At 45.2% G+C, this 288358-nt stretch overlaps 1 protein-coding gene and 1 pseudogene across 8 annotated transcripts; one reads left to right on the top strand and one right to left on the bottom strand.

Moving 5' to 3' along the window:
• Window positions 1-105904: 105904 nt before the first annotated feature.
• Window positions 105905-280319, bottom strand: Myo1b (myosin IB). 8 transcript variants are annotated; one of them, XM_036172926.1, is made up of 33 exons: window positions 254077-254243; window positions 252980-253207; window positions 247556-247699; window positions 226118-226233; window positions 195710-195804; window positions 184624-184728; window positions 180136-180182; window positions 173797-173860; window positions 162004-162102; window positions 160380-160483; window positions 158823-158970; window positions 158449-158567; window positions 153056-153142; window positions 151880-151945; window positions 143681-143686; window positions 141570-141674; window positions 138778-138840; window positions 136621-136821; window positions 135148-135374; window positions 132387-132587; window positions 130785-130878; window positions 129983-130132; window positions 126828-126896; window positions 124991-125077; window positions 124617-124703; window positions 122865-122951; window positions 119674-119748; window positions 118072-118206; window positions 115175-115281; window positions 112888-113020; window positions 112045-112197; window positions 110594-110721; window positions 105905-106650 (listed from the first exon to the last, which is right to left on the bottom strand). In XM_036172926.1, exons 2-33 carry the CDS (start codon window positions 253088-253090, stop codon window positions 106527-106529), a joined length of 3537 nt encoding a protein of 1178 aa, XP_036028819.1. In that variant the 5' UTR covers window positions 253091-253207; window positions 254077-254243; the 3' UTR covers window positions 105905-106526. The 8 variants fall into 8 exon arrangements, with proteins under 8 accessions (XP_036028819.1, XP_036028824.1, XP_036028822.1 ...); XM_036172931.1 differs by lacking the exons at window positions 252980-253207; window positions 254077-254243 and adding an exon at window positions 280129-280319; XM_036172929.1 differs by lacking the exon at window positions 124617-124703.
• On the top strand, window positions 238837-240376 carry LOC118572988 (annotated as a pseudogene).
• Window positions 280320-288358: the final 8039 nt, after the last annotated feature.

Below are 288358 nucleotides of genomic sequence, written 5' to 3'. Positions count from 1 at the left end.
CTCCAAAACTCTGCTATTTTGACAGTTAACGCTCCCACACATGCACTTAACTATACTGTGATCCATCAAAGTATATTTCCACTGTGCCTGACGCAAGGATCACAGATGTCTGTGGCTGGATCCTACCTATTCTTTCATACTCTATAGTTCCCCCCACTACAAAATGGAAGCATTAATATCCGTTACCCACAGCCCTTGTCAATGTTCCAATAACACACAGTAGGTCAGAAAATGTTATAATTTCTTTCCCTTCTGTAGATTAAATTTGGGTGCATTTGCTGTCAAGTCTTAACATGTGTGTTATTTTTTTCCTCCATTTAAACATCTGTGGCTGTCAGGATTTTTAAGACAGGCTGATTCCTGTGTAAAGCAGCCCATTTTTCTGTGCCCAGTATGCTAACCAAAGGAAAGCCATCTTTGCTCACCTTCACTGGGGCTGGCTCTCACACTGGATTGCTGCTGCCACCTGGTGGCCATAGAGAGTGCAGAGGCTTCTCCCAGGAGCTTGTTCAGCACCATCTTAGTAAGCAAGAATCCTTACAGAGCTCCTGCTGAGTGAGGGCAAGAGCCTCTGTTTCTTTTCTGACCGTCACTGTCTGGAGAGCAGCATACCTGCCGATTTGTTTCCATCATTCCAAGACTAAACATGAGTGAAAATACAAACCTGGCAAAGGCTGACTCCCAACACTTAGGTATACTATGACTCCTTCCTATTTTTACATACCCTACTCTTCCTGACATTCAAAGGTATGGGGGGGGGAGGTTCTGATGAAATAATTACATCTAGGAGATAGTATCTAGCATTAACTAATTGGCATTAGACTAACCCAGTGCCCTGGGTTCCTACATAAGCATGACAAAACCCATTGGACCTAAACAGTCATAATCTAGGAGCAAAAGACGTACCAATCAAGAGCTGCCAGCTAACACTGGCAGCATCCAAATATGGCCCCACAGGAGCCATCCAATCTGGCCCTGTGAAAGCCTTCTCCTCTGGCCTCGGGCAGGGGCCTCAGAACACCTGCAGTCGGTGCTACCCATCTTGTATGTTGCTGTTTGTCCACGTCAGCTCTCTGTATTTTAACATGCCCTACTTTACACTTCAGCACAAATAAAGCTCAGGGTCGAGTCTCTCCCTGCTTTCAGCATTGTTGGTTGATTGGGTTTGTTTTGTAATAGATTCTGGGCACATGACACAAGCCACAAGCATGCCTACGGCCCTTTGCACTGTTCAAAATCGTGTTCTTGGTGCCCAGTGTAACCTGACTATTACGTCACGGTGTTTGTATATGCACAGGACTGTAAACTCCACCTTCCTGGGGTAAAGGACTCTCTGTGGGAGTTGAGGTGAAGTTTTAGGGTGTGGGACTCAAATACTGTGAGGACATGAATCACCCCGAGAACTTACGAAAACAGGTGAATCCCATTTCTGATTGAGTAGGTCTGGAGAAGGCCTAGAACAACAGATTTAATGAGGCTGTTCTTAATGGCGGCTGTGAAACCTCACTTGAAGGGTCTGTTTAAAGCCAAAGGGTTTCATATGAGAGTCACCTGAGGGAACTTTTGGACACTCTTCTGACTTGGTCCAGGGCCCCTCTAAGTACCCAGGTGAATCCTGCAGTGAGCAGGACGGAAAATGTAGTGAATTTCACACTCGGCTCCTGTTGGAAGCATTTGGGGAGCATTAAAAGCTACCGATGCCCGACCACAGCCCCACAGACAGTGCTGTACTTGGTCTGGGTGTTGCTGGGGCACTAAGGTACATTAATCCCAGTGCTCAACGTAGAGCAAGCCTCCTGTTGCAGGATCTTTGATCGTACTGTGACACCCCCAGACAGTTAATAAAGTCAACCTCAAATCAGGGGGTGGCGTCAACGACTAGCTGACTGGAATTAGCCATAGAGATTTTGGAGGACCCAGGATACGATACGATAGAGAGGCTCGGGAAAGAGTAGGGAGGGGCTTAGAAAGATTCATGGGGAGCTGGAGTGAGGTCAGCTGTCGCTCCTCTGCCGCTTTTTTGTTCTATCGGGTTTTTACCCCAATATCTGACTCCCAAGTTTTTATTAATAATAGAACAATTTAGATAAAGACTTCAGCCTGCTGATACCTCCAGAATTGAGTCAGGTGAGGTTGACGGGTGGAAGGATGCATCTGTCTCTGGTGCCATCATCCTGACAGAGGTGGGAAAGCTGAAATAAAGATGGCATCTTGCTCCCTTGTGATCTCCTATTTGTGCAAATAAGCTTTCCAGTACTTTAACATGTCTTGGTTTGCGCTTCAGCACAGATGTAATTTAATGTGACTTCTCTTCCTGTTTGCATTTTCACTTGCTTTGTTTTCCTTTCCGAATAGAGGAATTCTGTGCCCAGGATACAAAGCACAAACATTCCCCACAAGGGTACATGCAACTAACCCTTTGTACCATTTAAAGGGTTTTCTTGCATAATAAGCAGTCTGCGCTCCCCGTAAGTGGTTGTAGACCCAGAGCTCTTATTTTCTGTCACACATGCAAATGCAGACAGTGGCAGACGTGTTAAAGGTGAAGAGAGGATCAAACCTGATTTCCACCAGCTGCTCACATGAGGACTTCCTCTAACCAGGCACAGCGGCTCGCCTGTCTGCAATTCAGCCTGTGGGGCCTTTTCCGTGGCATTCCACACAAGGCATTACTGTATCTCCGTTGGCTTCCCCCGGCAGAGGCATCTCCTTCATCCTCTGGACAATGAGACTTTGGCAATGCTTGGACCAGAGAACCAGACACCAGCTTCCCTGATACTGCCTGTGATGAGGTCCAGAGAACACTTTCTGCTTTCAGCTCTGTGGATTACAGTCCACCAAGCCCAGCTTGGGGCCCGACGACAGCACCGGCCTTCTAACTCTGACTTCCAGAAGAAGGTAACAGCTTACTTTTCTAACCACCCTTCCTAATGGCCTCTCCAGATGGCAAACAGGTTACTTTTTGGTTTTCACGTGATCGGGTGTTAGAATGAGCAGTCCTAACATTCATCGCATGTGCGTTTTGGCAACACACCAGTAGAGGCAGTTTAATTTACAGCAGTATGGCTTCGGGCAGGTTAGCTAATGAGGGAGACTAAAGATTTAGAGTTAAATATTAAATTTATCTTAGTCTTTATTTCTTGCTGTTCCAACCAATAAAAAAAAATGCCTCTGGGGTATTCTGTCTAGCTCATGGTGCCTTATGTACAGCCAGAAAGATGTTTAACTGCCTGATGCACAGAGCAGAGGTACTATTTGTTACCTTTTCGTTTCAGTTGGGTGGCATAGCCTCTGCTGGTTGGGATCATGATTTACTAACCGTTCCCAGCTATAGCTGCTTATCTTAGGTATTCCTTCACAGGGTAATACCTGGTTTCTCTCTCGGGAATAGACAAGAAGCCAGGGCCTTGGGCAAATGAACCAGCAAGGATCCAGAGGAGGAGACTATGATAAGCTGTTCTCTTTCCCTAGGCTGGTGCTTATGAAATCCAAGTTCATGGCTGAACAGTGTGTCTCCATGGAATCATGAAAAGTGTTGGAGGGGTGTCCCCTCCTGCTGACCCGCTGGGCTGCAAAAGCACCAGAATGTTAATATTCTGCTAGGACATTCACACTCAAAGGTGCTCAATGAACTGGAAGTCAATTATCCCCTTCCTCTCCGCACGCTCTAAGCTGCCTCCCCTGGTTCTGTTGACCCACCCACCCAGTCTCTGAAGAGCCGATGTCTGGGGTTGGTGGGTTTGTCACTTGAGACAGGGTCTCCTATAACTGTGGACTCATGACCCTCCTGTCTCCACCTCCCAAGTGCTAGGATCACAGTGTGCAGCACCCACCTCACCCAACCTGGGCTTTTTAAACAACCCTCTTCTTGTTAGCTCTTGGCCCTTTGTGTGCACCAGAATATGCACATTCCCAGATTCTGCCCTTTGCCTCTCTGGTTCTCATCTGTCCTCTGTATGTATTTTGTCTGTGTATAATGAGCTCTGGGAGGCCCGAGATCCAGCTCAACACATTGCTACACCCTTGCTCAGCCTGGTGGCACACACCTGTAACCCTAGCACTCAGGAGACAGAGATAGGCAGATCTCTGTGAGTTCAAGGCCAGCCTCACCTACATAGTAAGATCCTGGTTTTTTGTTTGTTTGTTTGTTTGTTTGTTTGTTTGTTGTTTGTTTGGTTTTTGGTTTTTCGAGACAGGGTTTCTGCTTTGTGCCTTTCCTGGTACTCGCTTTGGAGACCAGGCTGGCCTCGAACTCACAGAGATCAGCATGGCTCTGCCTCCCTAGTGCTGGGATTAAAGGCATGCGCCACCACCACCACCACCGTCCAGCCTAAGATCCTATTTTTGTTGTTGTTGTTGTTGTTGTTGTTGTTGTTGTTGTTGTTTTAAAACTCAACAAAACTCTTGTGTCCGTTTGCCAGTTCCTTTAATAGTACAATGACTCTTGGATCCAGCCCTCTGTCTCCCTGCACTTCCTACTTCTGTGCTTTGTTATTGCCCCTTTCGGCTCTTCTGCAACTTCATGCTGGTTTCTCTTTTCTGTTTGTTTCCCATGGCTTTGAAAACCTCATTTGGGGGTGAAGAGACGTCCCAGCGAGTAAATGTGCTTGTCACAAAACCCTGATGGTCTGAGTTTGATTCACAGAACCCACACTGAATGCCAGATATCGTGGCGTACGTCTGTAATCCCAGCACTCCTAAAGCTAGAAACCGAGAACGGAGAACTGGCCGGAAGCTCCCAGGCAACTCGCCTGGGCTACTCTGCGAAACAGAAGCAGGAAAATCCTATGTCAGCAAGGAAAGAGGTGGGACCAAGTCCTAAAAGTTGTCCTCTGACCTCCATATGCACACTGTGGCGCACACACACACCCTCACTCCCCAACACAAAGAAATACTTGTGTTAGAATAAAACCTCTTGCTGATCAGCTACGTGCTCAGATCCTTCCCTCTATGCCATCATAACCTGTAGGACGAAACCTTCTCGAACGTGATGTTTAGCACCTTTGCTGAACACTCTCGTGCTGACCTCTCTCCTGGAGCATCGTCCCATGTGTCCATTCAGGGGCCAGTTACTGCACGTCTGTTAGTGCACACAACAGCTTTTTCCAGGAACATGGTAGAAAGGCACCACTGCTGTCCGCTGTTCCAGCTCCGCCTCGGTCACGTGGTTCTAGCTTTCTTTTCCTCATTTTTTTTTAAGATTTATTTATTTATTATGTATACAGGAGAGGGTGCCAGAGGATTACAGATGGTTGTAAGCCACCATGTGGGTGCTGGGAATTGAACTCAGGACCTTTGGAAAACTAGTCGGTGCTCTTAACCTCTGAGGCATCGCTCCAGCCCCTCCTCATTCTTTTATACCATCAAAACTATTTTGACCTATTTTGACCAACCTCCATATTCAGACTTGAATCTTTTTATAGAATAAAATGTAACTAAGTCTGCTAAATCTACCCAGTGTGTGGGACAGCTTGTGATCCAACGCCTCAGTACTCTTGTCCGTGCTCCACGTGAGGAAGTAGTTCCCAGCAGCATTAACCTGAGCTCCTGACTCTTTCGCTTCTCTACCCACTATCCCTATAACTGATAGATTGTTGCCTGGGGGAAGAGCCAGGGAATAGTCAGCAAGCGAGACAGAAGGATGCGGACATCGTGGTCCCACACTGCCTGTCTTCCTGTGGTTCAGCACTAGACTTCATTGAGTGTTTGACACACTGAACCTTCTCAAACCCCTCCCAGGCAGGTGTTGCTTATCCCGTAGTTGGGGCAAGTAAAGCTTAGGAGAGAAGTGTCTGTCCAAGTCCCTCAGTCCAGCATCGACACTTGATGTCAACACCACCCTCCCCCTACTCACAATGCTGAGAAACAAGTGGAGCTGAAAGTTATCTGTGCTGTGAATAGCACAGCACCCCATCTGCATTTCTCTCCCCACGGTTCCAGTTACTGCAATCTGAAAACGGTAAGTGGGAAAATTGCGAAATAAAAATTCATGTTTTAAGTAACTTTCATTCAGTGTATTTTTCTATGTGTCCTAGTTTAGTACGCTTACTTTTGTTGACCTCTTATTGTGCGTAACTGATACACTAAGCTTCATTTGACGATGTATAGGAACAACACAGTAGAGTCCTGTGCCTTTTGGTACTGTGGTTAGAGCAGACCACACACAGGTTGTGCTGCTTAGGAGAGTGGCCCAGCAGTCACAAGCACTGCGGCTCTCAAGGAGGACCCAGATCCTGTTCCCAGCACCCACGTGGTGACTCAGAACTGCCTGTAGTTCCAGTTCCAGGGGACCCAATGCCCTCTTCCACCCTCCACAGACACCTGGCACACGTGGAGTACACATACACTCAGGCAAATGCTCATCCACATAAAATCCAAATAAATCTTTTTTTTAAATTTATTTTAAGATTACACTACCTAGTGGTGTTGGAGACTTTGTTATCTATGTAAGTACACTCTGCAATGGTATTACGATGATGAGGTTGCCTCGCAACACGTTCCAGGAAGTAACACCCCCCTCCTCCCCATCACGAGGTGATACATAGCTGTATCTACAGGGTTGAGTATATCCCAGTCTTTCAGGCACCTGCTGTGAGTCTTGGAACGTATCCCCCACGGGTAAGACTAACTACTATACGACCAAATAAAGCGTGCATAGGAAGGGAGATTGGTGAGAAATAACAGAAAGCGCACAGTGTGTGAGATGCTAGAGCTACTAACAGCCCCACGTCTATTGACGGGCAGGACTGTCGGGTCCCCGCCCCCAGGAGAGGCTGTCTTTCCTCTGTGGCACTTTCCATACATCTCATTATGGGCTTTCCATTTACCTTACTCCACACTGACAAATTGAGCCCTCCAGGAAGGGTTGTTTTTCATATCCTTCAACTTTCAATGCTTAGCAGAGTGCCTGGCACAGAAACAGTACCTGTGGGTGTTTGATGAATGAATCGCCTCTGTTTTAGGCTCTGTGAGCCATAGGATGGCTATAGCAATCACTCAACTCAGTAATGCAAAAATGAGCTTGAGCCACACGTAAAGGAGGGTGTGTCCCAATAACACATAGATATTGGTGAAATTATTAAGGCCACTCCACGTAGTTAAAAGGGAGGTTTATTTTGTGGGGTAACTTACAAATGAGGGATAGGTTGCAGGGTCTGGCAAAGGTATCACGCAGTCCGGCGGTGTTCTCTGGAGAACTCTGCCGGTCTACCTCCTGCGTCCAGCATCCCAGCACCATGAGAGAGACCTCCTCTCGATGCTGGTTCTTCTGCTTCCTCCTCCACCCTGCCTTGTGGGTGTGACCATTACCGAAGCCTCAATGGGGGTTGGAACTTCCAGGCCAATGCTGGGATGGCTACCCACTACACGTAGCTTATTGGCAATGGGGCCTGAGGTTCATCTAATTTTTCATATGCTATAAAATATTTTTTTCTGCTTTTCCGACCACTTTAAAAAAATTTTTTTAAAAAGTGCTTATAATGGACTGGAAGGGGTGTTTATCAGGAGGCATAGATTGAGACAAGGATTTTGTCTATAGTTTGACATTTCCTAATCTCAGCCCTTTGACTCAACCTTCAGAGGCCTCAGCATTGACATGATTCCACTGCCCGACAACGACGTGTGAAAACAGCTGCAGAGATGGGGTTACACTGTTAACCCACCACTTGGAATATTTCCCATTTCAACCTACAGATCTGCAGGAATCTGCACTGAAGTGCCCGAGTGAGATACCCCACTCAACAACACAAAGCAACCTGGCAAGTCTCACAAAAAATACAAAATCACATTGTCCTCCTCATTGACAAAGTTACCAGCAAATCTCTCTGGAAAGGACTAAAGGTCTGTGAATAGAGCTGCTGTTTAAAAACATGGAGAGTGGACGGTCAGTGAATGGTTACCTGAGAACTATTCAGGCGCGTGCATTCAGAAAGAATACAAGATCCATCAAAGTGTCTGCATGCGAATGCAGTCTGTGTGCCAGGCAGCTTCTGATGGGCCACAGATAAAGGAGTTTGAAACTCCCAAACAAAGGCAAACTCCAGAGGATCTCGTCAATTTATGGGATTACAGCCCTGGAAAGAGTGTGAAGACACCTCCCTGCCTTTCAAACCAAGTAAACAGCTCAGAAGTGCTGGGCTCCTGCCTCTTTTAACCTGCAAGTGTTTCTGGGCTGGGGCTTCTTGTTTCTTGAGTATCTCTCAGAGGTCACTAAGGGGATTTGCCAGACTTCAGACTAAGGAAAGGAAACCCTTTGCAATAACACACTCTGGCATCCTTGTGAGTACATCAACCGCCCCAGCCTCACATTCATCTCAGCCTGACTGCAGTCCAGGAACATTGAAGACAGTGAATGTTGACATTAGGAGAATTTAGTGGACAGTGTGCCAGTCCCAGCTAACTGCTACTGGCTCTGTAGGGGCAGTCTAGGGCTCAGCATGCCGTTTTATAACTTGAAGTGGTTGGAGCAGGTGGTGAGTTTCTTTCCTGCTTTATGAGAGATTCTAGTAATCTGCATCAGCTCTCCACAGTGTTTGGATATAAAAAGAACACAAAATCACTGATTACCAACCTGAGAGAATGTAGAATCACCATGGAAACCAACCTCTGGACATGTTTGTGAGAGAGTTTCTAGATGGAGTTAATTGAGGTGGGGACATCCCCTGAAATGAAGGTGGCACTATTCCATGGGCTGGAACCTTGGGCTAAATAATGAGGAGGAAGCTAGCTCAAGCTCCCGGTGCTGGGAGCTCCCTACCTCAAACCTCAAACAGTGTGGAGAGGTGGGGCCATTGTGGTAATGAGGCTGCCCACACAGTTCTAGGACCTCAGAGAAATATGGAAGAATTTGTATTCTTGGACTAGAAACATCCTGGAGTACTTTAAGAAGAGCTTACCAGGAGTCTTAGGGACTCTATTGCTGTGAAGAGACACCATGACCATGGCAACTCTTATGAATGAAAACATTTAGTCGGGTGGCTCACTTACAGTTCTGAGGTTCAGTCCATTATCATCATGATGGGGATGCTGGCAGCATGCAGGCAGATGTAGTGCTGTAGCTGAGAGTGTGACATCTTCTAGGCAACAAGAAGTCAACTGTCACACTGAGGGGAGCTTGAGCAAAAAAAGGCCTCAAAGCCCGCCTCCACAGTGACACACTTCCTCCAACAAAGCCACACCTCCTAATAGTGCCACTCCCTGTGAGATTACAGGGGCCCACTACATGCAAACCTCCACACCAAGCCATTACGGTGATATTTTGGAAGAACAAAATGCCAAAGTCGTATGGCCAGTGAAGACGTGGTTCACAAGATTTCAGAGAGGAGGAAGGACTCCATCGGGAACTAGGCTAATGGCCACTTCTGTTATCTCCTAGTAAACAATTTGGCTGCATTCTGCCTGTGTCCTGAGAATCTAAGTGTGGCTACATTTTAAGATAATGGACTAATGTGCTTGCCAGAGGATGTTTCTAAGTAGGGTGGTACCCAGGCTGTACCCGGGTTTCTGTCCACTGCTCCTATCCAGGTGCAGTTGGTTATTTTTGCTCTTTTGCTCTTTGAGGGGTCTGCCATCCAGCTCCCAAATAAATACACATGGAGAGTTATTCTTAATTATAAATGCCCGGCCTTAGTTTGGCTTGTTTCTTGCCAACTTTTTATTATTATTATTATTATCCTGTCTATCTTTGCCTCTGGACTTTTTCCTTTTCTTACCTCTGTAAACTTACTTTCACTCTTACTTGTGGCTGGCTGGGTGGCTGGGTGGCTGGGTGGCTGGGCTCTAGAATCCTCCTCTCCCTGTTCTCTTGTCTTTTTTCCTTCCTTCCATATCTCTCCTTCTATTTATTCTCTCTGCCTGCCAGCCCCGCCTATCCTTTCTCCTGCCTCACTATTGGCCATTCAGATCTTTATTAGACCATCAGGTGTTTTACACAGGCACAGTAACACAGCTTCACAGAGTTAAACAAATGCAACATAAACAAACGTAGCACACCTTACAATAATATTCTACAACATCCAGGTCTACAGTGTGAGAAACAAGCAAAGTAGGAAGATTTAAAAAAAAAATAGTTTGGCAAGGAAAGAAGAGTAGGTGAGTCTGACGTTACAGACGATGTAGCTTCAGGGATAGCTGTGGTTCGTAAACTGGTCAGTGCCGTCAAAGAGAAACCTGGCAGCTTCACCATCATCGCCTCACTTACGGCTCATCACCTCCCTGTAATCTGCGATGCTAACTGTTACAGACAAGAAATCTGACACGTGGTCAGGATGAATATCCTGTCCAAGGTTACAAAGCAGGTAAGAGTTTAGACAGGAAGTACCCCTCCTTCTTCCTTCCAGAGAGTGGGGCTTCCTCCAGAAACAGGACAGGAAGGGAAGAGACATCAAACGCCCCCTGCAAAGGGTGTGGGTTGTGCCATCCTTTGACCCCTTCATCGTTGCAGGAAATGTTACAGCCCTAAACAGACCTGTTTTCAGCTCAGGCTCCTGAGTTAGAAATCCCTCACAATGAAAAGAAAGTGAAAGCAGCATGTTTGGCACCTATCCCTCCTCAAACCTGCTGCCTAGCAGTTGAGGAAGGTTGTGGATCCAGGCTGTTTTCACCACACAAGGCTGAGGGCTTGGTCCGGGACTCACTGATGCCTGCTGGTCCCATGTGGGCGGCAGGGACTGGAGCAGCATCGGTGACTGTGACCAAGGCCAACTGGTATGTGTTGGTTGGGAGAGGCAGGCAGGCACCACAGAAAAAGAGAAGCCTACAGCATGGGCTTACTCGGAGCTGTGATCTGTTTGTAAAGCTGGTAAAAACTGCTCTGTGAGAACCAAAGTCCAATTCAATACTGTAAGAAATGGTTACTAGAGGGCCACTTCCTGACCGGGGATGTATCTGCATGAGGTGGAAAACTACTAAACATTTTAGAGAGAAAAGGACTGGGTAGCTTGGCCAAGAGTCACACTGATGCCACAAGCCAGCTTTAAAACAGAAGTGACTTTAACCTCTACAACTATCTCAAGTATTGACAGTGTGAGAACTGGATGATTTTTGTCTTCTCTAGATCACAGGATCACTTTGAGCAAGACCACACACACACACACACACACACACACACACACACACACACACACAAAGAAAGTTGACTTCTCTCAGTCCCGTTTTTGGAAATAGAAAATGAACTAGAAATGCACACCAACTAGTTACAATCGGTGCTTGGCCTTGACATCTTACCCTCCATGCTACTGGTTTCTTCTCGGGGCACTAGTTCCTGGACAACGGTGGGAAACCACTGAAGAGCTGTGAGAACTTAGATACACATGGAGCTATCAAAGCCCGAGGAGTCATACCAAGGACGGTACCCCCTTCAAAAACTGCACGTCAGACAAAGATGCTCTGTGTATCACACTTGAGCTCCTAGGTCAGGGCTATCATGTGATCACTAGAACTGATTAAAAGGGAATCAGTGCAGAACAAAGTAAACTTGGCAATGGATACTCTTTCAGAACACCTGCCACACTAAATTTCCTGAGAAATGCCTACAAGTTGAGTCCAGGGTTTATTCTCAGTAATTTTTAAAAAACCTATCTGTTGGTCACAGGCCAAGAAAGTACTGGAAGCAGGTGGTGGGCTCCAAATTGCTGTAAAAATGGCAGCAGGGCCTACAGTGAAGCAGGCAGAAGCAACGTGCCATAAAAAAGAACCTAAAATCACATTAATAAGAAACATTAGAAAGAGATTATTGTTTTTTAAATATTTTGTTTGCAGTTGCAGAATGAACATAGTCGGGGGAACTGCACACAGCTCCTAAGGTCATTGGTTAACCCATTATCTTCAGCTCTCATTAGCCATTCAGCAAGATGTGGCTTAGAGATCACTGCTCGAGCTTCCATGGAGCACAGTGACTTTAATTCCCAGGGGACACTCTGCTACCCACCCTGTGTTGTTCCTAAGATGTGAGGGATCTGACCTGTGAGTTCAGGGAATGAGTCAGGCATGCCCAGAGCTGCCCCTTTCAGCTTGTGGAAGTGGCCCATCTCCCCCTGGCCACTCTGAAGGTATCTGGCTTGTCATGAAGGATGTGAAACCGTTATTCAAGTGATCCAATATTCAAGTGATTAAACATTGGGAAGCCCACTGGTGACAGATCCACACTGTTTGCTGGCTGGTGTTATCTGGGGCAGAGGGCTCACACAATGGAAAGGAGCCAAGGCTAAGAAAGAGGTGGGTAATAGACTCGAGGACATGAACTCCTCAAGCGGCCCTTGCCTTGCAGGCCTTTATGGGATTATTGTCAAGGAAGAGGTGGAATATATCTTGTTTATCCATTTCTAAACACTTAAGTATTTGTACTGTACTTCCATTGTTCTCTTGTCCTGGCCTCTGCAGATGTTCATATCAACCTGTTGTTGAAAACCCTTACCACTGCGCCGGACTGTCTCCTGTCAGACCTTACTCTGCTAACTGCAGACATGCCTGCCTACTGTGCCACAGGTTAGGCTGGAGCTCTAGTCCTTGTTAACTGCCTTGGCCGTCTGTGAATGCCTCTAATAAGCCAGCTGCTCATCATTTACTGTTTTAAAGATCCGGGGATATGAGATGTAGAGATTCTCTCCGGTTTTCCCCTCTTCTGCTCAGTCTTTGTAGCAAGGAGTGTGGCCCCAACACTTGGAATGAGTATGGACTCACTCTGGCCAGGAGTTAGGGATCCACTCACGGACGACAGTGAGAAACAAACGTGTTCCTACCAAAGCCTGTGGCTGTGTCACACTCTTGGTCACGACAATCTTTCCCTCAGAGGTGAAGCCAGAGAAAAAGCAGCGAGTGGGGAGGGACTCTGTGGCCTGAGCGCTGCTCCCCCCCCCCCCCCCCCCCCCCGGTCCCTGCGACACTAGGAAGATGGCAGACCTGTTTCCATATTTGTATGTAAAACCTCCCTCGGTGTGAGCATCTGAAGGAGAATTGGTCCATTGAGCTAATCACTAAACAGAGCTCTTCCGTGCGCTCCAGTGCTGACATCTAATCAGTGGTACAGCTGCATTTAAACACAGCCGACTTAAAGGATTGCAGCTTCGGAAGCCGGGGATTTTCTAGATAATCTCGCCTACACGGTCCTCCACTTGCCCTGTCAGCGGCGCCAACCGTGATCCCCAGTCAGTCACAGCTCACCCGTCTAGTGTGTGTCTGCTCTGCTCCTGTGCAAGAAGGGTGTCGTTATAATTAGCATTTGCTGGAAAAAGCTTGTTTCTCAATTTTGTTATTGACTTGAAAAAAAAAAAAAAACCAACAAATTTTGCAGGAACATATGTGCACAGGCTCCTGCTTGCCTCTGCACTTAATGTCATCACCAAGCAAAGCTGTGCTTCTTTCAACATGGTGGCCCTTAGCACAAAGTCAGGAGGCTCTTACGCAGAAGCCCCCCAAAACTGGAGCTTGCTTTCTCTGTGATCTCTTTAATCTCCCACTGGAAAGACTCTAGCAGAGCAGAAACCAGCATTTAAAACTGCATGGAAATGAAGGCACTCAAATTTTTGCACACAGACTATGCAAAAGAAAAAGAAAGAAAAGAAAAAAGGAAGGGAGGAAGGAAAGAAGGAGAGAAGAAAAGGAAAGAGAGAGGGGGAAAAGAGAGAGAAAGAACCCCTTAGGATAAGGCTTCAATTTCACTAAGTAAGACTGAAATGAAGAGCTGAGGATTGAGAGGAGACAGAGACGGAAGAAAAAACAAAAAGAGCAGGACACACCACGGCGCTCCTTTCTGTGCCCCTGCCGGAACACTGATAATTATGCTTGCTGGAGTATTTAGCATAATTAGTCTTCAGCTGCCCATTTCAGTTTTGCTCAAGGTACAAATGTCAGGTCAAAGCTATTAACAACCACGATCTTGGGAAACAGCCACTCAAGAGACCTGTCCAGGTACAAACTCACTGTGAGAAACCACACGCACCCTGAATATCGTGTTGCCCGGTGGCTGTATACACTAATTGCTATCATTCTCCAGGGACTGTAATCCCTGGACTGGTTGACAGTCGCTATAAAACTAATTATGTGACTCACCATCTCCCACCCTTCAAATGTAAACTGAAGTCACAGACCTGACCTACCTGTCTTTCACTCTAGTTATGTCCCTAGAAAGGTGGTCCATGTCCCCTGGGTCACCTCACATAAGAATAGGTTTTATATCCCCCATAAGCGCCATGAGCACCATTGGCTAGTGTCATCAAAATCTAGAATCTGGGGACTGGCAAGATGGCTCAGTTGTTAAAGGTACTTGCCACCAAGTTCAAACGCCTGACTTTAATCCATGAGACCTGCTTGGTAGAAGGAAAGTCCTCACTCCCAAAAATTGTCTTCTGATCTTCACACACACACACACAGTGAGTGGCACACTCACATCCCTACACATAAATAACAAGCAAACAAACAAATAAATAAATAAATGGGGGAAAATTCAATGCAGTCTGATGTCACAACTGAGAAGCAAAAGCCCTTGTACCTGTTTGGGAATGGTTACAGGTGCTTCTCCTGGGAAAGTAGAAATTCCCTCGGCTGAGAGACGGGCTTTCATTTTCCCAGGAGCCTTCAGAGAAATTTCCATGTGACCCCAGATCTAAAGAGGCAGACACAGAGGCCAGGAAAAAAAAAAAAAAAAAAAAAAAAAAAAAAAACAGCCCAGGAAAAGGCCTCACTTCAGGTGTGACTAGAAAGTGCTCTTTAGGATCAAGACGCACCTAAGGCAGGCATACTGGGTTCGGTGGACTCAAAGGGACCAAAGGCCTTTCCTCCCCAGTTGACAGACAGGGAAACTGAGATAAAGGAAACCCCCACAGTGAACAGGGCAACGTCAACATGATGTCTATATAGAGAGCTTTCTTCTCATATCCCAACTCACAAAGAAGGGTAAGGTCTACTTGGAATAAATAGACAAACAAGAAAAGTCCTATTTTTAAAATAGTATTTTTGGACACATGCAAATGCAGGCTGGAAAATGTGGTACAAAAACCATGTAAATGCATGGGACTCCACAAGTAAGGGAGAAATGTGTGAACAGGCGAGCCAGATCAGAAATCCAACACATTTTTCCCAATAACACATAGCCTTCTGATTGTCTAGGAATCTTTATCAGTGATGTGCAATTTAGGCTCCATAAACCTCATTTAGTGGGCAGAAACAGCGGTTCAGAAATAACGGCTGATTGAAGGAGAGATTGCACTTAAAGGATAAGAACTTTCTAGAACTGTTGAAGCAAGGTGCACTGCCCATGCTCTGTAAGTAGGCCCAGGGTCCTTGTCTGGTCACAAACCAATTAAGTTAAGTGCTACCAAAATTGCTTTCTGTCCTCTAGATAAGAAACGCCCATGAGTGAGATGCAAGGCTTGAAACCTAAGAGCTTACTTATAAGCCCGAGCCTGTGAGTTAATAGTCACACTAAGACCCACAGAGCACATCTGTGACTTGGAGATGAGCTGTTAAAGAACAGGAGTGCTCTGGGGGATTATGAATATTAGGAATTCATAATAGTTCCCCATCTCCATAAAAATTGCTCTGAATTACCAATTGCAGCTAATATTAATTGTACCAGTGACAGTGTCTACTTAACAGCAAGAAACTGAATCCAATCTGGACCTGTAGATAAGATGCTGAGCTAGACAGGAAGTGTCATTGCATCCAACCCGGAACAACCAGCAATCCACTGTGGCTGTCTAGATCCCCTTGTGCTTGGGGAACTGCTCCTCGGCTCCCTTGTCCATACAGAGGATGATTTTGCCAAGCTCCTCAGGAAGGCTGGGGTGCTCCGCTCCCTTGTTGTAAGACAGAGCTTCATCTGCTTTTCTCACAGACATTCTTCGGGAACCTTTCTTGGCACACTAAAGCAAGACACACAACCTCTTGTGGAGCTTCCATTTTGCTGTCAATGGCAAAAAATAAACTTACAAACTAGCAAATAAACCACAAATTCCTAACTGTGATGAGTATTGGGAAGAAATAAGGTAGGGTAGCCAAGTAGTGCCACATGTGGAACCGTGGAGAAAAAATGACATTGGAGTCCCGAAGGACCAGAAAAATCCAGGGATGGAATACCTGAGAAGGAACATGTGATGAGCCAACAAAAAATGTCCTCAACAGTTGGTCCAGAACTAGGTTAGTGATCCACATCAGTCTGAAACTTTTTACTGGAAGACAAAAAGAGAGCAGTTTTCAGAGGTCATGGAGAGCCTGCCAATGCTAATCTTTTCTGTAGGGTGGAGAGAATGAAGTTAACAGAGGTCCCTGGACCTAACTGCTCCTGGAGCTGCACCGGCAGATAAAGTGTGTGCCCAGCCCCTCAAAACTGCTTTCAAGAAGTGGCCTGCTACGTCAGTGAGGAAACACTGCGCTGTGACTAGTAATCAGAGCCTCTAGCTATGAGATTCAGCGGGACATACCTTTCTTCAGGCTGAGGTCACATTCTTCTTAGGAGACCCTATCTAATGACCTTGGTCCATGACCCCAGCGAAGGTCAGATTTACCTGTCTCCACAATCTCAAGGTGCTAGGCTTTACTCCCATGACCCTCAAGTTCGCTCCGCTCATAACACTCCTGGTGCCTTGGATTTGTGTGTGTGTGTGTGTGTGTGTGTGTGTGTGTGTGTGTGTGTGTGTTTGTTGTTGTTGTAATTGTTTTTATGGCACCCCCTAAACCAAAAGAAATGCCTACATGTTTCTTTACTCCATATCCCTTTACTAAATAAGTTTGGGCAAGTTAACAGTAGGAATTTGCACAATGTCGAGCATATTAGTGTTTTCTGGAAAATTGAAAATATTCTTCAGTGCCTTCTGTGTCCCCATGGCACCTGGAATGTCTCCGACTGGTCAGGAACCATGGTTCCACCCGTCACAAAGCAGGGCTCTTCCCAGAGCCCCTCTGGGCTTGGTCCCCTGGTCTTACACCATATGACTACCCAGTCAGTCTCTTACACTTTTAAGGCCAGATGGATGAAAATAAAAACAAAAAATTAGCCTGCAACTAATTTCTTGGAAAAAAATTTTTTTTGAGAAATAAAATGCCTTTTTGTGTTTGGAAGTTTGTTTTGAGATTTCTATTGTTTTGTTTTTTTGAGACAGGGTCTTACTATGTAGCCTCAGCTGGCCTGGAACTCAGTATGGAGACCAGTTTGCCTGCAAAGATCCACCTGCCTCTGCCTCTCAATCATTGGAATTAAAGGTATATGCTACCATGCCCAGTTTGCAATTCCTTTTTTCAACTAAATTTAAAACCCAAACTGTCTGTAATCACATCACTGCTGTGCTTGTCATGAGAGTCTTCTTAACAACCAGCTAAATCAAGGAGGTGGCTGTGGGCCCGCCTCACAAGGGCTTGAAAGAGTGAGTAGATTCCAGTCTTCATAACTACGGGATAAGCAAAATGACCCCTGGACATTTCTGTTAGCAAACATTGAAACACTTCATGTTCCGTATGTTTCCTAATCACGTCAATCCTCTGGACAGAGGGTAGACACTGAGCATACTTTTTGAGTGTTGGGGAGAATCGATATGTAAGCTGTGTCTACACTAGAAACTGCTTTGTTGAGGGATACCTGAAAGTCAGATTTCCCAGGACATGAAATGGTACTAGAATTTACAGGGAATGCAGACTTAGTACTCCTTAGTCCCTCTGGGATAGGCAATGAGTAGGACATTGAAGTTAGGATGAGATGAACTTCCGTAGGGAGCCCCACCAGAGTTCGGGGCCATTTTGACAGGGGTTCATTTAACTCTGTCTCTGATCATGGGAATAAGATCAAAGTGATGATTGGTTTAATCACTCCGTGACCTTCACAGCTTGTCGTTCCACTTCATCCGACGAACTCATACACTTTCATGAAATCAGTCCCCAGCAACTCACTGGTTTTACGTGATTAACTGGCCTTCTCTAACACTCCACCTCCCTCCTTGTGGTGAGTGGCTTCCCAAGACTCCAGAACCATGCCCTCAGTCTCAATACTAGAGGATTTTGTTCTCGTCAAGCCTCATCCACGGCCCCCATCTGTTTTAGCTTTGTCTTTCACATCCACATCCCAACCTAGGGTCTAGCACCTCTCTCTTAGAGAGCTGTAAAATCTCACTGTCCTAGTTAGGGTTGGTTTCTGCTGCTGCAACAAAACACAGTGAACAGAAAGCAAGTTGGGGAGGAAAGGGTTGATTTGGCTTCCACTTCCAGATCATAGTCTGTCATTGGAGGAAGTCAGGACAGGAACTCTAGCAGGGCAGGAACCTGAAGGCAGGAGCTGATGCAGAGGCTAGGGGGGGGGGGGGGGGGGGGGGGGGGGGGGGGGGGGGGGGTGCTGCTTCCTGGCTTGCTTCCTCTGGCTTGCTCAGCCTGCTTTCTTATAGAACTCAGCACCACCAACCCAGGGATGGCACCACCCACCATTGGCTGGACCCTCCTTATTGATTGCTAATTGAGAAAATGCCTTACAGCTGAATCTCATGGAGGCATTTCCTCAACTCTGATGAGGCTCCTTCCTGTCTGGTGGCTCTAGCTTGTGTCAAGTTGACACACAAAACCAGCCCGGACACTTGCTAATGTTAGTCTCTGTCCTTCACCTGCTAGATGTCTCCTCCACACCGAGCGTCTTCATTCCCCTCAGGCTAACCATCCCTCCCCCGGCACCCAGTCTATTCTATTCGAGGCTCTGTAGTCCTGTCCAGCGCTGTCTGCCATTCCCCTGGCCACATAGGGTTTTCCGGGGTTCTCTAAACACCCCAAACCCATTACCACTTCACGTTCCTTCCCTTTATTATGCCCTCCCCCAACACAGAGCTGGATCACTTGCTCTGTCCTCCTCACATGCTTCATGCACACTTTTCTGTGTGTGTGTGCAATTGTGTTCATGTGTGCTCACATTCACATATGTCGGGGACAGAGGCTGACACCAGGTGTTTCCCTCAATTGCTCTCTACATTACTTTTTGAGACAAGATCTCTTACTGAACCCAGTGTCCACCTACTGGTTAAATGGCTCGTCTGTGAGCTCCAGAGATCCATTTGTCTTCATTCCCCAAGAGCTGAGGACCCAGGAGCACACTGCCATTACCTGGGTTTTCTTTTCTCCTCCTTCTTTTTCTCCTCATCCTCTCCATGGGGATCTGAATTCAAGGCCTCATGCTTGCATGGAGGCCCTTTGCTGACTAAGCTCTCTCTCCATGCCCTCTTCAAATGTAACTTTACCTCCATAGGTCTCTCCAGACAGAATAGATCATGTTACTTCGTACTTCTCATGTTTAAGCTTTTTCTACTTGCTAATTACCAGTCCCCCTGGAACCTCCAATAATTCCTGGGGAACACCATGTACTCCCCAACCCCATGTCACTGCTTCTAGCATAGAATAGTGGTTCAGTCAGTCAGGGAGAGAGTCTGCATGTGTCACAGGTTGAGCTATGGTTTCAGGGACTCAGCCTCAGCCTATGAGCACAGTCACCTGGGACAATGGAAGAGAACTTCAGGAAATCTATTCCCAAGGTCACATACAATGGACATATCCCCCAAAAGATAGAACCAACAAACCTACGAGCTCAGTGTCTTTCTCTGACCTGCTTGTGGCTGTAGTGTGTGTGTGTGTGTGTGTGTGTGTGTGTGTGTGTGTGTGCATGTGTTTGAATTAACAGCTGCCAGCACATTGCTGGCCATACTGCAAGTGCTCTATTCTTATTGATCAGATATTTGGGGAATCAACAAATCATATCTAAAAATATACATACCTAAGTCGGCATCTTAATATGGGTGACAAATCAAAATAATGAAGCTAGCTAAGGCTTCAAAAAGTCCTACCCCTCCAAAATCATCATATGTCAGCAACCTTTCTGATAGAAAATGAGAGTCCGTTTGGGGCCTGGGGAGGTTACTTTTCTACAAAGTGGGTATTACATCATAAACACTGAAAGCAGTCAGTCTCATCAGTACGATTAATAATAAGGAGATTGGATTTTTTTTAATATGTAGGACACCCAAGTGAATTTCACAGCCCAGTCATTAGTGGATGAAACCAAGCCTGAAAGAACAACTAGACAAGAAGTTATGTCTGAGCTCTGGACTCTGTCCCTGGGAACTTTATTGCCATATTTAATATACATTACAATGAGCCCTGAGTCTAAGGGGGAAAGGCATTTAATGAAGGCAAGCTCAACTTAGGACAAAATAATTTCCAAAGAGAGAGATGTTTAAGTCTATGTAACTGGAAAGCTAAACTTGAGGAAACGCTCTCGAATCATTTTCCCCTAATACCCAGCGCTGTACACGTGAGGGCTTCCTCTCCATCAGGCCAGCCACAAGAAAGGGCCATTTGCATCTCAACTACCCCCTTCCCTTTCTGGCCCTTGCCTTTATCATCAGGAGGCAGCATCTGCTGAGGAAGACAGTCCTTACTGGAAGCCAACGTGCACTTCCAGGAGTGCTAAGTGTTCTTTGAAAGTTAAAAGACATTCAGTAGACAGACTCCAGGACTCATGCCTGCATTTCCCTCTCCTTTGGAGGCTCCCCTGCAGGCAGCGGGAAAGCACTGCAAGACTATCCTGGCCTTATTTAATGCCTCAGTCATTTCTCACCATCCTCAGGAAGCTACTAGCTCAGGTGTATCAGCAGATGCCCTGGGACTTCACACCTGCTGTGACGGAAGACAAAAGCTCATGTTCATTAAGTCTACTGCTCAAACAATTTGTTTCTCACCAAGGTTGACTCACTTGAAGGTATTTCAGCAGGATTTTATATCCAGCATGCCTTCATGGTGGTGTGATTACTCCCCCTTTAGAAATACATTTTATTTCTGAGAATTCTCGGGTCACTGACAGTGTAACATGTTTTTTAAAATCCACTGCTAATGGATGACAAGCTATTTATTGAGTGTATGGTCCCTGTATTTTTTTTTCTATAGCCATAAAGTTCCTCAGAGTAACCTCACTAAGGCAAGGAGGGGACAAGACAAGCACCCAAGACTGAGTATTATGTAGCTAGCAATCTTACTCAAAGTCAAGGCGAAGACAGGGTCTGAAAGGTTTTCACAGTCTCTCTGGCAGAGTGAAGCATGGGAAAGAACAGAAGGCTTTGTAGAAGAAAAACGGAGGAGGCTTAAAGCATGCTGCTTTGTTTTTGCACAAAAGGATCAAAGGACATTCCCCACATTAATTGCTTCTATTTTTACTTTGCACCCATACTGCGTTCCCATTCATCTCTCCAACAGATGTTCTAGAAACCCTTTATGTCCTCGTCCTCTCTCACATGCCACATCGTTTCTCTCCTGGATCACCTGTCCTCTCTCTCTTTCGAGTCTACGTGTCAGTGCAGCAGGGAGGGCCAGCTGATGGCAGTGTGCTATCCCTCTATACTGAAGAAATGTCCCTGGGAGGCCATTGGCCCTCATTTCCCAGACCAAATTCTTCCCTGTGGGATGTGAGCCTCTCTGCATCCCTCCAGGTCCCCATCTTCTATCTCACACCTGGGATCCTGATTGACACTGAAAGTCATCTGTTAGGATGGCAGGGTGGTGTCCCTGTGCAGTCTGTCCTCCGTCCCCATTTCCACCACCAGACTTCCACGAGCAGGATACTCATTTGTGTTATACATTAAGATCGCCATCAAAGTATTAGCAGCAGTCAACTAATACATGAGGCCAGAGAAAGAAACCTAGGCTACTACTGTGAGGCAATTCATGCTGTCAATATGTCCTGAACACCAACCCTTCATAAAGCTTGGGGGCTACAAGACAAACAGATATAGTCCAATCCCCGCAAAGATCACACAGACATCCTATCATTCTTAAACCGTCTCACTTTCCTAAAAGGACATGAATCTCTTGAGTAGGAAAGCCAGTTAGTTGGCCTGTTAACGTCTGAAAAAACTCCAACTCTGGTGTGCGTGCGTGGGAGATGAGGTAAGACAAATTCACATCTGCTTAATGCAACATCCTGCATGGTAGGATATGGAGCCACCAAGAAAAGTAGAATTCTATTTTTCATAATTCAGATCAAAGCCCCATCTCCAGAGACAGAGCATTGATCGAACCTCAACCACTCTCTCGGTGACACATTGTAGGTCTGCGGCTAGGGGCTGGTCAGTGAGTAACTTGGTTTTGGGGTTGACTACTACAGGAATATAAGGCTTTCTCCTTCATTCTCCTTTGTTATCTCTTTAAATAGCTTGAAGAACTAGTGTATTTTAGGCAACATATGAATTTAATCATCTGTTTATATATGCTTTTAAAACAGCTGACAGAGAAGGGAGGCTTCTGTAGACAGGGGTGAGCCTAGGTTTGTAAAGCCTGAAACCTGTGCATTTAGGAAACCTGAGTAAGAAAAAGAATATGTAATTAAAAAGAAGTTTTAATCTAGGGCCTAGAGTGTGCTCTGACAGATGAAAGCCTGTAAAACTTAGGCTTCATGGGGTTTATGACAAATCTACACGCAAGCCAGAGGTATTCTAATTGGATGAATACTTAAAAGAAAGGCTGAGAATTTTCTAGATATAAGCCTGCTTTGATCCATAGCTCAATTAATTGCAAATTAATTGTCTAAAAGCAGATGGAGGAAAAAATGCATCAAAACTATGTTTTTAACTCTCATCTTCTGAGCCATGCAGCATGTTGCATAATTCCGAGTTGAACGTTTGTCTAATGAGAGAGGATAACACGATTTTCCAACGAGAACATGAATGTGAATGCCGCCATACGAGATGATAATGGTGGAGGTCTTGTTGCATAGGAAGCTTATTTCTCAGCCTCACTGAAGAAACATGCTGTTCTTTGCACTGATTACTAGACGTATGGAAAACCACCATTTCACTGTGTGCATAAATCAGTCAATTGCAGTCACCGGAAAACAAGCTGATTTAGAAAAAAGAAAAAAGGATCGTTTGGTTTCTGATTTCTAATCACTCCCAAGAAATAAGACCACATCTTTAAAATATGGGTTTTTTTTGTTTTTTGGTTGGTTTGTTTGTTTGTTTGTTTGTTTTTTACCCTCTGTAATCTCCTGAGGATCACCGACCTTGTGCTTTGTCACTTAGGAAAACTCAGTTTCCAAATGTGACTGTCTACAGTGAACTGCAGATTACAACCCAGGGAGCAATTAAACGGAACTGTAGCTCATCTTTGCCACCAGGGGGACCGGGGAAGCCCAGGCCACCAGTCTACATCAGCTAATTGCCTCTATCACCTTGAGTGAGCCACAAGAGAAAATCTGTAGCCTGGCTAGAGACACCGTCCTCCAGCTGCTAAGGCAAATGTGGCCTTGTTAATCCCCAGCTCTGTCAAACATACATTTCTGTTGACATGAAGAAAAATGTTCTAAAGTGCTCCAGAGTGAAACATTACCAAGACATTTCTTGGTCGTGACTTTCCACTTAGTACAGGAAAGGTCATATATTTCACTAAATCACAAATTCTCACCACACCCCATAGTTTGGAACACTGGTTTGTTCTGTGTGGTGGGCATTTAGGAAACTTAACCTCCTTCTAGGGAACCTGGAGCCACATTTTCTCTCCAAGACTCAACCATGAATAACACAATTATCAGTCTACACAACTTATCATCTCTCATCAACACGCAGGCCGCCAGGACCCAGAAGGTAAACAATCAGGTTTGGCACGCGGGAGATCCGCAGACTACTTGGATTGCTGGGACGGCTGCCCTTAAAGACAGGGCTAGGCATGTGGCTCGGGCGGCAGACGGCTTATAGAGCATGTGCAAGGCCCTGGGTTTGATTCTCAGCAACCACATACGCACACCCAGCAAGGAGACAGGCAAGGGTTGGGGAGTATCTGGAGAACTAGGGTGCTCGGGCATTGCCAGAGGACCGTAAGAATATGCAGTTGCTTTGGAAACAGTCCAATTCCCTCAAAGAGTAAAGTGTAATTATCACCTGACTCAGCAATTCCTCTCCTTGATGTCCTCCCCAGAGAAATGAAAACATATGATCACACATGGATGCTCAGAGCGCTATTCTTATCTCATTCTCTCTCTCTCTCTCTCTCTCTCTCTCTCTCTCTCTCTCTCTCTCTTTCTTTTTTGAGACAGGGTTTCTCTACATAACCCTGGCCATTGTGGAACTGTCTCTGCTCTCTCTCTCTCTCTCTCTCTCTCTCTCTCTCTCTCTCTCTCTCTCTCTTGAGACAGGGTTTCTCTACATAACCATGGCCATTCTGGAACTGGCTCTGTAGACCAAGCTGGCCTTGAACTCACAGAGATCCACCCCAAAGATCTGCCAAGAGTGCTATTCTTAATAGCTAAAAAGTAGAAACAATTCAAATATTCATCAACTTAAGGATGAATAAATGAAGTACAGAGTGACCACACCATGGGATATTATTCGGTAATAAGTATTGATTCCTACTCCAACATGGATGGATCTTAGTGAAAGAAGTCAGACCAAAGGGAAAAAAAATACATAGTATATTATTCAGTTTGTAAGAAATGTGCAAAAATAGGCAAATCCATGGAGACAGAAAGTGGGTTAGTGCTTGCAGGAGCTGGTCATAGGAATAGGGAACTCTGAGTGGTGCAGGGTGTCATTGAGGGTGAGAAGGATTTTAGGATGTGTGGTGACAGTAGCTCTGCTCTCTGTGTATTCTGAAAAGTGGGGGTTTACACTTTAAAGGGGTGGCCTTATGGTGTGTGAATTGTATCTTCAGAAAGCTGCTATGAAAAATCAAACTACTGGGACCAAGGAACAGGGTGTCAGTCATGGTTCCTCTTTCTGGGTCAAGGAAATGGAGATGGCCACAGTCAACAGTGGCTTGCCATGCTCTGAATCTGTAACTTGATTTCCAGTTTATATTTTTCTCACAGAAAACACGGAACATGCTTTGTACCAGTGGCAATGAGAAATCCTATCTTCTGCCATTCCACTAGTTAAGAAACATTTTCTGAGGTTCAATATGCCGAGCATGTGTGAACGACCGAAACAGACTCTGAACTCCCCGTTCTTGAAGCTGCAGCCGGGGGGCAATAAAGGAGTGTGTTAATGGCGTACTTCCCATAATTTACTCTCTAAAACCCTTTTCTATACTCAGATTCCTACCTTGACCTCACACTAGAATAGTCTTCACATGCCCATGTAGTTGCCTGAGATACACACTGTCATGTGTCTGTGTGTAGATAGAGCCTTTCGGTTGAGAGAGTGCCTAGAACTGCAGAGTGTATCAAACTCACGAGTGCTCAGTGGTTGTTTATTATTCTTGTCCCCAAATGGTGAAGATCTTTGAGAGCCCTGGGGTCCCCTCTCTGGGGCCAGATTGACTTAATCCAGGAACTGAGGTACACAACAACCAATGGTCACCAGAAGTTAACCTGCAACAGTGGCTCCCAAGTTCATTGTCTCACATTTATAAGTAATGAGCAAAGGAGGAATTGAGTGAGTGAAAAAAAGTTGTTTAAGGAAAAGCAGTTTGCCAGGTGGTGGCGGCGGAGGCATGCCTGTAATCCCAGCACTTGGGAGGCAGAGGCAGGTGGATCTCTGTGAGTTCGAGACCAGCCTGGTCTACAGAGCTAGTCCAGGACAGGCTCCAAAGCTACAGAGAAACCTTGTCTTGAAAATTGCCCACCTCCCCCATCCCCCCACAAAAAAAAAAAAAAGAAAAGAAAAGAAAAAGCAGACAAGACTGACTCCCATAATGGAAGGGCTCCCTTAGGTGTTTGTCATAGAGCAGCGAGATACAAAAGCCTTTTATGAGAATTATACCAAGAACTGGACAAACAATGAGGCAATTTTTGTTAAAATTACCCAATTCTCTGGGTGTATCAAAAGCTGAGCCAATAGCAGCCTGACACATGTCATGCATATCCCTTGGGCCCAAGTTGGAAGATGGATTACATGTTGCTTGCCCGGTTGACATGGGGTAGTCATGCATTGATATCCTTCTCTGTGCATTTTTTCACTTGTTTTGTTAGCTTTTGACCTTGGCTTGCCCTGCTAGCTACCAGTCTTGCTGGCCTTCCTGGTCACAAAGCTTGGTAGTTATTGCAGACCTCTAACTGTGGCTTATTTTGTTGTTAATTCAAGGATGCTCTCTTTGTTCTCTGGTTGTACCTCCAGCTTGTAGCTCACCATGGACCTTTTTCCTTACTGCCTCAGGGGAGCTAAGTCCTGCCTCACTAAATAAATGTCTAAGTTAATGATGCTCTAACAAATGAAGGCTATTTTACCTCTGCAGAGAGGGCAAGGTGTGTAGCCATTTCCTGTAAACTGGTTCGTTCTCCCCTGGAGGGAGAAGAGAAGCTCGCAGCATTTATCAGGTGCAGGAAGCTCGGAAAGAAAGCTCCATGATTCACCAGGTCTGCTCCTGGGGTTAAGTAAGCAGGAACAGCTGCTGGGAAGTGGAGACTCCCACCAGCAGGCTGCTTTGGAGTAGCGCAGGGAACCCCGGGGATGCAGCTTCTGAGAGCCGTCACTCAGTCACTCACGCTGGTGATGGAGCTTCCTGTGAGATGCCTGTGCTCTCATAAGGAGCCCCTCACCCCAGGTCCTGTAAGTGGCCCCGATAAACGACTCATTGGCTGCGTAAGCTGGTTAGTAGAGCTGCGTCTTGGATCCCATCTTGGTCAGTGTCCCATCTAGGGTGAGTGGTTGTTTACAGGAGACACGGCTCCCCCCTGGAGAGGGAGCACCTCCTGAAGGAGGGTGACTGAGGAACTGGATGGCCCAGGCTCGAGAAGGTGGTGTGAGGAAATCCACTCCCTGACTTCACTCAGATCTTCAACAACTTTCACTTCGGATTTGTGTGAATCTTGAGGGAAGTCTGTTTTGTTGCTAAAGGTATTGTCCCCAAACTTGGGGACAGCCTAATGCAGTAAACTTGAAATGTGTGACCTCGGCCTAGCTTTGAATGGTAGTGGTTAACGTCAGTTTCCTAAAGAGTCAGGCCCAGATCCAATCCCCCTCCCGTTTCCTGCTAAGGATTGCAGCTGAAGCATGCGAACTGTGTGGCTAGCCACCTTCCTCTTCCCAGCTTTGCTAAAGCCCATCAAAGCTGGGGCGCCACCCCGCCTTGGCGTGGAGGCGTGTGGAGTTGTGGGTTAACTGTGGTGTCCGAGAAGCAGCCAAGGACCCTTCAGTGGGGAAGGAAGGAAGATTTAGGGACCGCCCTTCTCTAAGCAGATTCACACATAAAGGCCCAAAGGGGCGCGGGGAAGGAGGAGGGAGTCGCTGGACTGGGGTTCCATACTCACAGAGTCGATCTCCGGCTCTGTAGTCAGATGTTGCCGTAACCGAAGCTGTATTCTTTTTTCTTTAACCACAAAATTAGAGTTCTTATATTGTTTTCCATGTAGTTGTGTCGTTTGGAGCCCATGACTCTGGACATCAGTCTCTCCATCTATGAAAATGGTAGCAATGTCTCCACAGACTCCACTTAGAAAGCTGTCACGAAGATAAAAGGAGGTGGAATGTGTTCAAAACAATGAGCCCAGCTGATGGCTGGACTCGTGACAAATGTTAGACAGACAGACATCAACAGTACTCATAGCATTGCAGACTCACAACCAAAACGGAGAGACATTGAAGGCCCCCATGTCAACCCCCATTCCCCGAAAAAAGAAACAGTCCAGACAGGAAGCCATTGCAGAGAGTCCTTAAAACCTGTGATAAGGATGCTGAAGTGTAGCTCTTCACAGCTGATGAGGTCGGGAAGGACTCAGTTCTCTGTAAGGGGCTGGTTACTGGGAGTCTGGCCATGCTCCAGTGGGCATATGGGCAACACAAATTGGACTTGGTGGGCTTTTGGTGGGGAGAGGGAGCAGGGAGGAGATACAAGAATGGCAGGGTGGACCTGGGGGGTTTGGGAAGCAAGTATGATTGGGTGCACAGTATGACATTCCTAAATAATTTATAAAAATACTCTGTTGGGGTGGGGGTGGACAGAAGTCTTAGCAATCACCGAGACAGTAATAACACCAGAGAGTTAACTACAAAACTCAGGTTCTTTATCTACGGAGCTGAGAACCAGACCTCTAACCATTGTGATTTCACCAAGGGATGTCAATCATCAGCAGACTCTCTGCTGGGCATCTTCCACGTCTTTAGTGGAAGATTTTAACAGTGTGTGTGTGTGTGTGTGTGTGTGTGTGTGTGTGTGTGTGTGTGGTGTTGTTGTTGTTGTTGTTTGCTTGTTTGTTTGTTTGTTTGTCTTGCAAAACAGGGTTTCTTTGTGTAGCCTTGGCTGTCCTGAAACTCGATTTGTAGACCAAGCTAGTCTCAAACTCACAGAGATCGGCCTGCCTCTCTCCCGAGTGCTGGCCTGGCTTAACAGTATATTTTAAATAAAGCCATAAGTCTTAGTAGTTCGAAAATTTTAGAGTGATCTTTTTTTTTTAAATTTTTTAGGTATAAGATTAGATAGGGATAGATAGAGAAATAGACACAGAAAGGTATAGATAGGCAGTAAAGGATGGATAGATAGATAGACAGACAGACAGACAAGCAGTGGTAGATTCTAGGTATGGTGGTATACACCTGTGATACTGGATATTTGAGAGGCTAAGACAGAAGGTTTGTATGTTTGAGGCTGGCCTGAGCAACACTGAAAGGCCCTGTCATTTCTATAAAAATTGAAAATTAAAACTTTAATTTGAATACTTTTGAGTTACCATGCCAACTCTCACTCAGTTATCTCCCTCAACAAATATTTATTGAATGCTTGTTATGTGGTAGGCTTTCTAGATGCAGAGGACATCAGTAAGCGTGGCTGGCCATGCTCCCTGTACTCACAAGTTCCAAAGCCAGAATGGCCTGAGGTTACGTATGACTCCAATATCTCTAGGTAGGTGTGCCATGAGATGCATCCCTTTCCTGCTGTATAAAGCCCTAACAGTCCTCCAGAATGAGCATCAGATGACAGTTAGTTCCAAGTCTAGGTACAAATGTCTTCAGGAGAGAACTTCCCACAGTCTGGAACTCAAGTGCTCAGATCTTTGCCCAGTGCCTTTCAGCACCTCACTGAAGTGGGAAATTTGTGAAGGGCCGCGGTGAGTCACAGACTACTAGTGTCAACAATCACTCAAGAGGTCACAGAGGCAACCCTCTTTCTCAGTGCTGGACTGCCCCACTAACATGTCTACAAGCCTTCTTCTAGGTTCAGAGAATTGCCTCTACCTACAAAGACACATCTTTTCCAAAAAGCAACTGTTCCCGATGGCATCATGCTAATCCGGGCAATGACTCACTCTGAGGAACACACTGTCAGCAAATGCTGGATTCTTCAGGCGGCCAAGTAAGGCGGCCTGGCCCGTACTCTGGTCACAAGCCTCCCTGGGGTTCCTCAGTCAGCTCTGTCAAACACACAAAAGCAGGTTCATGACACAAAAAGGGATCGTGGTTGCAATCATCAAGTAGAAGAAAATGGGTCAAAAAGCCCCTCGAAATTTGAAAAATGGTAATTGAAACAAATTACCTCCAGGCACCCAAAAAGATCCTTGAAGGTCACAGATAAGATGTAAGCTAAATTGAAGCAAAAATAGCATTTGGAAATTCTTAACTGATTTCCATTCAGATTAAGGGAGAAACGAGGCTAGAAAAAAAAAATGTTCAATTAAAACAAATGGAGAATATTTTTTGGAATTACAGAATTCCACCATAGGCACAAAGCCCTAACTGAAGGCATAATTACTCCTCATGTCTGCACTAGACCATCACTAAATCTTCCTTTGTCAAAACTTCTAGTGAGCTAATACATGTGACAATCTAGAGAGAAATGAAGCAAACCAGTTAGTCCTGGATGGTTTCCCTTTAAGAGAGCTGCACACCCTGTGAAGGCTGTCACACAGATGAGCATCCCACAGTTTGTATCACCAGCATTTGGCTTTGTTGAGTCATCATTTAAAGTTTCGGCCACAGCCTCAGTAAGGTGAGGAGTTAGTGGGCATAATGTAGACATAAAGGCATCTCCCTGGATGCAAGCAGCTGGTCACAGCTTGGGTTTTCATTTTACCATGTAGTGTAGACCTTTAAACACCAGAGGACAGTGTGTGAGATCAACTTCCCGGTCAGTTTCTTTACTTTAGTGCATCAAAGTAAAATCTTCATTTTAAGTGCTTTCCCCCCCAAAGACATTTTATATCATTTCATGCTTCAGAAATTAAAAGTAGAGTTTGATAGCAAATGTGAATCATGAGCCCAACTAATGAAGTTAATTTGAATCATAATGAAAATTACAAAGATTAATTTCATAAGCAATCATTAATAATGGAAGCGCTCATGTACGAATAATCAAAGCTTTAAATATTATATGGTAATTAATTCATTATTATGGGTTACATATTTTAAAATAGCTCAAATCTTCCTTGCTTTTGGTGCTTATTAATAGCAGTCCTGAGGGAAGACAAACTAATAATTTTCTTTATAAATTTTTTTGTACGTTTTTGAAATGGGCAAGAGAAAAATTAAATTACGCTGTGAACAGGCTCACTCGTTGGTAACTCACCTTCAAGCAGAGGAGAAGTCGGTTGTCAAGGCTTTGTAAAGAGTATGGACAACAGATGGGCCTACAACTCAGGGTTAAATACATGTTGACTAGTCTTAATCAGAAAACCTGAAATACCAATGTTTTCTTTCTTTCTTCCTTTCTTCCTTTCTTTCTTTCTTCCTTTCTTTCTTTCTTCCTTTCTTTCTTCCTTCCTTTCTTCCTTCCTTCCTTCCTTTCTTTCTTTCTTCCTTTCTTTCTTTCTTCCTTTCTTTCTTTCTTTCTTTTTTTTTTTTTGAGAGCTTATAACATTCCAGAAAATTCCACATCACACTTATAATGGTGGTGTGCACTAAAAATGCATGATATTATCTTTAGGCTGGGTATATAAGATGTGTGTAAAATGTTGTGAATCTCATACCTAGATTTAAGTCTCATCCTCACGCAGTTATTTCAAAACCTCGAGAGAAAGACTCAAATCCAAATCACTCTGGTCCCAAGCATTTGGAATAAGGAGCAATGAGCTTATATATTATTTTATTGTCTAGCAATATGATTTAGAAAATGGTCATATTTCACCACTTACAGGCATTCAAAAGTCAGCTGAATAGTTCTATTTATCAATGGCTCTCTACTTTTCCCATATTCAAACTGTATGCAAAACGCTTGCTTTTATTTCTTATCTATGCAAAAAATCAAGTGGATTTGGAAAAAATTTTCAAATACTTTCTCTTGATATTGTAGTAGCATCATTAAAAGGTATGGGGGCGGGTGGCGGTGGCGCACACCTTTAATCCCAGCACTCAGGAGGCAAAGGCAGGTGGATTTCTGTGAGTTCAAGGCCAGCCTGGACAACAGAGTGAGTTCCGGGAGAGGTGCAAAGCTACACAGAGAAACTCTGTCTTGAAAAACTAAAAAAACAAAAACAAAAAACAAAAAAGACAAAGGGGGTGGGGATTTAGCTCAGTGGTAGAGCGCTTGCCTAGCAAGCCCAAGGCCCTGGGTTCGGTCCTCAGCTCCATTAAAAAAAAAAAGGTTATGGAAACTATTGATAATTTTATTATGAGCTGTGATCTTTAGATTTCGATGTGTCCTTATTCATACATTGAAAGAGTATCTTGAAGAAACCATCTGTTAGGTAAACAGTCCTGACTTTGGTTTCTTCTTAGATTGCCAAGTTTCTGGGTGATGTGAAATTGCCCTGGTCTTGAAGGTCCCCTGACTATAATATTTGACTTCCACAATGCAAACTGTCCTCATTCTTCAGCAGGCAAGCACTGATGTCCTGTCTGGTATTAGAAACACTGTGACCCTAAGACAGGGCAGAGGACAGTTTGCAGGAGTCATTTCTCTCCTTCCACCACGTGGAATGCCAGGCACTGCACTGAGGTCACCAGACTTGGCAACCAGCACCTTTACTCATCTCTTGGCAATCTTCAGAAAATAAATCATCATCACCATCGTCACCATTTCTCTAAATAACCCAAGCCAGCCTCAAACTTGTGAGGCTGCTGTTTTCTTGGTGCTGGGCTTACAGGTAGGTGCAACCAAGACTGTTATTTTCATACAGACATTATACCATAAGCAATTCCACACCCAGAAATCAGTGAGCAGACATGCACATAAAACACAAAAATACACATACGACTGGCGAAATGGCACGCACATATATTTAGGTTGGGGCTTCTGCTGTCTCTAAAAGCATTCCCAAAGGAGTAAGCTGAACCATAAAAGTATTAGGTGCGGAGTTATTTTTACTGCATCCAATGAAACAACTAGTTTGTAGCCTCAGACTCTAAGAAACCTGCTTGGATGCTTTCCAACACATAGTAAAAACCCTTTTCGCATTAATCAATTAGTTTCTAACTCATAAAGTTTGTGTGTAATTGTTTCCTGTGTCTATGGAATAGCAAGAGTCCTAGCTCCGCCCTTCCGTTTCGCCCCGGGCTTTTCTCTTCTGCTCAGCCTGATCAGCTCTTCACCATCCAGCCCCTCCTGCTGCCATCCTCCTGCTCAATCCATCAGTTTATACTTCCCAATTTACCTCAGGCTATGCCTGATGGTGTGCTGATCTCCATTACATCCCAGTTCTCAAACGTGACCCTAGCTGGCACCTCACTTCTCTGATGCAGGTCTGGCTGCACAGATCTTCCCACCACAGCCTTGCCTGATTTAAGAACTTTTTTCATTGAAGATTTAAGCTTCCTTTAAAATCCACCATGTTCGCAGACCCTCTGTAGCTCCCAGTGCGTAGCCTACAAAGTGAGACAGTTGGAGGCCATGTCCTTCTGCAGGTCGTAGGTCCTACATTTGCAAAGCTACTTGGTTTCCCTCTCTCCCACTAGAATGTAGGGACCTTGAATCCAACCTCTGTGTCCTTATACCATGCTTTGCATCCAAGGCATCACACAGTGCCAAAAACACAGTAGGGATACACACACATATTCACTAATTCAAGTATAAAGTTATCTGGAACCTTAGTAATGACATCAGTTTTAGCCTTATCTGAAGAATAACTGTTCCGGAGTATTTATGTGGATAGAGTGAGCCTTCTTATCCCCTTTTCAAAGTATCTCTCATTCCCTACAGTGTTTCTTGTGGTTATGCTGTGCGTTTTCACATTTGCTTCTTGTCACCTACTGAGTGACAAGTAGGCTATTTTAGTAAAAAGAGAGCGGTGCTTGGAGCAAGTAGACCTCTACCACACCCTGAAGCCCATTACCCAAGTTTGGGGCAAGTAGACCTCTGCCACATCCTAAGTCCCATTACCCCAGCTTGGGGCAAGTAGACATCTGCCACACCCAAAGGCCCATTACCCCAGCTTGGGGCAAGTAGACCTCTGCCACACCCAAAGGCCCATTATCCCAGCTTGGGGCAAGTAGACCTCTGCCACACCCAAAGGCCCACTACCCCATGGTTTGGATCCAGCTGTACTCTGAGTTAGCCTGCAGCTATTGTGCTTTATCTACTGCTTGAACCAAGGCTTCTACTTGTTTTCTTCCAGACTTCTAGCCAACAACATTGTCCCTAACGTCCATGAAAATCCTAAGTATAAGAGGCACAAATAAAGTAGCCATTGCTCTGCCATTTCACTTCTGCGAAAGCCAGTCTGTAGACCCACAGCATCTAAGCTGGCCGTGCATGCTCCAGAGAGTGCATTCTCATCTCAGTCAGCAGCTCACACGCAAGCAAGCTTGCTAATGTCCTGTCTGTCCATCATGTCTGACACTCCACCCTCTCCATCCAGTCATCTGTGAACACCTTACTGTTTACACTCCAGATTTCACATAACCTCTATCAATGTAAAGCAGGAAGCCAGGGCCAGAGAACACCCCCATATTCTTGACTTTTCTACAAAAATTACAGGGCTTATGTGGCAAGAAAGACTAATGCACTGAACTCAAAACTCAGACTTCTGAATCTTGAGAGGAAGACATTAAAAAACAGTATCCACTAGAGGAAGAAAGATTGTAATTGTCACAAGCCTTGAAAACGAGCCTGTGACTGCTGTGGTAATTATGAGGATAACTCAGCACAGGAGGACAACCAGACCTGATTCCCTCAGGGAATGTGCTAGGCTTTTGACCGAGTGACTACACTCTTGGGATCTTCAAATCTTTGCCTTTCACACACGTCCATCACCTTCCCTGCTTCCCTGCCTTCGCTCTTGACACAGCTGAGGTGTTCTCATGGAAGGCCCACTGAAGCTTACCCCAGGCGATCAGCCCTGCCACCCACGCACCTTCGTAAAACATTCAGCTACTTCTCTGCTCAATGACATGTGCGTGAACCACTGCACAGTAAATCTCCCAAGCAGATGTCGCTTCAAATAACCTCAATGGCAGGATTAAGACCAACTAGGAACCAGGCCTCGGGAAGGCTCAGTCAGCCAGGGTTGTGTAAGTGGGCTTTAGCAATAGGGCTTTGGGCTGTCTTAAACCAGGAATGACTGTGATTGCTAATAATAGCTATCACTGGTTAAGTCCCACGGGCACCAGCTGCTTTATATAAGAAACAGTGATGACAGGTAGCAGGCATTGGTTGTATTATTTCATGCTAGGCAGTCCTGGGTGCATTTCATCCCTAACCCCTTCCATAGTTACTTAAGGGGTTGATGCTTCAGCACAGAACGCCCGAGGAAACGGTGCTGTAGACAGATTGAACAACACCATTATCCTGTGGGGTTCAGGAAGCAATAAATGTGGGTGATACAACCAGAAGCCTGACCTCAGTGACCATGCTCCATTACCCTCCCTGCACAGCCCTTTCAACACAATGCTCACAACAACTCCATTTCACACCCACTTCACAGGTGAAGAAACGGAGGTACAAGGTTACGAGCTAGTAACCGCTAACAGCAGGGGTCTTCCTCCGGTCCCCTGGACCCCCACAGCCTTGTCTTTAGGTTACAGAGTTCTCTTGCTCCACAGCTACCACGTGCCTACCCAGCCTTCACCCTACCGTAGGAGTATTCAGTCCCCTCATCTGAAAACTCCCCTATGCATCCTTCCTCGGGGGTGGGGGGTGGTTGCTCCACAGGGAGGTAATAAAGTAACCCCTTATAATGCTTCACAGTTTAACCCACTACTTGAGAACATCATGTCTGCTACAAACGTAAATATCAGGCCCTGGACTCGGTGGTTCCAGGGATTGCGGTGGGTGGGGATTTTTCAGTGCTCCAGATGAACAAGGCAGCTCCCTGTGCCAAGCATCCCAATATTCTCTCCACAGAGCTCATCAGAGAGGGATTGTCTGGAGGAAATTTCAGGGCAGGGAGACAGAGACCTCAGAGCTGAAAGGTCTCTGTTGCCCCTCCTGCTGACATGTGAGATCTGGGAATACTCTTTCGAACATTCTTCTCATGTTATGCTTAAAGATTTGGTCTTTAAAATAAAGCACAGAACAATAAACCTCACACTGACTGCCTGAAATTTACTGAATTTTAATTTTCTCTCTTTTGGTCATTAAATATACTGATGCATCACATACATAAAGGAATCCATGTCAGAACTCACCAAGGTGTGTGGGTTGCTGACATCAAGCCTTTCCCAGATGCTCTAAAAGTGACAGTTTATAGACATTGTTTCTTTACCAACGCCAGAAAAGTTAAGTTTTCAAAGAATCTAGCATCTTTCATCTGTCAGTGAATTTTCTTCAATAATTTTCCACATGAAAAAGACAAACATCTTCATGATCAGAAAAAATAGAACGTGAAGAAAATAAGGGTTGAATTCATAAGGCTGAAAGATGGAATGTTAAGCACCTCAAATTTTTAGACACCACCAAAGAAACTCAGCTCTAAGGGACCTGACGGTTGTCAAGGAAAACTCATAGTATCATAAATACTAAACTACAATAAATACTGATATATGCCCTGCCTTTTTCATATTGTTAAGAATATATAGCTTTCTTGTAAAATTCTTATTAGTCATAAATTCCCTTTGCTACCATGGTGACCTTATAGTTCAAAATGCTGGGATTTTTCCCTTTCATTTTTCTCAGCCAACTTTGGGTATGTTCTGAAGGTTTTCTCTGAACTTCCTTCCCAGAGACACCACTGGGTGACATTTGCATAGTCATTTGCATAATGTTATTCCTGATAAAGCGCTGGTTCTCTGAAGAAGAAAATTAGCAATTATTATTTTACCACCGAATGAATGATAGCACAGGATGTTAGCTACCAACCTCATTTAAAAACTTTTGAAAGAGGGCATAAAAATAATAATATGAAGACATGTAGGATTAAAGAATTACCATCCCATCACGTGACACACACTTCTCTGTAGGTGATTAAAGGTGTTCCAGGAGGAGAGGAGGGCCCAGGTTGTCTGTTGACAGCCAGGAAAGGAGTAGAGGCGAAATTATCCCAAGCAAACCGTTTAATGAGGGCTTTGTTAGCATGGAGGACCGCAATGCTGGATGACAGCTGGCACTTAAGAGTCTCATTATTAAGGCGACATAATTTGGTCCATCTGCGCGCTCAGAAAAGGGGGCAGTAATGGCTCACTCGAGCCCAGAGCCACACATGGCTCTAATTACAACGTTCTCCCATCCAAAGACCCCGTATACATCGATCCTGTACACACCCACACATGGACCCAGTTTTGTTTAGAGCGAAAGGAGGATTTTTATAATTTCACGCCCCTTTTAGATGACTCCACATCTTCAAATGGCCGTTAAGGAGAGCCTCTCCTGTTCCTGAGGAAGAAGTGCCCAGCTGCTCTTCCTCCCCAGGGGGACGGTGACAAGCCATCACGGCACATCATTAGCACAATGCTGCAGGTGATGAAGCCAGGGAGAGAGGGCTGCCAGCAACTGCTGAACCATGTTGTCTCACGTGTCCAAAATATTAACAACCTCAGCCTTCCTGGTGGGTTCAAAGGGCAAAGGTCACCAACACTAGTTTACTTACAGGGCAATCTTTAACAAGAGGGCCCTTAGGATATATTTAAATTTTGTCTTATAAGTGAGTACTGGAGCTTTTAGAAAATGAGAAAGAATAAAATGTAATTCTACTACCCAGAGATAAACAATAATATTCCAAAAGTGACATCTTTTTATTCTTATGACATGTATTTGTCACTACATACATTCAAAATCAGTTTAGAACTTGACTTTTCTACACAATAATATCCTGGTAACACATTTTCCTTGTTTCTCAATTTCACACATTATTTTTATTGACTATCTAGTATTTCAATTATAATAATCTATCCCTAATTTAACCAGTCCCCCAGAATGTGCTTTTAGATTTTGGGGGGTCTTTGGGTAGTTATTCAACTTTTCTAGACATAAAAGGAAATGATCAGAAAATCTTATTTGCATTGGTTTCAGGGATAAAGAATTTTCCAATGCTTTTCCATGAATGTGTGTTAATCATAGAGTGTCTAGTCATGTTTCACAAGGTACAACACATACACAGGAAAGAGGGTCCATAGGGAGTGCTGGATGGGGTCAGAGGCCCTCAGCCCATAGGTGTATGTGCACTAGTCTGAAAAAGACATTCTGTGTTCAGGTACAGAGGTAGACACTAACATCTCCTCAGATTTAAAGCTACAGTGATCTTGGCCCTCTAAAAAGCGGGCATTGGCGTGTTGACAGGTATCTGTACATGTTTTACATAACATTTAAGAAAATGCTGTTTGTGGGGGGCGGGGGGGGGGAAATGACAGACGTGGAAATTGTCCTATGAAACAAGTTCATCCCCAGAAAGACAAGTTTCCTCTTATGTATGGAATGTAAGGAAGGAAAATGACCACGTGGCTTTCCAGCCTTTAGACCTGTTTTGTTTGTGGGACTAGAAAAGCCGTTGGATGCTGTAAGAGCTTAACGGGCCATCTTAGTGGGAGCACAGAATAGAAGGAGCTGAAATTAACATTGACAATGAAGAGCCTGCTCGGGAGGGTTCAGAAGGGAATAGGTACTCTATTGGGAACTGGGATGGGGCATTCATGTACTTTATTAGCCAAGAATCTGACACGATCTGCTGGTCCTGAAAGGTGGAGTGGGGTTAAATCTGAAGGTGATGGACTGATTTGTTTGGCAGAGGAAAGCATTAAGACAAGATGGCAGTCAGGCTGGTGCTGAGGAAGCAGCTTTAGGTAATAAAGAGATCAGCACCGTTGTAGAGAAACTTTCTGCATCTAGAAATAAAATGTTCAAACGGTATGCTGAAGGCAAACCTCTATCCCTCAGAAGAGGCTGCACCTTGTGAAGGTCCATATTCATTTAAAGGCAAAGAGCCTAGGATAAAGGGGTCCTCTGTTCTCCAAACAAACTGCTTAGGTAAGTGTTTCCCCAGAGTCAGCAGGAAGAAGCCAAGTTAGCTGCCGGTCTGAGGGGACTGGGCTTGCTTCTTCACCAGGCAGAGAAGGACTTGACAATGTTGCAAGGCACCATCCATGAGAAGTCATGAAAGAAACAATACTGGGGAGGGTTTGGAGAGCAGCTCAAGCTAGGAGCTGTGTGGAGCTGTGTGGCAAGGTTGGAATCTCCGGGGAGAGGCTCTGAGAAATCAGTGTGTGAAGCTGTGAAGATAAAGGAGTGCAGCTGGCCTGAGCTTACTAGAGAAGACTTGAGGTGGCAGAGCTGGGGCCTTGAGTCTACCCAAGCCCATTGGAACCCAGTTCATTTCATTATAATCTCTAGAAGATGGACATAGAGCTACAGAAGTTGGTGTTTACCATGCTGGATTGAAGTAACAATTACTTTTTATGACCCAATTCGTAATTTTTGGAATAAGAATGTTTGTTGTGTCACTGTATATTGGAAGGACATGACTTGTTTTTTATTTCAAGGGATCTCACAGTTAAGACACTTGGAACTTTTAAAGTGTTAGTAATTTTAAAGAGTGTGAGGACTTTTAAAGTTGGTCTGTATTTTGATAGAGAGATTTGTGAGACTTTGAGGACAGGGGCTAGAATTTATGGCTCAGTCTCTCAAGTTCTGAAATTACACAGGTACCACCATGCCCTGTGAGGAATACAGCTTTTGAAGAACAAAAACCACACAAAATCTTTTTAAATTGCCTTCACCAATTGTTCTCAGCTTGGTACACATGTTTAGAGGTTTTAACCCAGGTTACACAATTTAGTATTTAAAATTCAAAAGGCTAAGAGACTTTGGTCATTTCTATCTTCATCTATCTGACAAAAATGGAGTACATGTCCATCCCAAATGAGTATATAGTAGCCACACAAATGTTTTCCACTATAATCTATACTTTCAGGACTACAAAATTTTATTATGTGTTTTTTATTTTAATGAGACAAAAATTCAATCTGTTTTATGTTTTCTTTATTTTTATGTGTGTAGGTTTTTGCCTTCAAGTATATCTGTGTACCACGTCCATACCTGATGCCCGCAGAGGCCACAGAACGTGTCCAATCCCCTAGGACTAGCGTTACAGATAGCTGTGGGTTGCCATGTGGGTGCTGAGAACAGAACCTAGGTCCTTTGGAAGAGTGTTCAGTACTGTTTACCACTGAGTCATCTTCAGCCCCTTCTAATAAAGTTTAAAAAATATTTTTATCCATTCTTTGAGAAGTTTATACACTGCATTTTGATCAGATTCACTGCCTTTCCCTCTTAACTTCCCAAAGACCCACCCCTATTTCCCTAACACTCCAACTTCAAGTCCTCCTTTTTTTCCCCTTCTTCTATTAAAAATAACAAGTCACTGAGTCCAATTGTGCTGTCCACATGCTGTTGGGTACAGGAGCATCCACTGGACCCTGGTCCACCTAACAGTCCATAAACTTAAAGATTCCCTCCCCTAGAAGCCACAGCTACCTGCAGCTCCTCTTTGGGGTGGGGACTCATGAACCCCTTCCCACTCCATGCTAGAATGTTGACTGGCTGGGGCTCCTTTGGGTCTCATGCAGACAACTGCTGATGATTTGTGTTCGTGAGAGCAACAACCAGAGACACGAATTCCCACCTGTCTTCTCCAACCTCTGGCTCTTAAGATCTTTCCAGACCTCTCACGGAATGGTCCCTGAGACTTGGGGATGAGGGGTGATAGAGACATTCCATTTGTAGCTGGCAGATCCACTGATACTTTTTCTCTGCACTTTGTGAGTTTCTGTGTTAACCACCATCCACTCTACAAAAGAGACTTGTTGGTGAGGTCTGGTAACTATACTGACCTACAGATAATGGAATACAAACTTAGAGGGCCATTTGATGCCATGTTCATATAGTAGTAGGTTCATTCCTAGGGCCTGTGAACTCCCTAGCCAAGGGCTCTTGGCCATATTTATAGTACCAGACACGTGTTTCTTCTAAGAAGCAGGCCAAAAATGCATCAGCATTGTCACCACAACAACCATGCTACTGCGGCATGCCCGGCTGTGCTGGCTATTCTTGTAGCTTGCAGGGTTCACAGCAGAGTAAGACTGTTGACAAGTTCCCTCCACAGCCTGAATAGCCCTTCCAGACCTAGGAAAGCTGGCCAGCGGGAAGGAAGCTTCCTGCTTAGTACCAGTTCAGCTTTTACTGTGCTGTGACCAACGTGCGTGTTCTCTTCAGCAATAGGTCTTACCCTCAAGTCCTAGTGGGTAAGAGCAGTAGCAATGGTCTGTATTGTTTTGGGGGTATCTAGGACAACCTCTGACTAACAGCTTGAAGAGAGGTATCACACATCTGGTGCTGGGCTTTTTATTTAGCAATTTATAGCTTCTGGAGGAACATAAACTCCTGTATAGGTTCTATACCAGTTAAACTCTTTCGATGAATATATATACACATATATGTCTTATAAAATAGTAGGTTTCCGTACAGCTTTGTCAAATATCCCCCACCTTTTCCTGTGCCCGCTCTCCCCTTCCTCTGCCCACATTAAGCCTCTTTCCCCATTACCCCCCTTTCCCCATCATATAATAACAAAGTTTTGTTTTGTCTTAAGAAATTAGCTTTTTACATAAAGTATATTTTTCACGACATGAAAATGCTAAATGGTACATACATGTAAAAGCACACAAGCTAGGCTCAGCACCGCTGGTTTCTTTTTCATCTTACTGTGCATCCGTGTCTGCGGCTGCATCCTCCGTTAGGATTGAAATACCCTTATTCAAAGACAGTTTTGCACCTGGAGTGAACTACGTGCCCGGTGCTTGCAGAGCGAGGTTCCTTCGACCTAATGCAAATGTCACAACCCATGCTTCCTCTTCCCGGCGCTGAGCCAGACGTGGAACTCAGCCGGTTTTATTTCTTCAACAGTGCAACCTTAGAGGGTGGAACAAGACAACAGCATCTTGGGATGCGAAAAGAGGGACGCGTATCCACAACTCTAATTGAAATGAGGATATTTTTGAAATTCCTTCGACTGTGTTGCCATAGGAAATTTCTCAGAGTTGCTTCAGGCGGTTGCTTCCGGTCATGCGCTCTGGTCGTTTCCATTTTGTCTCTTTCCTGCCCTCGGTTCTCTTCGCAAAGTTGCAGGGCTGCGGGTTCCACCCAGAGGGCAAGTCCGCTTCTCTGCTGCTCGCTTTTGCCGGCAGTGTAGGAGAGACTTAGTAAGCACTTCCCCACTTCCCCTACAGCTGCCATTTCATTCTCCCACCTGACTTCCTCCCTGTGTCTCACACACATAAGATCACGCGCGCACACATTCACACTTCACAAATATAAATTAGTAGTTAAATTTGTTCTTTAACAATTTTACACATGTATGGAATGCATACTGACCACACTCACCCCCACTTCCCCGCTCCACTTCCGCTGTCTACGGTTTTCACACCAATGTCTTTCTGTGTTCGCGTCTGTTCGTTGTTTAGCCGAAGCCATTTGCGTGAGCATGAGTTTGATACTGTTGGTTGGAGCCTGGCAGTCTCGGTCACCGTGGGTACCCAAAAGGAAAAAATGATCCCACCTCTCTCAGAATCTATCAACAGCCAATAGTGGGGAAGGAAGGGGCACAGCCGGGAGCCTCTCCTGATCCGTGATGGATCACACTGCCTCGCTCGGTGAGCTCAGTTGTAGAGTTTAGAGAACGTTGTTTAAAACATCCTTGGACATGAAACGGCTGACACAGATGCTGAGGGGTGATCGTTGTCACTCTGACTGTGAGATGGCAGTAATCCACAAAAGGTTTTCTTCACAGTCTGCCGGTGTGGAGAGAAGAGACCGACTGACTCCGTCCCTCCCTCTCTTCCCTTTGCCCCATAGTCAGAGGGGTTCTATGCAAAGTTCTCATGGGTACTGGGTGTGGTTAAGATTGGCTCTGGGCTGGAAACAGCACTCTTAAAGAAATGGCTTCCAAAAAGAAAACACGCGCACTCACACCCTGGAAACCATGGGTACCACCTTTCTCTGCCCTCGTTTTTAGACGTTGGCAGAGTCTGCGATTCATGCCTAGAGGCTATGCCTCCTCCATAGGATTTAAGGATAACTCTTGATTGGTCTACACCAACTGTGGCAGATCCTGGACAGAGCTTTGTCAGCACAGCTGACTTAGCTCTAAACAATACACGATGAGGAATCGTCTACTGAAAGTAGGAGGGTTTGGGAAATGGTTCTCTCATTCTTCTTTGATTTCTTCTGAGAATTTTATGGATAAGTACTGTGTTTACGTCATTTCCATCTCTTTCCCTTCCAACTCCGCGCATGTCCCAACACGACACCTCAAATTCATTGCTCCTTCTTTAATTACTATTTTTACATATGTGTGTGTACACACACACACACACACACACACACACACACACACACACAAACAACTTACTGAATCTATGTAGTGTTGCCCATATATAAGAGTGTTTAGGACTGACCACTTGGGGTTATATAATCTGTGGGAGGCGGGGGACCTTGTTTCTGGAGAAAACTGATTCTTCCTTTCTTGGCAGTCACTGACTGCCTGTAGATCTTCATCTGAGGTCAGGGCATTGTGAAATTTCCCCTATCCACTTTTGCGTGTCAGTTGGTTTCGTCATTGTTCAGGCCATGTTTAGGGAACCATATTGTTGAGATTCATGGGTACAGCTTCTCTGTGATATCTAAATGACACTATTTAGCAACAGGCATCCTAGTTCTCTTTCTCTTCATTCTTAAACAATAAAGGAGGACAAACTTTTTCCTCTGCTGATGTCTTCGTGTTTGTACCTAATGAGATGGGGCGGTCATCTTGAGACTGTAGAGTCTGGGCTTCTTCTGTTAGGAGCATCCTGGAATGTCATGTTCAAGCCAGTGACCACAACTGAGCCCCTGTGAACATACTATTTACTTTAAGTCATGTGAGCCCACTTGTCCGGGGCTGTCATTTCTATTTGAGTGCTTAAAGGTACGGCGTCCCTGTACCCCACCCTCCATCTGCACTACCATAGCTCCATGCCCATCTTCCCTTCCTGGCAGCTAACAGTAATTTTGCTTAGAAAAATCAGTACTGACCTCTATGGTTTTTTCCCTTCACTATGTGAGTCAGTCTCAGGACAAAGATACTAAGAGGTAACAACAGGTGGTGTAATCCCAGGGATGGCTCCTCTTCATTCCCACAAAGGAGGGAATCACCAAGGCAACCGAGAGCCCACAATGTAGGGAAGTCACTAGCCATTCCCATATGTTCTGTCTCTTGTATGTAGCCCTAAGTCCAGTTTGACAAAAATGGAGTGGTGTTTTATAGGACACTGATAAGATGCTTCAGTGAGTACTCAAATGACTAGCTTGTTTTGGAAGCACCTTCCTTTTCCTGCTCTTTCCTGCTGTCCAGCCCTGGAGGTTCCCAGCTCAGCAGTGCAGTATTGTCACACCAGGTCCATGCTGTGATTGACACGTCTCACTGGCAACTGGAAACTGATGAGACTGATATGGCTAGAGTGGCAGTGGAGGCCTGGTGGAGACAGGCAGCAACCTTCTCCACCTTCTGACAGCTGCCCCCTTCAGGCATGAGTGATGTCCTGTGCAGTATTGCTTTACATTGTGTGAACGTGTGTCACTGTGACTGGGCTAATAAAGAAGCTGACTGGCCAGTAGCCGGGCAGGAAGTATAGTGTAGGCGGGACAAGCAGAGAGGAGAATTCTGGGAAGTGGAAGGCTGAGTCAGAGAGATGCTGCCAGCCACTGCTGCCATGACAAGCAAGATGTAAAGTACCGGTAAGCCACAGCCATGTGGCAACTTATAGATTAATGGAAATGGGTTAATTTAAGATGTAAGAACTAGATAGCAAGAAGCCTGCCACGGCCACACAGTTTATAAGTAATATAAGTCTCTGTGTGTTTACTTGGGTCTGAGGGGCTGCAGGAGCCAGGTGGACTGGAGAAAACTCCAACTACAGGAGAACCAGACTAAGGACACTGGGAAGAAGAAGCTTGTAGAGAAGAGTTGCCAGTGAGAGGTGGAAAGAAAACAGAAGTTACAAGATGAGAGAGAGGTAATGCCATTTGGCAGAATGTAGATTAATATAAAGGAGCTAATTTAAGTTGCAGGAGCTAGTTAGTAATGAGCCTGAGCTATTGGCCGAGCATTTGTAATTAATATTAAGTCTCTGTGCTTTCATTTTGGAGCTTGTAGTCCTGATAAAACTCTGCCTACATGACCTTCTATCATTAACCAAAAGTACTCCATGTATGAAACTTTGTCTTTTAAATAATTATAAAGCATGATCCATCCACATGTTTTACAAGCTGACTGCTTTGTGACTTTTCCTGGAGAGCTGTGACTAAACCTACTCACCCTAGGAAGTGCACCAATAACAAACCAAAGAAACAATTTCAACCAAATCTGGCTTAGTGAGCCAGTGAGTTTATTGGGGTTCTTGCAGGAGTGTGGGTGAGGGTTTACTATAGAAGTATAGAGGGGATGACAAGACTGCTGCTGGTGTCACCAACTCCCCCCACACACACACATACACATACATACATACATACATACATACACACACACACACACACACACACACACACACACACACACACACACATACACACACATACACATACACACACACATGCATACATACATACATACACACACATACACATACACATACATACACATACATACACACACACACACACACACACATACACACACATACACACACACATACACACACATACACATACACACACACATATGCATACAAACACACACACACACACACATACACACACACATACACACACATACACACACACACACACACACACACACACACACACACACTGGTGACAGACATGAAAGCTGCTTCTCTGCAGCTCCCTGCAGGACTGACAAACAGCTCTGTTAATCTGCACCCATCCCTAGCCACTGTCCTGCTTATGTAACCCTGGGGGGGGCTTAATCTTGTAGATTTCAGAAGCTTCCTGGGGCTTATCTGTGTATTTTATTTCCTGGGTCTTTAGGAGTCTCACCCCAGGAGGAAATGTTTGAATTGCTACACTACACTGAGCATCCTTTAAAATCCTTATAGAAGACCTGCCGAAGGCCAAAATTTGGGAAATAAAGTTAACATGTGTTCTGTTATTGTCTCTTTAACGTCCCCCCTTCAGAACACTGGCATTAATTCCATTTAAGCCTCAGCATCTGGTTGTGTGACCTTAAGCCAGTTAACTAAGCTCTTTAAGCCTCCATATCCCAATAAACCTACGACTGATAATTCCGTTATCAGATGTTAGAAAGGCAATGTAGGGGAGGTGATTGACCCACTGCTTGGCAAGAGGTAAATGATAGTAAACACGGACTATGGCAGTATGTGCGTGCCATCATCGCTAAGGACTCTGTAGAGAACATGGCCACAGAGACGCAAACTCAGTTCTACCATAGTCTTTCCTTAGGCATAAAACAGAGGTGGAAATGACCCTAATATAGAGTTCAGTCATCTTAAAATGGTTCTAAGTATTGAAGCCTGAAGTCTGACAGGCAGAAGGTTAGTTTTACAAAGTGATGGAATAATAGGTTAATTCAAAATACTTGTACAATTCAGAAAAGTAAAGCATTTTCTTGGGTAGCTAGTACTTCTTTTCTTGGGTCCAGAGAGACAGCGGAGACTCTAGTCTGTGGAATGCTGTACCAAGCCATGAAACTCACTCCACAAGGGGGAGTCAGGCTCATGCTCAATTTCCTCAGGGAAGCCAAAAAGCAATAAAACAAGATCCTGCTCCAAAACTTCTTGAAATTCCCCAAAAGACATTTTAAAGTAAAAGAGACCCTTTACAGCGAGTTTTCAGCATGTCCAAACCTGTTCCCCAAGTCAGCCTTTGCTCCTCCAGCTTGTCCCTGTCCCACCGGCTTCTGTCTCTGCTGGTCCCCCAGTTCCTGATTTCTCCTATGTGGCTAGATCTCCAGATCTTTCCTTCAAAGACCGCTGGAGTCCAGGCAGCCTGGCCAGCTGTGCTTTCTGCTGGACTCCCAGCAGTCTTTGGGACTCCTTGCATGGTGACGAGCTTCTGATCTCCCATGGTGAGGGAGCGACTTGATGAGGACCATCCCCAGGAAGAGAGCTGTAAAAGCAGTTGAGGTTCAGCCTGCTCATTTCAGCTGCTTCTTCACTGACCATCAATGGCTTATGCTGTTTCTGTGTGCCAGTGTTGGCCTTCCTCTGCAATTACCATGAAACTTTGCCTTTCAGCCTGATGCAGGGGAAACCACACTAGACAGTCATTATGGTCCTGCCCTCAGAAGGAGCCTTCCACACTCAGCCACTTCGTTTCTATGGGACTTTAGCTTGGGATTCACCATACATTGGGATTATAGATATGTTCTACCTCTAGGGATTGAACCTACGACTTCATGCATGCTAGGCAAGTACTGTATCCAATCCTACATAGAGATGATAAGGGTCAAAGAGTATCGTAGGAATTAAATAAGATTGAATGCATTAGGAATTTTCTGATTGTGCCTAAGGAATCTTGAGATGTAGCTAAGACACCATTCCAGCAACGAAGAAGGGGGAGCCAGCAATGAGTTACTTCTACCTACCTACCTACACACACACACACACACACACACACACACACACACACACACAAAACAACAACAACTGGCTTGACCTTTCTGGATAAGACTCTTTCTCTCCTTTTCTACATGCCCATCTGCCAATGCAAACTGGGTTTCTCATTTCTAACTGGATGCAGCCAGTTTCAAACTGGGCTTCCACAGCGCTGCTCTGGGTGTGGGCTCCCTAGCTTCATACTCACCATTTAACCAGACAGCACAGACCACTTTCATTTGCGTTATCAATATAACATGAATTTGTGCAACATGGGTAGGGTGGGGAGGCCAGACCCTCTTAGACCATCTGGGAAGTCCTGGCAGAGGGCATCTGGAAACACTCAGACAAGCAGTAGTGGTGAGGCATGGTGCCCAGGAGACAAGAGGTCTGCAAGCAGGAACTGGGTGGGGCTGGGGCTGACTCCATGGCAGTCAGCTTCCTAGCACAGGGCTCAGAACCCTCCAGTACTTAACTCCCTGCCAATTGCCCAGGACTGTTTTGTGTCTTGGCTCCTGTCGGCTTCCACCAGAAGGAAACTGTTAGGCTTGAGCCAGAACACTGTGCTGAGTGGCAGCAGCAGCAGAAGGCGAGACAGAGGGCAGCTGCCACCCACGGGCAGTCCTGCCAATGACAGGAAGGTGGGGATGGCTGGGGCTGCTGTGCCCTGTGAATAACAAAGGACAAGATATCCACATGTGCCTCACAGGCCTCTGAGTGGATCTAGGAAAAGCTACTTGGTATATGTTAAAAACTTCTCCGTGTGTGTGTGTGTGTGTGTGTGTGTGTGTGTGTGTGTGTGTGTGTGTTGTATATGTACAGGTGTACATGCACACATGCCTGTACAGCATATGAAGGTCAGAGGTCAACCTCAGGTGTCATTCCTCAGGACACCATCCATTTCATCTTTTGAGACAAGATTATCCATTTAACTAGGCTGGCTTCCTGGGAGCCCCAGGGTTCCACCTGCCTCCGCCTCCCCTCTATTAAGATTAACCATGATAGTCTTTTGTACAAAAGTTTTGAGGAAGCCGGACGGTGGTGGTGCACACCTTTAATCCCAGCACTCAGGAGGAAGAGGCAGGCAGATCTCTCTCTGTGAGTTTGAGGCCAGCCCAGGCTTCAGAGTGAGATCCAGGACAAGCTCCAAAGCTACATAGAGAGACCCTGTCTCGAAAAAACAAAACAAAACAAAAAAAGTTCTGAGGACTGAAGTCAGGCAGTTCTGGAACCATTTCCCTAGCCCAAGTTCTCTCTAATATTACTAAACAATATTTTTTAAAATATTTGACTTTTCTAACTTCTATATTATATTCTTTTTTTAAAAGATTTATTTATTTATTATGTATACAGAAGAAGGTGTCAGATCTCATTACAGATGGTTGTGAGCCACCATGTGGTTGCTGGGAATTGAACTCAGGACCTCAGGAAGAGCAGTTGGTGCTCTTAACCTCTGAGCCATCTCTCCAGCCTCTATATTATATTCTTAATTTCAGTGTAAAATAGTATGATGCCAAAAGATATAAGCAAACCAAAGCACCCACTGGTCACTGAATGGATTAAACAAGATGCAATATTTATGTTCAATTAGATATTAGAAGGAAGCCTGACACAGCTCTGACGACCTAGACACGCTGTGCTAAGTGAATCAGGCAGTTAAGAGCAGGACAAATGTGATCCATTTCTGTGCGGGACTTGGAGTGAGCACTTTTTAGAGTCAGGAAGTTTATGAGTCCTGAGGGGAAAGCCTGGAGAGTTAGAGAAAGTTCCAGCACTCTGGAGATGGGTGATAGTGATGGCGGTATAATGATGTCATTCTTGATATCTCTGGATGACAGACTTAAATGATTAAAATGATAACACTTTGCATACGTAATAACTACAGTAATGTTATGATCTCTGATTATTAAATATCTCAAGCACACTGGACAATATAGCAAATAACAGACACATAGAAGCTTCTGGGTTTAATATATTGCCAATATTTTTGCCACATTTCCATTTATTTATTTATTTTATTTATTTATTTTTGGTTTTTCTGAGACAGGGTTTCTCTGTGTAGCTTTGCACCTTTCCTAGAACTCACTCTGTAGCCCAGGCTGGCCTCGAACTCACAGAGATCCGCCTGGCTCTGCCTCCCGAGTGCTGGGATTAAAGGCGTGCGCCGCCGCTGCCCAGCTCCTTTTATTTTTTATGAAATAACAGCAGGAAGAAACTAATTGTTTCCCCCTCATTCCACACCATCCATTGTTCTTCTTCCTGTACACATTTCAGCGGTTCACTGTAATAACACATGCCAGTATCATGGGGGGTTCAATTACACAAAAGATACATTAGTCTGTTGTAACTTTCTTTTGTTGTTGTTAACCTAACATTTTTTTTCCACCTTAACCTCTGAAGCCCATTCATTTTTTCCCCATTCATTTTTTTCCCCATTCATTTTTTTCCCATTCATTTTTTTTCCCATTCATTTTTTTAACCCCAGAAACTTTTCCCATTGCTTGAATCCCTCGTTGCTGTTTGTCATGCTGGCTGCTGGAACTTTTCTCCTGCCCATGCAAGTGCTGTAGTGAGCCTGGTGTGCATGACCATGTCCTCAGTGCACATGCCAATGAAGGAGTGTCCCTGCTTACAGTGACTTCCAAGCTTTGGGGACTCCTGCTCCGCTGCGCAACATGCTCGTCTCCAATTCAGGTTCCCACCTTCACTGAAAAGAGCTCTTGGTCCCACCCTCCCCTCAGCAAACTTCTCTATTATCCCTCTACTCCTCCAGCTAAGGGGTATGAAGCGTTCATCCTCAGGTAGCAAGACTGAGTGGATGGGCACGAGGTTCCTGGGATTCTGCTTTCTTCTGCAGTGGGTACTTGCTTCCTATGCTGTGATTCCTGGAACACACGGGCAGCAAGTGTATTAATTTTCTACCACAATGTCTTATGCATTACAGGTAGCTAAGTATCTGCTAAAGCAATGAAGGAATTTCAAGCCATCCAAGAGGACCTCTAGAAGAACATTATTTAAAACTGTAATAGTCAATGCCATAATTGTTCCTAACATTAAAGTTTATAAAGGTCAAACACTTTGTCCCAGGACACACAGTTAAGAAACCTGGGACCAATCTGGGCCAGTCACATACCCAGTTCCCACTTTTCATACAACATCCTGCTTTTCCTCAGAACTCGTCCAGAAGACAGAAGAATGATATAAAACAGACTGAGAACCACTGATGCTTCAAACAACTCTGTTGTGACTTAGCTACCTTGTCTTGATTAAATCTCTCAAGCAAATACAAGCATCTCTCAATGTTGAAAGTGGCCTTTGCCTTTGGAAAGCATCGAAAACATCAACTTGGAGCCCTTGTATCAGGAAAAATAATACTACTTAAAACAAAAGCTGTAGCCAGGCCAGCTGTGTTGCTCCTGGTCACTTTCATCTGCAGCCCATACTTCTTCTTGGAGTTTCATAAACTTACACATCCAGCTGCCATGATGCAGCTCGTCTGGGTGTATCAAATCCATCTGAGACTCACTCTTGCAAAATGGAATTCTAAGTCACCAAGTCTGATCCACCCTCAGCCTCCCCATCCCCACAGACTGTAGCTCCATCCTTCCCTTTCCCAACACAGAAAATTCCAAGTGATCATCTCTCTGGAGCTCTCTTTCCCAGCTCGCATTCCTCCCTTAGCAAAGCATGCTGGCCCTGATTTAAAGACACAGATCTGCTCTTCACTGCCTCACTCACTGACTTCCATGGCTTTCATTTTGTCTTTGTCTTCCTAGTGTATGGTGATATAGTGTGTCCCCCAATATATTGTGCACCCTAATAAACTCATTTTGTCTTTGTCTTCCTAGTGTGTGGTGATATATTGTGTCCCCCAATATATTGTGCACCCTAATAAACTTATCTGGGGTCAGAGAACAGCACAGCCACTAGATATAGAGGCCAGAAAATGGTGGCACATACACCTTTAATCCTAGCATTCTGGAGGCAGAGATTCATCCAGATCTCTGAGTTCAAAGCCACACTGGAAACAGCTAGGCATGGTGAGACACGCCTTTAATCCCAGGAAGTGATGACAGGAAGCAGAAAGGTATATAAGGCGTGAGGACCAGGAACTAGAGCCTGGTTAAGCTTTTTAGGCTTTTAGCAGCAGTGCAGCTGAGATCCATTTGGATGAGGACTCAGAGGCTTCCAGTCTGAGGAAACAGAATCAGCTGAGGAACTGGCCAGGTGAGGTTAGCTGTGGCTTGTTCTGCTTCTCTGATATTCCAGCAATCACCTGGCTTCAGGTTTGATTTTATTAATAAGACTTTTTAAGATTCATGCTACACTAGTGGGTCCTTGGGCTTATGTCCTTACCAAAGGCTTCTACTGTCTCTTTACAATACAGTCTGGTTCTCTTAAAAAAAATATAACAACAAGGGGCTGGAGGGATGGCTCAGCGGTTAAGAGCACTGGCTGTTCTTCCAGAGGTCCTGAGTTCAATTCCCAGCAACCATATGGTGGCTCACAACCATCTGTAATGAGATCTGGTGCCCTCTTCTGTATACATAATAAATAAATAAATAAATAAATAAATAAATAAATAAATAAATAAATAAATAAATAAAATGTAACAACAACAACAACAAAATCTCACTGTTGGCCTTAGTTCCTGGGCCACTGGGGTCCTGTTCAGAAAGTCCTTTCTTGTGCCTATAACTTCAAGTTTTATCCTTAGTTTTTCTCTACCAGTTTCAGAGTTTGACCTACTTGGAGTTGTTTTGTGCAGGGTGAGAGATAAGAATCTAGTTTGAGGCAAGTAATTTGCAGGCTAGCTCAGCCACCTGGAGCCCACCTGCATCCAACTATACACACACACCCCTCTCCACACAAAGCAACCGATAATAACACCCCACCAACCCCAGTGTGGACAAACTCATGCTGGGACATAACCTAGAATTAGAGGCAGTGGGCAATCCAGCCTGAACCGGTTTTACATGCAGGTGCTCCAGGGCAAACTGTCCTTTGAGTGAACTTTTAGCGGAAAACTCTTATCATGCCTAAGCATGTCTGGGCATGCATATATGATTAAAATCAGATGCATCATGGGAGACCTGTGCAGTGAACAAAGGCTTATGCAACCCAAGCCTGTCAATCAAAATAGAAAAGCACCCGTATTCTGCCTAGCAACCTCCTGAGCAGTAATCAGTTGATCTGTCAAGAGCCCTGCTCTCTTGCAAGCTGTCTTACCCTGTACTTTTGCTTTGCTTCTGAATAAAACTCCTTGCTGCTTTTCTATTTATGTCTACTTCTTCAGTGCTTTGAAAAACATGCCAAGGAACACCCAGTCCAGACAGAGGCGGAGGATAGTAATTTCATTCTTCTACATGTGGCTATCCGGTTTTCCCTACACGGTTTGTCAAAGGACTGTCCTGTCTTCAATGTGTCTTTTGGGTAGCTTTCTCAGAAACCAGGTAGCTGTAGCTCTCTGGCTTTACACCCACGACTACTCTGTGCCGTTGATCTCCCTGTCTGAATTTTTTTTAAACAGTACCATACTGCTTTCACTACTGCCGCTCCATAATATAATTGGAAATCAGGTGTGGCGATACGCCTAGCCACGTTGTTGTTGTTGTTGCTGCTGCTTTTTTCCTCTCAGGATTGCTTTTGGTTGGATTTTTTGTTTTTCCAAATGAATTTTTAATATTTTTTTAGGCTGATCACAGAGCCTTTCATCCCAGCTCTCAGGCAGGAGAGGTAGGTGGATCTCTTGAGTGTGAGTCTACATAGTGTGTCTAGGACAGCCAGGACTGCAAAGACAGGCCCTATCTAAAAAACAAACAAAAACACAGAATTTTTTTTTTTCTATTTCTGTCAAGAATGGCATAAGATTTCTGATGGAGATTACACTGAGTTTATAGTTTGCTTGTTTTTTTTTTCTTTTTAAAGCCATTTTCATGAAATTACTTCTTCAGCACAAAGCAACCTTCCATCTTATCCTCTAGTGTCTTCTTCAGTTCCGTTCTTGAACATTTCGAAGTTTTGATTGTACAGATCTTTCACTTCTTTGATTAGATTCCACATATTTTGTTTATTTGGATTTTGGTTAGGCAACTGTGATTGTGAGTGGGATCGTTTCCTGCTTTCTTGCTCAGACACCTTTTTATTGGCACAGAGGGAGGCTACCGATTTTGTGTGCTGATTTTGTATCCTGCCACTTGGTGTGTTTATCAGGTCTAGGAGTTTTCTGATAAAAGTCTGTAGAGCCTCCTACCTGTAAAATCATGACATCGACAAATAAAGATACTTTGGTGCTTTTTTATTTATAGGAGTTTTATTTGCTTCTCAGGGGTAACAACTGACAAATGGGACCTCATAAAATTTAAATGTTTCTGTGCAGCAAAGAAAACAGTGAGTCATGTCAAGAGACAGCCGCCAGCAAAAGAGAGAAATCTTTGCAGAGAATTAATGACTATACTGCACAAAGAACAAAAAAAAAGGAAAAAAAGACTGAGTGATATAAAACCACCCAGTCAATAGGTGGGCTAGTGAAATGAACAGTTTACAAAAAAGGCAATACAAATGGCCAACACACATATTGGTGGCGCACAACTTTAATCCCAGCACTCGGGAGGCAGAGCCAGGCGGATCTCTGTGAGTTCGAGGCCAGCCTGGGCTACAGAGTGAGTTCCAGGACAGCCTCCAAAGCTACACAGAGAAATCCTGTCTCTAAAAAACAAACAAATATACAAACAACAAGCAAAAATATCAACTGCACTGAGCTGTCAGAGAAATGCAAACCGAAACCCCCTGACTTTCTGCCCTACTCCATCAGAATGACAGTCATCGAGAAAGCAATGGACGCTGGCAGGGACCCAGGGAAAGGAGGCCCCTGACAAACACTGGTGGGCATAAAAAACGAATCCACCCTCTGTGGAAACCAGCATGGAGGCTTCTCAAAAACAAAAACAAAACAAAACAAAAAACCTAGAACTAGAGGTTCCATATAACCCACTCTCCCACTCCAAATCAACAAATCACACAGATATCTGCACACCAATGCTCACTGCAGCTGAGCTGTGGAAGCAGTCTAGGTAGCCAGCAACTGAGGATAAGGAAAATGTGGTAAATATGCCCCATGAGATTTTTTTTTTCCCCAGCCATCATGAAGAATTACGTCATTTGTAGGAAAATAGATGGAACTGGAGCAAACTGAGCCAGTCTCAGAAAGATAAATCTCACATGACTTTCCTCATGTGTGGTTCTTGGGTTTTATGTAGTCACATAAAACCATTTAAGTTTATATTAAGTGAAAGTGAAGTGGTCGACAGGAAAAAAGAGGGTGCACCAGAGGAGGGGGGCTGAGACAAAAGGACGGGAAGGGGACAGGGCTGGCTGTAGATGGGGAGTTTGTACTCGACACACAGTATGAGTGTGGGGGATTCACATCCCTCCCTCAGAAGATCTCCATGGCCCCAGAGGACCTGTCTCTCCTTATACCCCGGCTTGTCCATAGGCAAGCACTGATTTGGGTTCTTTACACCAGCAGCCTGGGCCTTTCCCCCACAGGCAGGTGGAGTCAGGGGCATACCTAGTCAAGGCACAGTTGCTGTGCCCTCTGGCACACTCATACACACACACCTTATACACACACACCACACACTCATACACACAGACACACTCACACACCATTCATACATACACACACACACAAACACACACACATACACACTCACACACCACACACACAGACAGAGACAATGTCTTCCAAAACTAGAGGCAATTTGGTTGCCAATGGAAGGAGAGGCAGGAACACTGAAAAAATGATTAATTATAACTAATGAGGCTTTCAACCTTCTGCTTTTGGAAATGAATAGATAAAGTACCTCTTGAGAGAAATATTTGCAAAACACAAACACACATCTAATGAAGCCTTTATAAAGAATACTCAAAATTTAATGATAAGAAAACAGTTGTGTAATTTATATTTTAAAAATGGGTAAAAAAGCTGAGCAGACATTTCATATTCAAAGACACTTAAGGGTAAGGTCCGAGCACATGAGAAATCACACAGCTTCAGGGTCACTAGGGAAAGGCAACACAAACATACCATGAGCTAGCACTCCACACTCTAAAATGGGTGTTTAAAACCCTGCCAGCAACAAGTGGGGATGCGAAAAGCAAAAGCCATCCATTGGGCAAAGGCAGCATGGTGCAGCCACGTTGAAAACCTGCTTGTCAGCATTCTAGCCCATGGCTCAGCACCTTTCCCAGGGCTATGTACCAAAGAAAAAACAAAAACTACGTCCACATGAAAATCTGGATACATATATTTACAGTGGTTTTATTCATAACATTCATGTAAAAAAATGAGAAACAGCTTGAGTGTGTTGCTTTTCGTTGTTGTTGTTACTTTTCTCTTGTGATAAAACACCACGGCTAAGGCAATTTACAGAAGACAGAGTTTACAGTTCCAGAGAAATAAGAGTCCCTCACCACCATGGTGGGAAGTGTGACCGAAAGCAGGCGTGGTGACTGGAGCTGGAAGCTGAGGACTGAGAGCTTGTATCTCACACAACAAACCAGGAGCAGAGAGAGAGAGAACTGGGGGTGGTGGGCAGCTTTCCAACCCCAAACCCTTCCTCAGTGATGCACTTCCTCCAGCAACCTTCCCAAATAATGTCACCAACTAGGATGAAGCATTTAAACGTCAAAGTATGTGGGGAACACCTCATTCAAACCACCACACAGTTCAAATGTTTTTCAACAAGGCATTGCTTTCAACCTGACCACAGGATGGAATACTATCCAGCAATAAGAAAAAAAAAAAAAAAATCACTGCCACGAAGTCCTGCTCAGTGAATAAAGCTACATGCGATAGAATTCCTTCTTAATTTGGGGGACATTCCCCCAAAGGTAAAAATATAAAGATTGAAACTTATAGATAGCCAAGGACTGTGATCAGGCGAGTGAGTGGCTAAGAAGAGTGCAGTAGAATTGGGGAGCAGGGGGAATGAAACATCTGCTTCTTGATTGTGGGGGTTATACCATGCTGGTATAACTGATAATTCCTGGGGAAGCTGTCTGCCTAGGCTGACTGGCTGATAAAACCTCCAGTGACTATGAGGGTTTGCAATGTTGTTGATCTGAAAGCCTAACTAAAATTTCTTTGGGGCTGCCTTTGACCCCCTAAAAGCCATCCCTTGCCCTCCTTTGAATCAGACCTAACAAACGTGATAAACCAAGGAAGACCACTTGGAATGTGTTAGCTCGCCAAACCCTCTTCTCCACCGCTGGAGGACTAAGGATGCTACCCAGCACCAAAGGCCCATAGTCGAGATTCCTCTGCCTGCCGTAACCACCCACTTAGTGTTTCCACCAGTGTGCTGTGACACCCTGACCAAAGCAGCTGTTACAAAAGGAAGCCTTAACTGAGGACTTGCTTACAGTTTCAGAAGGTTGGTCCACGATCATCAAGGCAGGGAGCATGGCGGGACCATGGCCACACTCCTGGCACTGGAACAGTAGTTGAGAGCTTCATCTTGATTCCCAGGCAGAGGGAGAGAAGACACTGGACCCCCATGTGGACTTTCAAAACCTCAAAGGCCACCTGTAGTGACACACCTCCTCCAAAAAAGCTACATCTCAGTCCTTCTAATCCTTTCAAACAGCTCCACTCTCTGGTGACAAAGCCTCAGATATATGAGCCCATGGGGGCCATTCTTGTCCAAAAAACCACAAGAGTTATGTTCAATGTGTATCTGACCTCTTTTAAAAAGGAGAATATACAGAAGGAATACAGAGATATCACCCAGGATTTTGGCATCAGGTGAAAAGCCTAAACAATTCTGACAGTAATACCTGGGTTCTTTTCCTTCCTCACAGAGGCCAGCGCTTACCCTGAATAGCAAAGCAGGGAATCAGGAGCAGGGTGAAGTGGAAAAAGCCACAGCCTCGAGTTGTCCCTCAGTGGAGGCCCTGGCAGCAGCCTTCCATGAGGGAGGTGACACAAGACGCGTGTGAATAGGATCCAGATGGGAAGTACAGTCAAGGGATATGGAAGTAGCCTGGTTTGGGATCACTCGGTCAGCAGGGATGTGCCCTGTCCCGTAAAACTACCTAGGAAGTGTTGCACATAGTCAATGCTTAGGGTCTCCACTGTGTCCAGTCTATTCCATCAAGGGCATTTGAAAGGTTTCTGTACCCCAATATAAGTCTCTCCACTGACACAGTAAGCCAAATCAAGCCGAATTAAAAATAAAAGACTAGGCTTATTGGCAAAGATGATTTTCCTAGCCCCAAGAGATGAGGCGGGAAGAAGGGACCAGGAAAAAAAACCACATGACCACTCTCGGAGCAGTTTAAATACCCTGTAGGTGTGGTCTTGAGCAGCACTGGGGCAGGAGCTGCAGCTTGGCAGCTTTCTGAGAGCGGGTGGGGTTTGGAGTGAGGAGAGTAAGGCCAAAGCGGAGTTTCCAACTAAACAGTATTAACCCTGTGCAACAGAGGAACAGGCACAGCCCCACCCACGGATCTGTGGCTGCTGTTCCGCTTTGTGAATCCTCTCCACGTCAGTAGATCACCGAACGTTTGCTCAAAGTCCATCTGCACAAGTGCTCGCAAAGCTATCAGTGCTTCATTCAGCTCGTTCTGCACAAAGTGAATGGTATCTTTTCACAGCGTTTGGTGAAAGAATGTTAGATTAGTTTGGAGCAGAGTTCTAGTGCTGAGCATTAGAAATACTTCCTTACACATTACTCAGGTTTAGGATTTACTCGATTCTGCCCTGTGTTTAGTTAACAGGAAGCCTAAAAAAAAAAAAAACGAGCTTAACTCTTTAAGTATAAAGGTAAAGGAGAATTTTGGTCAAATCCGTTATGGCTTGGAAAACATGGTCCAGCACTTCCGTTCGCTATCCACAGCACAGAAGGGTTGCTCAGCTGTGTTCTTCTAGCAGACCTTAAGCACCACGTGAACGAGGTCCTAACGTGCTTGCTGGGTGCTCAGCACTACTCCCAGGACAAGGCTGCTCTCTCTATTTTATGTGGCCCTGTGTTTCCCATAGTGTCTTTGAGCTACAAATTCTTTCTTGCTCTCACATCTGCTTAACAGCCTTCCTATCAGGGTTCTCAAGAATTGCTGATTTAGCCATTAAAAATATATAAAAACCAATTTGCGTTGCCCCAAAAGGAATCATTATGAAAAGGCACTTGACGTCATCTTTGTAGTCTCATTCTCCTCCTGCCACTTAGAATTCAGCGAGAATAGGAGGAGCCAAACAGCTTTCAAGTGTGGAGGACCCACCTCCCATCCACCCCTAGGACATCAGACAGTTCACTCAAATAATACTTTTCTTACCGTCGTCACTTCATGCTTTCGAATGACAAGGAGAAAATAACATGAGAAACCATGAATTACAAAAATTTGCAAAGACCTGGGAAAGTTCAGCTAATCATGGTCCTCTTACCACTGATTTTCCCCACTTATCTGGTCCTCGAAGGGTCTGGAAATAGGAACTGTCAAAACACGAAGCCAGTGATGAGGTCGCAAACCAGGAAGGCAGCCAGGATGTCAGAAGTCCTGTAGCCCAGCTCGGTTCTTTAGTAAGCTTGGCGGTTTGAATGAATCCACCCACCCCACCATAGGCTCACAGGGAATGGCACTATTTCAGAGGATTAGGATGTGTGTCCTTGTTGAAGGAAGTGTGTCACTAGGAGCAGGCTTTGAGGTGCATTGTCTCTGCACAGTGTCACTGGTCATCCTGTTTCCAAAACCACATCAATGACCTGTCCTTCTCAAGAGACTGTTCCGACCCCCGGTACTCCACTCTAGACCAGCAGATGGCCCATGCATGCATCCTTACAACTACCATGGCAGAAACCCTGGTTTCTGACCTAGATGAGCACATGATGTCATCTCAAGTAAATTGCCTGGCGTGTACGCCTCAGTTTCCCTACAAGTTAAAACTACGAAAGGATGCTGTAAAAGAAACTTTCTAGCTCAAATATTCCATAACGGGACCTCTGTGGAAACTTTGTCTGGAGCGGCAAGTCAGCAATTTCACGGAGAGCAGGGAAACCTGCCAAAGCAAACCTCCAGCGTGTGGAAAAGGAAAGAGACAGTGGTCCCCTCCATTAGCCACACCACATTCTGCTACCTCAGATGGATGCTGCTTAGTCACTTAAAGCATAACCTTGCCCAGCTCCAAGCTGCTGCCCGGGCTCAGGCTGAAGACTCTGTGGTTGTGAGTCACAAAGGCAATGAGCCAGGAATCAGAAACAAAAGGCTGTCCGCCTTCCCTAGCTGGTTTACTAAGAGCCAGTTACTTCCCCAAAGAGAAAAACGTATTTGTGGCTCAGGAATGATCAGGTGTTTCCCTCAAAAATCACGGCTTAGAAGAGGATTCCTAACCTACCCGTCGGAAAATGGAGATTTTTCATTTTGGGCCTTGTTTTCTGTTGTTGGACTCATGTCTCATTCATGGTTCCCAAGGTCACGGCAAACTCTATGTGAACAGTCCTGTGGTGGTTTATGCCCCTTAGGCCTATTCCCTTTGCTCAACTTGAAGACACAGTTTTAAAGCAAGACCTTGAAATATTGGCACACTTTGATGGGCCATGCCTTACCCCACAAGTATGTGCACCGCGGCGCCTTGCTGGGCTGCTGATAGTCATCTGGTAAGTACTGACTGCCCTCTTCCTGCTGCTGCAGCAGTCGTCAGGGAGAGGCGATCCCAGACCTGGTTCTAGAGTCCTGTGCCCAGGTTGGCCCCTCTGCTGCCTGACTTCAGCTTGAGAGGAAGTATAAACCATAATGTGTAGACTACAAAAGGAGCTTGAAGAGGAGAGGGGAACGGAAACACACGTGGAGTCTTCCTCAGCGTGAGCACAGTGGCCTCGGGGAGAGGGAGGTGTCTGCAGAGCCTGCCACCGTCTCGGTTTTGCAAGGAAAATAAAGGGTGAGGCTGAGAGCCCAAGATGAGGACAGGAATACAGGAGGGGAGAGGAGGGGAGAGGAGGGGAGAGGAGGGGAGAGGAGGGGAGAGGAGGGGAGAGGAGGGGAGAGGAGGGAAGAGGAGGGGAGAGGAGGGGAGAGGAGGGGAGAGGGGGGAGAGGAGGGGAGAGGGGGGAGAGGAGAGGAGAGGAGGGAAGAGGAGGGGAGAGGGGAGGAGAGGAGGGGAGAGGGGAGGAGAGGAGGGGAGAGGGGGGGAGAGGAGGGGAGAGGGGGGGAGAGGAGGGGAGAGGGGGGAGAGGAGGGGAGAGGGGGGGAGAGGGGGGGAGAGGAGGGGAGAGGAGGGGAGAGGGGGAGGCGCATGCAAGCTGCGCGGGGCCCGAAAATGCACAAGATGCTGTGTAATGGGAGCTCCTGCTTGAAGCCTGGGACACACTGTTTCCTCTAAGACATCCCAAGGGAAGGGGTGAGGAGTGGGAAGGTTCATTTCAGAGAATCTGTTTCCCTTGCAGCTCCTCAAGGGTGGTGACATTTGGGCTTTTCTTCTTTTCCTTCTTCCTTGTGTGTGTGTGTGTGTGTGTGTGTGTGTGTGTGTGTGTGTGTGTAGTGTGTGTGGGGGGGGGATGATTGTTGTTGTTATTGTTTTTCTTTTTCTTTATTTTTTCCCCAGAGCTGAGGACCGAACCCAGGGCCTTGTGCTTGCTAGACAAGCACTCTACCACTGAACTAAATCCTCAGCCCTGTTGTTATTGTTTTTCAAGACAAGGTTTTTCTGTGCAGCCCTGGCTGTCCTGGAACTTTCTCTGTAGACCAGGCTGGCCTCAAACTCAGAGATCTTCCTGCCTCTGCCTCCTGGATGCTGGGATTAATGGTGTGCGCCATTCCCACTGGCTCATTTGAGCTTTCCTTAAAGGCTGAAGAGCCGGAGTCTGGGCCCTAAGCCCCTGCCAACTTCCTGCTATTTGCACCTGCCAGGCCTACCTGGGTGATAGCTTCCTCATCAGCAAAGCTCTGTGAACATGACAACAGAGGAAGGAACAATGTTATGAATAAAACAAGTGGAAACTCCCACCCCCCAGCATACCGTCAGGGGGTGATAATAATAATAATAATAATAATAATAATAATAATAATAATAATGAATACCTATCCTGTAGGGTGCCATGTGTTAGATCTCAGGAAGTGCCCATGTCCAGAAATAACCATCTTGGCCCAGCTCAAGCTAGACTATAAAAGGATTGTCAGAGGTTAGATAAAGCCAGCATTCCTTGTGAAACAGTTCCCACACACAAAACAAGTCATTTCCCTTGCTTCTGGCAGAAGGGGTGTGTATTTATATGACTCTCCATTGGCATGTACCTGTGGTTGCATATCAAAGCCCACGCTGGCCATTGGGCTCCTTCAGTCCCTCTTCACAAGTACCCATTATACATTCCGACCTCCCACACAGCCTTCAGGCCCTTTTCGCTTCCTCCTGAACCCGGAACTCCTGGGTCTGCTGCAGTCATCCTCCCGCACCGCACCCCCCAGCCACTTGTCCCCCTTATAACCCACTCTTGTCTCCCATTGTTCTCCTTTTCTCACAGATAGCCCTGGTCCTGTTCAGTTTGCTCCTTTTCCTCTCTCCTCTGGATTCTTCCAGATGCCTCTGGATGTTCTCTCTCTTATTAACGATAAAAACCGTCCCGCCAATCAGGAAGCAGCCATTTTCATTGTTTCTTTACTATGGCCCCGTGGAGGCCCCAAAACAGCTTGACCACACCACTGCTGTGTCAGGCTCAGAAGCCCAGACACAACTTCTGTGACAGGCTTACTGGCAGGCAACGCCTGGATCCAGGAGAAGCCATGAGCTGACTCCACCCAGGGAGAGCCTGAATCTAAGAGGAAATACCTGACATTCCAAATATTCCCTATACCCCTAGACAAATATCAGCCAATCAGGGTCCTGAGCCCTGGGGATCCCCTCACCCCAACCTCTGCTATGATAAAAACCCCATCCTGCCCAGGCTCGGGGCTCTCTGTTCACCCTGCTGCATCAGACAGAGAGATCAAACTCCGAGCCTGAAATATAGCTCTTTGCTTTTACATATGGGATTTGGTCTCCATGGTGATCTTCTAGGGGTCCCCGAGATATGGGCATAATATGCCCCTCACATACACTGTGAAGATTAAGGAGTAATATGTCAAGTTCACAAAACAATGGTGTATTTAATGCTCAGCAAATACCGGTTGTTATTATTAACTGGGTATAAAGAGTGAAGACATTGGCATTGGCAGTAGGAAAGGATTTGGTGTGTTAGACAATAAGTAGTTAATTAAGGGAGGAAGTAGGGCTACCAAAGGTGAAGAGTAAGGCAGGTAGGTTAGTGCAGCAATTCCCAACCTGTGGGTCATGACCCTTTGGGGGTGGCACAACCCTTTCACTGGGGTTACATAAGGCCATGAGAAAACACAGATATTTATATTATGACTCATAACAATAGCAAAATTACAGTTATGAAGTAGCTACGAAATAACACATGGTTGGGGGTCACCACAACATGAGGAACTGTGTTAAAGGGATGCAATGTTAGGAAGGTTGAGAACCACTGGTTTAGGAGTAAGTGTTCCTGACCATGTAGACTGCATATCTTGAGAGGCAGCAGGATTCAGGCTTTGGAGTTTGAATCTCAGATCAGTTACTTTTAACTTGCTTAGCATGTCCCCTTGCATAAGCAACAATCTCTGCATGCCTTTTTTCTTTAGCTGTAAAATGGAGATCATGAAATGCACTTTGCAAAGATGCTGGAATGAGTTAAAGTTTGTTGGGCCCTGTTGTCTTAACTCAGGAAGCATCTAGTAAATCTAAGTGGTCATTAACCACCCCGACTGTCTTCCTCAGCCCTCTGGCTGCCACATGTGGCTCTTGCTCTTGATTTCCTTTTTATTCTCAACCTGAGTGGCTTTGTATTTGTCTTCCATTCCTAATCTAGGGTTCCTTTTCTAAAGGGTCACTGCTCCCAGGGTAGAGAAGGGTCTCCCAGTTGGCCTTCCCTCTGTAAGCTGTCTCTTTTCTCTGTTCACAAAGCAACAAGAACAATCTTTTTCAACGAGCACTGTCCATGCGTTCATGAATCCCTGCTGTCTATATGAGCTTCTTTTGTCGTTCAAAACCACTTCAAAAACGCTGCTTTCCCCAAGCATCTCCATGCTACACCACATCCTTCCTCACCCCCACAAAGGCGAGCTCAAGAGCAAGGTCAAAAAAGGACCCGGTTACCAAGATCTTTGACTGCCATCTGCAGCAACATGGCTGCTATCAGCCGGGGTCCCATGAGGAAGCAGATGGTGTGCTCATACTGGGTAATTTAAAGACAGTTAATGAAGGCCTATTTAATGAAAGGACTGTGTACAAAGTTATGGGCAAGATTTAGTGAAACAAATAATGGAAAGTAAATACTTCAGAACGTGTAACAGTTGGAAGCTATTATCACCCACTAAGCATGTAGGTTCAAGGGCGGGGCAGAGTCACCACAACTCAAAGAAAAGTGGTTGCATGGGAAAGACTGCTTGATGAGAACCATGACCTTCTGTAGAGGCATATGGTCAACCCATGGAACCCAGCAGAGAGAGAACTAAGATAGGAAATACTCTCTCTTGACATTCCTTTTGACCTCTACTCTTTTCTGAGTCTAACTAAAAGCCAGAGAGCAAGGCAACCTTTCAAACAGCTCCTCCAGGACAGTCCTCATGACACAGGCAAAGGTAGACAAGTATAAAGAACGGATTGGTGTGGGGGGGACACAAAGTAGACATTGGACATAATTGTAAGTATAAATCTATGATGGCCCTACAGTTTTACAAGGAACAGCTTCCCTTACTATTAGTCATATTAGAGTGACTTACAGGCTGTGGTGTGTGTGAGTGGTCTAACAACGGCTGTCTCCTGATGGAAAGCCCAAGAATTGGTAGTTGTTCAGCCCTTGAGACTAGAAGTCAATTCCTGGAGAGCTGCTGGTCTTCAGCCTATACTGGCATCCTGAAGAAGTAGGTGCTAATAACCATGAAGGAATGCCTCAGTAGCAGGATAGGTTAACTGGCCATCGAGAAGGAGGGCAAGCAGGCAGAAAGCAAAAGTTTCCTTCTTTCATGTCTTCTCCTGTACACTGCGACCAAAAGGTGTGGTTCAGATTTAGGGTGGATCTTCCTCCCTCAAATACTTCAATCAAGAAAAATCCCTCATAGGCATGCCCAAGATGCTTGGGTTTTAGTTGATTCCAGATGTAGTCAAGTTGACCACCAGGATTAGCTATCACACTGACCAATTACAGGACCATTCTGTGACCCTGACTCCCTCTACCCCCAGCCATTAATATCCTGCCATCCTCCAGCACCATCACCAATGTCAAGGCTTGCTCCCAAGGAGTTTTTAAGAAAGGAGCAAATGAGAAAGCCACTTGAGTTTCATTTTGAAGGCAAATTATTAGAAAGTACTGAGTGTGCTAGAATGAGAGATTATTTTACATTCACCCACCAGAGACTGTTTGTTATCGGCATGATACAAGTCTACAATAGCAGTAGTGTGAATGAGGCCTCTTCTTCAGAAGATCAGTAGAGGCGCTCCTAAAAACAATACTCCAGGTCTAGAAATTGTCCTAAAAACACACAGCAAATGAAGAAAGCCTATACAAGAAAAGTCTGCTAACATTTGATTTTAAGTAAAAACAATTCTGCAGCACTGGAACCATGATGCCCCTCCTCCCTCTTGTATTATTTTCCTTTGCCTGGCAGATATGGCTAATACTAAGATCTCTCTCTTACCAGTTTCCAATCAGGTTATGATTCTCTGCAAAAGGGTTAGACCCTCAGCATTCCTTGATTCCCTCTAACTCTGAAAGAGATAATTTTCCCATTGTGTGGACACCATACATAGGACACAGACACTACCCTGGGTAGAAAAGACCATGAATCCTGAACGCACAGTGATAGAGCACAAGTCCTACCCTAGGAAGAGCAAGCCAAGACCAGGATGATGGCCCTATGCAGCGGTGGCCACTTAGAAGTTTCTCACCAGAGGGAGCTGGAGCCGATCCGAAGACAGTGCTTAAAAGCTAGACTAGACCACGGGCCACCTCCTGCACCAAATTGGACTAGACCACGGGCCACCTCCTGCACCAAATTGGACTAGACCACGGGCCACCTCCTGCACCAAATCCAACTAGATGAGTGGTAGTGGGGGGAGCCCTCCAGGGGTTTTTAATAACCCTGCAAAAATTACCCCTAGGAATGGTCTGAATTCACACTGCTGAACAATGGGTGTCAGGGCATTTTTGTAAGATGATAGAAAGAGCAATCAGTGAATAATTAGTGAGCCCAAGAGCTGAGAGTGATATCAGCTGAGAGAGTCAACAGAGGGATGGGGAGAGAGTGAGAGAGTTCTTTGAAAGCAGTTGCTACCCCAGGGAGACTGCACATACCCATGTCTACACCCCTGAGGAACAGCAACAGAGACCTCACACTAGAAGAAGAAAAGACTTCACTAATCAGTCTGTCTAAGTAATTAGACAAACAAGTGATTTGAGCAAGCTCCAGAAACAGGGACAAGGAGTCAATATCTAAAGTTGCTACAAAACATTATCAATTTTTCAACAAAAACTTTAAAAGGTAGCAGTCGGGACATAAGGGGAGGGGTGGGCTAGGCAATGGGCACTTCTTTGGACAGAGTCCTAATGTTGGAATTAACAGATAGACTTCAGATGTTCAGAGAACTAAAGTAAGTCATGCACAAAGGAGATGTGGTGACCATGTCTCCTTGCTCAAAGAGTATCACTAAAAAGAAGCTACATTTTTTAAAAGTTGGTGAAAATCCCAGTATTGAAAACTACAATAAATGAAAACGTCCACTAGAGAGACTCAGTGGATTTCAGGTAGCCAAAGAAATAATCAGAAAACCTAAAGACAGAGGGAACTGTCTTTATGGCTCCCACGTATTTACAACAGGCATTCACCACCACCACCACCACCACCACCACCACCACCACCACCACCACCACACACACACACACACACACACACACACACACACACACACAAAGATAACAGAAAACTGTTTGAAGAAATCATTGGTGAAATTTTCTTCTTTTTCATTTTGTTGTTGTTTTGAAACAGTTTCTCTGTATAGCTCTTGCTGTCCTGGAACTCACCCTGTAGCCCAGACTGGCCTCAAACTCACAGAGATCTGCCTGCCTCTGCCTCCCAAGTGTTGGGATTAAAGGTATGTGCCGCCATGCCGAGCTGGTAAAATTTTCCTAATGTGACTAACTCACCGCAAATGTTATGACATTTGTGTGGCACATAGCCAGCACCACTATCCAAATGCTACCACTTTTACCGCCTCTTTCTTCATCCTTGCAAGTGTTCCATTGGGAAAGGTATCCTGACTTATCAGGAAGTCAGTCTATACTTGCAGCTGTGAAGGGAAGGTATCCTGGGTTCTTACAGCTCTGAGAGAAAAGTGTCCTGACTTGTCAGGTAGTCAGGTTATACCTGAAGCTGGGTTCCAGAGGCGACTGGGACTCCGGGAAGGATGTGGCAGTCCTGCTCTCCAGGAGAGACTCTACTGCTGAGCTCTGCCAGGCTAAGGGAGTTTCCCAGCAGAGGTATCCATTTCCTCTGAGCTCTGGCCCAAGTTGTTACTTCTCTGCTTCACTCTGCTAAGCCCGGAAACCCCTGCAGAAATGTAGCCATCTGCTCTGACTCCAGAGAAGTTGACTCTGGCGAAGGAGTTACTTCTGGTCGCTCCCTTAAGGAAATTTCCCAGCAGAGATGTCAGGTGCTGCTTCTGCTCCACTCCCCTAAAGGGAGCTTCCCAGCAGAGGCTCTGCTCCATGCTGGCAAAAGAAGGTCTTCACCCAAAACTCTTTCAAGACATTTATTTGGGAAGAAGGAATCCAGGAGAGTGGCTGCCTCCGCCAGGGTGGAGAAGAGCAGCTGCCCACTGAACAGGCGCAGGGCTATGCAGGACTTCTTAGGGGCGGAGTCTTCCAGGGAGAAGATTTTCAGGGAGGGACGTGGTCAGATTTCACTTGAGTTTAAACAAGCTAAGATTGGCTAGATTTCGTGCTCAGGGATTGGTTGGTTTTCCTGCTCAGGGATTGGTTGGTTCAGTTGGTCAGGGGCAGATTTGGCTCTGGGTTCAGGGCCGAAGTGTGTTTCTTTCACTGGCTCGTGTGTTTCTTTGGCTGGCCCTTTTACCCTACAATCCTCCTTGTCCTTGTTAGTAAAATCCCCTAACATTTACTTGTGGATTACCTGCTTGTTTCTTTTAACCAGCACAGCCTAGATCCTCCTGCTCCATGTGTTTTTCTCCACCTGCTTACATTGCCTACACACCTTAAGTCTTTCTGTCCTTCTCTTTAAGCATCCAAATAACGTGTGTCAAACACCTACTTCTTATACTAGACACAGTGATATGAAGAGACGAGGCTGTCCCTATGAGCCTGTGCAGAAAACAGTCACAGGGCTTCTTGAAGGGCCATCCATATTGGTGTGCCTTGTTTCTCCTTAGGATATCTAAGTCTGAGAGGATTACATACTGACCTCTTGCTGAGCTATCCAAATCCTGCCTTATCCTCAACTCAGGGGTTGTGCTGTCTGTCCAGCATAAAAAGAACTGTTTGTCTGTCAGTCTGTCTGTCTGTCTGTCTGACTCTACCTGTTTGTGGCAGAGTATTATACAGCCTAGGCTAGCCACTTGGCATGTAAGATGACCTTAAACTCTTGATCTTCTTCCATAAAGTGTCACACCCAGTTTAAGAAGGGCTTTGTATGCAGCTGAGACTTTGTATGCAGCTGAGACTTTGTATGCTGTGTTCGTGAATCTGAGCACTATAAAAGTTAAGGTTAAGCACCAGGATCAATCATGGGCAATGATGTCATTGGCTCCAGATTAGAGTAGCACATGGAGAATGAAGCCTCATTTTCTCAAATATATTCATTTCATATTTTTCTGTCATTTTCTTTGCATATTGTAGCATGAATCCTAATTGATCTTAACAAAAACCCGGAACCAAATATGGGGTAAATGCTGAAAGATCAGAGAGACAAAGGAATAAGCCACAGTCACCTCTCATCTCACCAACTCCTCAGCCTAAAAGGGGCTGAGCTCCTGTCTTCTCCTATCCTATATCCCTTTTCTCCATCCAACCACATCACTTCCTGTCTCCACCTCCCTAGTGCTGGGATCAAAGGAGTGTGCCACCGCTGCCTGGCTGTTTCTCTTTTAGACTGGATCAATCTTGTGTACCCCAGGGTGGCCTTGAACTCCTCATCTTCCTGCCTCCTACTCCTCCTAAGTACTGAGATTAAAGGTGTGTGCCACCACTGCCTGGCCTCTAGTGGCTGGCTTTGCCCTCTGGTCTTCAGGCAAGCTTTATTTGTTAGAGCATACACAAAATATCACCACAGCATATAAAATGCCATTTAAACTTAACCATATAGGAGGAAACTGAGTCACAAGGAGATGAAATAATTGGCCCACTGCTGCCCTATTGATGATAAAGCAGACTTTAATCTATTTCCATTCAGTTCCAAGGTTCAGATTTTTATTTATTATAGTTTCATGTATCCCACACTGGCCTTGAACTCACTATGTGGCTGGGAAATGCTGACCCTCCTGCCTCCACCTCCCTGGAGCTAGCTTTAGAGGATGGCATCACCACACCCCATTCTGTGCAGTGCTGACACTCAAACCCAGGGCTTCACCTATGTTAGGCAAAGACTCTACTGAGCCACATCCTCAGGTCCAAAGCCCAGACTCTTAGGCAAGCGCTGGCATGAATGCCTCTCTGAAGATGGAGGTATAATGTGAGGAACACCAGAAGGACACTGGGAAAGCAGGAGAAGCCCTTCAATTCCCATGACCTAAGAGTATTTTGACAAGGTTGGTGAACATGATCACTGCTGGCCAGTTTGTCCTTCGTGTTTAGTGAATGTAAAGGATCAAATGAGAATTCACCTGAGATGAGAGTATCCAAAGCAAGTCCTAAGAGTTTATATTTTAAAATCCACAAAAAGGCTTTAATGTTTCTGTCATATAAAAAAATAATACATTGTAGGAGGGATAGAATAAACAAAAAAAGATCAGAAGAAAGTAAGGATACTCTAGAAAGCATCCACTTGGCTCATTGCTAAGGTGGGGCTCTCATGTCTTCCAGGAAACTTAGGAAAGACAGTCTGAGTTTTTGAAACAAACAAGGCTCAAAGAACTTTAGAGCTGTAATGTGATCACATGACACTTTGGGGCAGCAAACGGAAGTGACTGCATACTTAGCTGACGACAGCTCAGTGTGAGCTGGCTTCTTGGGACTGGCTGATGCTGCTGTAAGCCGCTTGTCACAAGACTGAACTCCTAAGTTAGGCAGTCCCTTGGCCCAGCACCACGCTAGGTTACCTTCAGCTACGAGAGGGCTGGAGTTCAGAGGTAAACTCAGGCTTCAGCTGATGTGATCAATAAGGAATTAATACACATTCCTGAGCTTTTCAGAAAATGCATGCCACGGCCTCCCAGGTTTCATATCTGTTAATTCCAGGACAATTGTGTCATTGTGTTGGGTGGTACACTCATAGAATTTGTATACTCTAGTTTAAGGGTTGCTATATGGCTTTGGCTTATTTTTTTAGGAGTCCCTCCCCCCCAAAAACAAAAAAATCCAACTGAAATATTTGCTTTAACTACCAAATATATCAGAGTCCCTGACAAGTCTTGTGTTTCAAATAACCCAAAATAATCGAGGAAAATCTCGAAGGCCATTAGCTTTGATTTCCTGTGAGTTGGCTTAACTGGAGGAGAGGTGGTCCTGAAGCAATAGGGCCGGGTGGGGCTTTGCAGGGCACGTACTGAAGGGTAAGTTCCTCGGGTGTTAGAACACCCACGTTTCAGACTCCTGTCTGAGGTGTATCTGCAGGAAAGCCCCCAGTTCCTGAATCTTGACGTCTTTGATCAGTGGCTTTTCTGAAAAAAGTCCCTCTCTCTGCCTGGCCGGCATGTGCAAGGTTGGGAAACCTTATTAAACGCCTTTCATAAAAGCCTTGCCCTCTGTGGAGCATCTGCTTCTGGTGAGCGAGAGATTACACAGGGGTGATGTTGGCCAGAGGACCAGCCAGCCCCAGGCTCTGCAGGGAGACAACTTCAAAAGGGAGACGCTCAATTAAGGAAGCAGCCTTTCCTGGTGGTGGCCCTGAATTTCATTTCCAGCGCAGGCTGCTCTGGCTGGTGATAAGAAGCCTTGGGTAAGAGCCTGCTTGTCGCCTCAATGGCTTCCTTCCTGAGCCAGGAGAAAAAGATAAGCGCCAGCATCAGGCTCCAGATTTAGTTTCCTTTCCGAAAAGTCAACGCGTCAATCAATAAAGGACAAAGAGCCTTTTAACATCCCAGGTTGTTTGGATTTCTCTGTGTGCGCATCCCTGTGCTATTGTGTTTTATTTGTTAAGGTTGACCCTCTACGTTGTGGGGCATTGCACCCTTTCCAACAGAACGGGCTTAATGGATTTAATCTGCAGTCAATGGTAACCAGATTCAAGACCTTAGCACTTAAGTGAATACTGTCGCTGTTTTTTATTGTCTTCTGTTCTTTTATGCGTCTTCTGCCCTCCCTACAGTGGATTATTTTTACAAGATAGAAACATTAAAACCCTAGAGAAGTCCATTACCCATAGTTATTCTTTCACAGAATGAAATGGGGAAAAAATGCTAAAAACTACAATCATTCTCCCCCACCCCACCCTCACACATCCTCCATCTGCTGTGGGGGAGGGACAGTAACCTTCTTCCTGAAGGTTGGAGTGAGGGGACATTACCAGGGATATGGGGTTCCTCCTCTGAGGGCTTGTCTTTCTGGGCTGATGCTGTGCGGGGCTCTTTCTCTGAGTATGCTTGGGAACAGTGTTGAACAACTCTCTTTGGAATAAATTTGAAACATCTTTCCAAAACCCAAGATAGCCTCAAATGAGATTGAGATTTGACTCTGCTTAAACATCAGTGGATCCCAGGCCAGCCAGCACTTGACAGAGCATCAGGAGCTGTCCACTTTCTGCATTAGGTAGGAGTCACATCTGTGACACTCAAGCAAAGAATCATGCTCTTCTTCGCCGTGGTTTAAAGTCACACCGACAGCCCCACGTTTGCTTCTAGTTTGCTCCAAGATTAATCCTATTCATTAGAGGACAGAGCATGTGCAGCCCTGGGTTCAAGACACGTCCTCCTCTAACATAGTATGGATTCAGAACTAGAATATTTGCCTCATTTGCAGAAAGTCCACAGCTGGGGAGGAAAGAGAACCAGGGTTGTCATGTCAAATCACTTCTCAAAGTAGAAAGGTTTAAATATTATAGAATATAAAATAACTAAACATTCAAAATGTTTTTAAGTTGTCCAGACAGCCTAAAGCAAAATGAAAATCTATTCAATTCAACCAATATTTATTGACTATCTATGCTGGATGCTTCTGGGAATACTTATAAATTGAACATGAACAAATGCCAAGTTCTACATGTAGGTTCAATCAACTTCATAAACCCACAAAACATGATACGTAGATGGACTAATTATATAACAAGAATTTAGAAATTGCTCTTCCTAAGCATCACTGATTGCCTCAAGTATACAAGGTAGCTGAAAGCAAGCTATAAGCCCACCGTCCCAGCCTTCATTTTACATCTGCCCTGTCCGACTCCTGCTTAACTGTACATGTAGGCATTCTATTACTCAGTGAGTGCCTGTCGACAGCTGATGATTTCATCATCTTTCCAAGCCAAAGGCAAAAAGATAAGAGTGTCTGAGGTACTCACTGTTGGATTTCTACAACATCTAGCTCCAGATCCCACCACTACCACCAAAGCACCCAAACTGTCCCCACTGTCCTAAACCTTGCAATCCAGGACCAACAGAACCTCATTGACAAATCACCCATGCTGAGATCTCCCCTAGCAGGAACACTCATCTCACTGAAACCAGCCATAAATCCCAAGCCACAAGAACTTCTTACCACTTTGCAGAACAAGGACCGTGACCAACCAAACCATGATTTGACCAAGACTGCTTAGTTGTGTTCATTTCTTGGCCCCAGACCTAACTCCTCTTCTATTTAAAACTAAAGCTCATGACGGTACCTGGGGTCATTGAACCTCTTTTCTCTGTTCCTCTTCCCAACACGGACACTTTGGCTATTCCTCTCTGCCCTTGACCTACTTTATCTCTTTCATAGTCTAGTGGGATGTTGGCTGAGCCTAGTCTTTTGAGATTACCAGAGACAGAACTTTGGCCTAAAACTTTGGTAAGGAGTAGGAGTTTGGGGGGGGGGGGGGGGGGGGGGGAGGAGACAACGGACTTGAGCCAGCATTGCAACTAGGAAGCAAATAGTTTATAAGGGCTTGCTTGTCCACACCGGTTGGATCAGCATCTTGGTAAGGGGAGACCCTGCCTCAGAATTGCCACTCTGTTAAGAGCCCATCATGGTACAATGCAAATTCTAGGCAGAACTGGGTGCTACACTATATTTTAATCCGGACTTTGACACAGTAAGTTACACAGCAGGCACATGTGTGATTGAGGATCTTGGGAAACACACTGGTGAGGAACAGTTAAGGGAATAAAAAATGTTTAACCGTAAGATCTCATCGAGGCCAAGAATCACAAAGTCTTGTAGGCTAGCACCCAGTGAAACCGAAGTAGGTGGTCGATGAACGCTTGTGTACATATTGCATATTACTCTGAGGCTCAGCTGGGTGCAGTTCCTCCATTCGCCTGGTGTTTCTCATGGGTGAAATTAATCACGAGCCAAGGGAAGTTTAGGGTAATGTCTAAATTATTCGCTAGCTCACCAATCATGTTGGAACAAACACAATTTCAAAGTATTGAAGCACAACTGATTAGTATTGCCTCAGAAATGCTTGCCATGCTGACCATAGTGATCAGGCGTTTTTCTAGAACTCAAGAGAGTTTTCAAAGCTAGAGATATAAATTAAGAAGCCACGTTATCAACACATATAAGTCCATAAAAATCACTGTGTGTTTGTGTATAAAGTACGGATATAAATGGATACTTGGGTCCAAAAACGTACTGCCTTACTTTCCACGTCTCCAAAGAAACTAGGAGACAGGAATCGGCGAAGGGAAGTAGACTGACTTGCAATTTGGCCAGAACTGGGGAGAGAAAATGTCCTGTTTTCTTGACCTGTCCTTGTAGCAGTAAAAATGCTACAGAAAAGATGAATCCAAGACTGAGGAACCACATGCACTGACTTCACTGTGAAGTGAGCTGTCAGTCGGAACTCTGAAGTCGCTTCCGGGGAGCCCTGTTCTCCCTCTGGTCCCAGGCCTTCACCCTGGTCCTTCTCCTGCACTGGATCTCCTGGGGCAATTCTAATGCTTCAGGGTAGTATTAGGATCCCTGTCACACATTACAGAGATCCCTCAGAGGGAAATATCCTAGCGTTCAGGAGTGGAGGAATGAGAAACAGTTACCAGAGACTGATAGCTGCTGAGTTCAGCTGAGCAGAGGTCGTGTACTGTGTGGTTTGAACAGTATAGCCGCCCATAGGCTTGTGCATAATGGCACACTTGATCTCCAGTTGGTGGGACTGCTTACGGAGCTGTTTGGGAAGGTAACAGGACTTTGATGGGATGGAATCTTGCTAGAGAAAGTCCTTCACTGTGGTGAGCTTTGAAGAGTTTGAAGCTCTGCTTCACTCCCTATTGCTCTCTCTACTTCTGTGTGGCCAGCCAGCTTCCTGCTCCAGGCCTGAGGCCACCCCCTCCCGTTATTATGAATTCCCCCTCTGGAACTGTAAGCCAAACAAACGGTTTCTTCCACAAGTTGCTGTTGACCATGGTGCTTTATCACAGCAACACAAAATAACTAATACACTTCTCCACTTACCTTGAAAACAAAATTTGGGTGGCACGTAGGAGCAAAAGCTTGATTAGAGGGTTCAAGGGAGAAACAGCCCTGATCTGTCACCACACCCACTCCATGGTCTGGGACAGGAAGGTCACAAGTAACAGACCTATGCAGCTTAGCAAGGCCCTATGCAAAATAAAACTTAAAACAAAGCTTGGAGTAGTAGCACATACCTTTAATCCAAACATTTAGGTGAGAAAGGCAGAGAGTCATCTATATAGTGAACTCTGGCACATCCAGAGCTACGTAGCAAGACCCTGATTTAAAATTTTTTCAGTTAAAAGAGGACAAAGGATGTAGGTCAGGGCTAGAATACTTATCTAGAATGTGTGAGACCATGAGTTGGGTCCCCAGTATCAAAAACAGAGAAAAAGAAACTGGGGAGAGTAATGTCTTTAACAACAGTGGAGGTGGGGGGCATAGCTGAAATGGGACATGTGCACCCCAATAAACTTATCTGGGGGTCAGAGAACAGAACAGCCACTATATTAAACATAGAGGTTAGCCAGTAGTAGCACAAGCCTTTAATCCTAGCATTCTGGAGGCAGAGATCCATCAGGATCTCTGTGAGTTCAAGGCCACACTGGAAACAGAGCCAGGCATGGTGACACACACCTTTAATCTCAGGACTTGAGATCTCATGTCTTGCTTGGGAAGCACACACACCTTCAATCCCAGGAAGTGATAGCAGGAAGCAAAAAGGTATATAAAGTGTGAGGACCAGGAACTAGAGGCTTTTAAGCTTCGAAGATTTTAGCAGCAGTTCAGCTGAGATCAATTTGGATGAGGACTCAAAGGCTTTCAGTCTGAGGAAACAGGATCAGCTGAGAAGTTGGTGAGGTGAGATTAGCTGTCTCTCTGATCTTCCAGCTTTCGCTCCAATACCTGGCTTCGGGTTTGTTTTTATTAATAAGACCATTTAAGATTTGTGTTACATTATTATTATTATTATTATTATTATTATTATTATTATTATTACTATTATTTGCTTTTTGGTTTTTTGAGACAGGGTTTCTCTGTGTAACAGCATTGGCTGTCCTGGAGCTCATTCTGTAGACCAGGTTGGCCTTGAACTCACAGAGATCTTCCTGCTTCTGCCCTCCAACCCCAAGTGCTGGGGTTAAAGGCATGCTCCATTATGCCCAGCTGGGCATTTCTGATATATGTCCAACAGATGCTCTCTATTCATTCTTCAGAACACCTGCAGATGCCATGGTGCTTAGAATATTCAATCATTGATATACTCTCATTTTATCATCTCTGCTCACGTAACAAAAATTTGCTGCAATTGTTCAAAATCTATTTAGAGTTTTGGCTTTTATTATCATTATGTATTATATAAATTAATGGTGTGTATGAGTTCAAAAGAGGGTTGTGCCTATGGGAATAAAGTTACCTGCTTTGGAAAGACTTGATAAAAACCAAGTACTACGCAGAATTAAGTTACAATTGATCTGAGAATAGGCAAGAAAACACTAAAATACTGAACATATAAAAATGTAGGACTATTCATTGCTTTTTCTATCCAACTGTGATGCCATGCCTACAAATAATTACAATGGCCAGCAGGGAAAGATACAATAGTGGCATATTCTATCTCGAGGATAACCAACAGCTGTCTAATTGGGTTTAGGTCTTGCTCAACAGTTTATGCCTAGTACTGTAAACCTAGCTAGTTATGTATGGCTGCATGGAACCTAGAGGAGAGACGACTACTGTAACTTTCGGAAAACAGTTTAATTTGTAACTACATTCTAAATACTTATCCTAATATCCACAGGTAAGTGGGGCCCTCACCTCAATCAAAGAAGCTTCTTTACACAGCAGGCTGAGACTGGTGCAGATGCACACTGATCACGTTACAGAGAACAGCTGACCATGGTGTGCCTGGCCCGACCTGACCATGGTGTGCCTAGCCCCACTGAATCATCTACAACGTAACTCCTATCCCTAAGGCTCAAGAAATGTCTCAAAAGAGGGAACAGAAAGATCATGAGAAACAGAGGACATTCTTAAGAGAATATGTCTTCTCATCTAGGATGTGGAACCTGTGTAGAAGACACAGAGGTGCTTGTGTCCACAGGTAAGCACCAGGGAAACCAGCAGTGCTTAAACATGTGGGGTTGTTTCTTCAAAGGGAGAGATGTACAACCTATTTCCCACCCAGAAGGCTGGGAGCGGAGATGTTTAATAGCCTGGTCATCTCTGTGCTACCTGTATGGACCAAGAGCACACCAGATCCTCCCCCAGACCCTTAAGCTGGCATTTGTATTTACCCTATAGAGCCCATCTTTGTGGAAGATGTCACATGTGCTTTACAATGAATTGCAATGTAGTCATGCCTTGACCTTTATTGTACACATGGGATTAAATTGATTATCAACAGGAAACTTTTTTCCACAGTGTACTGTACTCAAAAATGCCTACAATAAATTGCCCTGTGTCAGACTTTCAAAGTTTGAACCAACACTGGCTACTGAGCAGTGTTGAACCAGACTTCCTTTTTACCTCTGCTGGATTAACACTATGCTGGCAGTCACAGAGACCACACCCCGCTCCCCCCAAAAAAAGCTGCATTCATGAAATCTCAACAATATGACAGCCCAAACAAGACCTGAGCAATGAGGACACCAGTTCTCACACCACACGACAGGGTCGGGGGAAATCTCAAAAGGCCCACCCCTAAATGAAGAGCGAGGCAGTTAATGACTCTTGAAGACTGAGAATCAGTCTTCTCCAGGGACAAGCCCCCTAATTATTTATCTCATACCACATGGTCAGTCCTGAAAACATACCTATGAGCTATACTCCATGGACTCAGCAGATTGAATTTATACATTCAATAGCAACAGTTTTTTAGAGTGAAAAAGGGAGTGGAGAGGGAGGGACGGACCTGGGAGGAGTCAGAGAGGTGTGGGACCAGGGAGGTGAATTCGATCAAAATGCAACATATGGAATTCTCAAAGAACTGCATTTTTAAAGGAAATACGGGGTTAGAGAGAGAGCTCAGTGGTTAAGAGCACTTGCTGCTCTTCAAGAAGACCCATCTTCCATTTCCAACACAAACATATGAGGCAGCTCACAACTCCGGGAAAGCCAGTGCCCTCTACTGGCCTCCTTGGGCACTGCTGCTACATGGTACACATACATACATACATACATACATACATACATACATACATACATACATATACACACATACATATGTGCAGGACAACACTAATACACATAAAACAAAAATAAATCTTTTTTTTTTTAAAAAAGAAGATATATAATTTAAATGAATAATCCTCTGCAATTCCATGCTCCGCCAGAAGAAAGCAGGTGTAACACATTAAAAACACACTCAAGTCTTCAGTCAAAGGGAATCTGGCTTTTCATCAAATAAGTATATATATTTACCTGTCTTTATTTGGAATAAAATGCTTACAATGTACACCTATCACTTGTATGATTTTATGCTTTAATTAACTTTTTAATTTCCTGCTAATTCCCATTCCCATCCTGCAGGATAAGAATAATTCTGTGGCTGGTTTTAATAGGTACATATTCCAAATTCACTAGGAAGGAGAGTGGATAGTGGGGCGTTTCAATAATAAATGTGACAGCCAGGTGTGCGTTTAATGGGCACAGGAGGCCTAGGACCAGAGCTAGTCAGGATTTCAGCTTATGTTGGCAGTAAGTAAGCACTAAAGAGAACAGTATGCCGGACCTTAGCTGAGCGGTGGGGCAGGGGAGGTTTGGGGGGTTTCCAGGGGCACTAGGCAGATGTAGGAGAGAAACAGAGAGGCAGACCGAAGGCAGCGGCGATCTGACTGAGGATGCTGGGAAGGTAGATGCCTCTTGCTGCCAGCCCTACTTTATGCTGTTAACAGGGCACAAGCAGCCTTGGCTTCAAGCTGCTCTCCAGAGGCAGGAGACTAAGAAAAGCCTCAAGGTGCATCTTGACCTAATTCCACCGGCAGATACAGATGCGGATATTAGTTCTCATTGTGAAGGAATTTGACGTGAATTTCTAGCCTGTGGGATAGCCTTGTTTTACCAAATTATTTGAAGTAAGAAAGCTAAATATTCTTCACTTTGAAAGCATTTCCAAGCATGACTCCTGACAGGCCTTTTCTGTGCTTGCAGGAAAGTCCACATGTTTTCCAATGCCGCCAGGCCCGGGAAAGGATTCTGGTTCCTCTGCAGATGCCACACCTCGGAAGCAAACCTCACAGGCCTGCCTTTGTTTAATCATTGTCTCTCAAATTACATAAATCAAAGCTTCAATAATCTGTTTACTAAAAAGGCCTATTTCATATTTTTGAGAATAAGACCATAAAGATGGACTTATCTGTACCACAGAACTCTAACTTGAATTTTTGAAATATTCAAAATTAGCTCTCCAGAGTTCTGTATTTTCTTAGGCAATCTGAGCCCCACAACTAAACCTTCTTAAACCTGTAAAGTTATAATCTTGTGCTTGCTCATTGTTGTTCTTTTCCTTGTTCTTTTCCTTTTTTCCTTTAAGGTTCCTTTCTTCTACATTAAGCATCTGAGAGTTGCTGATGGGTTTTATTTTGTGGTTTTGTTGTTGTTGTTGGAAGATATAAAAATGAGGTAAGATATGATTGTTTGGAAACTTTAAACAAGAGCTTAGCATCCAATCCACATAGCAATGAGGTAGTGCATTCCTAATTGCTATCCCAAAGCTGTTGATCAATGAATATCAAGACTTCAAATGGGGAGGGCCAGTGAGACAGCTCAGGAGTAAAGCCGCTGCCACCAAGGCTGACAACCTGAGTTCAATTCCCAGGACCCACATGGAAGAAAACAACAGATTTCTGCAGGTTGTCCTCTGAGTGCCCCATACCCACTGTGACATGTACACACACATATACACATGCACACACGCACACACACATAGACACACACACAAAAGCACACACGCACACGCGCACAGATACACACAGAGACAAACACATACACACACACATACACACATATACACACAGACACACACACACAGACACACAAAAGCACACACACATACTCACAGACAGACACACACACACAGACACACAAAAGCACACACACATACACAAAAGCACACATATACACATACACACACAGAGACAAACACATACACACACAGACACACAGACACAGACACAGACACACAAAAGCACACACACAAACACACAGACACACATATACACATACACAGACAGACCCACACACAGACACACACACACAGACACACAAAAGCACACACACATACACACATACACACAGACAGACACACACACACAGACACACAAAAGCACACACACAAACACACAGACACACATATACACATACACACACAGAGACAAACACATACACACACAGACGCACACACACAGACACACAAAAGCACACACACACAGACACACAGACACACATATACACATACACAGACAGACACACACACAGACGCACACATACACAGACACAAAAGGACACACAGAGAGACACACACAAAAGCATACACACACACACACACACACAGACAGACACCCACACAGACAAACACATACAGAACACACACATACATACATATACACACATACACACAGAGAAGCACACACATACACACTCACAGGCACACACAAACACCCGCCCTGGTTAGAGTGCAGCCACGTCTCTGAAAAAGCACGGGGAAGAAAATGACTGTGTCTGTCCACAGAACTCACTAGCCCACGTGTCTGGAACAGAGGGTTGGAGGAAAACTGTTGGCAGCAGTTACGCTGCTCTCTGAGGTAGGTGGTTAATAGGCCTTTGTTGAGTTTAATTGCAGGCACACTGGGGAGAAGGCCCGAAAGCCAGCCTGTAGGTAATGGAAAGACTTTGAAGTTTCTCTGTCAGGGCCTGGGAGCGTGAAATTTCATCAGAAATTCTGGCTGTAGTTCAAGAGTAACAAGGGCCTGGCTTGTGACAGACACAGCAATTGGTCCAGAAAAGTGGACCTGTGTACCAAATTGATCTAGGCAAAGTGAATCCCTAGATATCTTTTGGGGAAGGAGGCAGGATGCCTGGCAGAGAAGTGTCTCCATTGCGATGGTGTTCTGAATGCTGAGATGTGAGTTAAGTGCTGGGCTTACAGGGAAACTCCTTAAAAGGAGGTCAGACCCGTGTGCTCTTGTTACCCTTTCAGAAAACTGGAAGTGCCCCTTAGAGCCATGACGGAAGTCTAGGAGACTGACTGAGGCCTGGCTTTGCTGGCATTGAGCCACACAACCAATCACAGCACATACTACCCGGCTCTCAGGATGACATGAGAAAACCCAATGCCCGCTTTGTTTCAGCCACAGTTATTCATTTGCTGTCGTAGATAGTCATGCTACCTGAGTGCCATTCTTCACCTTCATGTTCTAGTCCTTTGTCCCCTCTCCGAAGCCCTACCCTGTTCTTGCACTCTGTACTTCAGAAGACAGAATACGCTCCATTCTAGCAACAAGGCCTGCTGTATTAGGGTTCTCTAGAGGATCAGATAAAATGTTTGTACACATTCTGTAAATCTATTTATTGTATTCAGTTACGTACTGGGGGTGGGGAATCCAACACTGGCCGCCTCCTGGCAGAGAACCAAGCAGCTGTCTAATGGGAAGCTTCAGGAAGGTTCGAGCAGTCCCTGGAGAGCTAAGTCCACATTAAAAGGCCCACAGCCAGCGGCACACTCACCAGAAGGGGCTTGCAAGCAGAAGCAGGCTGCCTCCCTCCAGCTTTTCCTCATCTGGCTGCCAGCCCATTAGAAGGGGCCACTCACATTTCGGGCAGGTCCCTCATGTCAGTCACCCCTGGAAATGATCCCACGGGCACACAGGTGCATTTCACCAATCCTTAATATCTCTTCATCCAGCCAAGATGACAACCCAAGCCAACCATCCTATCCCCTCACCTGCAGGGCCTGGGTATGACTCCTTTCATCTCCCCCCTCAACCTCTTACATTAAATCCCACTTGGCTTTCAGATCTCACTACTGACTCTTCTTCCTTGGAGAGGGCATCGCCCTGTTCCCTCCCATTATCCGAGAGCAAAACCTTCCTGTGTATTTCAAAGCACCTCTTGGTCTCCAAAAACTAAAAGGGAAAAGACAAAAGAGTTATTTTGGGAATGTCAGGCATTCAATATGCTCCTTGAAATGGAAAAGCACAGGGAAGTAGCTAGGTGTGTGTATCCAGGTGAGCTTTCTGGCCTCAGCCATTGTCCTTTCCTGGAGTGTCCCAATGAGCGCCTCACAACCCAGTAGCAATCACAGATGCGCTCAGTTCCATTGTTCCCAAGAAAATCCCCTTAACTTAATACAATAAGGACTAAAAATGAACAACTTCATTCTTATTCCTCATCACATTTATCTGGTAAACCACTCTAGTATAGGCAGGCTTGGCCTGTCCCTTTTCTCCAGTTATTTAAATGCTTAGTTCCTTTTAGCATGCTATACTGTAAAAAAGACAGAGATTCATCCCACCCACAAGTTTATCTCAGCTCTAGCTTCACAGCAGTTCTGGTGCTAGAGTGCTTGCTTGGCGTGCATGAAGCCCTAGGCGCCCAAGCGCTCAAGCATCACCAACCCCATAGAAGCCAGGCACAGTGCTGCATCACTGTGATCCTAGCCCATGAGAGCCAGAGGCAGGAGTACCAGAAATTCAGGGTCATCAGAGTGAGTTCAAGGTCAGCTCTCTGATACTCAAGACCCTACCTCAAAAACAAATTTGCGAATATATAGGAAATGTGTGAGTGGATAACTTTCTCTACTTTGTAGTCTCCTTTTCTTCTCTCTGTTGAAGGAAGAGGTCAGCTCTGTTTTCAAGAGTTATAGCAGGTTTGTAGCAGGGCTGACCCAGCAGGGCCCCAAGACAGGTTCCCTGCAGAAAGAGGAAGCCAACGAGGGTGGGAAGTCCAAAGTGAGACCCACCCCCCCCAAAGCAATTCTTCACTGAGGAACAGAAGGAAAATGACAGCCTGCCGTATCTGCAGAAGGAGCCACACACTCTACGCAAGCGTCTGCATGATCTAACTGTGGTATGAACATAGCAGAATCCCTCCAGGTCAGCAAGCAAGGACAACAAGCAGCACCGTGACCATGTTTGTGGACAACCAGAATGTGTACCCTGCCCTGGACCTGAACTCTTGGAACTTCATAGGATTCAAAAATCTTCCCACCAGCTTTGCCAGGATAAAAGAGACATCCAGGTTGCTATGATGACTGCATGCAATGGGTTGATGTCGGCAGGCAAGGGGTTAGAGGTGGGTGAGCGCTTTATGCTCCAAATCTTGTCCCAGAGGAGTAGGTGCTGTGTAGTTTTCCCATTCGGGGTGTGCTGTGTGGCCCTACCACCTAGAAGAGGTGCTGTTGAAAATCTTAGGCTAGTGGAGTTCTGAGAATTAGCTCCTTTCACCAACCTACAGTCAGAAATTAATGTAAATTATACATAAGTTCTATTTATTCATCCTTGAATTTGTACAAAAGCCATATCTACTGTATCATGCTTGGCAGGCCTAGAGGATGTATCACTGAGAAAATCAAATGGGATAACATACATGACAGAATGGTTTTAAAACTGGTAAGACATGCCAACATTGAAGGCACCATTATCAACAGCTTTGAGCTCCAGAGTCAGAATACATTTTTCTTTTAAATATTCAATTCATGCTAACATTGGAACATAAATAAGAACGTGTAGATGTAACCGTCTTATTAAATAAGAAACACAGATCCAATTGCAGAGTTAAAAGCCACGAGATCAGAGCAAGAGCTGAAAACCTTAACCTTCACTGCTTCTACTGTCTTTCCTCTCCGAAAGAGACCTACTTCTGTTCTGCTTTCTCATTGGTTGTAAACCCAGCCACATGACCTCCTTGTCACTGCCTGTCTACACAGACCTCCAGGTCTTCTATGGCTGGTATTGAGATTAAAGGCGTGTGTCTGCCATGCTGGCTGTATCCTTGAACACACAGAGATCCGCCTAGCTCTGCCTCCCAAGTGCTGGAATTAAAGGCGTGCACCACTACCAGCCAGCTTCTGCTCTGGCTTGCTCTGACCCCAAGGCAACTTTATTAACATACAAATAAAATCACATTTTACAAATATAGTATCACCACAGGAACGTTCTCTTGGTTGCACTAACCTCCCCCGCCCCCATGCTCTCCACCATTGCAGTCGACTTGCTAGGCCCTGACATCATTCCACAGAGAGAGTGCAGGCCCCGGGTGCTACTAAACAGCTACTGGGGTTTGTGAAACTAAAATTTAAAAAAAAAAAAAAAATTGAACCCTATTAATTGCTCTCAAAGGAGTCAAAAAAGGCTAAATAACTTCTCCTGTCCGACACCATCACCGGTTTAACATGAAGGTAGAGCATGCTGAGAAGCCCAATGGCTTTGCGGGCCTTGTGGCTGGGGCTCAGCCATAGCCAGTTCTGCATCTGGCAGTTCTGTTTTTGGAACCAAACCCTAATAAGATTTCTATTTTGACTATAAAAAGGCCTTTCTCTCATCCCCACTCCCGCCTCATTTAATTTTTTTTATTATTATACAGCTACAGTTACTTAACAAAACTTTGAGACATGAGAATCCATTCAGAAAGTAATTCCATGGTCAAGTATCATTTTGGCAGCAATTGTAATGAGGCCACTCTCCACTTACTCTTCTCTGTAAAAGATGATGGAAATTGGAAGGAGGAAAAATTAAGAAGGAGGGAAGGGAGTTATTGGATGCTTCAGAACATCTGTGACAGGAAGCCCCAGGCAAGCAGCCCAGAGCCACAGGAAGCCAAGGCCCTTTCTTCCCAGCACTCTCTTCAGCTGTGTGTGTCAGGGAGGCTGCATTCCCAGATCGCCCTCCATTGATGCTGATCAACAAGGCCCTGGACTGGGTCCTAGACCTTGAAAACAAGTTTTCGGGTTTTGGAGTTTTGACGTGTCACCACCATTACAGGCCAAGTGTATCTGTGGCTCCACCCCTGCAGAGCCCTATAGCCTCTGCTCCTGGAGAAGACTATTTCCTGAGATGGTTCCCACACGTGGAGTAGGAGAGGCCCATAAAAACCAACCAGCTGTCAAGAAATAATATTAAGCCAGAGCCTGCCAAATGTTACACATTCTATCATCTTCCACGGTCTCTTAACAAAAGCTTAGCATCCTAAAGGATTCCTATCGGGTAAGGATGACAATGTGGTCAGAGGAAATAGGAGTCTAGGGTCTGGGGTTGTATTGTGTGAATCGGCCCTCTTATAACATGATGTTTCCAACACCTGGGAAATACGTCAGCAAGACCTGCTTCCTCCCAACCTTCAGACAAGAGCTATGACTTTAAGGCCTTTTCACAGAGACGCACGTACAAGTAAATCAAAAGAAACACGATGAATTGGGGGGGGGGGTTCCTCAGTAGTCCAAAGGGGATGCTCCCAGAAGGCTGCCTGTTTCTGAGCAGCCAGTGTCTAACTACCAAATAATTTAGGGTCTTTGGGGAAACTGTAAAAATCATCAGTTAGAGATACATTTATTCTTCTGAGTCACTGAGTGCCATTAAAGGATTGACTGGCCCCAAACATTGTGGCCTTGTCTGGGGCCTGAAGGAATATAGCCATGTCTCAAACAGGGGCCAGGGAGCTGGAGAGTTGGCCTTCCTGGCCTTACCTAGGGAAATCGGGATCCGATAGCTGAGAAGCAGCTTTTCCTGTGCACCTTGTCAGGTCTCAGCACAACCAACTCACTCGTCACCCTCAAAGGGTCCTAACAGCGGGCCAGCCCATCACAGCCCTTTTCACTACCGCCTCCATAATGAGCCTTTTTAGCCTTTTGTTTGCCCCCCCCCCCCCCCAATAACATCAAAGAACTAGTGCTTTACCAGGAAAGCATTGAGCCATAGACCATTGCCATGTGTAGCTTGCTGTCTTTGTTTATAATATACATGTTAGACCAGGTTGGCACTGCTCATATCTAGGGCCAGATACATTTTTTGCTGTCAGGATGTTCATAGCAGCCTATGTGGAGAGAATATCGATGCTTTCCACCCACTAGCTGCCTACAGCACTGCCCTCACCTGGAGCAATGGAAAACATCTCCAGACATTAGCAAGTCAACAGTTTCATTGGGTTTTGTTGTTGTTGTTTGAGTGTAGGCCTCTAGTCGTCCAAGCTGGCCTCAAATTGATGATGTAGCTGAGGATCACTTTGAAATTCTGATCCTAAGTGCTGGGATTCTAGGCCTACATGACCGCACCCAGCTTATAACGTGTTAGGAGTGGAACGCAAGAGTTTCTGCATACTCAGCAAGCTTCCAACCAGCTGAGCTAAATTCCCAGCCCACGTTACTTTCGTCAATGCATAATGAACAAGAAGGAGGCTCATGGAGGTGTAAAGAAAGTAAAAACAGGACTTTTGGCAAAGTGCAGAGAGAGTGTTAAATATGGAAACTAAGAGAAAGAAGGACGGGACAAGAAAGCGCAGCGTGGAAGCCAGGGGTCTACAGGGCCAGGGCAGGGAATGCTGGGAAATCAGACTGCCCACTGAGCTCATGGTCCTTGGCTATTCTGCCCGCTCTGCCCTTAGGGCTCCCAGCATTGGCCCCGAGGCAGTTTATTGGATTGTTTTATTTATAATTCTGTGGATTGGTTTCCTGATGTTTAATCATTAGCTGTGTTTCTTTTAGCCGTGGATTCTTGGAACAGCTTTGGCAGAACCTGTCCTGGCTGAGGCGGAGTTGCTAGGCAACCAGACCTCAGCCTATAGCTGAGTTACCGAAATGCCTTCCAATCCCTTTCCTAATCCACAATACTGGCCCTCCTCTAGCTGACTCAGCAAGTTAAGAAATGCTCCAGCTACTCCTTTGCAAACAGCCCCGCCCTGAACACACCCGACCACACACTGTTCTACTTGTGTGTGTGAAATGTGTCATAAGATTTTATTTGAAAAAAAGAAATTGGCTTAAAAACCTTGAATTTTAGGCAATGTTAGCGATATTAGAGAGCATTATTTCCCACACAGGGCTGAGAAAAGAGCTGCATGTACAAGGTCAGATACAGACAAAATGTTGTTCATTTACCTCAGAGCATCCCTGAGGACACCCCTTGAAAACAAGCTGCCAAGATGGTTTGTGTGCTAGGAACCCCCAATCCTGATGACACACCCACCCAAGGATGGCCACCAGTGCATGAGCGCCATGTGTGGTGGGCTGTTTAGATCGGTGGAATGCGATGTGTCTCTATGTGGTCAGTGCTGGAGAAGATGAGACCAATGGCAGAAACTTGTGAGGTGGAAGGCAAGGATGCTTGTAAGAGAATGACCAAGAGATGGTTTACTGCATCGAGGAGAGAAGGTTGTCCCAGAAATTTCTAGACATCATGATGTGGGTCTACATTTACTCTATAATCAGTTAAAGTGGAAGCTAAGACTTAGCCTCAACTGTTTATTCTTCTTCTTTTGTTCATGGTAATGATGTTTTCACTGCAAATAGACATCACCTTTCCCATCTTGTCGAGAAACGTTTCCTGGGAAACTCTGGGGCGGTTGACCTCTGCTTCTCCTTGCTTCAATCTGGACAGTCAACTAGTGGGACTATGAACAGCTATGTCACATGACCAGATGACCATGGAAACAAGAGCAGAATCACAAGAAGCAAACACACAGAGTGTTATACCTACTCTGGACCACCATCACACTCATAGGTGAGAGACAAAGGAGCCATCTTGTTTGAGTTTCTGTTATCTGGGGTTCCCTGTCACTCTCAATTTCTACCTAATTCCCAATAATGGATAACAGCCATTATCCTTCCAAATGAGGGGGCTGAGGCCTAGCCGATACAAATCTGTCCTAGTTAGGATTTCTACTGCTACAATGAAATACCATGACCACAAGCAAGATGGAGAAAAGGGGGCTTATTTGGCTTATACTTCCACATTGTACTGCATCATTGAAGGAAGTCAGGATAGGAACTCAAACAGGGCAGGAACCTGGATGCAGGAGCTGATGCAGAGGCCATGGAGGGAATACTGCTTACTGACTTGCTTGCTCCTCATGACTTGCTCAACTTGCTTTCCTATAGAACCCAGGACCACCAGCCCAAGGATGGCACCACCCACAATGGGCTGGGCCCTCCCACATCAATCATTAATTGATAAAATACTCTACAGATTTGCTACAACCCAATCTCATGGAGGTATTTTCTCAGTTGAAGTTCCCTCTATGGCATTGTGTTCCCCAAAATATTGTGTGTTCCCTGAAATAAACTTATCTGGGGTTAGAGAACAGACAGCCACAGAACAAAGCCAAAAATGGTGGCTAGAAAATGGGTCAGAGCAAGCCATAGCAGAAGTTAGGCGGTGGTGGTGCACATCCTTAATCCCAGCACTTGGGAGGCAGAGCCAGGTGGATCTCCGTGTGTTCAAGGCCACTTTAGAAACAGCTAAGCATGGTGACACACGCCTTTACTCTCAATACCAACCATAGAAGACCTGGAGGTCTGTACAGACAGGCAGTGATGAGGAGGTCATGTGGCTGGGTTTACAACCAATGAGAAAGCAGAACAGAAAGTCTATAAAAAGAAAAGACACACAGAAGTAGGTCTCTTGCGGAGAAAAAAGACAGCAGAAGCAGTGAAGGGTAAGGCTCTCAGCTATTGCTCTGACCTCTTGGTTTTTAACTCTGCAACTGGCTCTTGTGTTTCTTATTTAACAAGACGGTTACATCTACACCCCTCCTTTCAGAGAACTCTAGCTTGTGTCAAGTTGGCATAAAAGTAGCCAGCACAGATGCCAATACAGTTCAGAATGCTCTTCATTAAGTGCCAGAGCCCATTTCCTTTGCAGTCTCTGACATTTAATTTACCATAGTCATAGAGAGCTTGGTTGTAGAATGAAGGTGTCATTGCAATTTTCTAAGACAAAAAGATACAGATTCATCTTACAGTGTGAGCTTGGGAGACATCTTATTGGCCCATCCCTTATCAGGAGAAATCAACTCTGTTATTGAATTTGCCTCTTGGGTCAAGTTTAGACCTGCCTGGCATGGGATGACTCAATTTTATTTGGTCTTCTTTGAATAAACATCTAATAAACACCTCCCAATTATTAGGTATTGTTCATGCACTTGGAAGAAAGTAATGAACAAAACAAACAGAAATTCCCACCCTAAGACAATCCTGGAAGTGGGAAGATAATTAAGTCTTAGTGACTAGTGATTGTCAACTGATAGTACCTTAGGGGTGGTAAGTGTCAGATAAAAAATTAATTCAAGGGAAGGCGTCGGAGACAGTGGCAATGGGAAGGAAGGTGCATTTCAATTTCTTTTCTTTTCTTTTAGATTTGCTTCTTCTATTTTATGTGTATGGGTGTTTTGCCTGCCTGTTTGTATGTACACCATGTGCATGCCTGTGGAGGTCAGAAGAGGGTGCTGTATCTCCTGGAACTGGAGTTACAGATGGTTGTGAGCCACCATGTGAGTGATGGAACCAAACCTGGGTCCTTGGCAAGAGCAAGTGCTCTTAGCCACCAAGCCCTCTCTCCAGCCTCCACGTTTTAATTCTTTGTAAAGACACAAAGTCCTAGCACACACATATAGACATAGGTTGTTCTGGCTTCTTTCTGCTTTCGCCTTTTCAGCTCTGGAAGTACAGGCACGTGCCTCTACAACTTTTCTCTTTCTTTTATTCCTTCCTTCCTTTGGATTTTTCAGAGACAGGGTTTCTCTGTGTAGACTACCCTGGAACTCCCTCTGTAGATGGAGCTGGCCCTTGCCTCCAGAGTACTGGGATTAAAGGCATGCACCACCACCACCTCCACTTGGCCTTTCTTTCTCTTCTCTTCTCTTTCCTCCTCCTCCTCCTCCTCCTCCTCCTCCTCCTTCTTCTTCTTCTTCTTCTCTCTCTCTCTCTCTCTCTCTCTCTCTCTCTCTCTCTCTCTCTTCTCTCTCTCCTTCCCTCTCTTTCCTTTACTCCTCATATTTTCATGGTCTCTTTCCACTTTTTTTACCTGCACACTTATGCACACACACAGTATATACACAATCACACACACACTTAAATCTAGAGTTTGTGTATGAGTGGAAACATACTATTTGTCTTTCCGAGCCTGGTTTATTTTGTTTAACATAACAATCTCTACTTATATGTATTATTTTGCAAAATACCATGATTTTATTTTTCTTTATGACTGAATAAAAATTCCATTATGCATATGTAGCACTTTTTTAATATGTTTATGTGTATCTGTGGACAAACATCTAGGCTGGTTCAGTTTCTCAGTGACTGTGAGTGGCACAGTAACAAATGTGGATATTAATATCTCAGAAGTGCTTTAGCTCAGGTTCTTGTACTGATATAGTCAAGAGTGATGTAGCTGAGACCCTGAACTTTATCACAAGCCTTTTCTACATATATTCAATCATGTGATTTCTGTTTATGTGTTAACTACATATGTGAATTTGCAAATGTTGAACCAACCTCGCATCCCTGGAATGAAACCAACCTGGATTATGTTGTATGATCTTCTTAATGTGTTCTTGAATACAATTTGAAAGAAATTTTGTGTTTATGTTCAGAGAAACAGATTTATAGTCTTCCTTTTTAATTGTGTGCTCATTCAGTTTTGGCATCAGGCAACAGTGTCTTTGTAGGAGGAATCCCAGAGAGTGCCTTTCCTGCCATTGTGCGGGACAGTCTGAGGAGAGCTCTTCCTTAAAAGCTTGGTAGAATTTGGCGGTGAGTCTGGCTAATCCTGGCTTTTCCTGTAAAGAAAATTTTTTGTAATGAAGTTTTAAAATGTACGCTTCATCTTGTAACAAACTTAAGCTATTTGTATAGCCTTGATTTAATTTTTTTTTGGGGGGGTCACATGTGTCAGCCTTGATTTAAATTTTGGGGAGTCATATGCATCTAGGACTATTTCTTCTGTAAGTTTTCAAAGTATTCTCATGGCTCAGCAGGTTGCATTTATGCATCCACTAACATATACCTGTACCAACAATAATTAAGTAATAAGAGACTATGACTCTGAAAGGGTGTGGGAGAGACAGAGCAGGGACTGAAAGGGAGAAAATGAAGGAAGGAAATAATGTAATCACAGTGTATTTCGTAAGCAAGACATACTGCTGAGTGTATTTTGAAAGTAGAATCAAAAGGATTTGCTGCAGATTGGAAGTGATGTCACTAGAATGGTTGGGTCAGAGCCTGTGTTCTGACACTCACAGCCAACCAGAGTTGGCCACTCCTTCTTAATAAGGTAATTAAAAGAGTCACATTCATAGTGAAAACTAGGAAAAGGAAAGCTCTTTAATACGGCCACACTGGAAAGAGGGACAAAGAGACCCCCTGTCCCCCACCCCACATCTTCGGGTCCTGATGTGGGGTTTAGGTTTAAGTAGAAGGCCACAGTTGTGCATAGTTAAGGAGCCCCAGTCAGTTTGCGGCCCGGCCCAGTGGTGGGCTCCGGTTTCCTCAAGGTGGTCTGGGAGATGTTAAGGCCTAGTGAACTCTTTTTTCCAGGAGACTTTTCTGTAGGTAGCACCTGGCTTTTTTCTTTTCCCAGCATGAGATTCCGGGGGCAAATTCCAATTCATTGGGGAGCCTTGTTCCAGTAGTCTAGAGGGACATGAGTGTCCCTTTAGAATATCCTCATGCTGGTCAGGATGGTCACAGTGGCACGGGAAAAGCAGAAACCATCAAGGAAGATTCCCCAAACAGAACCAAAGCAATTGGAAGGAACAAGGAGCCATTCATTGAGATGGGAAAGCTGTGGGTGGAGAACATTTGTGGAGGTGGGTCTCAGGAATTCGGTCTGGGACAGACATTTGAAATGCCTGTTCGCCAAGCCTGAGGAGCTTTCGGTAAGCCCTTACAGTGCATATCAGGAGTGTGGGCTGTAGACAAAAGCTTGTCAGCCATCTGTTTGTTCAAAGTCGTGATGATGCAGGAAATTTTACATGGAAAACACGCTAGGAGACGTTCTTGATTAAGACCTCAGTACTCTGCACTTATGAACAGTGTGTGGACCTGCAGTCGGTTTCGGCTGCTCACACACTTGTGGTGGAGAGCAGTGTGCTCTCCATCTAATATATTCACCCCAAGTTTTAAAACAAGCCTTTGTTAAGAGCGTTCACTACTCAAGGCAGTGTCTTCAAGTATTGACGATGCTAGCTTCCCCATGTCCACCTGGGGGATAGGAATTAGCAGGCAGTCCAAACAACACGATCTTGTCAGCCTGCCTAACTGATTCATAGCCATTTATTGCCCTGATACAGACTGTTAAGCAACATCGTTGCAAGAGAAATCACATAAGTCTGTTTTCTCACCACTTCTGTGAGGCCAAAGGACCAAGTTTATCACTGTTTTGTTTACTTGCTGTTTAAAAATAAGCTCACTGCTCATGAGAGGTTACCGCAAATTGCAGGAAACTTAACCCAAAGTTCCTGAGATGTGAGCTTTGTTATGTCAAATGACCCTTGTGAGTACTGTCTTCCCAAACCAAGCAGTTATGGAAAATTTTACTCAATGTTTTGATTGTCCCCCCCCAACATCTTTTCTTTTTAATTTTACAGTAAAATAAAATGCTACTACAGAGAACCACCCAAAACAAATGCACAGAGTACTGCATTATAAGGCCAACTTCCAAGGTCACCAAGCTGGACTTCACCACCTCCCAGATGTGCCTTAGTGTGCCCCAACACAATCCCACCTGGCCTGCTCCTCTGGTCTCTGTATTTCCTGCCGGTTGAAAGTTGAATCCAGAGAGACAGGATCAGGCCTGGGTTCCATTCACTTAATGAATGCATTTAGAAATCTTTGATTCTTAAGCTGCACAGCAATGACACCCATGTCCTTCACTGCTCTTCATTTGTTGCTTGGAACCGTTTCATGCAGACACACGCTTCTTCACCCTCTGCTTGATTACGGGGTGAGAGAGTTCACACACCACAGACGATGAGCATGGTCTCCAGCTCTGTCCACTGCTTTCCAAGACGATGATGTCGCCAGTGCTCTGCTTTACTTGTTTGTTTATTCCTAGTTCTTGAGACACATTCTTGCCTTGGCTTGAACTCCTGATCCTCCTGCCTCAGCCTCTTGAATCCTGGGATCACTGGACTGAGTCACCACACTACGCGTTTTCCTGTTCTCTGCTCCAAATGGTTGTGCAATATGACGTAAGTGGACACAGCCTCAGGCCTTCTCTCAACCTTTAGTCTTAGTTCTAAGGAACTGAATATTTAGTGCCCAGTGGTGGTTCTATCAGTCGGTCCATTGAGCTGTCTTGGTGTGTGGAGCTCATTTTCTGGGTGGCTCAGGAAGGCTCAGGGAAACAGCGCTCCTCCAGAGATCTGTGACCATCATGCTTGAGGTGATGTTAGATATAGCATCCTCGCTTCACACTTGTTTCCTTGAGGATCTCAGGTACATTACTCCAGAGAGTTCTTGCTTAAGGCCTTAGAGTCCAGAGAGATAATGAGGCCCTTGAGCCAGCACTGTGGGAAGCAAAGGAACGCCCGAGTGAAGTCCTGCGTGAAAGTGTGCTGTGGACATGGGCATAGCCGTGACGAGGGCCCATGAGAAAATGGCAAAGCTCTATCCCCAGGGCGAGGCTCAGGTGTGAGCAGTAAATAAAACTGAGCTTTCCAGTGCTGCGGTTCTCCGTCAGAGAGCCCTCTCTTCCAGATCCTAGCTTGTCCATGTGTTCATGCCATCTGTGTTGTCTAAGCTTCATTCCTTCACTGCTCTGGTGAGTTCCATCCCTGGAGCCATGCTGGGTGTGGCACAGCACTGGAACAAGAGGGTAGGAATCTGATCCTCATTTCCTTGAAAGTCAAGTACTCCTTCCTGCCTTCTGTACATTGAAGGAGCTCCTCTTCCTCCTCCTGTTCCTTTTCCTCCTCCTCCTCTCCCTCTTCCTCCTCTTCCTGTTCTTCTTCCTCCTTCTCTCCCTCCTGTTCCTCTTCCTCCTGTTCCTCTTCCTCCTCCTCTTCCTGTTCCTCCTCCTCTTCCTCCTCCTCCTCTTCCTGTTCCTCTTCCTCCTTCTCTCCCTCCTCTTCCTCTTCCTGTTCCTCTTCCTCCTCCTCCTCTTCCTGTTCCTCCTCCTCTTCCTCCTCATCCTCCTGTTCCTCTTCCTCCTTCTCTCCCTCCTCCTTCTGTTCCTTCTGTTCCTCCTCTTCTTTCTTCTTGGTTAATCAGTTTTCTAGAATTTTTCTTGGTCAGCCAGTCCAGGCCAACACTGTCAGGACAGATGGTGTGCCTTTTCAACATTACTTTCAAATCTGCTTTGTTGTGTTGCTTTCTTTTGGGTCTCAGTTTTCTTAAATTACTGAATAATTTATCTTCTTTGATTATCTTCAGTATTTACTATATTGTCTCAAAACTTTTGTGTCTTTATATCTTTCCTCCTATTTTTGAAATATTTATATCTTAAACTATTTTCATTTGAGATAATTTCAGAATGCTAAATAAATTATTTTTAAAAACTAGAAAAGTAACACAGAGGGCTCTCTGTGGCTAGAGTGCTTACCAAATAATCGTAAGGACCCTACTTCAATCCCCAGAGCTCATGTAAATGCCACGTGGCTGTGGCAGTCTGCCTGTGATTCTGAAATTGCCAGCCTTGGAAGGCAGAAATAGGAAATTCCCGGCACAAGCTAATCTGGCAAGACTATCCATGTTGGCGAGCTCTGAGTTTGATTGGGAGATGGTGTCTCATGAGTAAGAATGGAAGAGGGATTAAGAATGATTTCTAACATCAACCTCAGGCTTCCACAGTCACATACACACAAGTGCACCCACACACATACAAAAAAACCAACCAACCAAACTGTGCATCTGTGCATGCAGAGAGAGAGAGAGAGAGACAGAGACAGAGAGACAGAGACAGAGAGAGACAGAGACAGAGAGACAGAGAGAGACAGAGAGAGACAGAGACAGAGAGAGACGGAGAGAAATGGAAAAGGGGGGAAAATAGAGCCCTGGGTAGAGCTCACAGACTTTCCAAAGTGTTAGCACCACATCACATCCACAGCATAAGGATCCAAGTCAGGGAAGTAGCACAGAGTAACTGCATCTGCTCCAGAGACTTCGATCAACAGTGTCCTGCCCGTCTGCCCTTTTCTCCACCAATGGTGCCAGCCCATCACACATTGCACCCGTCACTGTTCTCTCCACAGCGTCTCCGCCTTGCCTTGGAGATGTGCTGCTCCACTGTGGTACAGCCTGCCCCCCTGTTTGGGTTTCTCTGGTGTCTCTTCTTGGCTAATCTGAAGTCAGGGTTCCTCCACTTTGGCATTTCTGGCACCCTGGACACTCAACAGTTATGAAGCCTAGCATTGTGTTGACTGTGACTGTAACTCTCCTGTGCCAACAGCACTCCTCCAGGGTCAAGACAGACAATTTTACACGTTCTTTGGTGTGGTAAGACATGTGTGGCTGCGGAGAACCTCTAATCTAGTTGGCATTTTGACAAGGATGTTGCCCATGTGCCTGGCAGCATCACCTCAGGACATCCAGCTTGTTCAGCACCAGCACCAGTCACTTCTAATCCCTTGGTGGAGGGGGTTCTGCCAAGCTGTTGCTCTACACAGCTAAGCTATTTCCCTATTAATAGACCATCAGTGTCACAGAAGAACCTGCAAATAGCCTCTTCTCTCTCAGCATCACTTTCCATATTTACTATTTGTATATTTATTATTTTCAGTATATTTACTCTACCTTAAGTGTTTTCCACATTCATTCAATTACTTATTTGCACTAATATAAACTAATGAATTTTTGATGTATGAGTTAAAATGTTAGTATTTTTGCTCATTTTGTTCTTCAAATTGTCCAACACAGGCCACTGGGAGACCTTTAGGGATTTTGTTGTTGTTGTTGACATGCAAGATATAAACTACAGAGCAAATAAGACAAACTCTCAGCCTGTGGTGGTTTGAACAGGTCTGGCCCCCATAGACTCATGTGTTTGAATGCTTGGCCCATAGGGAGGGGCACAATTTTGGAGTAGGTGTGGCCTTGTTGGAGTAGGTGTGGCCTTGTTGGAGGAAGTGTGTCACTGTGGGGGTGACTCCAAATTACAGTCAGGAAAGGAATACTTCAGCGTTCATCACCTATAGCTTGATTGCTGCAGCCTATATTTGCCTTTTCTCCTGTCTTAGTTAGGGTGACTATTGCTGTGATGGATCACCACAGCCAAATGTACTTTGGAGAGGAAAGGGTTTATTTCACTCACAGTTCTATATAACAAACAGTTCATCATCAAAATCACTGAGGACAGGAACTCACACAGGGCAGGAACTAGAGACAGGAGCTGAGCTGATGCAGAGGCCATGGAGGGATGCTGCTTACTGGCTAGCTCATCATGACTTGCTCAGCCTGCTTTCTTACAGAACCCGGGACCATCAGCCCAGGGATGGCTCCACCCACCATGGGCTGCCCCCATCACTTATTAAGAACATGCCCTACAGTCAGCTCTTATGGAGGCATTTTCTCAGTTGAGGTTCCCTCCTTTCGGATAACTCTAGTTTGTATCAAGTTGAATAAAAGTAGCCAGCACAGCTCCTTTCCAAAAGGATTTATCAGTTCACTCACGATGTTCAATGCGCGCATTAAGCCACTAGCAGTTTTCAGTTTCTTCCTGTCTTATTACTTTTTTTCTCCAATTTAGGCTGGAGACAACAACAACAAAAAATTGATTTTCCTGCTGCTTTTACAACCAGTGGTACCTGAAGATGAAGTAAGGGTTCCCAAAGGCTGTTTTCTCAGTACCGTGCCAGGTTGTGGTGGGTTTTCCTGTCTTGAATGCAGAAGTGCAGTCCACTTTGTAACTGTGGCAGGAAACATGGGGGGAAACAACGTCACAGAGACTTCTGTGAGAGCATTGATATACTCCCAGATACCTTCTGCAATGGAGCAAACCCTTCTTGATTTAAGTTATCATAACGGGACTCTTCAGAGAAGCACAGTCACCAATTATGCATTTAGGATGTATTTAGAAAGAAATTTAAGACACTGTTTCTGGATACTGGCAGGTCCAAACCTGGGGACCAGACTGAAGACCTGGGAAGGAGCCGGCCTTGCACTGTGGTCTGCAGCTGGCCGAAGAGCAGAGCGCCATGCTGCTCAGGAGAGGTATTCTATCCAGGCCTTCAGCTGACTGGATGGGGCCCACGGATGTTATGGAAGCAATGTGTCTTAGTCTACCAACATATACATCACTCTCATTCAACTGTGCCCCTTGGAAACAGCCACAATAATCTTTGAGCTGGTGACAGCTAGCTAAGGAGACCTAGAGCCTTCTGTGATCCAGGTGTGTGTTGCTTGTAGCCAAGAGTGCACCCAACACATGGTGCACTGGAAATCTATGAAGCCACCAGGTTACCAACCTGCTCTATCACAGTTCCCCCCAGCCACAGCCACACAAGGAATTTTGCGGCTTGTCCCTGACTTACCCCTCACCTCCCGAATCCTCACCCAAGCCTCAGGCCCCTCACGTCCTGTGACTCTGGTACACTTGTTTTTATTTTTTAATTTAAAAACACCCCCTTGTAGCTGCACATAGATGTACAGGTGGCCATGCCTATGTACATGTGCAGAGGCCAGGGTACCAGGCAAGCTGTCACTCTCCACCTTACTCTTTCGAGGCAGAGTGTCTCCTTGAACCTGGGGTGAGTATTTTCATCCAGGCTGGCAGCCAGCAGGCCCCACTGGTCTCCTGTCTTCATCCCCCACAGCACAGGGGTTGTAGGCTCGCTAGAGGCCACGCCTCACTAGGCAAGTGGGGTTCAATTCAGGGCCCCATGCTCATGCAGCAAGCCCTGTAAAACACTGAGCCATATCTCCAGCCCCAGATAGTTACAGATTTTCAGGTAGAAGATATTCTTTCTCAATTTTATTCAAATATTACTATGATATAGTCATGATGTCTAATATAACAGCCACATGAGGCAGCTGGGCTAGTTTAATTGAGATTGGCTCTAAGAGGCTAAAATACAGTTTGATTTTTAAAAATAGTGTCTCAATTTGTCCCTCAGGTGGGTCTCAATGCCCTGGGCTCTAAGTACCCTCCTGCATCAGCCTTCTCAAAGCAAGTGCCACCATACTGGGCTAACAAATGAATTTAAGCCCTTGATACCAAAACAAGAACATAAAATATTTCAATTTTCACATTGACTTCATGTTGAACTAAGATTTTTTTTTGATAGCAGCTATCAAGTATTAAAAATAATTAGTCTCATTATTTTTCTGATATGGTTACTGTGAAAGTCCAGTTACACATGTGATTCATGGTTTACCAATGACACGTTATTTCTATTACATTGGATGTGGTACCCGTAGGAGAGAATTTTATAAAAAAAAAAAAAAAGTCACTGACTTGTTATAATTAATTTCTTAGGAATGTTGTTCTGCTTTGTTTTGTCTTTCTTAAGGGTTGGTTGGAGCTTGGATGGTTCAGGAAAACAAATCCTAAGGAAAAAAGGCCTCTGGGTAATGTGGGCTCTAAGGACACAGGATCAGCACTTGGTATCCAAAAACTTCAGCAATTTTCCCAGCTTATTGCATTGTGGGAATAGCTTTTCCAGGGAATAAATACGCTATTTTTAACCTTTTTGTTATACAATTTGTCACAAGCTGTCTCGTGAGACCATCAGAGATCACTTTCGAGCGGAATCCAACCGCAAACAACTCTCTACATGTGACCATCGACATCTGGCCCAGAGTCCCCTTCCACCTCCTGAGGCGGCCTGGATGTCTCTGCTCTGAAACTCCTCTTTCAAATTTGCAGCTCTGGAAAGTCGGATTCCTAGGCTTGCTCCCTTCCTACATGCCTTTCGCAGGCCCCCATGTGCTGCATTCCAGTTATCAGGACTCCATGATTAATGTGGCACTGTCCCTAGAGGGTTGATATGAACATGTTGGTGTCAAGGAAAGCCAGCCAGTACTTTCCAGTGAAAGCCATCCTAGCCCTTGTTCTGAGCACATGCTTATAGTTGAAGCTCAGGTTCTGAAGAGGCATAGGCCGGCTGTGTGAGCCTCACTGCCCGTCCTGAAGGCTGGGGAAAACAGAGAAGGAACTGAGCGTGTTCAGCCAGCCCACCCATTTGATGAATGTTCTAGTGGAAACCCCACCTCAGCCCCTGGCACCCTGGCATCCATATACCCAAAGAGTCTGGAATATCCTGGTGGAAGCCACACCTCTCTGCCCAGACCCCGCCCCTCAGAAAGTCCCACTAAACACAGCTCGTCCCCCAGAGATGCTCAAGACCACTCCCACAGGGTATTTAAACTGCACCCCCAAAAAACAGACACATGGTTTCTCAGTCCCCATCTCCTCTCTGGGGGACCAGAGAATCACTCAGGAGAGCTTTACCCATTAAACCAGGGCTTTTTCTAATTTGGTCTGATCTGGATCTCTGCCTCAGTGGAGAGGCTTATGGGGGTGCAAAAAATTTTCCATGAAAGATGTCAAAGTGAAGATCAAGGGGAGTCCCAGAGCCACCTCACTTTACAGAAGCATCAGCCTTCCAGAAAGTTAGAAATTGAATCCTAAAAACACACTGATAATGTTGGCTACCTAGAAACAAATCCATAGTCATTCTTTTCTAAAGGGAAGAAACATTTAATGAAGTCCAAGCTGTTCTTATATTGTTTTCCAAGTCATAATGTAGGTCTCTTTAAATGAGTCTATATGAGCATGGCGTGTTTCCCCATGATCCCAGCAGTCTTGGAGGTGGAGGCAAAAGGATCAGGGGTTCAAGGTCAACTAGAAACATGCTATCTCAAAAAGTTAACCGATAAACATGAAAATAATCTATGTATGTATGTATGTATCATCTATCCACCTATCATCTATCTATCTACCTATCATCTATCTATCTATCTATCTATCTATCTATCTATCTATCTATCTATCTGTCTATCATCTATAGATATCATCTATATCTATCATCTATCTACCCATCCATCCATCCATCTACCTATTAATCATATATGAGATACAGGTTTTCAGAACAGCACCTATTTATACAGTAGTGAGCAAGTGCTTGATTGACACTTTTGGTTCACCCACATTTTGTAGACACGTCACCCCTCTCATTGGACAATGATACATGTGAACTATTCTTTTTAGGTAAGTACTAAAACTCCTTTCTTTTCACTAGGCTTTCTTGAATCCCTATTCTGAATCAAGATGGTAACTTTCTCTCCTCTCAAAGTTCCTTCACTGATCAGAGAGGAGGATTTCTGCCAAGCCCAGTTGAAGTGAAAATCTCATTCAGGGATTTTCTAAAAACAGTTTATTAACTCCACAAAGAGAATAAATGGAAAATAAGTTATTTAATCCCACTAAAATAGAATTTAAATCTCTATACTCAACCTAAAGTTATTACTAGAATGTACCATGCCTCAGCAGAAAACAATGAAATCCCGAAATGGTTGTCCCACAGATGTATATAAAGATGGGTTTGTTTTGGGAGGTGAGGGGCAGTCATATGTCTAATGTGACTTGCCAGTAAGTGCTCCAACAGAAATGATGCTTCTAGACAGGATGTGGATGGTGTGTCAACATTGTACGGATCAGATCACACTTACAAATTCTAGCTAATTCTGCCTGAGTGTCTGGGTGCGGTTTGGGGACAGTTCAAGATCCCCACGTGGCATCGTCATCTGGGGATTTTTTTCCTAGTGGAAAGGACAAATTGGTGGGTGGATTTCTTCCTCTCATGTCTCATCAGTAGCTTTCAAGCACTTCTCATGCTGTGTTACCAGATCTCCTTTTTCAGGGCCAAGTCTAATTTGCGCTAGGAAATAAAGACAGCTGTTCCCTCCAGCCTGGGAAAGCACTGGAAAGAGTGGATTCCAATTATTGCCAGTTTTTTTTTTTTTTCCCAATCATCTGTCCACAATAACAACACACAATGAGAACTTCTGCCCCCAGAGGGAAGCTAAATGATACAAAAGCACTATCCAACAAAATACTTACAATCCTATGGATATCTTCCTTATTTCTGCTTACAGCTTCCTAAATACTACAAAATGCTCATGGGAGGAGCTTTCTGACTTCTGTTTAAGATATCTGTGCTTGCTTTAAACTTGTAATTCCCTTATCTGTCTAGAAACTTACTAAGTTTCTGTACATCAGAAAGTACTGGAGAGTGTCTAGAAAAAAATAAGCAGAAACCATGCTGAAGCTCATTTTCTACACACAGCTGCCTTCTGTTTTCAGCTCACTTTAGGGGGTAGACCAAGGACAGCAAGTCTGTCTTCATCACACTATCTCATTCTAGAAGCCAGGATTCAAAATACAGCAGAATGGCATATCATATTAGTGACATTTGTTCACTAAGGAGTCACCTCTACAGTGCATTTCATAACGGAGGACACTCTGTTTTCTGCTGCGCAGGGCCGCACTGCAACTCCACTAATTTCTCTTTAGCATGGGTTCACACTGACAAAACATTTCCCATGTGACTTAGTTATTTCCTAAAGCAGTTAAATGTTACTTTTACATTTGCACTGTTTTCCTCTGCTTGCAATGTTTAACCCTCTGGAAGAAAACAGGATATATAGGCATGCCCTTAGATGCTACACAAACCTACCTCACCCTCCCTTTGGTACTGTTCCTCTGTCGGTTAAGTTCTCAACTTCAGAAAAGCCCAGCATGAGGAACTTCTGAAGTTGGTTAGCTCAGGATTGCAAAGCAGAGAATCACAAGACATCATTTAGAACTTCTTAAAATTAATATTTAAAAATGTACAACTAAAAGAAAAGCCAAAGATCTGGATTTCACTTCAGGTGCCATCTGTTCCCATCCCCAAGCCATCCTCACCACAGGAAAACCAACTGCAACATCCAGAGTCAGAAAAACCCTCCAGGGTCTCTCATTGCTCTACCAAAGAACTCAGTGAAAGAGAGGGACATTCCATCTAAAACCAAAGTATTCACACCCACTTATGCAAGCCAGTTATTTCAGGGAGACCTTATGTAAAATTTAAAATGGGACAATTAATAATATGGACAGAACATACTGAGTCCAGGGGAAACCAGAGTAAATAAGCAAAGCACATGACATCAGGTGTTCACTTATTTCATAGAAACAATTAATAGTTTCCCCACATGACCCCACTGAGAAACCCTGTACTCAATTCCCTGTGGCTTTTCATAGTTTTTGAAGTATGATGAACTATTCCTACTCTTGTAATTGAAATTATTTACTTGACTTGTTCATTTAATTAGCATAACATCAGTTTAAAATGTCTTTTTCTGTCAGAAAAGCTCAAGATGGCTAAAAGTTATGAATGTCACTTTGAAAGGACTACATTAAAGAGTGACAGTGTGGACATATTAACAGATGCGAGGGTCTGGACACGGGAGTGGGAAAGGTTACAAACACAAGTCTTGATGCTCGACACCATTAAAAAAAATCAATTCCAAGCAGACTAATGTGTTATGGAATAATCTTCTTGTACATTGTGAAGATGCATCTTTGCCAATGTGCCTCCTGATTGGTTTAATAAAAGAGCTGACTGGCTGGTAGCTAGGTAAGTGGTCTAGGCGGACAGCCAGAGGACACTGGGAGGAAGAAAGTGTTGAGAGGCAGAAAAAAAGCAAGATGAATGTGCTGTGTTAAAAGAATGTACCACCATGTGGCAGAGGGTAGATAAGAAATATGGGTTAATTTAAGATGTAAGAGTTAGCGAGTAAAAAGCCTGAGCTATCGGCCAAGCATTTATAATTAATAATAAGTCTCTGAATGGTTATTTAGGAGCAGTTGCCAAGACAGAGAACTCCTGTGTACACACAATGCCCAAATGTCCAGCATCTAAATCCACATAAAACCTGAGAAAGCTTAAGAAAGGTTCTAAACACACAAAACTGAACCAAATGAGGCTTCCTGGTCTCACGTCTTTCATGCCAGCCACAGTACAGAGACACGTCTCCCAGTAGCTGCCTGCAGGAAGAGCCAACTGCCAGGCGCCATGCACTATCCACATGGCAGATGCACACACACACAAATACAGATACACACACCCTCACAGTCATCTTGAGAGAAAGTAGCTAGACAGAAGACTGCATGATACAAGGTTTCATTTGAAAATAGGGAAGATTGATGTGTATTAAAAGACAAAGTTTACTTTGGTGGAGGATTTTGACTGGGATGAAATTTCTGGGTGCAGTATCTAGGACCTGTTCTGAGTTCTGGGTACAGGTTGTGGTTACTTCTAAGTGTACCTTTCTGTGTGTACAGCATTCAAAATCTTACCAGATTTATTAATTAGTGAAGAACTCTCAACTCAAAAAGAAAGGGGGAAAAAAGAACCCCTAAAGTTACGGCAAGCATAAAATAATAGGATAGGAAGTTGATCTGGTGCCCTCAGATTGCCAGAGTACTGGGTAAACAGGAGTTAAATACATTGCCCATTTTCTCCTCAACACACTGAGATGAGTATCATTTTTGGTTATGAAGTTAAATTTTTATGGAACTGGGCTGAGGTGATCTGACCACAACAGGGGAAAAAGTTAATGAAAAAGCCATGCCCAGTGTCTCAGACCACTTCCTGTTGCCTGTGGGATCAAGATATAGCTCCTTTTCCAGCACCATGTATGCCTGCATGCCACCATATCCTGCCATGATGATAATGGACTAAAACTCTGAACAGTGAACCATCCCCAATTAAATGTTTTCTTTCCTTTATAAGAGTTTTGAGGTCACGGTGTCTCTTCACAGAAATAGAAACACTGTGACCAGTTCCAGAAGATCATTTGAAAAAGATCTTCAAACCAGTGAGGAGGATAAAGAACCCCAAGCTCTGGAGCAAATGTGTGGTGATATTGTATTCCCCAATATATTGTGTACCCTAATAAACTTATCTGGGGTCAGAAAACAGAACAGCCACTAGATATAGAGGCCAGAAAATGGTGGCACACATACACCTTTAATCCTAATATTCCGAAGGCGGAGATCTGTCTGGATCTCTGAGTTCAATGTCACACTGGAAATAGCCAGGCATGATAACACACGCCTATAATTCCAGGAAGTGATGACAGGAAGCAGAAAGGTATCTAAGGCTCGAGAACCAGGAACTAGAGTCCTGTTAAGCTTTTAGGCTTTTGAGCAGCAGTTCAGCTGAGATCCATTTGGATGAGAACACAGAGGCTTCCAGTTTGAGGTAACAGGATCAGCTGAGGAACTGGGGAGGCGAGGTGGCAGTGGCTTTTTCTGCTTCTCTGATCTTTCAGCATTCACCCCAATATCTGGCTCCCAAGTTGTTTATTAATAAGACCTTTTAAGATCTGTGCTACAGAAATGCATTTGGAAACAATGCATTTCCTCCTCTGTGGCTGTTGAGAGAGCAGAAAGAAGTGTTGATTCATCAGGTGTGGTCCCCTGGAGAGAACAGAAGAGTGAGTCACAGTCATTAGAGGCAGAGGAGGCAAGGATGCACCAGTGACAGACAGATCACAGAACCTCAGACACTTACAGTCACTTTCCTCCACGGCAGAGGAGCAGCCAAGTGAGTCTCTCCTTCTCTTCCCTTCCACTCACCTGAATCTGTTCCAGTGAATGTGAATGCTGAGGTACTTACCAACATGTGACCGCAAACTTAAACATAGGAAGAGAAGAGACACACCGAGGAGGCCACTCAACCCTCCCCAGGAGAAGACCTGTTATTTGAAACTTCACCAAAACTACAAAATATCTTGCCTATTATTTTGAAGGGGATTAAAGAATGACATTTGTTCTGAATGTACTTTACTAAGCTGTGCTCTAACTAGGAGAACAGTCAATTACACGAGCTTTCGTGTCAACACAGTACTGAAATGTGACAGTGGTCCATCGTCGCACATTCCAGGCCAGTCCTCAATGCTGAGGGTAGGCCTATGATACTCCCAACACTTGGGCAGCTTTCTCCTGCTACAAATACAGACCATCACCTCTGGAGAATAATCAGAGACATTCAAACTCTGGTGGCCATACATCTGAGTTCTGAATCTAAAAGTCTGAAATACAAAGCCAGAATCGATCCTCCATCTATTTCTATGTTCCTTCCTCACACAGAGGTTGAAGGCAATCAGTCAGGAGTTACTCCATCGGTTCACTGCCCACACTGGCAACTATGCCTTGGGGACCTATTATCTGCTTTTCTGGGACACATCTGTTAGTAACTCCAAGTTGTCACCTCAGGGCTGGGCAATCTTCTGAGTGACGCTTGGGAACAAGCTGGGGCTGGGTGGCCTGGCCAGGATCCCTAAGAATTTGAGTTCCACCAGTACTGACTCTCTCCATTACAGGGGACCAGCAGGCATTCCCTAAAGGGCCGAGTGACAGTGAGGAGACAACCTCTGCACAGACACTAGAAGGCTTTCATTGTTGACTCCAAACTCAGAGAGACCTCTGTCTCCACTGTCTCCAAAGTGCTGGAATTAGAGTGTGCACGATTCTGTTTGGCAGAAGCAGGTTTGAAATACAGGCGGTTATACACAAGGGGAGTCCAGGATTTCCCTCAGTGGTTCTCAGAGTCTGTGTTCCTCTGAGGAGCAGTCAATTCTAACCCCGAGACCAAGAGTTTAATACTCTAATTGGAGAATCTCTGAATATCACTCCCATCGACCATGTCATCATTCCATGAATTCAGGTTTCTATGGACTCTCCACCTTCATACATAACAAGGAAGCAAGTTTTCCTACGACATAGAGAGGCACTGTTCACACAGAGTGAGTTCTATGACACAATGGCTTGGTAGTGCAATGTGATGGAAGGCAGAGGTGGAAGTATCTCCCTATTTCTGTGCAGTCATGTTCTTCAAATCCATAAACAACACTCACAATGCTGTTCAGACTCCACAGAAACCATTCTTCACCTTTGCGGAATGCTATTGTTACACAGCACCACAATGAACAATCTCTAAATTGGGTATGTGGTGGGAAAATTTACCAAGTGGACTCACACTGTGGGCCCTCTGCATGCTGAGTTCCACTCAAGACGTGACTCAGAGATGCGGAGTAGGAGACCAGAGAAGACATGGGATACCTCGTGCCACTGTTAAAAGAACTTGTTCTCTGTGGCATCCTGCTAGGCGAAAAAGGCAAGAACAACATGTCCGTGGACACGCAAGCTTCTGTCTGCCCATGGAGCGGAAGACAGGATTACACGCTCTTTTCTTTAAAGCAAACACAGCGCATACTGCAGGGCAACGGGGAGAGGTACCTTCTGGAGGCGGACGCTAAACAGCAGGCAGTGAGTGAGTGCACAGTTCGTGACCTTTCACATGGACCAGGGCTTTGAATGCTCTGAGCAGTTTTAATAATTGTAAGTATATGCTGTTGAAAAGTCACCGATCAGTCCTAAACTTCCATTTACCTACAGCAGGAACTGTTACTGACCACCTTAGGAACTATAAATACTGCATATCCTCCACCTGAGCCAATAAACACAGAGACGTCTGAGAATTTCTTTATCAGATTTTTTTTTTTTTTTTAAGTACAAAAATCAAAAGAAAATCCCCAGAGAGTATTTTCATTGGCTGATCCTGGTACAAAAAGATTAGTGGGAAGCCATTAACACAGAGACCGTATAATGTCTGGATGGAAAACCTTTCTGTGACACATTAGACATGTAACATATGAAAATAGCTTCAGATACAAAAATACAGTTGTGATTCAGCAAATGGCACCAAATTAGAACAGTTTTATTATTAAACAGAATCCCAATGTATATACATGATCCTCCCAAATAAGAGACAATTCAATTCCAGAGTTTAAAATGTGGTTTCCAAAGTGAATCCTTATTGTAAATTTTAAAGAAAAAAATAAGAAGCCCTGAAAACTAATTCTAACTTAATTTTGATCTTTGACTAAAATACACACCTTGAACCTCTCTCATACGACAAAAAAAAAATGTATATTATAAATAAAACTTTCAAAGGCGATCTTGGATGTTTTATTGCACATTGGAGAGAAGATCTGCCACTCTGAACGGCTCTCGGCCCTTTCTTATGTGCCATTTCCATAGCTACTGAGTCTGGGCGCAGGCACCATGGCATCAGGGCCCCACCTCGTGCTTCTCCGGAACAGCAGCACAGCATTCTGCTGCCCGCTTCAGTTACTTTTCCTAAAGTGAGAGTAACTTCTGTTTCTAACAGAGAGTAATTACTGGGGACCTGAACAAGTAACTGTGTACATCTAAATGTCAATTTTCTCTTTTTCAAATAGACTAAAAAAAAAAAAAAAAAAAAAGCAGAGGAGTTTCCCCCAATCATCTACCTCCAATCTCTGCAGGCCTCCAGCTTCCCGACGTGTGTACAGTTTGCATCACACTACAGGATTCCTGCTAACACACTCATCATGAGTGGTATCATTTGGCCTCCATCTCTTCCACCTTCTTGGCTGTTGTTTTGTGGGCACACATCAGCCAGAAGGCAACAGCTTTAAAAATAAAAAGGTTCCTAATAAGTTCAACACAGTGCCCAGCAAAAAGCAGGCGTTCAATAAATACCTGATAAATGAATGTAAGCCCCCTCCTATGCTTACAAGTACTAATGATTTACAGGTAATACGTGGGTTTATGGGACACAAGTCTAAAATGGTAACTGAGGAGAAAACACATAGGACACGGAAACAGACATTGTTAATTTCTATAATCCTGCCCAGGACAGACTGTGGACTTAAGGATTAACTATTCCAATAATTAAAACTGATTAGTCAAATACTTTTAATTTTGCCAAAGGACTCTAACAGCTAGCCTTTGGCAATTCCCAAACATACTGTGAGCCCCAAATAAAACAAAATCAAATTGCACTATTACGAAGAAACAAGTCCATGAGGGCAGAGAGGACGCGTCTCTTAAGGGACTGCAACTTCAAGGAGCCGATTGTTCTTTCGTTTGCAGGTTGGCACGCTCCCATTTTTCTGGTTGCCTTGAATAAACTTCACACACACTTTGTCCTGTCTGAACTGCACCAGGAACCTAGGAGAAGAGAACCAAACACATTCAGGCACACAAAGCAGATGGGTGGGGTACAGTAACGCCAGCTTTCCTGTCTTGTAAGGGACATTGACCTCGGGTGCATCTGATGAGGAACCATGATGGCATTCTATTCCCACTCAGTCATCAACTAGCAAAGGAAGTTCACCATATTCCAATAAGCAGAGATGACAGTAATTGCTTTGCATTTCAATGGGGACATCATGTAACTGTACATTAACATGATGCGACCTTTCCTCACTTTTACATGGCCAAGTTTTTAAAAGATCAGATTAAATGCTCAACAAATCAAACACATGAAACATAGAATTTCCAAAAGCTATTCACACCCACCCTACACCAGTGATGCTTTCACCCCCATCAGCCCGTTCAGGACCTCCCCTCCTCTCCCCTGCCGTGTACCTGGGGGAACAGCCTCCTAAACTACTGGTGCATTCCCAAGTGACTCATCCAGCAAGCATGTGGTTAGCAGTACAGACATCCACAGCAAGAAGCCAATGGCTCTGAAGTATACATCAGCCCCAGCTAAAAGGCCATGTTCTACAATAGCATCCCCTGGGGTGAAATGAGACCCAGGCTTCTAATTCATAAATCATGCTGTACAGGTTAGAGTTCAGCTGTAGGTGCGGTTATTCCGGGTACTATCTACCTTGTCCTTGGAGGGAAGGTCTCTCACTAGACCCCACAGCTCCCCAGTCATGCTAAACTGGCTGACCAGGGAACCCTAGGGATCTGCCTGCCTCCCTAGCACTGGGATCACAAGTAGGAGTCACCTCCTCAGCACTCTGTGTGGGTGCTGAGGCCTGAACTAAGGTGCTCACCCTTGCCAGTACTGACCTTTCAAGTGGGTTCTTTCATTTCTACTCAAGCACCAGGGAGAGAAAATGGAAATTCTACATTCTTCCACCTGGGATACGTCCTTAGTACACATTATTATACCTTTTTTTTTTTTTTTTTTTTTTTTTTTTTGAGACAAAGTCTCACTATGCAGCCTGGGATGGCCTGGAACCACTGTTTATTAGGCTGGCCTTGAACTCAGATCTTCCTGATTCTGCTTCCCAAAGTTAAAGGTGCTACAATTAAAGGCCCTACAACATGTTTGGCTACATATATAATTGCACTTGCGTGTCTCAAAAAAACAAACAAAAAACCAACTTTAACACAAATTCAAACATTTTGTAAGTCTTATACTTTCTCCACATTCATGTGGCACAACCAGAATTCACACAGGAAACCGCCACAGCTAAATGTATTTTATAGCACGAACCACACTGTTCTTGGTCATTTACACAGATTTAGCCTTAATGAAGGAGAGATTAACTACTATTACCTATTTCCATTTTACAGAAAAGCATTCTCCAGCCAACCGGAATATGGACTATATTATCTCAGTGTTAACTGTGGCCAGAATTTCAAGGTAAAAGGAGCATGGATTAGTAACAGTGGAGACTCAGGTTGAAACATTCACAGTCTATAAACGGCATTGTCTGTCTGGGAGTTTAAGGACCAGGAATTAAGAAACAGCCCTACTGACTTCAACTCTCATTTCTATTCCTGCATTTATTAGCTTTCTGAAGACTCCCAATTATCCACAATGACTACAGAAAGCAGTTTGTTAGAACTACTTCCACTTCTGAAAAGTGAAGAAGTATGAGGAAGGGCGCAGTCACCTAACTGCAATGTTCATGACACATGTTCTACACATCTGGCAATGGGCTGGAGTCAAGCATGTAGGGCTGAAAATATAGGACCAGCCATCTTCGCTAGGGATGGAAAAGTCTGTTTAAATCTGAACTGTTCCATGAGGGGATTTCCAAGGCCTGCTTGGCAGCCCCAGGGTCTAGGAAAGAGGCTGCCTTGAAACTGCTCTCCAGGCTTCCTAGGGTGTCAGGGAAAGAGCCCACATGGATGTTATGAAAGATTCAATCCACTGGTCTATTTTCATCAGATCAACCAGTAGGAAATACAACAGGAGAAGGGTCATAGTGCTCCCAAATATTTGTCCTGCTTATGGCCACAATGTCAATCTTCACTCAGATGACTGTTTCCTGGAAGCCTGTGACATCCAGAATGTCACATGCCTGCCTGGATGGGCAGGGCAGGTCATTTCTAGGTGGAGACAGTCATTGGACAGATCTTTCTCTTGACCACAATTGGGAAACAGAAACTCCCATCCCCTGAAAGCCTCCGTGTCTATGGGAAGAACCAGATGTCGGAGGCTCAGACAGGCTCTGTATTTAGAAAGATTTTCAAGTTTTGTCGGGGAGCTCTTCTCTTCCCATGTGTACTGCTGCCAGTATTCTGGGAGAGCAATGGTTTTGGAGCAGCAGTGAGGGAAATGCTCAGAAGTGGAAACCCCTCAGGTTTTGGACTCAGGTGTAAGCTCTTTTCTTTATGACTATACGGCTGCTGCATCCAGGTACCACGGGGGCAGGTCTTCATCTGGAATGCAGAGGATCTTCTCATGGTAAGTGACAAAGGCCAAAAAAACCTCAGCACCCCAAACCATAAAAACTTCAACCAAGGGGAGCACAAAGCTAACAGGGCCATACAGGTTAAAATCAGATTAAAGTGGACTCCAGTCTGCCATTAATTTTTCGTAATATTCTTTTTTTTTTGCTTTCTAAAGACATCTTGTCCAAATGGCAATTCCATGTAGAGGGTTCACGAAGGCCCACCTCCCAGCCGCACAGCATCCCCGTGTGAGGACTGGCTCACAGCACTGTGGATCCCAGCACAGCTCAGAGCCCAGTGTCCAGAGGAGACACAGAATGGGTTATGGATTATTTCAGGAAGATGCCACGGGGAAGATGGAATAGAACAGACTTTTCTCTTTTCCAACAGGGTCTTGATATTTAGTCCCAACGAGCTTGGACTTTGTCCTGTAGACCAGCCTGGCCTTGAACTTGCAGCAATCCTTCTGTCACTGCTCCATGACTACTGGGAGTATCAGCAGCAAGCTGCCAATGGTCTTGGCTTTGAAAATAAAATCTTCTTGGGACATTAGTATTCATAATTAAAATGTGCGTGTAAAGACTTTGCAAAGGAGTCAATTCTACATTTACAGCAGCCTTAGCATGACTTACAGACTCCGTCAATATGAAATGCCTTTTCTGTAACTCCAGTTACCAATATATGAAATGAAAGCTGTCTCAAGTCTAATGACGCAGGACGGCCCCCTCTACCCATAAGGCCCTTTCTTCAGCATGCATACCTGCACCAAGCAGTGCCATAGCTGGGCCCTGAAAGCCAATCCGCTCACACCCTCCTGTCTTCCCTCTCATCACACACAGAAGGGGACGACTCCTCACCACCTCCTCTTCGCCCCTTGCTTAAGCAGTATCACCTTACTGCAGACAACCCAGACTCTTGGCCCGTCTGTTCTATTCCAGCTTCTCACTCGAGGGAATTGCCCACACTGTAGCCAAGGCTAGAAAACTAGGGAAGGCCTTACCTGTGCTCATACCCCCTCATAGTCTTTATCATTCTCAGGAACAGCTTTACTCTTTGTTTAACCAAGCCCTGTGTAAGTGGACTCTGCTTTTTCTCTCCAGGATCTTCTCCCACAGTCTCACTCTGCCATAGAGTGCCCCTGTCTGGGGACCTGTGCACCTATTTCCTGTTTGCGCCACACAGCATCTTCCTGCATTGTGTCCGGCTTGCTCCCTTAGTCAATTTATACCTGAGAAGTCTCCCCGATCTCCCTGTCAAAAACAATACCCTGCCTTTGCTTTCTGCTTCTACAAGCCAAAACCATGTCACCTGCTGATTAATTTTCATTTACATTATTTGTCTCATTACTTAGGAGACTGGTTTGGGTGGCCACAGATCCTGGACACACACTGCTACCTAATCACAGTTGGAGAACCAAACCACGATGGTAAAGCTGAAAGTGAAAAGTGCACTGCATAAGACGTGGACATACTCATCAGAGATCTCGATGTTGAGCTTCTGATTGGTTTGGCTGAGAGTCGTGCGATACAGCTTGGTGGCCATTTCAATCAGGTGGTCACTGCTGAAGAGAAAGTCTCCTTTACTGGCTGCTTCTGAGCCCTGCAAAGACAAGCCAAGGGTCAGACTCAGGAGGGAAAGCTTCGCAGGAGGGAAACCCAACAGCCTCCTCAAACCTGTTCCCAGATGCACAGTGAGGATAAGACTGGTACTGTGATACCTCGTCGGTCGATGGACCAGAGCAGCGCTCTGCAGACCCCCTGGAGAAGGCTTCATTGTGGTAGGTTTGCATAATTAAGTTTTATGACGGGCAACAACCCAACTTATAAGTCATTCTCAAAGCACTGCTCAAAAACCTTTTAGTGATTCGGTTTTTCAAAGTAACACAGGGGCCAGTGAATAAAAGTGCTTGCCGTGAAGCCCGATGACCAGGGTTTGATCCCTGGGACTGTCATAGCGGAAGGGGAAAACTGACTCCCACATGTTGTCCTAACTACCACAAACACACACACAATAAATAATTATAAAAAATGATTACAAAACTATCAAATTTTTTAAAAAAAAGAAGTAACAACAAAAATACTTCAAACAACCAAGGCAGCTGAAACTCAGCTGCACAGGGTATCCCCAAGCTGAGAGATCCATGGACATTAGATGGAGATGTGGCCAGGAAAACAGTGGTTCTCCAAACTTCCAAGCTGTTTTTGTGTGTAACTGAGGCTGAGAACAGTTGTTGTATGACTTGATATGTCTCTATAGACCCCTGGTGGGGTAAACAGGCTAAGGAAAGCCTTTGGGGCTTTTCTAGATATAATTAGCAGATGCAAACATGTATTTGGTAATGACAATTACGTGAGAATTGCTCTGTTAAGTATTTATGTACAGTGTGCACAAAGCCGGCTACCGCTGTTATGTGCAGATACAATCATTTTAAAGTTGAGATTGATGAGGAGTTAAACATAGCATGGCCCCAGTCATCAAAATAAAAAACTAGTGCCTGTACTTAAACCTTTCCATTCAAGCCAGTGGTCCTATGTAGGTAAAAAAGCATGAACTATTAAAAGAAACTTAGATCAGAATCAATGGAAAAGGTTTTACTCTAGTTGTAAACCTTTGCTAAACCACCACGTGGTGAACAAGGACAAAGATGACATTCTCAAGTGATCACACAGAAGAAATACCAGGAAGAGACATAATATCAAACATCTCAACATCTTCATGTATTACTCACGTGAGCAAGCTAATGAAACTGTAACTCAATTACTGAAAATGGAGCCTGAGATTTTAGATGTGGGTGAATACAGTTACACTTTACAGGTCAGTAGGAGAAAGAGAGGCAGGCTAGTCAGGTGGGGACATCTGTCTGGAGACAGAAAGTAGGACACAAGGAGCAGCTTTTACGTCAGGCTGCCGGGTGAAGCTTACCTCCTTGAGGTGGACAGCAAAGAAGCCATCGTTCTGTGAACTCATGGAGACCTTGGTCACATCCCCCAGGGGGACCTCAGACTTGATCTGCCCAGATTTTTGGTCAGCAAGGAGAAGGTTATTGTTTGTCAAGAGGAAAATCCGAGATGTACTCTGAGACAAGACGAAAGAGTATGTTTAGACCAATGACCCAAAACACTCCAAAGTGGCCCTAAGTGTAAAGCTTTAGATATTTCCAGAAATAGATGTTTTATTCTGCTGTCTCTCAGCAAGCATACTTATGCCAACAGACACAGAAATAATGAATTCTGAAAACTTTTTACATATGCGTGTATATGAAAGTTTGTGTGCACACGTATGAATGTGTGGCTGTGTGTGTGCATAGGTGCACGTGTGTGAAGGCCAGAGGGTGACACTGAGCATCATCTACCTTTCTCTGCCTTATTCCCTTGAGAAAGGGTCTCTCAGGGAACTGGAACCTCTCTGTTTTAGCTAGGCTGGCTGGACAGGCTCCCAGCATCTTCACACTCCAGTGTAGGGTTATAAGTAAGCACACCATGCCCAGTTCTTTTATGTGGGAGCTTGGGATTTGAACTGAGATCCTCACGCTTGCAGAACGGGTGCTTTTAACCCATTGAGCCATCTCCCCGGCTCTCCTATTTTCAATTTCTCAGAATTTCAGAGAACAGAAAAGCTGTACCTACATTTAAAGAGGAGGAGAGATTCCTCCTCCACAGTTAACTGTACTAGAATATGAAATACAAGTTGTATTAATTCAGAAACAGGGAAACGATACTGAATGCACAGGAGTGTCTTAAGCTTGGAGGTTGTCAGTATTTTTACCTTCCCATTAGCACGGTTAATTTTGTTCACAACTTCAGCAATAATGATCTTCTCTTCAATGGCATCTTTGAGTTTCTTGTATTTTGGGTTCTTGTTGATTTCCAGGTAAGCTCCTTGGAATGGTTGCCCAACACTAAAGGGGGGGAAAAAATCTTGTGCCTTAGAAATGATTTCAAATAGATAAGTCACTGTCAGAAGGAGACAGGCCAGGTGATGTTAAGGAATCATCAACAACATCATAAAAGTGACTTCAATTTATTTTATACTTTCACAGGCACCTGTTTCAGATTTAAGTTAGAAATGAAGCCTTAAACTTATGTCAAATACATTTCAAGGCAGCCAGTGGCAACTGGTTGGTGGGGCTGCGATTAAAAACTTCTCACTTGTTATGGTCAGAAGAGAATGCACCATGTACAGCCAGAGTCAAGCACGTGGCCCTGTGTGAAGGAAAGCTAACAGCTGCTGACCCAGGGCACACCAACACAAGTAAACAACGTAAGCCAATGAGAAAGGACAACACCACTCATCACCTGCTCCAAAGACAAAAGGCATTTCCCCACAGAGAGTAAGAGAGTCAATAACCCTCTGGGAAAGGGTGTGTCTTGGGCTTCACAATCACACAAGAAAGACTACATAGTACTTGGTTTTCCCACTCTGGAGAGTCAAGGCCCATCAGGATGTGCCTGGAGGTGCCAGGCACTCCTGCACAGCCAGAGCCCTTTGCTTCTGCCCAGAGGTCACTTAAATGCACTCTCCTTGGAGACCCCAGGTGACTCCCGCAGGGCAGTGTTTAGAACACCAAGAACAGGAGTGCTGGTCCACAGGACTTACAGCTTCACTGTGAGTTCATTTCTGGAAAACACCACAGGAGGCTTGAGATGCTTGTGCCGTGGGTGGAGGCTCAGGGAAGAAAAGTTTGAGTAGGTGGCCAGCCCTCTGCAGCTCCGGGACATGAGGAGACACCCATAGGCACTGCTGCTTCTCAGCTCGGGGAGGCAAATGCTTCCACGTCTCCCACAGGCGAAGAGAGTGTGCCACCCTCCCCAAAAACTGACACAGCTCCCCAGAAGGGACTGGAAGTTACTTTGTGTTCATCGTTAATTGTGTTTTTAATAATAAAAAGTGCTAACAGCCTAATTTTAGTCTGTTTCCTTAGTGATACATTCTACACCCCACCCCCCCTTACCCTGCTGTTTTAAAGTCTTCTACGGAAAATATTTAAGAAGGTTGCTGTCTAACTTAAGAATTACAAAGGAAAAGATGAATGAAATCAGGTGCTGGAGAAAACACACCACTTTCCTGTTGGCTGGCTCAGTCTTCACACAGTAGGCACGTTAGATAACTTTGGGTTTAGTCATGTGTGCGACTCAGGAAGTATGAGCCATCTTCAACATCCAAATAAGCAGCACATGGAAGAAACACTGCAATTTAAAATATTCAAACCCAATGTGCCTGGCAATTATGCTAATTTAACCCTTTTAAAAGCAGGGTTTTCAGACATATATGTGGATAGACATCATACAGGTATGAGAAATACCCAGGACTACTTGGCATGTAATACTAAGATCTTTATTTCTAGATCTTTAGGAAAAGCTACAAGTCACTGGAGATTCTGGTTTGAAATTACATAACCCACTTGTTTATATAAAGACTAGATGAAACAGGAACAGGAATGTGGGGGGGAACTGATAAATGTACCACACACAGGATACTCGGATATACCAAGTCCTTTGTCAAGGGCTGGACTTGCTGAACTGCAATGTGTTTATTCTTTTCCTGAGTTCATGGTGTCCACAACAAAGGAACTGAACTTTTGTACAGGCCACTGAGGTTATGAATAGCCATTTAGCAGCCAGAGGACACCATGGGTCCATGCTTAAGTAACAAGAAAGAGTAATGACCAGTCTGTCCCTGCCATTGACCTTACAAATGAGTTTCCGATCTAACTTCATACTGGCAGGAAGATGCCAACAGTGATTATGGTTCAATGCAAAAAGAGCCTTGAAAACAGGTTGTACAATGACAATTTACCCTAACACCTCATACAACTTTCATTTTGTATGACCTCCTGTTTAGCGAATGATTTAAGCTAAGGCCAATAGAGCAGAACCAACAACTATAATCCTTATGCATCCCACGGAAGCTGCTGCCCAGCGTTAGGTGCATTTATAGCCAATGGAGTGGCTTCATTCATTATCGAAATTAAACTGAGAAAAGATGCAGAGACATAGTTAAGAAAAAAACCAATAAAACACTGGCGTTTCTGAGTAAGCACAACCATACATACCTAGAAGGATATAAAGCCTTCTTGTCTTTGAAGAGTTCACTGGCCTCTAGCTTCTCTTCATAAATAAGTTTCTGCTGGTCTGTGAACTGGTCCCTGTATTTTTTACACTGTGAGATATGAAAAGAACAAAGAACCACTTAGACAAATTCTCGGGGTTTTGCTTTTTGTTTGTTTTTCCCCTCCTACCCCCCAGGAAAGGGTCTCTGCAGAACCCTGGCTGTCCTGGAACTCACCATGGCTGTTCTGGAGCTCACAGAGATCTGCCTGTCTCTGCCTCTCAAGTGCCAGGATTAAAGGCATGCACCACCACCCCCGCCAATTTCTCCTTCTTAAGTGTGCTAACCTAAGAGTCACAGTAAAAATGTACATAACGTTCATCTGAAAACTCAAACCCACTTTGACATCCAAAAGTTGGTCTTAAGAAAATGTTATGAACCATTTGTATTGCAGATTATGGAATGCTTCGTCAAAGTACAAGGGCCTATGTGGTCTATGCCCAGGGAGTCTATATTCATTCTGCTATAATGTAAATCCCCAAAGATCCTCAGGCCCGAGGCTGTCATTCCTGAATACACACTCACAAGAAATAACACTATATGGCACAGTATGGCAATCCCTTGCAGATTTACACATACACACTCCTCTAACCCAAAAGCATGTAGTGTTACTTTTTAATTCTACTGCTTTTCAGTTTAAAATGTGTGTAGTAGCTGGACATGTCTGGAGACACTCGAACCCCAGCACTTGGGAGGCTGAGGCTGAAACAATATGAGTTCAAGGCCTGCTGACCAAATCTGAGGTCAGCCTGAGTAGGACCCTGTCTCAAAAACAAATGAGCAAGACACGATGGGAGTCCTCTACTAAACGGATTTCATGATCCATAAGCATGTTACGGACAGTCTGAAAAACAATGCTTACGTTTCCCCCATTACCACTTTCTAGGGTGCAAGGGGCTCTGGGAACCCCTCAACTCTGAGGATAAAGTGCATGGGGACAGGGCAGGCCAGGCCAGAGGAGCAGGGACAGTTTCCAAAGAACTGGACTACAGGTGGGCTAGTGCCTCGCTGAAGTAACTCTAGGAAGAACGAGAGAGAGCATCAACTCCATGAGGTCCCTTCAAGAGTAAACAGCTTCTTCCCAGCCTCCACCCACAGGAGGTAAAGGTGAGCAGAGTCACAGGGGAGCCTGACACTGCAACTCCTGCTCTTGGGTTTGAAAATGGTTTCCATGTCAGACTCAAAGAGGAAGGCAAGGAATTGAGAGGCTGTTAAAATTTGTTAAGAACAGAACTTGGAATCCAAGAATCATACTAATTAGCAATAATGTTATTCTTATATGTGACCAAGGAGAGAACTGCCAGCAACATACAGCCACTGGTCATATCCACAAGCCTTTCTAATATGATTTATAACATCTAACAACCACATACATTCAATGATACATGTAACAACCAAGTTATTCAAAGAAAGTCTTGCCACGAGAAGAGGCAATACCAACACTCACATTTCCTCAGAAGGTTTGGTCAGCAGTGGTATCTGACCTCATGTGGACCTGAGTTCCCTGGACACTCAGGTCTACAAGCTCCAAAGCTTGCACAAGGCACTCTGTTCCCATAGGAATCTGACAGTGGGGGGCTGGAGAGATGGCTCAGTGGTTAAGAGCACTGACTGATCTTCCAGTGGACCCAGGTTCAATTCCCAGCACCTATATGGCAGCTCACAACTGTCTGTAACTCCAGTTCTAGGAGACCCAGCACCCATGGCAAAACAACAAGGCACATGAAAAAATAAAATTGAAAAAATAAATAACACCTGATAGTATGTGGGGCGTTTACCCACCAACCCCACAGCTCCCCAGAGTTTTCTTGAGTGTGAGCAGCAGGAAATATTAGATAGGATTTATAGTGCGAAGATAAACAGATAGAAAATAAAGGATAGCCTCGAGAGGGTCTGGAACCTTTTCCAATGGCCCTGACTGTCTCTGCCCCAGGGTATTTATAGAGACACCAAGGGGTGGAGCAAAAGACCTCCTCCCCCAGCACAGCCAAGTGCAGACCATCTCAGACACCTGCACTCAGGCCGGTGGCCCTAATCATCCTCTATGTGGACCTGCTGGGTAAAGCCACAAGGAACCTGAAAACAGGCTCCCACAATAGTACTAAAATATAAGGCGACATAAAATAGATTTTCAGCTTCCCTTTATTTAGGACAGAAGAAATTTTGTCCTTGGGGGACTGCAATGCTCACTTTCTAGCTTGAACTGTGTACGTTCACATGTGTATTAGTTATATGTGTTAATATGTTAATAAATCTGGTAAAGTAAATGCATACTAATTAGTAGGATTTAACTATCTTGTCTGGAGATCTTTGTAATTGATGGTTTCTTTTCTTTTTGTTTTTTGTTTGTTTGTTTGTTTGTTTGCTTGTTTTTTTTTTTTTTCTTCAGTCTCTGGGTAGCTGAGAACTGGAACTCTCTTTGTAGACCAGGCTGGCCCCAAACTCACAGATCCGCCTGCCTTTGCCTCCCAAGTGCTGGTATTAAAGGCGTGTGCTACTACCACCCAGCATAATTAATGATTTCTATCTCCTGCAGAGTCCCTTCACAGAAAGAGGAAAATAAGAAAACCCCCAGTATGCAAACCACTTGGAAGCTAAAGGGAAACTAAGTGCAGCCATGACCTCCTCCTTCCTGCTACATCAAGAGCAGCTGGCACAGGCGCTGCCTCGGCCCCTGCAGGATTTCTCACAAAAGACCAAGTACAGCAGGAGGCGCACCATGTCCAAGTCCTCAGGCAGTCCTCATCAAGGCGATAGCCGTGTTAAGACTGGATTTTACAGAGCAGCCTTCAAACACCAAAAACAAGAATGACCTAAAAAAGATGACGCGGCATATTTTACCCTCCACAAGTGGAAGATCCTTTTCAGCTCCTTGTGAGTTGAGTCCAAGAACAGGTAAGGTCTTGATGGCCAATTTTTGTCTACTGGTGACAAGGAAGGCATTTTATTTTTCATTTCCAAGAAGTATTTTTGCACCTGTGTTGGGTATGACAGAAAATACTAGATGAAGAAAACACACCAGGAAGGCAGTGTGATTGATGCACACTCCTCCATCATTCAGACCAGTCTTTAAGAGAATTGATCAGTTTGAGTCTGTAAAATTGTGTTTATCTCCTCTGATAATAATTCTGTTGAACTCTTTCACATCTACTGGGGGATGTGAGCTCCACCAACAGTTATCAGGAAAGATGGTAACAGACATAGTTACTACCTTCAGGACTGGCCAACACGGGTACCACAGTAGGGTTGTTCTGTTCACAGTAGCTACTCACACGTACATTTTAGGGAACTAAAATTAAATGACTAGTCTCTCAGTCACACTGACGCTTTCCAAGTGCTGTCTATAACTACACATGGGTAACAGCTGTCCACTAAAGTGATAGAACACATTCATCACGATAGAGAGTTCTGGGCAAGATACACGACAGAACAAAAGTGGTCCCTAACTTGGGACGGTGAATTTTTGACTCGACAGTGGTGCAAGAGTAATGCTTACTCAGCAGAAACCACACTCCACACTCCGACGTCTGCATGGGCCAGTGGGTACAGGGCAAGGGTTCTAAGAAGCCGGGCAGTGAATCCTGGGCTCAGCCAGTCGTGTGATCAGGATTGACAACGTACAGACTGTCTACACGGGCCACGGTTGCTAAGCTGTGACACTCAGTGAGTTAGGTGTGGCAAATGCACTCTTGGTACAGGATATTCTCCACTTACGATGTGGTTTACTGGAACCAACCGCATCATGTGTCAAAGGACCATTCCACTTAACATGGGCCAGGCACTGGAAAAGCCTTACCATCATTGCTCACATGACCAAATGAGAACCACAGAAGTTACTTACTCATGTTATAAACAAACAGAAGTCCTGGCAGATGCCAGCATGTACAGCTTCACCACACTATACCCCCGAGCAGGCAACTCCAGAACCCAGTCTCACCCACCTCTGCTCCCAGATGCCTTGCATCCACCAACCTATTTACAAAGCTTGCCTTCCAGAGCCCAAAGCAGTTTAACAGGGCAAAAGCCTGACTTCCTTCACTTCCCCTTCCTAGTTTTCTATGTCAAATAAAATAAGCATTTTACCAATTACATCAACCACAGGCCCCTACCAGTTCTGACACAACTGTATTTGAACTTGTAGAAGACACAAAGAGTTAACTAACGTCCTCTTATACCTATGATTTATGTTGTGGTGCCCCCCCCCCCCCCCCCGCCCCAGACAGGGTTTCTCTGTGTAGCTTTGCGCCTTTCCTGGAACTCACTTTGTAGACCAGGCTGGCCTCGAACTCACAGAGATCTACCTGCCTCTGCCTCCCGAGTGCTGGGATTGTGCGCCACCACCACCCGGCCTTATGTTGGTTTTTAAAAGTCATTATTTTACTGAGTTGGTGCTATTAAGTGGTTAATCCAATAGTGCCAATTAGTCAGACAGCATCAACTTACAATTCTCTGAAGTGTAAACTCATAGATTTTCTTTCCAGCATTCGCTCTGAAGAATTTCCTGTATTCCCGGCGTACCTTTCGAAGGAAGCAGACTGGCGGTTAGAACGAGGCTGGCAGACATTCGTCATGACGTACCTCTTTACAAACCAAAGTATGGGGATCACACATATTTACAAACGTCCTTTCTGGATTGAGACCTGGCGGATGCACACTCAGGCCATGGTGATGACGTCAGAGAAAAAGAAACCCAGGGAACTGATACTTTAAATTGGTTTTCACACAGGCTGAACAGCTGTGAACTTGCCACAAATGAGCACGCATTCCATAAAATATTCTTTGAGGCAATTTCTCCTTCAGATATTTTTTAGAGACTATCTAGATTGAAACTTCCTTTTTTAATTTTTTTTTTGTTTTTGTTTTTCGAGACAGGGTTTCTCTGTGTAGCTTTGCACCTTTCCTGGAACTCACTTTGTAGACCAGGCTGGCCTCGAACTCACAGAGATCCACCTGGCTCTGCCTCCCGAGTGCTGGGATTAAAGGCGTGTGCCACCACGTCCTGCATAAACACACAGGACTTGTGGACAACAGAGTGAAAGCAGCTAAAACTCAGTCTTAGAGGCCTTCAGGCCATCGCCTCTTCCATTCCACCATCCCAAATGTTACGCTTATTAAAACAGCACTGAAGACATGGTGCCATTTTAAACATAACTTTCCCCATACTAATCTATTTCATATATTAACATCTTGCAACTAAGTGTGGTATCTACAGAATGAGTGTTATAGTTAAATCCTGAAGCTGAGGGGGACATATAAAGTGTTTATATCATCTACTTATGAATGGGAGCTGGAAATTAGCAAAACACCAGCCTCTGCCTATCTTGGTGTTCTGTGACTTTTTCTCTCGCTTCCTACTTTTCTGGGCTTAACTACGTAGGCTTAAACTATCTGTACACTGGGCGCTGTGGAATAGATACCTACAAGCCAAACTCAGTCAGTGGACAACACTTTACGTTTCTACATAACAGTTTCAACTGCGGGCTTCTCTTAACATTTTCTGAGCTCCAGTAACAGTGATCCCCATTTCTATGGGACAGGTGAACCCCAGCAGTCTTTGTTGAGATCTGTAGGTTGTGAACTGTACACATCCAATCGTTCCTACCCAGCCCACCACCTTCCTCATCTATGCCACCTGCCTGCCCTCCAAGAGTCTGAGGACAGGCCCTCTACACAACAGCCAAGCGTCTGAGGGCAGGCCGTTCTACACAACAGCCAAGCGTCTGAGGGCAGGCCGTTCTATACAATGGAAACACTCTAAAGTCTACATCTCGACACATATTACATACAGGCAGCCTTTCCTCTTATCCACGGTCTAGTTGTCATTTCTCTTTCAGCCACGGGATTGCTAGATTCATGAGCATTTCAAACCTCCAGCTGACAAGGGTGGAGGGGCATAGAGAAGAAAGCAGGCAAGCTGGAGAGCGGTTTGTCCTATGGGAGCATATCCCATGCACAGGTCCTGCCCTATGCAGCTGAATCTCACTGTATGGGAGCTGTCAGCAAGCCTTCTGACATTCCACGGGATACATGGCTGCTCCCCAAATAAAGCTACATACAGTAAAAACTTGCTGACATCACACTTTGCCCACAATGGGGACCTTCCTGAGGACCAGGAATCGAAAAAGGGTCCAGTGTGTTTTGTATTTATTTATACAAGCAAATCAAATCATTTCCAAGGACAAAAGCATTGCTCACATCAACATAACTTGTTTTTATGATAAAAATGACAGGATTATTACAATCTTAAACTTCAAAAAAGTTTAATCTTGTTTCATAACAGTAATAAAGGAAACAGGATAAGATAACTTCTGTCTCATTAGGCACTGAGGGGGATGAGTTGCGGTTAGGCCGGCCTGGTGAATTCTGCAGAAATAGCGTTCACCCACAGGCTGCATGTGCTCGGGAAGCAGCCGCCGCACACCTCCAGTGGGAACACCTTGAAAGAAAGTGCAACGAAACCCAGAAACTGGAGATATGGCTGGTAGAAATCAGTATGGAGTCAAAGTCTGCCTGTTTCCTTCCTCTTATAAAAATTACGGAGCAAATTCAAAAACACAAAACAGGAAATGTTTAGCTGTGCTTGGCTTCCAAACAGAGCATGCAAAGGACTTATTCAGAATCTGTCAAATAGAACATCTGTTAAACTCATATTGAAGTTACTTCTTAATTACCTTATGAATACTCAGAATAACCAAAAAGGATAATTAACTAAACGTTTGTAGGAGGAACTTTCAGGGGAAAATGGGGGTTATTTAAAGCTATATTCAGGGATGTTTCTGAAGGCTGTTGAGAAGCAGAATCAATGGCTGCTCAGCTAATTTTCAAATATTTAGAGTAAGTTCATGTTACTGGACTAAAGCAGAATACTGAAAAGTAGTGTGAAAAGGACCCTAATTGCCCTCAAAAAGCTACGTGGAAGTCTCACTATGTCGGCTAATTACTAAACAGGAAGACCAAATCCTTACACTGCCTGAAGGTCTGCATGCTCAGAGTCAAATTCTCTTATATATTTGTGTGTGCCTTTCCTTCTCAGACCAAGCACCTGCCTCAATCTCAACATCTGAACTTTACAGCTCTCTCTACTTCATGCCTGTGCTGGGCTATGATCACTTTGAAGAAAGTTCCACTCTACCCTCATTGGAATAGCACAGGCAGTCAGGAACAAAGCCTGAAATCTCCCCTCAGGCTACTGTGGATGGAAGATCGGCTTCCAGCTCAAGGACCACACTCTGCCTCATGATTTAAAAACTCACAAAACATTGGGCGGTGGTGGCAACTGCCTTTAATCCCAACACTCAGGAAGTAGAAGCAGGTGGATCTCTGTGCGTCTGAGGCCAGCCTGGTCTACAGAGTGAGTTCCAGAAACCCTGTCTTGATAAGCAAAAAGATAAAACTCAGACAACATGTTGTCTCCATGCCTTGGACAAAATATACTGCATTACACTCATTCTTTAAAGAAATTAAAATGAGGAAATTAGTGTGTAGCTGTTTTCATTTTTTTCCCTTAAAAAGAAACAAAATTAAGCAAGCTGACATTTCGTAAGACTGCAGACAGCAGCAAGCGCCGCCAGTTTTCTCGGGTTAGTAGGTGCGAGGAGTTCACCCAGGGCAGGAGGAAGTCGTGACGGAAGTACCTTCAGTCCAAGCCAGTAAGCCCAAATGACAGCAACTGCATGCTTACGCCTAGCCTCCTCCTTCAAGCGTTTCAATTCCCTTCGAGCCTAGAATGTTTTAGATAGTAAATAAGAGACAGCCCAATGCAGACAGCACAAATGACCAGAAAAAGATACCCCCACCAAACAGGAGAGTCAATATTTGAGCAGGACTGCAGAATGGCAGAGGGACAGTGTATGCTTATGTCAACCCAAGGAGTTGATGTGGAGCTGGCACAGCGGCCTGTATTTCAGCGCACTGAGACTCACTTCCGGGCAAGGACAATTATGTGACTCCCTCCCTTCCATTCCCCCCTTTCTCCACATTCACTCAACTCTCTTATAGAACGATCTCGCTATCCTTCCCTTGGCTGTGAACCTCTCAAGATCCTTTATTTAAAGGATGAATTAAAGAGATACTTGTGTGAAACTTAGGGAAAAAATAAAGGCTGTATAGGTGAGCGCAAGCAAAAAGTAAAACTAACAAGACACAGCAGCTCTTCCCAGTTCAGGTTAGAAGCAGCGTGTGTGTAACTGAACTGCAGTCAGGGCAAACTCGCATTCGGAAGGCCCTTGAATCAATCCCCTACACTGCCAAAACAAAAACAAAATTTGGCTAAGATCCCAAACAGTGACACTAAAAATTGCAATGAGGAAAAAAGTGCCATGACTGACGGGTTGAAAAGATAATGCTGGGGGTAAAAATCAATCCTGGGCACGCTGTTTCAGGAAACAGAGGCAGGCACCGATTCTGCAGACATTCCAGCACTGAGACTGGGGAACGAGCTCCCTGGAGAGGTCCAGACAGGAGCAGCGTGTCTGCTGGGACACTTCCCGTAGCTGGCTAAGGAGCTAGGTTGGTTTTTTCAGAGTTGTAGAAAAAACACAAATGAACAATTTTGGTCAGTTTTGACACACCTGTGTTGCCTCACAAGATGGGGCTTACAATGCCGAAAAGGTAGACTTCCACAAAAACACAGGACTCTGCAGAGTTTTGTGTTTCTAACTGGAATACACATTTTAAGCCAAGATGACCTTTGATTTCTAAGTAAGAAAAACATGTAAAACTCTTGTTCCTTGGGGGCATATGAAATGTTCCCAGAGCCCAGGACTCTGCCTGGGATTAGTGAGTTTCAGGAGGCCTTTGTCCCTGAAAACAAACATCAATGCTGAAATTCCTGGGATTCTTCTCTGGCAAGTATGGCTAGCTTCACAAGAACACGGTTTTCTGTGACATCACAGTTGACCCTTCCCTGAAAACATGACACTGTTGGCTTACGATAACCAATAGGTGTCATGGTCAGTCTGAAACGCAAGTTCATTCAAGGATTACTTCTCTTAAAGCATGCGTTACTGGCGTTATTTTGTCAACTGATTCAAACCCCAATCTTAACGTTCTCCACATGCGCCCCTGCATACAAGGACCCCTACAAAAACTGGCCAGCATTCAACAGTGGGAGACGGTGGGCACTAAACATGCAAGTTAATTAAGAGGGTTTTAGAGAAGAGCTACGCTAGAGCCTTATTAGTGAGATTAGTGTCTGTGGTCTGTACATGCCAATGCTTCTAGGGCATACTACTGTCTAGCATCACCAATTTTATTAACTTGGCTGCTAGAGCATGCACTGGGGCGAGTCACTACCAGCTGCATCCTTCCTCCCTGCTGTACTAAGAGACCAGGGTTGGTTACTGCGGAATTCCCGGACGCAGGGACAAGATAAGTGCATCAAGTACCTTCGATCCAAGCCAGTAAGCCCAAATAACTGCAATAGCATGTTTATTCCTAGCCTCCTCCTTCAGCCGCCTCAGCTCCCTTCGCGCCTGTGGTGCGTTTGAAAAGGAGTTACAGAAAGGGTTAAGGCAGGAAAGGCTGCTGCTGCTGCTGCTGCTGCTGCTTCCCGACCACGGAGACAGAAAGGAGACACCGGTCACCAATGGAAAACGCAAAAGCATGTGCCACCACCCACACCAAAATGCGGCAAAGAGCAAGAGGCGAAAGTGTGCTCAGTAGCTCAAGCCAGTGAATCATTTTCTGCCCCTGAGTCTGAGGGGCCTGGGCTCCACCATGACTCCCAACCCAACCTCCCTCCTCAGGGCCTCGGGCCTACCTGGGTTCCATGCCAGTACGCTGCGATGGTGGTGGCGGCCTCCTTGCAGCGTTTCTGATGCTTCAGCTCCCGCAGGAGTTTTCGAGCCTGTGGTGGAGAAGTCATCCCCAGGTATATACATATGTTTTTTTAAATGGACTTAAAGAGTGACTAGAAAATCATTTTCAAAGAGGCGAGAGTCCAAATGCACATGGTCTAGTGAGAACCAGCAGAGAACGGGAGTAAATGCCCGGAGACACTGGCATGGCAGGGTGGTCTCACCATGAGAAAGCAGTCTCCTGCCTCGGAATATGACAGGGAAAAAAAAAATGGCCACAGCAACACAGGGTATCTACACAGAGGTAGAGACCCAGTCTCAGATCAAGGCCAGAGTGCTCCATTGTTCTTTCAAAGTCCATGGCATCTCTTTATTCATTTTGTTGGGAAGTAACTGTGACTATCCTTTCAAATCAAGAGTTGTTTTTTTAAGTCAATCCAAACCAGTGACTACTTTCCAGTAACTGCTCAAGCCAGAAGGGCACCTGGCTCGGGAGAAAGCTTTGGGTCCTGCCACTGGGGTCTCTAGCCTGTAGACTGGCCTCAGAGCCTAGAACTCTGGTCAGGGAAGAGCTTGCAGGTGCAGACCACAATAACTTGGATAAGCCCTTAATCTGGACAAGGTCTACACCAAGGCCTACATCAACCAAAGCAGCTAGATTTGTAGCCTTGGCTGTACTCTCTGGAGAAGCTGTAGGTCTGAACACAACTTCAAAGTATCCCTCTGGATCCAGAACATTCCATGACCCATTGTCAGAAGGGGCCTGGAGTAGGACTGGAGAGCCTGGGATTAGTCAACGTTTTTCCGTAAAGAGTAAGATGGTGAGGCTTTGAAAACAGCAGCAAAAGGAGGAGATAATGTATGTGTGTGTGTGTGGGGGGGTAGAGGGTGGATGTGTGGATCAAGGAGTTGGGGGTGTGATAGCATTAAAATACACTGTATGCAATTCTCAAAGAACTAACAAAAAATTTTTTTAAAGAGTTAAGATGGTAAATGGTTGTGGTGTTGAAAGTCACACAATGCACCACAGCTACCAGACTACTTGGCTATTACGGACCTAGAGTCTAAAATAGGTGAACATGGTCACATCTTCATGTATGGATATTAAAACCCACATGGGCCACATCCTGACATTTGGATATTAAAATCCACATTTCACATCATTTTCACATGCTTAGAACTCTCTTCTGCTTTTTGCTTACAATTCTTCAAAATGTAACAACCATTCCTGGCTTGCGGGCTATACAAACCAGAACACAGGCTGAAGTTTGCTTGGGACCCAAAGTTCACTGACCCTTGAACAGAGCCTTAGCTGGAAGGATCTAGAACCAGCACAGCCACCGGGACTACCCACTTGGCCTTCTACTACAGCCCTGGCCAGAGCCAGGAGCTTCCAGTCATCAGGAGGTGGCTGCAGGGGGTCACTAGGAAGTCACAGATGTGGGGCTGAGACCCACAGGACTCAAGCAGTGGCTGTGCGGGGGCAGCTTTCTGGACAACGGCTTCTCTCAAAAGCACTGGGTACAGGATATTGAAATCATATACAGTATTATTTCAGGGACTTCTTGCTTAGAGAACAAAGCTTAAAAAAATAAATAAATAAAGCGATTAGAAGGAAGCAGCTAAGACATAGTCACCTGGGTTCCCTGCTTGGCCCCATGATATTTACTCTTTCCATGGGGCTGTTCACAGCACAGGTGTAGGAGATGAGGAAGCCTCCCCTGCAGAGCGAGCCTGAAGACAGCACCCTTTGTGAAGAACCCCAGCTCCCACATGCGCAGAGCACGCATTTACACTCACCTTCCAGCCCCGGATATAAGACTGCACCACCAGGGCCGAGCTCTTTATCTGCTGGTACCGCTTTTGTTGCTGCGGGATAAAGGCGAAGATGTCAGCAGTCCTATCTGCACAGCTAAAAGGTAGACCTTGAAGGCCAAAGAAAGGGTATCTGTTCACGAGGAGCGGCGGGTGCCTGACCACCCACACTCCCGGAAACCAGAGTATAAAGAAAGGTAGAGGTCAGATGACAACATGATGATGACAGAAAGCCTGCCGTCCACACGGAGGACGCCAAACACAGTGAGGTGTGTCACCATGCAGCCCACTGCGACCAACGCCTGTTCTCTGCATCGTGTTGTGCAGCCGACACCCCACGCCACTTGGCACCTACTTTTTGAGAATATTCTCTTCTTGGTATCCTTCTTCATCATGCAACTTACTGGGCTAGCCTACCTCGAACCCTCTGGTAACTTTTAAGTTTGCTATTCTTACTCTGCTTCGAGTTGGGGAATCAGGGTAATTTTCAGCAAGCCCAGTGTCAGCTGAAACAGAGTGTAAACAGAACCCAGAGAACGTGTGAGTCCAACTCCATCCTCACCCACGAGGACAGACCATGACAAAGGTCAACACCATGAAAGGTGCACAGCCACACTTTAGCTCAACAAGCTCCCTGTCCAGAGGCCTTGCTGTAGAGTCGATTCCTTAAGACAGCGGAGCTGCTAGAACACTCCCCCAAGAAAAGCGAGCCCTTACAGTTCTGGGTTTGGAGTGGATGCTGGGACATGGGCATCTCTGATGAAAATGCAAAGCATGTGAAAAACACTAACGTCAGGTTGTGAAGGCTTCATTGTGAAGCATGAGACTGTTGGTTCCTGTTCTCTGATGACATCTGAGAGCCTGGGCTCCATCTGGAAGATCAGAGGTAATGGAGGGAGATGGGAAGTAGAGAGTTTGGCTTGAAATATCCCTCCAAAAAAAACCCCAAAAAAACTGAGCAAGCCACAGAGGAAGTGATTAAGCAGCACCCCTCCATGGCCTCTGCATCAGCTCCTGCCTCCAGGTTCCTGCCCTGCTAAAGTTCCTGTCCCGACTTCCTTTGATGATGAATGCGGAATGTGGGAGTGGAATACTAAATAAACCCTTTCCTTCCCAAGCTGCTTTGGTCACAGGGTTCCACCACTGCGACACTAACCCTCACTAGACAGATGCTTGTTTTCTCTTGCTAAATGTGAACTTTCTCAAGCCAGGAACCACGCTGCGGGGTCCACTTTGCTACTCTCAGAGCATGGTGAGTATTTTTTAAAGAATACTTTTTGTAGAATTCAAGACAGATTGATTAAGGATCTGCTCAAGCTTGGATTTTCTTAATGACCTCAAAATAAGAAATGATTAAAAGTACATCTTAGAGATAGGCTCAGTTGGACCTCCCTTTCTCAGGAAACAGAAAGGAGCGTCATGAGTCAGCGGAGTTAAGAAGTGCTGCTGTGTGTGTGGAGGAGAATCCGTTACCACTAGGGCAGAGTGACAACAGCTCCACTGTGTCTTAGCTGGACAGACATGAACAAATCGTCCACTCAAATGTGGCCATTCTAAGACTTGTATTGTGGCTGTAATCTTCCTAATTAGAACAGGCAGTTAAAGACCCCACTTAAAGACCAAGCACAGCTTAAGCTTTATCATTTAGACACATTACTGGTTCCCCAAAATTTGGGAAAATGCACTTCATGAAAGTAAGTCAACACTGATTTTATCTGATGGCGAAATGTCTCGTTAGCTGCAGAGGAAGACTGTACTAAATGAGACCTGATTGCAAATTTAACCCACTTTTAGCTTTGCAGAGAAGAAGCTGTGCTCTCCTTATCACTACAATTCCTTCCAAGAACACCCATTAAAGTGGAGGCAGAGGCAAAGCTTCAGGCCCTTCCAAACAAGCAGCGTGCCTCCAACAAAGCAGACAACCAGGTGCTGACCTTCCAAAAAGAAGTTCCAAACTCATTAAGCAAATATACTTTATTATCGACTCCTTCTATCTGAAGACGATGGAAAATCCAGTCCTTTAACCAAAACCAGAGTTGTACAGAATTTTGGTGCTCTGGAATTAAAGCCGTCTCTCTTCACTCCTGCCACACTATATGCAGCCATCCGGTCATAATAGAAAACTGACCCCATCATAGTCAAAGTAAGTGACACAATCTCCTCAAACCAACGGCAAAATCAAAGACAGATTTCCTGCTACATCCTTCCCCGAGATCAGTGCAGAATAGTCTGGAACACTAAACCCTGAGCTCTGGAACTGTCTTAGGCTCAGATCCATGCTCTGCTACTGATAGCTGTGGGCAGGTTCCCAGAAACTCAGCGTCTTGTTTTTCCATGTTAAAAAAATACATATAATACCAACATGCATTTCACAAGGTTGTTGGGAAATTTTAGCTAATAAAGGTTGCCAACATGGGAGCCCATAGAGAATGTAGAGAAGTTGGCATGGCTACGTCAGGTTGTAATGAGAATTTAGCATCATTGCATCAGACTGTAATGAGAAGTTGGCATCATTACATCAGGTTGTAATGAGAAGTTGGCGTGGTTACGCCAGGTTGTAATGTCAGCATCACTGCATTAGGTTAAAGTGAGAAGTTGGCATGGTTATGTGAGGCTGTAGTGAGAAGTTGGCATAGTTATGTCAGGCTGGAATGAGAAGCTGGCATGGCTCTATGAGGTTGTAGTGAGAAGTTGGCATGGTTAGGTCAGATTGTAAGGAGAAGTTGGCACAGTTACACCAGGCTGGAATAAGAAGTTGACATGGTTATGTCAGGTTATAGTGAGAAGTTGGCATGATTATGTCAGATTGTAGTAAGAAGTTGGCATAGTTATGTTAGACAGTAGTGAGAAGTTGACATGGTTATGTCAGGCTGGAATAAGAACTTGACATGGTTATGTCAGGTTATAGTGAGAAGTTGGCATGATTATGTCAGGCTGGAATAAGAAGTTGGCATAGTTATGTTAGACTGTAGTGAGAAGTTGACATGGTTATGTCAGGCTGTAGTGAGAAGTTGACATGGTTATGTCAGGCTGTAGTGAGAAGTTGACATGGTTATGTCAGGCTGTAGTGAGAAGTTGGCATGGCTACATCAGGTTGTAGTGAGAAGTTAGTTACGTCAGGCTGTAGTTCTGGGACTCACCGCGTATCTCCTGCACCAGGCAGCAATCACAACTTGGCTCTTTTTCATGAGCAGGAAATGTGTACGACATTTCCATCCTCGATAAATCTTCTGAATCAGAGTGGCCAGGTCCTCCAGCCGCTGCTTCCTTAGGTCTTCTAATTGAAATAACTAGTAAGAAACAGTAGACAGACTTAGCCAAAGTCCTCCAGACCTACGGCATACTTGAAAGAACTTCAGATGCTGACATCAGCTACTGGAAAGATGTATGCTACAAATCACGGGGCATGAGGAAAATATTTTGATGGATTCGTGAAGAATCTTATGACAAATCAGAGTAGGTTGAAATGAGCCAGAGGGGACCTACACTCTACAGGATACAAACCAGCTCAGGGTGAAGTCCTGAGTACCTATACGATGTCCAGAAGTCTGAGAGGCTGGAGTTCAGATCTTCAAGCAAGGGATGCTCAGCTTGAAGGACAACTCCTTCTAATGCAGGTGCTGGTGGTCTCTTTCAACAGCCTAAGTGCCCTCAAGCCCTCTAAAATTCCATCTCATTAAGCCATGTGGTATGAATTATACTTTTCATCCATCTGTACATTAGTACAAAGACTCCAAGAAACTCTAAAGAGGTCTATGAATTTAATAAATCTTGAAAAAGTGTTTCCTTCCATGTTTTGTGTGCACCCCCTGAGCTGTAATTCCTAAAACTCCCAGATCTAGGACACTTCAGACAAACAAGCAAATATGGCCTCGCTGGTGGTACCTCAGGAATTAGCCTGCATGCAATGGGATTTGAGTTCAGAGTGTAAAGGTTACATACTGTTCTTGGGTTTCGGATGAATATCTTGGATCTACCAAAGGAATACTCTTCCACAGGAATCTCTAGCTCATTAAACAGAACCTCCACACCAGACCTAAACGAGTAAACAAAACACAAAACAATGTTTTTCCTGAGTTACAGAAATAGTTTTACCCTGTATCATACTAGGTTCTGACTAATATACAAAAAAGCTACAAAAAATTTTACATTAAGGGTGAGTGTTGTGTGTGTGGGGGGTGTCAGGGGACAACTAGCAGGAAGTATGTGGGCCCTAGGGATCACCCTTAGGTGGTCAGGCCATGCAGTAAGCACCTTTACTGCTGAACCACCTCTCCAGGCCCAACACTATGGCATTTTTTAGGGTAATCACTCTTCAGCCATTATCTTTCTATCAAAGGATTTTCAAGGTTAATTTCCACAGACTAACCCAAATTAATAAACACTACTAAAGCACTTCTAGGTTTAGAACTATGTACTCTAAGAAATGTAGGAATTTCTTGATTTCATTAGTAATGTGAAAAAAGTCAATGAATAGTATAATGCAGGCCGAGGAAGAAAGCAAAAGTCTCAGACCTATATTGAACCTACTCAATCAACGCTGTGTACAAGTGTTTCGCCTGCACATATGTGTATGTATACCACCCATATGCTTGGTGCCTGAGGAGGCCAGGAGAGGGTACTGCAGCCCCTGGAACTTGAGTCTCAGATGTTGTGACCTGCCAGGGAGATGCTGGAAACAAACCCAAGTCCTCTGCAAAAGCAGCAGATGCTCTTAAACCACTGAGCCATCTTTCCAGCCTTCCCTGAAACCCTGAATCATTGCTCTCATTCCATAGAGGGTGAGCACAGGCCCACAACAGGGCCAAGTGCCAGACCAATGAGATGCTACAGACATGGCCTCGTGTGGAAGAAACAAGGCCTTGACCTTGGTTTCAACACCAGTTTCTAAAACTAGCCTGGCTCCACCAACCTGCGGATTGTCTGCCAGACAGGGAATAAATAATGTTGTTTGTTATGGCAAATTTAGCACAATATCCTAGAAATTAATGGTGTATAGCAACAACACCCTGGGTCTGCATTACACACCAGAGACTAGAGCATATGTGATTTCTGTGTCTTCAATAACTCAGAATGCATGTCTAATTACTACTCAATTTCCTGTAAAAGGCTGGGTCCAACTGAGAATGGGCACACACAGCCTGTCACGCCCATGAGCAGCCATGCTGGCCTTCTGCAGAATTCAGACTTCTACATTCCCCACGGCAATCCTGATTGGTGAGGGTGGAGGTTCCTCTCAGGCCAGGCCTGATTTCTCTCCTGTAGCAGCTGCGCTCCAGCACACAAGTTCATACATCAACTACCAACTGCCTATGAATTCACCATGTGTATATTTGAAACACATATAGGCACGCAAGTTCCAAATATGGATTTCATATGTTCCATTTCAATATCAAAGAACACGGACACCTCCATAGTAAGCTGAGGATTATCTACAATGTTATCCTAAACTTTACACACAAGGACAAACCCAAGCCACACCAAGAACACATTGCTACCCAATACTTTAAAAGCTGACAGTAGCACAGCCAGAGAGCCACTTACCTTGCTGGTCCTTTCCAGTGAGGCCATGTTTGTTTGCAAAGCATCTTGTATCTTTCCAGGCAGGGTTCATAGGCCTGCCTGAAGGCGTAGCCTGCCCGCCTCACTCGGACATTCTCCAGCAGACCCAGGTACCTGATCTGATGGCACACAAGACTCTCGTTGAAAATGTGTGCTGCTTTTTTATCGTTCGGCTTGATGCACCTAAAACATTTCAAGCATTATAGGTTTTAAACTCTGTCTCTGTGGATCTTAACTGGGGTTTCTTGTCTAACCATTTCATAGTAATTATTTGCTATTCTTGGAAAACCAAACCCACTTCCAATTATTTCAAACCATTTCACAATAAACTGAACATAAATATAATATTGTATACACTGCAATTAAGAAAATGATTAAGGCATGCCATGGCACTGATGAGTGCCAATGACATTTTATAAAGTGAAAGAAGTCTGGAAATTGTACACACTGCACAATTACATATACACGTGACATTCATGCAAAACCAATCTGAATCTGTACTTCCATTTCCTCTGAGAGGTAGCGGTGGGGATCCCCACAGAAGACAAGCGTAAGGAAACCTTTTATGATGATAGATGTGTCTATGTGCGTGTGTACACACTTCCGGACCCTGAGCTCATCCATTCAGCTAGAACAGCAGGCCAATGACTCCAGGAATCCTGACCTGCCTCCTCAGCACCAGGGTTACAGGCAGCTCCTGTGACCAGCTTCTTTAGTGGGTTTCTGGAGAATCTAAAGTCAGGTCTTCTTGCTTGCTCAGCAGCTAAGCCATCTCCCCAGCCTCAGCATATTTTATATTTAGATCTGAATAGGGTAACACATGTATATACATATACATAATAAAGCTGTACAATTAGAACTTGTGCCTTTATTATGAATGGGTGATAAGGCCATAAGAAGAAAAAACACTCCTGCCCCCTTGGCCTATGTTCCTTTGTAACAGAGCTCTTTGTGGCTGAGGAAATCTGACATTCCCAGACTCCTTTGCTAGGTTTTGTTGTGTTCTGGTCTGGGTCCCTGAAAGGAAGAAACTTACTCCTGCTTTCTCCCATTAAGTAGGCCTTTGCCAGTGGGCGGCCATCTTTGACCGCAAAGATAAAGAACACACCTTGGAAATGGCAGAGCCACAAAACAGGAAAACTTCCTTATTAGCTCTAGAGCTGTTCTTACACTAAAAAGTCCTTCCACAGAGTAAACGCTAGACTTGTAGATGCCATTATCAGTTTTGGATCACACAGCAGCCATCCATGTGCTGACTAACACAACCGTTAAACATCCATGGTTATGGCAGTACGGGTGTTAAGTGACCTCCCTAAAACACACACACACACACACACACACACACACACACACACACACACATACACACACACACACTGGGACAATTAAATCTCATCTGGCTTTGTCTTGATGTTTGTATACTTTTCCTCTTACTATGGAATGTCTACCCTATGCACTAAATGAAGGTGACAGACAAATCAATAGGAAACTCTTATGTTCTGAATCAGTCTCCTATGCATAAATGAAAGTGGTTATTGATAAAGGACCAGGAACAATGAGTGGGAAAAGTTTAGCCTTACATTGAAATCTGAGGCTGCCAAGTTCCTAGCAGCGAGCATACAGGCCACCTCACAGCCTTGGGGCCTATTCTAATTTCTTACTGAACACACAAAAGCTAGAGAACAGAGAACTCCCCAAGGTCATGGTGTATGTTTAATGTCTCTATCCAAGGTAAACATCATGGTTATAAAGTAATTCAACTGTTCACCTCAAATCTGTGTGTATCACTTCATGTAAGCGGCACCTCGAGAAACTCATTAACTCCACTCAACTGAGAATAGTGAGAACAGATGATTAAAGATTTCTGGGTATTTCCTAGAAATGAGATTCTTCTCCCAATACATGTTCTAACTTGGGCAAATCAGGGCAGGATAATTTGCCTATTTCTGTTTCTACTGATACAAATGTCAGGTAAACAAACCAAACATACAAAAAAATAAAAATAAAAAAAACCCAAATGTGTTTCACTTTGGTTTCTTCCTAACTGAAATTCCAAGGGTAAGGTGCATGCTGACATCTTATCTATCAGCCAGCACACCTCCTACTGCTTTGGGTACAAGCACACTCCACAGATTCTAACCCTAGATGGACCTTCCTGAATCCAGAGCAGGTCACATCTAAGATGACCCTGAAGCTGGAAACCAAACAGACAAGGGACACCCGAGGTTTTAGGGAAGTCTTTCTTAGTGCTTTGAAGACATTTGGGTTGTTTTAGAAATGGTTTTCCCTAAGAGAGTCTAGGGCCCACATGGACACCAGTGGCCACCACGCTGCCTACTTCACAGCTCTGCTCTGAGAGGACATTACAGGAATCCAAACAGATGCCAAGAACAGGGCTGCATGCAAAGCCCCAGGAAAACAGCTTACCATTTGTTTTTGTACTTTGTCATTAAAAGCAAAAAAAAAACCCCATAAAAGCAGAAAGTTGGGAACTCCTCCATGCCAACCTCCAGCTTCCTGTCTCCCGTCACATTACTCCACATTTTCTTCCTGTAGTTCTCCGCCCCCCTCCATTCCGGGGAAAGAAATACAGCTGTGAGATTTTTAGGACAACCAAACAATTGTATCATTTGATCTATCACTATGCTTGCTACTGTCCGCTAGGGCTGCATTTAAAGTGAAACCAACGGGAAAGGAAGATTCATTAAGTGCTCTGAGATCTGAACTCAGGCTCCAGAAGTACCTGATGTAGTTCGGATTCTTGGTCTGCAGGTTCTTCATCAGAGTGGCCACTGATGCCTTGAACTGCGACCCTGCCGTAGGCGGTCTCTTCAGGTTGACCTTCGCCGGGTTCCCTTCGGGGAACAGAGATTTGATGAGGGCATGGCCGGCCTTCCACATGGCTTGGGACAGGTCTCGGTACAGGAGGTCATTGTTCTTGTCCACAAATCCTTCCACCTGGTACAGCACCTGTGAACAGCATAGAGGACCCAGCGCTGACTCAGTGCACAGGACAGCGTCAAACAAGGGCAACGACACCCCGACTCCTTCAGCACAGAAACGTCCCCAGTACATCAGTAGCACACTGAGCCTCCAACTTTGGGTTTCATCAACTGAAGTTGCAGGAGAGATCAAAATAAAGTCTAATGTCCTTCAGGATTTGCAAGAATAAACTCCAAAATGGTATCATAACATTTTCAAAGGACTTTAGATGCTCTTTGGTATGTGTGTGTGGCTGAATGTATTTGAGGATTTTCTTTTATTTTTATGTTCGCATGCCAGTCTTGCCAGTTTCAAAGCAGAAAAGGAAAATAGAGATAACACTGACATTTCCACAGACATCCTAGCACCAGAGAAACTGAGCAGGAATGTGTCTTTTAATATCACAGGCCAAAGAAGAAAAACAAAGTGCCAATGTTCAGGCATCCTGAAATGAAAGGCAATCCAGATATCAGCCATTTTCACTAAATGCATAGCTAAGGAATTCCCCTATAAAGTTTTCATTCCTTTTGTTTTTGTTTGTTTGTTTGTTTGGTTTTTTTTTGTTTGTTTGTTTTTTTTTTGGTTTTTTGAGACAGGGTTTCTCTGTGTAGCTTTGTGCCTTTCCTGGAACTCACTTGGTAGCCCAGGCTGGCCTCGAACTCATAGAGATCTGCCTGGCTCTGCCTCCCGAGTGCTGGGATTAAAGGCGTGTGCCACCACCACCCGGCTAAGTTTTCATTCTTAATTTTAAAGGCAGTGTTAATTCCAATCAATAATCTTTTGAGATTCTAAAAATTAACCTACTATCCAAATTTGTCTTTATTGAGATTAACTTCCTCAAATACTGAGAAAAAAAATTTAACTAGGTGTCTCAAAATCTCAATCTAAGAATTCTTTAATTTTGGTAAATGGCTTGTGCTTTTAAAACCTTACTGTAGGCCTTTCTTCTGGAAGATCTCCTTTATTAATGTTGCTAGGTATTTTTGACAGAACAGCTTAACAGCTGAAAATAATAAAATGATTCAGAAAATGCTTTGTACTGTTCATGAAGGCTGCTGGCATTGGTTTCAGGTCTCTCTTGTTAACAAGATTTAGCTCAACACGTCCAGGCTCAGTTACCAAGGAGCCCCGGTGGCTCCTGCTGGCCCAAAGCAGCACCTGTGTTCAGCACGCCCAGCTCCCAGAAGGCACAGCCGCCCTGGAAATAGTGCGTGGTTGGGGTGCTCCCCAGTACCTTGCCAGCATAGTGCTGGATTCTGAAGCAGCTGTGAGGCAGGGTCGTGTCATTGAGGAAGCGGGAACACTTGCTCATCCTGCTCTCAAAGTGCTGGTGGGTGGCACAGACTTGGTTCAGCTTTTCCAGGAAGGTCTCATCGGTGACAGTGCCAGGACGCAGACACTCTTCATCCAGCATGGCCAAGATCCCATTCGTGTTCTGGGAGAAAAGACATGAGGGTGTTTCTTTGCTTCCTTGCTGCTCTGTTCTGATAATTAGTCCTAATGACAACGTCTAACACGAGCAACTTAGCCACATGCAAAATTCTGTTCGGCTGTTACAGAAAACAGACAAAGAACCACAAAGGCCACAGAAGCCAACTCCTTTCCAGAATGTCCCAGGTTTGTGGGGATAGACAAAGGAGTCTGTCTTCGTGTCTCCTTCCTCAACAGACAGGAAAGAGCTGGAATCACCTCGCCCTCAGTACAAATGAAAATCACAGAAAAGTGTGTGTAGGCCTTAAATCCAAAATCACGTCTGAGTCTGAAACCAACATGGCAGAATTGTATCTACAACATGCCACAAATCCAGCACTATCTCAGGTTACCAAACTGCTCATGGATTCAGGGTAAAAAGGGGTTTCTGGGTGGAGGGGATGGTACTGTGTTTCAAGATGTTGTTCTTAATGATCTTGCAATCAAGTGCTTTTCTAAACCATATTTAGAATAAAATTCTTGTTCTATATAAAATTTCTAAATGGGTATTAATTATGAATGTAATTTTACTTGTGTGTTCAGACTCTATGATCATATTTATTTCAAGATGAGCCAGTACTAAACTGAACCACAAATCAGGAATCTTCTACTTTGCTAACAAAGGCAGTGTGTTTCCTCCAACTGTCCCCAAGGCTCCTAAATTACCATTCCAGAAACAATCTAAGCCAGTGACCCTTAACCCCACCCACTTCCACCAAGGCAAAGGCCCTGTCCTCACAAGGCTATGATATCCTCTGGCTAGCGTTTATTCATTCCACACAAAACCCAAGGGAAAGAGTGGGCTCTCAAGCTTGCTCACAACATCCCCAGAATAGACACTGTTTTTCAATGATGGTGGAAGGAAACACTTCCTTTGAGCCCCAGGCGCTTCCGTGAACATGAGTTTCTTCAATCACATATACAAGGGACTTGTGAGATAAGCGAGTATATTTAAGTGTATTACATTTCTTACTTATAAGAGAAATAATTAAGTGCCTGCTGTTTATGAGAAAAACACTCATCAGTAAAGTCAAACTTCCCACAGCAGAGTCCCCGGGTAACAAAATTTACTAGGAACAATTTTCAGGAATTCTGATTTCTGGATTTGAGGCAAGAACTCTGAATTCTTTGGGTGGAATGACATGCTCTCCTCCTAACACTGGCCAGAGCTTTCACAACTAAGCCTAGTTTTCATCAGGAAGGAGAGGTGCTTTGGAATATTGCTCTCTATGTTCAGCTACATCAAAGATGAAGTTTTCAAGAGTGTCTTGCATATTGATGGAAAACACTGGCCAGTCACATGATTTCCACAAGGGTTCATTTGAGACAGCAGGAAGCTGTTTGCTGAACACTCAGATGGCATTCTGGAAACACAGCACGTCTCCTGGGCAGGTAAAAAGTTGGCAGGAGAAAGAAGCTTACACATTGTCTCAAATTACGACATCAAGGTCAGAAGTACTAGCCACCCTGAGGTAAACAAAGGGGTTTCCTGTTTCTACACACAAGTGCGGCTTCCTACAATTACTGATTACAATAAACTATACAATACTGCCTAAAAACAAAAACCTTAGAATCAAACAGCTTTCTAAAAACTGCCCTGCAATTTCCCCCACTTTAATCCTTCTCACACTCATGGAAACTTGAGTCTTCTGAAAAATTCCAGGGTTCTCGGCCACCAGCTGTCAGCATACAAACAAACCCTGGTGAATTCGAGGCCCGGTCTATCACCTGGAGGTGTCAAAGGCTTGTGACAGGGCAACAAGACCAGTAAAAGCTGTCCACACAGACACCCAAGAGCCAAGAATGAGTACTTCAGAGCACAGTAGTTCCCGGCCCACAAAGAATAGTGTAAAATACAGTGAGATCTTTTGTACGTGGTGAATTATGTTGCTAAAAATCCCTTTAATAACTAAGTACTCACATTTTCTATCAGGTCACAAATGATGGCATTGTTGAAGTAATCAATGTGAGTCCATTCTATGTCCTAAAAACAAACAAAACAGAACACAACCAAATTCATGGGGCAATGCTGTACTGTCATCTGAAAACGGACACCCCCCCTCCACCGCCCACATTTCACTATCTCACTCTGAATTTCTCTCTCTCTAGAATCAGAGCTGTGAGCACCATCGCCCAGTTCCCAAAGCTTCCTCTGCACAGCAGCTCACCATGGACAAACAGACTGAAGCCATCGCCCTTGACCTGCTCCGAGACTGCTTCCCATTCCACTCTCCCATCTGTGGCTGTTCCCATGCACTGCACGGGCTCTGAGCCAAATATTTACTCAACAGGCCCTTGGGTCAATACTGCTCTGTGTATATTTATGATGTTTATAAGAAAACAGGGCAGAACTTGATCCCAGAAACCTAAGACCTAGAGTTTTTATTTGTCATCATGAGGAAGAAAATAATTTTAGAGTCAATGCTGAGTTCTAAGTCAGTTAACTATTTCAAGTGTAAAAACAGCACAGAGAGGAGAAGGTGTTTCCTCCATAGGAGGAAATCTACCACATAGCTTCTAACACCAGCTCCAGAGCCAAACCTGCAATCATTCTCCATCTGCCTAACCTCCATCTCTAGGCATAGACATTAAACTTTCTGCTTAGGAAAAGAAATGTAATTCACACAGCAAGTGATGGATCTGTCTATTCTCTTAGAAGTGTTTCAGGTAGTCTACATATTAATGTCCCAGCATTCTGTGTGTGATGAGAAGACAGGACGAGAACAAATCTTGATTTTAGGATATTTATGTTACCAAAATTTGCCAGACAAGCACAAACCTTTTCTAAGTAAAATGGTCATTTGAAAACAAAGAAGAAATATTAACAAGTTGGTTTAATGGGTTGTTTTACTAAATCACTGGGGATTAGCAATCCCATTAGAAAAATACAGGCGTGAGTGTATGGAGGTGTATGCCTATATCCGCAGCACTCGAAAACTAAGGCAGATGGATGCATGTTTGGGGATATCTTGGGCTACAAAGCAAAGCACTGTTTAAAAACAAGGATGTGAGCATATAAGCACACACAAACAAATATGAGCTCTCAGAAAACAGAACTATCTGTCTATCTATCTATCTATCTATCTATCATTTATCAATCATCTGTCTATCATTTATCAATCATCTATCATTTATCAATCATCTATCAATCATCTATCATTTATCAATCATCTATCTATCTACTACCATCAATCTATCAATCATCTAACTACTTACCTACCTATCATCTATGTGTCTATCTATCTACCTACCTACCTATCATTGGTCTATCAATCATCTATCTACCTATCATTGATCTATGTATGTATATATGTATGTATGCATCTATCTATCTATCTTATCTACCTACCTACCTATCTATCTACCTACTATCTATCTATCTATCTATCTACCTACCTACCTACCTATTACCTACTACCATCGGTTTATCAACCACCTATCTACTTACCCACTTATCATGAACTATCATGGCTCTATCAATCATCTGTCTATCTGTCTGCCTATCTGCCTATCTATCTATCTATCTATCTATCTATCTATCTACTGATGGATCTATTTATCTGCCAGGCATGGGACGCCATGCTTGTAATCCCAGCACTTAGGAAGCCAAGACAGGACTATCTTGAGTTTGAGGTTCATTTGGGTTACACTGTTAATTTTGTTTTGTTAAGATGGCCCAGCCTGAGATCAGTCCCTGGAAGCCACACTGTAGAAGATAACACTTAAAGTGTACTCTGGCCTCTGCACACAGCACAGCACGCTCACAGCCATAGCAAATAGATGTAACTTAAAATGTTTAAAAAAAAGGAAAAGAGGTAACAGTATTCCTAAAATGTTATGGCAAATCAAAAGCAAACAAAAATATGGACAAGAAAATAATAATCAGGTAAAAAGGAAGAATTGTTTACTTTAAAAAAAAAAGAGTTTGTGTTTTAGAATTAAAGATGAAAGGACTTTACAAACAGTTATTTCTGGTTATTTTTAAAGTTATAGTAACTGAGATATCCTTAAATAACATCTGGAATATAGTGACCATATAACAAGTGTTATACATTTATTACAAAATTTTAAAACCAATGTTTTTTAAGATTGAGCAAAATCTCAACAAATTCTCAATCTACCTGTGGTGATACTGATTTTTTTTTTTTTTTTTTTTTTGGGGTATAGAGTACTTAGTGTTAACTGATTCATAAGATACAACCATAAACATAGTCCCTGAATTACCACTGAAGGCTTTCTACAGGTAATCCATACACAGCTTTGTCACTTTAAGATAGACGGAACCTGGTTCCTTGCATGTAGCATAATGCGTACAACTCATGGTGTGTGTATGAACTACTCATTCTTTTTTATGCCGGAGTGGTAGTCCAGTGCACCAATCTACCATAGTAACCTATCCATTCACCTGCATTTTGTTAACACAATGTTATTTTACATAATTACACTGGAATCGATGAGACTGAACGTCATTAAGTACTATTTAAAGATCACCTACTATGTACCAGGTACTGTTCTGTGCATTAATGGTATAGTACTAAAGAAAGTTCCACTCGGCACAGCTGCCATTAAAAAAAAAACCAAAAACCAAAAAACCACAAAATGTGAAGACACAATAGGAAACTTGGAGCTGACTCTCAGGTCATATGTAGATAGTCTTCCAAATAGAGGCTTTGGGTTATAATGGCGCAATCTTCCAGACAGTCTCAATGTTACCTCCCGTATGTATTCCTCTTGCTCTTCTTTCAGAGTAAGTTCAATGAAGATTTGCTGAAGCTTCTCATTACAGTAATTAATAATAAACTGCTCAAAGCTGTTGTCCTATGTGGAAAAAAGGAAATACACGTTCAACCCCATCCTCAGCACTCCCTACCAAAGACAACACCTCACTCCACATGAAACGCCACACACCACCCTTCAGACCCGACTGAGGCCTTACACAAGCTCCTAGGACAGACATCCCTTGCAAGCACTCGGGGAAGGGCTCAGAGCCAGTGAGCAAATGAAATATGCACGGATGTCACAGTGCTTAGAGATGGGGATTGTGAGTTGGTAGAAAAGTACCTCCTGAAGTAAGAGAACCATGATCCCTGTCAACAACTTCCCAATCGTTCATTCTCAGGTCATCTTTCTACCTCACCTGTTCCCTCCAACCAGACTCAGGTCCCTCGCTTGACATCCTGTCATGTGAGTGTGTGCACACATGTATACATGTATTGACTCGTTCACAAATATATCTGATTACACAGTACTTAAGGGGAAGGGCTAACCATACCACCTCGCTAACCATACCATGCTATAATGCACCTTGCAAATACCCAACACATTGTACTAGTGCCATGCACAAAGGATGCCCTTACTGAACAGAAATCCATGGAAGTCAAAACATCAGTACCACCCTATAGCCAGAGACAATCTCTCTTCTCAGAAGGGCACATCATACTCTCAGGTGCCCCAGGCTTCCTCTTTGGGAGTGCTACTTGGGAGTGCTACCTCATATTATCATCTCTTATGAATGGAAGTTCCATGATGAAATCATTTTTGAACAATCCACAGAGCTCAATGAACACACTGAAGGTACAAATACCATCTGCTGAGGGAACATGTGTTCTACTTAGAACCTTCCAGAATGACACAGATGTAGTGTTGAAGCTTGTCTTCTTTGCTTCTCCCTCTCATCCTTGCCAAGAGGTCCTTGGGCAAAAGGGACAGAGACTCTACCTCTGGGGAACTTGATTCTACTCCACTGAGGTGGCCAGTCCTGCTCTAACAAGGAACCGCCATGCATGGATAGAACTGAGGCTCGTCACTTGTGTGTAAGCAGAGACTGGCCTTCACATCTCTTACAAATGACAAATGCAAAGAGTCACGGGGGTGGGGTGGGGTGGTGGGTGGGGGAGGTCCAGAAAGCTGATCTTTAGACTGACTTTGGTCCTCCCTTGGGCAGACCTGGACGGGGTACTCACGACAAAGACCTGAGGACATCCTTGCTTGGCACCCAATTTGTCATCACCGGCAATGCAGTGACCAGAGACTTCTGACTCCAAACCACAAATGACACACAGGTCTACACCATCGCCGAATGACCTCACTAACGCTAGTTTTAGTGAAGCATCCATGTTTTTCACCATCCTACAAGTTTTCACTAAAGAAGCAAGCACGTATTTTCAATGCTCCAACAAATGTCATTTCAGAAGCCAAGGGCACCCCTAGATGCCTTTTCACGCCGACTCTTTAAAACCTCAGAGTTAACAACTTTGATGAGAAACTGAAGTCGGATGGCTTCTCAGTCTTTTAACTGGCACAAAGTCGTTTCATACGTGAAAACATCAGGTTTATGTGGTTCGGTAAATTATGTCCTCATGTAATGCTACGATCACAAATAAAAAACAGTATTTGAGTACCTCTCAGACTGGAAAACAAACATACAGAGTAAGTCTCCTGTTTGTGATTCTGTGCTGATAAAGCGATTTCAACACAATAATGCTCAAGTTTCCAGCGTCCACTGATGAGGACGGGGGATGGAAATGACTGGTGTCCTGGGATACACTCACTGTGTGCTACATACACTTTCAAAACAAGACTGTGAAACACACACAAACAGGTTAGAAGCCAAAGGCAAAGCTTTGCAATTACAACACAGTTTGCGGATTAAGTTCAAGCTAAACTACGTTTGCCACCAACCTTTATAATGTCCTGCATGAGTTCTGCACCTCACAGCCACACAATTAGTCAGCAACCATTTGCTACAGAACTTCACACAAACTGGAGAAGCTATTAGCACAGACACATGCAACAGACCGGCACCGCAAACAGTTTATACTTACTGCATTCTGGTGCAGGGGGACAGACACAAAATGCAGTCAGTTCTTTAATTAGCAATAGACTTTTCAAAAGTAAGCACTTTCTCAGAGTTATTTGCTGCTCTAAATGGCAACCGCACCACAGAGGCTACGTGGTAGGAAACTTTAGAAGAAGTATAACCTAAAGCAGAGTCTCTAAATTTGCACATTGTAGCTCAACTGTACTTCTGCTAAGGAAGGGCTTCAGAATGAAAGGGTCCATTGAAATACTGATAAATCATAAAACTTGCCTGAAGCCCTAAAGCTGTGAGCCCAGGGCAGCTCAATTTAGTGTAACATCAGTGTAAAGAAACTATACATGTACACCCAAGGTCTACATCTACCCAGATCGGAGACAAAGGCATGTGGAAAATCACACAAGAGTGACTAGACCCTTCAAGGTCCAGAAGGACCTCCTGCTCATGATCCACTTCTGTGTGCTGCGTGGGATCTCGCTGAACTCCTCCTTCAAAACCACTTAAGATGGTCAGAGACAGTATCCACCACCTAGAGGTGGTCTAAGAACAGAAACTGAACTCTCCAACCTTATTCTAATGGTAAAAATCATTCTCCCCAGCCCCCAAACAAAACCAGAATACCCAACCATCCATGCAGAAATTACCATCTACTGCAATTGGATTCTACATCCTCCAAAACACATCATGGCCAGGGCAATAATTACTGCCCCAACTGAAGGCTAATAATGTATGTATCTTGTGGTATAAGTTTAAGTTGTTGACACTGTTCGAATTTGGGAAGAAACAGAACTTCTTGGACACAATTAAAACTTGAAAAATTTTAAGTAAAAGCCCACAGGGAAAGGAAAGAGGAAATGGAGAGAGGGAGGGAGGGTGGGGCCTGGTAACAATTAAATAATTCTAATGTGTACCATTCTGACACATTTCTCCATTTCTACAGGTTAATGTAAGGTTTTCAAATGTGGGTCCCCCCCCCCTTATAAAATATCCAAAGCAAGTCTAGAAATCATCACAGAATCTCAATGACCCCAACAACAACAAGCATCTAGTCGATACTCTTACAGGGCAACTGTGAGCAGTCAGCGTCCCACATGCCAGTCTCATGAATAAAGTCTCCAGGGAAGGAGCTGCCTCCATGACTTGAGCTCCCTCCCTCCCTCCCTCCCTCCCTCCCTCCCTCCCTCCCTCCATCTCTCCCTCCCTCCCTCCCTCCCTCCCTCCCTCCCTCCCTCCCTCCCTCCCTCCCTCTGCCAGTTTTCTTTACTGTCTTACCCACACCTATACATAAAGCCTGAGTGAGGGATCAAGTTTAAACATTCAGGAATGTATTCAAACAAGTGCATTCAGGTTTTTAATCAACTGATCCCCTAGAGGAAAGCTTAGAACATCCTCTGCCCTGCACAGACAGCTGTGGGGACGCAGGGACCCGGATGGATGGTTCAAGCTGCTTCCCAGTGTGCACCAGCTGCACCGGGGCACAGTAAGCACCTGCTGTGTTTAAGGAGAACAAACTACTGCTTTAAACTCTAGGCCTTCTTACAGAAGTCTTCTAGACTCTGAGTTGAGTTGGTCATGCTCTCAGCAGGAGTCAGAGCTGCTTTCTCCTCCCAGGCACCAACCATGACCGTTCCACAGGCATGATTTTGGAAGATGTGTCCAGAGATATTGGGCTGTTTACATTCTCCTTTGCAACAGAGACAGCTAGGAAATCTTGTACTTTTTTTTTTTTTCCCCCAAAACAGGGTTTCTCTGTGTAGTTTTGGAGCCTGTCCTGGAACTCACTCTGTAGCCTTGAACTCACAGAGATCCGCCTGCCTCTGCCTCCTGAGTGCTGGGATTAAAGGCGTGCACCACCACAGCCCGGCAGGAAATCTTATACTTCTAAAGGCAACTGTGTATTTTTTAAAAAGTTGTACTCTTTATAAAAAATAAAGAGGTATATACAAGAGACAACTTCATACCCCATGTATGAAGGATGGGAGATGGTGTATTTTGCAGGTGAACATTATATTCTGGACACCAGGCAGTTGGAACACAAAGACCATGATTTGTTCAAATAAAGAGTGCCACTAATTATGTACACTGTCAATGTTTCTTACAGTCTGTCCTCCCATCTGAAGCCAGACATTCGGCATTTGGATGGAATGTATTAGATGAGGTTTCATATTTACATACAATGAAAGTGTAACAAATGAAATGACTCATTTACAGATAAACCCATAGCATTCGTGCATTTTAGAGACCCTGGGATAGAGATGGCACCACTGTAAATGCATCCTTGCAATGACATCCTTGTCGGAGAGCCTCTGGCAGGCCCCAGGTATAACGTCATCTTGATAGAAGAGGGTAATGTACTTAGCCACAACCATTGTTTAAAGCCACCAGGCCAAGAAACAGGCTTCAAAGCAGTAACTAATTTTTTTAAAAGTGAACATCAGGAAAAAAAAAAATCCCTCAAAATGTGTAAGAAAAACATTTAACATTAGTTATTCTGTTAGAATTCCTAACCACTCCCTCAGCTATGTGTGCTGTCCAGCCAAGAGGCTTAGTCATCCCAAGGCCTTGTGTCCTCCATAATCTGTGTGCAGCGTGGCCACACAATCTATGTGCATGCATGGCGTGGCTACGTAAGCCCATATGCACATGTGCAGGGGTAATCTATAAAAAGCGGGTTCCATCTACCCCTCCCCTCTTCCCGCGTGATCTTTCCATAGACCTAAGCACATCCCTTCTGTTCCCTTCCCTCAATAAACTCATAGCGGGTTTTGTGGTACCTCATGGCTTTTCTCACACAGTAAACAGCGCCTCTTAATGAATACCACTACGCTGCTTAATAAATAACATATTCATCCTTCTAAACATTTACAAAATTGAGTAACAAATTTCCCTTTAAATACATAATGTTTTTTTTCTAGGTAGATATCAAATATGGTAAACTTTAAGAAAAAGTGTTATTCTTAGTCTCTTAAATATTTTTTAACTAAATTGTAACTTTTAAAAGCTAATATGGTGGGGTTTTTAAAAACCCACCACATTCACAAATAATCCAGAGTCACCATTTTCATTTTTAAACCTATTTCATCTCCTTCCTCAATTACAGGTTCTCCAGGACAGTGGGAAGCTAGGACAGAAGGTAATGAGCACAGCCAGAACTAATTAGAAAACAGGTTCTGTTACCACGCGACACACTCGCCAGGCTGCCCCACTCCGGGGCACGCGTCAGGCTGTTCCAGCTGGAGCGACTGTTCCATGTGACTCATTGTACTTTTACTACACGAGGTTTGTTATCAAGGAAGTAGATAGGGCAAGACGTACAATTAAACTAGCGAGCCCTTTGCCTGGACGAGAGCATTTCAGCTGCACAGGATGTGACATTACCAGCCAGTGCTGCCTCCATGTTCCAGTGAACGTTAATGTTTAATTACATTTCCCAGTGAACTAACTGCCAGTTTTAACAACTTCCTGTCAGATAAGCCCGAAGGAAAAGTTCACATTGCTTAACTTTCTTTTGAATGTAATTTAATTTTTTTAAGTAATAGCACTTATTCTCCCCATCCCTCCCTTTTTCGTTCTTTGAGAATTCTGCACGAGGCATTTTGGTCATATCCGGCCCCTCCTCCCTGGTCAGCCCACTCATTCCTTAATGGACAGATTATAAAAATGTTTCAGAAATCAAAGACCAGACTCTCAGTTAAAACAATGTCTGAACTTAACTGTGTGGAGCATCTGGATACCTTGTCTCCCTTTGGAAAGCGGGTTCCCTGTTCTACCAGGATGTACCGCTACAATGTTTCCCTCTGTGAATTGTAATTCAGCTTTACCTTTCTTTATCTACGTTGCACTAATCTGTTTTCCAAACTGACAACAGATCACATGCAGCCAGCAAGGCAAACTTATTCACCCTCTAGCACTAACTGTTTGGTGGACAAACCCATGTGTCATCATCCCAAGGCTTAACGCTCCCATTTCCCTCCATGAAAGGCTTCAACCAGCTCAGCTGAAAAGCGCTTCCATGGCGACCGGCAGTGGAGTCACTGAGGCAGAATTGGACAATTTAGGAAATATTCTGGACCTTACTGTCTGCTTTTAAAGTGAAACCCAGAGTGTTCTAGAAAGCAGGACCCTTATTTCCAGTAGTCATTTTTGACAGAAGAACCAAGGCAGAGTTCTACTTACACTCCGTTATTTTGACCTGGGTAGAAAATATGGAGACACTCATTTTCACTGATACAGATTTCTGAATACTTTGTTCACACTGACTCCTACATCAGCTTGTGGTGTTCTTAAATTCCTAACTAGCAGGCTTTCTGTGTCGATGCTGACATCTCCATGTGTTATAATATTGCCGAGGATCCAAGAAAGCATAGGCTACTACCTGGGATAGGCATGGGAATAATTTATTGATAGGAAAAAAAAATTTTTTTTACAATTCTGAATTGTAAAATTCAAATTTTAAATAGATAAAATTTTAGATAAAAATATCTAAAATTATCCAGCCAAATTTTCATTCTGAATGCCTCCAAATGCATGTTTATAAAATAAAAACAAGTTATTAAAATCAAGATGGCTGGAGATTAAACTGAGAAGGTTTAGTGAGGCAAACAGAGAGAATCATTAATTACAATGCACAAATCTTACTTCTCTCAAGGAACTAAGAATGGGAATAGGAGACAAAGCACATTGGTACAGTATGACACACCCACAATCCTGGCAACTGGGAGAAAGAGGCAGGTAGAACTCTGCAAATTAAGGCCAGCTGGGGATAAAACTCGGGTCTCCAGTTCTCAGTAGCAAGCAGCTGAGTCATCTTGCCAGCCTGTTGTTTAAATCCATTCATCCACTCTGCATCTATTATATTTATATGCATCACATAAAAGGAGTCTTTTATATAAAGGCCTTACTTAAAATAAACTGTATATATCCCTGTCCTCTTAAGAGGATTTCTGGTTTTCTGAGTTAATTATGCTTAATTTTTTTTTTTTTTTTTAAAGCATCTATTCCATGGAGAAGAAAATGAACTCAGTGGTTTTATATGGCTCTGATGGTCAGTTCTGAGTGTTCACTTTACACAGTGTAGAATCTTCTAGGAAGGGAGAGTCAATAAGAGACTGTCTATATTGGGTTGCCCTGTGCGGGAGGGCCTGTCCACTGTGTGTGTGGGGGTGCCATCCCTAGGCAGGGGATTCTGAACTGTTTAAGAGAAAGCAAGCTGAGCAGCAGTTCTCTGCTCTTGACCGTGGATGTCCTGACCAGCTGCTGCTGCCTTGACTTCCTCTCAGCGATGACGGCCTATAACCTGGAATTGTGACCCAAATAAATCTTTTTTCTCTCTTAGGTTGCTTTTGTCAGGATATTTTATCACAGCATCAGGAAAAGAACTTAAGGCATTGGCCATCCAACAATTTGCTGTGGCTAGACCTTACTGGACTTGCTTGCGGCAGAAACATCTGTGTGAAGAGCACACGGACTGTATTAGCTCCAGGAGTGCTAGGCAGCTTCGGCTCACACTGACCATTGTCCATAGAGCATTTGGGCTCAACCTTGACCACACACTGGCGTCACCAGGAGCTGTGGAAACACTGCTGCCAGGTCCTAGGCTGGCGATTCTGATGTGATTGCTAGCATGGTCGGGACACAGGAATTCCTGAAAGCTCCCAGGTAATTCCACTGTGTAGCTGAGTTTCTGAAGTAGAGCATTCCTCAGAAGAGGAACATTTGGAAATACATCTTCATAACCAGAGTCTTGAGCTGTAACAGTGCTGGAAAGGCAATGCTGTGACCTGTGGTCGGAAGGCAAGTCCACCAGGGTGTGGAGAAAAACCTGAAATAAGGGATTGCTGGAAGATACCTCCTCCAGGACCAAGTTTAAAGATTAGGTGCACAGAGCAAGCATACTCTAAAAAAGCAGTGCAATCTGGTTTCCTGACTTCTAAAAGGGTGTGTTCATCTTCAGCAGTAACAGACCTTCAAGACCATAAGCCGGATGGTAAATTCCAAGCAGACAGGGGAATCTCTGCCTCTAGTACGCGGCTCACATCGGGCAGTCAATAAATAAATGATGGTTGTCTTAAATGGTTTATGAGGTATACTGTTTCCATTGAGAGTTGTTAGGACCTGCTTTCTAAAACTGATTACATCTTAGGACACCATAGAGGATAAAGCGAACTGGACATCTCAACATGACTCCATTATCTCATCAAAACAGTTTCAATTAGGTGTGGTGGCATGTGCCTATAATCCCACCATGTGGGAGGCAGAAGCAGGAGGATTGCCATGAACTCAAGTCTATTGCCAACCTGGTCTATGTAGTAAATTTCAGGCCAACCAAAGGCTAGTGTGTGGCATGGCACTAAGAGGATGTCTACTGGCTTATGAGCAATAAATTGTTCTCTGCAAAATTAATGTAAAACCACTATGTTCAATTTTAGGAGCATCATTAACTATATCCTTCTCTTCTAATTTTTCTATTAAAAATCTATGTTTATCACCCAGCCAACTCACAAAACTATTTAAATTGAGATCAGGGCTATACCAGCTAAGAGATCTTGTCCCGTGCCAATGGTAAAGAATGGTTTTGACACCTGCCTATTTAGTGAAGGTAATCTGAGACTTTACTAAGGAAAATTAATTTAAGTACAGTGATTTCTGAATATACACAAGACCTGAAGCTCCCTTTAAAGATTTAGCCTAAGAGGCATCAGCAACCAGGAACTGTGCTAACAGCTGAGCATTCAGATAAGGGCAGGGCCAGCACGCACACCTCCATCTAGGGAGGGTCCCCAGAATGCTCAGAAACTGGGAATGATGGTAAGATCAGGGAAACAGGGAACCGGAGGCTCATTAACAGCATTTAGGTTTTCCCACATTTCCAAATATTAGGAAACCCATGAGTTTGGGGAGGAAAGTAAGCAGGAAATTAACTGGCCTTGGTCTTAACCTTAGCAAGAAAAAAGAGCAACAAAGAAAATATCAGGAAGTCAGGGACCTGGACCTGTGTCTGCTATTTGGTTACCTGACCTTCAGGGCTTTAATTTGTCATCTGTGAAATGGGAACAGCAGTTTTTCATGAAGGTGTTTAGAAGATTAAACCTGGTAACATACACGGCAGTTACAACAGTGTTAGCCTTTGGTAAGTTGTTACAAACAGTTGTTAGGGGTTGATTGAGGGAGAATATACCACTACAAACAAGACCACTATCAGAATCCCTGATGACTGATGGGGTTAGTACACAGGAATGTTTTTGTGACTTCCCTGTGACCCTACAATCTTAATTTTTTGGAGTGTGTACATTCTTTGGGAGGTCACTGTAAGCAGAGCTTGGTTAATTAACGTTCACAAACCATTACTGTGGCGAGAATTAAGGAAGGAGATGGCGAATAAACTCATTTCCTTAAACCAAACTGTTTCTGAAAGTCAAATTTAGGAAATTCTATATACATGTATAATGTTCATCACGTAATTTAGGGCAAGCCAGCTCCTTCTGAACTTCTGCAGATACCACCTGAACCGCTGTGGCATTTACTGCTGTAGGATCACAGTGGACGTGGCCTGGGTAAGACCAAAGCAGGTATCTAATCCCAGTGCTGACCCCGAGACTCAGGAGAAGTAGCCAGCTCTATTTAGGTCACAGAAGCAGCTGGCTTCCCCATACCTGCATTTTTTATGCTTCATTTTTTCAAACGACCTACAAATGACTGGACAGCCACAGGCACCAGTGCCCATGTAACATGGCAGACACATTGTCGAGTAAAAATTTCAAAATCAACTTTGATAAAGTCTCCAAATGGTGGCTCAGCACTTACACTTACACACACACACACACCATATGAATGCATGTACACCCCCCCATGTGAATGCATGTTCACACACACACACACATCATGTGAATGCATGTACACACACACACACCCATGTGAATGCATGTGTACACACACATATCATGTGAATGCATGTCCCCCACCCCGCCACACACACACCCATGTGAATGCATGTACACACATACACACACATCCATGTAAATGCATTTTCACACACACATCTGTGACTATACTTAAACAGAGCTTACTTGGAGATTCAAAGTATAGCTATTATATAGTCATATATAAATAAAATACAGTTATTTACATATTGCCCATACAATGTGACTTCATTTCTAAATATTCTACTTTAATAATGGTAGTACTAATTAAAAAAAAAAAATCTTACCTCAAATATCTCAAAGCCATAAATGTCCAGAACACCCATGACCTTCTTCCTCACTTTGGTTTGTGCCTTAAAAAATGATTTCACATTAGTAAGTTAATGCAGGCGTAATAGAACCCTGTGAGCAACCGAGAAGCACAGATCTGCACATCTGCTTTGAACTAGAACAATGACTTAGTTGTTCTGGTAAAACTTAGGTAAGGGTACTGGTGTGGAATCCTTCAGAAACTTGGCAATAATGTTTGCAGTCACCAAAGGCCCCAGGGTGGCTTCCTTCCTAAGCAGACAGTCACTGACTCTGACCAAGCAAAGCTTTCACAGTCACCCTGTCCAAGTCCAACACCCTCACTTTAATGAAGAACTATCAGTACCTAAAAGAAAAGGTGATCTTTTCAGTGAAGTGCATGTAACTACTCAGAATGCTGTTAGCTGTTCTCAGAAGACCATCAGACTGGTCTGGTCACCAGTGAGGCCTGAGAAGACCATCAGGCTGGTCTGGTCACCAGTGAGGCCTGAGAAGACCATCAGACTGGTCTGGTCACCAGTGAGGCCTGAGAAGACCATCAGACTCACCTGGTCACCAGTGAGGCCTGAGAAGACCATCAGACTCACCTGGTCACCAGGGAGGCCTGAGAAGACCATCAGACTGGTCTGGTCACCAGGGAGGCCTGAGAAGACCATCAGACTCACCTGGTCACCAGGGAGGCCTGAGAAGACCATCAGACTCACCTGGTCACCAGGGAGGCCTGAGAAGACCATCAGACTGGTCTGGGTCACCAGGGAGGCCTGAGAAGACCATCAGACTGGTCTGGTCACCAGGGAGGCCTGAGAAGACCATCAGACTGGTCTGGTCACCAGTGAGGCCTGAGAAGACCATCAGACTGGTCTGGTCACCAGTGAGGCCTGAGAAGACCATCAGACTCACCTGGTCATCAGTGAGGCCTGAGAAGACCATCACACTCGCCTGGTCACCAGTGAGGCCCAGAGAACTTGGCAAAGCAGGAGAGAAACAAAACCTTGGCAAATCCCAACTCATGCAAGATTAACCCACCTTAGGAATCACCTTTGAAGGTAGCAATCAACTGTTTGATTGCAGAACTAAGCTTCTTCAATGTTTACACTGTTTATTAATTTTTTACCATTTACTTATTACAAAGGGGGTCTTAAGAGATTCAGTACCTTAATGCTTTCGTTGATGCGGTTCACCAACCATGAGAACAGCCTGCTGTAGAGGTTTTTAGCCAGCGCGTCACGGGCATAATAAGCCTATTAAGAAGAAAAAGAACAACTCAACACAACTACCACAATGCTTAATTTCTATAAAATAACTTAAATGCTTTGAAAATACCTAGGCTATTTCAAACTTCTCCTCGGGGCAATTGTTATGATACACTGGATGAGGAGTCAAACCTTAAGAGAATCAGGCAAACTTTTCACCAGGCCTACATTTTTGCACCCTAGGAAATTAGTTCCAAACATGACGGAAGTTTTTCCCAGTGGTACAGAACAATGAAAAAGCATGCGTGCATACCAAGAATAGGAAAGCAGACCCTCATGAGAGAGATGTATTACACCGTTATTACAGAAGAATTACTGTGGAATTAAGCAACTAAACACTGCTATATGAAAGGAACTGAATAAGCCGCATCCTCAATACAGTAACCACCCGCCTCACACACACACGGAAGGAAATAAAATAGCTCGGAATCAAGCAATCAATAAACCTAGTTTTTCTTCAGTTATAAACCCAATTCTTCAACTGAAGCCATAAAAAGAAGTATAGGGCCAGGCAGTGGTGGCGCATGCCTTTAATCCCAGCACTCGGGAGGCAGAGGCAGGTGGATCTCTGTGAGTTCAAGGCCAGCCTGGTCTACAGAGTCAGTTCCAGGACAGGCTCCAAAGCTACACAGAGAAACCCTGTCTCGAAAAACAAAAAACCAAACAAGAAAGAAAGAAAGAAAAAAGGAAGGAAGGAAGGAAGGAAGGAAGGAAGGAAGGAAGTATAAATGGTAAAATAATTAGAAAGGATATTTAGAATATTTCAAAAGATTAGAAGAAGAGAAGGATGCCTTAAGAAGAGCAGTGGAGAGATATAATATTCCTAACTAGGGCCAATGAGATGGCCACCAGGCCTAACAGCCCGGGTTTAATCCCCGGACCCACATGGGGGACGAGAGGCGAGCTGCGCCCTAGCCTCTGACCACATCTGCAGCGCTGCCACGCTCTTTCCCCTCCAGACCCCGGATCAATAAGTTTAAAAATTCCTGAACTACGAGCAAGTAGGAATGTAACGTTCAGAATGTCTATCGGTTTCAAATGCGAGGTTTTCATTCAACTTTGAACATTCCTTCTAAAATGAGCTTTTGTAAGTTCCTGAAGGTAAAGTACTTTTCATGTGCTTATTCTTATATTTGAAAGTGATGAGACACAAGCAGAAGATCACACACACACACACACACACACACACACACACACACACTCATGCAGTTTATCTTAATGCTCCAGAATCCAAAGGCTGGATGGAGAATGCCAACTCTGAAGAGAGAACCTAATGCCCATGGGTCTGAGTGTACACCCATGTACGAATGACGTGTTAAAGCCAGCCTGGCTGTCAGCAGCCCGAGAAGAACCGTCCTTGGGAGGGAAAAGCCGCTCCTATAAAAAACACCTGCCACTTGTGTGTACCCTACAGCTTCTGTCGTGAGTCAAGCATTATCGTTAAAATAATCGGTACATTTTTACGTTATAAAGAGCACCACTTGTTAGGCTGTAGAATATTTGGTGCTTTATTTTTTTTTTTTTTTTGGTAGCAAGCGTAGCAATATTCACACTCACATGCTTGGTGAGAAGAGAGCACCACCCTCCTCCACTCCACTTCCCAGTCAATATTAAACCCTTTCCCACAGGTCTCAGAGACCACCGAAATCAGGAGCAAGGAATCAACCTAAAAAACCTGCCAGAAGCTGCAGAGAGAGGGGAGGAAGGCAGCGAGAAGAAATGAGAAAGGAAGGGAGAAAAGGGGAGAAGACAGGGAAGAGAAGGAGAGAGGGGAAGGGAGGGGAGGGCAGGGGAGGGAGGGGAGGGCAGGGGAAGGAGAGGGGAGGGGAGGGGAGGGGAGGGCAGGGGAGGGAGGGCAGGGGAGGGGACGGCAGGGGAGGGGAGGGCAGGGGAGGGGAGGGCAGGGGAGGGAGGGGAGGGGAGGGGAGGGAAGGAGGGGGGGGGAGGGGAAAGGAGAGACCCTACGGTCATAGTGAGATCCCACAGTAGAAATCCTCGTCACTAAAACATAGTACGCAGCCAAAGAGAGTTTAGCTGCCCATCTCCCCGTGTAACACCCTTTCTGTGGGGTTTCTCTCTCCTAAAATATGTGATTCGAGCGCCCTGGAAGCGTGGGGAGTCTGTACACGGTCTCACTGGGATGTCCCAGGTATCCATTTCTATGACCAGTGTCCATTACGGTCATTTCTTAATCCTTTTCTTTTCTTCTCGCAAATAATCCTTTCCTTCCCATCTTAAAGTCACCCACCCTCTGACCTGACAAAGCAGCACCCTTGTGATGTGCAGCGGAACTGGGTGACAACACCTTCCAATAGTTTAAGTATTAATATTTAATTGGCTGTTTTAAAGCCCTCAAGGGAAAGTCGCAGCCAGTGTTTCTCCTCTTTGCAGCTTCCAAACACACGCTCAGTTTCAGAAGTCGCAAACTGAAATGCTTTTAGACTATGACAAAATGAACAGGAAGCTGGGGGGGGGTCTGCAGAGCTGGAAGATGGATTCTAGGTTAAAAGCATGCAAACTCTAAATTTAAAAGCAATTAAAATAAAAGTCAAACTATCCAGTGCTCAAATAAAAACCTGCTTATGAAGCTGTACCTGGCGCCATGGACTGCTACTCTGACATCCCAGACTTCTGGAACTGAATCAAACCACGTGCTCTCTACACTATTGACCTAGAAAGCAGAGCACTCGAGTAGGAACGCTGGTTCCCACCCAAGGATCACTACTGTGGCGCATGGAAATGAGGGGAAACATGGAGACTGATGATTCACCACACCAGACCCTGAGCACACTGTGAAAATGTTAGGCTTTTCTGCAGTCCCTGATGCTCACGGAGGAAAACCCTGTGGAATCTACTCCCAGAGATGGCGAATATCAAGCATGGCCTGGGATGGGAAGTGTTAATAAGGGGGGACACAGATGGGGGCCTGCAGCAGAGCAGAGATCACATAAACGTCAAGACCCAATCAGAGGGCAGGGAAGAGCCAGAGTACAGAGAAAGAAGAGGTCAGGGGGGGGGGGGGGCTAGGAGCCTGTTTAATCAGGGAAATCTCTTTGGGTAGAGTACAATCATGTGAACCCTATAGACGGGCAGAAGGAACGAGCAATGGCATATGGATAATGGGCAAGCAAAGGAAAGACACCAAGTAAAAATAAATCCTGCCGCAGCTAACTGAGATAAGTCACGCAGGGAGGGTCAGATTACAGAGGGTTCTCGAGGCTAATGAGAGAATTATCTGGGAGACCCTGGACCAGACTCTGCCCCTTCCATTATCTCAGTCTTAGTTTTCACGTCTGTAGAAAGGTCCAAATGCTTTGGGAGAAAACAAAGCAGGAAGGCAATAAAGATGCTCCTGGAGCCCAAGGCTGAAGCTGTGAGCAAAGGCTAACACCAGACTCCCTCCAACAGAAACCTACCAGATGCCCCGGCCACACCGAACAGCAGCGGTCCCCGCCGAGCTGCCCAGAGCCCAGGGGGCTCCAGCCAAATGTTTCATGACAAAGGGTTAAAAGACATGGGGGAGTGTTGCCTAATGATAAGAGGTCACGCAACCAACCTTACCAACAAGAGCAACTGGTCTGCTTTCTGTAGAGGACAAATAAAATGCAAGAGGAAAACACCACAGAAGTGGGTCCCAAAGCCACATATTTCCACGGCCTCTGAAACACGGGCTTTTTCATGGCTTCGCTTCATACAGGACAACTTCTCTGGCTGCTGCCCAAATCTGATGGGTCTCAAATGTGATACTGCACCTCTGCCTGTATCAGAACCCACCCCTCGGGGGACATGGCTGAATGAATGAATGAGCCAGCCAGCCTTGTATCAGACAAACCACAGAACCCACCCCTCGGGAGGTATAGCCAAACAAACAAACAAGGAAGCCACCCAGGTAACTATGATGCGTGTCCAGGTCTGAGACCCCACTGCACACATTCTCTGGGCCCAACCCGACCCTCTCAGTCATGTTGTGAATCCTGACTAAAGCTGGAGCCAAGGCTGGCTGACCAGGATCGGCACATGGGCTCCAAACCTGCGTTCCTCTTGTCCATTCTTTCTTATCTAACCCCTGTCTCTCCACAAAGCTCTGCTTAGTCTCAGTGTCTCCAGTAAAGGTCAGCTGGGGCTTGTGCGCCACCTGCTTCTGCATCTTCTCCATGCAGTCAGTGAGTCAGCTGACTCTGAGAGATGTGAAGGCAGAGACCACCATTTACAGGAAAAGAGCAGCCGGGTTCCAGTCGGGGAAGGGCGGCCACAATCCAAATCTCCATAGGGCAAAGCACCTCCACAGCCACGGAAATACAAAGAAAGTGGCGGGAGAGGAACAGAAGGTCTGGATGAGCTCTGCCCTGCGGTCTACAGTGGCTGACGGCCGGCTGCAAGGAGGCTGAGACCAGAGGATGCAGGTGAGTAAAGGAAGCAGACCTGAGAGAGAAGTCCTGAATTAGCCATTTAATTCCTGCCCAGATCAGCAGTGACTGGTAGAAAAAAAATGTCAGACTCACAGAACAAAGGCCCACAAGGGCCTCCAGATGCCTCTTGAGTGTGCTTACATCGTACACATATCTGCAGAAGCGACTCAGATTTGTGTCTTCAGAAGACTTCAGTGGCACAGTGGGAGTACATCATGGGACAAAGAGTCCAGTTTGACCGTCTGGGCTTCTCCTGTCTACCTACTCTCTTCTCCTACAACACTGAATCAGTCAGCCTTCACTCCTCTTACACTGCATTAAAACGCCGGCAATTCTGTAGCCTCGGCTTTCAAAGCAGGTTGAGAAAGGTCACAGGCTCTGGTTCCAGTACAGCCATCTGGCTCTGGATTAGTGAGTGCCCTACCCAACTGCCCTTCTTTTCTCTGTCTCTCCGGGGCTCTGCTCTTCACATCCAGCAGAAGGACCCTGTGAAACATGAGGCAGATCATCCCCATCTCTGCAGGATGCTCTGTGCGGTCAGTCCGCAGCTCACTTTCAGTCAGAACGACCTTCCTTCCTGTCCCTACGGACATCCATCTTTCTTATTCTGTTCTACTCTTTCTCTGCCATTGTACTGAGCATCTGCTGCTTGCTAGATTACTTACTGCATCTACTACTATCCAACACCCCCCCCCCCACCACCTTAATCTTCACCTCGCTTAGGATGGGGACCCTTATCTGTTTAATTTTCCTTCGTGTTTCAATGCCTACAACAGTATTCGGAATACAGCCTGACCACATGGTTAACTGTGGGCAAGACACCATTGCACATAAAGATCTCACCACTGGAGAAAACGTTTCTTCTGCATGTTACAGTTTACCCACCTGAGCCACATTCAGTGTGGTAGAAACTTTCTCCTGCTTCGCTTCAACTGTTCGGAAACTGAACGCTCTTTCCAGGACCAACTGATCAATGCTGGTCAATTCACAAATTTCTTTCAACTCTGTTGGGGAACAGAGCAAGAGAGGTACAACCGTGAGCTACTCCTGATCACTATCAGCTGTTCTTTCTACACCACACTCAGTACAGACACACGCATGAGTCGGAAGCGGGAAAACCTCACGGTGATGGCATTTCAGTCTAGTTTCACCAACTAAGATTTTTCAGACCGATGAGAAGCCCCAGGTCTGCTTTCTAGATGAGAAACTGGGCATCAGTTCAGAGACAGTTCCCTAAGCCGAGCTGCCCCCCCCCTTACCATTTTTATCTTTGATTTTGCTTTCATCCAGCCCATTCACTCGTGATTCGGGCTTGAACTCGATGTTCCCCAGTTTCAAAACGGCAGCCACTACCTCCAGGACAGCCTCGGCTTCGTGGTCCATAAAGCCCACAATCTGCATGGCGTTCTGGGAGAGAGAAGCACCTGTTTTCTTTCTACGGCTCTGTACCTGTTCTTGTTTTGTTGTTCTGTTTGCTCATTTTAACAGATAATAAAATTTAACAGCTACTATTACAGATTTATTTCTGGAGTAAAAAAAAAAAAATGCAATGCACAAAACAATTATCTTGCTCAGTGGTTCCAAACTGTGACTTGAGAGCCTTCCAGGCACCAGGCACACTTAATGGCAGAGCTGTGTACACAGAAGAGGCTGAGAGCTGAGCCTCAGCCCCCTCCCCCCATTTCAAATCAACCAGCTGGTTTCCATAGATGTCGGGGGTTTTCTTTTTTGTTTTTTTTGTTTGTTTGTTTTTTTCACACAGGCTTCTGCTTCTAGAAAGAGAACCAAACAAGATGTTCCTACACCCTCCAGCCACGGAAACTGCCTAGCTTACTTCACAGATGTGGAAAACACTGGCGTGCAAAGGTGAAGCGCCCCCAAGGGTGCAAGGGACACGCATTCATTCACAAATGTGCCCTGAGTGCCAACTATGTGCCGGGCAAAGTGGTTACAGAGCTGGCCTTGGACTGCAGTCTGAAAACAAAATCCTGTCCAGACTATTGCTTCCATATGCGGGCGTTCCTACACCAGGGCACGCTGACGGACAAGTGCTTCCTTCCTGAGAAGAGCTGGCACTGGTCTCTCTGTGTGTGCCGCCAGTTTACCCAGCAGTGAGAGTCATGTACACTTTTTGTGACGGAAACTTTCACGCACACACACGAGCAGCAAGAACAAGTAAAGGCCCCCACACCTTCCTCATTAAGCCTCAACAATTATGGGGTGCCAATCTCGCTTCATCTGTAAAGTGATCTCCCCGCTCTTCCCCAGAGCCCCAGCTGCCTCATTTGGAAGTAAATCCCAGTTACCATAATGTCATAATGGGAGTAATTCTGCAAGTGCAAGCCACTCAGAGACAGAAAACAGAGAATTATGCAAAAGTCGGCTTCTTTGCTAATGAGTGAGGAACTTGGATTCTTCTGATGCCTACATCGTTTTCTCAATCTGCGTAAAAACAGGATTTTATACCTAAAAATACTTTCGGCTTTAACAGGACCCAAGAGCAGTTTTTATATGTGGGAATTAACTTTGGCTATAGAGATACTTGGGATTTCAACACACAGAGTCAAGCTCAGAGCAATAGATGCAGGCTCCTTTCTACACATGGTCAGACAGCACATTCTAGTAAACATGGCCTTCACAAACTTGTGTGCCTGTTGAGCTGGTGCAAAACCAAACTAATAAAAACATAATGAATTCTTGGATGCGTCTAACCTGGGGGAGCGTGGATTGTAACGCAGAGAAAACTGAACTGGAAGCGGTTCTGGCTAAGCAGTGTGGGGTTACCCACTTTAAAATGCAATGAAGACACTTCTTACCCTGACAGTTCTGAAATTGGCAGCGTCATCCACCCCATTAACTTTGGCCGAGTCCAGACTCAGATAGTTGTATCTGCTGAAATCCCGCTTGAGCTTAAGCTTGTCTGTGGAGTCATGCAATACAAATTGATACGTTACTTTAATAAATGTATTCTTCTTCCCAACTGCACTTTTTACCCTTCAGAGAAAATGACTTTCATATTATGTAACACATCAATAATAAAGAACTGATGCACAAAGATCAATAGCAGTGTTCTCCTAAACACACTTTTGTTACTGTTGCACATTTATTATTACTGGAAAATATTGTAATGTAGGATGGCTAAACACAAGGGAGTGGAAAATGTCACTCATATAAATTGGCTTTGGACTCCTACAAATTGTTATGATATATCTCAAGAGGTGGTAAGACAGGGTGTAGACTGATCGTTCTGTGATTCTTTGGAGGACGCTACTGGCCCTCACAGGCACTCGTTAGATCAGTAGATTGCGGGTCTAGATATCAGAACAATCCTCCTTGATTTTCCTTTTCATGTGTTTGCTAATATATACCTAGTGGGTAATTCGGTGTGTTTGAGTGTGCATTTGTTGATTATTAGAGAGCATGGTGATGAGGATTAATTTTCATTGTCAACTGAATTTAGATGACCTAAGACACCTCTAGGTGTTTTGAGAGAGGCTTAACAGAGAGCGGACACACTGGCTATGTGGGTGGCACCATCCACGGGGCCCAGAGTGAGCCTGTGAACACCAGTGTTCACCTCACTGTGCTGCTGGCTGCCCAGACACAGCGTGTCCACTACTACAAGTGTGAATGCTGCTGTCACCTGTGGCCCCTGGACCCCTGGAACCCTGAGCCAAACCAACCTTCCTGCCCCTACCTGGCTTCTTCCTAAAGGATGTAGTCACAGAACTAAGTAACGAGCAGAGCGTGTCTCCCTGAGTGTGACCGACTTTTCCTAGCTTTTCCTCTTTGAGCGGTTTGATGGGGTCTGATAGCTACTGCATAATTTCCTTGCGAACTTGTATTAACTCTCTAACAGAATTGAAAGTCAGATTGTTAACTCTTGTATGGCTGCCAACATCTTCCCTCTGACTTTAAAAATTATTACACTAATTTGTTTACTGTACATGTGTGAGTGCATGTATGTATATACATGCCTTTGTATCATGGTAAGGGTGTAGAGGTCAGGACAACACGTGGGAGTTGGCTCTTTCTTTAAACCATGTTGAGTCCAGGAGATGAAACTCAGGTCATCAGGCTTGGAGGCAAGTGCCTTTACCCACTGAGCCATCTGGCCCATCCCATTCCCCGTGGTTTTTAAATCCTCATTTAGAAAATTCTCATATAAAATTCTCACACTGCCAATTTTCTCTCCTTAAGCACTAGTCCTCGTTTTGATTTTACATTTGTGAGAGGCCCTTCCCCACCGTAAGGCTCCCCTGCCACATCTGAGGTGTATGGCTCGGTCCCTTGAGAGATACAGAACTATAAAGAAATGCTGGGGTGAGGCAGAAGCAAACAGAACAAAGTGTCGGCGGGGGAAACATGCGGAGAGCGTGGCTGTGGAGAATGCTTCAGAAGACGCTGCAGCATAAGAAGCAAACGGAGACACGGACTTACGGAGCAGCTCCTCGGAGGCTCCAGACAGCAGCTGATAGAACACATGGAAGTTTCTTTCACCTCTTGGCTGCTTAACAACACGAGATTTCTCCAAAAGATCTAAAAGGAAAAAAATGAAGAAAATTAAACTGTAGTTTATTTTATTTTATTTATTTATTCATTTTTTATTCATTCATTCATTCATTCATTCATTCATTCATTTATTTATTTTGGTTTTTCAAGACAGGGTTTCTCTGTGTAGCTTTGGAGCCTGTCCTGGATCTCACTCTGTGGACCAGGCTGGCCTTGAACTCACAGAGATCCGCCTGCCTCTGCCTCTGCTTCCCAAGTGCTGGGATTAAAGGTGTGCACCACCAATGCCTTCTCAAGTTTTTAGTGGTCATATTAAAGCCATATAATGTAATGTTACACATGTAAGCAACAAAGTGCATCCGTTCAGATTCCATAGTAATTATAATGTTACAAAACAAGCTGCCAGCTTCTGTGTGTCAGTGCTCCTTGGACAGTGTCTTGTTTTAGTAGGCATCATCACACAGCTGAGCACCCAGGCAGGGGCATGGCTGGAACCTGGATCTGAGATCAGACCATTTGATAAGGCGTGGCTTCCAGGCTCCACATATGCACTTCACCTTTTGGAAGAATCAGAGTGGGTTTTCTAGAGCATCAACATTTTAGGACGCCAGATACTTTTTCGTCTCTTAGACTTCAGGTCTCATCAAGTTTTCACACTTTGACCCAGAAATGAGTCCCTGAGACAGAACCACAGACAGCAGTCTCCTCCTGCCTGGAGTCCTGCTAACCCCTCACCAGAGACACAAAGAGTGTCTGAGCTCTGCTGGCAAGAGCTAACTTTAAAATGCATCCTTATAAATTTATAAATTTATAAAGCACTGTGGCAATGACATTCTACACCACTGGTTCTCTTTACTAATATTGCCGATACACTGTGTCCTAAACACACAGAAACCCAAATGTTATTTAACTGGGCGTGAGGTTAAAAGGAAGGCTCCTGAGGAATGTTCATTGATGTTCTTCATTTGTATTTGTAGCATCTATAAAATCATTTTGAGGATGCAGGGTGGGGAGAATTTAACAATGTAGCCACAGTAAATGGGAAATCTAGAGTGTTCTAAATACATTAGGTTGTTTATAAGAATGAAGAGATGGAATGTAAGACCTATACTAAGCCAACTAGAAAAAGAACAAAATATTTAAGCACAAAAAACAAAAAACCACTAGAAATGAGATACTGCAGATATTTTATGTTCATCTACAGCTGTCACAAGACTCGGGAGAATGTGATGTCCCCAAACTGTGGTGACGAATAGTAAAAACTTGACATTTAGGGAGGAAGAGAGAGGGGGTAAAAAGCGAAAACACAAATCAACACAACTCAGGTGTAAAGCAGCATATAATAGTCCCCATCTCTAAAGAAGTGAAATCCACACAATTAACACATATACATGAGCACAGAAAGAGAAATAGGTAGAAATACAGTATGGTTTTACCTCCCAAGTGCCCAAGCTTCGAAAAGACCCTCTAACAGTACTGTACAACTCTGGGAACAAAGAGGCCGGGGCAGATTCCTCACAGAGGAGCTAATCCTCCAAGGAAATCCCCGCGCCTAGGAGGAAGCAACTGACCACAAGAGAAATACAAACAAGGGCTGTATTCTGCTTTGTCCATTCACACACAAATTCCTTCCGTGGAATCACCACCCACGGAGCACCAGGAACTCTTGGGGAACCAGCGAACACGAAGGCCTTCTTCCTCTTGGCTGGGGAGTCGCACGTGTCAGTGACTGCGCCACACAAACCAGCACAACCATCTTTTGGGGTGAGATGAGAAGGTGGACGGTCGGGGAGATGGTTCAGCGGGTGGAGCCCTTGCTGAGCATGTACGTGGACCAGAGTTCAGATATCCAGAATCCAAGTAAAACCAAGATGTGGCAGGGCGTGTCTGTGCCAGGAGAACCCCCCAAGTCCCATGAGTCAGCTGCCTGGGACTGCATCAGTGACTGTGACGCCCCGCCTCAAACAAAAGCGAGGACCAACACCCAGAATCTTCTGACCGCTACACGGGCACCATGACACATGCGTGACAGAAAAAGTGAGGACGAAGAAGGCAGAGTAAACTCCAGGCTTTTTCAGACCCCTAAAAGCCCTGCCACACCCCATAAGCGCTGGGCACCTCCCAAGCCGGCTCCTCGCCTAACAGTAACGGTGGCACCTTAGTCATGGAGACAAACGTTTAAATCATTTCCCATGCTTCAAGACATAAAAGAATACCTTCAGAAAGCACGTGACACACGGGCCGTGATGTGCAACTGCAACACACTACCTGGCCTGGCATTTGGCCCCTTTGAAAATGTTCAGTGGCTGTGAATGTAGAGGCACAGGGCTGTCAGATTCTGCAATGGCTGTGGGATTCATGGCAGTTCCCATCAGTGAGTTAAAGGCCAACAATGTGACTAAGAATGTTGACTGAATGGACTTCTTGACCCACAAATGTATTGATCCGGTTAGTAAGTAATGATAACCATATTCAAACATGACTCATAGCATGTGTTTAAAAGGAAAGGTACAACAGGGAAGTAGAGGCAGGATTTCAACCCCCTTTGCATTTCTGAGCATACGAAGCCCTGACTGTCCCCTCTGAGGTTGACTCTGTCACCTCCACTTTATAGATGAGAAAAATGAGGCTCATTCCACACTAACAAGAACTTGAACCCAGAGCTTTGGTTACTGGAGTTCATGTTTAGTTAGGCTCTGTAATCTTTCGAGGGTGGAGTGGGGTGGTGGATGTAAAACGCCGAAGCGTTTGGAAAATGCCGGACTTTATAGGAAATCCATGAATTCACTAAGCAGCTCTCTCACAAAATGAGGAAGCTTTTATTACAAAGCAGTTGAAGGTTTTACTACTTACAATGCTTACTCTATTACCCCAGAGCCTAGTTCAGGTTCTTTATGACTTTTCTTGGAAGTCATAAGCTTCCAGGTAGAAAAGTAATTAGAGAAGATGTTTGCCCTCAAATAATTCACTAACACATGAAACCATTCCCTGTTGGTGTTTTGTGCTAAATGTGCATGCACCAACATAATCAAACAGCATGAAGCCATATCAAATAATTACTCAAAGCAGAGACTATAAACTCATTTCACTGTAGGGACTTCTCACCTGACCACGGTAATTTACTTAAATGTGCCCTGAATGAAGCGGAAGCAGAAACCCCGGCAAAGCTCTTCTCCGCCTGTGGAGCTTCTGCGAAGGGCCCTGGCTGGGTCTCTGTTGGGGAGATCTAGAGGAGTTGTGACTAGATGCCAGATCTTTGGTGCAGCTGACATGTGAGAATCTCCAGACAGCCTGATGCAGCTGCATCTCAAGATGAAACATTCAACATAAATTCACATTCTAAAGAGATAAACTTATTAAGCCATACAGGAATAGGGACAAAGAAACCCTGGACCAGAACTTGCCCCCCCCCCCCAACAGCCATCACCAACTGATTACTAACAAAATAACCCGGTCTTCACTTGAGGGGCTTTCTACTTTTGAAATGTAACCAGCTAATTCCCAAGATGTACATACATGTGCCTGCCTGCCCACCTCTTAGATCACTTTTCCAAGGCAAGCATCCATGATTGCACTCACTGGAAGATGAAGGCTCTTTAAAACAGGCAAGAGAATTAAAATGAGTAAAAAGAATGGAAGGGTTGGGAAGAAGAAAACAAAAACTCGCATTACCCTGGGGCAAAATGAATGGATTAGATAGTCTGGGAAAAATGTTGTTTTATACACCATCTCTCTCCCAGGAAAAGCAGCAGCCCTGAATGGAAAGGTAGACGCTGTTGGTACTGTCCTCAGTAGTCCCTCACCTCCACTGTCCTCGGTGTCCCCTCACCTCCACTGTCCTCGGTGTCCCTCACCCCCACTGTCCTCGGTGTCCCCTCACCTCCACTGTCCTTGGTGTCCCCTCACCTCCACTGTCCTCGGTGTCCCTCACCCCCACTGTCCTCAGTGTCCCCTCACCCCCACTGTCCTCGGTGTCCCCTCACCTCCACTGTCCTCAGTAGTCCCTCACCTCCACTGTCCTCGGTGTCCCCTCACCTCCACTGTCCTCAGTGTCCCTCACCTCCACTGTCCTCAGTAGTCCCTCACCTCCACTGTCTTCGGTGTCCCCTCACCCCCACTGTCCCTCGGTGTCCCCTCACCTCCACTGTCCTCGGTGTCCCTCACCCCCACTGTCCTTGGTGTCCCCTCACCCCCCACTGTCCTTGGTGTCCCCTCACCCCCACTGTCCTTGGTGTCCCCTCACCCCCACTATCCTCGGTGTCCCCTCACCTCCACTGTCCTCGGTGTCCCCTCATCCCCACTGTCCTCAGTGTCCCTCACCCCCACTGTCCTCGGTGTCCCCTCACCCCCACTGTCCTCGGTGTCCCCTCACCTCCACTGTCCTCAGTGTCCCTCACCCCCACTGTCCTTGGTGTCCCCTCACCCCCACTGTCCTTGGTGTCCCCTCACCCCCACTGTCCTCAGAGGTCCCTCACCTCCACTATCCTCGGTGTCCCCTCACCTCCACTGTCCTCGGTGTCCCCTCATCCCCACTGTCCTCAGTGTCCCTCACCCCCACTGTCCTCGGTGTCCCTCACCCCCACTGTCCTCGGTGTCCCCTCACCCCCACTGTCCTCGGTGTCCCCTCACCCCCACTGTCCTCGGTGTCCCCTCACCCCCACTGTCCTCAGAGGTCCCTCACCTCCACTGTCCTCGGTGTCCCCTCACCCCTACTAAAGTGCTTGGAGTCCCTCCCTTCCAGTCACTGCCCAGATGGACAGGAGGGAAAGGTTTTATTTGTAACTGTCCATCCAAACCATGAGATGTTTAGAAGTTAAGGAAAAAAATTAAATTCTTACCAGAGGTTGCCATTACAGTTAGGTCAATAAAGAGTATTTTAAAAAAAAGGAAACAAATAAGCGGTCAAGTTCTTGATGAAGGCCTGTGAAGACTCATCTGTCTCTTTTTACCAGCCAGGATAATACTGCAAGCCCATGACTCAGAATGTGACTGCCCCAGAGACCCCACACCGTCCCTCGGTGGTCCAAAGATGACCGCTGGAGAACATCTCAGACTTGTATCTAATGGACTTATGCCTCATCGTTGCAGCAAACGGGCCTGCTTATAATTAACTGTCAGTACTATTAAGATTTTAACCATTTTTCTTCCTGTCTTAGACAATTACTACACCTCCCCTCCAGCTACCCAATAACTAGGAATTACTGAGCAGAATTTAATATTTTCACTGGAAAATCCTAAATATGAACGTAGGTTTACCTCCCTATTAGGGCATAAATTTTAAATCAATACTACCCTTTTAAAAATGTGAATACTGGAGACTGGTACCCAGGACTCACGGAAGAGCTGGTGGGCACAGCTGGATGCTTGTAATTTTATCTAAGGCGGCAGAAGCCCCCCCCCCCCGCTGACAAGCAAGACTAGCCATGTTGGTGAAATTGAGAGACACTGTATCAATGAGTAAGGTGGAGGCCAGTTGAGGGTGACTACTGACACACACACACACACACACACACACACACACACACACACACCACATACGCACATAGAGAAAATGATCAAAATGTGAATAAACCCAGCCTAGTTTTACAAACAAGATAACATTCTATCCTAACTTTTTAATGATTTGTGTCTAAAGAAGGCACATTAAAAGCAGATACTATTTACTGGGGGTTAAAGATTTACCAGCTACCAAGGATTGATTCCTCTATAGTCATGATTCTTACCTGTGGGTCACGACCCATTTGGCAAGCCTCTATCTCCAAAAATATTTACATTACGATTCACAACAGTAGCATTACAGTTATGAAGTAGCACAAAAATAATTTTATGGTTGAGGGGGTCACCACAACATTAGGAACTATATTAAAGGGTCGCAGCGTTAGGAAGGTTGAGAAACACTGATCTACAGTGTTCTCCAAATCCATCTCATGCATACTGTGTCAAGAAACAAGTTAGACCAGTTTCCTTAAGAATGAATTGGATTGGGCAGTGAACTCCTAATCAATGATTTGCCATCAATAAAATCAAAGCTGTGATACAAAAGAAAAAAGCTATAAATCTCACACATTGTAAAAAAGTAAAATCATGTTCCATGTCCTACAAACTATACCACACAGAGGTTAAACAATACACCGCGAGGGAGACAACACACGAAAACAGGAAACGACTGTACCATAAATTCAAAAGAAATGTGTGAGAAAAGCACGATTCCATCTCTGGGCCAGTTCATTTTCTGTCCTTCATTTCTCTCCAGAGGAGGCTCCCCAGAGAAAGTCCCTAGCCTCACTCAGTCACTTCATCACGCCTCCTCAGGACGGGAGGAGGGACACCAGAGTAAAGTCTGGGCATGAGGTGCATGTACATGGACGGGGCCCTTCTGGGTTCTCCTACACGATGCCTTTGTTCTGATTCGGTCCAGTGAGACAGATGGGGCAATGGCCACAAGGAGAAGCCATGACCACTTATGTCAGTGGCACTAAGTTGACCTCCAGCTGCCAGAGGGCTGCCAGTACACCTCTGTGTCCAGGTGCCAAGCTGAAAGCTACTCTACTCTCTTCAACCTCGCCTTGAACAGTCACAGAGCCTTCTCTTTTCCAGTTGGATTTCCATGTTCAAAATGCCTTCATGGGTTGATTGGGACTGTGTAAAAAGGCACCTTAAATCTCAGGCTTAAAGCATTGAGGAGTTCTGGTCTGAGCCTAGCACGGCTGATCGCCCTGGGCTTGCTCCTGCCTCTCTGGGTGATACCTGATAGACATATACTGGGCAGCTCATTCCATGACCCTCTTCTGTCCCAAACAGATGCTTGTACATGCTATAGTGAAGAAAGAGTCCAGAAACAGCAAAGGCAAACTCCACTAGGCAGCCAGTTTCCAGGTCTGGCTAGGCTCCCCTTTATAATTGTTCCACAGACTGCAAACCTCATGGCCAAGCCCTGAGTCAACGAGAATGGGACAATCAAAAGGTGTGGACACAGAATGAGAGTTTACTGTGGCCATTCTTGGAAATCTATCCAATTGTGGCTGTTAAAATAAAATTGCTGAGTCATAAAATGGCTTAGAGGGAAAAAGGGCAAGCCACCATGCCCGGAAACTTGAGTTCCATCCTCAGGATACACACAGTACAACTCCCCCATGCTGTCTGCCATGTGAGCATGTAAAACAGTAAAAAGAAACTGGGGTTCAGCTTGGTGGTAGAGTGCATAAGCATAAGTCCTAAATTCAATCCCCAGTATTACCAAAAAATAAAATATATAGATAAAATTATCCACTGAATCTGGGGTTTTTCAAAAGCACAAAATTACATGTGATATTCAGTGTGTGTGTGGGGGGGAGGTGTATGTGTGTGGTGTGTGTGTGTGTGTTATGTGTGGTGTGTGTATGTGGGTGTGTGGGGGGGGGTGTGGGGCATGTGTATGTGGGGGTGTGTGTATGTGTAGTGTGTGTATGTGGGGTGTGGGGTATGTGTAGGCGTGTGTATGTGGGGTGTGTGTATGTGGGGTGTGTGTATGTGTGTGTGTGGGTGTGTGTGGGGTGTGTATGTGTGGTGTGTGTATGTAAGGTGTGTGTGTATGTGGGGTGTGTGTATATGTGGGGTGTGTGTATATGTGTGGTGTGTGTAGGTGTGTATATGTGTGGTGTGTGTAGGTGTGTATATGTGGGGTGTGTGTGTATGTGGGGTGTGTGGGTGTGGGGGGAGGTGGGGAGTATATATGTGGGGGTGTGTGTTGCATGGTATCAGATTTATTTAGTTTCTGGTTATTCGGCAATAAACAGGTTGTCTCTGTGCTTACAGGATATATATTTGGTGAAAGGCTATATAGACAATAAACAAATTGATATTTAATAGTGGAAACTAAACATTTATTGAGGGTTTACTATGTGCCAGGCACCACAACAAACACTTTATAGAGCTAATAAATCACCGATCCTGGCCCAGCCTGACAAATGAGTCTCACTCCAAGGGTGAAGACACAGAGAACTTCAGCAACTTGCTGTCTCTGTATAGACACCAGTGATCATATGGAAAACCAGTAAGAGCTGTGCTCATGAAGCCAAGACCCCAAATCATGACAATGACAACCAGGGCTGCCTGCATTCCTCCTGACACCCAACTGGGGTGAGGGCAGCCGGAGATTTCACCTCAGAGGGTTCACTTGAAATTGGAACCTGTTTTCAGAGCAGATTCCCCTTTGTGCTATTCTATGAGCAGATAAAAACCCTTGAGATTTAGATTATATCTTCCCACAGTCTAAATTGCTTCTAAGCACCACAGATTTAAGAAGGTGCCTGGGAGTATTATAAAAGAAAGATGAAGAAAACTGTTTTCTCAAAGGTTCCAGTTTATAACACCATGACACAACCTTCTAACATAAGCACTTTAGCATGTAACCAACAAGCCTTAACCAACTAGGAGAAATGCCACTCCAGGTTATGGAGCATCTGCATACGCTTCCGTGTTTTATCTTCTCTACCCAAGAAAGCATTTGCCACCTCCCATTCTAATTATGGGTCCTTCCCAAGGACGCTGCCCTCGGGGACCTGTAACTTTCAAATGTGTTCCGGACTGAGATTTTATTGCACACCTCTTTATGGGAGAGGGAGATGAGTTGGTGGCCTGTGCTTCCTACTTCCTGGGTATACAACTGTCTAGAGAGTACTTATACCTCTGGGGTAATCATTTTAGCCAGTAACAATCTGTGCTCTTCCTAGGGGCTGCTGGGAAAGGAAGCAATGTATGTCTTCTACAAAAAAGCAAAACTGCTCTTCTCCGGCCTCCAAGAAGCTAACTTGTCATGGTCTGGCGGGAACTCCAGGGGATTTACCCACTGATTTCCATGCATTGAGGTCAGCCTGGCAGCTGCCATGACCACCATGAGTCAGCCTGGTCTACATGGAATGAAATTTCCTGTCCCACCACGAATGTGCGCCTTTCCTCCTAAAGCAAAGGGTATTCTTAAATACCAGGGTGTTTCCATTTCACAAAGTTCAATATAATTTCCTTGTGGGAACGAATGGTAACCAAGACCATATGAAATTCATTCACAGATGTATTCATCTTAATGGAAGTGTTTAGTAGTATTTATTCTCCATGGATACTGTAAGACTCTTCTGATTCTTATGTCAGGGATACATTTCTGTTTAAAATTTGAACTTCAAATTTAAACCCAAAGTTATTTTCTCAGACTACTAATGAAGTAGCTCCTAATGATCTTCACAGAATCCTCAAGAACAGTACTGATTAAATCATTCCAGAATGCTCAGCTCCAATTTCTGTAGTGAAGGGATGAACCTAACGCTACCACTGATGTCATAACTAGTTACTGCCATAACTGGCATTAATAATGCGATAACTAGAGTTAATCTGACCTATAAAAAGAAGGCACTAAAGATTTATAGACAGCTTGCAGAATTAAAATTAATTGTTCATGAAAATGGTGGTCTTCAACTTGAGCCACCCCCTTTCCTAGACAGCTCTTACCAACTGCCATACACTGCGGGGAGTCTACCTCCGCAGGCTAGCAGGGTTGATCTGACTCTGATCGGAGCATCTGCAGGCTACGTGAGTCCTGATGCTGCCATATTTGGCTTATGAAGCCATGTCCTCTAAACGGCAGCATCCTATCCCATTCCACTTCAGATTAGAACTTTCCCTTTAAGGTATTGCCCTCACCATGACACATGCTCACAGGTACCCGCAATCACAGGGAGAGCACACACAAGTAGTCAGGCCAGCCAAACCAAAAAGGCATCAGGCAAGAACTGCAAAACGCTGAGGTGGGAGGAACCACAGACTTCCTTCACCTCGTCTCTCCCCTAACCTCAACTTTGAAAATTCAGTGACTTTGGGGCCGGGAGACGGCTTGCCACACAGGCACGCGACATGAGTTCAGATCCCCAGGACTCGTGTAAAAAGCTGGGCTCCATGGCATGTGCCTGTAATACCACTGCGGAGACAAGAGAAAGGAGAAACTTTGGGACACGCTAGCCAGTGCTCGGGCCAGATCTGTGAGCACCAGGTCCAGTGAGAGATCTCATCTCAGAAAATAGCATGGACAGGGAATGAAGGAGATCCCGACATCGATCTCTGACCTCCACACACTCATAAACATCCATTAAGAATATGTGTGTGTTCTCTTTCTCCCTCTCCTTTCTCTTCTCTCCCTCGCCCACCCCAACACACCCCACAATTCTGGCTACACAGTATGCTCAAATAACTCATAACACCCATTTCTGCACAGCATCCCTCTGACCCTATGGTTGATCAGGAAGAGCTCACGAACCCCTGGCTACCCATCTCCTCTTCCACCAGATCATTTCCCCATTTTATGTAGTGGACCACTTTGGAAAGGAATGCTGGGGATGAAAAGATGGCTCCTGAACGGGTGGTTTAGAATGCCTGATGCTCTTCCGGGGGCCACAAGAGAGTTTCCCAGCACCCACTCTATGCAGCACACAGCCACCTCTAAGTGTAGATGTAGGAGCTCCGAACCCTCTTCTGGCCTCCCCCAGCATCTGCACTCACATGCAGAGACATACACAAATGCGTAATTTAAACTTTTTAAAAATCTTTTTTAAAACAGAAATAGGAATGTCGTCACTGCAACGAACTGATGACGGTGTCTGGACACTTGAGACAGCCCTGTCATTTCTACATCTCGTCTTGACTTACTTATTTTCATTCTAACAATCCCTATAGCACTCTGGGGTGACTAGGCGTTGGGAGGTCCGGTCCTGTGATCCTAAAACCCAGAACACTCAGGAGGACAGCAGGATAACGGCTGGGGGCACAGCGGCCCCTGCGTTATCATTAATGGCCAAACAAATGAAACTTGAACTCAAAGGAGAAGGAAACACGGGGGAGTGCCGTGGCGTCCCAGCTCTGAGGCGGTGATGGCACACAAAGCCAGACACGCTGTGCTCACCCCCGACACGCCACAAACCTTGGACCTGGAGTTGCCGAGCAGCCCTTGCCCAGTCCTGTTCATTTCCTTACTCCCGTCACACTCAGAAGGAGCCTAATGAGTCCATGTTTTACCAACAGTTACACTAGATTTCATTATCTAGATATCCTAGAAAAGAGGTCACGTTTTCTCAAAATAACATTTGAAGTATAGGCCCACTCACTGTACTAGATAAATGCTTCCTTTAAAAAGTTATTCATTGAAAATCAACTATTTATATTTTAGGGCTAAAGTTGAGCTCAGTACACATGCCCAGTGTGTGTGAGGTCCTGGGTTCTATCTCAGCACCACAAAATTAATTAGTAAATTCCTTAGGTTTTATTTTTAATCACAGAATATATTTTGTTGGATTGGCTTAAAGACCAATGTAAAGTACAGATATAAAGTTCAAATACTTCAGCAGATTTCTAGACAGTTTTCCAAAGGTAACAATAAATTGATCTTTAACAACATTTAGCAAGGCATAATGATACATGAGTTTTGAGGCCTGTTTGGATGAGATAGTATAATTCTCCCTCAAAAAAACCAAAACAAACAATATATATGTATATGTATGTATGTATACAGACATGTGTATATACATATATATTTTTACATTACATTGTAAAGTAATCTGAAATACAACAGTTAAATATTCTTAGGAAAGTAAATGCTTTTCTTCCCACCTCTTCCATCATGGTATTTAAAATAGTCCATCATTTACAATGCTTGGTTGATTATTCTCAACTGGTATATAAAGAGCGAAGTGAAATACTCACAGTTACTTATTACTCCTCCCAATGGATCGCCTTTAAAGTCAAATTCAATATCCATGTATTTGCCCTGTCAAAGAGAGACTCTGTAAGTTCATCTCAAAACAGCACGTGTTCTTTAGAAAATAGCACACTAACTCATTTTTAGTCCTTTGTTTCAATGTAATTAAGAAAGGCAGTTCATTTACCCACAATACAAAACAATGTGCCTCCATGAATAATTTACACTGCATACCCACTACCTAGAGCCCATCTAGCGTGTAGCTAATTTAAGAACAGATTGTTGCATGCACACGAGCGCACACACACACACACACACACACACACACACACACACACACACACACACACAGGCAAACACACATGGGGGTAGGGAGTCCTTTCCATCATGAGACCTTTCCATTTCAGATATTTTTCAAACTTCCTGAAGGGTATAATACAGTCTCAAATCATGAATATAATAAACAAGGGTACCAGTCTTGGCAGATAAATTGATTGAGCCATTGTTACGAACTCCACATTAGGCAGTGAATGAAACCTAACACTCCCATGTTCCCATCTACTCAAATCAAAACACAAAGATGTGGTGTCACAAGCTCAGAATCAAAGACTACTTTGATTTGACCTAGGTTATATAGCAATATAGAGCCCAGGTCCACGCGCTTGCTAGGCAAGTGCTCTACCACTGAGTTAAATCCCCAACCCCAAACATTGTGAATTTTACAAAGTCAGTTTCCAACTGCTAGATGAAAAGTAACAAGAACAGCAGAATAACCATGGCATCTGCTTCATGTTTGGAGAAGAGTATTTTTATTTCATAAGTCAATTTTTCTTGCTTTGTTTCATGTCCTACCTTAATCACAGTCAGATAGATGCTTTGTATATAATTTTCTCTAAAAATTATATTAATTTTAAAAGTGTGATAGGAAGGGAGAAAAAACATGACCACATGGCACTTAGTCAACAATGCAATTTGTGCCCTTTTTATTAGCTTACGGATGCTCCCTCACCAGCCCCTCCCTCTGCCATGTATCTTTTTAAATCACTAAGGCGTCAAGCAAATGTCTCCAAATCATTTCTTCTAGCCTGAAAAGGCCCGGGGAAAAACCAGGCACAGTCCCTGCTGGGAAGGCGCTTGCAGCCTGGTGAACAGGACATGGTAGTAGAGAGGACAAGCCCGCCACAGCTCATGGACACACACGGCCATGTAAGGACTGAGGGCAAGATTAGAAGAGGAAGTGAGTTCACAGGAAGTGTAAAGAGCATGAGGTCAGGCGGATTGGAGGTGGGAAGTGGAAGGAGCAGGCATAAGAACCAACTCCTGTTAGGAGAGTCGGGGAGGGCTTCAGGCTAGAGACCAGTCAGAGCAGTGTGACCTTGTGACCTTATCCTGACAGGAGCCGCTGTCACTGAAGGCTCCTAAACAAGGAGGCACGATCAGAGTTGCCACTTTACAAGATCACCCGATGAGGGTGCAGCAGAGTGGAAAGGAGCGGGACCAGATGCCGTGGCTACCAAGGGATGGGGGCATCAGCTGGCTGCACCGATTACGGGAGGAATGTTTGTTGAGGGTTTCCAGTAGGGGCAGCAAAAGATGAACATCAACTGGGAGCTAGCCAGAGTCACAGGGACAGGCTTGGGCGTGACAGGGAGATCCTCCAGAACTTCGGGGACACAGACGGCAGGCAGCCAGAGATGAGGGAAGCAAACTAAAGAGGGAGCTAGGGATGGACCTTCCAGGAGCAACTTCCAGAGGAGTCCCAGGGCCAGGAGGCAACAGGATCCAGAGGGCAGGTGGAAGGGTCAGTGAGCTGAACATCTTCCAAGGTCACGGGTGTCACCTCCTGAATGTAAAGTGTCCCCCACAGACTCACTGTCCGAACAAACCAGCTGGTGGCACTGTTTGGGGAGGTTGTGGAACCTTTTGGACATGGGGACCAACCATGGATGGACAGCATAGTGTCAGGGTCTACCCCAGCACCCGTGATCGATGCTTCTCCTCAAACTATAAGACAAAATAAATCCTTCCTAAGTCGGGTTTGTAAGGTATTTAGACAACAAAAAAGTAACTATTGCAGGTGTGCTTAGGGACACACACACAGGCAAGACACTGGGTACAGGATTAGCTCAGTTTGAGGGCCTGGGCAAGGGTAAGGGTGACTTCTCTAAAGAAGTTACCAGAGAGTAACTGATGAGAGTATGAACACCACAGAGAGTGGAACAGGAAGCCAGGGAACTGCTGGACAGCTGTGAGAACGTCCTTGCTGGGGAAATGGCCCTAAAGGATGTGGCCGCCAAACCCGCAGAGCTATCGAAATCTCTGATTATGTCACTGGTCTACTTGGAAACAACCTGAAGCTTCCCACCACCTGTAAACAATATGTAGGGACAGCACCCTCCGGTTGGAATCCTGGCCCATGTTTCTAGGCCTTGCTCTTAAAACTCCTTCCGTACACTCACAGGCACAGGCTTCCTCACCATGTCAGGCCAATCCGCTCTGCTCTCCAGTTGATTCTGACCCACTTACATTTTCTGAGTCCCTTTAACTTACCTTCTACCCTAGGATCTTCTCTAGAGGTCCAAAAACTTCACCCACATAGCTTTCTGAAAAACTGTGCCATATTTTTAGATATGCCCAACCTCTCTAATTAGTCCATAAGCTTCTTAAGAAGAAGCATGCATAGGTTAAGTGTTCTCTGAGAGTCTACTGCGGCACCGTGTGCTCTTCTAACTATTAAGAGTTTGAAAGATACACGAGGAAGCCAGAGTACTTGTTCCCATGCACTTCCAAGGATATCAAGTCAATGATGACAAAATTAGGTAATCTGATACAGCAACTCCAAAGAGTAACAAATACCTTAAGCAAATAAAATCAAGATGATGTCAGAGTGTATAAAAAATATTATCGAAGCAACATTTGAAGGGAGACAAAAATAATTCAAGATGCCACCAAGTATGTGCAGGTCTACAGAGCACTCAGCATGTGCAGGTCTACAGAGCACCCAGCATGTGCAGGTCTACAGAGTACCCAGTATGTGCAGGTCTACAGAGCACCCAGCATGTGCAGGTCTACAGAGCACCCAGTATGTGCAGGTCTACAGAGCACCCAGCATGTGCATGTCTACAGAGCACCCAGCATGTGCCTACAGAGCACTCAGCATGTGCAGGTCTACAGAGCACCCAGCATGTGCAGGTCTAGAAAGCACCCAGCATGTGCAAGTCTAGAAAGCACCCAGCATGTGCAGGCCTACAGAGCACCAAGCATGTGCAGGTCTAGAAAGCACCCAGCATGTGCATGTCTACAGAGCACCAAGCATGTTCCAGGTCTAGAAAGCACCCAGCATGTGCATGTCTACAGAGCATCCAGTATGTGCAGGTCTACAGAGCACCTAGCATGTGCAAGTCTAGAATGCACCCAGCATACTGAAGAAACAACTGCTAAGAAGCACTTGGGATGCCAGAGAGTCACAAAGGTGTGTGAAGCTGAGGCAAAGTCGGGGGCTAAGAGGCAGAGATAGTGCTTCAGCAAGACAGGCCCTGGAAGGCGCTGAACAAGCTTGCACTGCAGGCACCACAAAGGCTTGATGGGACATGTCTGTAAAGATAACTCCAGCTACTAGAAAGAAAAGCCACAGGCTTCAAGGGAAGTGTAAGGAAACCTACACTTATATTAAAACACAGAAACCAATCCATACATTTTAAAACTCTTATTGAATGAGTTGGGGAAGGTGGTGCATGCCTTTAATCCCAGCACTCAGGAGGCAGAGGTAGATCTCTGTGAGTTTGAGGCCAGCTTGGTCTATAGAGCGAGTTCCAGGACAGCCAGGGCTATTACACAGAGAATAAATTGTGATTCAAAAAAAAAGTCTTATTGAATGAGAGGCAAAGCCACTTTCCAATGGAACAGGTGCTATCGTCTTCCTCCAGCTCCTACCTCTGCACACAGGAGATGTTCATGTGCTGCTTACACAAGAGCACTAATAAACGAAGACCTAAAATACTAAGTCCATTCTTTGTTTGTTTGTTTTCTGAGACAAGATTTCTCCCTGTAACAATCTTGGCTGTCCTGAATTCTCTTTGTAGACCGGGCTGGTCTCGAACTCACAGAGATCCACCTGCCTCTGACTCACAAGTGCTGGTATTAAAGGCATGTGTCACCATTACAAGGCTTCTGAGTCTCATTCTCAAAAGAAAAAAAGAAGTTCCATATGTCAAACCAGAAGCACTGGGGCATATGGGAGGCACTGTGAGGTGTGTCCTTGAACACACTGGTTACCAGTGTCAGCTATGACCAACATGTCCTAACCACAGCAGAACAGACTCTATCAGATTTCTCAGTAAAGTTGTTAACAAATTCACTCTAGATTAATCAAACACAGTCAAGGGTACTGTCAAGCAACATCACAATTACACACAAGATAGCATACAGTCCCATTATAAATTATAACACGTATTTGGTTGTATTATTAATCAAGTCATACACCACAAAGCAGAGAAATTACTAGAAGCTGGGCATAAAATGATTTAGTCTATAATTAAGTGTTAATCTCATATCCTAATGCCCAAGTTAAAAAGGGGATTTCTCTGAAGCTATTTAATAAGCTAAATAGCCTGCCAAGCCATTCACAGGGTCTTAAATACCACCGTAATGACCTCTTAGGCAGTGCAGTTTTCTGACTTTGTATTGCCATGGCCACATATATTTGTAAATATCTTTAAAAGTGCATATTCACACTATTTGCAAACAAAATTAAATTTCTATCACATAGCAAAGCCTGATCATTGTGATTATTTCACTTCAAACTCTATTTATGCAATGAGAAGATTATCCATGTCACTAAACAAGAAAAGGCCTGGATCAAACTGGTTATAACAGGCTAATCCAATGGAAAAATCCACAGCCTTGGGTTTAGGAACTTATTTAGCCTTCTACTTTCTAAGCTACAAAAACTACCTGCACCTGAGGCCATTTCTTTCTTTAAGCTCTGGACAACCTGTCTAAAAGAAGGCCAGCAGGGATCTGAAACGGGGGCATGGGAGGATCTCTGGTAGGGAGGCATCAAAGATGACCAAAAATGACCCCACCAACACAATCAATGAGGGGAAAAGATGCCTTAAAAATAAATGATTTTTTGATTTTTTGTTTGGTTGGTTTTTTGTTAAACCACAAGGGAAAAAAAAAAACAAAACAAAAAACCACAATCTCAACATACCATCATGGAGCCAGGCCACATGGTACCGATATTTAATCTCACTTACTCAAGATGCTACAGCAATAGAAACCGGAGAGTTCAAGGCTTACCTGAGCTACTAAATGAGTTCGAGGCCAGCCTGAGTAACTTAACAAGGCCCTGTAACCAAAAGGAGCAGAGAAGAAAGGAAAGGAGGGAAGAGAGGAGAGGAGGGGGAAGGTAACGAGGGGGGGGGGGGGTGGGGTGCACAAAGTCCCCAGCACTGCAAAGATCAAAAATACACCACCGTGATGCTGAGCACATCTGCTGCCGAGGTGGTGTCTGTCTTTGTGAAGAGCCAAGGCCTGAGGGGAGCTGGAAAGAACCTAGAGCACCAACATTCAGGCACCTGTTGGGCAGTTACAGGGGAGGTGGAGCAGCAGCAGGCCAGCCCCCACAGAAGTGGTGTTCCAGGCTCAATCATGAGAAGACTTCAGTCAGCTTCAGGTTTCCGTATTCAGTTCCCCCAGACCCTTGCGCTTACCAATTCTAGTGATTGTCCAGGAAGGTTTAAAATACTGAGGCCACCAGTAAGAGTCAAGGGCAACAGAGTATACAGGCTTGACACTCACTTGGTCTTTCTTTTTTACTGAATTTCCGATTCTTTTTATTCGTTCATTTGGTTGGTTGGTTGGATTTTCCAAGACAGGGTTTCTCTGTGTAGCCCTGTCTATCCTGGAACTCACTCTGTAGACCAGGCTGGCCTGGAACTTACAGAGATCTGCCTGGCTCTGCCTTCCAAGTGTTTGGGATTAAAGGAAGGTGCCACCACCCAGCTGAATTTCTGTTTCTTAATTATGACTTCTAAATACCAAGCTCCAGATGAGTTAAGAAATGATTCTAAATAGTCTTACTAAACTTATGCAATTTTAGGATTGGAGATGAGGAACAAACATGATAGAAATAGCTTGCCACGCCAAGAAAAACTGAAAAAAATCTCAGAAAGCAAAATAAATAAACACAGAGCTCTTATAGAACTTCCAGAGGATCTTGGCTGGGGGTGGCCTTCTTCTGACCTTAAAAATGTGGGTAGTAAGAATATTAAACATCTGCTTGTTTAAACACACATGAGCTAAATGTTAGCTCTACCACTCACGCTTGTACAAATACTTACAAATCTAGACGAGTTGTCGTTCCTTACCGTCTTGGCATTTCCAAAGGCTGGTGAGAGAGAAACATCAGTCAGGAGAGCAGAGAAAAAAAGTAATTCCCAGCAGAAACATAACACAACCATACCACTGGACGGGAATAATCCTGGTAAACACAGCTCACGGTGACAGCATTTCTGCCCACAACTGGGTACACACGTATCCAGCAGAAACTTTAAAGAGTTGCTAAATAAAACTTCCCTCGGTGATTAGAAATACACACAGAATAAGTGACAGCCTCGAATCTTGGGACTGTTTCAAGTACCACTCTCAACTCAATCTTCCCCGTAGATAGGAGTCTAAAGAGTGGGCAGCAGCTAAGGCTTCTACTCCTCTGCCAGAATTCTCAGTGAGGTTATTTCGGAAACCTTCTTCTATTATTGTAGGCTTAATGGAAGTGGGTGGGGTTTATAGATCAGAGAAGGCATGTGCAACTTCAAACTGTCTAACTCTGAAGTAAAGCTACTTATGTAAATGTGATTACATAAGTCCAGAACACTAGGAGCAATACTGAGAGTCAAAAGTGAGTCATTTCAAATAAGATAAAGAAATACATAATTTATTAGTTTATGCCCAACAGGCACGCACGCCTACATGAAATCTAGAGAAAAACGAAACTAACATGGCCCACGAGGCACAGACCAGGTCTATGGCAGTCTTAGCTGCTTCAGGGAGACCCGTCTGCCCTGGGACTAACTTCGAAATGAGGGCCTGTGAGAACTACAGGGTGATTCTGCCCAGGCACAGAACGTTCAACCATGTCACCTGTTTAACTCAGGTGACAGCACAGTTATGAGGCAAACGGACCATTTCGCCATGCTGGTGCACAAACACTGCAAGCCAGTCTGAGAGGATGAAAACAGGGAATTGAATGGTGTGGATGCGAGTCACATCTGTATCCCTGTGGATGCAAGTCACATCTGTATCCCTGTGGATGTGAGCCACATCTGTATCCCCGTGGATGCGAGTCATATCTGTATCCCTGTGGATGCGAGCCACATCTGTATCCCCATGGATGCGAGTCACATCTGTATCCCTGTGGATGCAAGTCACATCCGTATCCCTGTGGATGCACCTCAAACCCTGAGGTGAACCCAGTCACGAAGGGGTCCTGGGTACAAGGGTACTTGGGCCAGTCCATCCTGGAAGAGACACAAAATTCTGCATTTCCATCAAGCCCCGACCCCAGGTTGTTTTGGGGATCTGGGAGCCGCATTTGAAACTAGCAAGGAAGTATTCATGATGATATGGTCAACAAAACAAACTTCTTGGATAAGAGGCTAGATGCCACCTTTCTGGAAGCCTCTGTGACCCTGGTCAACCAACCACCACAGAGCACAAGCACTTCAGAAGCAACCTAGTCCTGAAAGCAGCAGCACCCTGGAGAGGGGACATTCTTAGGGAGCGTCACTGACAGCAAAGCAGCCAAGCCCCATGTTGAGCCCAGTGTTTTATGTCTTTAAAAAAACATTTGTCTGTTTGTTTGTTGATTGTGAGTGGGCATGTGGAGGTCAGAGGACAACGTAAAGAAGCTGGTTCTCTCCTACCACATGAGTGCTAGGAATCGAACTAAGGACATTGGGCTTGGTGGCAAGCGCCTTTATCCACTGAGCCATTTCATGCACCCTGTTTGTGCTTTTGGCTTGAAAACACACAACTGGCCAGGCGGTGGTGGCGCATGCCTGTAATCCCAGCACTCGGGAGGCAGACGCAAGTGGATCTCTGTGAGTTCGAGGCCACCCTGGGCTACAGAGCTAGTCCAGGACAGGCTCCAAAGCTACAGAGAAACCCTGTCTCGAAAAACCAAAACCAACCAAACAAACAAACAACCCCACAACTGGCTGGGTGTGGTAGAAGCATTCAATTCCAACACTCAGGGACAGATCTCTGTAAGCTGAAGGCCAGCCTGGTCTACAGAGTGAGTTTCGGGTCAGCCTGGTCTACAGAGTGAGTTTCGGGCCAGCCTGGTCTACAGAGTGAGTTTCAGGTCAGCCAGACCCTGTTTCAAATACCACATAGTTGGTTCATGATAGGTTAAGACAAAATTGGCAAAGTCAACAGAGAAGGTTCCTTATGTTGAGATGCTGGAGCCATGTATGGTTTGATAAGTTCCTGACACCGAACTCTCCCTTCAGAGGAAGACAGGCTGATGCGCTGTTCACTGAGATATACAGTGAGAGGGGACCTGATCCTTATCACATACCCACTGCCAATCACAAGGCTTCCATGACTGCAACCTTGATGATAGTGGACACTTGACCTGGTCCCCACTAAACCACGATATTCTCCATGATTCTGTGGTCTAGTCTTTTGTGCCAAGTTAACTAATTAGTACAGGCCCAAAGCCCAGCTTGAGATGCTGACAGATAAACATCAATGTGCTGTGGTTGAAGGTCAGGGACAAGTGAAGGGCCACTCCAGAAGACCTGCTCAGAGCCCCATCTGCAATCCATAGACCATCTTTTCATCAAAGAAGTCTGAGTTGCACATTACCAAACACAACCCTAGACACTCAAGTCTTTTCTGTGAGCCTGGTAATCAGAAACAAGTGGTCCATTATAGAACACCCAAGTCACATTCCACAGTTGGTTTTTTTTTTAAAGTTCGTTGTTCAAAATGTTCATTTACAGTAGCCGCGCCAGTTAAAAAGCGAAGCATTCCCATAAAAGATAACACACACCCACAGTGGACATTTCTTCCATTTCCTGCACTGCAGCCTAGTTTCAAATACCACCAAATAAAAAGATTCTAGTAAAAGATGCAAGCTGCAGCATTCCACTACACTGCTCCTTTCCACCACAGCATTCCTAAAATAAGCGTGTCAGAAATACAGCTCATGCAGAGCCTGGAGCCTAAGAGCAAAGGCAGCAAGCAAAAAGCCCAAAGCTCCGATTGATAAGACGAAGAGCTGCCACTTATCAACTCTACCAGTCAAGGAGAGATGAAGAGCAGAGACGAAAATGCAATGGCTTTTCGGGCTTCATGTCTCTCCTATCTTGCCAGCCAGGCCAGCAGGCCTGGTGTCTCCTCTAAAGCAGGGTTTCCAAGTGAATGCTCAGAGTTCAAGAACATCTCCAGGAGGAAAGGAAAGGCTGAGGCAGAGTAGAAAAGACAGCAGGGGGGATTCTGACCCTCCATGCCAAGAGCTGCCTACCAACCCCGACAGGTCTAACTTTTGTCCACCTTCTATCTTGTCCTCCTGTTCTCTGAGCAGAGGGTTGAGCTGCCCAACTATTCCTCTATTTCAGACTCTAAAAGGATGCTTTGGACTCCCTGGGGGACAGCTGCTAATGTCTGGAGACATTTTCAATCCTAACAGGTACAAGGGTGCAACTGGACCTGGCAAGTAGAGACCATGAATGCCCAGGACAGGAGATCTATATATATATCTCCACCACATGTGTGCCTAATATCTGCAATAGTCAGAAGGTGATGTCAGCTTCCCTGGAACTGGAGTTACAGTTAGTTGTGAGCTGCCATGTGTGCACTGGGAACCCAACCCAGGTCCTCTGCAAGAGCAGCCAGTGCTTCATTACTGAGCCATCTTGCAGGGTCTAATTTCAGTTTTAGTAGAAGGGTGGTTTATATCAACAGTAGATGCCATGCTCCAATCCAGTGAAAAGGACACGTCTCTAGCTCCGTCTTGACTGACGGGCCAATGTCTTGTCCCTTTCTCCCCATTTGTACGTCAAAACTCTACCCCTCGATGGGACAGAACCGAGAGGTGAGCCTTTGGGAAGTCCTTGAGGCTAGCTGAAGTCATGCGTGTGGAGCACGGAGGAGCACAGAGCACCTCAGAACTCACTTCTGTCCTTTTCCCAACGGACAGAAAGAAGGGTTCACACGAGCGTCGAGGTGGCAGCAGTCTCCGAGACAACAGAAGGCCTCCAGATGAAACCTCCTTAGCAGGGTTTTGGTCTTGGTCTCCGAGCCTCCAGGAATATGAGCTAGTTACCAGACAGCCAGGGACAGAGCTTGGGAGATGTAGCTGTAGCCAGGTTTGGGCTTGAATTTCCCTGACAAGTGTAACTAGCCACAGGCATTATGGTGAATGACAAAACATCACCACACCGTTAACTGCAAATACCAGTCCATTTCTTTTTTCTATCATTATTATTAAGAAATTTTTTTATTCATTTTACATACCAACCACAGACCCCCTCTCTTCCCGCCCCCAGCCTACCCCCAACCCACCCCCCATCAGTCAATTTCTTAAAGCAAATCAAAGTAAGTTAAATGAAAACTGAGTGGCAAAAATGATTTTGAAGTGGGAAGTTCCTTTCCTGTGGGAAAGTTATTCCTCTAGCATCACTAGGATGGGGCTTATTTCCTCAAAAGCTTGGCCAGTAGTACTGCATCCTCTTCCCTCCCTGAACACCAGGCAGCCAGCAGAAGTGCCCCGAGTACAGTTTGCTATTTGAATCACAACAAGCACACGTACACAAAATCCTTACCTTCCAGGACAGGGTTGGACTGCAGAAGCTGTTCCTTGACCTCATTAACTTCCGCTCCTTTTCCACACACTGCTGCCACATAGGACATAACAAGCTTGCTGGCCTCTGTGGAGAGAAGTAGCCATGATACTTGGTTATAAAGAAACTTTGAATCACACTGGGAGAGAGGACTCACTGGCAACATTTCCAAAGGTCTTTACTATTGGGTGGGAACAGCGTTTCAGAAATGTTTTCAGCTGTGCATTTTCTTTTTTCTTTTTGATTTTTTTCGAGACAGGGTTTCTCTGAGTTGTTTTAGTGCCTGTCCTGGATCTCACTCTGTAGACAGGGCTGGCTTTGAACTCACAGGGATACAGAGATCCGCCTGGCTCTGCCTCCCGAGCGCTGGGATTAAAGGCGTGCGCCACCACTGCCCGGCTCAGCTGTGCATTTTCAACTGACATATCATCAATCCAGTTAGCATACATCCTGTCCTCAAAGTTTATCTCTGAACTGTTAAAACGAACACTACACTATCACATTACCAAAGTAATCAAACACATACAACTATGTTCTGTACATGATGCAAGCCAAAACATGACTTGGTCATCTGAGCGTCTCTGCCAAATGTATTTCTGAAGTTTAACAGAACCACTTTTCTTCAAAAGAGTTTCTGAGTCAAATTGGTTGGTTCACAACCAGGCCAGACAGACCACTCTTCGGTTCCCAAAGTGAGCGGCTAATGGCGGATTCACATCCTTCCGGTGCAGAGTCATTTCTGTAGACTTGACAGATAAACTGCAAATCAAGCTGACAAAGAGTCCACCACACAGAGCAGACAACGCTTAGCTCATGTGGGGACAGGGACAAGTTCTGTTTCTGTTTGTTTTATCCGTCTTGCCAGTCAGTGACTCCTCTCTCAACAACCTTCCACATAGAACCACCCCTCTGAACACTTAATTCCAAAGGACACCAGTGTTCAAAGAGAAGGTGGTCCCAGGTCCACAGTCGGGGAGGAACAGTAAAGCAAGCGTCCTCATCGAAGGGCTTCTCAGAGCCTTTCTTATGCCCTGGACAGTGTAGAACTCCAAAAGGGATCTGGAATGCTGCATTCTCTTCAAGTGTATTTGTCTTGGAGTCTGTCTGCTGTCCGTGTGTCTAATTCCAATGATCCAAGGTCAGCGTCTAAGAAATTCTCAACTGGCAGAACAAAACAGTGTGATCTGGGCACTTAGGGTGAACAAACCAATCCTAATATCTGGCACTTTCTCCAACCTTTATTTAGTGCCACTGCCAATGAGTAGGAAGGCCTTCTCAGATGTATGAAGATGCCACCCCTGCAAATGGATGAAATGAGGCTACCCTGGCATGGCTAGTTCTCGTGGGAAGCTTTATAGATGGGATTACATCCCATCTCCCCAAAGAGGAAACAATGCATGAACAAGCTGAACAGCATTTTGCATGTGTTGCCCATCCTGTGCATGTAGACTCCTGAATAACATGAAGTGTCGGCTAACAAGGATGTGAAAAACACCAAGAATCCACATAGGTCCCAGGGCGACTCCTCTAGGAGCATGAGCATTGGTGACATTGGGAAGAAACAACCTGGGCAAGCCTTAAGAACTATAGCTGAGTCTGGGTCCTCTTTCAGGGACTAGAGTTAAATCTCTGTCCAGTGTCCTTTCTGGGTAATCTGGTGGATCCACACAACTTCTCTAGCAGTCTGTGATTATCTGTGCCACACTCTCCCTTCAACAACCCTAAGGGTGTGATGAGAATCTTCTTATCTTTGCAAGATCACATGACACAGCCTTTATTTAAAGTCTCCAACCTACATATTCCATCTCTCTTGAGTCTGGTGGCCACTTTTCCTTCCCTCAGCCCTCGATCTGGAGTGGAACTCTCTTTTCTAGATCTGCTGGATGCCGACATCCTGCACCGCTGGTCCTGGGCTCCTCACAGGATCTCTAGGAATGACATCACATTCCACATCTGCTGTCAGCTCCACACACTCACTTCCTGCCCTTCTTCCCCACCCCCACCACTATACTCATAGATACTAGGGATAGTCTCCTTTTCTGAGATCGAGTCCTGGTCTTTCTACTCTTTACAAAGCTAGCAAACTGAATTTATTTCTAGGCAAAATAACTGTCTTAAACGAACACGCTTTGGATAAAGGGGTAAGTCTTCCGTTAGGTAAACTGACACCAAACGTAAAAGGCCCGGGGGTTTTTGTTTATTCTGGTAACTGTGGAGCTTCCTTCAGCCTCGAACTTCAGACTCGGCCACACTGACTCCTCTGGAAATCCTGCTATGGTTCAGATGAACCTGGGATAAACTGCCTTGGTGGGGAAAGAGGAGAGGGGATGATGGAAACCACTAGTGGTGCTAGAACCATGTGGCCTCTTGGAGACCCCTGGATGGTCAAAACAGAAACAGTACAGGGCCTGGGAGCAGATCTCTGGGGGTGTCCACTGGGCTTACATCTCCTGACTGCTAAAATGCATATAAACCTGCAGAACCCACTGCCATGTATAGACGATTTAATTTAAATAGAAACGTGGGCACTTCTACTAGCTCTAAAACTTTTTTAAAGAACTCCAAATAGTTTTTGAGTATTGTTCAAGGAGACAGCTCGGGTTTTAACAGCTTATTTCTAAGTTGGTCGAAAGTATCTATGCTCACATCCTTAATTACCTTTAGGAATTCTACTACCCAGCTCGTTTTAATAATTAATTTCTAGAAACAGGAATTAAAAATAAATTTTTCCAAGAGGCGAAGGAGAAGGTTCAGTGGGTAAAAACGCTTGCTGTTCACGCCTGACAACCTTGGTTGGGACCCCTGGAGCCCATGACGAAGTCACAAAGTGGAAGATGAAGAGCACGTGGGTTGTTCTCTGGCCTCCGCAGCCTTGCCCTCACACACAAAGCCATTTCTTCAAAGCCATGCTTTCCAGAGGAGATTTTTTTCCTCACTGACACACAGTAGTTCATGACACAGGTGCTACTTTAGAAAAATGAGTAAATGTAGGACGAGCTGCATGGCCGTGTGCTGCGTGGATGGTTTCATGCCTCTCCGTGCTGGGAACAGATCATCCTCATGACCATGCATGCTTAACACAGGCTTCATTTCCTTTTGGCTCTAAAGTTCAAAAACATTTGAATCTGCATTCAAATCTTTTATATATTAAAAAAATTTTTTTTTCATGTAATAACCTCATAAATACACGGCCACAGAAAAGGAAGAATTGGATATCATCCTCCAGAGTTCAAAATCTAGTTTTTTAATTACTGACTATTAAACCTCCAAATACAGATTCTTAAACTTGGCAAAACGTAACCACACAGCTTAGAATCAAATCCGGATGCATCATTTCTAACCCAGACATATTCACATTTATGTCTGCAGGAATTTGAACCTTAAGTTCTATCGGCAGATGGACAAAATTTGACCTTTAAGGCCAAAAATCTTCTCAAAGAACACAGTAGGGTGTTTAAGGTTTAACAAATATTCTGTATTAATAGACAAATGGCCTGTTAATAAGATACTTCTAGGTCAGAATATCTATACCATAATTAATTCCCATAATGAATGAAAAGGGCTTATAGATTATAATTCTGGAGACTTTCAAGTACTTTAATTTGTCTGTGTTCCTTGGCACCTGGCATTGGGATTTTTGTTATTACAAATGTATTTTATAACGGCAGCAGGTGAGAAGGGAAAACTACACACGCATCTGTGACCTTGAAGACTAAAGCATGGGGTTCCCCAGGCATCAAAACCTCTGCATGAGCTGGGCAATGGTGGCGCATGCCTCTAATCCCAGTACTCGGGAGGCAGAGGCAGGCAGATCTCTGTGAGTTCGAGGCCAGCCTGGGCTACAGTGAGTTCCAGGAAAGGTACAAAGCTACACAGAGAAATCCTGTCTCAAAAACAAAACAAAACAAAAACCTCTGCATGTCCACTGAGCAGGCTCTGCTTGGATTCTGTCTCAGCACTGGGTAGCTGTAAGCATGAGCAAACTCATTTTAAGCTCCCCGTAAATCTATCCAGGAGTCAACAGATATCGGTAACAGTTGTGGTCATAGATGCATGCCATAACATATGTCACATACAAGTCATGGATATCAGACTGCAAGTAGAAAGAGGCACATATTTACATGGATGCACAGACAGACAGATAGAGAATTGGATAAATACATCAGAGTATGCTTATCTATCTCCTTGATTAAGACAGTTGAGTTTTTCTAGGGACCCAGCTTACAAAGGTCTGGTATTTGAGAGAGAGTAACAGTAAGAATGTCTGCCAGGCTGCGGTGGTGCACACCTTTGATCCCAGTGCTTGGGAGGCAGAGGCTGGTAAATCTCTTGAGTTCAAGGGCAGCCTGGTCTACAGAGAAACCCTGTCTCGAAAACCAAAAAACAAAATAAAACACAAGTAAGAATACCAACACCAATGAGGCCATGTTTGTGTTCAATGAAACCTTTCTAATACTTAGAAGAAAATCTACTTCAGAGTCTGCAGGACTCCACAACCCAGCTACAGCATGTCCAGATCAGTGAGACAGGCAACCAGGAACTACATCATTGAAAACACAAGGCAAAATTTTGTGGTAAGAAATAGAGTCATGGGGCCAGTGAGATGGCTTAGTGGGGAAAGGTGCCTGCAGCCAGCGTTCAATCCTTGTGATACACACAGTGGAAGGAGAGAATCAATTCCCACTCCTCTGACCTTTACACTTATGACATGACACATGTGTGACACACATACACATACACACACACACACACATACACACACACACACACACACACACACACACACACATGCACACGCAAATAAATAAATACATAAATAAAACCTGTTGCTCTTTGGTAATTCCTATAAAATACATGTGTCAAGAAGTAACAAAACAGAGCATGGTGGTGCATCTCGGCCTTGAGCCTGCTCAGCTGTCCTACTTCAGTGCGTGTTTCCAGGGCTCTGAAACACAAATCAGTGCCCAGGCCACACACAGAAAGTCAGATCCTCGCTGCTCACTCAGAGAGCTATCAAAGACATACACTGGACGGAGGCCAGCTTGGGTTTAGACCCAAAGGTCTGAATGAGCCAGGCGGGCTCCAGAACTCTTCCAGCAGACAGCTGATGAGTTCCTAGAAACTGATGGAACTGTAAAGTTAGAAATGGAATACCTTAGAGTGTGTGCTCACGACAGGACCATGTTCCCAGGTGCACAACGCACTCTGGTGTCCTTTACAGACACGCCCATCTCACGGTTCCCTCACATGCTGCCTCCTGGCTCTCCTGAAGCTTCAACAGTTTGCTATGAAGGATCTGAATTCACAGGGGTGAACTACAAGTTCACTGCCTAGAAATAGTTGGGCATTTTTAAGAGGCATGATGAATTTTTTATTTAGCACAGCAGTGATGAATTAAACAGCACCCCAAAGCACTCAGAGAGTTCACGCCTCTCCCTAAGAGCCCATATTATATAACCCTGCAGCCTAAGACTGTCTCCAGTGTTTACGAGCAATAACATCATCATCTGCCAAGGGGGGTTTATGACCCAGTTAAATTAATTACTTCATATAAAATAAGCCCTCTGACACTGCATGGTATTCTATCTACACTACTAAGTATGGATTTTGAAATGGAAACACTCTATGTAACATACACTGTACATTTCAGGCCCGTACATTTCGGGAAAGCCAATTCTACTCCATCTTGTGTGCGTACTAACAAAAGTTAAACAGCTGCGTATACGCAGGGCTAAAATTATTAAACTTGAGCATAAAATGGTGAGCTGTTTTAAAAGTGGTCTGGCTTCTCTCCTCCCTCAGAGCCGAGATGAAACGCCCTCCCCGAATTCCTCACAGCGCCATGCTACAACCTCTGCGCTGACTTCTATCATTTCATTCTCTCATAAATAACTTCACGAAACAGAGACTTCTAAACACACGCAAATTCTGGGCTTTATTCCACGTTACAGTCTAGTAACCACTTAAAATCAGTCAAACTGGAAGCCATTTTTCTTCGACCAGCTTTGAAACAGAGAAAGATGGATCTCTACAGGGGACTGGGTGGAAGGAGATGCCACTGAGATCTGTTCATGAGAACAGGGGCTAGAAGGCCAGCAACTACCAAGAGTGCAGCTGAGGGCGGATGGAAAGCCGGGGAGCACAGCACCACCTCCGCACACCAGGAGGTTGGTGACAGTGGACAAGCACACCGCCTCACACAGGACAAGGCTTCAGTGCCCCCGGCACCAGCACTGCTGACAGACAGACAGACAGCCTACAGACCACTCCCAGTCCATGCCAGAGGCTTTCTAAGAGTTGTACTTATGATGCTCTGTTTTGTCTACTGACGCTGAACTATGAGAGTCCCTAGTTTTCTACAGTTGGTGGGCGTGGCCTTGGCCGCACCACTGAGGTCGGGGAGCCCCAGCTTTGGGTCGGAACAGCGCTAGGCTATGTACAGCAAACAGGACAGTCCTGCAAAGCCACGCTCTGTTCTCCAGCACCTGAGGAAGGAATCCATCCAGGAGAGCAGACAAGGCACAAAGCACTACAGGTGACGATTGAGGTCAGGAAACCACGTGGCAGCTACCGATCAGAACACACACACACACACACACACACACACACACACACACACACACACAATGAAGGAGGAGGCCATCCAACATGCTGATGGGATGAGGGGGTTTAGTCTTTGTTTTTTTCCTCTCAGAAAGTATGAATAAGAACCCTCTGGATGAAGCAGGACCATCCGCCTCCACTCTCTGTTTTTATAAGAAAGAGTCATAAACCTACCAAGAGACAGACCTGGCTCCAGGAACAAGCGGCAAAGTTAGAGTTCTGAGAAGGATGCCCTACATTGCTGGGGCTAAATAGGGAGACTGCTGACTTCTGGGAACACAGGTTCCAAAGGAGGCACAGAACTGGCCAGGACCAATCAAAGTGACCGCAGCCCACTTCTAATGACTCCCTTGGAAACAAGCTGATACAGTCAGAATGCCTACACACACACATACACACACACACACACACACACACACACACACACACAGGTAGAGGACGGAATAAAGAATTTCTTCCAAGAGAAAACAGAAAGGAAGCTATGAGAAGTGAACAGGTGGGCTGCTGAACAGTCAAAAAGGGCAGGGTGAGGGAGAGGTGTAAAATACAGCAAGAACACACATGCCCTCAGGTAAGGCCCCACCTCACCACCACATATAATAAACAAAAAGAAGCCAGCATGCATGACAAAAACGTCTTATGCTTCTAACGCTAAATAAGTAAGTAAACAAGCACATCCACGACGCTTAGTGTGTCCGGAAGAGACGGGGTGCTGTGACTGCTCCCAGGAGCTTTGTTTCACGTGAAAGGAGAAGTGACAAAGAGTAAATCATTCCCTGAGGTAACCCTGCCATGTCACAGTTCTCACAATCAAAAAAGAGGTCTGAGCAGTCAAAAACCAATGTCTATAAAAGAGACTGGGGCGCACAGGGCGGGGACGAGACCCCGTAGAATGGCTAGGAACAGCACTCAAGGGAAATCACAGCTGGCAGCTTGGACCAGAGGCTGCACGTGAACAAAAAGAACAAGGACAGATTCCAGAGAGAACTGACGGGATCAGACATGGACCTGAGTGTAAGTGGAGAGATGGCTCAGAGGTTAACAGCACTGGCTGCTCTTCCGGAGGTCCTGAGTTCAATTCCCAGCAACCGCATGGTGGCTCACGACCATTTATAATGGGATCTGGTGCCATAAGGATGCAGGCATACATGCAGGCAGAACACTGTATACATAATAAATAAATCTTTTTTTTTAAAAAAAAAAAAAAAAAGGTGCAGGAGAGGACAGACCTGAAAATACCCACAAGGGTAGCTTTATAATGAGGTTATGATACACTGCTGGACTAATTTGCTGAAAGAACAGTAAAAGGAAAAGAAAAACGGAATCTTTTCTATATATGGCTAGTTGGTGATGTATCAGGAATGGGCAGGCATGTGGATCAGGCAGAAACGAGGTATATTAATTAGCTCAGAGACCAAATAAGCAATACTAGATGGGAGTATAAATGCAGATGATAAATCAGCATAATCAGAGAGAATCTGAAACTACCTAAGGAGAGAATATAAAGGGATAAAGAAAGAGACCAAGTAAAATAATCAATTAACTTCTAGGACAGACCTTCTAAATAATAAAATAGCTACTCTGAACAATTTCCACGAGAACTGGTCCTTTGGCCAATTACTAAATTACATACATGAGGCTAGCTCCTCTGATTCATTCAATCATCTGAGTATGTGCAGACACAAAACAAAGTCCCTCCCTTAGGAAGACTTCAGTGACCAGACACAGGGGACTTACCCAAGAGGCAGTATCAGTACGGTACTCAAAAAGAAGCATCAAACACAAAGATTCAGGTTTTAAAAAGATAAGGTGTGAAAGCCAGAACTATACTACCCACATTCAAAATCCCAGCTCTGCTGCAACCCACAGTGTACACGGTTAGTTTGGTTAACTGGACACAGTGCAGAATCACCCAGGAAGAGATTATTTAGACAGTTCTCTGGGAAACTGTCTTATGTTAATTGGGTGGGAAGACCTGCCCACTGTGGGTGGCACCATTCTCTAAACAAGTGATCCTGAACTGTATGAGTGGGGAACTCCAGCTGAACACATTCATTCATTCATTCATTCATTCATTCATTCATTCCTCTCTGCTCTGACTGTAGATAAATGTAACCAGTTCTCTCAAGCTGCTGGGACTTCCCTGCTATGATGAACTATAACCTGGAATTGTCAGCTAAAATAAGCCCTTTTCTCCCTTAAGTGCTTCTGTTAAGGTATTTCTTATCACAGCCACAGTAAATGCAACTAAGACATTTAGGAAAACTGCTGAACCGTTCTGTGTCTTGATTTCCCAACAATAAAAATTGGTACTTTGCCAACACAGTGCCCAACACATCCCTAAATACTCAGTGTAGAATAACTACTTATACAATCACCCAAGGATGATATTAATTCTCAGAGGGCAAAACAAGGATCTGGCAGTTCCTCGAGAGGTTCAAACTGAACAACAACAACAAAAAAGTTGTGGATTATTTTGTTTTGAAGTAAGAGATTCTACAAGTAGGTTTGAAGTAATCTTGTCCATCAACATTAGCGTGAGGCCAGCTGTGGTGATGAACACGGCAATCCCAGCCCTCCCAGCCCTTGGGAGCCAGAGGCAGACATCTGGAGTTCAGGACCATCCCTAACTACAAAGCACATTGTTCAAGGCTAGCCTCATGTACATGAGGCTGACTCAAAATAAACAGGAGCTTGAAAAGATGTGGCTCACAAAGGTGACGGTGCCCACCACTATTTTGCCTGCTGGAAGACTAGTGGAGTCGATGCATGTGCCGTATGAAGAGTCCCAGGATCTACATTAGAGGAGTAATAAGGACACGTGATAAACAAGACCAAACCAGAAGTGTCTGCTGATGTCTTGACACACAATTTTATGAAACATCTCTACAAATCAGGATGTCTCTAAAACACCATAAGCTCAACTATGTGGGTTTTTAAGACTCGATTCTCCTGTACCTTCTCTTGGAAGCTCCATGTCTCTTTCCTTCACTGTATTCACTCTTTATTAGCAATTTCTCTAGATACACACATACGAGCATGTGGGTGCGTGCAGCCCAATGCTACTATTTCCCCTTATTGCTTCATAAAGGCAAAGGTAATTAATGTCTGCTGAGCAATGTATCACTAGACCCCTAGTATAGTGTTTCACCAAACAGGTACTCAGAAGTCTGGATGAATGAGTAAATCAACGTATCATATGAAAAAACATTTTTAAAACACTTTTGGATATAAGAAGATACTCTAGCTGGCTTCAAATGACTAAATGTTACCCTAAAAAGAAGAAAGAATAAAATTTGGAGAGGTTACAGAGGATTAAAGACCAAGGAGCAGAAACAATTCAACTCTAAGTAAAGAAAAACTCACTGGTTGAACCTGTGTAACAAACAGTGTTACAGGATCTCCATCACCACCAAGGCGTTTCCTGGAGGATTTTACATGGGATGGCCTTTAACTGTCTTCCAACCATATGACACTACGCTTGTGTGTCCTGTGGGTTCTTGCACGTCTGTCTTTCCCCCTGCATTCCTGCCCATTCGGCACCCACAGCCTGGACTCATCGAAGAGTTCATGCACTGTGTCTTCAGAGGACTCAAGGAAAAAAGCTGGACACCTACCTCACCACTCACTGTTGATCACAGGGGCTTGTGGGGAAGGGAGACAAGGGGGGTCAACCTAGAGGTGAAGGCCATTTCCAAGCTGAATGAAGCTTTCTGGGCTTAGCTAAAATGGACTTGAAAAGGCAACTGCACAACTGTGGTAGAGTTTCTTTTCTTGATCAAGGGGGACCCAAAAACTGTTAAGTCTGACCATTAAATAACATGCAAGATGGGCGCACGTAAATCCACACTTCTGCAAGCTCAAAGGAACAGCCAATTATGAGATTCTGTCTATAAGCATTTTACAGAGAAATGTGAAGCCCCTCCCCTGCCTTCTGGTTTATCAAGGAAACCAGAGTAAAATCATTTCTTCATTCAGGACCAACTATCAGTATCATAAACCCAGGAAAAACAAACATAGCCTGTCCTTGCAGACATCGGACAACATCTACATATTCTCAAATCTTCAGGCATCAAGACTCTAAAATGAAACCAAGCATTGCTGGTTCCTTCCTTCACTTGCTAGCAGAGGCAAGGGATGGTTGTAACTGCCACAAACCAGAATAAATTAGCATTTCATAGGGAAGGGTCAACTCCCTAAGGCCCACAGCCAAGGAAAGGCAAAGCCCAGGATGAAGCCAAAGATGGCATCAATAAGAACTAGAATCCAGTGCTGGGGCTACCCTAGCTGGCACCCTAATGGGGCCTTGTCCCCTCACATCAGAGATGTGCTGTCCACAGAACGCCAACTGTGGGTAAGGAGCTCCTGCACAGCAGCTGCGGCCACCTGGCTCCTGGGGGCCATTTACCCTCCCGTACTGATGTCATCAGCCTTCCAGAGAGGGAAAGGTCAGCGGTGGCCTCACCTGTTTTTCCTGCTCCGCTCTCTCCAGTAATGAGTATGCACTGGTCTTTATCTTGATCACGGAGGGATCTATATGCTTCATCTGACAGAGCAAAGCTGTAAGAAAAAAGTGTGGGGGAAAAGCCTTAGAATGCAGCCAGGTAGTGTGTGCTGATCAGGTAACTCTGGGTTCTTCCAAGGCCTCTGTGATTTGCTTCAGAGAATGGGTAGTAAGCCATTATCAACTTACAGACACCTCAATATAATAAAGAAGAAGGAAACTTTTTCCAAAGATTAGAAAAACACTATCAAATAGCACAGTTGTTACTACTACGAAGCTAAATATAGACCAGTGGCCTTCACAATGCAAGACGGAACTTAAGGCCCAGAGGGCACCATGGAGTCTGCTATGGCTCTTGTCCACTGTCTGGTGACCAGCTCCTCACCCACCGTACGATGACAGAACTTCCCTATCAAGACAGCCAGGCTAGTCCTCCTGTTGATCTGCCTCTCCTTGGGTTGTACTAATAAGGTTAATTTCCCCCTTTTTTAGTCACTGGAAAAAAAGAAAGAAAGAATTCTGGGCAATGTGATAAATATTTTTTGCCAAGTTCCTACTTCCCGTATGTTAAGCCGTCACTGGCTGAAAGTTGAGCACGTGTCAAGAACACACTGGGGATAGAAAATAATATTCAGCCTCTTGTGTGAGTCCTCAGTCGAAAGGAGAGAAGAGACAACAGGAACAGCCCAAGCCCAGTGATAATGGGGAAAGCTTACACAGCAAGACAGGGACCCCAGGAGAGAAGGCACCGGAGTTAGAGAAATTCCAAGACTGGAAAGTTACTTCCAAAGAACGAATTTGCAAGGCAAAGAGCTTCTGGGCATAAACAAAGGCCAGACTACCACAAAAGCAAGCGGACACAGGGTTTATGAGCAGTTCCACACTGCTGGAAGGCGTAGACAGGGGAAGGGACCTGGGAGAAGTCTACACAAGGTCAAAATTAAGAACAAAAGACAGGAATCACGCAAGATTATCCAAGAGAGTGGAAAAGTCAGTACTGGGAGCTAGGGACAGTTCCATTTACTAGAATTTCCCACAATCTATTTATGCTTACCCATTTTAAATCTCCCAAGACTGGCACAAGCAAGGATGTACCTTCCTACTGCCAGCATGGAATGACGGGGCCAGAACTGGCCCTTCTGTCTTACGGTGACTCTGCATTCGGCTGGGTCACAGTGTGACAGGGAGGCATGGAGAAAGAAAGCTGGAGGCAGGCAGTGTAGGAGACAGGGGAGCTCAGACATAGTGTAGGTTCACTATCTTATCTCCGGGCTAGACTGTTGTAGGGTCACAGCGAGCTACCCCGTTCTCACTTTGTAACCTCATATGTACATATCTGTAATAGTAAGTACATGCAGTAAGTAAACTAAACCCACCGTTGAGTAAATACATGAACAAAAGGAAAGAGAGGCAGAGGAAAAGGAGGGCAGGAAGGTCCTGGCACAGGAATCTTAACTGCACAGGGCTGCACCAGATTCAGACTTTTTTTTTTTACGGGTATGGGTGTTTTCCTTGCAAGTATGTGCACCACATGCATGCTTGGTGCCTGCAGAGGTCAGAGGGGACATCAGATCCTCTGGAAGAGGATTTACAGATGAGCTACCACGTGGGTTCTGGGAACTGAACCTGGATCTTGTACAAGAGCAGCAAGTAAGTGCTCTTAACCCCCGAGCCATCTTCCCAGCCTCTGCTCCAGATGTCAGTTTGAACAGTGGACACTCCTCTCTCTCTGCCCATCAAGGCCTGTCTCACTGTCTCTGTATGATCCAAGCCTTGTTCTTGGTCTACAGCAGTCAGTTTGGCAGTCTCTACTTTTTCTCCTGCATTCTGACTCCTCAAGTAGAAGCCAATAACATTTCTCTTCACCGCTACACCAATGAAATGGAGCAAGAAGGATTACAGAGCATATGCCAGATGTGACTCCTGGGCCACCATCTACCACCATCGACTCCACCTCCAACGGTCACGTGCACTGGCCAGAATGTCCATGTACAAATGGACAATGTGGCCAATTATTTTAGTTTAGAGGATTAAAGTATATAAAGGTGTTTTAGCAGCATTGGGCCTCAGATAAATGCCACGACAGCTTTCTGTGTCAGAGTTGGCTACACACACAAGTTGTTATCCCTTCCCCCAATATAAGCTCCTGCATGGCAGAGGCTTTCTAGCCAATTAATCTTTGTGTCATGTACACAACTTTAAATCTAAAATGTAACACAACCAGACAACGAAGGAAGGCATGCATGCATTTTCTCCAAGCAAGGGCCATGTCAGTCATGGAGTGAGTGAGCTCCATAAAGAATAACTAATACCTAGAAATCCATTCTCCACATGACCCTCATGCAGGGAAGGAAAGCATCATTTACACTTTCTTATCAGCCTGCCTCTCCTTGCTGTGGAATAATGCTTTTGTACACTGGTTTAATGAAACGCTGATTGTCCAGTAGCCAGGCAGGAAGTATAGGTGGGATAAGCAGACAAGGAGAATTCTGGGAAGAGGAAGGCTGAGTCAGGAGATGCCAGCCCGCCATCTAGGAAGCAGCATGTAATGGCACACAGGTAAAGCCACAGAAAACATGACAACATATAGATTAATAGAAATGGGCTGAGCTAGTCAGTAGTGAGCCTGAGCTAACAGCCGAGCAGTTTTAATTAATATAAGTGTCTATGTGTTTACTTGGGTCTGAGCGGCTGCAGACGGGGCAGGATACAGGAGAATGTCAGCTACATCTCCTCCTATGCCTCCACCTTCCAGGCAAGGGTTCATAGATGTCACCTTCCTCATCATCTCTGGCAAGCACCCAGAAAAGCATGTGACAGTGACTATGAAGGACATTTCCAACCATGCAGATCTACTCAACTCCTCATGGACTGTTGAATCCATGCCTCTGTTGGTGGTTCCTGGACTGAATCTAGCTTTATTTCTCTATGATTACTGGATCCTCAGATAATGGAAAGTTACTTCAAACCTGAAAGACAGCATTTGGCCCTCAGATGCACATACATAAAAGGCTGGGGAAGATGACCAAATAAACCTGCCAGGGTTACTGCTGGGCCAAACACCTAAGCTGAGTACTTACTTTTTTTCTCAATGCCCATGTAGAAATATAATAATCCCTCGGTATCTGTGAAGAATTTCTTCTTCCAACACATCCCGTCATTCCTCTCCCTGACTCTCCCTGACCACCCAACTGGTGGATGTTCAAGCCCCTTATATAAAATGATGTAGTGTTTCCAAACAACCCCTGCACATCTCCCAGAATACTGGAAACCATCTCTAGGTGACTACAGCGTTTCCTACAATGCTAGTGCTACAAACAGCTGTAAAATACATATTCTGTGCGGAATAATGATGAGGGTGAAGTCTGTACATGTTCAGTGCAAATGTAATGTGCTTGCCTGAGGTATTTGATCCAAGGTTGTTCGAATCCATGGATACAGAAAACCAACCGTACTTAACTGCTTAAGGACCTGATTCATCTAATGAAAGGTCTAATTTTAGCATACGATTAAAAAAAAAAAAAAAAAAAAAAAAAAAAAAAAAAACAAAACCTAAAAGGGATGTTTCTTCTTTTAAGGCTCTAGAAATCGACATGAAACTTTACCCAAATACTTGAGCATTAAGAAAGCTGGCTTATTCTGTGACACGCCACGTCAAGTCAGAAAAATGCTCTCACTTGACTCTTACACAGAGCTCTGCTTCCCAACCCCCCCCCCCCCCCCCCCCCCCCCCCCCGTGACAAAAAAAAAAAGCCCCAGAGAACACAATCCCTTTTCTGGATGCACCCTTTTCCTCCATGGCAACTCCACATATATTCATCCCCAAGGCCACTGTTTATAACTATGAACTGCAGCCATGTGTGCCAGGCCTCCAAACCTCTCTATAATTAAGGAACCTAAATAAATCTCTAGAGAAGTTTTAGCTAAAAGCAGTCATGATCCACATGCTTCTCATTATTCTGTGACATGTCAGCATTATTTGCCACACACAGGGATGAACCATTACAATTTAAGGACAATGGCATAGGGAGAGGAGCATGATTTCTGCCCTACCCCATGAATAGCACAGATTCTCCACCTCTTCTGTTCTTGAGTTGAGCCCTAAGAGTGGGGGTGACCCAGTGTTCCCAAGACTTTCAGATCAGACACACAGTTGCTTCCTGAACACCAAACTTTGCCCAATAAGCACCATGACACATCCACTGCACGTTTTCAAACAGCTCTATCTATTACCATGTTTCAAAAGTTTGGTTTGGGGCTCATCTGTCATTTTCTGGGAGGGAGAATGGCGGGTTACATGTTCCAAAGAGCCCAGCTGGTACTTATGTTCCTCCTCTACCTTATTTCTACTCAAGAGTGTTAATCACAGCGGTTCTGCCTGCGTGGTCACCAGGGGCAAAGGCAGGGCTTCCTTCTCCACACTCCCTGCTCTCCACCCTGCCACTGCCTAGCTAAGTCTGTTTCGTCTCAAGTGCAAAACAGCAAAGAAGCCTGAGCGACTCCAAAACACCAGAACCACTACCTAAGCACTCACGCTCAAGAGCATCCCAGGTTTCAGCCTCAGGCTCTGCCCTAATGGGTGGCTTGGAAATGCGCCCAGTCAGTTCTGAGTACTCTCAGGGGGACCTCTCTATTAACTAGCGTTTAACAGAATACAGTCTCTCAGAAAACTCTCCTAAACTCAGATAACCGATTGCAGCCTCCTGTTTCAAATGCTTTTCTTCAAAGGCTCTCAAAATGGTATTCCGTCCCACGTGATTCTGAATCCCAGAGTTGCTCAACCACACTAGGGAATTCCCCTTCTCAATTGAGACCTCTTCAAATAGCTCAGTATCAACATTCCCTTCTACAAAGTTCCTTTCTAACTCTACTTCGGCCTGGCATCTAAGCGGTTCTAAACTAAGTTACCCTCCCCCACCAAAAATGTGCCTGGAAATGCCTAAGCTGCTGTCTGCCAAATCTAACTTCATTTGAGCCTCATCAAGAGACAAGACAGCCCACAAGAGAAGAGAGGGAGAAATTTAGGGGAGTTGTTTTATGAGGAGAGTCCCTAAGTTGACCTTCCTTGTAAAATACTTTGTAAATGCCTTATATACTTAACTGCCTTCTACCGATAATTCAGAAATGTTTGCCCTCTTGGAAAACATCACCTTGTTATAAGTCAATGTTACGACCTTCCACCAGATAGTCTCTCTATCACATCGTAAAGGACAACTTCATCCTTGCAGCTAGTTACTGCCTCCTTTGCTTTGGACAGTTTTACTGTACTCTGGCCTATGCCAGCACAAGCATGCTGAATTAAATTATTTACACAACGCCATTATCTCCTCATAGCTACGCTGGTTAGCATCCTAACAATCTAAGCTTCAGAGCGAGAGACCATAAGTAAGCCTTGCTCAAAAGTAATGATAAGAGCAAAATGTATACAATTAAGTGAAAGGGGAGGGAATAATGTACAGGGTAGGCCTGGGGCAGGTGGGTGGCGTATGGGCCTCAACATGGCACTCTGGCATGGCGCTACAGCTCTGAGTGTGTGCAGCCGTCTCACAAGGACGGGCACAATAAATCCCCAAACCACTAAAATAACACACAGTATTACAGCCAGGATTTTTTTTAATTTTTTTTTTTTTAAACTGGGTAGGAAAGAATTAAAAAAAAAAAAAAAAAAACCCAGACCAACAGAAAATCAATAAATGTGAGGCAGAGGTGTGGCTCAGCTGGAGTGTTTGCCCAACAAGAATGCAGCTTGCAGAAACCAGGTGTGGTGGCGCACGCCTATAATCCTGGCACTCAGGCAAAGGCAGCAGGATCCATTCAAGGTCATCCTCCTGTGCCTGGAATGTTCAAGGACTGCCTGCAGCAAGGTAAGATCCTATCTCAAACACAAATGGTAAACTAAGTCAATCTTTTGGCATGTGAGAATAGATACAAAAGCATGCATCAAGATAAGCTGCCTACAGGGGTTATACTTAAACAATTGTTTGTTTTTAAGGAACCATACTTTCTCTTTCTACATCTAAACTCACACTGCCATTCCAATATAGAAAAGTACTGTGCCACAGTTCAACAAAACACAGTACCAAGATGTATTTTTTAATGATCTATAATTTTGTAAAAATATTTTAGTACATTTAATTTCTACATTCATATATGCTCATAGCATAAAGAGAAGTGGCCATTATTCTTTGGGCTGCATTAACGGGAAAAGTCCTGTCTCTACTGGCCACCAAACAGGCAAAATATTACTGTGATAAATCATTTTAAGAGGACATCTCTTCTGTACTGACAAAAGCAGAGCATGAAATTAAAGCTCAAAAGTCAAGCTTTAGAGCAGGATATGACAAACAGGCTCTAGGTTTCTTCCTTTAAAACCATGCTGATTCTCAGAAACACCCTCCTGATATCACCACAAGCCAGCTCACCAACCTCAGTGTCCATCAGGGTTCTTGATAGCCTGTCACTCAAAAATTAATGCTAATCTTTACAGCCAGGGGTGACCACCAGGAGGGAAAAATCACAACAGTTCACGTGTTATATTTCAAGGCATGATAAAACTATCCGTATGGCTTGAATTTAATTCAGCTTTAAATTTAATAACCAGTATTTTCTATCTTAAAAGTTCACATGCTGGTTACAGAAAACACTCTAACCTGAACTAAGACTATTAACTCAGTGGTAGAGAGCTTGCCTAGCACTCATGAGGCCCTGGGTTCAAGTGCTACCACTAAAATGAATGAATGAATGAATGAATGAATGAATGAATAAGTGGCAGTCTTTGAGACTTTAGAAACTTTATTTATAATGCTCTTAATCCAAAAATGCTTAGGGTCATACCCAAATTCTTTGGATTGCATTATCAAAATTCTAATGGAGACCCTACAGTTTTCTGAGTCACAACAGACTGACCTGGGACTCACCCACCAGAATGAACACTGTCCTTCTACCAGACAGATGGAAGACGGGCTGGACCTCCGTGGTTGGCTCTTTTAATAGGTGACTGCAAAAGCCAGAGCCTAGAGACAGGCACTGGGAAGTAGATAAGAGGCCTGTGGAGACTAATCCATCCCAGGAAGGAAAAGGATTGGATCCAGCTCTGAAAGCCATGTCGAGGAAACATCTGCCTTTGTGCCTGGAAGTCTCTTGGAATTTAACTTAGGGTTTCCTTCAGAAAACTTGATCTGTTTTGAAAGAAAACAGTACCCAGAAATGTCTGGGGCACCCACAAGCCACCACAGGGCGAGAGCCCCCATCCCCTCACTATCAGTACCCTTGCTGGGCTTCGCAAGAGGCCCAAAGGAGACCAACTCCAGGCCCGCTTCTTCTCCAGTTTTTGCTAGTGTAGAGAGGGTGTCAAGGAATGAAGCATGGCTTAGTCACTAACACACAGGAGTGCGCAGAGGCAGGGGGTGACAAGATCATACACAAGGACAGCAGTGTCCCCAGTGACTCATGAGCCTCTGCCCTCTGGGGGGCCTAAAAACAGGAAAGACCCTCAAAGGCCCACACAAGGGGCAGGAAACGGTAACAAACACAACAGAATGGCTACCCACTACAATGCACCTCCAAAGACAGCCAGAAAATGAAGGGGGGGGGAGCGGCTTTGGCTGCTAAGCATGGAATGCTGCAGGATCTGAACCCAAGCCACAGCAAGGCCAGAGGCCAGGAGGAAGCAGAGCACTGGGAGGAAATGATGCTATTTCCCCTCTCCAAAAGTGAGCAAAACACACAGAACTTGGAGGAAAGAACAAACACCACCACCACCACCACCACCACCACCACCACCACCACCGGGGCTCTTTATTCAAACCCAATTAGCCCACGGACATTTTTAGTCTCTCTTTCAACAAGAAATTCAACAATCACCTTTTATTTCCCAATTCTCATTAAAATAATCACATCTACAGGATTAGCCTTTCCAACTCAAGGTAAACACAGTTTAAATGAATTTCTGGGGCAAATGTGCCAAGAACTTTAAATATATTACTTATTCAATACTCACTGCAAGGCGGCAGCTTGTGCACAGTCGGCTTCTGTGACTATTACGGGCACCTGAGTCCGGGGGAAACTCATCCAGAAGCCTTCTTCGGATGACCTTTCCTGACCAAACTTTGCTTTTCTAACTAGAGAACACATTATGATCACAGGCCCACATCCCAGATGTTTTTTTAGGTTCTCAGTAAAGAGAATCTTCATGTTTCCACATTCCAATGTAAACTGCACTACTCTGAGGACCCCCGGCAGTTGCTGCGTCCAGAGGGCAGGAGGCTCAGACACAGCTTCACACTAGCCAGGCAGGCCACAGGAAGGCCCTTCAGGGCAGACAGCACTGAGCTGGGGGACCCCCATATTGAACAGGCACAGAGAGATCTGACCATGGTTATCACAGAGACACTGTGTGGAGACGGCATCTGAACTGGATGCCCAAGCACATTCCATTTTTGGTTTTTAAAGTGCTGAGCAGAAAAGAAGTACATTTAATTTGTGAAAGCAAATTAGCTTCCAGGCTTGGCTCGTCCATGAAGTGTCGGGGAGCTGTGTTTCGCAGCGCGTCCCGGACAGTGTCTGAAATGTAGCAGGTGACCGGTGAAGGACTGGAAGGCCAACGAGAGCTAATGTCTGGGTTTGTGTCGTAAACTCCAGACACAGGTGCATTTGAAAGAAGAGGTCAGTAGTCACTTCACAGGGCTCCATTAGTCCTGCCCCCCAAAGCATGGTTCTAAGGATTTCTACAAAAAGTCTGTTCTTTTCGGTCACCAAGAGTAGCATCAGCAGCGCATCTGAGGATTTCCCAGGGGGCCCACACTGGGTTGAAAAGAAAGTAGACAGCCCAAGAGGCTCTCCCTCCCCCCACATGAGGTTTTATAGCTGTCCATTCAACTTAGGGTGCAGATCTGAGACGGATCATTCATTCAGGCGTCTACATAGGAAATAAGTTCCCTATGACACAGCCAAATCCGTGTCTGAATTTTACAAAGACAATAGATGGGAGCAGGAGGCAGGGCCAGGGGACTGTGACTCAAGCTTGGAGAAAGAAGACCCTGCACCAAATGATGAGGCTCCAGACTCAAGTGGCTTCTCCTTGTGGCCCTGTCTTCTGGAGACTATCACTCTGGCCTCCTCCACGGGAACAGGGCTTCCACTACAAACAGAGGCAAGTTGAAAATTCCAGGTCTGTTCTGCCCATTACTGATTGCTGTTTGATGGTGCTTTTTTTCTCCACCCTAAAGTGCTAAAATGTCTGCATATCAAAAGGTCCACTATATATGAACGAGGAGACCCAAACGCACAGGACCACTCTGCCTGCTTCTCCATAGTCTTCCTCCTCCATGCAGCAACAATTCCAAAAGAACAAACAGGGCACGCCCCACTGGAGACTCTCGGCGTCCCTCCTCTCTGCAACCTGGCTAGGGACTTTGGGATGATGAGGACAGCCATGCTTAAGTTCTAGGACAGGTACTGACGGTTCAGGACTGCCACATGGAAAGCCCCTCACACAGACCACTTCGAACAATTCTTGTACGGGTCCACACACAGCATACAGCTCCAACACGAACCTAGATACACAGCTTCAGTCACAGTACTTACGGGTAAGTACCATAAGAAAACAACCTGCAGACAGACAGTCATACTGACCATCCCATGCCTGCAGCAGGAAACAGCATCTGGTAAGATATTGGGCCTTAAAATCTGGCAAACCTGGGGAAAACCCACACTAAAATTTCAGAAGGAAGAAATGAAGCCCTGAAAGCAATCCCAGAAACTGGGGCTGTGCAATGGGGGTGGAAGGCCCCTGGACAAAAGCAGATGCAGAGCCCCGAGGCATTCTAGAGATTCGGACAGTGCATGCAGGCCACAGTACCTGTGAGTGTTTCTGTTACAGACGAAAGCTCGATGCAATCGGAACACAGGCTCCCAGTGGGTGTACCCAGAGAGGTCACCAGCAAAGCCACCCCACACAGAACCCAACCTAATGGAGCTCCCTTTCTAACTAAAATGCAGAGACTAAGGCAATCCTTACACACATCAGTCATGCCCGGATCCCCAGATTGCACCCTCCAAAGTCCCATCTGTCTGTCTGTCTGTCTGTCTGTCTACTGTAGCCCTGTCTTTTACTGTAGTCCCATCTGTATATCTACTATAGCCCTGTCTGTATGTCTGTCTACTGTAGCCCCGTCTGTCTGTCTACTGTTCCTGTAACATACAGTGTCATCAGTCTGGAGGCTTTCTGGTTTACAGCTTCTCGTTCTTTGCCCAAGTTCCTGGCAGTGTCGGTGATTTGGCACTGTTCAGCATAAACTGCTGAAATGGTATCTCACACAGTCTTTCATCTTATTTGTGAATACAAGATAGGTAAGAAATTAATGCATGATATTTTCAAAGTCTATTTGTTTGCCAATTTTGATTATTTCAAAATGACCAAATAAAGGTAAAATCAAAAAAGATGTTACTCAAGTCTGCATATGTAAGTACACACTCATATGTTCAGAAACAAGAAACAATGAATTTTAAATCCTTGAAGAAGATTCAGGTGTGGTAGTACAGGCCTGGTAATCCCCGGACTTGGGAGGATGAGGCAGGAGAAATGTACCTCTGGGACAGGCTGGGCACACTGACAGTTTAAGCTTAAAACCGTAAACCAAAGAAGAAACTTTCAGATAAGTGGGCCTTTATTTTACTCTCAAAATAAATCTTTAAAGTAATTTTGGGGGGATTTGGCAATTCTCCCTAATGCTAATATCTATAAATACCGTTTGAAGTCAGGGACAAAGTCACCTAAGTCTACTTTTTAAAGGCAGTCACAGACAGTGTGGTCATGTTTGCACTCCTGACACTTTAAGTCATTACTAATCCCTGAACCAGAAGGCAAAGCTGTTAGCATCACCATCAGGGCTAGCAGATAAGCATATCATGTAGAAGGCTTCCTAGAACCCTCACCCAAGGATGCCTTCTCTGAGCTCCCCACATATCCCCAAAAAGTAGGGTCACTTCTCTATAGTCCCTCTTGACAAATGATCGCTTATAATCCAATCTTCTGTAACCAGTTTTTTCTCAAGTGAGGACAGTCTGCAGGGTCTCTACCCAGCATGGGAGGGGATGTGAAGATGGAGCCCGCCCCCCCCCCCCCCCCCCCCACCCCTGGGATCCTTAGGTCCCAGGATCCCCCTCAGTCATTCATGACTTCTAAAACACTGCTGCGGCAGTTCTCTGGCTTCCTCCAGGTGAAGGTCTCCAGGGAAGGAGGGCCAGAATCTGTTCTCCAAGAAAATCACTGGGATTGGCAGAAACTGGCACTTGAAATTTTTGCTGGAAAATGCACTAGTACATCTTCAAAGACTCCAGATCTGTACAGTGAATCCAGGGACACTGCCTGGAAAGGCTGTAGTGTCAACTCTGGCTCCTCACCCCAGTATCTGTCTTGCCATTGAGACATGACACACCGCTGTCCAGTCCATTTAGTGGCATGTCCTAGAAAGGTGACAGAGGACCCTTACCAACAGCAGCAAGAAATCAAATCCACATGAACGGGAGGAAAAGCTTCTCTGCCATTTTACCAAGAGTCCAACAGGGAAATCTCAAGGAAGCCCCTCTCCATCCGCAGTTACAACGGAAAGAATAAAAAGTCCATACACGCCCTGGTGTGCACTACCAATGCCACTGAGAAACTCTCCATCTCTCCAGTAACTTCCGGACCCAAGAGAGGGGAGTGTAGCATGCCTACAGAGTGTTTGGCTACCAGCTGGTCTAGAGAAAACAAAACTGCAGAATATCTTAGGACCCACCTCCCTACAAAAATAGGAACCATCTAACTCAGCCAAGTCTTCATCTGCTTCCTAAGCTGTCATAAAATGTCACCATTATTCAGTGTGACTTAGATTTGAGCTGGCCATGGTGTTGTAACCTACAGTCCCAGCTACTCAGAAGATTGTATGGGGGAGTGCTTGAACCCAGGAGCTCGTCGCCTGTCTTGACTGATATATCGAGAGCTCATCACTAAATAAATGAATGAAATCAAACAAACAAACAAACAAATGGCTCTCTTTTACTGACAATAGATAACATGTACTCTAGGCCTTTGCCATAGAAGACAGCCTCCAGTGATCTTCGGATTCCCTTAATCCCAAGAAGAAAATAAACAGAAACAGTCACAGATTAGGAGGCACTTGAAGGAAACATCATGATCTGTGTATCCTTTGCATCTTTAATCAACTGACACCATCCATACGCCACTGGAACTCATCCATGGACACATCAGCATCCCCAAGACCCTATTCTTCACTTCCCTTCTCCTAGGCCCTACAGATACAGAAGAATTTGTGGTGGTTCAACTGAGCAGTTCGGGGGCAGCTGAATGAGCCTCTTAGACGCTTCACCATCCACAATGCTGGAGCCCTGTGGTCCCTCCACGTCCAAACTGCTCTAGAGCACCTTTACACCCAGAAGCCCCTTATGAGGACCACATAAAGGACAGCTGAAAACAAGAGACAACATTAAACTTCTTATAGACTCACTTCTTCTAACTGTGTGTGGAAACTTGGGTGTTACGTTCCTATGCTAAGACATTATGTTCTACAAGGAAGTTTTAGGAGATATTCATGATGACATCCTGCATGCCCTAAGTCCCCTAAGAGAAATCTCATTCTAACCCACAAGGAAAACTTTCATTCTCTTGAGCAAACAAGACACTTTGCTCCCATATGCAAAACTAACTTTACAACTGATCCTGTTTCCCCTTCTGCTTCCATTACCAGGAAGTGAAACCGGGTAAATTCAGTTACCACAGAGGACATCATGGCACCAGCTTTCTCTGAGGTCTCAACTGTTTTTTTTTACATCCCCACTGCTCTGACTTTTAAAGGCTGTTTGACTGTAAAATAGTCAGCTGTCTTCAGCCAACCAGGAATATGAGATGACAGAAAAATTAGTCAAAACCAAAGGGTCTACATGTCTACATGCAGAGATTTCCTTTGGGGGTGAAGGGGACCGGTGGAGGATGGATAAATGGACACACACACACACACACACACACACACACACACACACACACAATCTACATGTACCACATGCACACAGAGGTTTACCAAATAAAGAGACTACAATTTAGAATTTAGTGCATCTTTAAGTAAACAACCTTGAGAGACTACTGTTCAGTCTGGTGTCTGGAAGCCAGAAGACTCAAGGCAAGTCTACCGAGATGGACTCTCTTGTCTTTCCAAGATGTCTGCATGTCTTTCCAAGGTGTCTGCATGATCTTAATTCCATCCGTCACCCAGCACCACTCCTACAATCCCCAGTGTTCTTCTCTTTCCTTTCCTATGGTTGTTCTGTGTTTGTTTCCCAGCCGCCTGTTCAGGGAACTGCAGGGGGCATAGCTGGAGTCAGACAGACAAGCCTCACCCTGGGAAAACCACTTTCATGATCACAGTATTAGTTCTGCTGGGTAAGCATTCTTTTTCTTCTTTTTTGACCAAAAAGAAAACAAACAAAATTCTTCTGTGGTCCTTTCTAACAGTTTTTACTTCTCCATCATCTGTCCTGGACTACAGCCATATCCATACTTGAGAAAGAAAATTTAATTTACGCTGTTCTTAAACACAACTCGAAACTCCTGAGTCTAGAGGAAATTGACTTTTATCTATTCATCACCCATCTAGGAAGAGTAGGACCCCAAAACATTAACATTGTACTGGCTTCATTCTCCAAGCTGGTTAGAACTATTATGCCGAAATCCCAATAGATGAGTATGTGGTAAATACAGAAGAAATCAGCACCTCATCATCTAAAAATCCCAATAGATATACCAACTTCAAGAAAATCAATACAGGAACTGTGCCCGAAACAGATCTACTGCAGCAAAATATCAAGCATTTAGTCACACCTTCAAATAATCACATAATGTTGACTCATTCTACAAATAGTAACTGTGACACTGCTTAAAAAACAAAAACAAACAAACAAACAAAAAAAACCCCACAACCCTTGTGTGGTGATATTTGTGTACCCCAATAAAGCTTATCTGAAGATCAGAGGAAAAAGCCAGCCACTATATATTAAACATAGAAGTCAGGCAGTGGCAGCACATGCCTTTAATCTTAGCATTCGGGAGGCAGAGATTCATCCGGATCTCTGTGAGTTCAAGGCCACACTGGGAACAGAGACAGATGTGATGGAACATGCCTTTAATCCCAGCACTAACCATGGAGGTCTGTACAGACAGGCAGGAAGTGATGGAGCTGGGCAGAAAGAGGAAGTGATATAGCTGGGCAGAGAGAGGAAATGAGATCAAGGCACAGAAAGGTATATAGGAAGTAGCTCCCTCTTGGTTGAGGCTTTCCTACCAGTAAAAATGTGGCTGGCTTCTTTCTGCTTCTCTGATCTCTCAGTTTTCACCCCAATATCTGGCTCCGGGGTTTATTTGATTAATAAGACCATTTAGCAGTTCGTTTTACACCCTTGCTCATAATAAACCAAGTTTACCAGTGTCTATGCAGAGGAGTAGCATGGGACATAAGAGGAACAGCAGAAACACGGAAAGTGAGCCAATGGTTTTATTTTTGCAAGAATGTATTCAAATAAGATTAAAAATGGAAATATGAAAATACACTGTGGTTACAATTTCAAGATTTGAAATGTTTAAGGGCATGATCTCACTAAAATATACCATCCCACTCATACCTTACACCCATGCAAAAGCTTTTATATAGTTCCTATGAGCTGAATTAAGAAACACTGTCAACTATACTGAAATGATGTAGAGACAGGCAATGATATGATGTACTCACTACATTCCATCTTGTCCAGTCCCCCTTCCTGGCACAAGGGAAGATTAATTCTCAGCTTGTTCCACAGCTAGTGAGCCCATGTGACTATGCACAGGTCAAAGAGGAAGGCCCAAATAAGCTCTGCTCTTCACCTTTTAAGCCAGATACTCCAGATGTCATCACATCTCTCTCTCTCTCTCTCTCTCTCTCTCTCTCTCTCTCTCTCTCTCTCTATATATATATATATATATATATATATATATATATACACACACACACACACACACACACACACACACACACACACACACACCTATTATCTGTCTGTCTACCTATCATCTATCTATCTATCTATCATCTACCTGTCTGCCTGTCTGTCTACCTATATTGAAGCAGGTTGGATATCCGGGTTAGCATGTGAAAGAAAGCCTGAGCGCTATGTGACACACATCAGCCTGGGTCGGCATCTGAAAACACATGTGTGTCAAGGCATGTCATTCTCACGCAGCCCAGTACTACTCTGCCCTAACGCTTTAGCATCCTCCTTCCTCACACTCCATTACTAGATCTCAAGCACATTATTACCTTTGGTTTTGACTACAACAATAGACATTTGTCAGCAGAACAGAATTGTTGAACATTAAAAACGAGTACTTCCCAAATATAGCACCACATATCTATTAGTAGGCCTACAAAGTAAGGCACATGTATCCCACAGGGTACTTTGAATAACAGGAGTACAGATACAAAACACTAGATTCTCTAATATTCACAACTGTCTTAGTTAGGGTTTCTGATGCTGCGAAGAGACACCGTGACCATAACAACTCTTATAAAGGAAAATATTTTTAATTGTGGTGGTTTGCTTACAGTTTCAGAGGTTTAGTCCACTGTCATCATGGTGGGACATGGCAGCCTACAGGCAGACATGGTGCTAGAGAGGTAGCTGAGAGTTCTATATCTTGCAGGCAACAGGAAGTGAACTGTCTCACTGGGCGTGGCTTGAGCATATATGAGACCTCAAAGCCGACCTCCACAGTGACACACTTCCTCCAACAAGACCACACCTCCTCCACCAGGGCCATACCTCCCATTAGTGCCACTCCCTTTGGGGGCTATCTTCTTTCAAACCACCATAATGACTTAAAAGTTTGAATTTATATTTGTATGTGTATCTTATAGATACACAATGCACTAGGAAACTGGTACTGGGCCAAATAGCAAACATACTGGGTGGGTGTTAAGACCACTGGTCTTGAAGTAACATAGGAAAGTTAACATTTTACTCTTGCTTAGACATGTTTACTCTTGTAAATGTCCAGTACATAAATAGAAAATACTGAGGCACATCAGACAGTATACAATAAAGAATTTTAAGATCATGACACTGTGCACGGTAAGAACAACAATGTCATACTTTTGCAAAAAGGCCTCAGATGCAGATGCTGCCCCAGAATCTTCATCATGAAAGCCAGCAGGGCTTGGACTGAAAAGAGCGGAGGAAATGCATCCAGATGGTACCCAGGGCCACTGGAAAGGAACTGTAGGCAAGAAGAGGCTGAGTGCCAAAACACATTTATCAAACAACCATTTCCAAAGCCAGAGCCCTTACTTAGGACATATTTTAATCCTCAAGGTGATTATCAATGTCTTCTATATACAATCATCAAAGAAAAGTGTCCCTAAGTACAGAGAATAATAAAGACTTTTCAAATTGTAAAGATTAAGGTACAACTGTGCCCACAGGACAAACCTGTCATTTCCCACCTTAGACACATGCTATTTAGATGAAAGCTATGTCAGGAAAAGGAAGCAATGTTCAAAGCAGTAGATAGCATTTTCTATGGGTTTTAGGAACAATGCCCAGAAAGCTTACATACACATTTCCATGCTTCCTCCTTCCTTCTGCTCAAGGCTCCAGGTAATGAGTAACCAGAGAGCAATGAGTCATCCATATCACGTCATCTCAAACAGCTACATGTGCTCACTTTACAAATTATATCTCTCCCAACTTCATACTCTCATACCATTTTTCTTTAATAAACCTGTATGGCCTTGGGTGAGACTGTTCTATCTGAAATGTCTGTTTTCATCCACAGTCCTATTTATATAAGCAAAATATTCAAAGACCCTGGTGCCATGGCAACCGCTCATGTAGCAATGCTACCTGGCTAGAACTGAGCAAGGACGCATGGACGTGAGAGGGTCTTGTGAGTCCAAAGCAGTTGTTGACGTCTACACTTCCAGCATCGAAGTCTATCCCGGAAGGCAGCAGGTTCCTCCCACTCCAGATCCCGTCTAACGCCACACTGCTGAGGTGGGCAGAGGGTTCAGGAGAAAAGATGTATTTTCTACCTTAGTCCTCTGGTGTTAAATTTTGTAAAGTTAGGCTAAGCCATTTGTAAGGTTTAGGATATTCTTTTTAGTCTTAAGCTGACCACCCCGTGCGTCCAGGTGCTGGGCACTAACATCCCAAGAGAAGGACTTCATCTGCAAAGCAGATAGAACCTTTGTGGAGGTCAATCAGTCTATTTGGCACCAAATGTTGCCCCTCCTGAATGATATTTTCATCCATCACCAATAGCAACTAGAGGTTTTGTTATGAAACATAAATGAATTAACATCTGTTTACACTTATAAGCTATTTCCACAGTAAGTCATTCATCACTCCCTCATTAAAAAATTACATACATACACATTTGAGCATATTCAACAAGTCTGAAGACTTTTTTTCCAGTTGGTGACGGAGTTGAAAGGTGGCAATTCTTTCCAGACCCAAAAGGCTTACAATTTCAGGTTCTCTGCATATCCAAACCTACTCCTATTACTTTTGACTACCCTTCACCATCCTTCGGTCCTCCCAATGACTCAAGCAGATTGGTATTTTGAATGTTTTAATAAAATTTAAGACTAGTTCTACCTAGAGCTATCAACTCAATCCAGATATCTTTTCCCAATATTCTGGCTAATTGAACCACAGCCAAAAGTGGTATTTCCCATTTGCATTCCATACACTAATTATTAAACGAGAATCGAGAATTCCCTAAGACTCAGTGCAGGTAACATTTCCGGAGTCTCTGCACACACACTACTTCTGCAGGACTCCCAACTCATTCCTTGTCTCTAAAGACTTGCAACTGCTTGTCTGTGGTCACGAGTTTCCCCAGATAGGAATTCAACCAACCACAGACAGAAAGGATTTGGAAGAAAAATTTCTGAACAGGAGCAAACTTTCTTGCCATTATTCTCTAAGTCATACGGAGTAACAATGGCTTGTATCACACACACGTTGTACTAAGTTTTATAAATAATCAGAAGATGATTTAAAGTAAGTGGAGGTGAGGTGGGGTTATAAGTCCATGCTACATGTCCTTTTTAAATGGACCCGAGCCTTGGCAGTCTTGAGTATCTTCAGAGAGTTCTGGAGCCAAGATCCCAGGGATATACCAAGGAACAACTGTATTCGGTTGTTACATTCCAGTGGCAGACAGCCCCATCTCACCTCAGTGTGACAGGAAGATCCTTGAAGACAAATATATGCCTTCTACACCAACTCTAACTAATAATAAGCCCACATGCACTCATTCATCTGTGAGTTTGATGGGGCAGGCACACCATGCCGGGCATTGTTGTGGTTGCTATGGACACATGGATATGTAAAACAAATTTCCCTAGCTCTTGTGGAAAGGGCACTCCAGCACAGAAGACCAGCAGGAAAGAAACAAGCAAATGAACACACAGTGACGTGGCAGGGGAGAGCAAACTGAAGAAAAAGGAGGTTGCCAGGCAGTGGGGGGTGAGAGTGGGGGGCGAGGACTGCTATCTCAGGTGGTGCGGGCAGAGGCTACTCTGACAACTGAAACGTGCCCTGGCTGAAGGGAGAGCAAGTCAGTCACCAGTCACAGTGGGGAAGAGCACTGTGACAGGCACAGGGCACGTTCCCATGGCAACAGCAGGCCAGTGCACTGGAGACAGGGGCTAAGAAATAAGACGGTCGGACAGCAGCCCAGCACCTGGAACGCCATGCAGAGGGGTTTGAGCAGCAGAGGCAAACAGCTGATGAGCACCTTTGGCGAGCATCCCTCTAGCCCTTCACCCTAACACGTGAAGACACGATGATGGGGAGATGGCCCGAGAGCTGGAGCTGTGAGCAACCAAAGGGTGGTACTGGCGCCACCCAAAGCCAAGGAGAGGAAAGGGAGTAGGGGATCCCAAGTCTGGGCGAAAACATGCTGAAGTACGCAAGGCCTTTGAGACCTGGGGAGACCAAAGAGCTGAGGCCGGAGGTCCAGCTGGAGAGCCAAGGCCAGGAAGAAGCAGGAGTACACAGTAGGCATCCGGAGCCCCTGTGGCTTGCCTACGTGGTGGTCTGAGAGAAGCCCCAGAGCCAAGCCCACTAACACGAGGACTGAAAAGAGGACTACATCCGGAGGCGCCTTCGAGGTGGCTGCCAGAAGGTGGGAAAACAGAGTGTGCACGCCAGCAAGCCAAATAACGTAAAAGGTGTGCAGGAAGGCATTTATCACACTGCTGCCGGAGACAATGCAAGACCGGTCGCTGGATCTGACAACATGGAGGTGGCAGGTGATCTGCAAAGAGGTGTTTTAGGTCTGGCAAGATGGTTCAGAGGGTAGAGAAGCACACTGTCAAGTCTGATGACCTGAGTTCAACCCTCAGAACCTGCCTATGTAGAAGGAAAGGACTGCCCCCCCCCAAGTTGTCCTCTGACCTCTACAAGTGTGCCTTGGCTTCTGTGTGTGCATGTGTGCACAAACAAATACATGTAATAATGTTTCTAAATAAAAAATAAAAATAAAAAAATAACTATGTTAGAGAAACAGAACAAAATTCAGAGTGAATTAACTCAAAACAAGAGAGAAACCTAGGGACAATTTTCTCGGTCTTAGAGTAAAAGCAAAGAAGTGTTGTGACAACTGGGAGGTAGGGCCAAGACACGCACTCTGACACACAGGAGGCAGTGGTGGGAAGGGGGTCGTCGGCAGACAGGGAGGGACTAGACAGAGGACTTGACTGGGGGGGGACATATGAGGTGCCGCCTAAGGAGGGAGCGAGGAGACTGAAATGCTTCTGGGACAGAACCATGGATGACGCACTTTAAAGAGGTAGCCCGTTCATTCAGGTTTCTAGAACATTCTATCCAGACCCCCAGAAACTTCAGAAATCCAGCTTCCAAATACTTCAGGACAGAGCTCTCAGGCTTCTGGGACACAAGCAATGCAGTCCTTGCCTCACGTCCCCCGCACTCCTAAAACCTTCAAAATTTCCCGAGTAATGAGAGTTTCTTATTATTCAGGCAAAGGTCTCTTTCGCCCTTACCTGGTGCTAGTACATGACTCACAGTGGGTCTCTTTCTCCCTTACCTGGTGCTAGTACATGACTCACAGTGGGTCTCTTTCTCCCTTACCTGGTGCTAGTACATGACTCACAGTGAGTCTCCTAGTAGTTCCAAAATGGGAGTGTAGAGCAGAAAGACCCAGCCTACGATTGACAGTGAAAACTTGGGCCCATCTCCCTACCTCCAAGAAAATAAGGGTTCTGGAGATCGGGTCATAAAAACTTGAACAATGAGATGGCCAGAGGCATAGAGGGGACTCCAGCTGGCAAGACACTGAGGTACAGGGACAGCAGCATGTGGGGAGGGCACAGGACCACCAGTTCCCATGTGGTCTTCCAGTCAGCGCTCGGATATGCATCCTTTTTAAGAACTCAGTAAATATTAAATGTTTCCCTGAGTCCTGGGAGAGGCTCTAGAAAATTCTCGAAACAGAAAGGGGCAAGGTAACTATGGGAACCTCTAAATTTGTGGCTACTGAAAAAGAAGCCTGGCCCAGCAGGACACCCCATTTACAGATGGCACTAAAGTGGGGAAGTCCTGTCGGACACTCTGCGACCTGCAAACACAAGAACCAGACAACACACTCTGTATTTTAACCAACAGTATTAAATGAAGGGGAGAGGAGGGCACACAACCACCCTCTTGCTTCCTAAACAGTAAATACCTGAAGAGCTGACAGGTTCTGACTCATGACAACTGAACACCAAGGGTTTAAAAAAAAAAGAAGAAGAAGAAGCCTAGGAATAGATCAGCTCCAGGAGAAGCCACACACCACAGAGAGGTTCGAATGCCTTTCACAAGTAGATCTGTACTGCTGAGTGACAGGATCCAGGATTGGGAAGAGAAGGTTCCATCTGCATTCGATATGTGGTACTTAACAGGCATTCAAATAACACGTGAGTGACTGAGTCTCTACACTGGTCCTTCTGACTGTAGAATGCCTCTCCAACCCTGGAACTCCATGTGCATGTAACAAGTCATTCTTCAGAGTCCATTGTCCCATCTCCTAAAATCTCCACCATGGGATCCAGCCATTACTACCACATTCAAACATCTGAGCCCTCTATAAAGACACTAATGAAACAGGATCCTGCTTTCTGTGGCCGTTCTGTGCCTTCTGTAGTTCTTACTGACTTATTGGTGTCTCCTGCACCAGGCTGTGGAGCTTTCAAGACAAACTCATCTTCACATCTGTAGAACCTTGCACATACATGCAGAATCATGTTATTGGAAGAATGTTCAAGTCTTTCCACTGGGTGACTTTGGATTCCTCCCAGGCTGGAACTGGCAGGAAGGCATACCCTGAACCTCAGAGCAGTAACCAACCCCCTTCTTAGGCTGGCATACTGGAGCCTGCTCCCCGCTCCCCTTCCTTCACATGGGTTTCAGCCCCCAGTCAGACTCAACTCTTAGGCCTAGGTCTCCCAAGGGCAGACCCCAAACTCACTTTGCTCATCTCCCCAGAATGGATCAGGACCAGTGTTGACCAGCCCCCAACCTGACAAATTCCAACAAAGTCCCAGCCACAGATCCCAGCAAGGATTCTTAGAACAACTAAAGGGTAGGTGTGGCACCCTCCCAGCCTCACTAAGCATACACCCTTAAAAAGGCCTGGGTGTCAAGGATGGAGTACTGAGCTAACCTTTTCCAAGGTGGGGCCCTGCCTGGGCCACTCATTAATGAAAAGGCTTTTCCCAGGCTGTTGAAGCACTTCACAGAGCCCTCCAGAGACCAGCAACACTGACAGAAAATAGTCGGCTCGCTGAAACCAAACTTTTCCTTTGAGATTGTACCACTGAAACCACCTCTAGGCTGGTTTGAACATCTGAATTATGCTCTGCTTTTTACAAACAGCCTTCTTGAGATAAAGTCCTTCAAATCCCAGCTGAGCATTTGGCAAGAAGCAATAAAACTTCAACAGACATCTACAATTAGGATTAGGATTCCAAGACTTCCTGGGCGGATTAGAAACAGTTTCCACTAACAAACATGTTTGTACATCACTACTGCAATTTTTATGACAAAAATGCTAGGCTGGCATCCGACACACTCTCCTACTTTTAGTTTAAGAACCTTCGAAATCTAAAATAATAATAATTAGCTGGGGTCTACCCAGAGAACAGACTCCAAAGGGAACTGCTTTGGAAGTCACTCCAGGCAGGACAGCCCAGTCCCGCAGCAGTTACCAGCAACCTTGATGACCTAAATTCAATCCCTGGGCCCCGGTGGTGGAAGGAGAGAAGTGACCTTCTGCAAGCTGTTCTCTGGCCACCACGCACAGCCCCAAGTAAAATAAGTAATTGTAATTTTAAAATATAAGCAGCCCCTGGGAAAGCTGCAGACACCTGGGGAAAGGTTTGAGATTCAAAGGTGAGAGTTCCATGTGTGGAGCAGGAGGGGTTGGGAGATGGGGGGTGTTAGAAGCGGAGTATGCCTCAGGCCAGGAGACTTGCCTCGCCCTGGACCCAGCATTATGCTGTTCTGGCAGCAGCTGACTTTTGACCCACCGCTACTGCACTGGTCTCTCTGAGGAGAACTTTCCTAATCTTTGGCTGTTCAAAACCAAACAAATATCTTCCAAATTGGAAGGTAAACAAGGTTTACTATGACCCACAGCAGCCACGTATAAATGTAAAAAAGGATGGTTTTAGCCATTTCAAGATGGCACTGTTATAGAGAGAGGGTAATGTGCAGGGTCTGAAATGTTGAGTAGGCACTCGGATTCTGTCCTGCACAAGTGATGCATGCATGTTGGAAACAGAAACAACGCCCCGGCCCAGAATCTGCCATCTACCACCGCTTTTACTCGATTTCAGTGAACTATGACCCCAGACACACAGTGAGATGACCACTGAAAACCTTCCTTTTCTGCCTTCACTAAAGTCTGATTTCTTCTTCCCTTTCCTCTCCTAACTGCTGATGTACAAGATTCCAGACTCTGAGGACATTAAGTCAAAATGTTATCTCCCCAATGAAAATGAGTTTTGTTTTGTTTGCTGCTGCATCCCAGCGCCTAAGAGAGAGCCCGGGGCGCAGCAAGTGCCCATTAAATATTGACTCGGTGGATGAATAACATTTCTAAAGCGGTAAGCAGGCAGCATGATAGACAGGAAAGGACAAACATCTTCCTGCATACAGCTTAGTAGAAGGTACCAGAACAACTAAAGGTTCAAATGCCCTAAATGTAAATGAGAGGAGAAATACAGTGACTTTACCAAACGCCCCCTCCCCAACAAACACCCAAACACTCCAGAGGAGAGATGTCTCCACACCCACTTATGCAACCAACCCTCAGAGTCCTCACTACAAAGACTACCATAATCACGTAAAAGAGGCACCCCCCCCCCCCACCCCGTCTCCTGCAGAGGACCCTTAACCTGAGCTCTGAGTGCCAACTTCGTCATTTCCACATTCTGAGATATAATCACAATGTTCTCTGTAACATCTACCTGGCTCGCCCGGAGTGCAATGAGTAAACAGGTCAACCAAGGGCTCGGGACACACAGGCACGCAGTCCTAAAAACTCGGTTTGGGGCAAACACAGGGGTCAAAGGTTCCAGCGACATGTCTGCGTGACTGACATCAGCCCCATCCAAACTCCCCCGACTTCTGCATTTTTAGAGGAGAGTAAGAAATAAGAAAATCTTCAAAGCCTTAAATCGTTTTCCTAAACTTTCAAAATTTCCATTACAAAAATGAAAAGAATGCTTATTTCAAATAGTGCCTGCAAGTCTTACTGTAATACAAACAACACACTTTATCCCTGTTCATGAAGGACATCACTGTGGAATAATCCCCTTGTACACTGTGAAGAACTGTCACTGTGATTGGTTCAATAAAGAAGCTGACTGGTCAATAACTGGACAGGATAAGGTTGGGCAGGAGAGCCAGACTAAGAACGCTGGGAGGAAGGGCAGAGTCACAAGAGTCGCAGGAGAGGCACGAGAGTTAACAGGATATAAACATGCCGTGCTGAAAAACGGCTTCGCCACATGGTAGATAAGACATGCGGGTTAATTTAAAATGTAAGAGTTAGCTAGTAACAAGCCTGAGCTATCAGCTGAGCATTTATAGTATTAAGTCTCCATGTCGGTCATTTGGGAACTGGTGGGCAGGAAAGGAAAATCCGCCTACAGGACATGTTTCTGCTCTGTCCTGGGCTGTGCCCGCCCGAGAGAGTTCCAGCAGAAGCATGATGACACTCTACCCTTCAGTGGTGAGTTCCCTCCATGGACAGCATGAACAAGGAGAACCAACTAAGAAACACGTAGGGTGAAAGGGCACTACAAAAATAAATAGTCTTACATTTTGATAAAAGTGAAAAATTTTCATCATGGTACATGACATCTGAATAAACACCTCAATATTTTATGAAGAACTTGTTTTCAATTATGTCTCCATTATGAGAGAATGCAAAATGGAAAAATTATTTTAAAAATTTTTTTAATTAAATTGCTTTCTAGTTATGGAGCTCTTAAAGGAAGGGCAGTATGAGCTACAGAGGTGAGCAGGATAAATGTCCTCATTTACAAAAGTTTCTGATTCAAAATGATGGCACTGGGGGGGCTGGAGAAAGAGCACTGACTTCTCTTCAACTGAATCTGGGTTCAGGTCCCAGCATCCACATGGTAGCTTACAACCATCTCTAAATCCACTACTGGGGGTCCAGCATGCTCTTCTGAACTCTATGGGCACCAGGCATGCACATGATATACACACATACATGTAAATGAGACTCAGACATGTAAAAGAAAATAAACAAATCTTTTTTTTTTTTTTTTTTTTTTTGAGCCGAGGATCGAACCCAGGGCTTTGTACTTGCTAGGCAAGCACTCTACCACTGAGCTAAATCCCCAACATGAAAATAAACAAATCTGAAGGAGGGGGGAAACGAGATGGGACACAACCATGTAGGCAATTCTGATAACTCAGAGGCCGGGTCACTCAGGATCTGACCACAAAGTAGAGTTTAACCATCAACACAGGGCACAGGTAAGAGATGCAAAGAGGAGACAGGAATGGCCTTCAAGGGTTGGTTCCATGAGGAAGAGCAGGATTTGAGGTTAGAGGAGAGAGCTGAAGCTGGATAAGAGACAACCTTGAAGAGTAGGCCAAAGAGCTTACTCAGTCAAAGGGTATGCAGGAACTCATGCAGGCTGCCCAAGAGAAGACAACAGGCCTGATTACCACAGATCTGATGGTGGCTGATAAGCAGCATCCACTGCAGGGAGATCGAAGATCAAGGGACAAAGGTCCAGTGGGTCTGGTAACTGAATCCCTGTGGGCGGTTCATCCCAGCGCTGTTCCCGCCGAGCGGGAGGAGCCAAGAAGTCCAACTCTTTCCCTGTCTCCTCTTCCTCATTATTCCCCATGTTTGATGTCTGAGACCTGAGGTTGTTCTCCAGGGATCCAGCTACTGAGTGTCAGAAATGTACCAAGTCCTCCTTGGATACCTTTAAAAACTATTATTATCAAATAACTTTAAGATCCCATCAGAAAGGAACCACACCTCCCTGAAGATGCCACCCAAGGACCCAGGCTCAAAGGTGTAGCTTTTACATGAGGGGATGGTTCTGCCCTTTGAGAGAGTTGAACGTGGAAGGGACCAAACACTCCATAAGCACAGCAGCAAACTGTTCTCAGGACTTCAAGTAAGAAATCAGCCCATTTTATCTACATACATATTTGCATTAGCTGTAAATCATACATTTACTGGGAATGTAAATATTTTTAATTGAAATTTAAAGAAAAGATAAATCTGAGAGACTTCCAAACACAAGAATGATAGGACATTTCTGTAGACTATCAGTGAGCTCAGACTATAAATGCAAACCGAAACCAACAGATGTTCTCATTTCTCTTTATTACGATTATACATGTGTTTATGATGGCGGCACACATGCCAGGGCACACATGTGGCGCATAAAGAACAACTCTACGGAGTCCATTTTCCCTTCCACCTTATGTGGATTGTGGGTATTGATCTCGGACAAGTGTGACGCTAAGCCATCCAGCTGGCCCAAACCAAACTCCTGAAAGAACTGTAATGAAGGTGTATCCAAGTCCAGAGTCACAGTCTCACCCTGTCCTCAGAAACTGCCATCTGAGAATGCAGGCCTGGGTTGTAGGTCAAAGCCTGTTTCAAGACGCTGTCAAAAGCTGACATTGACAAGGAGTAATGTAAGAAGGAAGATACATACACTCAAGGAAGTGGAAAATGTCCCAATGTGGAGGAGGAGACGGTATTTAGAAAAATGCAAGAGACATGGTTGGCAAAATGTCTCCCATCTTATTATTCTAATTCATCCTTGCTAATGGCAGCAACATTCCCTTCCTACTGGGTTACGTATGGAACGTCCATGGCAAGCCCTCAATAGTCACCAGATTATCAGCTAGATATTTCTCCCTCACAAAAATCATAAGCTACAAATTGCGGTCTACAGAGCAGAGAAAATTATTTCTCAGAGTTACAGCTTCTTCTAGCAATTTGCTCCAGACTGTGACTGAGAGAGCCTGACACTTGAATGCAAGCTCTATGCAATGTGTCTTCACTGTTCCCCTCCCACACTCCAGAAGCAACTATTAGCAAGTAAGTGATACCTGACCTGGTAGATAGGCCCTGAGCAAATGCTAAACAGTTAACTGTGACAAGGGCAACAGACCCAGCCTGGGCGGAGCAGAGGTGAGGGGTCTAACGCCATCTGAGATTTGAAGAAGGCGCTAGAGCTGCTTTGGGGCTGAGGGAGAAGCAGCATGGCAGGTGATACATGCATAGCACACAGAGAGGCTGCCGTGGAAGAGCATGGTGAGTGTAAGGACAGAGGGGCAGGGCAGGGGCTGGCAAATATGCATGCACGGGTGAAATCGCCGTGCACTGCATGCAGGTCCTCATGGGCATCGCACATCGGTTTCTGCTTCTCTTTAGCAGTGGGAACTCTTTATGGCTGGTGGTACTGCTTTCCACCAGGGTGGCATGGCCATGCTGTCTCCTACAAGAATGGTTTAGAGACAGGACTAAGGACAGAGAGTCCAAGGCATGTCCCAGAACAGACATCTACCACATCAAAACATTTCCAAAGTAGAGATTTAAAACTAAAACAATGGAAATATGGCTTATGGGGTAGAGGCAGAGGATACAAGCTGAGGCATGGTTATAGCAACTGCGGAGGGTGTGGGGTACAAGAACACAGGCAACCCAGTAGAAATACACAGTAAGAAGCCCTGTTGAGAACAGCGTGGAACTCATTTCCAGGTGAGGGGCAGGTACAAAGCACGCCAGGGCCCTGCCACCACCAGGATTATTTTGAGAAGAAGTGAGTTATATATAATGTATGTAAAGTCTTTAGGGAAGTGCCAGCATCAGTAAATCTCATGATGTAGCAGCTGGTGCACTACATCAGTATTATTACCGTTAAAGCAAAGGACCACGGTTTGCAGTATGGAGTGTAAGCAGGAATGAAAACCATTTACAGGTACACTTCCATCACAGCCAAACTTCAGTGTGTGTAAGAACAGCCCAGAAGCCTACAGGGAGGGGCTCCTGAAGTCGGGCTTCCCCAAGGATGTTTTCTGAGTAAGTCCATGGGAGAATCTGGCAGTGACCCCAGACTGCAATACCTAAGACTTAAATATTCAGGCATCAAATAAAACACTGCATTGCAAGGGAACTAGAGGAATGATTTTATAAAAGCAATTTCAGTAGCCAGGCGGTGGTGGCACAGCAGTCTTTAATCTCAGCACTCGGGAGGCAGAGCCAGGCAGATCTCTGTGAGTTCGAGGCCAGCCTCAGCTACCAAGTAAGTTCCAGGAAAAAGGCACAAAGCTACACAGAGAAACCCTGTCTTGGAAAAAAAAAAAAAGCAATTTCAGATTTTTATTTTTCTTAAGGCACAGTGAGACTAGACCACTGGCAAAACTGACTTTCAAAAGAAAACAGAATAATCAAAACCTACTTGATTGGCAAAATACAGATTGCTCAGTTGTTAATCACTATTTTCACACATTTAGATATTTAGTTCCCAACAGTCCCACATGTCCCTGGGAGTTGCATTGCTGAGAAATCAAAACATACATAAATTATATATCCATATAGGTTCCATAATCACGAGAGTTCATTATTCATGAAGGGACAGTTGATCTTGAACCACAAACAGAAGCACAGATAAGGCTTTAGCTACGGTTCATCCACATCAGTGCCAAGCTTCTCAGCCTCAGCACAACTGTCTGTGAGCAGACAGTTGTGTGATCTGAGACTGCTGCGTGCCACCGCTGTATCTCTGTCCTGTCGACCAGCAGAGCCCTCCTACCTACGAGTGTGACAATCAAAACCATCTTTGGACATCATCAATTGCTCAGTCACCCAAACCAGCTCTGGCTGGAGACACTGCTGAGCATGTGAACCACGGCAGTCTAGTTTAACCAAAAAAGCCATACCGCCACGGCTACAGCCACCACAACCATGGTCACCACAGCCACCATCAGCACAATATGCCAATGGTAAGTTAATCTCTTCCGCAGCCAAGACATTTGCTAAGTTTTCACATCGGTATTTCCGCTCACAGACAGTGAACACAGAACACGCGCATTCATTTATACACATCTCATGGCAAGCTGAAATTGTTTTCAACAAAGCATTTGTTTTTGATGAGGCTAGGCTGCTGCTAAAAGCTAACAATCCTGATGTCTGCAATCACAGCACAACCTTGAGAGGCCCTGGACACTTCTCCAGGCACCTTTGCATATATGGGTCCTAGAGCACCGTCCAGCAACAGCCCCCAGATGTCTTAAATCTATATGCAACGGTTTACCACATAAAAGCATTCTACTGCATCTGACAACACCCCTTTGCAAGTCACCACGAGTTACTGACTACAACTGAAAACAGTAAGGATTCTGGTAAAGCACTCACATACCCATGATCAGAGGCAGGAAATGTTTCTGCTCAGGTAAACACTGGAAAAGCCCAAGGCTCTCGGCTCATGACACAGCTTGGCCCAAACAAGAGAATTCTCTGTCTCTGTCTCTCTCTCTCTCTCTCAACTCAAAAGTTCATGTGAGAATGTAAAAGGATGAACAGATTCCTTTTAGGTATAAGTGAGTAGACCATAACTAAACAAATAAAAAGGTTTTAGTATTGCTTAAGATTTGGCTGAATTCGCCTTATTATTCACTCATTTATTATTTATTTATTTTTGCTTTTTCAGACATTTTTATGTGAGCAATTAAAAATCTAGTGATCCAAGTCTGTCGTCGATCCATCGAACCTAAGAAAACCTTCGTGGGGTTACTTCAGCCATTCGGATTAGAAAACAAAATTCTAGTGGTATAAGTTAGCAAAACCACTCCAGGATCTCTTTGCATGCCACACTGAGACTCTGGGAAGGATTATGGACACTTCCTGTTAGCATCAGGCACTTACACTGGCCTACTCTTAGGGTCCTGACAGGATAGGTCATCAGCTATCGCCACTCCCAGTGCACATGCGCTACATCCCCTTAGAAATGGAAGACCCTCCACCTCCCAAGGTCTCTCTCCCGCAGCTCTCTGCGCCCCCTCCCCTTCCCTCCAATATATCCCACGCAAGTTCTGTTGTAGGGTGTGACTTCCCTTCCACAGCCTTTAAACTACAACAATTACCAACCACCTTCTTCAAAAAAACCAACTGGTAACCAAGTCAGGAAAATAAGTCAGCCTGACCCACACATCTGGTGAGCAATGCCCTGGGAAGCTGGACAGTGACGGTGCTGTCGGTCCTTCCACCCAAACACACCATGAAAATGTTAGCTGGACCTTTTTGTTTTCTCCTTGGTTCTCATGACAGGGTTTCTCTGTGTAACAGCCCTGGCTGTCCTAGAACTCTCTCTGTAGACCAGGCTGGGCTCAAAACTCACAGAGATCCGCCTGCCTCTGCCTCAGAGTGCTGGGATGAAAAGTGTGTGTTACTGCCGGGCTGCTGGACGCTTGCAAACAATGTGCATTCCTGTTTTCTATGCAAAACTAATCAGCAGCTGCTGTTTACAGACTCTGCAGCAGAAATATTTTACACACAAGTATTTTGTCTTATTTTTTAAAGGCATTAACTATTAATTTCTACATTCTTTTCAGTGAGCTAAAACGGGAAGGAAACACACACACACACACACACACACACACACACACACACACACATACTTTCCTGTGATTCAAGGAGACAGCTGCACACATCTGTCAATTATGCACTGAAGTAGAGCGGAAGCGTTTTCAAGCCATACTTACATGTGAGGGCTCAGTTCGTAAAAGTTCCTATTTCTGTAATCTTCCACTTTCTCCGGCGAATAAATGGGCAAGGACCGGTAGGGGTTCACAGATATAACCACACTTCCAATGTACGTCTGTAAAAAAGAAGAAGAAAGAAGTAATATGGGATGCATTTGAATATCTCAAAGTTCAGTGTGATACAGTTTCCTCCCTTTGGAACCAACACTGTCCTCCTGCCTCACCATAATTTTACACACTTCAAGAGCACTGTGTCTCTCTGAAGACAGGTAACTAATAATGCATGTTGATTTTGATCATAAAGGGTAAGCATGAATTTATAGATTGAAAATATGTTTCAAGATAAATCCTGACATAACTTTATGACTCTGGGCTCGAGCTCTCCAGAGCCCTGTCATACTGGCCAAGTTCACAAAACTACTCTCAGGAGCAGCTTACAGCTAATGCCTCCACTCACCTTCACCCTTCTGCTCCAAAGTGAGCAGGAGCATTAGCAGCCCACCTAACCAGCCCATGCCCACGCCTAGGGTAGGCTTCACTTCAGCTCTGCCCCTCTACAGCCTGCCATCTAATACATAGTACAGACCCCACGCAGTTCAGTATCCAATCCACAGTTAGCTAGCCCTTGGAAACAGACAAACAACAGAATTTCAACTATGATACACTTTGGTAGTAGAATTTACATCTTCTTTCTTATGGAAAGACATTTAATGTTGATTTTGCATTTAATGGTAAATTCAAACATACTTCCTGAGGGGTCCATGCTGTGTTGTGATGGACGCTAACTAACTCCCAGCTGCAAACTAGAACTCTCTTCTCCTGTGCTTCAACACCACCCCCACCCCCCCCCCCATTGCTGGCAGCTCCAGAGAGACCAGCTTGGTCCCTATTGCACAATGCCCGGCATAACACCACAGGCAACAGCGGATTGATGGTAAACACGTCTTGGCAGCTCTGGTTTTCCTTAGTTTCAACAATCGTAAAGACAGAAGGAAAATGCCAACAAACCATATATGTGATAAAAAAAAAAAAAAGGTTTGAAAAGGGACCAGTGAGATGACCCAGCCAGTGGAGCGGGTTTGCCATCAAGTCCTGAATTCTATCCTTGGGACCCACATACATCATGGAAGAAAACTGACTTACAGGTTGTCCTCTGTCCTCCACATGTTCCCCGCTGAACACATACACAAACACACAAATGAATAAATAAACAGATGCGATTTTGAGAAAAAAAAAAAAAGAAAGAAAGGAAGGGAGGGAGGGAGGAAGGGAGGGAGGGAGGGAGGGAGGGAGGAAGGGAGGGAGGGAGGAAGGGAGGGAGGAAGGAAGGAAGGGGACATACTAAAGCTGAGTGTGGGGGCGTGGCCAGTCCAGACTGTAGGCTTTTCCAATGTCATTGTCAACAGGTAACATTTCTAGGACAAGGTTTTCCAGAACGGCCACCACTGAGACCCATGAAGATGAAAATTAAACAAAATGAAAAGCAAAGACACAGGAGAAATGTTCTGCAATATTTTTATATGAGCCACAATGACTTTAATTTAAAAAAAGAAAAAGAAAACTTTCCGAACATGGGAAACAAATCCTTGTGTGTATGTTCACCATATACGAGCATAATCTAATCAAAAGTAGAAAACCTGCCATGGCATGAGAAAGCTGCAGCTCCACCCACTGTGTACTCCTAAATTCTATTGTCAGGACCCACTTAAACTGGCCTAACAAGGAATGACTATAAGTTCCCCAACGTCCCAGTCAGACGGGGCTTTCCCAAAGCTTTCGACGCCCCTCACACTCCGGCTCTCTTGAACAGATGAATGGGAAGTGTCTAAAATGGAAAACCACCTGACTAGCACATTACAGGTACACCACAGACGTGAAAGCGTGGCCGCTCGCCAGGGCTTTTATTTACTGAGCAGATGATGGGCCTTCTTTGCAGGGGGAAGTGCTTGTAGCTTTCTCCTTTTGTAAAATGAAAATAAAATTTAAGCGTACAGACTCTCTGTCAGCAGAGGAAGCAGTCACGGCCCTGGGCTGGCTCTTTACAATGGCTAAGCTGTGATAAACATCTGCTGCTGCAGCATTCTTGCATAGAGAATGCAGTCTGCTGCCGCAGTTTCAACATCAACTCCCCCCCTACCACCACCACCACCCAGCTCATGACAAGCGAGTTTCTTTTTCTCTGAAACTTCAGTGCACACTGAACTAGCTGTGCTTCTGCCCCCAGCTGTGGCACTACCACACAGAACAGGACCTGCCCACTCAAGCTGCTCAGTAAGTATCTCTAGCTGAATGACTGGCTCACACCAGCTCCAAAGGGCACTAAGAAAGTGGATGATGCAGCCCATTAGTCTTGTGTTGACATGCAATACCAAATCCACTATATACCACGGCTATTATCTTATTAAGCCTGTAGGCCACATGTTGCCAGTGAACAAAGCCTTAAATATCCTTTCTCTTCAGCTTCCTGCCCTACTGTGGGGGCTGCTTGCAAATATGGGCAGAAAAACTTCTTCCACCTGTACACATACCCGCTGTGAAACAAAGAGGATGTTTGACATTTCAAAGAGTAGTGTTTATTTTCCAAGTCTCCGAATCTGGACTTTGATCAAAGAGACATTAGCAAATGTGACCTAGGCAGAGATCTGAAAACCCATATGTAGACTGGGACATGCCCACGTCTTTACAACTATCCTGTGCTCTTGATGGGAATGAGCTTGAGCTATCATCAATGGAGAAGTTGGGGTGGGGAGGGGCAAAGTGTTCTGCTCTACAGCCTGTACTACAGGCTATGAATGATCCATCCCAAACCATTAACCCCCACTGAAGCCACTAGATACTTGAAGTCATAGGAGTAATCCCAGGTGAGGCCAGCAGGAGATCCGCAAAGCTTAAATCAGACTAAGTTTCTATTCCAGAGAGCTGTGAGCGGAGAAGACTGTCACTTTGGCCATTAATTTCTGAAAAACGGTTTGCCACAATGCATCAGTAACCGACACACCAGCATCTCTGAACAGACCAGAAAGGGAGCCACGTGGGACAAGATGCATACCTAAGCAAGCAGTAAAGCTGCCAAGCTCCCTTGTTACCAGACTTGTAGGGTCCGAGCCTGTGCCCCAAGACGCCAATTAAACAAGCAAGGTGTAGTGAAAAGCTGGAAAAGGAGACTAATGAGAAGAGCAAAGAAGTGCAACGCCAAATGCACACTCACAGGTGTGTGCACACTCACAGGTGTGTGCACACTCACAGGTGTGTGCACACTCACAGGTGTGTGCACACTCACAGGTGTGTGCACACTCTCAGGTGTATGCACACTCACAGGTGTATGCACACTCAGGTGTGTGCACACTCACAGGTGTGTGCACACTCACAGGTGTATGCACACTCACAGGTGTGTGCACACTCACAGGTGTGTGCACACTCACAGGTGTGTGCACACTCACAGGTGTGTGCACACTCACAGGTGTGCGCTCACACACTGTGTCCCTCGGTGGGGTCTTAATATGTAGGCATTATTTAAATGGAAGACAGCCCAGCCCACACCCTGGTTTGGGCTGTGATCTCCTGCAGAGCTGTCTGACACATTCTTAGGCAGTGTGAAATCTCTTTCCAGGAGACAAGTTCTTCCTTCTGAAATCAAGCTTCAGCCTTCTCCTCCCAGCATGAGATTCCTGGAGACAATTATTTTAATAGTCAAAGGGAAGCTTACACATGTCTATTCCCGGCCAGGCTGGTTGCATCCATTCACTTCCTGTCTGCATCCTAAGCAACGGACCCCTAAGAGTTGCCTTCTACGGGACAGCTGTCCCTGCTGCTGATGGGCTTCTTCCTCCAAGGGTCTAAAAGCAGAGACTTAACCGCCCCCCACCCCATGGGAGCAGTAAGAATACCTAAATATTCAGTCACAACCTTCTTTCATTAGAAACACAGAAAGCAGTCCTGCAAGCAGCTGGGTGGGGCTGACATTCAACTCTGGTTTTAGGCTGCCCGCTGCATACTCAAGGAAATGCAGACGACAGCTTTCTTCAGGGTTCTGGAGAGTGACAGGACAGCTCATATCTACATCAATGAACATTGGAACTTAAATGTTACCGCTGCCATTTTCTTACTGCGGCTAACCCTCAAAAGAAGCCCGTTGTCAAGTAGCCACTTCCTCCATGTCCTTGCTCATCGCCCTCATCCTCCCAACCTCAGCACCATCAGCCATGGGTGTCAACATTCCATCAAGAAGGCAACAGCAAAGTTCCTCTCCTGTCTGTCACTGCCATGTGTGGCCAACCTCCAGCATCTAGGACAGGTGAAGGAAGAGAGCAAAGAGACAGGAACAGGAGAGAAAAAGGACAAGGGACAGGGGTGGCTGGACCCTGTGGAAAAGCCACCTTCAATTAACAGATCCCCTTCACTTCTCCAGGGCAGACATTAAGTCAAGAATGTGCAGACATTCCTAAGGCAAACCCATCCCCAGCTGCCAGTTTTAAGTACTTCTGGCACTCCAATCAGATGCCTTGCAAACAGCAAACACAACCTGAGGGCTCCTCTTGTGCCTGCAGCAAAACTGACCTCTTTTCTGGAGGACAGGCCATCGAGCAGCCTTCCCTCTCCAGTTCAGAGCTGGAGAGAAGGGCCCCTGCAGGCAGAGCTTATCAAGGGAAGGCCATGCGTGCTATTCCACAAACAGTGCTGGCAAAGTTCACTCCTCAGAGACCTTCTCCGTGACCTGGAGAGGCACCAGCCATCCACAGCTTTTAAAGGGATCCCCAGGTGAACTCTGGCACTACGGACATGGATAAATTCAGGTGAGGTCTCGGGACTGAGTCCTGACTCTACTATCATATACAGTGGCCAGTAAGAACCACACAGCATTTACAACACCAAAATACACACTGCTTACAGAATGCTTATGTGCTTGCTGTGGGCTTGGTGCTCGGATATGTAATCTCACTTAGCACTCAGATCTTCAAGGGGGAATTAGTAATAGTCCCTCTGTACACACGAGCAAACTGGGGCAGGGAGAAGCTAAAAATGTGCCTAGCTTTACATAAAACTGAAGACTTACCAGAAAACTTGGAGCCACAGTTTATAGAACATTGCAAACAGATCTAAAGCATATCCAGTGGGGTATGATGGAGAGTCTGAGCCTAGAGCTCAGACACTGCTGGGGTGGGGTCCCCAGGAAGCACTGTCCTCATCCAACCCCTCTGCCACACAGCGACTCTGATTTCAGAGCTGCTCTTGGACTGCCTGCCTTGTAACTCATGACTCTACAGTCCCTCCCTTCCTCCTCCCTCCCCGCCTCCTCCCTTCCCCATCTCTCCTCCTCCTCCCCCTTCCTCACACATCCTTTCTCCTGCCCTCCTGTACTAAGGACTTGGGTCTTAGCTACTGGCAGGGTGGCTCTGCTGTAGAGAAACCCTTCTGGCTGAAGCCTCTTACCAGTGAAAAAGCAAGAATTCTAACCCAGCGACCGTCCTTGTTGAGAAAGTTGCCAGATAAAGACTTTTCTTTCTTCTTCCCTTTTTTTTATGTTATGTTTGCAATGTTATTTATTAAGCGGTGCTGTTTACCATGCGAGAGAAGCCATGAGGTACAATGAAGCCCCCTGTAAGAGTTTATCAAGGGAAGGGAATAGAAAGGGTGTGCATAGGCCTGTGGAATGACCATGCAGGAAGAGAGTGGAGGAACAGGCGGAACCGCTTTCATAGGTCCCCCCACACATGCCCTATGCCACGAATGCACATAGATTATATGATCACGCTACATGCAAATTACGTGATTACTCAGCGCATGGATTACATAGGACGCAAGGCCCTGGGATGACTAAGCATCTTGCCTGGCTACTGGACAGCACATAAGGTCACCTTGCTGGGAGAGTGGCTAGGAAGTCTAACAATTATGTGTGCACACCTCAGTGTGTTTAAATGTAGGATGTTGTTGGTGCCCTCGGAGGCCAGAAGACATTGCTGGGTCCTCTGCAAGTACTCTACCGCTGAGCCTTCTCTCCAGCCCCATATATTTCTTCTTTCATAGATATTTTATGCCAAAGTGGCAATGTCTCAGGCTTTAAGACCCAAATGCATATGGCTTTGGGTAGGTTCTCATTGCTCTCTGGATATCTTCTGGGATCCCCACAAGCAAGAATATTTGTCTACAGTGGGGTAGCCTACAGTTCTGCGTCGCCATGATCTAGACTTTCATCCACAACTGAAGCCTAGGTGCCTCTCAGGAACCCTGTGCTCTCCTTATTCATCTTCCTCAGCACCCTTTTAAAGACAACACCTTCAAATAAACCCAATAGAGCAGGGTTTCTCAACCAGGGGGTCGAGACCCCTTTGGATGTTGGATGACCTTTTCACAGCGGGGCGCCTAAGACCATGGGGAAACACAGATGTTGACATGATGCTTCCTAAGAGTAGCAAAACGACAGTTATGAAATATTTGTGTGGCTGGGGGTCCCCACACCATGAGGAACGGTGTTAGAGGTCACAGCATTAGGAGGGCTGAGAACCTCTGCACTAGAGTGAATCTGATTGTAAAACCATTCGACGGGAAAACACACGTCCACAGTCTCAGGTGTGTCTGTCTTTCTTCTTTTTTGAGACAGTTTCTCTGTGTAGCCTTGGCTTGGACTAGCTCTGTAGCCCAGACTGGCCTTGAACTCACAGAGATCCGCCTGCCTCTGCCTCAGCGCTGGGACTAAAGGCGAGCGCCACCGTTGCCTGGCCAAGCCTCTTATTTTCTGAAGAATGAGTTTTAATTATTTTTTACATGTCTGTGGAGAGCCTTAAAAAGTCAACCCAGGTACACTAGAGTGCTGGCAAATAACAGACACTTAAGTACCTTCCAGCTGAGCTACCAGTGAACACACATGCCATGGAACAGATTCTTATCTTAGTGGTCACAAGAATGGAGGACAGTGACGTGGCCACATTAGTCAGCAGAAACGTATTCGGGTGAGGAGCCACAAATCAGCTGTCTCCCTTAGACTACACAGTCCCACAACTCTAACCTCAGGAGCCCTGGAATAAATCTTCAACCATTGTACAAGGAAGTACTCCTTTCTTGGGCAGAAGCCTCCCAGTGGACCACCCAGATAATATAATGGATGTCGAAGGGCTTTATACCACCAGAAATGAACAGAAGGAAAAAAGAAAAGGGCCTTCAAGAAAAACATTTTCATCTCAACAGAAAAAATTAATTATAATAATCATCTCAACATCAGAGAAATACATCAGGAAACTGTCAACTAACAGACAAAATTTACTTAAAATCTGGTGTGTTATATAATCTAAAGTGGCTTCGAAAGCTGCTAGGGAAGGTGTGGGAGCCCTCTGAGGACAAGTCTCCAAGCCACGTTACCTTCACCTCTGAAGTGTGAATGGTTCAAAGCCAGGGTGGGCCCAGACTCAGGTAAAAGCAGCCCATCACAGAACTGTATCCACAAACTGACGGAACAGACTGTCAAATTTCCCCACGGTCTATACACTGAGGCTTTGATAATTAATGTAACTGAGATGAGTCTTCTACACAGGAAAACACGCTGTCAGAGCTCACTACTCTTGCGGTACAAGCCTAAATCCAGCTTTGGAGGGTCTAAAGCAGATTGAACATTTAAGGCAAGCCTGGACTACATAAAGAACTGGAGTTCAAGGCTAGCCTGGGATACATGGCTAACCCCTATCCTAAATGGGGGAAAAGCAGAGCTGACCACTCTGGACACAGAGGAGATGTCAGGACGCTCTGGAACTGTCTAAATGAGTGCTCCAGCTCTGGACGGTCCAGGTAGATCCCTGGAAGGCAGAGATCACAGCAGGTCTTCAAGAGGAAGCTGGCTCTGGAAAAACAGAACTGAGGAAGGGCATTGGAAATTTTGGTTTTAGGCGGCAGTTACCGCCCCCCCCCCCTTCCTGCCCCTCTCATCAGCTAAGTTGGGGGTCCCCTAACTTATTTCTAAAGCAGACACTGATAGGGATACCTATGTGTACCTTGTTCACAGCAGCATCAGAAGGAAGTCACCCCAGTATGCATGGGCAGTGAACAGATAAATGGCCGCCGGCAGCGCACACACGCAAGGGAGCACTATTCCAATCAGGGCGGAAAGGCACCTTTCCAGGGCAGGGAAGAGCAAGGCTTCTCTCCAGCCAAGCTACCCAACCAATAATTAAGACTGGGATCACATCCTCAGCAGGGGAGGCAGGGAAAGGGAAGGGAAGCAGGGAGGAGGGTGGAGGGAGGGGGAAGGGTGATAAGATAAAAAGGGAGATTACTGAATCTACTTTTTAAAAGGAACTGCTTCTTAGGATAAGTAATGAAATTTTTTTCTCTGAATCTGTCAAATGTTAATGGACTGGACATTGTTAATGTAATTCTTGACTGTAACCTTTTTTTTTTTATTTTAGACAAAAAAGAGGAAACGTGGTGATATTGTGTTCCCCCAAATACTGTGCACCCTAATAAACTTATCTGGGGTCAGAGAACAGAACAATCACTAGATAAACATAGAGGCCAGAAAATGGTGGCACACATGCCTTTAATCCTAGCATTCAGGAGGCAGAGATCTGTCCGGATCTCTGTGAGTTCAAAGCCACACTGGAAACAGCCAGGCATGGTGACACACGCCCTTAACCCCAGGAAATGATGGCAGGAAGCAGAAAGGTATTTAAGGCATGAGGCCAGGAACTAGAGCCTGGTTAAGCTTTTAGGCTTTGGAGCAGCACAGTTCAGCTGAGATCCATTCGGATGAGGACACAGAGGCTTCCAGTCTGAGGAAACAGGATCAGCTGAGAAGTTGGCCAGGTGAGGTTAGCTGTGGCCTGTTCTGTCTCTCTGATCTTTTGGGGTTTACCCCAAAATCTGGCTCCCGAGTTTCATTACTAAGACGTTTAGAAATTCAGCTACAGAAGGGAGGAGGGATGGGGAAGGGAGGAGGGAGGAGGAGGGAGGGGAAGAAAGGAGGGAGGGGAGAGGAAGGTGGGAGTGGGAGAGAGGACTGTAGAGTCATGAGTTGCAAGGCAGGCAGTCCAAGAGCAGCTCTGAAATCAGAGTCGCTGTGTGGCAGAGGGGTTGGATGAGGACAGTGCTTCCTGGGGACCCCACCCCAGCAGTGTCTGAGCTCTCTGCTCAGACTCTCCGTCATACCCCACTGGGTATGCTTTAGATCTGTTTGGAATGTTCTGTAAACTGTGGCTCCAAGTTTTCTGGTAAGTCTTCAGTTTTATGTAAAGCTAGGCACATTTTTAGCTTCTCCCTGCCCCAGTTTGCTCATGTATACAGAGGGACTATTACTAATTCCCCCTTGAAGATCTGAGTGCTAAGTGAGATTACATATCCAAGCACCAAGCCCACAGCAAGCATTCCATAAATAGTACCCATCACGGTGGTATAACTTCCACATGGCTCTACTGGAATCTACTGACCACACTGTACAACTACCAAGTCAGGACCCCAACCCCTAGACCTCGGCTAAATCCAACCAGTCCAATCATGCCAAAGTCACGAAGACTTTTACAAAATCGTCTTTGTATACAGGAAGTGGCTGAGTGACCAGACGGCACGTGAGATGATAGGTCTAATGAAGCTCATGCTAAGATGACATCATAAATCAAGCCCTTGCATCCTCAGAACGAGAGTCATTCACTTCACATGAGGAATCCACTCTCCTCTTAGGTCTTGGATCCTGGGAATCTGATCACAAGACACAAGCTATCATGAATCACACTGCTATTAGATGGACATCTGTAAGAATTCCCCAATTCTCTTGAAGAGATCCTTTATCTTCGGGTTTTATTAGAAGTCACGGTGTGGTCTAGCAAATGCTTTGGTTGTTATTGACGCCATTCAAAAGTGTACAAAATGGTGTAAGTCAAGATTCTATATGTGAGGTCAAGAACACGCGATGTGTCAATACCTTTCTGGTACTTAGAGCACATGCAATCCGGTGTATGTATCTGACATCTCCACTCTTGGAAACATACTTGTTTATGTATGTGATTGTATGTGTATGTTGCTGATATGCATTAGGTATTACACACACACACACACACACACAAAAAAAAAAAAAAAAAAAAAACCACTAATATCCGATTTTTACAAGTGAAGAAACTGGAGGCACAGGCTGAAATAATGTACCCAAAGTCTCCCATCAGTGGTAGACAGACTCACATTAAGGACACAAATTGGTCTGCACATACCCAGTTTACCCACAGCACGATAAGCCTATCATGATGATTGAGAAAATTAGGGCACAAGAGACTGGTTATGGCACCCAGTTCGCTGCCCATTCTTGCTTCTTCTGAGCTGTTTTCTCTACTCATGGCACCCAGTCAGCTTCAAAGACTCCCAGAAAGCCTGCTTCCCCAGGGTGCTCAGGATCCCTCATGACCTCACCACACCCCATCTTGCTTGTTGTTTTTATTTTTTCCAGTATTTCTCAATTTGAAAACAGAACCCATCACTGTTGATGATTTTATCTAGTGCCTTAAATCACTGTCCTCATCCTCAGACCAGAGGTCCACAAATAAACTAAGAGGCCTGCAAACTGCGGCCACAGATGACATCCAGGCCTGCTGGTCTAGCCTCAGACACCCCTACCCTACCATCATATTATAATCCTTCATTCCTGGGCTGTCAGTCATTTCAGACTATAAATTAAAGAACTATATATGAGTTCCCTGCCACGCTTAAATACCAGCTAAAAATATCAGCCCAGGCTGCCTTCAATTTAGAGCAGGACATCACAACACTGCTATATCATCGCTGAGACAGTTTCTGAAAGGAGGCAGGAATTTTCCAAATATATACATACTGTTCTCCAACCCAATGAAACTCTCCACTGGGGTACAGTGTGGTCCTGAGTTGTCAGGTTCCCTACTTGCTACGAGTCCTGAAAATGTGTGGCTAACTGGAAACAGGGAGACAGCAAAAATGAAATCTGAACAATGAAGACAAGAGGGAGAGGCAGAGTGGGACAGAGAAGCCTACTCTGCCTGGCTGGAGTGTGACCCCCCAATCTGCATGCCGGAAGCTTCACCCCAGATGCGGTGGTCAGGTTGGGGGAACCTTTAAGAGGTGAGGCACTACCCTCAGAAGAGGCTACAGTAGTTCTGATAGGATGAGAGAGGGTTTACAACCTGGAGAGGGTTGTTATAAAAAGCACCACCTGGCCCTGGAGTCCCCGCCCCTTCCTGTCTGTCTCAGGTGTGATCAGCTCTGCATTTGCATTCGCCCTGTTTCTATCTCTCTACCTGTGACAGAGTCAGGAGCCCTCAGCAGGACAACAGCACCATGAAGTCAGAACCACCAGACACCAGAATCATTTGTCAAATACATCTTAGTATTAAAAAAAAAAAAAAAAAGCAAAAGACAAAGTCCCCAGTATCCAGTTACAGCAGAAGAAAATGGAAATCTAATTAAAAAAAAAAAAAAAAAGAAAGGAATCTCAAATTCAAAGGGAAGTTATTCCGGGCTTCCCAGTACCAAACACAGCCACACCACCTCCAATACATTCCACTCCTGCTATGTGTAAGTCTTCAGATTAGAAACTCAGTAAGGTAAGGACCAAAATATCCACTTGATGGATGAAAGAACTCGGTTTCTGACAAAGGCACTGATGTCTGTGAGTTACTAAGATCTCAAAGTTTGTTCTGTCTGCTCAAAGCCCAGATCTCTTTTCACTTTCCACCCATTCTAGGGCAGAGTTCAAAAAACAAAGTAACTTCTCTTTAAAAATGAGAACCACCATTAAAATCTATCTGCTCTACAGATGAAGGAAGAGCTCTGTGTTCACCGAACTGGCCCCATGTGCCCAGAGCCAAATGGCTTCTCTACCTTGTGCCCATGAAGGAGGACTGTGAGGAGCTGTCAATCACTTGCTGTCCATTTAATATAGGGGACAGCACTCTTTCCTCAAGATCTTCTGTGCTTGGGTTTTGGTTTTGGTTTTTGGTTGCAAGGGGTAGAGGGAGCAACTTGGTTATCTTCCTGGTAGATTGAGCTTATGAGGATCATGTCACACTAACTACGAGTTGAGAATCCAGGGTACTCACTTGTCCCATGTTCAACAAGTTCATGTCACTGTACCACTGACTGCTCCCTCAGCACATGGCCAGCGCTCTGAGCATCATTTCTATTTGTCAGCTAGGTCATTTTGAGGCCGCCTACTTCCAAAGCCTATACAAACTTCAATATCACAGGCAACCACTCTGCAAACTAAACAGGCTTTCCTATTAGTGGGGCCATTTGGTGTTCACATAAAATCAACAGAAGCGTCATTAGCACATGAACTCTAGCATTAGATTTCCAGGATATAAATCCAGCTCCATCTCATACCCACTGTGCAACCATGGAACAGACACTAAGCCTGTCTGAGCTTGTTTTCTCATACAGAACATGAAAATGTTACAGCACACAAGACTCTGTAAGAATTAAATGAACTAAGCCATAAAGGGCTTAAGGTATTCAAGGAGTTTATGGACCTTTCCCAGGTCTCAGAGATAAACGTGGCAGGGACAGGCCACCACACTGCTTCTAACAGAGGCCCTTTTTTCTGATGGCCTCATGTCTTCCAAATCTAACTCATGTGGCTTTGACCTGAACGCTTGAGTTCAATGGTTCTAAATATTACACAGATATTTCAAGAACAATATAGGACTTACAACTTGAAATAACTGTCCAGGACTGAAGACAACAGGAACAAGCTCCCTGGGATTTGAGTGGCCAAGACAAAGATGGTTAAGGAAAGGTGTCAGAAAAAGTCTTTTCAAGACAGTCTTGAAGACATTAAGAAGCGAATGAAAGAGAAAAGGAATCAAAACTTGGCAGAGATTGGCAAACGCAAGTCCTTTATTGTTGCACCATGCCAAGTACCCACTAACACTTCTACACTGCTAGAAAATTACCAACATAACAACAGGTTGTTAGTTTTGGCTTTGGAAAATGAAAAATCCAAAGTGAGAGAAGCCCAAGATATCATCCTACAGCTGAGAAGAGAATGTTACTACCTTGCATGTCAGCTACATTCTGTGAAACAGAAGCTAACTTCCCAACAAAGTGGAGAAACTGATCAGAACCAGAAAGGATGTCCCTCAGAAGTGGTCTCCAGTAGTGACAACACCCTCAGGGACTTGTCTGTGAAGACCTTATAGCAAATTGCTCTTGAAGAAAATGACTGGCTATTCCAAACCAAAGAACCAAATCCTACTGTTTCTCCAGACACACTGGGAAGTGATTTTGATTCAGGTAAAGTCGAGTCTACTGATGATGTCTTACCTAGAACTGTGTCTTTCCATTGACACTTAAAGAAAGACTTTAGTAATGTCAGTTGCTCTACTGCTTTGGAGATTGTGAAGCCAGTCATTGGGTGGGACATCTTTGGAAGTTAGAAGAAGTGGGTGTAGAGACCCAACTGTTACTCTGCACAAACTTGAAAATGTAGAACAAAGTGTTTGTCTGTGGAACAAGGACCAAATTAACTTATCCCCTACGCTGACAAGCCCAGAAAAGAATGCTGAAACAGAAGTCACTTTACCATCTAAACCTGAACAAATGAAAAGTACGCATAAATGTGCACAAAAAAGAAGAGCCAACAGAGATGCAAATCAAAACCTCGTTGAGGTGTAAGGGCAACAAAAGCAAAGATAAGCAGACTTTATACCCCACAAAACTGAATGGGTCTATTGGTTCCAGGGATGCTTATGGTTTTAATCATGAAGAGTGTGTTCACCTCTCCCCTTTCCGACAAAAAATGAGCAGTGGCTCCATTGGAGAAATCAACAGCAGGGACTTGGACGAGAGTGCTTTTGAACTGAGTGCCTCTGAGGATGAGTCTGATGACCTCTACCTGCCTCCTTACAAGCACGTGCAAAACCACACCAGAGTCAGACAGAGTCACCAGGCCTCGGCCTAAAAGAGGACTCCAGAACATGCATGAAAAAGAGAGAAGGCTCCGCCAACCAGAATTCCCACCGGTATCCCACCCAAGAATCAAGAGTCAGCTGGTCGTAGCCTAAAGGGTGTCACCAATATCCTGCTGCACGCTGTAGTGAAAATCAGGAAACTTTCTCTGTCTCCAAAAAGGAATGAACACAGCCCAGCAGTGCCTCTGCCTAAGCACAGGCGCACCACCATCACAAGCTATGAAGGGCCAACCTTTGTTTCGAAACTAAGAAGAGGGGACCCTTTCACAGACTTGCGTTCTTGAATGCTCCTATTCTCAAGCAAAAAAAAGATAGGAGACGTCCTAAAAGATGTGCAAAGCAAACACAGTAACTCCTTTTGTTGGATGCTGTCGAAGACGATCCTTCTCTTTTGCCCAATAGACTCTGTGAGACAGTGTGCAGTGGGCAGAACCATCCCTTATCAGGATGTCCCATGGATCTATACTTTGTAATTGTGACTTGCTACCAACATCTAAAATTTCTCTGTCATCTTTACTTTTTTCCTTAAGCAGGGAATTACAGAGTTGAAAAGAAGTAAAGATGGGATATAAATCTTTCATAAATCCTCGACATCACAGCAAGACACACCATCAGTTGCTGAGAACCCCTTATTCTTCTATCATACTGGTTCTTTGGGTAAACTATATATGGAATCATGATTAAGAGAACTGATGGTTTTGGTTCTGGGACAAGATAACTGTTGTGAATTCTCAGGGTGTGTGACATCATTCTTCAGAATCAACATGTCATGGACCTCAGTGCTGGGGATGTCTTTCTGTATGCTGTGAACTGTTGCTGTGATTGGTTAATAAATAAAATGCTGATTGGCCAGTAGCCAGGCAGGAAGTACAGGCGGGACAAGCAGAGAAGAGAATTCTGGGAAGTGAAAGGCTGAGTCAGAGAGACGCTGCCAGCGGCCGCCACCATGAGAAGCAAGATGTAAAGTACCGGTAAGCCATAAGCAATGTGGCAACTTATAAATTAATAGAAATGGGCTAATTTAAGATGTAAGAACTAGATAGCAAGAAGCCTGCCATGGCCATACAGTTTACAAGTAATGTAAGTCTCTGTGTGTTTACTTGGGTCTGAGGGGCTGCGGGCCCGAGCAGGACTGGAGACAGCTCCAGCTACACCTCAGGCTAACTCTTCATGTTGTCAGAAGTCCACAAGTTTGCTCAGGTTACAAACTAACACATTATTATCAAAACTGACTGTCTTCATAAAGGGTGCAAGAGACAGACTGTCCTCACAGATCAGACACAACATTCCACTGATGGTCCACAGTGTTATCTAACCTTCTAATGTTGTGTCTCCATTCCAAACTCCCAAATGCACACACACAATCTGCTCTCCTCCTTTTCTGGGAGCCAGACACTCCCACCCGCTGTGGTCCAAGCATTTCATGAGATCCGATCTAGGTTCTCCTCCCCTCTTCCCACTGGTTTAGGCAGAAGCAGAAGTGACATTGAAGATTAATCCTGTCCCACTCAAGCCTCACTGGGTCTGGCATCTCTGAGGAAAGACAACCACAGGCTTCTAACTCTAGAACAAAACAGCATCCTTCTTTAAATGAACAGTTTGGAAAACTCTGAACCAGAGCAACCAGTATCACTTCTGGAAACCAGGAACAAAGAAACTACATTTTCAAGTCACACACGGCCCAATGCTGCTTGAAATGTTTTTCAAAAACATATCAATTTTGTTTTTTAAAAAAATTAAAGACTTTAAAAAAGAGATTTTGAAATTAAAAAAAAAAAAAAAAAAAACAACAAGAGAACAGTTAGGTAATAAGAACATTAAGCTGGACTTTGAGTGCCAGCTCTGAGTTCTGCTAACAAATGAAAGGTTCAAATTTCAGATTCTCATTCAGCCCAGCCTGGAAATAGCCTGAGCTAAGTCACTCACAGGAACAGGGACACTCTAGATGCACAGTGAGCACTCCTGATACACAGTGAGCACTCCTGATGCACAGTGAGCACTTCTGATGCACAGTGAGCACCCCTGATAAACACAGTGAACACTCCTGATGCACACACACAGTGGACACTCCTGATGCACACAGTGAGCACCCCTGATGCACACACACACACAGGGGACACTCCTGATGCACACAGTGGACAATCCTGATGCACACACACAGTGAGCACTCCTGATGCACAGTGAGCACCCCTGATGCACACACACAGTGGGCACTCTTGATGCACAGTGAGCACCCCTGATGCACACACACAGGGGACACTCCTGATGCACACAGTGGACACTCCTGATGCACACACACAGTGGGCACTCCTGATGCACAGTGAGCACCCCTGATGCACACACACAGTGGGCACTCCTGATGCACACACACAGTGGACACTCCTGATGCACACAGTGAGCACCCCTGATGCACACATACACACAGGGGACACTCCTGATGCACACAGTGGACAATCCTGATGCACACACACAGTGAGCACTCCTGATGCACAGTGAGCACCCCTGATGCACACACACAGTGGGCACTCCTGATGCACACACACAGTGAGAGGGTGAGAAACTCAAGTTGTCTTATAACAAAAGGAGACAAATCTGTATGGCAAATATAAGTATCCCCAGAAACATGTTAGATCCACACAGTGTGAACCATACTGTGTATGAATGAAAAGTGTAGTGATATTTTGTTTGTGATCTAACAAATAAAACTTGCCTGGAGATCAGAGTATGGAACTAAACCACTAGTTAGCCATAGAGGCCAGGTAGTAGTGGCACATACCTTTAATCCCAGCACTCAGGAGGCAGAGGCAGATGGATCTCTGTGAGTTCAAAGCCACCCCAGGCTACACAAGATTGATCCAGTCTAAAGAGAAACAGCCAGGCAGTGGTGGCACACACCTTTGATCCCAGTACTTGGGATCTCATTACTTTAATCCCAGCACTAGAGAGGTAGAGACAGGAAGTGATATGGCTGGGTAGACAGAGAACCATAAGACAGGAGGAGACAGGAGCTCAGGTCTCTTTCAGCCTGAGGATTCCTAGAGCTAACAAGTCTTTCCAGTGGCTGGCTGCTCTGCATCTCTGATCTCAGCTTTCACCCTGATATCTGACTCCAGGTTTTTATTAATAAGACCAATTAGGATTTGTGCTACAGAAAAGTGCTTGGGAAATTTCAAGATGTACCAATGTAGACCAGTATAATTTTTGCGATATTTTTGTAAACTAACCAAATAGCCAGTACTTGACAGTTGAGTGTTAGGAAAGTATGGGACCCCTAGCTCCAGAATTTCTAAAAATTAAGGCAATTTGTACTAGATTTTCGAGGCTGTCCCTTTTACAAGTGCAGTTAGTATAACATACGATCTTGAAACTGGGCTAACTCAGACCTCTACACGTAGATGACCCCCAACCTGACAATTCAGACAGAAAACAAACTAAATTTACCTCTGGATACCAAAAATACTTCCATCAGCAGACGGACACCTTGGTTCTTTACTTTCCAAATCTGCCTTCCTAGTTCTTACCTAAATTGCAGTTCTCCTCTTCCTGGACAGAACCACAGTCCTGACCAGTCACCCTAAAAAACAGAACTGTCTGACCTCAGATCTGCTTCTTCCTCCATCACAGTAAGGCCCAGGTGAAACCTGCCCCTGCTGCAAGCTTGCCCCAGGGTGGGGGCGGGAGGCCGGAAGGGCTGACAAAGGGCAGAGAGAACACAGAACAGCAGAGCTTGGGAATGTCACACCAAGCATTTCCCAGCCACTGAGCCCACACTGAGAGACTAAAAGGCATGGCCTGCAGCTGGTCCCAGCTTGATCTGCACTCTGCCAAGAGGGAGGAAAAACAGCAAACAGCCTCTGACCCTGCATGCTTCTAACCCGCCCCGGCCAGTTCTCCTCACCACCTCCCCTCACCTGATCCTCCACTGTCTCCCACCACACAAGCCCAAAGCCCTGGCTGGGAAGGAAGGACAGCTGGACCAGTCCCAAACACTGATGCTACTGGGCCCAGAGACACGACCCAGCATGTTGCTACTTAAACAAGTGTGATAACCCCTTTCAGAAGATATTCTTAGAGCCTGTACTTTACTCAGAGGGTTGCAAGGAGTGTGTCACATCAAAACAAACCCGTGTGTGACACTACAAAACCTTGAGTTACTCTGGAGTAAGATTCTGGTGAAACTTGGCTGTATGACTAGAGTTAATTCTGTCCTAGATTCTCCGAAAAAAAAAAAAAAAAAAAAACCTATTCACCCCTTTCTGACATCAGAAGTTCACGGTCTGGGAAGCACACCATCGTGTGCACATGCACCTAACACTCATGACCAATGCCTCTCGCGGGGCACATCTCTTTACATGGCGGCAACATCAACATGGCCGCTCGGTTACCCTAGGGCTATCTCAGCACCCATCTCTCTTTGCCTCTTGCTAAGGTGCTGACCGGGATTTGGCTGGGTTTCCATCCCCTCTCTCACCTCAGAGTCAGCTTGCTGAAGACTGGGAATGCTCGAGTTTGTGAGCACTCTGGAGCGACTCACACGCAGAGCAAAGCCACCTCTCAGACGACGCGGTCAGAGTAGACGTTCCCTCTTAGTTGTTTATATGGGTCAGGGGGGCAGAAAGGGAAATGGACAGCAGGAGAGAAAACAAGAGTGCCCCAGCCTGGGACTAGACCCCACAGGAAACGGTTCACACAACGGACACACCAAGAGTTTACAAGTCTAGGCCAGCTTTCTGGTCACTGCCCCCTTTTCCACGCAACGTGAGCACACTTACAGGACAGAATCATCCTGATGGCTGCCTGAGGGACACAGCTAAGCCAAATGAGCGCACAACAGATTTCAACAGCATCTTCTATCCTGAGAAAGAACTGAAAGATCAATGTGAAACGCAAAACAGTATGATGCTTCGTGCAGGCCAAACAATTTTGTAGGAAAAGCAAAAATATCATCAAAATCAGAGGCAGAAATAGGTCTCCTAGGGTTAGGTACATGGCATTCAAGGCTGGGAATCATGACCACACCTATCACACTGTTCTTATATCCTTTATTACAAAAGCAATATATGCTTAACTTAAGCACTACAAAACAGAGATCTAACAGCAACTCTCCCCTGTGTCCACAGCACAGTGCTACCATGGCACTCAGCAAGCCTTTCTCTATGTACTTACTAATGCAACATAGACACTCCCATGTTAAACAGCAGGATCATGCTACATGCATTGTTCTGGAACCTGCTTTTTTTTTCCCACTGAAAATAGAGACTGCTTTGTCATCCCACATGACGCATGTTCAAAGGCACAGCAGGAAGGCACACATCTCATGAGAAGAGTAGCCACCAAGAACCATGGAAAACATTCATTGATATCAATATCTACAAGCTAAAGGCAATTTTCTACTTTTGTCTTATAACCAGAAGGGGCATTCCAGAAATAGTCTAGAAAATAAAATTATGTAGAGATGAAACCCAGACATTTTGTCTGCTAAAGACTCATGAATGTTAACATTTGGCATCTTGTTAAGAGGGGGACTGCTTTATTTTTAGTGGCCACAACAAATCAGGTATTCAAAAGCACATAATACCCTTCTCTCCTGTTTTCCATTCATCTAAAAGTGAATTGCGTTGCTTAGAGCCAAAAAGAAAAATGACCAGCAACCTTAGTTAGAATATAATTGATTGCGCCTCTCTCCATCTCAAAGACCAATGTTTAAATGCCATCTTTCATTTGCTATCAGACCTACTTTCAATTAAAGCTGCAGCATGGCCAAACTTTCCCACCTGAACGAGGTACTGTACACTGGGAGGGTAGGTGACATCACACCAAACGATGCCATTCCCCTGCCCTGCAGCAGCATTCAATGCCTTTCCCGGCTGGGTCACCATTTTAGGTAAACCCCTGAAATGGAACTACTCCTCAGATTAGCATCCAGTTATCAAAGTGATTTCCTAAAAGCAGGACTCAAGAGTCTCCCATGACTGTGAAACTTCTCCCAGCTTCATACAGGACCAATCAAGGAAGGTAAGTGTTCAACTTCTGGATGATGGCTTATTTTATGAAGACATTAATCGCTCAGCGTTGCCCTTAAGCTACCCTGAGTGCTGTGGTCTGGGGGCTTGAGATGGTTTGGAGGTGGAGTCTCTGGGAAGTGAACAAGCCACTGTGCTGAATCCACAAGAATGTAGTTAGTTAATCTGTGGGCCCTATGGAGCTTCCCGCTTCCTCCTGGGAGGATGCAGCAGCAGCAGCAGCAGCTATCAACCAGAAAGTAGGTTCTCGACTCTGAATCTGCTGGCCCTTTCCTCCTGGACTTTCTAGAATTACGCAAAATAAACTCGAGTCATCTACAAGATACTACATTACAAAGGCCCCAATTGGCCTAAGAGATTGGCTCCATAGACAGGAAAAGCTACATGACAAAAAAAAAAAAAAAAAAAAAAATGCAGCTTATGACTCCATATCAATTTTAGTTTGTTCTACAAAAGCCAAAAGCCTTTATGTCTCTCCTCTTATTGATCTCTATTTCCTCCCCACATTGATAAAGAAAATGGTGCACACTCCAAGACTAAGGCTCATTTTGATGCACAGAAGCACATTTTTTTAAAGGAAAGAGCTCAGAAGTAAGGCAAAAAAAAAAAAAAAAATCTGTCAACATTACCTGTGTCCAATCGACGAACCCTGTCATAGAAAATCAATACCCTATTTCATTGGTTGAGTTCACACCACACCTTTCTGTCCATACATGCAAGGCCTGAAGAGAAATCTATTTTTTAACTTGTGTTTTAAATCCATTTGGAGAACTTAACACAGTGACACTGTGAAGTCCCTTTTAAAGAGTCTTTAAACCATGTGGCTTGTCTACTAGTGGATGTGTGTACATTGGTGCATTTTTGTGCATGCCATTATACTTAGAGCAATCATGCTAACTCCAGCCTCCGGGAAACATGTGCTGACTCAGCCACCCACTGCAGTCTCTCTATGGACAGGATCAGGAAGGTCCAGTCCTTTCTGGTAGCTCACTGGCATGCTTTGGTGAACAGCTTCTAAGTGATCAGAGTTTTCTAATCTTCTGAAGGAGCTCAACACTGTCTGCACCGATGTTCTCAGAGGGAGGGGCTGAAACACCACACTCACGTACAATACCAGTGCACACAGTTGATGTTTAAACGCTATTGGGAAATACTTGATTGATCTGGTGTGACGCCTACACCAATCTAGCAAACACTCAAAACTCTCTGAGGATATAAAATAAATGCCTCTGACAGACTTAGGAACAAAAAGCAAAGTGTGACATAGAAAATCCAGCTCTGGGGGCTGGAGAAATGGCCCAGCAGTTAAGAGTCTGCTCTTCCAGAGGACCCAGGTTCAATTCCAGCACCCACATGGCAGCTCACAACTGTCTGTAATTCCAGTTCCAGGGGATCTGACACCCTCACACCAATGCATATAAAATAAAGTTTAAAAAAAAAAAAAAGAAGAAAATCCAGCTCTGCCACAAAACCCAGAATCTAACAGCCGCAGGCCTCCACACACTCACATAGATCTCATTGTGATCGAAGCGCTTCTTGAGGTTGTCGATGAACGTCTCCTCATTGAGAGGCTCCAAGAGAACCATATCTCCCACGCCAATCATATTGTCCAGAAGCGAGGACTTCACCTCCATTTTGGCCATGGTCTCCGGCTGGAAGAGAGGGGAAGGTGTCAATTCAATGAGCAAAACTCTTTCAGATGGGCTCTCTGTGCGGCTGGAGAAATGGCACCCACCTGCCACATAAAATGTCACCATCTCCCTCCCACAATCCACCTTGCTGAAGCTGCCATGATGCCGACCAGCTGCCAAATGAACCTTCTTCCCAGTCCATCCTCCCCGGCAAAGTCCACTGACAGGAAGCCAAAGTCACCGTTACCTTACATCATCTCTGTCACCAGCCAAAACTGGCACAACCCCAACAGAATCCCTTTCCCAAACTCCAAGCCACCCGGCCCCCGCCCTTGCAATGTCAGACTAGGCCGTACATGAAGCTGCTTCCTCTAAGAGGGCAGGCCTCCGCTTTCCAAGATCAATTTACAACGCACTGTCCCAAGAAACTGTTTTAAACAGTGCTGGTAACACTTACGGTTCAGCATACCACAGAGCTTTCCCTGCAGTAATGAGCTTAATCCTCACAAGAACTCCGCTAGGGGCATTGCTTGCTAACTCCATGTTAATACGAGCGATCTGGGGCTGGTGAGATGGCTGAGTGGGTGAAGGCACTTGTCACCCAGCCTGCAAACCTGGGTTCAATCCCCCCAGAACTCAAACAGTGGAAGGAGAGAACCAGCTCCTGTACTGTCTCCTCTGACTTCTGTGTGCACATACCATGACATGTATGTACCCACCCCACACATAGTAATTTAAAAAATTTTGTATGAGGAAATTGGGCCAGCAAGACGGCTCAGTGGGTAAAGGAATTTGTCATCATCAGCCTGACAATCTGAGTTCAATTACCAGGATCTAAGGAGAAAGAAAAGTTGTCATGGGATTTCCTCACCATCATACATGCTCAACAGGTCACCCGCACATACACAAAAGTAAATAAATGGTTTCGGGTTTGTTTGTTTGTTTGTTTGTTTGTTTGTTTGTTTGTTTTGAGCTGAGGATCGAAGCCAAGGCCTTGTGCTTGCTAGGCAAGCGCTCTACCACTGAGCTAAATCCCCAACCCTTGTTTGTTTTTTAATGAGAAGAAAAATCGAAGCTCAGCTTGCTGTGATTACAAGCAAGTGTTTTGTATGTGGTTTTAAAGAATCCCATAGCATGCCCAGCATAGTGGTGCACGCCTCTGATTCCAGCACTCGGGAGGCAGAGGTAGGCAGATCTTTGTGAGTTCGAGGCCAGCCTGGTCTACAAAGCGAGCTCCAGGACAGCCAGAGCTACATAGAGAGGCTGTCTCAAAAACGAAAAGAAAAAAGAACACCATCGCTCCTTAGACACCATAGCTGCAGGAAGAGGTTTCATCCCCGGCATTGAAGGCTTATTTACAGAGAGCACATATAACCCACCAGTAAACAGAGGCTGCCTATCCAGGGGACTCTCCATGTCTTGATGTTCATCTTGACTGGCCATCCCAACAGCCAAACCAATTTAACTCACAATAACTAGACCCAAATACTACTCCTTTGGCTCAGAGGGGAATGCTACCTTGAGGAAACAGAGGCCCCCTGTAACAGCAGCATTCTACACTCTGTATGCAGGGTGCCATCCACAGAGGAGAGCTAAGCCAACCAAGCCCCCAACCTCCATGCTGTCAAGAGGACTAAAGTCCCTCCCAATGTCTTAACAAGGAAAAGGGTGTGGAGTGTCTGTTATAAGTGCACATGTTTGTCACCTTGCCCTTATCAGATAAACTCACTGCGTCATTCTCCTGAGTGTTTTCAGTCCCAAATCAGGTTAAACGACGTTAAGACACAGAAAAGACAGACAGACGGAAGGGAGGGAGGGAAGGGAGGGAGGGAGGGAGGGAGGGAGAGAGGGAGGGAGGGAGAGAGGGAGGGAGGGAGGAAATCCCTGGAAAGCCAAAAACAGGACTAAGTAAGAACCAAGACTTTCTCCAATACATACGAATTGAGTAAGCATTTAAGACTCAAGAGAAAAGAAACTAATTGTTTTACTAATACATGTGTGGAATAACTAGTCCGGAGCACCACCTAAACCCACCAACCACAGAACAAGGACCGACTCCTGTACTGAGGTAGGTCAGGCTCCAGCTCAGAAGGGACTGGGGCAGGTGGGAGGTGCCTGCCATTTCTAGGGATTGAGCAGAAACCAGGAGGCAGTCCATGGGAGGACGTGTGCACCCAACTCTGTCGAAATCAATTAACATTTAAATCAAATTGCAAGTTCTCAGACTCCTGCAGTGCCAAAAACACTCTGGGTTTGGAAACGCATTGCTGAGAGAAGAGGGATTAGGGATTACGGGAGAAGTCGACTTGAGAAGGTTTCAAAAATAACCACCTTAAACCAGCAATTTAAACAGCTGAAGAGGCTGAATAGGAACTGTGCCCCAGGTGGATTCCTGGATGGAGTCTATTTACAGAAGCAGCTGGAAAGACACCACCACTGGCTGCTGGCTGCAGGTAACAGTAATTAGGCAGCCCAACCTGTCGCGGGAACGAAGCACACCACACCCTCTCTACAACCACAAGGTTCAAGGAGTTCAGTCATCCCGTTTTGACATTCTAGCCTAGCTTCCTAATCTGACACAGGTACAATTCAATTCAGGAAACTGATAAAAATTGGAAATGCAATTTTTGCAAAAATATAGTGTGCCAATAAAACAATCCAAACTGAAAAGTTAATATTAAGATTCATTTAGTTATGAGCAAAGTTAGTCATTTTAGCACCTAGGCATTTGAGAACATGACCTCATGACGGCTTCCATCATTAAAGGTAAAAAGAAGACGTGGGGAATACAAATGAACAGATGCTTCCCTTACTGACTTGAGTGTATTAGAATTATGACCTCTAGCATAGGCTGAGCTTGCTTTGGGATCTTAATAAAAAACATCTGGTATATTTGCTCCAGCAAGAAAAAAAAATTTTAACTTTTTTTTTCTTTGACAGAGCTATGACTAACTATGGAAACAAATTTCAGAAGCATTTGCTAACTCAATGTTTCCTTAAACCATCAAAAGAATTTCCATAGGTTTACATAGGAAAATGAGAACGTATGTAGTACACTAGGAATACTCTTGTGTGGTACACAAATATGTGTGGGCAAATCAAACAAAAAGTGTGTGTGTGTGTGTGTGTGTGTGTAGTCCCCATTCCCAAAAAGCTTTCAGGAGTCTACATTGCTCTATCCCACCCTCCAGGTATTAACACATATCATACGTACATTAAACCAACCAACACAACACTAGCCAATCACCTCCTAGTGGCTGTAACTGATTCAGGGTCACGTCTAAATCTAGCGTTGGCTGGAATGTTAGCACCCCAGTTCTGTTCACCTCGGACGGACTGACTTACAGATGGGACACTTGGGATGGCTCAATGACCCCTTTTCTCATCAAAAAGGCTAGTCCCAGAAGGAAATGGCACATGGAGGAGACAAGGCAGGAAAATTATTGAAAATTAGTAGTGATGGAATCCTAATGACATCACAAACCTCTGGATCAAATTGCACATAAGGTCCCCAGCACCTCATTTCTCAAGGTTTCTGTGATATGAGCCCCTTAGTTCTCTTTATTGTTGAAGTACATGGAGTTGGATCTTCCACTATTTGCACCAGAAAGTATCTTACATTGAATCCAAGAGACTGGTGCCAGAGGTGGACTGTCAGAAGCGGAGGCTTGAACTAGCTGAACTAAGGCATGCATGCGAGGTAGAGGACACTTGGACTGAAGATCTTAGGCCAGCAAGATCATATTTGATATCTATTGCTGGAACCACTGGCTGAGGCATGCCTTTGGGACTCAGGACTCAGACCTCATACCTGTAGCACTAGAGACTTTGAATTCAGGAAATTCAGAATGCCAAGCCATGTGTGCCTGACACTGGCCTGTCTGAAAAGCCATCAAGGAAAGATTTTCTATCCAGAGGGGTCACTGTGCCTGCAGCAGTCTAGCCAAAGCCAACTGTTTGGTGTCTAGTGCCTGAATAAGCCCTCCCACTGCAAAGAGGTAGAATCTAGAAGGTACCACCACACTCTGTTTCTTCTACAGTCAACTAAGACTGACAGCTAGCTCTCTGCAGGGAAGGAACCAAAGCCAAGAGACATAGACTAAGGTCAGCTTCCTAAGGCTTGGCAGTGTTCTCAGTGTGTGTTACTAGCCCATGGAAGCAAGTCAACCTGAAAAAACAGCTACATTTTTAAGGAACAACAGTGCCAAACTCTTGCTGATAGTGACATATGATTGCTTGGCCCTTACCGACAACCAGCCCTGGAGACTTCTAACTCACAAGAACTGCTTAAGAATGCAAGCCTTACAAAGTCTCCTCCCCAGTGCTCACTCAGAGGAGGGTGTGAGACAGATGCGCAATAGAGACCTTCTTAAAGAACAGTGGGTGGCCACTTTTTTATCCACACGGGAGAGCATACATAATTTCGCCTGGAGCATTTTATTTCCCTACATATAGGTATGAAAAGGTGTATGTGAAGCCAGGTATTTCCTGCCCTAACAAGGCTCAGGCAGGACAATTTAGAGTTTGACCATACAGCAAGACCCTATCTCAAACAACAAACAAAAACTGATCCAAAAAAAAGTGTATGTGGGGACAGCTGAGGTCCACAGTGGACTCTGGTCTTGCAGGCACTACTGGGCATTCAGTCCTGGTCCCAAGTGTACCTGACCCACCATTTAGGGAGTTCCCAGCTACAGACTTTAGCGGGGAGCAACAGTTTCTGGTAGATCCCCTGTCCCAACATAGCAGGAGGTGGAAACACCGCAATCTAACTGAGCTGGGAGTGAGGACGGCAGAGGGCCAGGGCTACACTTAACCATACACAGCAGCATGAAGACCACGTGGCCCACGCCACATGGCAGCCCTGCAGCTTGGCTCCTGAGGCATGGCAGCTCTGCAGCATGGCTCCTGAGGCATGGCAGCCCTGCAGCATGGCAGCTCTGCAGCATGGCCCCTGAGGCATGGCAGCTCTGCAGCATGGCTCCTGAGGCATGGCAGCTCTGCAGCATGGCTCCTGAGGCATGGCAGCTCTGCAGCATGGCTCCTGAGGCATGGCAGCTCTGCAGCATGGCTCCTGCAGCATGGCAGCCCTACAGCATGGCAGCTCTGCAGCATGGCCCCTGAAGCATGACCCCTGTGGACCAGCTCTTGCCTGTCCTTGCTTCCTTATTAATCTCGCGACCTCTCTGCAATTCTGAGTGTGCACAGCCTTCAAACCAAATCCTCAGCTGACGTAAACTGCGCGCACCTCATACACAGTACCAAACCATTGGTAGATTTTATTGTTTTATGAAAACTAACCTTCCTTCCTAACTTGATGAAAGCCCATCTATAAAACACAATGACTGGGGGAGCCATCTGAGGGGCCACAGGAAGCAGAGGCCCTAACGAACCGATGCCAGGTGACTCCATGGCTCTTCACAGCCACTTCCATGTCCCTGAAGCAACTGCTCCTCCCCACGTGCTCTCGTCTCAGCACCTCCAAATGACTACTGCTTTCTTAGCGTAATTAGTGTGTTTCCTGGAAACCTAGAAAGCACAAAACACAGTGAAACATGCTGAAAGCTTCATTTCAAACTGTCTTCAAAGGCAAAGAGAACGCAGCATAAGCAATCCCAAAGCATCCATGACCACTGTAACCTAACATGGCAACAAAGCCGTCTACCCCATCAATCACCTTCCAAGAAAAGCTACCTACCCCAACACACACTGTAACTGGGAATATTGGACATACGAAGGCAGCCCTCCCTCCAGCTGTCAGCCGCACACACAGTGACAAAAGGACACGTGAAGTGTAAGATGAACATTCCATCACTCAACGTCAAAGCAATAATGCGGAAAGCTAGTTCAAATTAATGATCAAGAGTAATAATTACAAGAAAAGGAGGCTAGGCAGAAATAATCATCTTATTGCCCCCACAAGGAGCTGAAGTTCTTAGAGTAGCACAGACCAGCAACAATTAACACTTTAAGCGGAAACCCTTCTACATTTGGAAGAGCGTGAACGTATCAGAGCTGACATCCCAATGAGTAACAAGAATATTATAAGTCTTTTTTTCAATCTGAAACGGCCGCTATCTCGAAGCCAAAACCAAGTTATGAATAGGGAAACACGGAAGTTACCTCTCTAACTGAAAGAGAAGCCCATTTAAAGCATGTCTATGGTAGCATCCCTAGAAGGGTGCTCCACAGGCTACGGCGACTTGCTAACAGTACCAGCTGCTTTCACTGACTCTCCTGGTCACTAGCCTCCCTCCCACACAGTGGTCCTCTTCGCTGACAGTGCCTTTTCTGGAAAAAGCAGCCTTCAGTCAGGAACCGTGGCTTATTCCTTGGTATTCCCCCCAAGTCTACGGCACTGTCCCTTGCATGCGGCAAGCATTCAATAAAATACGAACAGACAACAGGGATGCAATGATGATTGACAGCTGGGTCACACCGCCCTGGGCATTCTCGCAGCAGCCACCATCGCATGTGGAAGTCTGGCCACAGTCAGGAGGCAGAAGAACGGAGCAGCTTCTAGCCCCTTTGAGGATGTCTTCAGAGAGTCACAGTACCAACGACAGGACAGGAAACACAGCACACAGCTCCAGTGAAGTCACCAGTGCTTCTGAGAATGACGTGTACAAGTAAGGAAACTGGGCCAATATGACAAAAATCCACGAACAAAGTAACTCTCAGCAAATCCTCACGGCAAAACCGAAGCAAAAGGCAAACCCAAAACTGCCATGTGGTTCAGAGCCTGACAGGAGCCATGCGTTGAGAACAACTGGAATTCCTCCCTCGATCTTTTAAAACAGCACCAAATATCATTGTCGGGTGGAGATCGAATGCCCATTTAATCCAGTTCAAGCAACATGTACAGGACTGAATCCTGTTGAGATGCCAGGATTGTGTGACCAACACCACTCCCCCGAGGCAGAGCCCAGCAAGAGCAGCAACACAACACCCCACTTTTAAGCTTTTAATTACATTTATTTAGTGTGTGTGTATGAATGCCAGGTCACACATGCAGAGGTCAGAGGGCAACCTGTGGGAGTCTGCTCTCCCCTGTGACCATGTGGGTCCCAGGAATGGAGCTCAGACCATCAGATTTAGTGGCAAAAGCTTCTGCCCACAGAGCTATCTTACCAACCCAAACGGTCCACTTTTGACATTTCAAATGACCTCTTAAATGAATAAGAGAAGTGTGTGTCCACTATAGAAAAAAAAAGAAAAAAATGCAGACAAACAAAAAGAAAAAGAGAAAAAAAAAAAAACCAAATCAATATGCTTGTTTTGGCCTAAATCCTTAATTTAGTAGAACTTTTACAAAAAGCTAAACTCATAAATTTCATTTGCATTTTACTTCAAAAAGAAAAGATCCAGGGCCTCACAACTCCTGCCTTCCTCCTTGATCTTCTCTCGAGGGCCCTCCACTCTAGGCCAAAACCCACACAATATCTAACACGGCAAGGCGTCCAGCAGCACCTTCAACCAGGCTGCAGCTAGCTGGCCATGCTATACACTGGCCCAAACAATGCCAGCTTCCACAGGCCTGGGACCAGGACACACAAACCACAGGCAAGTGGCTGCAAGTACAGGAGTGGAAATCCGTTTAGGGGAGCCTTGCAAAGGCCACCCCTCTGAAAGGAGAAACAAAGTCTGATGAGAGATGGCGTGGGACAGAGAGAAAGCTTAAGATGCCAGGGCCAGTTCCAGTTGTGAGCCTCAAGAGGTCCAGCTGGGATTCTTGCCTTAAATTCGGCCTGACTTAAGCTGGTATGAGAAGTCAGTGATCCAAGGTAGCATGCTCCAAGCAAGCTGGCTGCTAGGGATTGAAAGCTCGTGTTCTCCCATCTGAAGCTCTGCCCTCCAACCCTGCAGCACTGGGGTGAGGCCTTTGAAAAACAACAGCGTTAGATAGAGGCCATCAGGAAGAGCATAATGGGATCCAGGTCTTTATAAAAGATATAAATCTGAGGAGATACCAAGAAGGAAGCAGAGGAACCATCAGGGACCAATGCTGAGCTTCCCAGCTTCCAGGGCTGCAAGAAATACACATGTCACATAAGCCACTGTCAATGGTGTGCCACAGCAGCCAGGCACTGCGGCACACCCACACACCTCCCTCACCACTTTAGGGAGCTTCCCTGCTCCGCCCCTGAAGAAGGTAGGCTCTGGCATTCTCAATGCAGAAAGGTCCAACTAGTCGGATGGTGGAGCACACCTTTAGTCCCAGCACTCGGAAGGCAGAGGCAGATGGATCTCTGAGTTTGAGGCTAGCCTGGTCTACAGAGTGAGTTCCAGGACAGCCAGGGCTACAGAGAAAAACCTGTCTCAAAAAATGAGTGAGTGAGTGAGTGAGAGAGAGAGAGAGAGAGAGAGAGAGAGAGAGAGAGAGAAAGGGTGGCTGGCCCCCAGGTTGTGGTGTGGAGAGCAAATCAAAGCACATACTGCACATTCTACCCCAGACACTCATCATCACCTTCCCCTCCTGGCCCAGACCACCCGAGAGCCCCCAATGATACACAAGAACATCCTGAAGTCGTACCCGAAACACACGACACCTGTTCAGGATTTGACACCTAAAGGGCAAACAGAATGGAAACCGAATTCTTTAGGGCAATTTACTCAGGCAGTACAGTTTCTCAAAGGAGCTGGGTCTAGTGGGCCACACACCACAGGGTGATGTCTGCTGCACAATACATGTGAGGCAGTCGGCTGACACACGTCTGTGACAAGGTTCGGATGGTGCTAATTTTCACTCCTACCGACACACCGGCTAAGCTGATGTAAGTAGTAGTATCTGTCCACTGCAATGATGTCAATGATTTCATGGGTTACAGTTTGCTGACTCCCCACCCTTATTTCACTGCTAAAGCCAAGACATCAGAAAGGAGTCCCGCCTCCAGCCTTTCTCTGAAGCTTCTGCTAAGACTAATGGACTGCCGGTTGCGGGGGCTTTCTCTAGACTCCGAGGCTAGGGAAGAAACAGGCAGGGCCTCAGGGCAATTTCCAAAGTGTTCTAACTCTGGATGGGTAACACAAAGGACATGAAATAATGAACAGGCAGTGAAGATCAAATAAATATGAACAAGAAATGAAAGTAGATTCCATGGTTAAGAGCACTGGCTGCTCTTCCGGAAGTCCCAAGCTCAATTTCCCAAACCCATGTGGCAGCTCACAACTGCCTGTAATTCTCGTTCCAGGGGATGCAACACCCTCACACAGACAAATGTGGACATTTTAAAAAGTGGGGAGAGATGGCTCAGTGGTTGGGGAGTAACGACTGCTCTTTCAGACCCAGGTTCAATTCCCAGCACTCACATGGCAGCTAACAACTGCCTGTAACTCCAAGATCTGACACCTTCACACGGACATACATACAGGCAAAAACAACAATGCACATTAAATAAATAGATAGATAGATAGATAGATAGATAGAAATACAATTTTTAAAAAAGAAATGAAAGTAAACAGATAACTACAAATGTAAGCCCATATGCCACGAACATAACCACCAAGCTGAAAGCCCTGTGTAAGGGTAAGGGTTATGACATTAAGGTCATCTAAGGGTTAACTCCCCTCCCCACACTGTTTCTGCAAAGTAATGGGGCGAGAATCACCAGAGACCAATGTCAAGGCTGCTTTCCACCTGAGCATGGAAACTAGCTTTATCAAGAGAAGCTGCCTCGGAGCTGATGTCCACTCGATCCCAGACAGGCCATGTGCGGCTGGAAAACAGCACTGGAGCCTTTGTAATTCACAAAGAGACAGGGGTTTGGGGGGCTGTTTCCAGCTGTGGAACGTGGCTGTGCTAAACATATCATCTAGACTAATTAGAAGGATTTTTGAGGTTTTAAAAAAAAACAGTAGCTGCTGTAACAAGAGTGAAGGTTTTAGATGACTGGCCACCACATCTCCTGATGGAAGAGAACTCAGCTGAGAGTAGGAAGTCAGGCCTCACGTCCCAGGCAAAACCTTCCAACAGAGCAACCCTAGATCCTAGAGCCCTGCTTTATGCACACACCTTCTGATCTACGTCCAAGCTCTTCACAGCCACCAGGAGGTAAGAAGTCTCTCTGTGCATTACACAAGCCTTGCAGAAATAGTTTACCTGCCAGGTGACCTGTTGATATTACAACAGGATGTCATTTACAAAGTTCAAGGCCGGGAACAGTAAAATTAAGTTACTAAAAAAGAAATTGTGGGAAAGAAGAAAAATCTAGTAACGTTTAAATGAGTTTACAATTTTGTGTTGGGCCATATTCATAGCTATCCTGGGCCACAGGCTGTGGGTTAGACACAGCCGGGGCAATGAAAGAGCCCAGATCCACACCAGTACATCCATCCCAGGCTTTGCACTCACAGACTCAGGCTGGAATCCACGAGAATTCATTCCAATTGCTGGTCCCCAAACTCAGGATGAGAGTAAGGTGTACACAAATTAGCAGAGATGAAACTCACTAGACGTGGCTTCCTCCCCTTCCCAAGCTTCTCCTCTTCCGACCCTAAGAGCTCACGTGCTCTCCCACCCTGTCTATTGACAAGAATGTCCAGATAACTACTTAGAGTCTCCTCATGCAAAAGACCTCCCGTGAGTTCTAACTTCAGTCTTGGTTAGTCTCGGTGGCTAAAGAAGAGGATCTGGAAGTGTCTGAGAGGGAGTTTCTAGATTGGTTTTATCAGATGGAAAGCCACACTCTATGTGTGAGTGGCACCCTTCAAGAGTTGGGGTTCAAGATGCAGTGAGCTGAGCACCAGCATCCATCGCTCTCTGCTTCCTGACTGTGGGTGTGGTACGCCACCCATCGACCTCATCATCTGGGTCATGACTTCTCCATGACAGAACATGAGCCAAGAGAAGCCCTCCCTTCCTTCGGCTGCCCTGGCCAGTTATTCTGTGACAACAGGAGAGTAACAAACACACTTACCCAGGAGGAAGTGCAGCCATCATCCAGTCATTCCCCAGAGGTAGGTCTGCTGAGTCATGTCAATAACATCAGCAAGGGACATCTCTCTAAGGCTCACCAAACAGCAACATCCACCCCCTCCACCCCCACCCCTCACCCCTCCGTCTTTGCTTCCCCACACCCCACAGAAGCATCCCTTGCCTTCCACAAGCCCAGAAGGTCTGGAAAGCTAGTTTTAAGAGGGAACCTGTAATCATACTACACAACTCACACAAAACACTACAAAAATCAATGAGCTAACGTCTGGGGCTACAATCCCTGTGGGACAAGGTAGCCAAACACCATAAACCCCTGTTTCATCCAGAAACACAACTCAGCTGTAGGAGGGAACGTGCTAATTATAACCCATAGACTTCTCAATCCATTCCCTCAAGGCGGATAAAAAGATTCCAAGAAGTCAGATGTTTAGATTGGCGAACCTGAGACCCTGGAACCCCGGTATGTATGTAAAACTGCTCTAATGTAACTGGCAAGCTGTCAGCTCTCATTGGTCCTGGTGGGCCCACAGATGCCAGGAGCACCAAGTAATTATTAAACAGTGCAGCCGCCGGGGAAGCCGACTTCCCTGCCAAATGAATCAATCCACTTACTAAACAGAAGGTCCCAAGCTCGTTTTGTTCCACAGGCTAAAAATCCCAAAGTCCTCCGGCACCCTCCTCTCCCTCTGCTACACCACCTGCCTGTTCAAGCCTGGAGCACTCTTGCCAGAAGAGTGGTCTACCACCGAAATACAGCCCAGCCCTCTGTTCCTTTACAGCTCCACCAGATCACTTAAACCCAGACGATCCAAGCTGCAGGTCCAACTCAGTGGGACAGGGATACCTTAGGCACAACACCGCCTCCAAGCCTCAGTTTCCCCACAAAAGTACATATTGTCTCCCCAAGTTCATTCCCATAGTCTCCCAGTTTCCATCAATGCTGACGTGATCAGTTCTGGAAAGGCTGATTTCCTTCATTTGGGGAATTCTAAAGAATGTTTAAAAAAAAAACAAAAAAACACAAAAAGTCAGCAAATGCCAGTCTACAAAAATCTCAATGACATTTTCTCAGAAGCAAAGGAAAGCAGCTGTCTATTTTGGATTCATCATGGAAAAAAAGTATTAAAGTCTAACTTTATACAGCATAGAAAGACATGCACAGAATAAACAGGATGGTCCAAACGCAGCTCTGCAGGCACAGGGGCCAAAGCAGGGTTCTGTGTAACAGCTATCCACAGGACAGCTGGACAAAGGACATCCTCTATCTCTAGAACTCCGTCCAGTTATGGGAGCCCTTAGTTATGAGATCAAATCACAAATTAATAAGTCTACATACTAGCAAAGGCAGGAAGGTTCATTCCTTACTAGTGCGCTTCAGAAAAAAGCTTAAGAAAAGTCCTTAGGAAAGAAATTCAAACTCCCCAGCAGTTAGCTACTAAAATAAAGTCTAATACACTATGTAAACAAAGGGAGAAATGTTTATACATTTACATTAGGATTTCAAGAATGTTTATTAGTTGAAAAGCGATCAAACAAAAATAGCTAAGCTGTCCCCCAAAGACCCCATAATATAAATTCAGAAAGCAAAGCTACTTTGTAATTTGAAAAGATTTTTTTTTTAAAGTAGCTAACTTGCTGCAATGCGTCGCTTCATGTAAAGTTGAGAAGGTCAACAACCACATTAGAACTGGGAAGCATTTTCTGTGGCAATTTCCAGGGATTTTTTGCTTTGTAATGTTAGAAGTGTCACTCAGTTTAAGAATCAAAGCTGTCACACTGCCGTACTTATCAGGAACCAAGAGAACAAACCAACTTTACAGCATACCGGAATAATTTTTTAATAACGCCAAACATGGTTCCTAAAACCTAACTTCACAAATGTCCACTTCCAGACGTTAACTCAATTTGAATGACAACCCTGCTAAACTTCCAAATGATCCACAGGTAACAGCAGTTACTCCCCAGAGTGCTAGGCATTCACGCAAAAGTGCCACATGTATACTCTTTTCCTTGAACACAGCATACCTATCACGTTATACAAAAAGCCACTGTTAATCAGCTTGCCTATTCGAAGAGCCACACAACCTGTGTTCCCAAAGGACATCTGGTAAGAAATGAAATGCCTAAGAACAAACTGCACCCTAAAATCCACATGGGAGAAAGTTCACTTCCCCTCCAAGCACCTGATCAAAAAGCATTTTCAAAATATATGAGATTGTGAACCACGGAATTAAAAGGCTAAAACTTTAAAAGGCACAGTTTTATCTTTGACACGTTCCTTAATAGGTAGACAGAAAAACTAGAGTCATTTTTAAATGACCTAAGTATAAGGTCCCCCATTTAGAAATTAAACTGCTTACCAGCTTTCCTCCTCCATTGTTTCCCAGATTTAACCAGCTCTTTATTGCTCAGTTCATATGAAAGGGAGAGAGAAACATTCGCTGTGACAGGAGAACACACTAAGTACAACAAATATTTTGCACACAGATAAGGGGAAAGTAGGTCAATACCAGGCTGGCAGAGGCGGCCAGAGCATCCACCCAGGCCCGGCCTTCATGATGAGCTGCAGTGGACTGTCTGCTGTCCTATCACCCACTGCTCTAACCAAGCACCTAGCCTGCTCAGAGCCCAACAGAACAAGAGACCTATATACTGCCGCTTCCTAGGCATTCTCGATCAAATTGGGTAAACGATTAACAGCACAGTAATCAATCACCACACAACCTCTTCACCTCAAGATGTGGAATATGGAGATGGGGTTTACATTTGCAATTAGCAGGAGAGTGGTTTGTTGTGAAACATTAGTTTAAGATGTGTTACATGCGTTTATGTGTTGCATTCTTTTACATTGCATTTGTTGAACTCTGTGAAGCTGTGTTACTGTGCCTGCCTAAAACACCTGATGGTCTAATAAAGAGCTGAACGGCCAATAGCAAGTCAGGAGAAAGGATAGATGGGGCTGGCAAGCAGAGAGGATAAATAAATAGGAGGAGAAATCTGGGAAGAGAAGATCAGGAAACAAGAGAAGGAGGAGAGGAGGATTCCAGGGCCAGTCACTCAGCTACACAACCAGCCACAGAATAAGAAGTAAAAAAAGGTGTATAGAATAGAGAACAATAAAAACCCAGAGGCAAAGGGTAGATGGGGTCATTTAAATTGGGAAAAACTGGCTAGAAACAAGCCAAGCTAAGGCCAGGCATTCATAAGAAAGAATAAGTCTCTGTATATTTATTTGGGAGCTGGGTGGCGGGCCCCACAAAGAGCAAAGAGGAAAAACACAAAACAAGGAGGAAAAAAAAAAAAAAATCTACAGCAGTTAGCATGGCACAATCAGATCAGAGAAAAATGGTAAAAGTTGACCTCGATGACCTGGATGACCAAGGACAACATGGATGCGACCACAGAGAACGAATCTTTAAAGCACTCAGGCGTAAAACACACTTAACAAACACTATGTAAAATGGGAGCAGAGGACAGCCACGCACGGCCCTGCTGGGCAAGGGAGTTGAGAATAAAGGGGATCCTTTAGCTGTCAGAGTGGTGGGAGCAGGTGAGAGCCCAGGGGACGATGACAGCCTCATCTCCATCTCCGGCGTCCACACTGCAGTGTTACTGATGACAATTCAGCAAGACCACAAGCAGAGAGTCACTGGTGGGTCTGAAGAAATGACACCATGACAGCTGCTACACACAGACGGAGGGCCACCCTCCATTACTGTAACAAAAGACCGGAAGTAATCAGCTTGGAGGAAGGAAAGGTTTATTGGGGCTGGTAGTTCAGAGGATTTGGTTCATGGTCCCTTGGCCCTAAGGCTTTAGGATTATAGTGGCTCAGTGCATCATGGTAGAAGCTTGTGTTCACATCATGGTAGCCAAAGACTCTTCCCAACAGTGCCTCGGGCTGACAAACAAACCTTTAACACATGGGCTTTGAAAAATTCATTTCTGAATTAAAGGATAGCAGACACCAAAATAATATTTAAGTCGTAGTCTGAGTTTGTGGGGACAATGACTAACAGGGAGGGCTGCTTTGCGTGGCTGTTCAGAGAACATACTGCAGAAAAGCGGGCGAACCCGGGGGAAACAGGCAGGGATGTAAGGAAGGCAGGACACAAGCTAGCAGCCTGGGAGTAAGAACTGGAGTGATCCAAATGAGGTCACCCAGGCTGACCTCAACTTCCCGAGTTGGGACTACAGGTTGTGCCGCTGTGCCTGGCACACATACTTCCATTTAAAGCTGTGGCCTAGACAATTAAAGAAAAGAGGGTGCCAGCACGCTGTTCGGCTAAAAGTGGAACTGGCCTTTCAAAACTCTACCCTGCCATATTTACTCAGTTCCAAATGTATAGTCCCAAGTGCTCAAGTCACTTAAGCACAAAAATAACAAATCCACAACCGAGCATAGAGTCAATGGCAGAAGGTCACATGTCATGCCATAGCCGAGCTCTTAAAGAGCCAAAGAATAAACACATCACATTGCCATTGAAAAGTAAATTTGAGTTTCATACTTAAAACTTTATATCCTTAAAACGGCCAACAGGGATAAACACTGCCCTCAAAGAAAATTTCACACTCTACCAAGGACTATAAAGGACCTCAGGAAAATGTGGGTGTCCTTGCTCTAAGTAGCCAAACAGTAAATCCATTTATGACTTCTCCACACTTGTAAATCTGATATTCAGTGTCTTGAAAACAATATGACCTTTAGCTCAGTAGTAGAGCATGTACCTAGCATGTGTTAAGGCCTCAGGTTCAATTCCTAAAACCGGGGTGGAATTGGGGCAGGGAGGGATCCATCCAAATGACATGAGGCCCAGGCAAATTTTTAAAAAGCTATGACTTTTCATGTAGAAATGATATTAATATATTTCAACATACTGGATGAAGAAAACCATCTACACTCATCGCTATGGTTTGAATATGGCTTGTTTCAATCAAAATTCATGGTGAGGTTTCATTGCCCAATGTAGCAATGTTGAGAGGTGGTGGCTGCTGGAATGTGATTAGGTCATTAACAGCTTTTCCTGAGACCAGGTTGGTCCTATAAAGGGCAGGCTGTTACGCAGCAGGATCACTCCCCTGTGCCCCTCTCTTCCACGTGGACTCACATGCCTTCCATCTTCTGCCTTGAATCAAGGAGATGCTGGTGCATGCTCTTGGATCTCCAGAATGATGAACTGAAGTAAGACTTTTAAATAAATGACCCAGCCTCAGCTATTCTGTTACAGTAATAGAAAAGTCTAAGACGCACACACACATAACAGAAATCCTTCATTTCTAGGTGAACACACACACATCAGAAACCTGGAACAACCAAACACACTTAGCGTTTACTCTATGGCTACTCTGGTTCCTTTATTAATATGCATGTCTGGGTATCCAGGTCAGCATCAGACAGGATCTTAATACCTACACAGCTTTAATTCTCCATGGTGTGTGTGTGTGTGTGTGTGTGTGTGTCTGTGTGTGTGTCTGTCTGTCTGACTGTCTGTCTGTGTCTGTCTGTGTTTGTGTGTCTATCTGTCTGTGTGTGTGTCTGTGTCTGTGTGTGTGTGTGTCTGTGTCTGTGTGTCTCTATGTATCTGTGTCTCTGTGTGTGTCTCTCTGTGTGTGTCTGTCTGTCTGTGTCTGTGTGTCTATGTATCTCTGTGTGTGTGTCTCTCTGTGTGTGTGTCTGTGTGTGTGTGTCTGTCTGTCTGTCTGTGTCTGTGTGTCTATGTATCTGTGTCTCTGTGTGTGTGTCTCTGTGTGTGTGTCTTTGTGTGTGTCTGTGTATGTGTGTACATATATATAAAGACAGTATTGTGTCAGTTATAAAATACTTACTGAAATAATTCTGCCCCAGACTCTGCTGGGATTGCAATCTCACTCAGCCTAACTTTAACTAAAGAGGCTCCTAAAAGGAAAAGGAACTCAAAAGCAAACTCTGGAGGGAAAAAACTAACTTGTGAAATACAAGGAAAACTCAAATGCAAAGTTTTCATTGAACGTGGACTTAAACTGATATTCCCACAGTGCTTTTCTTTCCAACCACAAACTGAGGAACACAGTAAGAGAAACCATGAGCCGGGGTCCCATGGTGGTTCCATGCTACCAAGTACAAATACAATTGACAGTTCACCTGATATAACTTTTTTTTTTTTTTAATGGTTTTCCGAGACAGGGTTTCTCTGTGAAGCAGTCTTGGCTATCCTGGAATTCACTCTGTAAACCAGGCTGGCCTCGAACTCACAGAGATCCGCCTGCCTCTCCCTTCCAAGTGCTGGGGTTAAAGGCGTGCGCCGCCACCAGGCATCTCACATAAATTTTATGACTGGGACACTAAGCATTTGCCACAGAGATGGAGGGATGACTAAAGAAGAACTGAAGAGAGACAGGTGAACTTGAGTTCATGATAAGGGCCAAGATGCAAATGTACAGAACTGGGAAAGAACAGGAGGGGCCAGAGGGGCCAGAATGACCAAGAGCAGCGCAGCGTAGAAGTGCAGGAGAGGGTAGGTCACTGGACTCACAGACCATGTATGTTGGCTAGATTTGTTTTCTCAAAGCTCGCTTGATGAAGCGCTCAGTCCCAGCACCATAAACCGTGACTATCTTTGGAGAGTGGGTCTTTCACAATAAAGGGGGGGATTTGGGTAAACCCTACAAGAAGGAACGGGGTACTGGAGAGGTGGCTCTTCTGGGGGACCTGGGTTTGATTCCCAGCACCTAGAGAGAGGTCACAACCATCTGCAACTCCAGTTCCAGGGATCCAATGCCCGCTTCTGGCCTCTTCAGGTACCAGGCCCAGAGTGACAGACATCCATACACATAAAATAAACTATCTTTTTAGAGAGAAGAGGTGGCAGATGAGACAGATCAAGGGATGACCCAATGGGAATACAAGGCAGCCATCTGTAAGCCATTCCAAAGGCCTTGGAAGAGATCTTGGAAAGCCTGCTGACCTCTTAGTTTTGAACTTCTAGCCTCTAGACTATAAGGGAATAGGTCTGTTCTTTAAACTGCCCTGCAGTGTTTAGCTATGGAAGCCTTGGCAAGCTGACAGCATCCTACAGCCCTTGTAGCAACTGCCTGGCTCTTCATCCACACCGAAGGTCTCTGACAGTCTACCTGGGACAGGCACCACCTTCCTAGAAACCCATCTCTCTCCACAGAAGCCTTGAAACCGTCTAAAAGAACATGCCACCGTGTCTCTGGGGTCTGCCACTGCACCTCTTCTTAGAGCCCCCCCACAACCATGTGGCCACTCCCACTACTCTGACTTAGCAGCTCCTCCTCTACCCACAAAACGATGTTCCCCAGAGTCCTGTCATCCACCTTCTCTTCTCATTCCAGGCTCTAGTCACGTATCCAAGGCTTAATCCTATCTACAGCTTGAACCACACCTAGACATCAAGATCCCTTTATCTGGACCCCAGACCTGCCTGACTCCTCCCCAGGCTCCAGCCAGACAATTCAACAGTGCGCTGAAACTCCCTCGCTTCCTGGATGAGCTACACACACCAAAATGAACCGGTGTCCTGCAGCCCTGCCTGTGCTAACATCTTGCAAGCCTGAAATGGGTGTTTTCCTATATTTCAACTCCCCCTGCCCCTCCAGTCCATTTGTACCACCCAAACATGATGGAAATCTTTACAGTCACCTCATTCTCTGTCTCTGTTGGTAGAAAACTCATCCAAAATCTGGTAAGACGTTACAGTCGCCAAAAGGTCATCCACAGGATCATTGATGATAGCAAACCAACCCAACTGCCCCAAAATAAAGGAATATGCCAAAGAAATTACAGCACCCAATGGAATCCTATGCTGCTCTAAGATGTGTCTGGGCAGCATTCTCAGCAGTGTTTGCTGTGAGAGATCTGATCATTACACATGGTACACAGTGTTATGTGTATTGATGCATCTCACTGCAGGAACATGCACAATCGTGTGACAATTCAAAACAATGACATAAAACAATGACATTTCAAAACTAAGCAGCAACACAGAAAATGCCCTCAATAGATACACACAGGTCAGAAAGGGTTACTCGAAATGACTATAGTTTTCATGTTAAGGTACTATGCTAAAAAATAAACAACAAAAAAACAGGGTCACACGTATCCCAGGCTGACCTCCAACTCATTATCAAAATCAGATCCAAGATCAAGTTTAATGATGACTTTGACTTCCTGCCTCTAACTCCTAAGGTGGGAATATAGGCATGATGTACCACGTCTACTTCAGATCCAGGGCCTCCTGAAGGGTAGATAAGTACTCTACCAACTGAGTGGCATCCCCAAATTGGTAACAGGCTTAAAATATATATTTTACTAATTCTTTTATTAAAAATGTATTTTCCATAGAATATTTTATATTCTTTCCTCTCCCTTAGCTCATCCCAAATTACTCCTATCTCCCTACCCATCCAACTTCATGTTCTTTATTTCTCAAAAAAGCAAAACCAACCAAGAAAATAAAAAGCAAAACAAATAAAAAAAAAATCATACAAAAAAAAAAAAAAAACAAAAGAAAAGGAAACCAAAGGGCACACACAAGATAGACAGACAGACAGACAATCAGTTTTGTGTAGGCCAACTACCCACGGGCCTTCCCTGGAGTGTAGCTGGTTCAGATACCCAGTGGCATGCCATTGTAGAGGTTTCTCTCGATCAGCAGGCATCAATTGCAAATCACTTCTTGGTTAGAGTAGGACTTTCTTCCCCTCCCCTTTTCAGTGCCAGGGTTTTGTCTGGCTTGGGCCTTTGCAGGTCGGTATGTGCAATCACAGTCTCTGAGGAGCATCTTTTGTAACTCTACTTTCCAAACTCTGTGTCATGTTCTTAAAAACTATTCTCTAATATAAAATATCCAAAGAGAGTTCTAATAATCTCACACTCTGTGGATGGTTTGGGGACAAGCCAGAAGTGTACTAGAAAAGCCCTAAGTCCCAAAGTCCCTTTGGCTGGCACTCCATTTCCTTGCTATGTCTGCTGCAATCTCAACACACTCTCACAAAGACAGTTCCCCCTCCACCCAATTATTCTTCATACCTCAAGAAACCCAACTGAACATAAACAGTATACAATTGCAGCGCTGGGGCATCACCACCCAAGGCAGACAGTTCCAGTAAGAAAAGCTCACCAGGCACAAGCTGGGGCTAAAAGCTGTAAGAGATCACACAAGGCGAAGGTGAACTAGGTAGCCACTGACTGCCCAAATATACTGCTGGGGCAACTGAAACCTACTCAGGAGCTACATTCCAGGGCCATCGCTACAAAGCAGGTCACCCCCTCGGGCACAGAATGGTACAACTTGCTTTCAACTCTTCCCTACATCTGGGTTTTGTTTTCAAGTTGCCAAGCATTAAGGAGAACTCACAAGGTCACTGTGATTTCCTCAAGGCTCATGTCTTAGCCTTGCCATGCCCAGGCTGAACTTAACACCACAGAATCAGAGTTCAGGAAATCAATCTCCAAAGACACGCCAACTCTTACGTGGCTCTATGATAACACCCACCGAGCAGCACGGACAGACAGACAGACATCCCTGCATCTGCTGTGGTGCTCAAACAGAATCATTATGATGAAGACTTCTGAAAGGCAATCAATCCTAGTTATAATCACATTATTGATCGTATTGATCCTGCTGTGGTTGCAACAGACTTAAGACAGAGACGGAGCTAATGTAAATACATTTGCTACATTCAAATTCCAGACGAACAACACATTACGGAGCATAGTTTTAAACGCAGGCCTTACTTCTGTTTATTTAAATCCCCAACTCAACTGCAATCTCCCTGAACTCAGCGGTATCTCTCCAGTAAGGAAATCTTCAGGACGCCACATACCTCTGAGGCCTGACGGGATTATTTTGAGAAACTACTTAACAATCGATTCCTGCAGATAAACTTAATAGAAAAGAGCACTTCTCAATGCACAGTTACAGAAAGAGAGAAACAGAAGAGAGGCTGGGAAGCTTGATAGACACTCCATGAAAGAAATGAAAAGTGATGAGGTTTTGAGGAAACTTATCAGATTTGGCATGGTTTCTTTGTGAAAATGCGTTGGGTAATTTTCCAGAATTCTACTCTACCAGTACGGAAAAGTTCAAATTCTCCAACACATGCACAATGGTGGCAATGCAGACCAACCCCAAGTAAAGAGGCAAAGAGGAAAACTCAAACCCAGCACTCTCTTGGCCATCCTCCCTTCAGAATCCAACCCTCCAACTGGGTGTCCTTGGAACACTGGCTTCATTAGCTCATAACTTCACTTGCTGGTTCTAGGTGTGACTAAACAAAGGGCCACTTGATTCAGATGGTGAAACTGTTTTTACCATGGAGTAAGAAATCAAATGTACTCTTTGAGCATATGCATCATTCCTGCAGCACAGCAAATGGAGAGAGGCGGGAATTAGAAGGAGAGACATTCCAGGGAGGAGGGACAGAGGAGAGCAAAGGAGTGGCAGATGACGAGGGGCCCCTGCGGGAACACAGAGAAGAGACACCAGCAGCACCTCTCCAAGAAAGAGGGGCTCCCAAAGCACACAGCCCACCCGCTAACTTTGGGGAGCTTTCTGTTGAGGCTGTTTGAACACGGTTGAACACCACTGCATTTCTGCACCTCTTAAACACAACGGGGAGGCGCTCCACCCGTGGACACTGCCAGCGCCAGGCCGCCAATCCTTTTGCCATCATCCCTCAGCCTGCAGCATCCAAACGAAGGCTAGCTTGGCCTCTCCTTTTCCTAAGAGTTGTACTGTATCATCAGTGGCCAGGGGAGAGACAATAAAGGGTTAACAAGTGTTGTCACTCAACTATCCTGACAATCATGGCGACACTTCTCCTGGGCCACATGATTCTTCTTCCTACACACCTGTCCAGGGAGCATGTCGAAGTGTCTGCGGGCGACAATTTATACACACATCCTGGATTCGAACAGATTTGAATAACTGAGGGAGGAGTAGCCTTAGGAATCCATTCTCAAAAAGACTGAGTGATAGGAACTAATATAGAGCTTGCATTGGGCTAACACCACACACACACACACACACACACACACACACACACACACACACACACACACTCCTCACACCATCCCTTCGACAGCCCAGAGAAGACTCCATATCACATTTGGCAGATGAGGAAACAGGCAGACACAGGCTAGCAACATGAAATACAAAAGCCAAGGGTCAGAGCGGAGGCTTCGACCAGCACCAGTGCACCACACTGCTTCTCACTCAGGAAGATAAAACTCAATGGAAGGTGCCCCAAGTGCAAAGCCTTGATGACCCAAGAGCTGTCCTGTCGTGCCAGGTGAACAGGGCATGAGGACATCAGCGGAATCCAGATCACCCTCCACCCTCCACCCTCCACCCACCACCCACCGGGCCCTTGGGTCTGCTGAGACCCTCCCAAGCGGAGCAGACCTGACCTCCAAACAAAGACAACGGCTTTAAAGTCAGACCCAGAAGAACGGTCAGTGGCGTTGGCTGCAGCAGTACAATTGTGTAACTAATGATGGAGTTTAGTCCCCCAAAACACCATCAGAAGCTAAAAGTATCCTGAGCCGAAACTGCATTTCCTTTACCTAGCCTCCAGAAGCTCCCAGCATAGCATCGTGGGACACTGCAGGTTACTGAGGGGTTTACTTCTCTGCCCTGCTGCCCTTGTGGCTGAGGGAAGTCACCATGGCTCCTCTTCCGGCCCTCACCTGGACAGAGTGACAAGCTACATATTGCTAGCCTGGGAAAAATCAAAATTCAAAGTACCATTTCCACTGGAGGCATATCACTTTCATACCATCATAAAGTCAAACAGGCCAGGCATGAGGCAAGCCACTGGAGGGCTGTCAGGACTAAAGGTGCTGCGCTGGCGGCAGGGAACCTGGAAGTGTGGTGTCTGGCTGCATCACAGAGCAGTCCTCTCCTGAGTCAGGCAGATGTGTTTGTTTGGGGAAGAGGCTCACACTGACCAGAAACAAGTACCTCCATGTTGGCTTACCTCACGCCACTAGTTCCACAGTTTACTAAGTAACGACCTCTCACTTGTTTTTCTAATTTTCACTTTTGTGTATGTGTGTCTCTGATTATATGCCACATGTGTAAGGAGGGGGGGGGGGGGATGGTGTTGGATTCCTTGAAGCTGAGTGATGGGCAGGTGTACGCCACCTGACCTTCAGGAAGATCTGTGGGCTACCTGCCTAGGGCTCTCTCCAGAAGACACTCCTTTCCACTGTCTACAGAGTTATTCAATCCTGCTCCTCCTCCAATACTAAAACCATCCTTCAGGTAGCTTGGTGAATGTTCACTTCCCCACACAGACCCTCTCCATACCCCAACCTCAACCCCGTTCCCGCCATCTGCCTCTTCTCCAGCCAGCCCCTGTCCTTTTCCTTCAGACCACCGTCGCAAGGATAGATGGCTCTGTGCCATGACTGTAGCAGCGGGCGGGCACTCTCGGCACTCGGAGGATGAAGGAGCAGGAGTTCCTTGTCAGTCTGGACTAGAGGAAGAGGAGGAAAGAGATGTGGTGATCCGCGGCCATCTCTACAACCAAATCTCTCACTCTTCCACGGAAGTTAAAACCACATCACTGTTATGACTGTGTAGCAGGCATCCAAATAGTTGATGAATAAACCAATGAATGCATTTAAGTAACTAAAAGTCACCTTCCCTTACTTCTAAAAGTATAGTTTCTAAACTGAAATGAAATGTGACATTTCCAATACACGCTGAAGTTACTTCCTGCTCTACTGAAAGCCACCTGATTTCAGATTCCCATAGCAAGTACCGGGGAGGCACAGGCTCAATCATCCCAACAATCTATGAACAAAGCCAACCCCTTCCTGACAGACCAAACACAGCAGTCACAAAGGCACTAAACAATCCCAGCACAAGGACCTCGAGAGCCATAAACACCCAGGAAAATCTCAAAGATAGGAAAGACTTTCTTTCACACATAAACTGCGTATTAAATTTCACCAGAGAGATGTAAAAAAAAAACACCGAAGTAAACAGAGAGGTCTATCACATGTGTGGCAGTAAGCCAGGAATCTAGAGCTGTCCATCCATTCTCCTGAATTTCTACTTAAATACGTGCAATTCCAGTAACATAAAATTGAGGGCGGGGCAAAGGTGGGGGTGGGGCACTCACAAAACACACACACACACACACACACACACACACACACACACACACACAGTAACCTAAGAGGAGACACAATGGGGCAGCTGTGTGTGACACATGGACTGGTGAGCATGGAAAACGGTGTGCACCCCAGTCATACACTATGGTGGCCACACTGCGCTATTTCCAGCGTATGCTCAATGCAGGACACACATTCTTCCTGCAAGGAAGGAAAACTCACTTCAGACGAAGCCGTTCCAGCGCTGGCCAAGGAACCCTTCTTTATGGAATATATGAGCTTTATTTTTTCCACTCTACTACTTTTTTTGTGGAACAACCTATTTTGGGCAAATACTTTGAAAGGTCTAAACCAGAATAAAGGCTCAAGGATCTGAACAGAGAGAGCAAGCTGAATGCAAGAATGAACTAGGTGGGTAAAAGGGTCGCAGAAGATGGAGACGTGGGTGGTAAGAATGCTTTTGAGCAAAAAATAGCCAAGCCAGGCACAGATTTAAATGGGTCTGGGGACAGTGAGCCATCTCCACAGAAAGAAAGCAACCAGTCAAAGGCCTGGCAGGGGTCAAGTTCCTAGATCTGTCAATCCCACAACTTTACGAGGAGCCTGGGTGTGCACAGTAAAGGAGTGATGGTCTTGACCCTCAGGTCCCAGCCTCCTCCCAACCACATCATTCCAGAACCAGGATTCACAATCAAAATACCAACTTCACAAGTTCTAGCTTTAAGGAAGGTGAGAAGCCTGGGACGTTCTTAAGAAACTACGCTACTACTGTAGATGTTCAAGACACCCCTGGGCCCTTATAAAACCGGCGTCTAAAGTTGTACTGCACTTCCTCCCCCAAATGTCACAGAACACTACAGGAACAAGCCCCAAGTCCAACCCAGAGTGGCTGTTCACACACTTCCACACCCTGGAAATTTCAGGCAAATGAGAACTTTTTCCTATAGGGCTCATCATGTCAGTGCTCATTCAAAACCATGGATCCCACTCCAAATGTAAGTAGATTATGTGAGGACTGAAAAGCACAGCTAGAAATGCAAACTGGCACAAACCCAATGTTTATGAAAATTAAGCTATTCCTCAAGGCAGCTGGCCCTGGCTCTAAAATGAATGAACATTGGCAATTCTTCTGAAGCATTTTCAAGGGGGGGAAATGGTCAGCTTAGGCAGGAAGCATGTTTCCTATCTGAACACTACAAACAGCCCTGCAGGGGCTAACAGCACAGAACTTGAAGGGAAGGAGAGGGGAAAGGGAGAGATTATATACTGGAAACGGTGAGTGTGACAGCAGGACCCTTGTAACCAGGTGTGTGTGTGTGTGTGTGTGTGTGTGTGGTGTGTGTGTGTGTGTGTGTGTATCTGTGTCCGTGTAGGGGGGTGTCTGTGTGTGTCTGTGTGTGGTGTCTGTGTATGTATGTGTGTATGTGTATGGTGAATGTGTCTGTGTGTGTGTGTGTGTGTGTGGTGTCTGTGTGTGTGTGTGTATCTGTGACTGTGGGGGGGGTGTCTGTGGGGGGGGTGTCTGTCTCTGTGCGTGTGTATTGTGATGTGTCTGTGTGTGTATCTGTGTCCGTGTGTGGGGGTGTCTGTGTGTGTGGTGTGTGGTGTCTGTGTGTGTGTCTGTGTGTGTGTGTGTGTGTGGTGTCTGTGTGTGTGGGGGGGGGTGTCTGTGTGTGTCTGTGTGTGGTGTCTATGTATGTATGTGTGTATGTGTACGGTGTATGTGTGTGTGTGTGTGTGTGTGTGTATCTGTGTCTGTGGGGGGGTGTCTGTGTGTGTGGTGTGTGGTGTCTGTGTGTGTGTGTGTCTGTGTGTGTGTGTGTGTGTGTGTGTGTGTGTGTGTGTGGTTTTTTTAGGTCACTGCTTGAAAATCCTTCATAAAACCATGAAGGAGAGGAATGGGTCCCTGACACATGAGACCAACAGCTCGTAGTCTCTTCCATTGCTCTTTCAATTCGGTTTTCTAGAAGCTATCTAAAGATACTGAATTCTTAGGCTGGGTAGCCCAGGACTCTGGAGACAGTCAAAGAGTTCACGGCCAGCCTGGGCTACGCAGTGGATGAGACTGCCTCACTGAAAAGAGACTGGGGTGATTTGGTTTGCCCCCCACTGCATATCACCCCTTTTACACCAGCCCCAGACATTGTATTACATATTAAGGGGAAATCTTGGTGATAGTTGCGTGAAGAATAAAATCTAATCACTCTGATTCTCTTTTGAAATAAGTTTAAAAACTTAAAAAGCAATAAATTCCACTAACACCCCTTTGCCCGACTTTGCTCAGAGGCCGCTCACAGGCCAGCACCATTTCACACGCACATTTATCCCTGCACTGTATACAGCACACTTCCCCGGGGTACACTGACAACCAGAGGCCAGGGAAGCTCCCACAACCCTGGACAGCACCTAACTCCTGCAGAAAGAGAGGTGACATTGGGGGCTTGGAGGAACCGACAAGAAAGGTCCCCAGCCAGGGCCTGGCTTCCCAGAACCTGGTGATAAGAACCAGGCCTGGGGAGCTGAGCACAAAATCCAGAAAAGGAGGATGAAGTGAGAGAGACCGACCCATTTTCCCAGCTATGGGCCAGGCGACAAAGTAAAGGAGGAAGGAGGGAGTCTCTCTGCAAAGTGGGTGCTCCCTCTAAATCCTTAAAACTCACTCCTTGAAAGCGGCCCAAGGCCCGTAGATAGTTCAGTGCTTGCCACGCAAGTCCTGTGACCTAAGTTGCATCCTTGGACCCCAGTCAAGGTGGAAGGGAAAAAACGTATGCCACGTAACGTGCACATGCATGCACTAATAATAATAGTAAACCAAGTACTTACAGAACAGTATCATAAATAGCCCAGAGCATAACATGGACTAGGAAGTTGATAGCTAGTGTCAACTTGACAGAATCCAGAATTTCCCACAAGATGGGCCCCTGGGCATTACCTTGACTGTGCTGAGGTGGAAAAACCCATCCACGGTGGGTCTGTGGGCATCATCTCTCTGGCTGGGACCCTGGACTACATTAAGTGGGAAAGTTGAAATCAGCAGCAGCAGGTTACTGCCCTCTGACTCTTGACTGTAGTAAAAATATCTCCAGCAACTTCGAGCTCCTGATGCCCTGACTTCACTGTACCTTGAAGTATGAGCCAAAATGAACTCTTTCTTCTTTTAAATTCCTTTGTCAAGATATTCTAGCTGGGCGGTGGTGGCGCACGCCTTTAATCCCAGCACTCGGGAGGCAGAGGCAGGCGGATCTCTGTGAGTTCCCAGATAGGTTCCAAAGCTACACAGAGAAACTCTGTCTCAATAAAACAAAAAACAAAACAAAAGATATCTTCTAACACAGCAACAGGAAAAGAGACTAAGAGACCTCTCCTTTACGGACTTGGTGTAGCTTGCTCACCACAGCCCAAAACTCCAAACCCTGGAGGCATGGTGAACTACAGTCACCGTGAACACGGGTCGGAAGGATGCTGGAGCTAAGTATTCACCAGGAACCCACATGTTGTTTGCTCCTTCTCACACAAAATGGAGCATGATGCTCCAGGTTTGGAGCTCAGGGTGCAGGGCCTGAATCTTCTCACATCATCGTAATTGAGGGAAACAGAGCCAAGGACGGGGCTGGCACCCACGTTTCCTTCCTCTCTCCTGGTTCTGTTTATTTTCAGCTTTCATCTGGGCAGCATGTGCTGCCTTGCCCTTGACTGCCACAGCTGTCACGGCCATTTTCTCCATCTCCACAACATCCCCTCTCCAGGCACATCCATCTGCCCTGCGACACTGCCCTCGGAGCTACCATGGGTGGAAGGGAGTCGAATACAGGGTCTCATGTCAGCTGGGTGTTTAATAAAATACAGCCTGATGAAGAAGACACCCAAAACTGTCACGGCCCACAAAAAGCCGTAAGGGCCGCCTGCTGAGGGCCCTTCTCCCTCACCACCCGCCAAGCACGGCTTCAGGACTGGTCTGCAGGACCTGTGTTGTCTTTATCAGAGAAGTTAATGGGCATTTAGAGACCAAGTCACTACTATGCCATTGACCCTGGAGACCCTGGTAGTATCCTGGGCTGAAATATTTAAGACAAATAAAGGCACAATTTACAGTCTCTAAATTCTTATCATGAGAAATAATATGTCTCTGATGTATACATGTATGGTGTGTGTGTGTGTGTGTGTGTGTTTTAATCTTTCCAAGAGCATTCCAGGATCTCCATAATTAATTTGTGTGTGTCTCAATATAAGGCTCCATCCTGCTCCTGCGCTTGGTGGTCACTCTGTCCCAAGGCCTGGTCTCTGCCCAACACCACTCTGCTCCAGTCCAAGGACACAGGTCATCTCTGTTCCCCTTCCACACTGATGTCTAAACTAGTTCACGTCCCAGTGGGGAAGAACTAAGCACACAAATCATGTGGAGTGTGTTCCCACAGAGCTCAGTAATGTGATGATCTCAGAGCATCCAGTGAAGGAGACCCTTGACACTTCCCTACAGAAGAATGTATTCGCAAAAGGCCCCCGCCAGGGCGGAGAGCATGTGCTGGGAAAATCCTCAGCCTGCGGCTTCGTGTGTTTCCAATTCTGATGTCCTACTTCCTCCTCGCCATCACATTCCTCTTGGGTCTCAGCTGAGGAGCAAAGGGCAGTGTTCTTAAAGGCTTTAAGATAAAAAGAGCTAAAATGGACTTCAAGAAAGAGAAAACGGATAATCCTATATAAACTCAACTTCTACACTACCAGTCTGAAATGGTTTTTGTTTTTTTTAAAAAAAGAACTTATTTTTAAATGTTGGCAGCCTAACTTTTATAAATAAAGTTGTTTATGTAAACTGGGTGTGGTGGCACACGCCTTTAATCCCAGTGTTCACAGGCTGTAGGGATGGCAAATTCCAGGCCAGCCTCGACTACATAGCCATAAAGAGAGCTGGAGATGTAACTCCCTTGGGAGAGTGCTTGCCAGCATGAAGGAAGTCCGGATTTCAACCTCCACAGCCTCATAAGCCAGGCGGCACAAGCCTGTAATGGGGCACTCTGGAGGGGGAAGCAGGAGAAACAGATATTCAGGGTCATCCTCAGCTACATATTAAGCCTGGTCTACATAAGACTATATACACCTTTCAAACCATGATATTTTAAAAATAGTAATGTCCCTGATCTGGCATTCCAAACCTATTTCATAGTGGCTTTAGGAAGGATCAATTATAATACACAGGACAATGATTTAGCATCTGCAAAATTCAATCTGGCCTTGAACTCACTGTCTGCCTCTGCCTCCAGATTACTAGATTAATGGCATACAGCACCACGCCCAGCAATTACACAAGGTTTACTTCGAATCAAGCACTCAAACCTCACTTCCGTCACTTACTAGAGACCTGCAGAACTATAATAGAAGAAGAGGCAATGCACTGAGCAGGGAGCTTTGGCTCACACCTAAAATCTCTGCACATGGGAGGCCAAGGCAGGAGGATTACCATTCGCTAACAACCAGTACAGGTTATATAGTGATTTCCAGAGAGTCTGGGATGAAAAGATCTGTCTCAAAACAAAAAACAAAATAATTTTAACTGGATGTGGTGGGTTGTGCCTGTAAAGCTAGCCTGGGGATGGGAGAAGATCAGGAGCTCAAGGCCAACCTCAAGCTACATAATGAATTCTAGGCCAGCCTGGGCTAACTGAGACCTTTGGCCAAGTTATTTTAAAGATTAATATAGAGGTGATGTCTGTAAAATTCTGCACATAATAAACGGTAACTATAATTAGCATTAGCCTATTCCATTAAAATCTAAATGTCCAGCTGTCGCAGGGTGGAAGAGACACAAACCTCGCCCAGAAGGAGGTGAAATGGGCACACAAGAGATGCCAAGGACACCACAGTTCTCTTCTCAGACAAATGCCCAGCCCACTCCCAGCCCACACTCTTCCCTCGTCATGTCAGTCCATCCCCATGGCTTTGTCTAGCTGTGCAACACCCAGGGAAAGCCAGCCCTAAACTCCAGATTTGACGAACCGATGATTCATCCCAGGAGGGTGTGCAACCTCTTGCCAGACGCATCGCACAATCCCACATCCACTGGGACAGCCAGAGGCCAGAAAACAGCTATTTAAGGAGGCCCCCGTTCACGTCTCCTGCGGCACTAGGCCTTTACATTTTGTTAATGTATGGACCAAAGGGCACTTGGGAGGCATCCAACCGAACCGCACTTACCAAAACAGCTCATAAGAATGAAAAGTCTGGAGTGGCGGGGTAATAGAAAAGAGTCACTCTGTGGACGGTCTGTGGCAGGTGCTTTGCCAGCCAGTGTGTCAGCTATAAGGACACACAACGCAACACTTGGACACCGTCCCACTCCAACTCCACATCACAATGGCTTTTGAGGACATGTTCCACTGCTTTACAGCCTGGCCCGAAAGCCTGACCACATCCCCCTCCAAAAGGACAAGCAGGAGCTTGCTTGCACAGCTCTTTCCCATTACCACTTAGCGGGCACAAAACATTTTTTCCCCCAAGTAAGCTCCCAATTCGCCTTCTAAAGTTAAAAGGCTTTCGGCTTCAGCTCCTCTTAACAGCAAATGTGCTGGTTTCACGGTGGCCCCTCAGCTTGTCCAACAGGCAGCGAGGGTCCCAGCCAGAAGGCTGTTAGGTTATCACCACAGTAATTCGAACCTGCACTGGACTTTGGGTCTCTTCCACGGTGTCCCACAGGCATCGCCATCAATGCCTGGAAATGTCAGCCTCCTCCTCCTCAAACAGTTTTGCTTGGAATGCCCTGCTCACAAGCAACCGTCAATCCCCAAGGCTCACTCCCGGTCGGAGCTCAGCCAATCCTTCTGAGATTGTCGGTTCTAGTCTAGGACTGGGCCACTTTCACGAAGGCCTGACATGCTACATTCAATTCTACTCCTCCTAAAAAAGAGAGAACTATTATTCACTGTCAAGCATGTTCTCCTCTCTCTTACTCCAGTTGGTCCACAGGCATCAGGAAAGCACAGAGCACTTGAAGCCCCGGCTCCAGTCTCAAAACCCAACAACCCCAAAAAAGAGTGTGGGGTGTTTTTTGGTGTGTGTGTGTGTGTGTGTGTGTGTTTTGCCTAGGACCAAGGACAAAAGAATTCTCCACTCCGTATTACATCATCTGATTCATTTATTTAGCAACGTCTGATTTCCTGGTGGTTCCCAAGCCTCAAATATTCTTGGAAACGTATCATACTATACTGTATGATGATGAAGAAAACTATTTTGTCAAAATGATTCTACTCACGCCCTAGGCGGGGGTGGTAGTGCACACCTTTAGTCCCAGCACTGAGGCAAGCAGGTCTCTGAGTTCCAGGTCAGCCAGGGTATAAACAATGTGTCAAAAAACAGTTTTTCGTTTGTTCGGTTTTGGTTTTTTTTTTTTTTTTTTTTTTTTTTGTCTGCCTATTCCAGCCACGATGAAATCCAGATATACACATACACAAGTATCCTTTTTCACTGCAAAACCTTTCCCAAAAAAAAAGGGGGGGGGGAGAAAGAAAAGAAAAGCTCTTCTACCATTATAACTAACAAGATCTGCTTTCAGCAAACTCCCAGAGCCAGAGCCTACAACTTCAAGGAAGAACAGAACTTGTTACAACAATTAGGGCTAGGCCGTAGCACGAACAAAGCACCGCAAATAAACTCCACAGGCCTTTAGACAGAAGGTTGTGTTTGTAATTAACTCCAACGCACTCTCATCACCCCCTCCCCAGCGCTCCACCCTGCCCAGCACCCTCCAGGGCTCCCGTTCCCAATCTGGTTTCCATTCGAGCCCCGCCCCCTTCCCCAAGCCTCTCTGGGACTGTGAATCAATCCCATCCCGGGCAGGAAACGGGACCCGGGGCAGCCCCCTCCGCTGTGGCGGAACAAAGGAGTGGAGCGCAGCTGCACGCGCAGGGCGAGCCACCGGGTCCTGCGCCCCTCCTCGTGCGCCGCGGCCCCGGCACACCGCACCTGAACCCCACTCCCCAGGACGCTCCATTGTTCTGCCTCCGCTTCTCCTTCCCACAGGAAGCCATACCACGTCCTTCCATAGACCCCGGGGCCAGGAAACTCCAGCGGGCCCGAGGGATGGAGGCAGGGGTGCGTGGGCCCGTGGAAAGCGGGGGTCCCCCGGTGCCCATAGGTACGAAGCGGATATCACGGAGTGAGAACAACTTAGTTACCGAGCCCCGACCCCCAGCTCCGGCCGCCCCCCGAAGCCACACGGGGCAGCGATCACCCTCGCTGTGACCTCGAGCACGCGTGGGTTCACGCTGGAGCGCTGCCGCGCGCCCCACACGAGCGCCCCGGGGGCGCGGACCCGCGATCGCAGGCTGCGGCTGCGCCCGGGGCCCGCGCGCACAAAGGCACGGGCGGGAAGGGACCCGGCACCGGGGAGCGCAGCCTTACCTCGCCCGGCGCCCGCTCTGCCGCTCCGCCTCCGCGTGCTGCTCGGCTGGCCGCCGCCTGGGGAACGCGGGTCCGAACGAACGGTGCGGGGCTCGTTGCCACAGCCGCTGCCGCCGAGGGTCCCGCGCCGCTCAGGCCACCGCGCGCCCCGCGTACCTAACACCGCGTCCGCCCGCCCGGCTCCGAGTGCGCTGGCTTCAGGCGCGGCGGCGGCGGCGCGGCCACTCCCCTCTCCCGGCGGGGGCGGCGACCTCGCCCGGACGCGCCCCTCGCTCCTGGGCCGTGGCTCACCCATGCGCAGGACGCACAGCGCCCCCCGGTGAGCACCCGGAGGGTGGGGACACCCCGGGACGCGCGCTGACCCTTCACCTTGGTCTCTGTGAGACCGGCGTCCTGCAGACCAGAAATGCAGAGGCTGACAGCTGGAAGGGCCTGGGCGCGAACACCGGCACAGAGAACAGCCCTTCCCCATATGATCTCCTCGCCTAGGTCAAAGTTTGGGTGCCAAAGAATATCACAAGATGCTAATTTACTGAAAGAGAAAACAGCGTACGTACGGTGGGAGGCTTTTATTGTCTGTCACTCACATACATATTGAACATAGCGTTGGGTATTGGGTAATGACTGGCAGTCGCTGGTCATGGTAGGAGGTCTAAAGAATCAGGACCCCCAGCTTCACCTCCCGACACTGGGATTCCGGACAAGCCACATGACCCTGGGTCTGGCTTCATCCTGGAAGTGGGAAGGGTGTTCATCAAACTTACTCATGGGGTGAGGTGAGGATTACTTGCTGAGGTGTTAAAAGCACTGCAGACACAGTAATTATTACTCATGAGTCTAACTACTTTATCCTATAATGAAATAAATTGCCATAAATGGGGCCAGGTTTAAATGCACTGACCTATATCTGGAAACTGTCACTAAAATAAGGCCAACCAAAGATTTCAAACCTTATATAGTCACTCTGTCCTATCGGCACTGGGACTTACCAAATGCCACCAGGACCTCTACAAACTGTGTGGGCTTGGAATCCTGTCATCCTCTCTGCCAACATCAGCATCAGTTACATCGTCAGCTGGCATGATAATGGTCTAGGCTAACTCATTTGAGTACTAGGTACAATTTCATTTCATCTTCACAAAAACCTGTGAAGTGAGTTACTTTCTTATTTTTATTTTAGAGACCAGGACAACCAAGGGCAGAGAGGTCTTTCTTCTGGCTAAAAAGGGATACTGCTATGGAGAAACCACAAATTCTTTGGTACATCTGTCTTCGAGGACAGCTATTGCTTGATTGACCTCCTCTTGAGTGCAGGCTGGACTTCCAACTGATGGGATACAGCAGAAGTGATGTGACCAGCCCAGCTCATAAAGGAGATGCATCTCTCTCTCTCTCTCTCTCTCTCTCTCTCTCTCTCTCTCTCTCACACACACACACACACACACACACCGCCACATGCCCTGCCCCACCCCCACTGAGAGTGCTAGCCAATGTCAGCTGCTCCAGACATGTGAATGAGTGAGCCTTTAAGATGACTCTAGCCACTGTCACCATAGACCACATGGGGTAAGACCTAGAGAGAAAGCCCAGCCAAGTTAAGTCAGTCCCCAGAAACCCGAACGTTAAGAATTTGTCCTTGGAGTGGTTGTTAATAAAGCAATACATGCTTGGCATGGTGGCAGCATGATTGTCTCCACCACAGGTTATCCAGAGAGCTACCCCAGGCCTTGACAACCTTGTATGATGAAGACAGCAGCTCTCAGCTTCTAGAGAAACAACATACAGATCTGCCACCTGGCAACATGTTTTAGATGCACACCTCTTGAATTTGCCCCTATCTTTGGTTCTGTTTGCTTATACCAACTGGATAGTAACAGTCTCTGAACCCTGCTGGCCAACCCAACCTTTCTAACAATGACAGGTTCATAAACTACATAAGTCAATGGCTTGCAAAGTAGGGAAAACAACAATAATTTTTTGAGACAGAAGTCCATTGTATCATAGACTGGCTTCAAACTCGATGTGTAGCCAAGGGTGACTGATCTCCCTGTATTCACCTCCTGTGTCCTTGAGATGACATACAGACCCGCTCAACCACCTGTTTCATGCCGTGTTGAGGATGAACCCAGGGCTTCACACATGCTTGGCAGGCCCTCTGCCAACGTGGCTACATTCCCAGACCTAGAATATTTATCATAGATGTCGACCAGGTTTTAGTGAAGAGTTTGGAACAAAATACTTCTCAGTGGGACTGTTTTGAGAACTGCTAACAGGAAATCCTGAGGATCCTGCCCTGAGGAGGGATGGGAACTTAGCTAGGCTGGAAATTTTGAGGATGCTGCCCCAAGGAAAGATGGGAACCTAGCTAGGCTGGGATAGTTCTGCCTTCTGATCTCCCAGAGTGGAGGAGATTGAGGCTTTTTTTCCTGCTTTTAAGTGGTCCCAAAAAAAGTACTAGGAACTGCTGCTCTATCTGTCTAATACACACTGAGAAAATGAACCAAGAAACTATTAGAAAACCAAGTGAAAAACAGTCTGAGAGCATGTCACAATTATTTTTAAAAACACCATTAGCCTAGTTTTCATAACCTTCAGAGCTTCTGAGAACGCACCACAGGGTTTAAAATCCCTTCACCTTCCTGACTGTGTTTTTATAAAGCCAATCAACCAAGAACTTTTGAGAAAAGACGAAAGATGTTCTAATAGTTGTCAAAAATTGATAAACCCACCAACAACAAAGGCATTTTTTACTTTCTCCTTGGTCTCTTTGGAGGAAATAAAAAAAGACAATTATATGAAGGGTTTGAGGTGGAAAACATCAAGTCCCAAGAGCAAAGGCATCTTAGGACTGGCCTTCATCCAGAGGCTCACACTCTTACCCTGCAGCCAGCAGACCTGTGTGGAGGCTTACACTCTCTCTGTGGCAAGCACAGAAGTGAAATGCAGCAATACCGTAGGAGTTTTTGTCTTGCCTTTCAAAACATTTTTAGGGGTCAGTAAGATGGCTCAGTTGGCAGAGCACTCTGGCAACCTAAGATTGATCCTTGGAATTGTACAGAGTGAAGGAGAGACCTGACCCCACAAAGCTGTCCCCAGCCTCCACAAGTGTGCCCCAGCACTCCAAGCCTCCCCAACAACAACAATAATGAATAAATGGCTTTTTATTAAACTAGCATAGAACATTTTTTTTTTTAGGAGCTCAGCATCGGTATAAAAGAACAATGGCAGAGCTGTAAAACCTGCTGCTGTCTTTATTTAGGTATTAGCAAGCAGAAGAGTGGGCTAGATGTCATAATTTCAGATCCCTTCGGTGTTCCTGACCTAGCTGGCTTTGCAACCTGGACCAGAAGACTCACATTCCCTGCCTCTGTTGGCTAGTTTTATGTCAGCTTGCCACAACTAGAGTCATCTGGGAAGGGGGACCTCAGCTGAGAAGCTGCCCCCGCTAGATCAGACAGTAGGCCGAGGCTGCGGATCATTCTCTTGATTGATGATTGATATGAGTGTGGCTCGCTGTGGGTGGTGGCACTCCCAGGCTGTGGTATTAGATGCTATCACAGAGCAGGCTGAGCAAGCCATGAGGTTCACACCAGTCAGCAGCACCTCTCCATGGCCTCTGTATCAGTTCCTGCCTCCAGGCTCCTGCCCTGCCGTCCCTCGGTGATGGGCTGAGATGTGGAAGTGTAAGCTGAATAAATCCTTTCCTCCCAAGTTGCCTTTGGTCATGATGTTTTATCACAGTGATAGAAACCATAACTGAGACACTGCCTAAGCCTTTTACAGCCAGCAGGAAACTTCTGTTCTTACAGCATTCTCTTCTCATCTGCCCACCTCAGTGCTTACTTTGCACCCACTTTACTTATTCTTTGAGACCAAGCTCAGACTCATCTGTTCCTGAGCACAGTGCTGTCTGACATGGAAGCATCTTGATGCTGCACTTTCTCCAGTTTATGAAATCTATCTGCTTACATTCATGTAAATGTTGACTTCTCCAACTGAGTAATAGCTACCTGCATATTAAACCAGTCAACTCTGAAAACACCAGGTCCATGGAAATAAGAACATTTTTACCCCCAAATGCCCAGAAATTTTCTGTCGTTGGATTTTTATTTTTAATTTTTTTGGATTTTTCAAAATTTATTTATTTATTATGTATACAGCATGTATGACTGCAGGCCAGAAGAGGGCACTAGAAGAAATCTCATTACAGATGGTTGTGAGCCACCATGTGGTTGCTGGGAATTGAACTCAGGACCTCTGGAAAAGCAGTCAGTGCTCTTAACCTCTGAGCCATCTCTCCAGCCCTTAGGTAGGGTTTTTAATGCTGAGTTGAAACACCATGCCCACAAAGCAAGTTGGGCAGGAAAAGGTTTATTTGTCTTATACATCCATATTGCTACTTATCATTTATCATCAAGGAAAGTCAGGACAGGAACTCAAATGGCTGGAAGCTGAAGGCAGGAGCTGATGCAGAGGCCATGGAGGGGTGCTGCTTACTGACTTGTGTGGTGATGTATTGTGTACCCCAATAAAGCTTGCCCGAGGATCAGAGGACAGAGCCAGCCACTATGTTAAACATAGAGGTCAGGCAGTGGTAGCACACACCTTTAATCCTAGCATTCGGGCTGGAAGCAGAGATCCATTCAGATCTCTGTGAGTTCAAGGCCACACTGGGAACAGAGCCAGGAATCATCATTAATTAAAGACATCATAAATTAAATCATCATTAAAGGCACATGCCTTTAATCCCAGCAGTAGAAAGGAAGCAAGATGGCAGGGCACAGAAAAGTATATAAGGTATGAGTAAACAGGAAGTCTCTCTCTTGAGGCTGAGGATTTTGTAGAGGTAAGAACAGGGCTGGCTTGTTCTGTTTCTCTGATCTTTCAGCTTTCACCCCAATATCTGGCTCCAGGTTTTTGGTTTTTGGTTTTTAATTAATAAGATCTTTTAAGATTCGTGTTACAGATTTGCTTCACATGGCCAGCTCAACCTGCTTTCTTATAGAACCCAGGACCTGCAGCCCAGGAATGGAACCACCCACCATGGACGGGGCCCTCCCCCAACCATCACTGATTAAGAAAATGCCTTACAGCTGGATCTCATGCAGGCATTTTCTCAACTGAGGCTCCCTCCTTTCAGACAACTCTAGTTCATGTGTTAAGTTGACATAAGACTAACCAGCACAATTTCCTACTCCAAAAAAGAAACCATCTTACAGAGAATGGCCTGTCCTGAAGGACAGTCCTGTGGCTTCACAGGCATGCTGTCTCGTGCAGCCTTCACAGGAGAGGCCTGTCATGCTTGCAGTTTTAGAGCTGGTGAAACCCAGGCAGGAAGCGTTAATGCTCTTGCTCTGGTTGCACAGCAACAGCAGAGCGCTCACCGGGGCTCCAGTCTGGGGCTTCTGAGTTCAGCCTGGCACGCCTCCTCCCCTCAGAGGGCATCTATGAACCATTCTCCTCTTTCGTCACATGAAACATCTATCATGTTATTTTCGTAGTCTTCTACACACCTGAAGCACTAAGTTGGTGATTCTTAAATGTTTTCATGCAGAAGAAAAGATTTCCACGGTTAAAGAGCACTTTGAAAATCAGAGCTTACTTGTTGTGGGAATCCATTCCGTTTGGCCAATGACCTTTATCCTACAACACTTAATGCTTACAGTATTATTGGAAATTCAGGTTAGATCGTGCCTTTTAAAACCTTCTTATGGAATTTTCAGCCTCCAAGACTCAGCAGTAAAAATACAACTTTTAGCTATGCATTTAAATTTTAGATACATGACCGCTTTGGACATACTAGGGCTTTTAGTACTAAGGCTGCCTCCGCTGAGGTATGTAGCAAGGTATGGTCACACACGCCTTTAATCCCAGCACTTAGGAGGCAGAGGCAGGAGGACCTCTGAGTTCCAGGACAGCCAGGACTACACAGAGACAAACAAACAAAAAGCTGTGGATAAGCAGCAACAGGAACTTTCGAAGGTAAAAAGACTAATACAATTTCTCCGTGGAAAATTTCCCTAACACTTTTGGGGATAAAAAGAGAGGAATTCAGAAATACCCCTGTACAAGGACACTTGCATGCTCTAGGCTACTTACTGTCTCCTTACCCTTCTCATCAGTGTTGGCCTCCCTGACTGGATAATAGGCCTGCATATTAGACCTGCCAGTATAAGAACACCAGGTTCATGGCAATAAGGACGTTCCTATACCGGAAAATTTCTTCCTCAAAAATGAATAAATAAATAAATAAATAGCCTCTGAAAACAAGAAACTATTATCCTTTATAAAAACACACACATAGCAGTGTAATTGAGAACCAGCATCGAGTCATAGAACACAAAGTATAAGTTATTTTTCTCCAGAAATGGATTTGTCTGGCCCAGATTACTCTGAGCTTCAAATAAATTATAGACCCTTTGCCAGAAATTTAAATTGCTGATTTTTTTTTCTCTTGACATTTTATAATTTAGCATTTTGTCATTTCAACTAGCGGGAAAAAAAAAAGTCTATTTTATTTCTTCTCAGGTGGTGGCAAGTTAGCGCTATCTCGGCAAAGCCTCGCAGTGAAACGTGAATCAACCTGAAAAACTGTAGATTGCCCCAATCTTTTTAAGCACTCACTTTCATTTTTTCCCAGTGGTGACGAGGGAGCTTGTCGCCCCACTGCGGAGGGCACTGCCAGGAAAAGAACATAACACGGCTAGGTGAAAAATACTGGCTCTCCATACTGAATGTAGACCGACTTAGTCGACACATGAAGCTGTGTTTTATGTCAGCTCCAGTCCCTAAAACCTACTCTATTTGGCCCACGCCTTTAATCCCAGCACTCTGATGGCTGAGGCAGACAGATCTCTGTGAGTTCGAGACCAGCCTGGTCTACAGAGCGAGATCCAAGACGGCCAAGGCTACGCAGAGAAACCCTGTTTTGAAAAACCAAACCAAAACAAACCCCCCAAAACTAATTGTATTTGTATTTGATGGCTTTATTCTTTCAACGCATCACCATAGAAAAGTAAAGACAGAGAAAGACAGCTGAGCGGTTCAAGAATCTCTTAAACGTCCAAGATGCTGCACCATCCAGTTCCGTGACTATTAACAAAGGAAGCCAAAGTTTGCCCTGGATATGAAGCAAGGGTTAACAACAAGCTTGCCCACTGGTTGAGGGTCAACAACAAGCTTGCTCATTGGTTGAGGATTAACAGCAAGCTTGCTCATTGGTCCAGCTGCATTCTCCATCTTGATCCCTGAGCAAGATAAGGAGACCTTATGGAATTTGTGTCTATTTAGTTCAGTCTTAATCCAGAGCCTTTGTGCATTCTAGAAACTCAATCTGTATTGCTTAATGAAGAATTGATTTCACAGGTTATCATTATTTTAAATAGTGGACAGCCCACAATCCCAGCCCTAAGATTTTTCAGACACACCTCAGAGCATTTTTTTTTTAAATTTCCAGAGAATGAGGTAAACCAAAAGCAAGTTTTGCTGATGCATTCACAGCAGTGATCATTTAAGCTTTAAAGAAGTCTAACACCAAAACAAAGCATACCTTATGCCATAGAAGAATTAGCCCATGAAGGCCAGAACGCTGGCCGGAAACCTGACCCCCCAAAACAAGGAGGGCGTTCACCAAAAGACACATAACCTCCTTTCCCACAAGACACATGATGAAATGTGTTCTCTAGAAATCCAGCAACGTCGGTAGAGATAAGAGAGGGGAGAACTCTGTCCTAGATCCTCAAGGGCCTTCTTACCAGGCTCAACTTCCACAGCAGTGCGAAGGAGCCTTACCAGGATTCACAGGTCTTGAGTATGGGCCGGAGACGACAGGCTCGCAGGCTCAAGCACTTCCCACTCCAGATTATCAGGTGGCTTCAGAAGGTCTTGCTCTCTTTAACTGTTCTCATTACTCTTATTTATCTACTCCCTGGGGTACCTCAGGATCCTCTATGCCTTAAAAGTCTACCATCTTGTTGAATTGGAAATGTATTTTATAACTACAGTTTCCTTTGTGAGTGAGTCTTTATCTGCCAAATGCAACGGTCACCGTGTTAGACTTAGCCTCACAGGAAGAACACTTTATTTTCCTCCTGTCCCAAACGCTCCTTGTCCTACTGTGTCACCTCAATTGGTGGTGTTTATAACGCTCTCAATTATCAGCTGCATTGCTGAGGATTCCTTCCGTTCCAGTCAGTGTTGCCTCAGGACAAGATAGGAAAGTCGATGACAT

Source organism: Onychomys torridus, chromosome 23 (assembly GCF_903995425.1).
Source record: "Onychomys torridus chromosome 23, mOncTor1.1, whole genome shotgun sequence".
NCBI lineage: Eukaryota > Metazoa > Chordata > Mammalia > Rodentia > Cricetidae > Onychomys > Onychomys torridus.
The sequence above is the reverse complement of the archived record's forward strand: the minus strand, read 5'-3'. Positions and strand labels throughout refer to the sequence as shown.

Bases quoted from the DNA above. Each gene is read 5' to 3' on its own strand.
- Myo1b (XM_036172926.1), bottom strand. From the start codon at position 253,090: ATGGAGTCACCTGGCATCGGTTCGTTAGGGCCTCTGCTTCCTGTGGCC. The intron at 124,704-124,990 runs GTAGGCCCGAGG...AACGCACCACAG, and splicing joins CGTACTGGCATGGAACCCAG to GCGCGAAGGGAGCTGAGGCG. The intron at 112,198-112,887 runs GTAAAAATACTG...GTCTTGTCTCAG, and splicing joins TTAACCGTGCTAATGGGAAG to AGTACATCTCGGATTTTCCT.